Below are 222,226 nucleotides of genomic sequence, written 5' to 3' on the forward strand. Positions count from 1 at the left end.
AGACAAACAAGTTCCTCCAAACATTCTTTTGAGAAAGAATTATGAGCGTGGTTTCAACACGTACCCTTACCACTACACTATCAATTACATCTTCAAATTCCAAAATAGATTACTAGTTTACTACTGATTGGCCCACGAAAACAGAAATAAATTGTATTAGGAGTTCAGGACACCATGTCGCAATGTATGTATTTTCTAGAAAAAGGCTACAGTAATCCACATATGCTAATGATGGAATAATTATGCTTAATAAATTCGTCTCACGGTTTTCCATACGAGTTATAAAATTAGTTTTTTTATTCGTGTTCAAAATCCCCCGAATCCGGTCAAATATCCGATGTGACATTCAAAAATTTTCTTTTCGCGAACTAAACAAACGCAAAGTTTGCAAAGTATGCTACTTACAAAACGCTACGAGTTCTATTGTGCCAATGCTGCTTATGATTCTATAGCTGAAATTAATCACTCTCCCATTGAAAGACGTACATAGGGTACCAAGGCCTATTACTGGAAGCAGAACGTGAAAGAGGTCACCATGGCGCAGGGCGTGTCGCCGGCGGCGTAGTAGGGATCGGCGGCGGCGCACCGTTCGAACCGCCGCTCGAACGACCTCCACCACGAGGTGCTCTTCGCGGCGCCGCGGTCGAGCAGGAACGCGATCCAGAGCTCCCGGTTGGCCTCCGCCTCCGACGCCGCGTGCCTGCCGGCGCCGCGGTCGAGGTAGAACCGCTGCCACGCGTCCGGCCGGCCCTTCTCCCTCCACCCCTTGTTCCGCGGCCGCGGCGTCGGCATCGCCATGGCCGCCTCCCGCCCGAGGAAGAACCGGGTACGGCATCCACCCCCTCGGCCTCTCCTCCGGCGGCGGCACGGACGGGCGCCGGGACGGGTGCAGTCTCCCCCCGCCATAGACGATGGCGGAGAGACTCTCGCCGCCGCCGTCGACGTCGTCATCAGACTCCACCATGTCGTCGCCGCCGTTGGGATCCCCCGAGTCGTAGAGGAGAACCTGCAGGGTGTGGAATTGAAGCAGATGAGCAAATCAAAGGCCAAAATCAATCGATCGATCGAGTTTTGATCGGCGGACGGCGTACGTGGGGAGGGAACTGGTCGCCGTAGAGCTCCTCGAACACCTCGAGGAAGGCGTAGATGGGGTCCGGTGGCTGCTCGTCGGGGTCGGGGAGGCGGACGCCGCCGGGCATAAGATCCTCCATCGGGTGGACGGGGTGGAACGTCTGCCACGACGCCCATTGGCGGCGGTGGTTGGCCATCTCCGGTGCCCTCGACGGTGGCGAAGTCGAAGTCCAGGCGAGGCGAGGCAAGGCGACACGACGCGGCTCGGATCGATCACCGACAGGTTTTAGCTGCCAAAAGTCGGTTTGGAAAAGGCCCAGTGATGGGCCACACGCCCACGGCCCACGCTAGGATAATATTGTGAAAAATTGGAAAAAGTACACCGAAGGTCCCTCAACTTGTCATCGAGTTACAAAATCGTCCCTCAACCACAAAACCGGATACAACGCATCCCTTAACTTACAGAACCAGTACAAACTAGATCCCTCAACGGTTTTGACTCCAATTTTGTCCGACGGGGCAGCTGACTCAGCGTGGGACCCACGTGGGCCCCACACGTCAGCACCTACTCACCTTTCCCCTCTTCTCTTTCGTTTCTCTCCTTCCTCTCGCTCTCTCTTTGCTCTCACACGGGGACGGCCCTAGGGCTGCCGCCCACAGCGGCGCGCGCGAGTTCGCCGGCCTCCCCGCTCACCTCGTGCGGGCCGGCCGGCAGGGCGAGGCAGGAAACGGGCGGCGGGGTGGCGTGGCGACGCGGCGGCGGCGGGCCGGGCGCAGGCAGGCGCCGCGGGGATGGGCGCAGAGGTGGAAGCATGCGCGTGCGGCGGCCGGCGGTGGGAGGAGCTGCGTGCGGGCGGATTCACGAACTTCATCACCCTGCCGTTGAGCGGGCCGGGGGCGGCGATGGTAGGGAACGGGTAGGGCGCCGAGTTGAGCAACTCGATCTCGGCCGTCGGCGACTAGGAGAAGTCGATGACGACGTCGAAGATCTCGGCCAGGGAGAGGAGGTTGGTGACGGTGTCCGGGGCCGAGAAGTACGACGCGTCGGAGCTGAAGACTTGGATGGGGAAGCTGTTAGAGAGGGAGACGTTGAAGTAGCGGGCGTTGATGGCGTTTAGGATGCGGAGACGGTAGCGGCGGCGGTGGACGACGAGAAACGGCCAGGCCTTGCCGTTGACGGTGATACCCTCGCCGAAGAACTCTGGCTGCCATGGCGCTGGAACGGGGAAGGACGGCCGGAGTGGCGGCTCGTTGGGGACGGCCTCGCGGATGAGCAACGGCCGGAAGGACAACGGCGGCGGCGGCGGCGGCGACAACGCGTCGACCGGCCAACTCCCTCCTCGCCGCCTCCATCCCCACTTCCCTCCCGCTGTCGCTGTCTCCGTCTTCCGCTCCTCCCTCGCCCCGGATGGGAGTTTCGTCGGAGTGGCGTCCTCCTCCTCCACCTCGCCACCGCCGTTCCCCTCCAGCTCCCCCTTCGCTCTACCCCTGTGGTCCCGCCACCGACGCCCCTCCCCGCTCGCGTGCGCCGACCTCGTCGACCGGGGTGACTTCAACGGGGCACGCCGCGACGCAACACCGTGCTCGCCGCCGCCGACCTCGTCGAGCGGGGTGACTTCGACGGGGACAAGAGAGGCCATGGTGACGCCCGACCGTGGCGTGCTCCTCTGCACCGGCGACCACGCCCACCGAACCGTCCTGTCGCGCCGCCCTGGCTGCTCTTCGCCGGCCACCGCCCATGGAGAGGGAAGGAGAGAGGAAGTGAGTTGATGGGGAGGGTAAGAAGTGGTGACGTGGACAGTCTGACACGCGGGTCCCATGCGGACTCAGCTGCCACGTCGGACAATACCGGGGTCAAAACCACCGAAGGACCTAAATTGAACGGTTTTGTAACTTGAGGGATGTCATATATCTGGTTTTGTGGTTGGGGGACGATTTTGTAACTCGATGACAAGTTGAGGGACCTTCGGTGCACTTTTTCTGTGAAAAAATTGTCCATTGCCAGGCCTCCTGGTCCTGATGGTTTTAATGGCCTTTTTGTCAAGAAGTGTTGGCCCATAATTTGTCAGGACTATTATAGGCTAGCTGCTGAGTTTCATTCGGGGCATCTTGCAGCGAGAGGTTGAAGTGGGCCTGGGCACGGTGTAGACTTCGAAGTCGTCGTCGACGAAGGCCACCATCTTCGTGAGGGTGGCGCCGATGGGCATGTCGCCGGCCAGAGGACGTCATCGAGGCCGTCGGGCGCCTGCCCTCCCTCCCCCCCCCCCCCCCCCCCCCCCGCTGCCGCCCAGTTCCTCCTCTGCCGGCTGCCGCCCGCGCCCAGCTCCGCCCCGCTGGCCGAGCCCCGCTCCGCCCCCGACGACCGCACCCAGCTCCTCCCCCAGCTCCCCCGGCTGGGAGGACGGGCGCGGGAGGCCGTGCGGCGCTGCTGCCGCCTCGTCGCCCATCGCCCGTTGCTGGTCTCCCGCGCTCCCCCACCGGCCGGCTGCCCTGCATGGGGAGGGGAAGAAGGAGAGAGGAAGAGAGGGAGGGGAAGAAGGGGCTGGCATGTGGGACCCACGTGGGTCCCATGCTGAGTCAGCTGCCACGCTGGATAAAACCGGAGTCAAAACCGCCTAGGAGTCTAATTTGCACCAGTTTCATAAGTTGGGGGACGCGTTGTATCCGGTTTTACGGTTGGAGGACGATTTTGCAATTCGATGACAAGTTGAGGGACCTTGGGTATACTTTTTCCAATCAGATTCGCTCACTAGTTAATGGAGTCGAAGTGGATTTATTCCAAATCAAAATCTCTTCCAGACCAAATAACATGGGCACATCTAAGTCAGAGTCCAGTTCCGGCCCGACAGATATGGGCCCCTTGAATCACGGCCGTACAGACCAACGGACTGGATCCTTCCGACGCCGGCGGGCGGGGAGGCGCAGACGGCAGCCTCGTGGATATTGATTGTTTTGTTTAAGCAACAGATGCAGGTGATTTGGCTGGTGCAAACCCAATCCGTAGTTGATAGTGTTTTGATCCACAATGTGTTTTGCATTCTGTCTAGTTGTGATGTCTTGCAATGTCTCAACTCTCTACTATGAAGGCTTTTGCCACAGATTTGTCTTCAGGCGAGTATATTTCTTTATAAGATAGTGGCAGGAATGCCGCTTTGTTGCTGCAACTTTCGCAACAAACTTCAGCAATACACCGCATTTGACGGCTTAAATGCACAGGCTTACAGCTTATTTCTGCATATATATAACCAAATGGCATCCATTTCCATCTCTACCAATCCTTGCAAATCGCAAGAGAGAAATGTTATGAACTCTGAATTCTGAAGAGTGATGCTGTACTTTGAGCTCTGAAGAAAGCAAGTTTACCGCCCATAGATCACGAGCAGTGACAGCCACTGACCCAGTGAGTCCAATGCTCGACCAATGCGCAGTGATGGTTGCCTGGTATGACTGCCTGTTCCAAAATCTATCGACAAATTAACACAGTATTGCCAGCTTCAGAGCATGGAACAAAGACAAGGTTGATACTTGAAAACCACTGATGCAGATGAACAGGGATTACCTCCAATCCATTGTCAGCTTGTACTTTCTTTCCTTGGACACCTAGTCTGTCTGCACAAAGTTGTTATATGAGTATGGTGAAATATCAAAGAATATGGCTAGATCTAAGCATGTGAAAGAGAAGGCTTGCCTTGGTTCACAGCGATGACCTCCCAGTTGCTGGCTCATTGAGCGCACATCACATCCAATCAAAAGAGGAGCCTGAACAGTTGAAGCAAAGCTTGCTGTGAGGAAATGCAACAAAAGAAAATATCCAACATTGCAGCAAAACTGTTAGTACACAAAACATGCTATGGTACCTATGATAGTGCCCACAGATACTGAACTGTGAGCGGTACTCCGATTCAGACATCTCCCCATCGCCCACTTCAAGCATGCCAGGATCTGCAATTGATGTTCAACAGCATCTGTTGATCGGTTCGAAGCTCTCAAATGGTTGAGCAGAACACATTCATCTCAAATTCTTACCGTTCCATCCACCAGGTCCAGCATAGGCAGGCAGCCCATTTGTCGTTTTCGTCTGCACGAGATGTCATACTGAAATAACAGCGCAATCATGATCAGTACTTCCTCCGTTTCACAATATAAGTCATTCTAGCATTTTCCACATTCATATTAATGTTAATGAATCTATATAGATAAATATGTCTAGATTCATTAATATCAATATGAATATGGAAAATGTTAGAATGACTTACATTGTGAAACGGAGGGAGTACTGAAAAACTCAAGTATTATGTAAAGGATACTACAGAGAAGATGAGCAGAACCTGCCCCAGTTGTCAGTGATGTCATCAGTTGTTCTCCGGCTTGTTAACCATGTAGCAAGATTTTCTTATCCCCTGTACAGAAAAGGCATGGGGCCCTAGGGAATCAACAATGCTTCGTTGTTCCTTCGACCCAGCCAATGATTTTACAGCAAGCCAAACATTTACAGAGTGACAACATAATATTACTGTAGGTCTTCATGGCATTTCTCATTCTAGTGTACTATTCATTAGACATGAAAACATTTAGTCAGCAGTACGATGCATAAGGCTCACAAAGTTTTGCAGCACACGTATTGCTTCTATAAACAAATGTACAAAAGAATGGAATCTTTACTCTTTCCTCCACTAAAAAGTCCTTGATTGTATAACCAAGGGAGAGTGATATCTACTACAACATGAAAAAAAGCACCAAACCACACTGCGTTGGCACATGAAGAAAAGAACAATACCGCAGAAGATTCACACTTCTGAGGTATTTGAAGATTAATCAAAATGAATAGATGAATGGCAAAAGCGCAGAGAAAAACAGCATTATAGAAGAAGCTGCTCTGAATGAGATACGGCCACATGAGGCGATATAATTGAAATGTTTTTCAAACATAATTCGAATAGGATCACACAAAAAGAGAATTAACTCGATCAGGAAGGTAACAAGTCATAAATAGTAGAAATCCGAATCGCTTTTAGCACAAACAGAGAGTAACATGAAGCGTTCGGGTTAGCTAGCCAAGATCATTCCCATTTAGGATCACAACTACTATGACAAGTACTATGCCAATCAGAATCAAATCACAGTTGCAATCCCATTCATTCCAATACGTTAGCAATTCACTCGGTTTAACTACGAAAGCAGTTACTTGTGATTCCCACACGTTTAGTTACAAGTAGCAAAGATACGGGCAATAATAATAACACCATTATACATAGTAATATCCTAATAATGATTAATGAGCAGAAGCACTCTAGTATATTTAGCTGGATCACAGATCATTGCTCCTTACCACCAACCATTATTGATTCCCTGCAAGATTCTAGCTACACCTTGTCGTCGTCGTCGTCGTCGTCGTCGTCGGTGACCTCCTGCTGGATCTCGGTGTAGCCCTTGGTGCGGTACTGGTAGAGGACGAAGGCGTCGAATTCCCTGTTCTCGTGAACCTGGGCGGCGATTTCCTGCCTGAGTTCTTGGTCGACGAACATGTGCTGCGCGACGCCCGGATCGATCGGGAGCGGGCGAGGCGTCTCGCGCGCGAGGTAGGCCATCACCTCCTTGGTCCGCAGGTATCCCATCAGCTCGTCGCTCAGCTTCACCGTCACCAGCTTCTTCTTCTTCCTCTTCTTCTCGCCCTCCGCCGGGACCTTGGACTTGCTGTTGCTCTCCTCCTCCTCCTTGAGTACGGCTTGTGCCCCGTCGGGCTTGGGCTTGTGCTTGTGCTTGTGCCTCCTCTTCTCCTTTTTCTTCGGTGATCCCTTTTCGGGGGACTTGAGATTCTCCTCCTCCTTGGGTATGGCGTCCACCACCATCTCCTCCTTCACCTCGTCGGGCTTGTGCTTGCGCCTCCTCTTCTCCTTCTTCTCCTTCTCCTTCTTCTTCTCAGGGGAGTTGAGCTTGCCGATTCCCTCGATCTCATCCCTCTCCATCGCGCCCCGCCCGCCGTCGCCCTAATCTCTCCCTATCGAAACCCTTCACTCACGTACTCCCTCCGTAAAAAAAAAAAAAGAAAGAAAGAAGACAAACCCTGTTTCCGTGTCCAACATTTGTCCATCCGTCTTATTTAAAAAAAATTAAAAGACAAGTCATGCATAAAGTATTAATCATGTTTTATCATCTAACAACAATGAAAATACTAATTATAAAAAAAATTAGAAGTTTAGTTCCACGCCAAAATTAGAAGTTTAAATAAATTGGAACGATGTGATAGAAAAATTGAAAGTTTGCGTATGTAGAAAAGTTCGATGTAACAGAAAAGTTGAAAGTTTGACGAAAAAAGTTAGAATCTAAACAAAGCCATACTCCCTCCGTCCCGAATTACATGGCACCCTCTCTCTTTTGAGGAAAATCAAACTCGATAACTCTTGACTAATAATCATACTAACACATATATAAGACAGTGGCAGGGATACCGTTTTATTGCTGCAACTTTCGTTACAAACTTCTGATATACACCGCATTTGATGGCACCTTACATATACGCTTATAGGCTTGCAGCTTATTTCTGCATATAACCAAATGGCATCCCATTTCCAGCTCTACAAATCCTTTGCAAATTCCAAACCTTTTCTTCCTGAATCCTGATAAATTTAGGCTGTATTCGCAGACATGTACTAATCTGTACTGCTCTCTATGATTAGTTTGGTGTCAAGACGCTTGCAGTCATGAGGCACCACCAATGCTGACCCTGAGCTGCGAACGACGAGTGCTGCACAATTGACAGAAATTGTGTGAGCTCTGAAGAAAGCAATTGATGTTCAACAGCATCTGTTGATCAGTTTGAAACTCTCAGATGGTTGAGCAGAACACATTCATATCAAATTCTTACCATTCCATCCACCAGGTCCACCATAGGCAGCACATTCGTTGGACGTTCTGGTCTGCACGGGATGTCATACTGAAATAACAGCGCAATCATCTCGTGCATTCGCTCTCAATGCCCCCAATCACACAACTTGGTCATGTTCTTTCCTCCAATAAAGTTGGATGAAGATTAAAATTTTTGTGGCATGTTTTTCAAACTGCTAAACAGTGCGTTTCATGCGAAAACTTTCTACAAGAGAGTTGCTCTAAAATATCATATCAATCTATTTTTCAAGTTTGTAATAATTAAAACTCAATCAATCATACGTTAATACTACCTCATTTTGCGTAAAAAACTTAATCATCATCTTCATCTTTATTTTTAGGAGAAAAGAACACCACCAACATGTTCTTCTGCCCCCTAATGGCATTCGCTCTCATTAAGGTTGTTCTGCATCGAGTACAATGCTCCATGTAACCAACGACTATTTTTTTCTATAGTTCATTCTAATTTGTCAACAAGTGAAAATATAAATCCTTTTGTCTGCTACAACATGCTTATTGTTACCTGATAGGGCACGTGCCATTGCGAGGCGTAGAAACATCTAAATGCTCAACGACTAATTTTGCAGCCCACAGTTCTATATTAACTCACAAATCTGATTATTCTCACGTGTCATACCACTAAACACTATCAGTATGATGCATTTAAATAGAAGAATTATACATAGCAGAGCAGAAACCAGTTATATGAAACCGTGTAGATAAGATAAACCACATGACGGCAGACTACGACAGATCCATAAAAGAAAACATTTTGGTTTTTTCAGCTTCACCTAGCAATTATGACAATATATCTGGACAACCAGCAGTGGCGGATCCAAGGTCCGGCAACTCCGGGCAGCTGCCCGGGCTCACTGGCGGATCACACCATTACAATACCTTAAATTTTCAGTGATTAACAGTGTATATAATTCTTCACATATGTATTTGCCCGGGCTTTAAAAAGTATCAAGATCCGCCACTGACAATAAGGATATGCACCAATCTTAGAACCTCACTACTTTCTTCCCATGACAATGAAAAACAGATCCCACTTTCATTTACCAGATATAGCCTGACATCAGTTGGTACCGGGTACCCTAAATAGAAAGATATAGAGGCAAAAAGACCATACTTACCTCATAGATCCTGACATTTCTTTACCGGTTGCCATCTTTGGTTCCTCAGCATGTGCCACCCTGTACTTATAACACCATGTCAGCTAATAAGAGTAAAAGTTAATTTAATTAAGGGGTACCTAAAAGAAAACATCAATAAACCCCTTTACATTTCAACAAAAACCTCAAGTTTCTCTTCCTGACACTGACCAACCAACTTCAATTCATAACATGAAAATCCAAGACAGAAGGAAACATAATACTCCATCTGTTTCATACTAATTTTTTATAAGTTTGACCAAGTTTATAGAAACATATAGTAGCATTTTCAATACAAAACAAACATATTATCAAAATATATTCAATATTAAGTTTAATAAAACTAATTTCGTGTTTTAGATGTTGCTAAATTTTTCTATAAACTTAATCAAACTTAAAAAGTTTGACTACAGGGAAAAAAAATCAAAACGCCTTACAATACAACGAAACGGAGGAAGTAAAAATGAAGCACAGAACGAGAAACTTCTTTCTTTCTGTTTCCGATGTGTGCGATGTGGTAGAATCGGAATATTAATCGGGCACTTTGATTTGCTAAAATATCATCATGCAAAAACAAAGGGAAAAAGGCTAGCCAACCTGAAATCTGCTGCCTGTGACATGAATAGGTGGTGCGGGGTGTGATCAAGCTCTCCTTGCCTTCGGTGTTGCCCTTCCTTGTGCTTCTGAAGCCTTGTGCTCTTAAAGGACCATGCCAAAACAAAAGGATGAAATATGTTATGGCATGAACCATGTACATAATGTTGAGTATGACACACGAGGGAAATTAAAAGCGTGGCAATAAGACAGTAAAGATTATACGAGTCCTTAAATGACTTGGCGTCACTTTAAGACCACTGACTGAACCTCAAGATAAATCTGCAAGCAGCACAAGGTACAGTATGGAAGAAGAGTAAATTAATCAAATACAAGTCTTGAGTAATGAGCTATACCGATTCCAGTTGGCCATAGCAGCATGCTGGGTTAAATATATATACATATATATAAACACCAGTCATTCTCAAGTCCCCAGCAAGCACTCAATTTGCACCCAAAAAAATTGTTAATGCAAGACGATAAATTAATAGATACTTCCACCATTTCATAATGTAAGACTTTCTAGCATTTCTCGTATTCATTAGCATTTATATAAATGTGGGAAAAGCTAGAAAGTCTTACATTATAAAACGGAGGTAGTAGCAACAAGACAACAAATTTAAGTAGCAGAGAGTGGCTACATCCAGTTTTAACTTGATATATCTGAATCACCGGTAGCAAGATATAAGGTGCAAGATTACATCATAATGATGAGCAGAACTTAGTATAATATATAACTAGTATAATGATGAGCAGAAACTTGCAAATTACAAAGCCACAGCAAGCAGATTGTTAAATAAATTAAGCTTCCTCCTTAAGCTTGGTCCTCCAGTTCCTCCTGTTCCTCCTCGACCATCCTCTTCCTCATCTCCTCCGGTGTCCTCCAGTTTATCCAGCCCCTCCTATCGATGAGCTCGTCGTCGTCGTGGTGGTCATGGTCATCGGAGGTGGTGATGGGTTCCATCTGGAGCTCGACGGGGCCGTTGGTGAGGCGGTGTTGCTTGAGGATGTTGGCGGAGAATTCTACATCCTTCTCAACAGGAGCGAGGTGCCTGGGGTCGACGAAGGGGCAGTTCATGGACTTGAGGTGAAGGATCGGGCATAGCAACGCGCCCGTCATGTAGGCGACGAGCTCGCCCACCAGATAGTGGTCGATGAGATCCAGCTCCATCGTCACCGTCGTCTCCGTCCCAGGCGGATGGGTGGCAGCCTCCTCGTCCTTGGATCCGGCGGCGTCCGCCGCCACCATGACCTCGTCGTCGACGTCGTGCAGCTTCGCCTTCTTCTTCTTCGATCCCTTCCCCTTCCTCTTCCAACCCTTGTCAGGTATCGGCTTGGCGCGCTTCTTCTTCTTCCAGACGGAAGACCTCGCCATCGCCTGCCCCTCGATCTCTAACGGCATCGCGCCCGCGCCGTCGCCCTGAACCCTCCCTCTCAAAAATGTCGAAACCCTAACTCATGTGTTGCGCCGGCGGCCGGTGCGAGGAAGAGGAGAAGATATGTGTTCGCTGTCCCTACTTCCCAAACTGAACCCTCCACACAGGGAAAAAGGAGCGCTCCATTAGTATATAATTAATTAAGTATTAACTATTTTTTTTTAAAGATGGATTAATTTAATTTTTTTAAGCAACTTTCATATAGAAATTATTTGTAAAAAATAATTTGAAAAACGTGCGCGCGGAAAACGAGGGGTAGAAAAAGGGGCACCCGAAAACACCCATAAATATATTGCTCCCTAAACCCTAGGCGCTAAATTGGCTAGACCTAACAGCAGGCCCAACTAATTACTCAGGCCCAATATCTTATACCTTATGCTCAGAAGTTGAACATTACTCCTAGTCGTGGTTTAACTTTGAAGAAGCACAATGGCCGGAGACATTTTAGGCCATTCATAGTGCACACACGTGGCGTGTGGCAATGTTTGTCTACCTAGATAAAGTGTATGCATGGAGGAGAGAGGGGAGTGGGGACCGCTCCTTCCCCAGGTTCGTGTGACCAACATTGGCTCCGAGGACCTCGTCAGAGAAATCAACTTTTTGCCAGGAAAATCGCATCCGCCCATTGGGAGAAAACCGGAGAGAGAGAGAGGGGGGGATAGGGAGCCACATCTGTGCCGGAGAAGCTCGCCGGAGATGGGATAGGAGGGGCTCCCAGTCCGAGCCATATCCACCCTGAGGTCGCCGGAGAAGCCGCATCCGCGCCGGAGAGGGCCCGAGGCTAGATCTAGCGAGCCCCGGGCTAGGCCTCGGCTCCGGCCAGCGCTGTCGCCGGCTCAGTCGCCTCTCCGCCAGGCTTCCGCCGCCTCTCTTGTGTAGTCTCCGCGGTCCACGCCACAGAGCTTGTCCGCTCGCCGGCCACGGGAGGGGCGCTGGTCGGGGGAGGAGATGAGGGGCGCTGGCCGAAGCCCGGAAGAAGCGGGAAGCTGGGGAAGAAGCTAGCGGCGGCGCATAGATTGGAGATGGAGCGATGTTGATGCGGCCTATCCAAAGCTACACGCGCATTGTGGAGATGAAAGCCTCGTTTGGCTTTTTGCCTACGTGGAGGCTTTGGCTCCTTGTTGAGGGCAGACGCATTGCAAGCAATGCCCTTAGAATCTAGCCTATGTGACTTCAATGAAGCCTCGTCCTCTCTTTTACTCTGCTACTGCTTGTCCTGCTACTTTCTTTGCTTGATTGCAGCAATGTGCAGATGGGAGGAAGATGAGGTCGTCACGGCACACCAGACAGAGCTTCACGTGCGAGACGAGCTGCTTGGACATGACGACACGGGCAGACGACAGCGAGGTGACGAGGTCGATGAGGCGGGCGGCGTGCGAGCGCGACGCGAAGAAGTGGAGCCCGCCATGGCCGCGCGCCGCGCCGACGCGGAGGGCGTCGCCGGCAGCGCTGCTCGACTTGTGCCCGCGCTCTCGCCGGGATGGGGTTGGAGAAGGCACCGGCCGCCGGTGCCGGGAAGGAAGTGGAAGAAGAAAGGGGAGAGAAAGAGAGGGAAGGGAGAGAGGGAGGAGAAAGAAGGAAGGTGAAAGAGAGGATGGGCCCCACATGTCAATGAGTCCACATTTCTTTTTGTGTGAATGACTAATGGGTCACGCACTTTTTTTATCTGAATCGCTAGTGCTCTGTTGACAGAAAATAGGGTGCTAAATCTTTCACTTTTTTGACCATTCATCTCTGTTTACAATTAGTGCTGCATTTGGATTGAGCAAAGTCATACACGGCTGTGGACTTTGAGATGGACCGAGCTTTTGTTGGTGCGTTCTGTGGACTTTGTTGTTGCGTTCTGTGGGTCTCACATATTTACCGTTCAATTTCGAAACACACGCCTGCTTTTTTTCCTTGCATTTGAGCAGTGTTTTCTACCGCTACTTTGCTTATGATCCACGCTTACTAATTACATCGTGCTTACATTATAATTACATATGTAATTTTGTGACTTACATCGTAAATATACTAAAATTACATATGTAATTTTATGACTTACATCATAAATACACTAAAATTACATATGTAATTTTAGGAACTTACAATGTAAATACATGCCAACTTTTTTTTTAATAGTTACTCCCTAAATTTAAATAGATGAGATTAAATTTATCCTATGGCTTGAAAAATTTGCATGATAGGAGGCTAGAAAATCTATCGCATGATATATAGGCAGTCCCTTTTTTTATTTCTAATGCCACGTTAACGCCACGTGGAAAGAAGACCGAGTCAATACTGTCACGTAGGCGTCACGTCAGCGAAACCACTCTCCAAAATCGTCCAGGGAGTCAAATTGCACCGGTTTTAAGAGTTTGGGAGTTGAGATATCCGGTTTTATGGTTTTTATGGTTTAGGGATACGAATTAGATTTCGATCACTTTTAAGGGTCATGAAGTGAACTTATTCCTTGCAGGGGCTGTATCAAGCAGCTGAACAGGCCCATATCTCATCCGTTCCCAGATACTGGTCCTTCAACCGCGATCCACGGCGAGACCAAACAAAACCGGCCCATCCATCCACGCACAACTCACTCGAACCATCTCGATCGACCCCAACCGAAACAGCGACCAACATACACCCAAAAAAAAAAAAATCAGCGCACATAGAGGAGATAAAAACGACGAGAAACAATAATAATAAAAAAGAAATATCCCGTGAGGGGAAATCCAGCCCGCGAAACCCCATTGGCCGGGCCATCGCCAGCTCGGCGCCACGTGGCACTCCTCCCCCTATCGCCTTATCGCCACCTGGTATAAAACGCCCGCCTAATCTCCTTCGCTCTCTTCTTCTTCTAGCTTAGAACCCCAACCCCCCAAAGCCTCACTCACTTCGCTGCAGAGGAAAAAAAAGAGAGAAAAATCTCCGATGGCTCTCCAGGCGGCCACCACCACCTCCTTCCTCCCCTCCGCGCTCTCCGCCCGCAAGGAGGTGAGAGCTCTAAGCTCGGGGATTCAGCCATGGAGGCATTTCAGAGTTCAGACTAGTTCAGAGTTTTGCTTCGTGTTCATGGCGGCGATTGGTTAAATGGTTTTTTTTTTTTGTTTTTGGGTTGGTTTTTGGGGGTGTAGGGAGCGGTGAAGGACTCGGCATTCTTGGGCGTTCGTCTCGGCGACGGGCTCAAGCTGGAGACCAGTGCTCTCGGCCTTCGCACCAAGGTAGTAACTGTAATAATGTTGTTACAGCATTCTGCTTGCTCTGTGCTGATGCTCTGTTTGTTAGTGCTAATATTAGTACTTACTACTAACTGGCGAGTAGTAGCAAGTAATTGGCTAGTTCGTTCAGTGAATTGCCAGGTTTTCGTTTCTTGACTTCACGATTAGTTTCAGACTTTCAGTTATGTTGGAGGAGCTTACCACTGTGGCTCTGTGGTTTGCTCTGTCAGATTAGGAGCGCCCGTGGCGTTGCAAATGGTTATGTCAGTGTTAGGAATTATTCAACTGGCTAATGAGATTATATCATCATGCTTCTCTCATTGTTTTAGTTATGGCAAATTGGCAATGTCAGCGGCAGAGCGGCTTGTTTTGTTTCCACTGGATTGTAGCTTTGCTAATTTCTACATCAGTGTGTGTCGCCGTTGTTAGTGCAACCAAAGTAGCCATTTTGTGTCTGGTTAATTTGCAACTTCAGGTTGACATTTGGACTTGCTGAGTGAGTGTATCTAGCATTGCAAACTGATGTGAATTTTGACGAAATTTTAGTGCAAGATTGCAAGGTTTGCTTGATGTACTTAGAAATGGTAGTTGCTCACAACTTTGACAGCGCCACAAAAATTGTATAATACTTGATTAGCCTGACATTTTTACTTCCTATTGATGTGGATTTTATGTCGGTGTTAGTTTGAGTATATATAGCATTGCAAATTGATGCGAATTTGGGTAACTTTTAGTACAATATTGCAAGGTTTATTTGCTGTGCTTAGAAATAGTTGCTCACAACTCTGACATCGCCACAACCCAAAAAATTTTACTACACTACTTAATCAGCTTTGGCATTTCAACTTCATATTGATGTGGATCGATTTCATAAACTTGATTTTACTGCAAGACTGTCAAGTTTGCTCCCTGTAATTTCATAAACTTGATTCCGCATGTAAACTGCTAACTGCTAGACGAATTTATTAAGCATAATTAATCTATCATTAGCAAATGTTTATTGTAGCATCACATTGTCAAATCATGGTATAATTAGGTTCAAAAGATTCATCTCGTAATTTACATGTAAACTGTGGAATTGTTTTTTTCCCACATTTAATATCCTTGCATGTCCAAACATTTGATATGACGTTTTTTGCCAAAATTTTTTTTTTATCTAAACAAAGGCCTCAGTTTGCTCATATCTCTTGACATTGTTGCCACGAAAACTGAAACTCTCCTGCAGAGGGTGAGCACGTCGTCGGTGGCCATCCGCGCGCAGGCGTCGGCGGCGGTGTCGTCCCCGACGGCGACGCCGGCGTCGCCGTCGGGCAAGCAGACGCTGCGCAAGGGCACGGCGGTCATCACCGGCGCGTCGTCCGGGCTCGGCCTCGCGACGGCGAAGGCGCTGGCGGAGACGGGCAGGTGGCACGTCGTGATGGGGTGCCGCGACTTCCTCAAGGCGTCGCGCGCCGCCAAGGCCGCCGGCATGGAGAAGGGCAGCTACACCATCGTCCACCTCGACCTGGCGTCGCTCGACAGCGTCAGGCAGTTCGTCGGCAACGTCCGGCGGCTGGGGATGCCCGTCGACGTGGTGGTGTGCAACGCCGCCGTGTACCAGCCCACCGCCAAGCAGCCGAGCTTCACCGCCGACGGCTTCGAGATGAGCGTCGGCGTCAACCACCTCGGGCACTTCCTCCTCGCCCGCGAGCTCCTCGCCGACCTCACCTCCTCCGACTACCCCTCCAAGCGCCTCATCATCGTCGGCTCCATCACCGGTAATGGCAACCTTTCTCCTTCACCAGAATTAGGCTGTTGTGTTCTAATGTCCTAAGTCCCCCAACTTCGGTTTCCTTGTTTTTCACGTGCATACTTTCCGAACTGCTAAATGGTGTGTATTTTATAAAAAAATTAAAAAAATAGTTGCTGTACAGAAACATATTTTTTTTATTTTTTAAGTTCATATGTTAATGAATAATCATGTTTTCCGTACACTACCAAACACAGCCTTGTGCTTTCTAAAATGTTTATGATAATTATTATTTGATTGTACAAACAAATAAATTAAATATTACAAAATCGATAAGCTGGTTTTAAAAAAATATAAATGCAATTATAATTATTTTTTTAAAAGAAAAGACCATATCGTTTAGAAGTTTGGGAATTACGTCGGCAACAATCTATAACTTGCTATAAGAACATCGTTCTAATTTCGATACGATGAATGCAGGGAACACGAACACGCTGGCGGGGAACGTGCCGCCGAAGGCGAACCTGGGGGACCTCCGGGGGCTCGCCTCGGGCCTCGACGGCGTGTCGAGCTCCGCCATGATCGACGGCGGCGAGTTCGACGGCGCCAAGGCCTACAAGGACAGCAAGGTGTGCAACATGCTGACGATGCAGGAGTTCCACCGCCGGTACCACGGCGAGACCGGGGTGACGTTCGCGTCGCTCTACCCCGGGTGCATCGCCACCACGGGCCTCTTCCGGGAGCACGTCCCGCTGTTCCGCCTCCTCTTCCCGCCCTTCCAGAAGTACATCACCAAGGGCTACGTCTCCGAGGAGGAGGCCGGCAAGCGGCTGGCCCAGGTCGTCAGTGACCCCAGCCTCACCAAGTCCGGGGTGTACTGGAGCTGGAACAACAACTCGGCCTCGTTCGAGAACCAGCTCTCCGAGGAGGCCTCCGATCCGGAGAAGGCCAAGAAGGTCTGGGAGCTCAGCGAGAAGCTCGTCGGCTTGGCCGATCACGATCAGTGAGTGAGAGTGATGTGCTATTGATTTTCGTCTCGGATTTTGCTGTGCTCTTCTTCTTCTTCTTCTCTCTACCAAGAAAGATCGATGGAGGAGAATTTGTAGGACGCGTTTCTCACGAATTACTTAGCTGTTAATGATCAGCTTGATGTGTACGATATGATGGTGCAGAGTGAAAGTTGTGTTGTTCACTGGTGGATCATGGGATGGGAATATGGGATTGTTGTAAGATGTAACTCTAGTGTTTTCTTTTTTGGGATTACTTTTGGTAATAAGAGCTTGGGTGATCGAAAACTACAGATGGTTTTTCTTTTAAGTTGTATGATCTCTGTAGAGTTTTTGAGTAATTTGTAGTTTTGTACCCTATCAAAGATCATCTCTAGCTGCCTCTGAGCTCTCGAACTCTATATGTCCATCTCTAGTATATATATGTCCCATATTTCTGACTGAAAATTTTCAAGTCGGTTGGTTCCCTCCGCCTGGATATTCTTTCAGCTAATTAGATTTTTTTTAAATGATAAATTTGCTAAAAGCTTGTTCAAATTCAGCTAAGATCTATTCAAACTTCAATCTCTATCGAAATTCCCGGAAATTTCAATTCAATCATTCCCCAATACATGCCGATTTCGGTAATATTGAACCATGACATGTAAACAACGAAGGAATCAAGGGCATATTTAGTTTCATCTCACATCGAATATACGGACACACATTTGAAGTATTAAATGCACTCTAATACACAAAACAAATTACAGATTCCGCCAGAAAACTACGAGACGAATCTATTAAGCCTAATTAATACATCATTAGCAAATGTTTACTATAGCACCACATTGTCAACTCATGACGCAATTAGGCTTAAAAGATTCGTCTCGCAGTTTCCTGACGAACCGTGTAATTATTATTTTTTCTACATTTAATACTCTATGTATGTGCCCAAATATTCAATGTGAAAACGTGAAAATTTTTATTTGGAACTAAATAGGCCCTAATATTCTCTCGAGATATTAGAATAGTTATCCCTCTCCACCTCCCTGCACAAACAGTGAACTTCTTTCTCCTTGGGCACAGGAGTAGTAGCAGCTTCCGGAAACAGAAAGCAATCAAGCAAAGTCCTGAACCTGAAGCATCCTGAAACCAGCAGACGGCAGAAACCAGTGGGCGCAGGCGACAGCAGTTTTTCGTGGTCCGGCGTACAGCCAAAATACTGGCCATCGGGTGCCTACATAGAATGAGTCCACTGGACGCAGCTACCACCGTGTGTGCTACACTGAGCGCCGCTGCTCGTCGACCAGTTGTACGGGGCTGATTTATTCTGAATTTCTGATGGTTTATTTGGGGGTTTAGAACACTGAGGGGTGCTTTAGATCCAGATATGTGAAGTTTGAGCGTGTCACATCGGGTATTATATATATAGTATCGCACATGGTATTTAGGCACTAATAAAAATACTAATTATTGATCCTATACGATAAGCTATATAATACCCGATGTGACACGCCAAAACTTTACATCCCTGAATCTAAACACCCCTTTAAATAAAGTATTTGGTGTAAAATATAATTTTGATTTGGGAAGAAGGTGAGTGAGATTTGGACAAAAAAAAGCATTTCAATTAAAAAATTTGCCAGTAGTAAATAAAGAAACTACTCGGTTTTGTAATTAAAGTGAGGTTTTGGCACTTCTTGGCCCTAAACTGGCCTCCATTTTATAAAGTGAGAACCGTGCAGCAAAAGCCTGAAAAGGCAAAAAGAAAGAAATTGTAGAGGTTTTTCAGGAGGATACAACTAGGTGGGTCTCTAACTCTCTATGCAGCTGTGGTCTGTGGAGCAAAACGATGAAATGGAAGACGGGACGTTGACGAGGGTGAAGAAAACCAGCGTTTGACCAGCGTCAACCATGGCGTGAACAGTAGCACCACTAACCTGACCGAGAGGTTGAAGAAGATGCAATCAACGGGGTACTATAGTTCCCACGAATTTCCCAGCAACAACGGGTTGGTTCTCACTACTCACGAATTCCCTGTGGCTCAACAACTACTAGTACATCCTTTTGTCCATTATGATAAAAGTTCTATCTTAATTTTTATTTACACGTTTTTCAAACTGTTTTTTAATTTTCTATATAAAAAATACTTAAAATATCAAATAAAATCTATTTTTGGAGTTTTACGTGGACTAAAATATCCTCATCTTCATTTAGGTTACGTTCTTTTCTCATCAAGATACATGATACATTAGTATGTTTTTCAAACTGTTTTTTAATTTTGTATATAAACTTACTCTAAAATATCAAATAAAATTTACTTTTAGGGTTTATAAAAGTAAACTCAATTAATCATTACTAACTTGTTTCATTTTACGTGGACTAAAATATCTTCATCTTCATCTAAGATGGTGTTTGGATCCAACGACTAAATTTTAATCCCTACTACATCGGATATTATTAATGATGAAACCCATTCCATAACCCTGGACTAATTCGCGAGACGAATATATTGAGCATAATTAATCCATGATTAACCTATGTGATGCTGTAGTAAACATGTACTAATTATGGATTAATTAGGCTTAAAAAATTTGTCTTACGAATTAGCTTTTATTTATGCAATTAATTTTATTGTTTGTTTATGTGTAATACTTTTAATTAGTATACATCCGATGTAACACTGATCGATACAAACACCAACTAAATCGAAAATCACCGAATGGCTCGTCATCCTCCCACATGAGATGCCAAGATGGAACACCAACAATCCAACGGCTAGGAAGCGCCCCATCCCACCCACCGCCTAACCGCCTTCCTATGCAAGTGGGTCCCACCCCTTCCTTCCTTTTTTTTTTCTTTTTACAAATCCCCTTCCCTTTCTTGGCTAGCTAGCTAGCTTGGCCCAACGCCACGAGCCGAGCCGAGCACATCCGGAGCCAAGCCGAGCTCAGCGCCTCAGCTCCCCCTCCTCCTCGTCCCATTCCCGGTTTCCTCCTCCGATTTCCCCCAAATCCGCACGCCTCTCCCCTCCGCCTCCATTTTTCCCGATTCCCAATTCCCAAATCCGGATCAGCCGCAGCCGCAGCAGCAAAAAATTTCGAAATCCAAATCCAAACCCATCCCCCCCACGACGACGTCACCCACATCCCCACCCCCGCGAGACGAGACGAGACGACTCCCGAATCTCTCTCTCCTCTCTCCTATGCGCGCCGCCGCCGCCGCCGCCGCCGCAGCAGCTAGGAGGCGGAGCAGCAGCAGCAGCAGCAGCTGAGATGATCGTGCGCACCTACGGCCGCAGATCCCGCTCCTTCTCCGACGGGGGAGGAGGGGAGCGCGGCGGCGGCGGTGGGTTCTCGTCGTCGCAAGACGCGTTCGAATTCGACGGGGAGGAGGAGGACGACCTCGTCCTGCTGGGGTCGTCGTCGCAGTCGTCGCACCCGCCCCCGCCGTCGCAGGAGTCGTCGTCGATGTGGGACTTCGACGAGGACCCGCCGCCGCCGCCCCGGCGGCGGCGGGGGAGGGGTGGGGGTGGGGACTACGCGGAGCCCGCCACGGCGGCGGCGGCGGCGGCGGCCACCTCGCTGATGGAGGCGGAGGAGTACGGCGAGATGATGGAGAGCGTGGACGAGGCGAACTTCGCGCTCGACGGGCTGCGCGCCACCGCGCCGAGGCGGGTGCGCCGGGCCAGCTTCCTCGCGCTGCTCGGGATCTGCGCCTCCGCGCCGCGCCGCCGCGTCCTCCGGGCCCAGGGGTCGGTACACCAAAGAACCCTCCTTTTTTTTTCTTACTTGTCTGCGCTGTAAGTAAAGAATAACAATTCGCGTTCTTGCTCTTGCTTCGCGGGCAATCTTGGTGAGGAATCTTGTTAGGGTTATGAAATTGGGCAGCCAGTTCTTGTTTCTTCTGCGTAATCTTGGCGGAAACAGTGGGATTTTGTACGATTATGGCTCCGTAATTGGCATTTCTGTGGGAAATGAACCACCTTTAGGGCATTTGACCTTCGAACAGCATGCTTGGTGTTGCAATCCGTAGCTATTGCCTTCATCTTAGGCACAAGAACTTGTTCTGAATTATGATTTACCAACTTGTGTTTGTTTTCTTGTTCTGAGTTTTCTTGCTTGGTTAGGGTTAGGGTTATCACCGTGGTGGTGCAGAATTAGATGTTCGCTACTTGTCTTAACCTCTGCCTTGCCCAATTTGGTACCGAGTGTTACAGCTGGGTTTAGGAAGTGTGATCTTTGAGCATTTCTAGCATGTTGGTCTCTTTATTTTGCTAATCTCACATGGTTGTAGAGGAAGGAAGCATAGTGACTGATGATGAATGCCTAGATACTAGAAATACATCTTTATTAACTGAATTAGGATTGCTTGGGTATCTATGTAGATATGACTGTAGAATGTTACTGCTGGAAATGCTATCCAATATCCATTGATCTCTAGCCTAATATATCTCTTGAAGCCAAGAGATCAGTCAATTTGGAACTTTCAGGAGAGTTTCTATTTGGTACTTAATCTCTTTTATTTGTTACTTTTGGTGCCTGGCTCTCTTTTCATGATTGCTAAGTAGACAGGTAAAGTTCTACCTAAAATTATTCTTAAAAGTTCAAAATCGCTTTAGATTAAGGAGTGCCAGCCAGAGCCTTAGCCAGAGTCTTATAAACCAAAAGCACAATGCTACAATGTTCACAAAACTTTTGTGGAATTTCCACTTGAGCTGTGATAAACATCGCAATCTACTGTGAATTAAAGAAGCACCTGATGGAAGTTCATGTTAGCAAATGACATGTTTTCTGTGAGGAGGTTGATTGCTTGAACTGTTATGGACTCTTGCAACTTTTTATTTTACTTCGTACCCATTTATGCTAATGTGCACAAATAAAATTGCTGAGAGTAAAAATGTACAACTTGTTAAGCACCAGCACACTTCCTATTTGTATCCATTTTCCTGTTGAATTTCAAATGTATTCAATTGCTGAAATTGTTCCATTCAACAAACACATATTCCGTTAATGAAATTATTATACATTGCGTTTTGTTTTCTTACTCACAAGTGTCCTCTTTTCTTATATCCTATAGATTGGTGCAACAAATTATTGATGCAATTTTGGTTTTGAACATTGATGATCCTCCCTGCACTATTGGTGCAGCTGCTCTTCTATTCATTTTGGCAAGTGATGTGAGTACCTCTCAATCCCATCCTTGTGCTTCTGTGCATGCTTCATTCCATTTTTTACGCATATCGATTGTTTTCTTTTATATAACAGCCCATAAAAATAATCACATCATGACAAAGTTATTTATTTCTCCAGTACAGTTATATAAGTATTCACCACTTTTCCATGAATATCTTGGCATGTGATTACAAAGAAGATTACTTAAGAAAGTCCATGCTTTTATTTCATCATTTTGTTTGAAGTTGAACTTTAATTTATGGTGTAAATTTCAGTTAATATTGCTAGCAGCTTGTATTCTTTATTGGCATAACTTCACTTGTGCTTATTTTCCAATATCTCCCTTCTTGTTGTTCAGGTTCAAGAAAATCATTTGTTGGATTCAGAATCTTGTGTCCATTTTCTTCTTAAATTATTAAATCCTCCAGTGAATCTTGTTGATTCCAAAGCACCATCGATAGGTTCCAAACTTCTTGGAATCAGTAAAGTTCAAATGCTTAATGGATCAAATAAGGATTCTGACTGCATTTCAGAGGAAATCCTTTCAAAAGTTGAAGAGATTCTCTTAAGCTGTCAAGAGATCAAGTCGCTCGACAAAGATGACAAGAAAACAACAAGGCCAGAACTGTGTCCAAAGTGGCTTGCTTTGTTGACAATGGAAAAGGCATGCTTGTCTGCTGTTTCAGTGGAGGGTAAGTTTTAATCAAATTTCTTGGTCATGATTTCCCTTTATGACCATTATAATTATTTTTATGAGCCAAATAAGCAGTTGCCATAAGTTATATAGCACCTGTTTACAATATTCATGGGTGGTTTGCTTAGCCCTTTGCTTCACCTGCCTTTGATTGATGACTTCCATCCGTGTTGCACAATTGAATTGGAGTAATTGACTGCACTAGAAGCACCTATGGCCATTGTCATACTAGGAAGGTTTTCCCTTATCAAATATTTGATTGTTACAGAGACTTCTGACACTGTGTCCAGAGTCGGAGGAAATTTTAAAGAGACATTAAGGGAGTTGGGCGGTCTTGATAGTATTTTTGACGTTATGATGGATTGCCATTCAACATTGGAGGTGAGATCTCGCTAACATCGCATATTTTACACTTCCTTTGTTCAACTCTAATGGATGGTGCAAGTTTTGTTCCTTTTTGCCATTTTAGCTTTAATGTGCTTGAAGCCACATGAAAGCAATGCTTGTCCATATACATAGCCAAAGGTTGTTATATTTTGGGACATGGAAAATGCTTGAGGTAGTAACTATTTTCATCAGGACATGGAAAATTGGCTGCATCACAAATTATGTTGTTTCATGTTGCAAAAATAGTTTTTTAATACTTTTTTATTCTGCATGTGGTGTTAGTGTCTTACAGTGATTCCTCTGATGATTATATCCCCCACGATAATAATACTTGACATATCTACACCAAGTGGACATTATTCATTTGGATGTTACTTTTCCAGCTATACTTGCTGTTCTTGCATAAACTTTGGAGTAAATTGCGTATCCCTTTAAGAGATAAACTGCTTGGTGCTCCTATCTGTGTACTTTTTATGCCCCCAACTAATAATGCAATCATATTACGCTGATAAACTGAATAATAAATTAACAATATACTTCTGGTGGAAACCTTGTGTATCAGAATCTCATAAAGGATACCTCAACTTCAGCTTTGGACCTAAATGAAGGAACATCTTTGCAAAGTGCCGCTCTCCTCTTGAAATGTTTGAAAATATTGGAAAATGCCACATTTCTAAGCGATGATAACAAGGTAATGCTCCTTATATGTTCTGTTTCAGTTTAGTACCCATTTTCTTCTTCTGTACCATCTTCTCCCTCATTTGTTCTGTGCAAAATGTGCAAACAGTGTGACTTTGTATTTCTGCTTAACATTTTTCTTTTTTTCCTGAAAAGCAGTATAAACTCTTACACTCATTTTGCTTCTTGCAGACCCATTTGCTTAATATGAGTAGAAAATTGTACCTGAAACGCTCCTCGCTTTCTTTTGTTGGTGTCATTATCAGTATTATTGAGTTATTATCAGGTATTTTTCTTAATAATACAATATGTCCGCTAACACAATAAAATGTTTTAAACATCCAGTATGTTAAAGTTGCAGTCTGACGCCTATTTTGTTTTGCTGCAGCTCTTTCAATACTGCAGAATTCTTCTGTTGTTTCCAGCTCTACATATCCGAAATCGTCTAAAGTCTCTCAACAGAGTTGCTCTGGTAATAACAAACACCAAATTTGTTTGATCAACTCGTTGGCTTTTCTGTGCACTGTTTCAATATAGTTTGGTCGCCATTCAAGTCTCACTACAGATGTTGAACTTGACCTGACACGGTGGCACCAATATTTATTAAACGCTACCTGATATTTTTAATATTTCATGTTTCCTGACCCAGATTATCTTGTTGGTTCCTCATATAAGTTTAATTAGTGTCGTTCTTGAAACTTTGTTATGCAGCACATGTCATGGGGGGAACTTCATTTAATGATGGAAAGCGCAAGAACTCGAAGAAAAAAAACCTTTTGTCGAACCAGACACGCCATAGTTGCTTATCTTCAAAATCAGAAGTTTCTCATATTACTATATCTTCTGGTAGTGATGCTGGTCTGTCACAGAAGGCATTCAATTGTTCTCCATCTATATCAAGCAATGGGGCATCAAGTGGTTCATTAGGCGAGAGACACAGCAATGGTAGTGCTTTGAAGTTGAATATAAAAAAGGATCGTGGCAATGCAAATCCAATTAGAGGCTCAAGTGGGTGGATTTCAATAAGAGCGCACAGTTCTGATGGGAACTCCAGAGAAATGGCAAAAAGACGCCGTCTATCTGAAAATGTAATCACCGACAGTGGTGGCGGTGATGACCCTTTTGCATTTGATGATGTTGATCAGGAGCCTTCAAATTGGGAACTGCTTGGTCCAAAAAAGAAATTGCCTCAGAAACATCAAGACAAATCAGGAAATGGAGTGCTAGTTGCAAGTCATGAACCAGACCAACCTGAAGATCTTAATCAGTCGGGTACAACATCTCTTTTTAGTGCTAAAGATGAATCCAGTCTTTTGGAAGACTGCCTCTTGGCATCAGTTAAGGTAATTAAATATGTTTCCTTCTGATCTTTCTTGTTTCTTCTTCAAGAGAATATACATTCTTGGGTCACAGTTTCTCGGTTTGTCTTTGTGACTTTGTTGAGTGACATATTTTGAATTCACAAATTTTCCCTTTCAATATGGCTCCTCAATCTATAGCATCTGTCGTGTATGTATTCTGTACAAAATAGTATTGTAACATCTCCTAGAAGAAATTGGCACCATCCATATCATACAGTAGCAATTTATGAGACGTGATCCTGATTGGAGGTTTAGGACAGAGCCTCGAGCTAAATTGCTATTGTATTGTATCTACTATCTTTTAGTACATGATATGTGCTGGGCACTCTGTGTCTGAGTGTAGTGAGTGCTTAAGTTTACATAGTTCAGCTAACATGCATATGTAAGACAGTTTATGATTAAATTTAAGTGTAGAAAGAAGGTACTTTCAAAAGATTTTTAAGGACAATATAATTGTTTCACCGGGACTCATGCTTGTTCTGACTGTGAGCCTAATGTTACCTTTACATGCCCTTACATTGTCTATTTCTTATCGTTTTATGAGATCTTCCAAACAACTTGATCTGTCTTAATGTTTTTTTGCTAGCTCCTTTCTTGGATATCTGGTAAATGGTTAGGCCGAAGTATGAACTTTGCCTTATTGTTTCAAAGAAAATGTAACAACTCCTGGAAAAGTCTAATTTTGGTTGCCCTTTATTTTGCTGACCGTATTGGCACACATCTAATTCTGCTGTTCCTTTCTGGCAGGTTCTTATGAACTTAGCAAATGACAACCCATCTGGTTGTGAATTGATTGCGTCATGTGGTGGACTTAACACCATGGCCTCCTTGATCATGAAGCATTTCCCCTCATTTTGTTTTGTCGTGGACAACAACTATAACACGAGAGATGGAGCATCTTCCTGTCGAGATGTCAATCTTGATCATGAGTTATCATCTTCTCAAAACAGCAAGGCACACCAGGTCAAAATTAAGCAATTGCGAGATCATGAACTTGATTTTCTGGTTGCCATATTGGGCTTGCTTGTTAACCTTGTAGAGAAGGATAGCCTTAATAGGTAAGTCCCTCACATGCTTCCTTCCATTTGCTCAATTCATATCAGTGTTACTGTTCTGGCAGTTCCTTGGGGTCAGGACTCAGAAACATCCAATTAATGTTCATGTTCTCTTAACGACTCAGAAATACTTTATAACCTCTCCACAGGGTACGGCTTTCATCTGCCCGTGTTCCTGTTGATCTATCTCAGAATCCACAGAGTGAAGAGACACAGAGAGATGTCATAGCACTCCTCTGTTCTGTATTCTTAGCAAGTCAAGGTGCTAGTGAAGCTTCTGGAACTATATCACCGGTAATTCAAAATTCTTCAAGTTCCTTTTGTATGTAGATTATATCTTTGTAAAACTCGGCATTTATTACCTGCTCTTTGTTTCAAAAAGCAGTATTTTATTTTGCTCCTTAGCATAGGTCAGCAGAACAGTTGATCTTATTCAGAAAACAATATTTTGCATGTAACATACTGTTATCTATGAGATGAAAATTAATGCATGTGTAATAATGTCAATGATAAATATTTGCTATCTGAATCCAGTCTACCAACTCTAGTTAGACCGAAATTACTGAGGTTCTATTTCAAAGAATAATTTAGTGCACCATTTGTTCAACTACTATGAAGTAAAATGGTATTCCCTTCTATTGACATCGGGTTAGAAGTGAAAGGCCATCTTAATGCGATGTTCTCAATGCCACAAACCCACAAATTTCATTAACACATACAGATTATTATTAACATAGCTATAAATTGGATTTCCAGAAGCTTGAGTTGAATTTATTTTGTTACAACTGAAAGCACTGGGAACATTAGCATTTTTTTTTAGTTCTTGGTTATTGCAATTTATAATGTTATACAGAACTGTGTACCTCACAATGCATTCATTATGACATTCTATGAACCATTTGATTGACTGTTGCTTGTAAACAACAGGATGATGAGGAGTCTTTGATGCAAGGAGCACGGGAAGCTGAAATGATGATTGTAGAGGCCTATGCAGCCCTTCTTCTTGCGTTTCTTTCAACTGAAAGGTTTGCAATCTGTAGTTGATGGATTGTTTTATTAATATCTAACTACTTGCATAATGTCAGCACCATGGCATTTAACTTATACTGTCTGTTAACTGCAACAGCATGAAGGTTCGTGGAGCCATTTCCAGCTGCCTTCCAAATAACAGCTTAAAAATCCTTGTGCCTGCGCTAGAGAAATTTGTGGTATGTCTCCATAATTCTTGAACTACTGTTTGTATAAAAAAGTATGGATGATCTTTGAATTTACTCCATTTTGGAAATCATTAATTTTTCATGTCTGAGGTGTGAGGTGTCACCATAATTGTACTTCCCATCCAGGAAGCCTGTTTGCAAAATTTCACATAAATAAGGAAAATTTGAACTTGTTTCAAGTTTGAATAGTAACAGGATGTTTTATTTCTCAACTGGAGAAAACATTCCGGCTGGGACTTTTAACCCTTAAAATGCTAGTGTGCTCCCACTGTAAGATTGTCTACTGTCACATTTGAAACTTTGTGTAATACCTGAATCACTACCCTTGAGATGAGAGACACAATCTGGTACCGAGTTAAGTTATTGATAACTCCCAGTTGAAGTACAGCACCAAATCAAGCCAACATATTGGCTACGTAATTAAATGTTCTCTTACAACAGATAGAGGTAAAAAGGGAGTTTCTAAGTATGTAACCTCTTACCCTCTTGGCTTAGCACTCCAGGCACAACTCTTTCTTAACTTGCGATTTAGGACTTGACTCTATGAGAATATTGTGTGCCCACACTGGTTGAGTGCATGCCTATCTAAGCTGCTAGTTTTTGTTCATTTTGATTAACTCTGAAGCTGCCTTAGCTTATTCTGCTTCCATCATTTATTAATCCATCACGTTTCTCTTTCAGTCGTTCCATCTGCAGCTCAATATGATCACAGAGGAAACGCACTCAGCTGTCACAGAAGTTATCGAGAAATGCAAACTTTCATAGAAAGAGTGAAGAGGGGCCTGTACAGATCAACTAACAACCTCTTTGCAGCAAAAAAGCATACACAAGTGTTTGTCTTGGCCTGGGGCTCTGCAGATGGACTGATACTCTTGACCTGCAGTGGGCTTGGGAGCTAACAATGGTTTCATTCTTTTTTTTTTAATGTTTTCCCCTGTTGTTTTTGCTCATGTTTTGTGTAATTTTTTCTTCTCATCTAGCGATGTTGTTTTTCTTAGCATGATGGGAGTAGCCCTCCTTTTTTTTTTCCTCTAATTAAGTGTAAAGTAGCAACAGCATAGGGATGAATGTTCAGTGTAGTGTGTGGTGTTTCAGTTATTCAGAGACGTCCATACAGTTTGTACCTTGTGACCACACGTCTTAATCTGATGAAGCTTAGAATAAATCACATGTTAGCAATGCAATATCATCTGCGTCTTCTCTCGCTTTGGTGGCCATCAAATTCTCTGTAGAAGTGTATGGTTGGTGTGCTGTTGCAAATGCCGGATTTCGCTCTGTTTTGTGGAAGTTAAGAAGTCCCTAGTTGTTGAAATACCGATTTTTCATGATCTCGGAGATTGATGCAACTCTGATTGCAGCATTTCTTTTTATTAGAATGTACACTCCATGCTATCATGATGTTTATTGTTTAGTACTACAAGAGTTGGTTAACCATTATTTTAATATCATAATAATTTTATAAAATCTTGGAGTAACAAGTTCATAATACATGATAGCATAACTTTTTGAGGCTAGTCTATGTATATTGTCTCCTTTGTTTTTAAACTAAGCACTCAATAAATTATTGATGGCTGTAATTTTCTTAAGGAAATAGTTCTGAATACCCTCAGAAATTTTGACTGACAGTTTATCTACCACCTGACCTTTGAAATCGGATATCCAACCCTCCCTCCCCCGAACTTTACAATACAATTCATATTACACTCTAAAGTGGTTTTTATTTAATTGCATGCATGCTGAAATAGTTTGACTACGTGAGATATGCATTGAAAATCTCCACATTCGTCTTAAGTTGCCCTTCATTTTATCCCTTCTTTTTTCTCTCTCTCTTACATAGGAATATCAATAGTACTAATTCACATTACAATATAGTATAAATTGGTGATATACTATATTAATTATTCAAAACTACTCATCTAAGCTAACAAATACGTAAAACCACTATCGAAAACCACAGTATAAATGGCATTACAAAACTTAGAGGGTTGAATATCCGGTTTTAAAATTTATGGTGCTAGAGGAATTTCTATCAAAAGTTTAGGGGTACATATGGATTTTTTTTCCTTTTCAAAAGAACCGATTCTTGTCGTAAACATTAAATATATTTTTGTACTCTACTTTTTATGATTGGAAAAAATACTTACTTCTTATGTGTGTCTAGATTCATTAACACCTATACAAATATGGGCAATGCTAGAAAGTCTTACATTATAAAACGGAGGGAGTAGTTTTCAAAATGATTTGTGTACTCTGTATATAGGCATTAAGTAAGGTCCTGTTTAGATCCTATCCCAAAATTTTTTACCCTGTCACATCGAACATTTGAACACCTACATGAAGTACTAAATATAGGATACAAAAATAACTAATTGCACAGATTATGATTAATTTGCGAGACGAATCTTTTAAGCCTCCATGATTTGACAATGTGGTGCTACAGTAAATATTTGCTAATGACGGATTAATTAGGCTTAATAAATTCGTCTCGCGGTTTACTGACAGATTCTGTAATTAATTTTTTTATTAGTGCCCAAACACCCTATACGACACCATATATAATACCTGATGTGACACGCCAAAACTTTACACACTTAGGGCCCCTTTGATTCGAAGGATAGAAAAAACACAGGAATTGAAGTAGTAGGTTTCTCAAATTCTACAGGAATCAACAAACACAGGAAAGATAGTAGGAGTCATTTGATACTGCTATGGGAAAAACAAATGAAAGTTCACAAAGAGGTTACACCTCTTGCTATTTTTCCTATGAAATGTGAAGGATAGGAATACAATCCTATAGAAAATTTCCTTTCTTTCCTATGAATCAAAGGAAGATGTAGGAAAAAAATCCATAGGAATTTAAATCCTATGAAAATCCTTTGTCAATCCAATGAACCAAATGGCCCTTAAACCTATAAGGGAAAAATTAAATCTCTAAACACCCCCTAAGAAAACACACACTGTCTCTGCTACTCCATGAGGCCTACAGATATATTTGATGGGACACGGCCGCTTGTTTTAGCTACGTCGCCCCGCCCGCAGCCATCTTTTGGAGACCAAATTGAATGCGGATTTGTTTCATTTGCTGAATTTTGCCACACGTCACGGCTTTGTTCATCCATCGTTCGCATCGCCATTCGCCACCCACCGCCTTGGTTTCCAACGAATTTTATCATCCGCTTCAATACATCCAAAGCTCTCCATCGCCATCGGCGGCCAACGGCGACCGCTCCGCTCTACCCAATCCACCCATCCACTCGCCGCCGCCCCCTGATCCAAAGCCTCCGCCGCGCCGCCGTCGAGAGGAGGAGGAGGAGGAGGCGTGAGCCCCTATGGGGACCCTCCTCCGGCCGCGTCCGCTCGCCCACGCCGCCGGCGCCGGCGCCGCCACGCCGTCGACCGCGCACGGTAGCCACGCGCCTCTCGCTGATCTCTTTTCTCATCCTGTTTGGGTTTGGGTTTGTGATTTGGGTGTTGTTTTTTTCTGCAGCGGTGGTGGTGGGCGGTGGCCGCGGCCGTGGCGTGGAGTGCCAGCCGCATCGGGTGCGCCGCCGACCGGTTCCGCAGGTTGTGGTGGCGACGGCGAGCTGGAGGAGGCGGAGGGAGACCGTGGTGAGATCGGATTTCGCCGCTGGTGGTGCCGCTACCATGGGGGATTCGCCGCAGGCGCTCTCAGGTTTGCAGCCTCCTCCACTCTCTCCCCATTTTTTTTATTTTTTTTTCTCTCGCAAAATGTGTTGCTATGTTCGTCTCGCTGGGCTGGACTCGTAGCCATTAACGTAGTTTGCTGGAACATTACATTCGGAACGTTGTTGGCAATTGCTTGAAAAAATGTGGAATTGTGGAGGGGAGAAAAATCGTTTGACCCTGCAGTGACTAAATTGCCATATCTAATTTTAAAACTGAAGGTGTGGAAATCAAACATAATCATTGCCAGCACATCATTCTTGTTAACCACCATGACATATTGTTGGCTTATAACAGTTAGCTCCACACCAACCTGGAAGGTGCCAATGGAATGTTTAGTATAAATTGAGGAGAACTGGCAGTTGTTAAGACTTTCTACAGAATTTGTAGCAGCTAAAACTAGCTATTGTGCATTTGTGTTTCATGGAATTTGAGCGGCAATGGATATTTCTTACTAAGATGTATGATGGAAAACAAAAAAACTATGTCTATGCAGTTTACATGTAATGTGCGGACGCAAATAAAATCATGTTCATGGACAAACTCATGGGATTCATACCAAATTCCAGAATTGCATTTCTTATGTGGTTACTTTTGTTTGTTGATTTGGTTACCAGACACCGATGTGGTTTCAAGGGTCAGAGGGGTTTGCTTCTACGCGGTGACTGCAGTTGCAGCAATCTTTTTGTTTGTCGCCATGGTTGTGGTTCATCCACTTGTGCTCCTATTTGACCGATACCGGAGGAGAGCTCAGCACTACATTGCAAAGATTTGGGCAACTCTGACAATTTCCATGTTCTACAAGCTTGATGTCGAGGGAATGGAGAACCTGCCACCGAATAGTAGCCCTGCTGTCTATGTTGCTAACCATCAGAGTTTCTTGGATATCTATACCCTTCTAACTCTAGGAAGGTGTTTCAAGTTTATAAGCAAGACAAGTATATTTATGTTCCCAATTATTGGATGGGCAATGTATCTCTTAGGAGTAATTCCTTTGCGGCGTATGGACAGCAGGAGCCAGCTGGTATGGCTGTAGTCTCATCCCTGCTTTCTTAAGTAGACATATACACATTTACAGAATTTGGTAAATAAACAAGATTTTATGAATCATATATGATTTTGGGGAAGACACAAAATTCTCTTTGGTGGTTGCCTTGAACATAGTTCTGTTCACACAGTTATAGCACCTTCTTTAAAATGAAGAACTTTGTTGCATACACATATGGCCAAACCACATAATGAATTTTGTTTCTTTCTATCTTTGAATGTTAGCATCGTTTTTGTTTAATGCATGATCGCCTTCCTATATATTTGTAGTATGTCAACATTGTATTCCATGCTGAGCATAACAAATGGTTTGTTAAAATTCAGGACTGTCTTAAACGGTGTGTGGATTTGGTGAAAAAAGGAGCATCTGTATTTTTCTTTCCAGAGGGGACTAGAAGCAAAGATGGAAAGCTAGGTGCATTTAAGGTTCGGTAACCAAACTTAGGTTACATTACATCTAATGAGATTTTTATATTCAGTATATAATGTCAACCTTCTCATGGTGTACTGACGTGGTTATAAATGTCCCCAGAGAGGTGCATTCAGTGTGGCAACAAAGACTGGTGCTCCTGTGATACCTATTACTCTTCTCGGGACAGGGAAACTGATGCCTTCTGGAATGGAAGGCATCCTTAATTCAGGTTCAGTAAAGCTCATTATTCACCATCCAATTGAAGGGAATGATGCTGAGAAATTATGTTCTGAAGCAAGGAAGGTGATAGCTGACACTCTTATTCTAAACGGTTATGGAGTGCACTAAAGAAAGATGGTGTTTTTTTTTATTATATGGAACCTATTCAAAGGCACAGACAGGCTTTCAAGGCTAAGCTTGTTACAGGTACTGATACTAGGTACTCATTACTTTCGTAATCGGATAAATAAGCTTGTGTAGTGTAATGGCATTGTGCATTTCTGCACTTGGTAAATTTACAGAAGAGGCAAGTAATATCTTAGAGGATTGAGTTTATTCTCCCAGTCACAGAGTTGAAGAGGCAAGTAACCTGTAAGAGAGGACTGAACATTAACACCTCTTGTTCAATTAAAAATGACCAAAGAGCATCAAACATGTATTCGAGGCTGTTACTTTAGATATGGCCCATTAATTTGTTTAGTTGTCTATGTACATCCTAGTTGGTGTAAATGCCAGTTACCATTTCTATGATCTAAAACAATAAACTCTTTTAGTATATTTTCAAAAACGAAAATTCAGTACAGATGTATGAATCTTAATATTCTTATCTAGCTCGTTACAAAAGCAACAAAGGCACCGTGTCAGCTGGTTCACATTAGCTAGTTTGTACTTAGCATTACCCACTAGCACCTTATTTTCATGCATATCATGCTAATTTGTTTGCCCACGTTGAGTGGGAATTTTTTTTTCATGTTTTATAATTTATATATGTTCTAGACTTCTAGTCCACAATTTATCTACTTCATGTTCCTGAGCCTCTAGTATGGCTGGTAGCAGACTAGGTGCTGAGTGCTGTCCTTTTTTGCAGACTGAAGAGAGGAGAAATACAAGACTGCCGTTGTTAGTCAGATTTGTAAAAATAGACTCTGATGTAGTTTATTTTTGCCCCTATTTTATATTTAACAATACAAATATATAACGTATCCTAAGAACTTATCGTAATTTAGGAGAAGTTGCTTGTTTCATTAAATTAAATTGCGAAGTAAAAATGTGTGCTCGAGTCTGTCAATGCAATCCTGTGTTCTTGTTTGAAGATATGGTGTAGGGCAGGCCAGGATTGAACACTGAATGGTAAGACTGCTTCTGCTTTCAGACGTTATTGCTCAATTTTTAGCTAGTTGCAGTTAGTGCTGCCACGCCGATTAAGCAGTAGAACAAAGTAATTTTGTCGTGCACAAATGAGTTATATTTCATTGAAAATCGAAGCGAAAACGAATCAAAAGTTAGAAGAAAAGGGGAAACTTGGTAATTACTCCATAAAGAGAATGCATTTTATTGGTAAGATGGTATCCGGAAGCTGTGAGCTCCGGGCTGTATGTATTCTGGCAAATTTGATATGAGATGCTCGATTACTTGGCTTAAGTTAGCGATATCAAATTTGGGGAAGCACCAAAGGAATTATTGTGAAGGAGTTATGGGTGCGTGACGTTATCTGCTAGGTTCAAATCCTAGTGACTATGAATATTTATCTTGTAGGTTCAAATCCTAGTGGCTATGAATATTTATCTGCTAGCTTCAAATCCTAGTGACTATGAATATTAATGGGTAAGGTAAGGGATTTGTTGTTAATTTTAGTCTCTTTAAGATTGTGCCATCGGACGCCATTCGGTAACTGTAATAATGTTTTGTATTGGATTCACTTGTGTTACATGCACGCACTAAACATGTGCTTTACCTTTTCATCTGTTTTTGCGTTCTGGGCTAGAAACTCAAAACGTTGAATTTTCCATGGTCAGCTCAACTTGGCAGTTACTGCGTGTCAAGCGATCTTATACGCATACTATGCGCACAAGTGATTGTATACGGATATGATGATAGTATAACGTGTGATATTGATTTTTTTAATAAAAAAAGGATGTTCCTTTCCTTGATGAAGGAACAAAGACTTTTTTTTAAAAGAAGGGTATTACTAAAAACAAAAATGACAAAAATAAAATATCAGGGCACATGGCAAGTGTGCTCGGCAATTTTTTCTCTGTGCTTTAAAAAAATACTTCTATATGTTCTTTTTTATAAGGGTGGCACAAATCTTTTAAATGAGCCAAATATCTACATTGGATTTATTAAAAACTGTATAAATTATAATTTATACTCTGAAAGGTTGTGTACATCTCTCTTGGAGAAAATGTATAAGTTGCAAACGAACATTAATCCACGTTATGTAACTTTTTTTCGCCGTGAAGGCCGAAGGAGGCCATCTGAATGTATTAAAGAGTAAAAGTTACAAGAAAAAACACCACAATGCACCAAGGTGCATGACCACACACCACACACTACCCTCAAGCACAAACCACTGAGGGTGAAGCCTAGCACCAAACGACCTCCGCTAAGCGTGACCGAACGCCGCTAGGCCTACGGCAACACCACAGAGATGAGACTCTGAAAACGATGTCACCAAGGTGGTCACGACATCTAGAATGCCGCCATCGTCCATATAACAAGATGTGGTTTTGACCCAGAGAAACTCATCAAGAAGAGGAGAGGGTAACCTTTGACAACGTCCCAAGGAGGTTACGATGCCCGAAGGTGTAGCCGCTGCCGGTCCGGTGAACCACCGGACTAGGCTTTCGCCTAGGACCCTATAGCCTTGATCGCAGATCACCGTCCACCACTTAGAACCACCACATAGACAAAAGGTAGCACGTAGCTTCCACCACACCGCACCGACGCCCCTCCGTCGGCCGACTCCATCGAACCACCATCCCTGATAGCTGGCCCAGGACCCCTCCGTTCCACCCCCCGCCGGCCGCCTCGCTAGTTTTGGCCAAAGGAGAACCCAGGATTGGGTGACATTGCTTCGGCAGCCTGAGCTTCCCCTGCTAGCGAGCTGCCGTCTCAATCCAACCTAGAAACTCCCCGCAAAAGAAGGGGAGGAGCTCTAGGAAGGGCAAGGGTGCCGACCGGCAACGAGGAAGACGACCCACCGCCTCCAGCTCCCTTTGCACTACCATCTGGGCCTGCGCCGATGCCGGATACGCTGTCGCTCCGGCTCCGGCGCCACCCGCCGTCACCCCCTTTGCCCGGTCTCCGCGCCCCTCATGGCTGCGCCGCACCGCCCAGCTGGCCGCTAAGGGCACCGCGACGGCCGCCCGGCTGCCGAGGCCTGGCCGCACCATGGGGCAGCTTGCGCCGGCACCAGCGAGCCACGGCCGCCGCGCTGCTGCCGGCGCCAGCGAGCACAACCGCTAGCTCCAGGGGCCGAGCATGCCACTGAGCCGCCGCCGCTGCCGCCCGGTGTAGGATCAAGGAGGCCGACTAGAGGTGGGGGTGAATAGGCGGTTTTTCAAACTTTTGGCTAAAACCGAGTTTTGTATGCGGAAGCGTAAATCAAAATGGTTTTGCACAGTTCAAAACCTAAATCAACTAGTCTCAAGTAAGTGCACAAAGAAGCTAGCCTATGTTGAGGTTTGCAAGCCTAGGGTGATAATAGCACAAATAAACTCTAGTATGTAAACTTGCTCAAAGTAAATTTGCACAAAATAAAGGAGACAAGAGAAGGAATTTTCACCGAGGTTCGGAAACTCGTCGGTTTCCTAATCCCCGTTGAGGCGAGCCCAACTCCACTGCTCAACCACGAAGCCACCGCACGCCCCCTTCGTCAAGGGGTGGGCAAGGCGGGAGCCGGCCCACGGAGAGGACTACCAAAGCCTAGATCACTAGGGTAGTTCTTCCTTCACTCCAAAGGTGGTGAACTCCAAACCACTCACAACCGGCGCCGGGCCTCCTACACAATCTCCTCGGAGAGGTCACCGAGCAACACCTCCACAAGCCGTCTAGGAAGCGGCAACCTCCAAGAGTAACAAGTCTAGGATGCTTGCCGAGGATGATCAAGTGCCACACTAGCTATAACAATGAAGCAATGCACTTGGATTAGCTTAACTCACTCTCTAACACCTCACTAGATAAACTAAGTGCCCAAGGGTGTGAGAGCTCTTGCAAGGGTTCAAGATAATGCAATGGAGTGCCAAAACCTTACCCTTGTTGCTGGGGAGTGGGTATATATACCCCCAACCACCAAAACTAGCCGTTGGGGTCGAAATCCCCAACTCTGTGCTCTGCCGGTCCGACCGCCATAGAGTGGCCGGTTAGACCGGACTACTTTGTACTGGCTAGAAAACTAGCCGTTACAGGGCAATCATTGAGCCCACTCAACCTGGCCGGTCTGACCGCAGTGTAGTGGCCGGTCAGACCGCCTTCGGCTCGGTCTGACCGGTTGCGGCTATGGCGGCTCTGTATCGCCACCATAAACCAGACCAGTGCAACAGACCATTGAAGCCGGTCAGACCGGCCTTATCACGTCAGTCAGACCAGCTAATAGGCCCGGTTAGACTGTCCTAAGGCCTACAATCAGACCGCAGGTCACTTTTCAGCACAACCAACCGTTAGTAAAATGGCGATATCTCTTGACTCGGGTCTCGGAATTTGGCGTTCTTGGACTTTATGGAAAGCTTATTCAAAGGGCTATCTAACCCATAAACAATCCATCCAAGAAAAACAACTTTTTTCAGGGAGAAAGGGCTCACACTCCAAAGGATACTCCACCGGACATAACCACATGAGGCTACCCAAACCTATAGGATTTGCCCACATCTCTCTTTGTTTAGGACTTGAGAATACTCACCACACTTGGCTAGACAAGCCCACCAAATGCACCTACATGCATATGAACTAATATGGCGCAAGATCATCCACATGCTCGCTTCATAGACCCCTCTTGATAGTACGGTGTCTATCTAGCAAATCCGGTCTACACCAAACACCAAGACCGGGAAAAGACTAAGAAAACATTCTTAGCTCCATTATACCTTTGCCTTGCGCCATCCAACTTGGGGTCAATGCTTGAGCCAAGATCAACACTTGTGACCATCCGGTTGAACCATGTTTATGCCGAGGTCTTTACCATCCTTTGTCAAGACTTTATTCTCATCACAAGCTTGACTTCATTCTTGCCAACATGACGATGTCCTTGGCTTGGTGACCATTAACCCATGGTGTCATTCATTAGCCTCATCGTAGTGGGACCTATTCCTTTTCACATCTCAAAGGAGAACATTAGTCTCAACAAATCGGTTGTCATCCTTCACTTGATGACCAACCGGTTGCATATGAAAGATATGGATATGTTTGTTGAGTTTTCATTAACATCACAAGTGTCATATACTCGTATGCAAGCTCAAGTGCAAAGATCCGATATAAATAATAGGTGAACAACATGAATCTAGAACATACACAATAAATGTATAGGATTTGCTCCCCCTAAATATATGCATACAAATAAATACAAGAGATGCAAGTGTATGCATAATTAGAGAATGACCAATTGGTGTTTATCCTATACACATAGAGAGAAGGCATATGTAGTAATGATGTAGACCAACATAAAACATATACCTTCATGATCTCCATGTTCTCAATGTAAATGAGACTAAATAAGATAAGACTCAAGTAAACATTAGTCCAAGATCTTTCAATCTTTTCTCTCTTTGGTGATGGATAATAACCCGATATAAACAATATAGAGAGATGAGATGAAAGATGTTTTCAAATCAAGATAGAAATCTTATAATAAACAAAATATAGAATAAGCTCCCCCTCAAGTGTACATACATATGGATATAAAGGAATACATATGCACATAATCAATCAAGATCAATGAGGGAGCTCACACTATATTTTGGATCCACAAGAGAGACCAAGTTAGAATATGTGAAGTTTAATACATGCCTCTCATCATTTTTATTTTCATATCCAAATGAGACTAGTCAAAGAAAGGCTCATAAAAACGTTAGTCTGATATAATTAGATTTGTCATTAATCACCAAAACCAAATTAAAGCACTTGAACTTACACCCAAGCCGGCTGCACGTCGCCGGCGCGCACCACCGCACGCCGCCACGCTCCGCCTCCGCGCCCGGGCTAGCCACATGCCACTGCCGCGCACCTCGCGCGCCCGCTACCGAGCCGCCATCGCCGCCACCCCGCACCTCGCCCGCCCGCTGCTGAGCCGCCACCGCGCACCTCGCCGAGCCGCCACCGCCGTCCCTAGCCGCCTCGCGCCGCCACCACGCCAGATCCAGGCGCGGGATGGCCGGATCTGGCCTTGGGGGCGCCGGATCCACCGCCTCCCCACACCGCCACGGCGTCACCACCTCCGACCACAGTGAGGGCTTCGTCGTTCGTCCCATCCTCATCGCGTCGAGGAGGAAGATGCCAAGAAGAAAGGGCCTTGCCGCCGCCTAACTCAATCTGTTTAACCATAGAAAGTAAGAAACCTACCAGCGTGTTAAGCTCTCTTTCATTCCCTTTCTTCTTCCTGGTTTTGCTTCCATCACATGTCAAGTGAAGGGTTCTTAACTACCATTACTCCTACACATCAAATTTTTTTTCTCAGATCTTTCGCAGGTATATATTGATGCTACATCTTATGATCTTAAGATAATCTCCTTCTCATTACCCTCTGCTGAAACTTTAGCTTGAACCGTCATCTTCACCACAATTTGCGCCCAATTTGCACAGAGCACAACGAGCAATAGCTTGCCCTTACGTTCATTATTTAGCATGAACTACTACTAACTACCCAAGAATCAATACACCGGTTTAATAACGCCATTTTATCACGTTAATATATGTTTCATTCAACACACCGGTTTTGGCACAGTTGCAAACTTGCAATAATTTTTTTCCTACTTCTCCATCCCATAATATAATAAATTAGTATGTCTCGTCCGGTATTAGGTTGCTATATTTTAAGATGGAGGGAGCACTTCTTTCCTTCCAAAATATGATAATATAGTATTGGATTAGATATTACCTAGATTCACGAATTCGATTAGGTTGTCTTGTAGTTGTATGTAATGTATAATTCGGTAATAGGTTATTACCTCTCTGGATGGAGGGAGTAGTTTTGACTTTTTTTCTTATAAATCGCTTTGATTTTTCTCTTAGTCAAATTTTATTGAGTTTAACTAAATTTATAGAAAAAAATTAGCAACATTTAAGCACCGCACTAGTTTCATTAAATCTAGCATGGAATATATTTTGATAATATATTTGTCCTGTGTTAAAAATGCTGCTATATTTTTCTATAAACGTAGTCAAATTTAAATAAGTTAGATTAAAAAAATCAAAACGACTTATAATATGAATTGGGGAAGTAGTAGACTATAACAAATTTAAACCGTACTTTGATTTTAGAGCATCACCAACATGTTAGCAATAATCTATCCCTAAAATTTAATTTTTTTTTCCTAAACTGAAAATAGGAAGTGGAAATACTCCTCCATCCAAGAGATAGCCTAAATTCAATAAATAATCTAAAGATGGACCCCTCTATTAAACTACCACAAAAAAATATGTTTTTTTTTCTCTTCCACGCGAGCAGAAGAGATATCTTGATCAAGTTAGCATGTAAGATTTTTAAAGAGATACCTTATACGACTCCTTCCGTATTTCCAAAAGCAAATAGATTTAAAATCCGACTCAAATAAAGATCTATATATCCAATTTACATAACACATGTTTCGCCGAATTTTTATATTAATAATAATTAATATTTTTAAAATTAAATTATTAGTAATTTGTTTGGAGGATTTATCAAAACAGGATGGACGTTGTTTATAACAGCGTCCAGACCTAGACGCGCTTGCAAACAGCGACCAGTGCCCTTTTATCACACAAAATTTTGACAATTTGACCCTTTCCGAAAACTAATTTTACAGATAAATCACGACCAAAACTTATTTCAAAAATGACCCTTTGGCACTGAACAAAAGGGTCATTTCTGAAATAAGTTTTGGCCGCGGTTCATTCGTAAAATTAGTTTCAGAAAGAGTCAAATTGTCAAAATTTATGCTTTTATCAACCTTTTGGTTTAGGCCCCCAATAATCTTATAGGAAACCTAGACAACGGTATCCTGGTGGAACAGGATATCTATGAGATACCTAATATCTGTTATGGTACCAGCTGTATGGTACTCGATACCTGTGATACCTGTGGTACCAGCTGTATGGTACTCGATACCTGTGATACCTGTTACCTGTAACCTGTGATACCTAGGACCTAATACCCGTAATACTCATACAAAAGAATAGTTAATATCTCTATCGCGTTGCAACGGGATCCCATAGCAGCCCTCCTAATTTTATCAGGAGTGGACCTTCTGAACAGAAATTTCAGTTTTTTTTTCCTCCCACTAGCGCAGAAGAGATCGATCGCTATCTCCCACGCGCGATCACCCGCGCCGCGCGCTCCTTTCCCCGACGTCGTCGGCCGATCTCTCCACGCGCTGCTCGTCGCCGACCTCCCCTCTATCCTCCACTGCTGCCGCCCACCTCTCCGTATAAGACAAACTGCGTCGCGTTGGTTTCCGCCGGAGCTGCTGCTGCTGCACCAGTCCGCTAGGGCGGGCGGGCATGGCGCGCCGGCGCCGCTTCCCGCGCCCGCGCCGGCGCTGTTGGCGCCCTTCGCTCGGAGGGCTCGACCCAAGGGCGAGGGGGCCGCGCGGGGGGCAGTGGCGCCGAGGACGCGCGCCACGTGTTCGACGAATTGCTCCGGCGTGGCAGGGGCGCCTCGATCTACGGCTTGAACCGCGCCCTCGCCGACGTCGCACGTCACAGCCCCGCGGCCGCCGTGTCCCGCTACAACCGCATGGCCCGAGCCTGCGCCGACGACGTAACTCCCGACTTGTGCACCTACAACATTCTCATCGGTTGCTGCTGCCGCACGGGCCGCTTGGACCTCGGTTTCGCGGCCTTGGGCAATGTCATCAAGAAGGGATTTAGAGTGGAAGCCATCACCTTCACTCCTCTGCTCAAGGGCCTCTGTGCCGACAAGAGGACGAGCGACGCAATGGACATAGTGCTCCGCAGAATGACCGAGCTCGGCTGCATACCAGATGTCTTCTCCTACAATATTCTTCTCAAGGGTCTGTGTGATGAGAACAGAAGCCAAGAAGCTCTCGAGCTGCTGCACATGATGGCTGATGATCGAGGAGGAGGTAGCCCACCTGATGTGGTGTCGTATACCACTGTCCTGAATGGCTTCTTCAAAGAGGGGGATCTGGACAAAGCTTACAGTACATACAATGAAATGCTTGACCAGAGGATTTCGCCAAATGTTGTGACCTACAGCTCTATTATTGCTGCGCTATGCAAGGCTCAAACTGTGGACAAGGCCATGGAGGTACTTAACACCATGGTTAAGAATGGTGTCATGCCTGATTGCAGGACATATACTAGTATCATGCATGGATATTGCTCTTCAGGGCAGCCGAAAGAGGCTATTGGATTTCTCAAAAAGATGCAGAGTGATGGTGTCGAACCAGATGTTGTTACTTATAACTCGCTCATGGATTATCTTTGCAAGAACGGAAGATGCATGGAAGCTAGAAAGATTTTTGATTCTATGACCAAGAGGGGCCTTAAGCCTGATATTACTACCTATGGTACCCTGCTTCAGGGGTATGCTACCAAAGGAGCCCTTTTTGACATGCATGCTCTCTTGGATTTGATGGTACGAAACGGCATCCACCCTGATCATTATGTTTACAACATTCTAATATGTGCATACGCTAAACAAGAGAAAGTAGAAGAGGCAATGCTTGTATTCAGCAAAATGAGGCAGCAAGGATTGAATCCGAATGCAGTGACCTATGGAACAGTTATAGGCATACTTTGCAAGTCAGGCAGAGTAGAAGATGCTATGCGTTATTTTGAGCAGATGATCGATGAAAGACTAAGCCCTGGCAACATTGTTTATAACTCCCTAATTCATAGTCTCTGTATCTTTGACAAATGGGACAAGGCTAAAGAGTTAATTCTTGAAATGTTGGATCGAGGCATCTGTCTGGACACTATTTTCTTTAATTCAATAATTGACAGTCATTGCAAAGAAGGGAGGGTTATAGAATCTGAAAAACTCTTTGACCTGATGGTACGTATTGGTGTGAAGCCCGATATCATTACGTACAGTACTCTCATCGATGGATATTGCTTGGCAGGTAAGATGGATGAAGCAACGAAGTTACTTGCCAGCATGGACTCAGTTGGAATGAAACCTGATTGTGTTACATATAGTACTTTGATTAATGGCTACTGTAAAATTAGCAGGATGAAAGATGCGTTAGTTCTTTTTAGGGAGATGGAGAGCAGTGGTGGTAGTCCTGATATTATTACGTATAATATAATTCTGCAAGGTTTATTTCAAACCAGAAGAACTGCTGCTGCAAAAGAACTCTATGTCGGGATTACCAAAAGTGGAACGCAGCTTGAACTTAGCACATACAACATAATCCTTCATGGACTTTGCAAAAACAAACTCACTGATGATGCACTTCGGATGTTTCAGAACCTATGTTCGATGGATTGGAAACTTGAGCCTAGGACTTTCAACATTATGATTGATGCATTGCTTAAAGTTGGCAGAAATGATGAAGCCAAGGATTTGTTTGCTGCTTTCTCGTCTAACGGTTTAGTGCCGAATTATTGGACGTACAGGTTGATGGCTGAAAATATTATAGGACAGGGGTTGCTAGAAGAATTGGATCAACTCTTTCTTTCAATGGAGGACAATGGCTGTACTGTTGACTCTGGCATGCTAAATTTCATTGTTAGGGAACTGTTGCAGAGAGGTGAGATAACCAGGGCTGGCACTTACCTCTCCATGATTGATGAGAAGCACTTCTCCCTCGAAGCATCCACTGCTTCCTTGTTTATAGATCTTTTGTCTGGGGGAAAATATCAAGAATATCATAGGTTTCTCCCTGAAAAATACAAGTCCTTTATAGAGTCTTTGAGTTGTTGAAGCCTTTTGCAGCTTTGAAATTCTTTTCTCCTACAGTCCGATTAGAGGAGGGATCTTCTCTGTATGTGTAAATAGCGAGGTATGTATGTCACCTCTCCGAATTATTTTTACTGTGGTTCCTGGACTGTAAACAAGCTATTATCTTCTGGTGTTGATGCCAGAAAAAACACAAAAGTTTGTCGTTATCTCTACTAACGGATCATAAAGGGGTTTGTAACTGGAGTTTCAAACTTAAGGTATCTAGGCAGTAGTTTTGACATTAGATCCAACATTGTGTAGTATTCATTTGTGTGTATCAATCTATAGGGTTTCATTAAATTTCATTTGTGTACTGTTTAGGTGTTGAATATATTGTTTTACTTGTTTTTTAACTGAACAAAAGATAGCTGAAGCTTTGTTCTTTACCAAATGCAGTAGTGATCATCACAATATATTTTTTTACGGAACAGGAGATTGTATAAAATGGCTTCCATCGGCGGCCAACGGCGACCGCTCTGCTCTGACCCACCACCCAATCCATCCATCCACTCGCCGCCGCCCCTGATCCAAGCCTCCGCCGCGCGACAGCGACGCACCGCCGTCGAGAGGAGGAGGCGTGAGCCCCATGGGGACCCTCCTCCGGCCGCGTAAGCTCACCCACGTCGGTGCCAGCGCCGCTGCACGGTAACCACGCGCCTCTCGAGGCCCCCGCCGCTAGCTGATCTCTTCTCATCCTGTTTGGGTTTGGGTTTGTGATTTGGGTGTTTTTTCCGCAGCGGTGGTGGTGGTGGTGGTTGCGGCGGGAGGGGGCGGTGGCCGCGGCCGTGGCGTGGAGTGCCAGCTGCATCGGGTGCGCCGCCGCCGGGGTCCGCAGGTTGTGGTGGCGACGGCGAGCTGAGGAGGCGGAGGGAGACTGGTGAGGGACACAGGCAGGCAGGCTCTCAAGGCTAAGCTTGTTACAGGTACTGAGACTAGTTACTAATTACTTTGATAATCAGTATAAATAAGCTTGTGTAGTGTAATGGCATTGTGCATTTCTGCACTTGTAAATTTTACAGAAGATGGTCATTCAATTTGAACCTGCATCTAATATTTAGAGGTTTGAGTTTATTCTCCCAGTCACAGAGTTGAAGAGGCAAGTAACCTGTAAGAGAGGACTGAACATTAACACCTCTTGTTCGATTAAAAATGACCAAAGAGCATCAAACATGTATTCGAGGCTGTTACTTTAATATGGCCCATTAATTTGTTTAGTTGGCTATGTACATCCTAGTTGGTGCAGTGTTGTGGAAAACGGAATACGGGTGTCGGATGGATGAGGTGCCGTCAAGCGATTAATCGTAATACGGATGATTAAACGGAATTATATGGATTTTTGGCGTTCGCACTAAGATGTACATAATTGATGTTAATGGCAATGGTGGAGACAAAATGCATCATCTTAATAAAAAATATTTGTATAAATCTCTAACTATATTATGAAAATGCCATTTATTAGTTCAATAGATATCAACACTGATGGTTAGTAGCGCAATAGCATTGGGCTTGTTAGTCAAAATAGTGCAGCTGGGCTGCAAGTTGCAAGTTTATGTTAGTTTCATAAACAGACATCTGATTTGTCGATAAATAACCGACTAATCGTGCCATACAACTGTATAATTACTCTGAAATAGTAATGTTGCTCCGACTTGATGATACGGTACGGTCTGGCTACCGTTTCCGTTTTGACAGACGATTAAACGGCTGTGCCGGTTGACTTCCACAACATTGAGTTGGTGTAAATGCCAGTTACCATTTCTATGATCTAAAATAATCAACTCTTTTAGTATATTTTCAAAAACGAAAATTCAGTACACATGCATGAATCTTAATCTTCATATCTAGCTCGTTACAAAATCAACAAAGGCACCGTGTCAGCTGGTGCACATTAGCTAGTTCGTACTTAGCATTATCCACTAGCACCTTATTTTCATGCATATCATGCTAATTTGCTTGCCCACGTTGAGTGGGAATTTTTTTTCCATGTTTTATAATTTATATATGTTCTAGACTTCTACTTCATGTTCCTGAGCCTCTAGTATGGCTGGTAGCAGACTAGGTGCTGAGTGCTGTCCTTTTTTGCAGACTGAAGAGAGGAGAAATACAAGACTGTCCGTTGTTAGTCAGATTTGTAAAAATAGACACTGATGTAGTTTATTTTTGCCCCTATTTTATATTTAACAATACAAATATATAACGTATCCTAAGAATTTATCGTAATTTAGGAGAAGTTGCTCGTTTCATTAAATTAAATTGGGAAGTAAAAATGTGTGCTCGAGTATGTCAATGCAATCCTGTGTTCTTGTTTGAAGATATGGTGTAGGGCAGGCCAGGATTGAACACTGAATGGTAAGACTGCTTCTGCTTTCAGACGTTATTGCTAAATTTTTAGCTAGTTGCAATTAGTGCTGTCACGCCGATTAAGCAGTAGAACAAAGTAATTTTGTCGTGCACAAATGAGTTATATTTCTTTGAAAATCGAAGCGAAAAGGAACCAAAAGATAGAAGAAAAGGGGAAACTTGGTAATTACTCCACAAAGAGAACAAATTTATTTGTAAGATTTGATATGAGATGCTCGATTACTTGGCTTAAGTTAACGATATCAAATTTGGGGAAGCATCAAAAGAATTATTGTGACTTAAGTTAACGATATCAAATTTGGGGAAGCACGAAAGGAATTATTGTGATGGAGTTGTGGGTGCATGACGTTATTTGCTTTGTTCAAATCCTAGTGACTATGAATATGAATATTAATGCGTAAGGTAAGGAATTTATTGTTAATTTTAGTTTCTTTACGATTGTGTCCGGGGACGCCATTCGGTAACTGTAATAATGTTTTGTATCGGATTCACTTGTGTTACATGCACGCACTAAACATGTGCTTTACCTTTTCATTTGTTTGTGCGTTCTGCGTTTGAATTTGACGAGATTCCATGGTCAGCTCAACATGTCAGTTACTGCGTGTCAAGCAGTTACTGCGTGTCAAGCGATCTTATATGGTATGCGCACAAGCGATTGTATACGGATATGACAGTATAACGTGTGATATTGATTTTTTTATATAAAAAAAATACGATGTTACTTTCCTTCATAAAGGAACAAAGACTTTTTTTTAAAAAAAAAGAAGGGGTATTACTTAAAACAAAAATGTCAAAAACAAAATATCAGTGCACATGGCAAGTGTGCTCGGCAATTTTTTGTCTGTACTTTAAACAAAAATATTTCTATATGGTATTTTTTACAAGGGTGTCACAAATATTTTAAATTAGCCAAACATCTGCATTTTATTAAAAACTGTATAAATTATAATTTATACTCTAAAAGGTTGTGTACATCTCTCTTGGAGAAAATGTATAAGTTGCGAACAAGCATTAATCCACGTTATATAAGTCAATCTGTTATTTAACCATAGAAAGTAAGAAACCTACTAGCGTGTTAAGCTAAGCTCTCTTTCATTCTCTTTCTTCTTCCTGGTTTTGCTTCAATCACTTGTCAAGTGAAGGGTTCTTAACTACCATTACTCCTACTCACCAAATTTTTTTCTCAGATCTTTCGTAGGTATATATTGATCCTACATCTTATGATCTTAAGATGATATCCTTCTCATTATCCTCTGCTGAAACTTTAGCTTGAACCGTCATCTACACCACAATTTGAGCCCCTTAGCACAGAGCACAACGAGCAATAGCTTGCCCTTACGTTCATTATTTAGCATGCACTACTACTAACTACCCAATAATCAATACATCGGTTATTAAACTGTTTGTACAGTTTAATAATGTCATTTTATCACGTTAACATATGTTTCATTCAACACCACACCGGTTTTGGCACAGTTGCAAACTTGCAGTAACATTTTTACTACTTCTCCGCCCCATAATATAATAATCTCGTTCCATACTAGATTGCTATATTACGAGACGGATGAAGTACTTCTTTCCTTCCAAAAGAGTGAAGTACATGGGCGGTCCCTAAACTTGTGTAGGTGTGTTATCTAGGTCCCTGAACTCACAAAATGTATTTTTAGGTCCCTAAACTTGTCATGTGTGTCATATAGGTCCTAACTGGTTCAAACCGGCTCCATGCGCTGACGTGGCATTGCCACGGTGGCACCTACATGTCATTGAAATCCACATGTCAAGCATATATAAAAAAATAAAATTAAAAACCATATTTTCTCCTATTAGGTAAACATAAAAAAGACAAAAAAAATTAAGATAGAGAGGAGAAAATATGCTTTTTTAATTTTATTTTTTTCTATGTGCTTGACACGTGGCACGTAGGTGCTATCGTGGCATGTCACATCAGCGCATGGAGCGGGTTAGAGCTCCTCTGGACCTAGATGACACCTCAAGACAAGTTCGAGGACTCAAAAATGTATTTTGAGAGTTTAGATACCTAGATGACACGCCCGCACAAGTTTAGGGACCGCTAATGCACTTCACACCTTCCAAAATATAAGAATCTAGTACAGATTAGATATTATTTGGATTCTCGAATTTGATTAGGCTGTCTAGATTTGTAGTCGTATGTAATGTCTAATTCGGTAATAGGTTATTACCTCTTTGGATGGAGGGAGTAGTTTTTATTTCGTACTCCCTCCGTTTCATATTATAAGTTGTTTTGACTTTTTTCTTAGTCAAATTTTATTGAGTTTGACTAAATTTATAGAAAAAAATTAGCAACATTTAAGCACCACATTAGTTTCATTAAATGTAGCATGGAATATATTTTTATAATATGTTTGTTTTTTATTAAAATGCTACTATATTTTTCTATAAATGTAGTCAAATTTAAAGAAGTTTGATTACGAAAAAATCAAAATGACATATAATATGAAATTGAAGATGTAGCAGACTATAGCAAATTTAAACTATGCTTTTATTTTAGAGCATCACCAAAAGATTAGCAATAATTTATCCCTAAAATTCAAGTTTTGGGTTTCTTAAACTGAAAATAGGAAGTGAAAAATCTTTTCCGTCCAAGAGATAGCCTACATCTTATCTTAACTAATTAAAATATTCATAATTTTCCTTTCGTCACATTAAATTTTTGTCCGTAAATCCGATTGAAATCCAATTGGACAATCCAAAAAATAGAGAAAAAGAACAGAAAAAATAATAAAAAGCACACAAATCTTATCTCAATCCCGCGGGAAGTTGCCGACGCCGCCGAATCCACTCAAGCGCCACCGCCGCCGCTCACGGGGAACGATGTCGCTGCTGTCGCACGCGGTATGGGAGGGCGCCACCGCCGCTGCTTGGGAGATAGGATATGGAGAGAGAAGGAAATGTGAGGGTTAGGGTTAGGTTTTTCCCCGTCCATATCTTCAGCGACACGGAGGCGATCCAAGCTGTCCATCAGATCGGACGGCTCAGAACGCCTCCATCGTCGGGCCGCGCATGCTTGATGGCCCGAGGGAAGGCCGGAGGGTCGAACAAATGCAATCAGAGGAGGAGTTGGAGGAGGTAAATTAGAATTTATTTGCGGGCTGAGATAGTAAATGGACTGAAAATGGCCCATAGAGAAATTGGGAATTTTATTTAAATAAATGTTGAAAGGTGTTTATATTATCAAAATTAGAAATTAAGCTCCGAAAATTCTAAAAAAATATTCAAAGAGCATTATTAATCATGGTTAATTTAATAAAAATTAAATCCAACCATATCATATTATTTCACGGCGCGCGGTAGGAAAATGCGCAGCTGTTGTCGCTTACGGTGGGAGAGAAGGGACATTGATTATTTCCAGAACTATCTTTTATAACTCCCATGGAACTTTAAAATAAATATAATCATTATTATAGCATTAGTTTTTTTCTTGCAACGGACGGGCATTTTTTTTCAGTTTCCTTCTGAACGGAAATTTCTGTTTTTTTTTCCCCAAGAGCGCCGCGCAGAAGAGATCGATCGCGATCTCCCTGCCCCGACGTCGCCGGCCGATCTCTCATTCTCTCCACGCCCTGCTCGTCGCCGATCTCCTACACCATCCCTGCCATCTCCTCCTTCCCCTCCGCTCTATCCTCCACTGGTGCCGCCCACCTCTCCGTATAAGACAAACTGCGTTGCGGCGTTGGTTTCCGCCGGCGCTGCTGCTGCACCTGTCAGCTAGGGCGGGCATGGCGCGCCGCGCCGCTTCCCGCGCTGTTGGCGCCCTTCGCTCGGACGGCTCGATCCGAGGGCGAGGAGGCCGCGCGGGGGGCAGTGGCGCCGAGGACGCACGCCACGTGTTTGACGAATTGCTCCGCCGTGGCAGGGGCGCCTCGATCTACGGCTTGAACCGCGCCCTCGCCGACGTCGCGCGTGACAGCCCCGCGGCCGCCGTGTCCCGCTACAACCGCATGGCCCGAGCCGGCGCCGACGAGGTAACTCCCGACTTGTGCACCTACGGCATTCTCATCGGTTGCTGCTGCCGCGCGGGCCGCTTGGACCTCGGTTTCGCGGCCTTGGGCAATGTCATCAAGAAGGGATTTAGAGTGGAAGCCATCACCTTCACTCCTCTGCTCAAGGGCCTCTGTGCCGACAAGAGGACGAGCGACGCAATGGACATAGTGCTCCGCAGAATGACCGAGCTCGGTTGCATACCAAATGTCTTCTCCTACAATAATCTTCTCAACGGGCTGTGTGATGAGAACAGAAGCCAAGAAGCTCTCGAGTTGCTGCACATGATGGCTGATGATCGAGGAGGAGGTAGCCCACCTGATGTGGTGTCGTATACCACTGTCATCAATGGCTTCTTCAAAGAGGGGGATTCAGACAAAGCTTACAGTACATACCATGAAATGCTGGACCGGGGGATTTTACCAGATGTTGTGACCTACAGCTCTATTGTTGCTGCGTTATGCAAGGCTCAAGCTATGGACAAAGCCATGGAGGTACTTACCACGATGGTTCAGAATGGTGTCATGCCTGATTGCAGGACATATACTAGTATCATGCATGGATATTGCTCTTCAGGGCAGCCGAAAGAGGCTATTGGATTTCTCAAAAAGATGCGCAGTGATAGTGTCGAACCAGATGTTGTTACTTATAGCTCGCTCATGGATTATCTTTGCAAGAACGGAAGATGCACGGAAGCTAGAAAGATTTTCGATGCTATGACCAAGAGGGGCCCAAAGCCTAATATTGCTACCTATCGTACCCTACTTCAGGGGTATGCTACCAAAGGAGCCCTTTTTGAGATGCATGCTCTCTTGGATTTGATGGTACGGACGGTATCCACCCTGATCATTATGTTTTCAGCATTCTAATATGTGCATACGCTAAACAAAAGAAAGTAGATGAGGCAATGCTTGTATTCAGCAAAATGAGGCAGCAAGGATTGAATCCGGATACAGTGACCTATGGAACAGTTATAGATGTACTTTGCAAGTCAGGCAGAGTAGAAGATGCTATGCTTTATTTTGAGCAGATGATCGATGAAGGACTAAGACCTGACAGCATTATTTATAACTCCCTAATTCATAGTCTCTGTATCTTTGACAAATGGGAGAAGGCTGAATAGTTATTTCTTGAAATGTTGGATCGAGGCATTTGTCTGGACACTATTTTCTTTAATTCAATAATTGACAGTCATTGCAAAGAAGGGAGGGTTATAGAATCTGAAAAACTCTTTGACCTGATGGTACGTATTGGTGTGAAGCCTGATATCATTACATACAGTACACTCATCGATGGATATTGCTTGGCAGGTAAGATGGATGAAGCAATGAAGTTACTTTCTGGCATGGTCTCAGTTGGGTTGAAACCTAATACTGTTACTTATAGCACTTTGATTAATGGCTACTGTAAAATTAGTAGGATGGAAGACGCGTTAGTTCTTTTTAAGGAGATGGAGAGCAGTGGTGTTAGTCCTGATATTATTACGTATAACATAATTCTGCAAGGTTTATTTCAAACCAGAAGAACTGCTGCTGCAAAAGAACTCTATGTCAGGATTACCGAAAGTGGAACGCAGATTGAACTTAGCACATACAACATAATCCTTCATGGACTTTGCAAAAACAAACTCACTGATGATGCACTTCGGATGTTTCAGAACCTATGTTTGATGGATTTGAAGCTTGAGGCTAGGACTTTCAACATTATGATTGATGCATTGCTTAAAGTTGGCAGAAATGATGAAGCCAAGGATTTGTTTGTTGCTTTCTCGTCTAACGGTTTAGTGCCGAATTATTGGACGTACAGGTTGATGGCTGAAAATATTATAGGACAGGGGTTGCTAGAAGAATTGGATCAACTCTTTCTTTCAATGGAGGACAATGGCTGTACTGTTGACTCTGGCATGCTAAATTTCATTGTTAGGGAACTGTTGCAGAGAGGTGAGATAACCAGGGCTGGCACTTACCTTTCCATGATTGATGAGAAGCACTTTTCCCTCGAAGCATCCACTGCTTCCTTGTTTATAGATCTTTTGTCTGGGGGAAAATATCAAGAATATTATAGGTTTCTCCCTGAAAAATACAAGTCCTTTATAGAATCTTTGAGCTGCCGAAGCATTTTGCAGCTTTGAAATTCTGTGTTGGAATTCTTTTGTCCTATAGTCCTATTAGAGGAGGGATCTTCTCTGTATGTGTAAATAGCAAGGTATGTATGCCACCTCTCCGAATTATTTTTACTGTGGTTCCTAGACTGTAAACAAGCAATTATGTTATGCTGTTGATGCCAGAAAAAACATAAAAGTTTGTCGTTATCTCTACTAACGGATCATAAAGGGATTTGTGACTGGAGTTTCAAACTTAATGTGTCTAGGCAGTAATTTTGACATTAGATCCAAAACAATTTATAGGGTTTCATTAAATTTCATCTATGTGTACTGTTTAGGTGTTGAATAGTTTGACTTGTTTTTTAACTGAACAAAAGATATGTCTGAAGCTTTGTTCTTTACCAAATGCAGTACTGATCATCACAATATATTTTTTATGGAACAAGATTGGATTGTATAGAATGGTTTCCGATCTGATTATCTTATCTCAACGTATTATTATGCACATGTACTAATCATGAAATATCTGATGGAATGATGTTTCTATTTACCTGTGTGAGGCAGCAAGGAGTGAGATGGATAACACCACATACTCCCTCTGTCCCAGAATATAAGAAGTTTTAGAGTTAGACACGATTATTAAGAAAGTAGGTAGAAGTGAGTGGTGGAGGGTTGTGATTGCATTAGTAGTGGAGGTAGGTGGGAAAAGTGAATGGTGGAGGGTTGTGATTGGTTGGGAAGATAATGTTGGTAGAGAAGTTGTTATATTTTGGGGAGTACATTATTATTCTAGAACAATACTGTTGTGCTCAAGAAGCGTTCCAAAGATGTTTCACAACCTGTGCTCGACGGGTTTTGAGCTTAATCCTGGGACATTCAGTATCATGATCTGTCTCATTCTTAAACATGGAATAAAGGATGACAGCATGATTTCTTTGTCTCTATAATCTTTTGGCTACCCACGGATAATAGCTGTAAATCTATACTACTTTAAAAGGAGTAGTGATGGTAGTGAGTGGTGAATCTGCCACCACCCCACCACCAACTCTCAAAATTCTGACATGTGGGATCACTGTCAATCCCTTCTCCAAGACATGTGGGATCACTGTCAATCCCTTCTCCAAACCAATTGTATGATAGAACAGTGGAAATCACGGACAGACCATGGAGCTCTCAACCATAATCATCCTTGCGAGTTAATAACAAATGGAGCGTAAACTTGGCAAGCAAAAAACTCAAATTAATTCTAAAATTAAGCTCTAGGATTCAAAATAGATTTCCTCTCTGCATTGTGCTGTTATGATTTTTAATTCCGTAACAACGCAAATGCATTTTGCTAGTCTTATAAAGAAGGGTTAATGCAAATATTCTGATTAAATGATTGTATCTATGAAGTTTGAATGCTAGTGGAAGCTCCTTTGACCATGTTTTGTTGTGCGAGCATTTAAGAGAGTGAAGAGAATGCTTCTTTGGTGCTGTTCTGGTATGGAAGGATCCACAGATAAAATTCAGGTTCTACTGCTTCTCTGCTTGTAATTTTCATGAAGCTGCAGTGAATACCTTGTTGACCACTTGATCTGTTGCTTTGAAGGAGAATATAGTAGTGGCCAAGGTTGGTGATGGTGATGGTGGCATGTGATCCCCCAGATCTTCAGTGACCCAGAGAGGAGGGGACGGCGCGTGGTGAGCTACAAGGCATACTCAGTGGAGGGCAAGATCAAGGCCTCCCGTGCGTAGGGGACTCCGCTGCATCAAGGCCAACTGCTCCGAACTGATCAATTTCTGGTACGGATCACTTCTCCTTTCCTTTTTTTTTTTCACCTTAAGCACTCTCTTGATTCTTCACTGCTACCTCCCTTAATTTCTTTCAATATATTGTGGCACTTGATCATGGCGGAGACCCACCTTCCAGTGTGAATGGATTTTGTCAAAGAACTAAATTTATTCCATTAGCTTATTTTCCGATTACATGGAAAACATTCTTTTCTGGAATAAATACAGAACTAAATCCTGTTTCCTGAATAAAAGTTGTTAGTGTGTGGCATGGTGCATTTCCGCGCTTCTAAATTTTATAAAACCTGTTCATTCAATTTGAACCTGCATCCAATTCAATATTTTAGGTGCAGACAGGTGCTTGTGGTCAGGTTAAAGAAGTTGGCAAAAATGCTTCTGAAGAAAGGTTAATTGTTATTTCATCTCAGGAGGTAATATGCAGATGATTATTCCAATTGGCATTGCCTTGCCATTTTTATCACGAGTCTTTACAATTTTATATCCTCCTACATATTCTTTCCAGATTCCAGATGATCCAGTGTCTCCAACAATTGAGGCGCTTATTTTGCTCCATAGTAAAGTAAGTACACTTGCTGAGAACCACCAGTTGACAACACGGCTTGTTGTACCATCAAGCAAAGTTGGTTGTATTCTTGGGGAAGGTGGAAAGGTAATTACTGAAATGAGAAGACGGACTGGGGCTGAAATCCGAGTCTACTCAAAAGCAGATAAACCTAAGTACCTGTCTTTTGATGAGGAGCTTGTGCAGGTAATTTATTTGGCCATACCTACACCAGAGATCCATATATTACTTTTATAACTGCAGTTTTTACTTGTTAACATTTCATTGTGCTTTTACATTTGTTCCTAGCTTTCAGGTTGCTGGGCTTCCAGCTATTGAAAGAGGAGCCCTGACAGAGATTGCTTCGAGGCTTTGAACTAGGACACTCAGAGATGGAAGTTCTTCCAATAATCTGACACCTTTTGCCCCTGTTGATGGTCCTCCTGTTGATATCTTGCCTAACAGGGAATTCATGCTATATGGACGATCTGCTAATAGTCCCCCATATGGAGGGCCTGCTAATGATCCACCATATGGAAGACCTGCCATTGATCCACCATTGGAAGACCAATATCCACAATATGGAAGACCTGCCAATGATCTACCATATAGAAGACCTGTCAATGATACATCATATTGAGGGTACAATGATGGGCCTCGTGATCAGGCCCGGTCCTGAGGGGGGTCGAACGGGGCGATCGCTCCGGGCCCCCGATTCCCAGGGCCCCCACCTATCTGTGCAACGAGTAGTAGCGATCTTCCAGCGCGCAACGTGAGGCGATGTTTCTCCGTGATTTCGCCAGCCTGCAACCGCGAGATCGCGAGTATAACGATCAGCCGATCGATCTCATCTGCCGACTGCCATGCTGATGCCACAAGCAAGCGCAGCATATCAGCCTTATCTTGGTTGATCGGCATGCTGGACGAGCACATCTGTTGTCGCATCAACTGCTGACTGCTATATATGTGCTGGTGCTGAATCGATCGATTGTCGTCGCGGAAGTGAAGAACAACCACGGCACTGCTGCCTGCTGGGCTCTAGCCGCCATCAGTAAGTACGCTATACTGCCTATCTAGATCTAGATCGAGATTACATAGTGGAATTATCTGTTTATAACAAAATTACAAGGTATCAATTGATAATTTAAGGTTATAACCGTACAAACTTCAGTGATTTGCTGGTTTCACATTGGTTAGATTTGTTTCAACTAATTTGGTACTTCTGTAGCCTTGTAATTTACGAATCTAGTATTAATATTTTCTTAAGTATTAGCCTGTTCCTTGATATTATGCTGTTGAGAAAGTATGCAATAGATAACAAAAACAAGTAGGTGTGTTGAGGATGCTAAAGAGTAATACAGGCACTTCAATAATTCTGATATTATCAGGACATCATCAATAATTCTGCGCCTACAAATCTTCAAAGAAAATTTTAATATAATGCGTATGATTTTTTAAATACGAATATTGATTGCTATTTAAAGATATTTATATTATATGGTAATTATTATTTGAAGGTTTATAATAAAGGCCTCCGTTTTTAGTTTCGCACTGGGCCTTCAGAATCTCAGGACCGGCCCTGCTCATGATCCTTACACCGTGTATCCTGTAGAGTACTTCTCTAAAAGAGAGTACCCTAGTGGAAGTAGCAAAGTTGCACCATCTGCTTCATATGAAAGATATGCAGCAACTACTCGCTTGCCTAATAGAGAACTGCCCTCATCTATTAGTCCTGGTGCCGATTATATGTCCTGCCGTTCTTATCTTGACCAAGTACCTACTGATAGGTACTCTAATAGGGTTACACTACAATTAGGCCTCTCGAGAGCCGGGAATAGTAATGTGCAACAATTAGGAATCACCAGAGCTGGAAATTCCAATGCTTATGATTATACTGAGGTACATTTCCAATGCGTTAGCTTGCCTCTTCTTTGCAAATGGCCCTCGCCTGATATGTTTCCATTAGAAACATGAAACCATATATTTGACTGTTGCATTATGTCTATTTTCTTCCATGATGGTTCAGACGTCTGAAAAAAGGACAAAAATATTCTAGAATATGTCATGGTGATCCAAATATATCCTTCTGTCTTGTGCCCACTCTAATATCTATCGTTGGTAACACTATTCAATTGTTACCATGTTGTTGCAAACCCTAGATTCAGTTATTCAGCTGTTCTCTGCTGCTGTTGCTTACCAGTTTTCTTAGTTGGGTGTTGATCTTTTCTCATTTTTTATTTCCTTGTTTCCTGGTTCACCTGCTGCCTCTCTGATGCATCTGAATGTATATTTTTGTTCTCTTCAGTGCTTAATAGATTTAAATTTCATTCTTTTCAGGCTGCGGAGCAGATCCATGGACGTGAGGATTACCGAAGACTGTCAGGTCTCACTGGGTATGGCTTACGCAGACTGAATTTTTACAGGACACAAACGTGAATTTTGTCCTCATAATCATTGAGTGATGATCTCTTTGCAGGTATCCAGGTGGCTCTGTCGAATTGTGGATTCCAAATAGTTAACTGGAGTCTGTCATTGGTGTTGGTGGTGAAAATCTCCCCTTGATCCCAGATCTCTGGTGCGAGAGTGAAGTTGCACGAAGCCCATCCTGGTTCTTCCGAGTCCATTGTGGAGATCCAGGGCATTCCGGATCAAGTGAAAGCCGCACAGAGCCTTCTGCAAGGCTTCATCGGCGCAAGCAGCAACAGCAGGCAGGCGCCCCAGTCCTCTCGCATGGCCCATTATTTTTAGTAAGCTGGAGGACATTCGCAACAGGGGGGTCACTGCACAGCTGAGTTTGTTCTTCAGTTCAACTGCAGAAAATTGCAGATCGGTTGCCGTAGTTGCTAGAACGGTACATAGTTGCCACCTAACTGTAGCGAGTGGCATAACTTATTGTGTGTTACTGCCCAATGTTGTCTCTCCTTGTGTTCATGGATTCAGACTTGTGATTGTAGTATTTCTGGATCAGACTGGAGTAAAAGAAAAAAAAAAAGGAAGACATGGGTTTAACAGTAAGCTCAAAACGGTGACAGTAGTAAAATAAAAGGGGTTTGTTCACTTTATTTCCAATATCAACCTTACCAACATTTGGCGTTGAATCATTTATACCACATCGCTTGTGCAGCTGAATTTGGGGCTGTTTAAAAGATGGTCTCTTGGATTGCTAATTGCCTCGCGGCAAGCGTGGTACCTTGTACAATATAAATATAATTATAACTATTTAATTTCATAATTAAACATGTTGTTACAAATCTCTACTATTATAAAAATTGAAGATGTTTTTTGCCGGTATTTTGATACGTCATCCGTGTATGAATCCGTTTTTAAGTTCGTTTGCTTTTGGAAATACATATCTGTATTTGATTCAGTTTCTAAGATCGTTCACTTTTGGTAATACAGAAGGAATCATATAAGAATTCTATTTAAGAAAACTCGTACAGTAACTTGAGACGATCATACGCCTAACTACAGCTCATGATTTTCTAAATATATATATATATACTAGAAAAAATATATGTGTGTTAAAAGCTATCTTAATCTTATTATTGTTATATATTTTAGTTAACGAGAAATCTATTGTGGGAACTTGTTTGGATATATTTTTTTTAAAAAAAATCATGAGCTGCAATTAGGAATCCAATCGTCTCAAGTTAGCAGGCGAGTTTTTTTAAAGAGATTTCTTATACGATTTCTTCTATATTTCTAAAAGCGAACGAACTTAAAAACCGACTCAAATATGGATCTGTATTTCCAAAAACGAATAAACTTAAAAACCGACTCATGCACAGATGATTAATTTTTATAATAGTAGAGATAAACGAACTCCCACAGTGAATTTCATCTTAACTGAACCATATAACAATAATAAGATTAAAATAGACTTCACCCGTTACAATGCACGGGCATTTTTTCTAGTTAAAGAAGAAATAAAAAACACAAAAAATTATAAAATGTAAAAAAGAAAAATATTATAATTTTGTTAGAATTATTATTATAATATAGAAAAATAGTTGCCAAAGTTTCTCAACGAATATCGAATAAACTCAACAATGTCATATATTTAAATATGATGGTAATATTTGTTCGCAAAACTTTAATCTTCAATCCTTCAACAACATAGATATGCAACGTCGTAATCGCCAACAAGCCCGAGTGACCATACAGGATAGCCGAGCGGTGGATCTGCACTGTTCTTGGGTGAAATAAATCTAGTACATTGTATATCTTATCTTAATATCTACTATTATAAAAATTGAAGATGTTTCTTCAAAGATTTCCATACGTTCTCTACTCCGTTACAATATCGGTTCTACTCCGTTACAATATCGGTTTTGTACACCCCGCGCACGCGTTGTGTGTTCTCCCGTTCCAATACATGAAGCTAGAGTCTTGCTTCTCCCTGGTCTGGCAGGCTCTTTTTCCACCATCCCTACCAGGGCCAGCGGGTTACATTGACCGATCACGGCCCACATTAGTGGATGCAGCCAGCCACGCTCTTCACAAATCATGTGATGAACATTAGCTGAGTTGAAATTTATCCTTTGATGATTGTTAGAAATGTTTTTTTCTCCACATCTTCTCTTTCAATTTTGGAAAAATAGTTTTTTTTCTTGATTTTTGTGCTCGTACATCACTAATAAATCAGTTGTTACCCTTCCACACATTGTCAATTTACCATGTCTATTTCAGCTCTTACCTTGTATAGTCTTTACTCTTGAGTCCTCGCTATTGACTAAGTTGCTACATGCCTCCTACAAATCAATAGACTGCCATAACAATATTTTCTACGACATGATCCATATTAGTCCATGCAATGCACGTACACACACGCTACTGCACGAAAAAACTATGCACCATAACTTCAAAACTAACATGTTAGAATGACGTTAATTTTTCATTACAATTATATTCATCGACCGTTAATTTACTAGTCATCCTGTTTAAAAAAATATTCACCGACCATACCCACATGTTCCGTAGTTCATTAGGTGATGGATCGGTAGTTACAGCAGCTGGATTTTTATATTTTGGTCATTTTGAAAAATTTATTTCGCAAATAGACCCCTGAAAAAACTTATCCCAGAAATGGTCCTTTTTGGGGCGTCAGAGTGGCTGGCGCCGTGGTCCAACGGGACGGCGCCAACCTCTCTGGCGCCGCCCCCCCGCCTCTATTCTAGTTTCTCTATATAGAGTTGCAACCTTTTTATTTTTGTTTTATTTTTTTGGATGTTTTTTCATACTTAGAATCACGATACAACCAACTACAAAAAAAAAAATAAACTCGAACGGAATATACCACTTAGCTAGAAGTCTGAAAATATAGCATACCACTTACCTACTCTGCACCTTCACCAAAATTAGACCATAACTTCTTCAGTAAAACCCTTTGATCAGCATGTTAAACATAATGCACTCTACCACTAGGTGAAATTACTTAATCTAATTCAAAATATAACTACATGAAATGATAGCCTTGAAAAATTCTACATGCCACATATTTCGTCCGTTTGAGTTTATTTTTTTTATGGTTCGTTCATGTGTGTTCCCAAGTATGAAAAAAAATAAAATAAAAATAAAAAAGTTGCACATCCTCTCCTCTGCACTAGAGAAGATAGGAGAGGAAAAATTCTACAGGTCACATATTTCGTCCATTTGAGTTCATTTTTTCTATGGTTGGTTTTTGTGTGTTCCTAAGCGTGAAAAAAATATCAAAAAAATAAAAAAAATAAAAAAATTCGGGGAGGGGCGCCAGCCACTCTTGGGGGTGAAAACGATCGGATAATATCCGATCCAATCTGCTCCGAATCCATCTGAAATAAGGATATGGTATGGGTTTTTAGAAATCCGGCGGATATGGATGCGGATGAGGATATGGTATCTCCAAAATCTGACGGATTATCCGACATTTTTGTCGGATTATCCGATAGGCCCTTTACCGGATAATCCGAAATTATGAATACATGTAACCACTCTATCCATTGTATATAACATAAGTTGGTCCATCCAATGACCTAATTCATCAATTACCCTAGATTTCTTACTATGTGGTTTTCACCATTTCATGTCACACTTGCGTAGCTGTATTTTTATAAAATGGACATCATGTATTTATGTTGTTTAGCACTTAAGCACATAATTATTACAATGGGTCGTTTATTGACATTGTATTATTTTTACTTGCATTGTTAACTCGATGTTGTATTGATTGCATACACACGTAACATCTGATAAATTTAATCCGTTTCTAAACCGATTCCGCACCGACTCCGCACCATTTCCGACATCTGTATCCGTACACTATCCGCACCCACTCCGAATCCGCTTAAAAATATGGTTTAGGATATGATATGACCACTATCCGTTCGAATCCGCTCTATTTTCACCCCTAGCCACTCTGGCGCGCTTCCCCTGCCACCTCAGCATCGCCCCACCACGTCGGCAGGAGGACGGCGGCGCCAGCCACTCTGGCGTCACAAAAAAGGACCATTTCTGGCATAAGTTTTTTCAGGGGTCTATTTGCGAAATAAGTTTTTTAAAAGGACCAAAATGTGAAAAATCCAGGTTACAGCAGACTGTGATAAGCAATAGCTATATTGCCTATATATACACGTATATGCATTGCTAATCCTTCAATTTTGTCCAATTCTTTTAAATTGTCTTCACCTGTTGCAACGCATGATTTTTTTTTTCTAGTCTTAACCTTAACTAATCTTAATAACTAACTAAAAGATTCGTATCTTTCCGATCGTCACCTTGTCCATACGCTAATTTTTCGTCCGTCCCCCCTCCCCCTCAAAAATAAGAGGGAAAAATCCATTTTACACCCTCGAACTCTTATGCTTGTCTAAAATACACCCCCGAACTACAAAACTGGGTATAATACACCCTTGAGCTATCAATACCGGACACTTAACCCCCCTCCCCCCTCCGGGGCTGTTTATACCGTGGTTTTTGCCACGTCAGCCCTCGCCACGTCAGCACACAAGGTAATATGGGCCAATCCCATACTCTGTTCGTTCTTCTCTTTCTCACTACCGCTGGCGGCGGCGGCGCGGAGCTGCTTTGAGGGCAGCGGTGCTGCGAAGGTTGAAAATGAAAACATTTTATGTTTTTGTAAATGGAACCTGGTAGATTGAAAAAAAAGAGAGTTGAAAAGAATGCATCACTTTGAGCATTTGATGTATTTCCTTTGTTCCTCGAAATTTGCACAGAGGAATCGGCCACTAAACTATCCTGCTTAGCCGCAAGAAGATCGGCCCTCTTACGGCACAGCACACACATGCAAACAACCATCATCAATCGTCTCAAACACAATCATTCTTCCAAAGCACGATAAAAAATTCCTGTCCTTCCATAGATCAACAACGGGCACCGCCTTTCCTCTCAGATCGAACAACTCCACCCCCTGCAGAGATTTCACGAGCTCTTCCACCGGCGCCGCAGCTGCCTCCCCGGTCGTCCCAGCAAATATCATCGCACATATCAGCGGTTCAGCACCATGCACGCGAGGGGAAGGAGGAGCGGGGCCTGGAGGCTTACTGACGGCCTCGGGCTTTGCGGCTGCTACTGGCGCAACAGAGAAGCGGAGGCGGCGTGGGTGGAGGAGGGAGCCGCACTAGCCCCTCACGCGGAGGAGACTCAACGCCGCAGCCGGTCGCGAGCTGGTGGCAGCCATATTAAGTTGCATGCACCAGCCAGTTGCACCTAAAAGCCTAAGCTGATAGGGAAAGGCGGGCAATTCACTTTATACACTCCAACACCCCTCCCCCCCTCACGCGAGACCCCCTCAAGTCTCAAGCGTGGAATATTGGAGTGGACTGCAATTATTTTATTTAATTGCGCGCCAGCTAGGATTCGAACTCGAGACCTCTGGCTCTGATACCATATTAAGTTGCATGCACCAGCCAGTTGCACCTAAAAGCCTAAGCTGATAGAGAAAGGCGGGCAATTCACTTTATACACTCCAACAAGCCACGTGCGGAACAGGGAGCCACCGCCGCAGCTCCGCCCTTGCAGTAGCTCCGCGCCGCCGCCGCAGCCGTCGTCGCCGCCGCTGCCAGCGGTCGTGAGGAAGAGAAGAACGAACAGGGGAGGGAGAGAAGAACGAACAGAGTATGGGCTTGGCCCATATTACCTTGTGTGCTGACGTGGTGAGGGCTGACGTGGCGTCCGACGTGGCAAAAACCACGGTAAAAACAGCCCGGGGGTTAAGTGTCCGGTATTAACAGTTCAAGGGTGTATTATACCCGGTTTTGTAGTTTGAGGGTGTATTTTAGACAAGCATAAGAGTTCAAGGGTGTAAAATGGACTTTTCCCCAAAAAAAAATCCCAGTCGTTCCTTTCCATCCTGAGAATCGGAGACAGGGAAAACTGAAGCATACACGCAAATAGAATCAAAGATAGGGAAAACTAAGCATATACACACAAATATATCCAAAAATTCCCATGCAGCTAGATCGGGTGCCACCGTTGTTGCCAAACCACCGCATTGCAATGTAAATCTAAGACTAAAGCCTAAATCCTATGCTAATTCATCAAATTAGACTCAGTTCTACCGATTTGGTAATATATCAAATTAGACTTGATTTTTACTGATTTGAGGTTCTCGAGGTGTCACACTATGAAACGGAAGTTTTTCCCGTTGCAACGCACGGGCACTATGCAATATCTTAACTAATTAAAAGATTCGTATATTTCCTTTCGTCACACCGATTTTTCGTCCATCTGTAACATCACGCGCACCTCCTCTCCAAATCCCACATCATCATAATCCGACCCAAAAACAAAATCTCAATCTCAATCCAATCAGAATCATCACAAAATCATCCAAAATATCAAGAGATGATTATAGGAGATGGAGGGGCGAGCAGGAGCAACATCATCATCGCATAAAAACCCCAAAATCAATCACAACAACGACATCATTATCACATAAGAAAAACAATACAAACAACATACACAATCAACAACACCGGCGGATCCAGCCGAGGGGACAGCGGTGTGGCAGCGGGCAGATCCTCTCGGTCGGATCCGCCCACGGGTGCCACTGACGTCGCCGCCGCCACCGGATCCAAGGGAGAAGCTTCAGACAGAGGGAGAGGAGGGTAGAGGACCGCTAAATCCGCCCACCGGAAATGCCGCCGCCGCCACCTCCGCCGGATCTGCCCGAGGGAGCGCCGATGCCGCCGCCGCCATCGCGGGAGAAGCTTGGGCACGGAGGGTGAGGAGGAGGAGGGTAGAGAATCGCCGGATCCGTCCGCTGGAAAAGCCTCCGCCGGATCCGCCTGCCGGAAACACCGGTGTCGCCGCCTCCACCGGATTTGCTAGCGGGAGCCGCTGATGCCACCACCGCCGCCGGATCCGGTCGGTGGGAGCCACTGACGCCATCGCCGCCGCCTCCTCTGCTACCGGCAAGGGAGAGACGAGAGGGGCGGGGGCGAGGGCGGGGGACGAGAGGTTAGAGGGAGGGACCGAGTGAGAGAGAGAGGGACGAGTGAGAGGAGGGGGACGAGTGAATAAGGATGCGGGACCTTATCCACTCGCGGGGTCGCACCCCAGCTCTTTCTCTCGCTCAGCTGTTGCGCTTGTGGAGAGGATGCGAGATTTTCTTTTGAGTAAAATGCACGGGCAGTCCTTAAACTTGTAGCGGTCTGTTATCTAGGTTCCTAAACTCTCAAAATGCATATCCAGGTCCTAGAATTTGTCAAAGTGTATCATCTAGATCCCAAACCGACGCATCCCCTCTTGGATCCTACGTGGCGCTAATGTGACTTGCCACATGGATGTGACACATCTTTTTTTTCTTCTTTTCTTTTTCTTTTCCGTTTTCTTCTCATTCTTCTTTTTTTCCATCTTTTGCTCGGGTCACAGAGAAAGGAAAAGAAAGGAAAATACAAGAGAAAAAAAAAGAAAAAAGAAATTTTTTAAATGGGTCCCATTTGTCAGTCAAAATTATGCCACATCATGTCCCTGTGACATGCCACATCAACGCCACGAGCATCCTGAAGGGGTTGTGGCGATTTGGGACCTAAATGACACACTATGACAAGTTCTAGGATTTGGATATGTATTTTGAGAGTTTAAGGATCTAGATGACACACTGCTACAAGTTTAAGGACCGCCCATGCACTTTACTTCTTTTTTTTTTTTACACGGAGAGGATGCGAGTTTGTTGGTTGGTTGCGGCTCAGGGTTTCTCGCACGGAGAAATTTGCGGTGGGAGAATTTTTTTTTTTCGAGGTTCTTTCTGTTGGGAGAAGACGGGATTATAGGGATTATTACTGGTGTGGTGGCCCCTGTTTTCTTTCTTTTTCGAGCTTCTTTCCGTTAAATTCATTTTTCTCTCTTCAAGGAGGGTAGGACATGACTGAATGCAGCTGCTGTAAATTAGAAATAAAAAAGAAACATATTCTGTTTTTCATTTTTTTCAATATGTAAATATAAAGATTTTTAAGTAATATTTAAAAATATATAGTGCTGATCAACGATATTGTTAAGTGAGATTTTGCTGTTACTATCACTTTTTTTTCCATTGGGCTCACGTTCGGCATTAAAAGTTTTAGTTTTGGTTCTCTCCTTTTGAGTTTGGGCATATACCAATATTGAGATAGGTATACTAAAGTTCATTTGGATTTTATTCGATTCAACTTTTTTGGGTTTTGTTCAGTTCTTTTTTACATGTTTCTCATCTGAAATTAGGTTTGGTAAAGTCTTGAATAGATAACGCTGTTGACGTTTGAACATATATTTATCCATTTATTTATTTAAAAATATATGAATAATTTTTATTTTGTTATGACTTTGGCTTATAATTTAAAATACTCTAAGGATATTTTTTATATTTTATTTTCTTATGTCTATATGAAATTTTAAATAAGATAGATGGTTAAACATATATTGGAAAAACATATATCCAAAAGTCCACTATCACAAAAGCGTAGCATAGATACGATTACAATACGTTTCCGCGAAGACTGTTTATACCTACTCTATTCCCTGTTCCTTGTGTGGTTGTGCCATTTGGGGCCTGTTTTTTCATCTCGGATTAACTCGCCTGGAAACCGCGAGACGAATCTTTTAAGCCTAATTAATCCGTCATTAGCATATGTGGGTTATTGTAGCACTTATGGCTAATCATGGCCTAATTAGACTTAAAAGATTCGTCTCGTGATTTACATGCAAACTGTGCAATTAGTTTTTTCTTTTTATCTATATTTAATGCTTCATATATATGTTCAAAGATTCGATGCGATGTTTTGAGAAAAGATTTTTTAACTAAACATGCCCCAAGGTGTTTCTCCAATTAAGTTGTCCCAAAATCATTCGGCGTCACCTTTGTCTTTCACTTTCCTTCCACTACAAGGTGATGACACTGACAAAAGGTCCAAAAGCTACAGGATCTGATTTTTGTTCATCCATCTGTGATGTGTCGGCAAGCCATCCATGGAGATCAACTCAACTCCTCTCTCTCAGAGAGAGAGACAGACAAACAGACAGACACATGCATGATAGATTGTGCTAGTACGGTAGTAACATTTTATTGCCTCCTTTTCTAAAATTCTAGGTTGTTTGGAAAACAAAAATTCTAGATTGTTCAATAAATTAATAATATTAGGTATTTATTTTAAGTCACTTTAGGTGTTAATTTTCGAATTTTAAACTGCTTAAACTCTCTTCCGACGCATCTGAGAGCAGGTATAATAGCAGACTATAAGCCAGCTATAAATATATTTTAAGTAGATAAAAGAGGAAAAATAAGAGTAGCGGGCTATAGATTTGTAAACAGCTGCAGCGCGAGCTCCAAGATACATATGTGTATGACATGTGAGACCAAACATTAATTATGTAGTATATGTTTATATGTATCTATTGTATGAATTGGCTATTAAATTGACTATGGGTGTGTTCGGAGGTGGGTGTTGGGAACCATCTCCCAAGCACAGAAAACGGAGCGGTCCATTAGGGCGTGATTAATTAAGTATTAGCTATTTTTTTCAAAAATAAATCAATATGATTTTTTTAAACAACTTTTGTATATAAACTTTTTGCAAAAACTCACCGTTTAGTAGTTTCAAAAGCGTGCGCGCGGAATATGAGGGAGAGGGGTTGGGAACCCCCTCATCCGAACGCAGCCTATACATGATTTGGAGCCAATAGTTGGCTATAATATTAAACTTGCTCTGAGTGGCTCTGGAATCATCGAAGTGATAGAAATTATATGCAGAAATGTTTATATTTGTGATGTAAAAATTGAATCTAAAATTATTTATATTTTGGAATGGAGGAAGTACTACCTAAAACAAGTATGAGAAAGAGACATGAAAAACACAAAATCTAGACTTAAAAATAATTGGAATTACTAGCAGGAGGTCGAAGTCAATCAAGACGGCGAAGAAAAGCCCAGGGGACAGCAGACACGTTAACACGTAAGTAAACAAACAAGTGGTTAATTAATTAGGGGGCCCTCAAGTCTCCCCTAAAGCCACTAAACATGACAGGTTTGTGTACCATGGAAAAAAGGGTGAAGCAAAACTTTATTCTCTCTCTCATTAGATTACCAGTTGGAAAGCAATCCTGGGACCTCTAGCTAATCTCATTATTCTAGAACAACGTTTTCTTAGAGAGAGAGAGAGAGAGAGAGAGAGAGAGAAATAAGTCAATAAAAATTACTACTAATCCACTTGAACCAGTTCTGTCGGTGTCGGATGATTTACCACATTTGACGAAACGGACTATTTATTCGACGTTTCGAAAAACACACTTTTTTAGAAAAAAAAACTTTCCTCTATTAGCCACTCGTTTTAGTTAATACCTATCCGAGTATCTGTTAAGTTTATTTATCAAAATATTTAATTTATCTCTATAATTAAATATACAATCCGTAAAAACAATCACGCAGTAATTCGTTTCAAACTGAGCCTCAGCTAGAAAATCAAAATGGAAATGAATAACAATAGCAACAGTAGAGTTTGTTTTTCGGCTTATCATCCGCAACCCAAATGCGAATTTTAAACTTAGCCTTAGAGTTAATTTTTAAGGCTTGTTTACCATACTTCATTTTCCCAGCATTAGTTTCTTTTGTCACTAAAAATTGTTTTTTTAAGTTGTTTCATTCATTTTCTCACGGTTTATCAGCAGTAGAGCGAAGCTATTCTTGGGGCCTGTTTGGCACAGCTCTAGCTCCACCCTTTCTGGAGCTGAAGCTCAGCCAAACAGTTTCAGGTCCACCAAAACTAGGAGCGTAATTGAGTAGAACTCTCTCACAAAATAAACTAGAGTTGTGGAGCTGGATTTAGACAGCTCCATAACTCCACTCTAAATCCAACTCCTGAAGTTAAATTGATGAGTTGAAGCTGTACCTAACATGCTCTTTTTCTTGATCATGCTTCTACCTACTCCATTTTTGTTTCTTGGCCCTCACAAGAATTGGAAAGGAAAGGCGTATATGCATCAATGCATGCATGCGCACATCAACCTCGTCCATCAACCATCATAATCATCATCATCTCGCCAGCTGACGAAAATGACCTGCATCCATCCATCACGGACAATCCAAGCGAACACCGCTACCAACATCACAGCCAACCTGTTTATCACTAGCTCTTGATACCACTCCTACATAAACACTACGCGCAGGTTAATTAATTAAGCGTGATTACTGAAGTAACATCTAATCACGTCCTAGTTAGCCTTTAATAAGACAACAGTTAGAGCAGATACAATAGCAGGATATAAGCCAGCTATAAAAGAAGAGAGAAAAGAGCAATGGGCTACAGATCTATAGCCAGCTGTAGCATGGACTTCAAGACGCAACGTGTGTATGATAGGTGGGACCAGATAATAATAGAGTAGTATAGTAAGCAACTATTGTATACATTGGCTACAGATGATTTGGAACTAGTAGTGTGCTATAGTATTAAACTTGCTCATAGAGCAGGTACAATAGTAGGATATTAGCCAGCTATAAACATATTATAATGAGATAAACATTGATAGAGAAGAGCAGCGGGCTATAGATCTGTAGCTAGCTACAACACGGACTCCAAGACACAACGTGTGTATGATAGGTGGGACCAGATATTAGTAGTATAGTAAGCAACTATTGTATAAATTGACTATTATATTGGCTATAGATGATTTAGAGTTAGTAGTAGGCTATACTATTAAACTTTTTCTCTTAGCAAAAATCAAGCGCCTAATCACATTAGAGGAGTAGCTTTGAGACAAACCAATTAGCGGCGAATCAAGCGATCTGCGTGGTCGTACAGTGATGGGCCGGGCCGGGCCCACAGCCCGACAGTGACAGGGGGCCTGACGCATGTCAGCCTCAGCCCTGGACGGGAGCTAGCCGTTGTGTCCCCGGGGGAGGGGAGGGGGGCATTCCCATCATTTCGCCCCTCCTCCGAGCCCACATCTCAGTGGGGGTAAAGGTGTAAATTACTGCGACCGCGAGTCCAGCGAGCCTAGATTTGGACCTTGTGTCCGTTTGACTGTGAACCGGAGCTACTCCCCAACACGGGGGGATTGCGTAGTGTGCATGCCATGTGGGCCCGAGCGCCCTTTGTTCGTGGCTTTGGGTTGGAAAGGTGACCGTGTGAGCTGTGCGGTGTTGCACTACGTATTAGTATAAATCATTTTGGGTACTACTCCCTCCGTCCAACCGTCCATCTTATTTAAAAAAATTATAAAAAAATTTAAAAAGACAAGTCACACATAAAGTATTAATCATGTTTTATCATCTAACAACAATAAAAATACTAATTATAAAAAATTTTCATATAAGACGGATAGTCAAATATTGGCACGAAAATTTAATGATTGCCTTTTTTAACCGAGGGAGTATCTACGAACAAAGATCATGAAGCCCATGATGTGATTAGCCCGGCCGTTTGACTAACCTCACGAGCTACGTGGCTGACAAGTTTAACTTGTTAACTCCATCATTTCGGATACTTAGAGCATGTATAATAGCCCGCTATTAACCAGCTATAAATATATTTTAATAGGATAAAAGATAAGAGAGAAGAGGAGCGGGCTACAGATTTATAGCCAGCTGCAGCACGGACTCCAAGACGCAATGTGTGTATGATAGGTGGGACCATATGTTAATAGTATAGTAAGCAACTATTGTATGAATTGGCTATTAGATCGGCTATAGATAAATTAGAGCTAGTAGTGGACTATACTATTCAACTTGCTCTTATATGATATAAATATTGATAGAACTACATGATTTTGTTAATGACATGTTTGTTTATGGATGGACTATGTGGGGTCGATCGCCTCCGTAGCTGACCAAAATACAAACTTAAAACCCCTATCTATAAAAATCTAACTTTTGTTTATAAATATAGATATAAAAGTTCATAATTAGAGCCTCATCTTTTAAACGAAAAGAGTACTATGAAAACAACTCGTAATACAAAGACTAATTGCGACAAAAAGAAAATAGTACTGATAGGCCGATGGCACAAGAGGAAAGCAGTGAACTTGCATACTCCCTCCGTAAAAAAAACCAACCTAGACACGGATATGATACTATATGTCTAGATTCGTTATACTGAAGTGTCACCTCCGTATTTAGATTGGTTTTTTTTGGACGAAAGAAGTATGAGTAAATCTAAAGCTATGTACACCCTTCGTCAAAAAAAAAAAAAGAAAACCTTGTACTGGTGCGTGTCACATCCTAATATAATATTGGTTTTTTTATGGAGGGTGTACAGTTGAAAAAAATTGATGTGTTTTAAGGATGAAAAATATTGGTAATGTTGGCTATGTAACTCTAGAAAAAAATGCAGTAATAATAAAATGCTAATTTGCTGGAGTACTAGATTATAGACAATCCAGTCCAGGACACGACACCCTCCCTACTCTCTCCACTTCCACTCTCACCGGCCACCGCGCGCTCTCTCTCTCTCTCTCTCTCCCCCTTCTCCCGCAAGATTCTTCCCCCAAATCCCACCCGATCCACCGCCGCCGCCCGCTCGCCGGAGTCCCATCGCTGCCACCGCCGCCGGAGCCGCGGCCCGACGCCCGCCGGGCCTGCTTGCTGTGTGTGTGGGGAGGTGGAGTTGCTCGCGCTCCCCGCGGCCACCTCCGCCTGCTGCTGCTTCTGCTTCCGCTGGCATTGCGGGGAGGTCGTGTGCCGGGGGACGTGGGGGCTCGTGTTGGAGCGCGGCTGCCGGTGAGGTGGGGGGTGCGGCGCGGCGCGGCTCGCGCTCGTGCGCCGGTGGCGCGGGCGCGGGGGGAAGCGTACGGGGGAGGGGGAGTGTGGCGGCGGCGGCGCGCGGGGTAGGGACGGGCGCCGCCACCACCACCGGCTCGTTCGCTGGCAGGCGCTACGCGTCCAGATCCGTACGCCGGTATGCTTCGTCTCGCCGCAACTCTCTCCATTTGATTAGTATCCCCTCGCCGAAACGAGGCCTGTGAGGCGCCCGCTTGCTGGCTGGCTTCCCTGTACTCGCTGCTTGCTCCTGCCTGTTGGGTTAACCCGTTTCCATCGAATTTGGGTAAGCGAAACATCGCCTCATATGGGCATTTGGGGTTCTGGCAGCCTTAGGCTCGCGATCCGTCGCCGAGCTTCCAAGTGACCGGCGCTTGTTGGTATATTTGCTTGCTTGTTCCTGTTTGGTGGCTGCGCTAAATCTTTTGTGCTGCATTGAATTTATGCCACCCATATACAGCAAATTGCTGAGCTGAAATAATTCGGCTAATTAGGTCCAGCAATATGACATCTCGTGGATTGAATGCTAAGCTGACATTGTATCACTGATGCTGGCTTATATATAGGTTGTTGAGAAGTGAAGATGTCGACAGGTGAAACCCTGCGTGCAGAGCTATCATCCAGGACGCGGCCTTTCGGTTTGAGGCTATGGATTGTGATTGGAATCAGTATTTGGGTGGTGATCTTCTTTATACTAGGTTTCATGTGCCTCTGGTCCATATACCGAAGGAAGCCGAAGAAGTCCTTTGATAAGATTCCAGTATCTCAAATCCCGGATGTTTCCAAGGAGATTGCAGTAGATGAAGTTCGTGAGCATGCTGTTGTCGAAAACTTCCGTGTGCAAGAAAGCCGCGCGATATCGGTGCAGGAGAAACATTACGAGAAAGATTCAGGGAAAATGCTGGCACACTTGGTTAGGAGTAAATCGAGTGATGCCGATAATTTGAGCCAATGCAGCTCGGTGTACCAATGTGATAGGGCTGGTAGCTCGTATTCTGGTGATGAAGGCAGCTCGGGCAATGCTAGGAGGCACTTTTCTCAATATGCAACTGTCTCAGCATCCCCTCTGGTTGGTCTCCCAGAATTCTCTCATCTGGGCTGGGGTCATTGGTTTACTCTGAGAGATTTGGAGCATGCAACAAATCGGTTTTCCAAGGAGAATGTCATTGGAGAGGGTGGATATGGGGTAGTTTACCGTGGTCGACTCATAAATGGAACTGACGTCGCAATAAAGAAGCTTCTTAATAATATGTAAGAGATCCTGAAATCTATTCTGCGTTTTACAGAACTTGTGACTCCTTCTGATGCCATCATATTAATTTTCTTTTGATATGGTGCTGCAGGGGCCAGGCAGAAAAGGAGTTCAGGGTTGAAGTTGAGGCTATTGGCCACGTCAGGCATAAGAATCTTGTCCGCCTTCTAGGATATTGTGTTGAGGGAATCCACAGGTAAAGCTATTTATCAATCACCTTTGCTGATGGATGGCTAGCTTTTGTTTCTACTGGCACATTATTTACTTGCATAGGGATGTAGGATTGCTCTTGGTCTATGTCCACCTACTCACCAGATTATCTCAAGGGATAGGTTATTCCTGACTGCACTCCTTATGCTATCGATTTTTTCCCTTCCAAATCTGATGGTGGGATTCAGCATGCCCAGTGACAGATTATGCTCAGTCCACAGAAACCTTCTTTGGACCACCATTCTTTTACCATGAAAATGTGGCCATAGCTCCGAAAGCTAGGATTCACTAGAAGCGCACAACTGCTTATTGGTTTGTTAGTTGGCTATAACAAGGTCTTACTGAAATGTACTTCCATAGTTCATTACTTTGTGAATGCCTGTTCTTGTTTTTCACGTTTCTTCTCATGCATGTTCAATTCTAAATTTGTATTCATGATATGTCCAAGCTACTGTATTCTCCAAAGAAAATCAGAAGTCTATTCACCTATGTATTTTCCAGTTTTCCGCCATTTTGGATACTGCTCTAGAAACAAGTTAATAATATAGATATTTATATGGTTTGGCCAGTGCTGCTTAAGTGACCATCGAGATGCTTAAGAAATATACTAAGATGTTGAGTGTCAGGTGTTTTCGGATAATCTAGTTACCAACAAATAGGTCCTATGAATATAATGGTGTCTGCTTCACGTAATTCAAAATCCACACTCAGCCAAAATAATCTGCAATAGGGTGTTGAAAATATGATTATGTTTCTCCCTTGTTTTCATCATGACTACAGAAATGAACAATGTTGCTACATCTTGTAATAATTTGTGGTTTTCAATTGAACAAAACATCCATCAAATGATATCTACAGCAATATATTTTGCACTTCTGAGCACACAATAGGTTTGAGTGTATTCGAGTCATGGTCATTGATTTAAGCTTTTTATTTCACTACATAACCATTGATTTGAGTGTATCTAAGGAGTTCTGTTTCCACAAGTACTTTATGTTAATGGTGTCTCCTTATGCTTTGGCCATCCAAACTCATTACTGTTGTTTAATATTTTTAGTGGTTAGTGGTGTCCAAATCTTTCTTTGTGTACATCATACTATGTTTTTGTAGTCTATTAAACTTCCATCCTATCATCTGACTTGTTATATTCCAGGATGCTTGTATACGAATATGTGAATAACGGGAACTTAGAACAGTGGCTTCATGGTGCCATGCGCCAACATGGTGTTCTTACCTGGGAAGCCCGAATGAAAGTTGTTCTTGGAATTGCTAAAGCGTAAGAAACAAACCATCGTCCCCGTCAAAAAGAAAAGAATTGTTCTTCACTTTAGCTCTTTTATATGTATATGTTTAGTTGCATAACCCATTTTCCATAACTGAATTGGTATACAGGCTTGCTTATTTACATGAAGCAATAGAGCCAAAAGTTGTACACCGGGATATCAAATCAAGCAACATACTAATCGATGAAGAATTCAATGGCAAACTTTCTGATTTTGGCTTGGCTAAGATGCTGGGTGCAGGGAAGAGCCATATCACAACTCGAGTTATGGGAACTTTTGGGTATGTTGATATTTTTTTGGAGTTAGTATTAATCTTTCCTATGCTTAGCTTTCACTGTTGGAATGTGCAGTACTTCGCTTATTCATACAGTATAAAATTTTACATGCTGCGAACTTTGTCCTTCGTATATTATAACAGGTAGCTTTCTCATTGCTATCATTGATTCATTTCAGGTATGTGGCCCCTGAGTATGCCAACACAGGTCTGTTAAACGAGAAGAGTGATGTCTACAGTTTTGGTGTGCTATTACTGGAAGCAGTGACTGGTAGAGATCCAGTTGATTATGGCCGGCCTGCTAATGAGGTGAGCATATATCCTACAATCTCATGCGTATTATGTATGTTACAAAAGTCCGTACTATTGGAAATTATTTTACGGCAAAATAACGTCTATACTAGGAGAGACGAATTTGCTTCAGGTGTATGGCTGTCTGGCAGTTGTCTACTGTCTAGTTACCCTTGTCTCACTTTTACAGTCTATTGTTTTATTTTTCAGGAGCTGACTAGCTGTATACCTTGTCATATATAACAACACTGTAATGTGGATGCCTTGCAGGTGCATCTAGTGGAGTGGCTCAAAATGATGGTTGGCACAAGAAGAGCTGAAGAGGTAGTTGACCCTGACATGGAGGTCAAACCGACCATTCGGGCTCTTAAGCGTGCTCTTCTGGTGGCACTGAGGTGCGTCGACCCAGACTCTGAGAAAAGACCTACTATGGGTCATGTTGTTCGGATGCTCGAGGCAGAAGATGTCCCATCCCGTGAGGTGGTAACGCTTTCTCCTTTCCTGCAATAACATTCATCATATTATATCATTGCAATAAATCTGAAGCTTTTGCTGTAATCCTACTGAAGGACCGGAGGAGCCGGAGGGGCCACACTGCCAATGCAGATACCGAGTCCAAGACAAGCTCAAGCGAGTTCGAGATAAGTGGCGATAGAAGGGACTCAGGGCCATCAGCAAGGTTTCAACCCTAAGAAGACGGTGATCATAGTCAAGAACAATGGCTTCAAAACTCTATGCAGTAACATGGTGGTTGGCAGAGAGAAAGGGGTATTTCCGGAGGGCATTGCATTTTGTATTGTAGGTCTGCATGGCGGTAGAGACTGGAGAGAGCACAATGTCTGATGATGGATACCCGGAGACCTGTAATTCCCATTCAGTATTCTGTTTGTTAGTCAAGCAGCTTGTACAGATCGTTGTCTGTTCCATTTTTTCATTCTTCTGGTTTTTTGTTTAGGAGGCTCTTGGATTACCAGTACGAACCGCTCTCTTTTCTAGAATCACCAACATGAAACCTATCAATATTATTTACTACTGCTACTACGACTTGCTTTCTTCTTGCTGAGATCTATCATGTACTGTACATAACTGACGCGTTCAGCTGCACTTGGACAAATAGATGCTCGTTGTGTATGTCGAATTTACTGGATGAGATCGAGCATTATGTACCATGACTGCAGGCATCAGCTTCTGTTTAGTTGTGCTGACATGCGGCAGCGACCTCACGCTGTGTGGTCCATTCTTGCTCTTGGGCCGAAACTGTGTAGCAACGGGCGTACGGCCCATATATATCGGGATTGTTCGGCCCGTTGTAGTTGGGCCGGAGCGGGATTGCGACTTACGTGCGACTCATTTCGGTTGGGCCGGTGGTCCGCTACTTCAACTAGCAGTGGTCGGAGGGTTCACAATTCCAATAGAACCAAACATTATTGGATTGAGTTAAAAACACAAACCAATCGGCTTTTTGTCAGGTTCAGAAAATTTTAAACTGAATTTTAATTTTTTTTTGACAAAAATCTATTTAGATTTCGTCTTTCTTTTAGGTTTGTCAACGGATTCAGCGAAATCCGATGATGTCGCTCGTGAGTGGATTTTTGATCCGGTATCGAGATTGTGAACCCTAGTCGCACATTGGCTGACAAAGACAACCAGTGGTGGAGACAGCTCCCAGCTATCACCGCCCCGGGCTCAGCGGAATCGCTGGCTCCGCCATTGAAGACGACCCTCCCGCCCCCCGGGACGGCGTCACGTGCGATTTCTCGGATTAAGGCCGAGTTTAATTCCCAATTTTTTCTTTAAACTTTTAACTTTTTCATCATATCAAAACTTTTCTACACACACAAACTTCCAACTTTATTCTTCAAACTTCTAATTTTAGTCAAACTTCTAATTTTGGCGTGTAACTAGACACAGCCTAAACAACCGCTACCTCACTCCCAGTCAGTAGTCAAGTAGCCTTTCCGGTGGCCGGCGTCTAAATTAAATAGTAGCCATTTGTTTAATCCGATTCGGCGGTGGCGATCGAGGCAACGTGCGCGCCGCGTGACGCGAAGATGCGCAGGAAGGAACAAGCTGGCAAGCGGCGCGCCCATGACGGCGGCGGCGACGACGACCCGCGCGCGTGCGTGCGTCAACGCACGCGACCGGCCGAGATCCGTCGGTGGCCGCGGCTATATATAATACATCGTCGCCTCACACCCCCCACACACCGAGTCATCGCTCGCCGGAGTTAGAGTTCGTAGCGGCGAAGGATATAGCCATATATTATAGATGGCGATTGGTGTTGGTGGCTGCTGCGCCGTGCTGCTCGCGGCGGCGCTGCTCTTCTCCTCTCCGGCCACCACATGTAAGCACGCCCATCTTCTTCTTCTTCTTTTTTTCTTTCTTTTTTTTTTTTTTGGAAATGAGCCGCAGCTGACAAAAAGATCACTCACACATGGATACACTGTCGTGACACTAACCAATGCCTAAGCCATTTTGTTTTCTTGTTTTGGATTTTTCTTTTTATGTGTATCACTTTTGCTTGTTGCTCTTGCAGATGCTTATGATTCCCTGGATCCAAACGGCAACATCACGATAAAATGGGATGTGATGCAATGGACTCCTGATGGCTATGCTGTAAGTAGCGGTGGCAGTACACCAACATCTCTACCTTTATTTTCGTCTCAACCTGTACATTTACACTATCTTGTTCTACTACCTCTAATAAAAAAATATATTTGATGTTTTAAAATCTATTAAGTTCTAGAGATTAGGAAAGCTACACATGGTTTTATGTTTTGATACTATTAAGTAGTATATTTTATAAGTTATATTGAAGGCTGGGGTTTCAAAAGTTTGACTACACTAGATCTTATTCAAAGCGTCTAATGATTACTGAACGGAGGAAGTATGAACTTATAGACTTGAAGTTAAACAGCATAGCCACATCTCTTCATGTATACTTCATCCGTTTCATATTATAAGATTTTTTAGCATTATCCACATTCATATATAGATTCATTAATATCTATATGAATTGGGCAATGCTATAAAATCTTATAACCTGAAAAACGGAGGGAGTATGTCGCAAACAACAACAACAATAACAACGAGCAAAATCTATATCGAATCGGGTTTCCCTCTTGTAACTGTATCAAAGATCTGTTCTCTGAAACGTCCCCTGTTCATCAGGCCGTTGTCACACTGTCCAACTACCAGCAATTTCGGCACATCCAGCCACCGGGGTGGCAGCTGGGGTGGACATGGCAGCAGAAGGAGGTGATCTGGTCCATGTACGGCGCGCAGGCCATCGAGCAGGGCGACTGCTCTATGTCCAAGGAGGGCAGCAATGTCCCCCACAGCTGCAAGAAGCATCCCACCGTCGTCGACCTCCTCCCGGGCGCCCCAATCGACCTGCAGATCGCCAACTGCTGCAAGGCTGGATCACTGAGCGCATTCAGCCAGGACCCGGCAAATTCTGCCGCGTCGTTTCAGATCATTGTAGGCCATTCTGGGAACAGCAATGAGACTGTTAGGGTGCCGAAGAACTTCAGTCTTATGGCGCCTGGTCCGGGGTATACCTGTAGCCGTGCTATGATTGTGAAGCCTAGTAGGTTTTTAAGTCCGGATGGGAGGAGGGCGACTCAAGCTCTGAGTAAGTAGTCCATCTGTTGTTCTTTTTCTGAATTGCTGCTTGATGCCCAAGTGCTTGTATGTCATGTGGAAATGCATTAGGAACATAGACTCAGTTGTGATTTCTTAATGCTAAGTTGGATTAGGCATAGGTTTAGTGAGGAAGGGACAGGAGTTGGTCACCTAAGACTGGTTGATCTGATATTAGTTGAAAACAAGTTACAGCATGCTAGGCTTTACAAGGCTGAGCCTACTTAACAAATGTTGTCATCTTTTTTTTAATCAATTTTGTTATCTAGCAACTAATACATGTCAAATTCAGACAGACATCCCCATGATTACATATAGGACTTGTTGTTTGTTTTGAGTTCTATAGTAGAAAAAATTCCTATATTCAGTACTACTAGTAATACTTCTTAACAAAAAGGAAATCTCTATTCACAGTGACATGGAATGTGATCTGCACATACTCCCAATTTCTTGCACAAAAGGTTCCATCCTGCTGTGTTTCTCTCTCGTCGTTCGACAATGACAAAACTGTTGACTGCCCAACATGCTCTTGTGGCTGCCGAAATGAAAAATCTACTACAGGAAAATGTGTAAAGTGAGTTAATATAACTGTCACTGATCTTAACTACAATTTCCACTGGGATCCTAGCTTCTTGTTTTCACCAAAAAATTGTAACAATTTCCTTTGCATTTGACAGGAAGAATGCACCTGATTTGCAATCCATCATTCACGGCCCTGGCAGATGGACCTGGCAGCCTCTTCTCCAGTGCACTTCACACATGTGCCCAGTGAAAATTAACTGGCACTTGATGCTCAAAGACAAGGAACACTACAGAGTGAAAATCACTGTCACTAACTTGAACTACCGCATGAATTTCACCGAATGGAACCTGGTTGTTCAGTATCATCCCATCCTCGATATCACCCAGATATCTGGCTTCAATTACAAGTCAATCCAAGTCGGCAAAATAAGTAAGTCAATCTGGAACCATCCTTTTTTGATAAAAAAAAATAAAATGCATGTGTATGTGTGTGTATATATACTTCTGACCTATGTCTAATCCGTAGCCAAAATTTATTTTTTTTAAGGACAGAAGGTGTATATACCATCTCTCTATCTTTTGCTCACGAAGTTTTTGTTTTCTCCTTGTATTTTAGATGATACTACGATGCTATGGGGAGTAAAGCCCTACTATGATTTGCTCATGCAAGCTGGTCCGCTTGGAAATGTGCAAGGAGAACTGATTGTGAGAAAGGATTTCAGGGCTTCTTCCACTACTAACAATAACAAGGGAAGGGCCTTCCCAGTCCGTGTGTACTTCAACGGTGATAACTGTGTGATGCCGCCTCCGGATGCATATCCAGTTAGTATTACGGCTTAGAGGCGATCGTCAAGATGATTGTATCGCATTACTATATTTATGGGGTTATGAATAAAGTGTGTTGTCTTGTCTATTGAAGATTAGAAGTAACTATAATTAAATTGAATCTCCAACTAGTATTAAGATTGTCAGAGGTCTGTTGTTTTGCTTGTAGATAAAATTCTGCCTATGTTAACTTCGATGGTGTCAAAGATATCAAATCCATAGCAGATTCGTGGCAGGAGCCAAAAAAAAAAAGGAAACGACAGTGTAAGACCGACAGAATATGTAACTCGAAAATTAGAGAAACAACCTAACTAATCCCTCTGTTTTTTTAATGTTTACCGCCGTTGATTTTGAAGACATTCGTCTCTAATTTTAAACAAACAACATGATTCATATTTTTCCATGCTTGAAGTTTTTTTGAATAAAGCGAAGGACATAAAAAGAAACCCCGAAGGAGTACAGCGGAAAGTACAGTTTAGCAAATTGATTTTGCAAATTCATGCAAGAACAAATGTTTTTGCTTTGAAGTCTGAACCAAGCTTCATGGGAGTGGGACTGATGCTGCTACTCTGAACTCTAAGCATTCAGGGATCAGTTTTTCAGAGGACAAAATGTACTACCATCCATAATACCCATAAGATGAAAAACATACAGTGGCTTGAAATAAATACACACAAAATAAAAAACCCGCAAAAAAATAATGTAGGTCATGGACTTATGGTTCGCCTTTAACTGTTGGTTTTGTTGGTCAGTTGCAGCTCGAAGCAAGCCCCAGCTTGAAGCTCAGTATTCAGCAACCTCACCACCTTCCAAATGTATCAGATCAAACAATGATTTCTGAAAAGAAAAAAAAATCAATATGCTTGGTCGTCGGTCTCCAAAAAAAAAAAAAAATATCTGCTTGGTCAGGCCTGTCCTGCACGGCGAAAATTTGGCATTGAAGCATGTGACTGAAGATTTGGCAGCTAACACATGAACCTTCTTTGGTTTTTATTTGGGACAATTTATACTACTTCATCCGTTTCACAATGTAAGTCGTCTAGCATTTCCCACATTCATATTGATGTTAATGAATCTAGATAGATATTATCTATATTCATTAACATCAATATGAATGTGAGAAATGGTAGAACGACTTACATTGTAAAACGGAGAGAGTATATAAGTACACTAAGACTTTTTCATATAATACTCCGTTAGCTTCTCTTATCTTTAAATATGACGCTGTAGCATTCAGTGGTCAGTACTGCATTGTACTCCCTCCGTACTTATAAAAGAAGTATAAAGGAAGTCGTTTTGGACAGTGACACAATTTCCAAAACACAACTTTGATTTCTTATTTCTATAAAAATATTTATTGAAAAGTGATATGTGTATACTTTTATGAAAATTAATTTTCAAAACAAATATATTTCATATAATTTTTATATTTTCAAACTCAACAACATAAGAATTATTTATGATTTATATTATTAAGGTTTAAACAATCTCCTTTACGAGTACAGAGGAGTACAGAGGAAGTACATGATAATTAAACGAAGCAGAAGGCTAAACATTTTCTTGCTTCGAAGGTCAGCACTTCCATCGTTGAGCACACAACGAAACTAATAAAGGATTCCTTTTCATTAGTATTTATATTAAAAAAGTTACTGCTACCGTTCAAGTTTTAGACTTGGCTCAATGCTCACATCTATAACTAATCATTGATTCAATGATAGACGGCATACTCATTGACAACGAGTCATTTATAATGATTCTGACAATCCTAACATATGCCGGCCCAATCTCACGAGAGTTTATTGGGATAGGATATGTCTATGTGCATTTGCATAGGTGAATGTGTAGCGCTGTTTTTTTCTAAAAAATAATTCCCAAGGTAAAAAGTTAAAAGAAAAAACAAAAAAGGGATTTGCTAGAAAATTTCCACAAGTCTTTTTTGCGTCCAAAACTTTCAGATTTATGACCATCGGATCACCTCGAGATTTATGTATAAAGAAAAAATTTGCTAGAAAGAAATTTTTACGCATGTCACGCGTGATATCTCAGTGCTAGCTAACCAAACCATCGTTGAATACAAGTTTCATATAAATTATATCGTAGGTACAATAAAGTTATATTACAATTATAGTGTATTTAAAATATAGTTACAATGTAATTACACTCCTATTATACTTCAATGTAATTACATCTGAAATTTATTTTTTACTAGAAAATTTCAGCGCATGTAAATCGAGAAATCTCGTTAGTGCATAATTAATTAAGTATTAGTTATTATAAAATTAAAAAATAGATTTATTTGAATTTTGCCAACAACTTTTACATAGAAACTTTTCATAAAAACTCACCATTTAACCATTCGAAAAAACGTGCTAACCAAAAAATGAAATTAAAGTTTAGAGATGTGAAAAAAAAAACCGGGCCCACATCTCCCCCCGGCGGACACGTCACGCAGAGACGCAGCGGTTTCCGTACAACTACCACACCGACCCGAGCCAGCTCCCTTCCTTCATCTCCCCATCTCCGACGACTCCATCCTCCACAGGTCACAAAGAGAGAGAAAGCGCTAAACCCAAACCGGTCTCGACCTCGTCGGCGCCGCCGCGGCGAGGCGTCACGTCAGGGACCAGGAGATGGCGGGGAGCAGGGCGGCGGGGCGGGGAGGGAGGCCGCTGCTGGGGGGAGGGGGCGGGAAACGCGGCGGCGGCGGCGGCGGCGGCGGTGGTGGAGGGGGGAAGTCGTCGTCGTACACGACGACGGTGATCCTGGCGGCGCTGCTGCTGGCGTCGGTGGCGCTGCTCCTCCTCGTGGCGCTCGGCGCGCTCTCGCTGCCCTCGGGCGGCGGCGTCGGCGTCGGCCACGCCGGCATCGGCCTCCCCCGCCCGCGCCCGCGCTTCCGCAGATCCGCCGCGTTCGAGTCGTGCGTCGTCTCTCGCGCGTTCCTTTTGAATTCCTCCCCCGCCCGCCCCCCCGTGATTGATTGATCCCCTCTCTCCGTGGGATCCCCCGCGTGTGGCTGACGTGCGTGCGTGCGTGCGTGTGTGCAGGGGGCTGGAGATGCGCGGGGGCGAGAAGGGGGAGCCGTGGACGGAGGTGCTGTCGTGGGAGCCCCGGGCGTTCTTGTATCACAATTTCCTCGTGAGTTTTTTCTTTGCCTTGTTCCTTGTTCTCTTTTGGTTTTTGGGGGGAACAAACCGCGCATGTTGGATGATTTGTTCATTCTACGACGCCATTTCACTCCATTGCTTGATGAGATCTTCAGTTTTTTTTTCAGGTTCAAATAACCCTCTAATTAGGTGTTTTTCTTTTCTTTTTTTGGTTGATATGATCGATTTCCGTCCGTCCTTTGGGAGATTCGCTTGTTCCTTATTGGAGTAAAGAATCTGGATGGGGTGGGTAAATTTGGAAATTGTCTTGCTTTAGATGTAGGAATGCCAGGTGAGATTTAGTGGTGTTGTGAATCAGAGACGGGCAGAGTGGGATTGCTTTCCAGATCTGAGCAGCTGCACCATTGGCATTGCACTTTTTACAGAGGGAGTTGCTGTACATGGATGTGTTGTTCTTGTCTCGATGTTTGAGCTGCGCCGAATAATTTGTCGTCTTCTATTTATTTCTTTTTGAGGTTAGAGAGTATTCTTGTAGCAATACTCACTGGCATTCTTAGTCAGTTTCAATCTTTGTTTTTTTAAGTTTCAAGCAATAAAATTGAAGTTCATGTTGATTGTTGATGAGCTTGCGTGGAGCCCAACTTTTGTTTTACTGCAACTACTCATATGCTCTTGTTTGGTTTATTACTGATCAAGAAATGACTAACTTCTCTTCCTTCTCAGTCGAAGGAAGAATGTGAGTATCTAATTTCATTGGCAAAGCCTCACATGAAGAAATCTACTGTTGTTGATGCATCAACTGGAGGGAGTAAAGATAGCAGGTTTGGATATCGTAGATTATTCTCTTGAAAACATGTTACCTCAATTACAACTCGTTTAGGCTTAATGGCATGTCACATGTTCAGGGTTCGAACAAGTTCAGGAATGTTCCTTGGAAGAGGGCAGGACAAAATTATCCGTACGATCGAGAAAAGGATATCAGACTACACCTTCATACCTGTAGGTATGGCACCTTTAACACAGTTAACTTATCGACCTCCTGAAAAATAGAATAAGTAGTGCAGTTTTCCTTTTGCTAAAGTGCAGAACTTTAGTCATTGTAGAAACCATACATTTAAACTTCGTTCCTTGGCCCTAATACAGATAATAGATATCCCTATATCATGAAACAGTGCAAGGTTTTGAATCTTTCTTTATCTTGCAATACCTTATGTCACTGAATCACCAAAACTTACACTTTATAGTGATGCATTTGAACACTTAGCTACCTGCTGTGGAACCAAATATGAAAAAGCATTGCCTTTACAGAGTGCAATTGTACTGCTCTTGCTCTCTCCTTTTGATCTGGTATTAGCAGAGCAACGCCCATAGAGAAATGTTAAATCCAGATCACTTGCCAGTAATGGTTTAACACTTTAACTATTGTTTTATAAATCCAGATCAATAAGCAGAACCACCAAGAAAAACACAATAAGCACAATAATCCAGATTTACTGAGTTACTATGGCCTGGTTTAGTTCCCAACTTTTCCATCACATCAAAACTTTCCTACACACCCAAACTTCCAACTTTTCCATCACATCGTTCCAATTTCAATCAAACTTCCAATTTTGGTGTGAACTAAACACACCCTATATTGAGAGCATATTAGAGCTAGAAAGTCTCTGTTATCAGATTTTTTTATTACCCCTGAGCCCTGTCATTCCTTGAATTCTGTTCGGCAGCTGACATTTGTGACCAATAACACAAGGCCTTTGCAAGTACAATGGTACATAATGAGCATGTTGTAGTACATGTGAAAGTCAAACTTCTCATATTTACAAAAAAGGGCCAGTGCATACTTGAACAGAAACCCAGAAAGATCTACACACCAATTTCTGAAATGTCCTGTACTTATTATATACTCAAATTTCTTTAGGCTTTTCAAACATTACATATACCTTTTGAGTTATTAAACGTGGGTGGTTTGACACTGGCGCACTTCAATAAATAGTCAGTAAGGTACACAACCAACAAGATGCAATGTACATGGCCGGTATTGATTTTTTTTTCTTTTTTGCAATCAGGAATAATAATATTATTATTACAACCAAATTTGATGGATAGTCCTAATAATTCCTAAATATATTCAACTATCATCAAGTGCAACAAATTTTTTTTATCATAGAAATCACATTATTTTTTTATTTCAAGTTTGTTGCAAATGTTGTTGTTGTTCCTTTCTGTTCATACTCATAATTTCGCAGAGAACGGAGAGGGTCTTCAAGTCCTCCACTATGAAGTTGGACAGAAGTATGAACCTCACTTTGATTACTTCCATGATGAATTCAACACCAAAAACGGGGGGCAGCGTATAGCAACTCTTCTTATGTATCTGTATGTACTATAATATTGGTAATTCTTATATAATGCAACGCCGCTGATTCATTTGACATTTGTTTTTGTTTTATTTGAAATTTATTAGTTCTGATGTTGAAGAGGGTGGTGAGACTATTTTCCCCTCTTCTAAAGCTAACAGCAGCTCATCACCATTTTATAATGAGCTGTCTGAATGTGCTAAGAAGGGTTTGGCTGTCAAACCCAAGATGGGAGATGCTTTGCTTTTCTGGAGCATGAGGCCTGATGGGTCTTTGGATGCCACAAGCCTTCATGGTGAGATTCCAATACTTTGGTACAATGTCAAATTGTTTTGTAGTGAATGGTTATGCCACAACATGATGACATTTCTATTTACCTTCAACTTCCTCTAGGTGGATGTCCAGTGATAAAAGGTAACAAATGGTCATCGACAAAGTGGATGCGTGTTCATGAGTACAAGATATAGACATCAGAAACTAGAGATTCAGAGGTACGAGTGAGCTGCTCTGCAATTTCCTCCACGTAGCACTGTCTGTTCACTTGGTTTTTTTCTTCACGCAATTCAAATGTCTGATCAACCCTTCTGATTCATTTAAAATTTGTTTGATTTATATTTATTTTCAACTCTTTGCAGGTTACTCACGAATTCAAATTTGTCGATGTTGTTGTTTAAAGAAAGAAAAGAAAAGCGGTCATTTTTGGCGCATGTTGAGGACTTCAATTTTTCCATAGAGAAGCATTACAATTTTTTTTAGCTGTAACCAACATGTTGTACACTAACTTCTTAGGCTTATGAACAATGATCATCGCTTTGCTTATGAACAATGATCGTTTCAAAGCGATGGATGTGTCGAATGTATAAATAATAATTGCCCTCCTAAAGTCGTAATGAAATTCATGATATAATGCCTGATGGACTCATTGACAAAAATAGTCTCAATAATATGTGTAATTTTTTCCTAAAAAGTAATATGTGCAATTCCTGCAGAGATCTGGTAGTACTCCATCTATCCTAAAATATAGCAATCTACTTCTTCCGTTTCATATTATAAAACTTTCTAACATTGTCCACATTTATATATATCTTAATGAATCTAGATATATATGTGTGTGTGCTTAGATTCATTAGCATCTACTATATGAATGTGGCAATGCTAGAAAGTTTTATAACCTGAAACAGAGGTACTCCCTCCGTTTCACAATGTAAGTCATTCTAGCATTTTCTACATTCATATTGATGTATATGTCTAGATTCATTAACATCAATATGAATGTGGAAAATGTCTAGATTCATTAACATCAATATGAATGTGGAAAATGTCTAGATTCATTAACATCAATATGAATGTGAAAAATGGTACAATGACTTATATTCTGAAACGGAGGAAATAGGGGCTGTTTGGATGGTTGCCTCAACCTGCCAAGCCACTATATTAGACATGCCACACCTGCTTAGCATACCGTTTGTTTAGAGACCAGATTTTTGGCTGCCATAAAAAGTCTGCCACAACTCAGTTGCTTTGCCATTGGTTTTTTTGGGCAAAGACGCGGCGAGCAAATTGTTCGCCACGTTTGCGGCACGACTGTTGCGTGCGGAGAGAGAGCGCGCTACACTCACCTTCGTGAAGAATGGCGTGAAAATCCTTTTGTGAATAGCGCGAAACATCTGACGTTTTGGCGCGAACAATCTGGAAAAAAAACGCGCGAAGCTCGGTATCTCCGAGGCTCCTATGTTTATTATCCTCTCTTGTGCCTCTTTTCTCTCTCCAATTCATTCTCCCGTGCAGCTCCAAGCAACAGGCAACTATTCCCCTCTTTCTTCCATTAGCTTTTTTCATCTTCTGCTCCATCCCTTTCAGATCCTCTTCTTTTTCTTTAAATCACACAAGTAATCTGTTTCACTGATGAGTGCTCAAGCCATGGAGCAATCTGTTTTTTTTTCCTAAATCATCTCCATCCCCTTCATCTTATTTAGATTCATACGTTTCTTCCTTTCCTTCAAATCCAGATTCTAATTAATTTGTTCCTTTCGTCAGGGGTTGAGTCATGGAGTAAGCTGGTGAAGAGGAGTAAGTAGTGTGGCTAGAGCAAAGATCTGGCCATGATTTCTCGAGCATCCGCCATCAAATCCAACGAGCCAGCAAGTTTCATCACGGTAAGCACACTGCACACAGCCGTATTTTTTTTTTTTAGGGATTTGGGGTTTGGATACTTGAACTTTATTTTGACTTCTGAAAAAAAACTTATCATCCAACTGACAAACTTAAAATTTTCGTAAAATTATTTAGTAAAAAAAGAAGTGTAAAAGAAACAGTAGCCGTTGAGGCTACGAACTCCATGTGTTACGTGTAGCTCTCAACTCTGACATATAGTACACGTGCGCGTGCCACCGTGTCATCGCCCAGCGCCGCGGCGACTCCAGCAAATTCGCGAGCATTTTTTATACAAAGCCCCAGCCGCGGCGGCCATGGGAAACGGTGGTGGTGGGAACAAGAAGGGGAGGAGAGACTCGCCGTCGCCGCCGCTCGAGACCCCCCCGCGCGGCGAGTTACCGTCGACGTCGTCGTCCTCCTCCTCGCGCGCCACCAAGCGTCACCGCGTGGCGGGCATGGCGGACCGCTACTTCCCCAACGACCTCCCGGACTTCGTCGCCGAGGCCCCCGACGGCGGCCGCGGCTTGCTGTCGCTCCCTTACTCCAGCCTCTCCGAAAGGCTCCTCCGCGCCGCGCTCCGGATCAAGGACAAGGTTAGGCATGCGTGTGCCTCGGTTTGGGTTTGGGTTTGGGTGGCGCGCGCGCGCACGCACGCAAGGTGTTCGGCTGATTTCCCCCGACCGCTCCCTGCCCCCCCCGCAGGTCGTGGAGGAGACGTGGACCAGGGCGCGGCGACAGGTGACGGACTACACGCTCTACACGGGCGCGCTCGGCACGGCGCTCCTGCTGTTCAAGTCCTTCCAGGTCACCGGCAACCGCGCCGACCTCGCCCTCGCCGGCGACATCGTCAAGGAGTGCGACGCCGCGTCGCGTGGCCTGCCGTAAGACGACGAGCCTTTTTTTTGTTTTCGTTCTGTACTTCTGTTGGTTAGATAATCTTGTACTACCAGTTGATGAGTTGATACACCTGGGTGTCATGGCCTCCTTGGTGTTAAATTAAGACGCAGGTTCTTGACATTCATCTGTGGGAGGGCTGGGGTTTGCGCTCTTGGTGCAGTGATTGCAAAACATTGCAATGACCAGCTGCTACTCACACACTACCTGAGCTCATTTGATGAGGTGAGGAGCCAATGCATTCACATTTCTGTCCTAATGTGCTCCATGGCTGTAAAACAGCAGATGTTATGTCTAAATTCTAACATTGTAGACTGAGCTATCTTTGTTTGTACTTCTGTAGATAATAGTCACTGAGAAAGTTCCCAATGAGTTGTTATATGGAAGAGCAGGGTATTTGTGGGCTTGCTTGTTCTTGAATACGCGTCTCGGCGAGAAGACAATTCCCCATGAGCACATTGTATATCTGTACTGCGATTCTGTTATTTTCTTTCATATTGTCAGTTCCATAGTGCTATAGAAAGCATCTTACCTAATTTTGTGAAATTACTGCAACTGTGTAGACTTCTGTGGCAAAGGACATCATCGACGAGGGAAGAAAGCTAGCTAAAAAGGGGAACTGCCCCCTGATGTATGAATGGCATGGAAAGAAGTACTGGGGTGCTGCTCATGGGCTTGCTGGCATTATGCATGTCCTCATGCACACTGAACTCAAGCTAGATGAGAAGGATGATGTTAAGAACACTCTGCTATACATGATCAGGAACAGGTATCCTACTGGCAACTATCCATCGAGTGAAGGCAGTGAATCTGACCGCTTGGTGCATTGGTGCCATGGTGCCCCTGGTGTTGCTCTTACACTCGCTAAAGCTTATCAGGTGACTGCCTACATCACATCATTAAAGTGTGTACACATGTTTATCCAAAGCATCTATGTGTACTTATCTTGGTGGTTGTGCAATATGCATACATGGTGTAGCTTTGTTTTCTGCATCAACAAAAATGTCAGCGATTTGACATCTTGTGAAATTCTTGGTTGAAGATTAGATTCCGCGTGTGATCCAACATAGATAACTGAATGTTTCTACTTCAGGTCTTCCATGATGAACATTTCAAGCAGACGGCTGCAGAGGCTGCAGAAGTTGTCTGGAACCGGGGACTTCTCAAGAGAGTTGGAATATGCCATGGTGTAAGTGGGAACGCCTACGTATTTCTCTCACTCTACCGGCTAACTGGCAATGTTGAGTACCTGTACCGGGCTAAGGCTTTTGCTTGCTTTCTGCTTGAGAAAGCTGATCAGTTGATTGCTGATGGGGCCATGCATGGGGGTGATCACCCATTTTCATTGTTTGAAGGGAGGGCTGGGATGGCTTACCTCCTTCTAGACATGGTTAGCCCATCAGAATCAAAGTTCCCAGCCTATGAGCTTTGAAGGGCATCATAAATATATGTATCCTGTTAGGATCAAATGCTCAGTGATCCATCCATCCAAAGTAGCTGTATTGTGTTTTCTTGCATACCCAGTAATGTGTGCATTGTAATTTGTTGTCTTTGTAAAGTTCAGTATCCAGATGGTGCAAGCTTGAACCTTTGTAAAATACATGTTTGAGGGAGTTCCTTGAAATATGATAATATTTATGTTGGTTGTTGCCTCTATTTGTTTACTGAATAAAATATAGTTTTGCCTCCATGGATAAGTTCAGCAAACACCAAATTTTTGTCATGCTAAAGTCATGAGATTAAAAGGAGTTTGTATTTTCTTAGCAAGTCAGTATATGGTTGATGTTTCAGTATGGTGTTTAGCTGAAAACAATAGATGTACATACATGCCAGAGCAGGCTCACCCAGGTTATTAGAACCTTTCATGTATATCTAGCATGGCACACCAATTAGTTTTTAGTAGTTTGTGGTTGAAGTTTCCAGGTTTTTTATTTTCTTTTGCCCCATGCGTTGACATAATGTACAAGAGAGTTATTCTACTGGAAGTTGAAATAGCTCTTGCATCACATCCTGCTAGGTGGTACAAATTTGTAGTATTAAATCTGAAAAAAAAGAGGACAATTTTCTTCAGTTGCACATTTATTTATACAACACTAAAATAGTTTGCGATACCATCATGAGCACGACGTTACAACGTCAACTCTTTAGTGGTGCACATCAGTGAACGCAGTGCTCAACTGTTACCTTTTGCAGTCTGGGGATTTGTCAAATTGCACCTTGTTTTTGTTGCTATCTCATGCATGTTTACTGACGAAGTCTATCACAAGCTGATTCACCAGGTCAGGGAATTGCTCCTGAACAAAATGGGATCCTTCTGGGATGTAAGTTATCCCGTAGTCTGGAGCAATTTCTTTCAGTTTTTCGCTTGACATATATTCCTTCAGTGCTGGAAACTTGAGGATGTAGTCTTTCTGACCCATAATCACAAACATTGGCATTTCAAACCTTGGATTAGCACCTTCTGCTTTTCCAGCCTTGGTCCTATTAAATCAACACAAGTGTTAGTAACATCCTTAGGTTTGTACAAGTATCAAAGTAATTGTAATAGCATCATATCAGGACACTGAGAATTGCTTGTCATATTTTGGTGTGTTTTTTGCATGTGCTCACCTATATGGAATTTGGATAGCAGTCATGAGACCTGATTTCTCATACAGGTCGGTGTAAGCTGAGAGGTCTTCTTCGGTGAACCACTGAGGCATCGGTGTTGATTCATCTGCAAGGTCCATGATCTCTTGTCCTTGCTTGGCAACTGGAATCTCACTCCTGGAGAAGAGGATGTAGATTGTGCGCAAGATCCTCCTCGTGTCGAATCGGCCAAAATCCGCCTCTGCTCTCCCAGGTTCCTACTCAGGTAACATAGTTGCATCACAACATCAATCAGAATTGCAAAACCTATGTTCAGTATAAATGTATTGACTGTAAACTGTGTTTACCAAATAGTCAGAAAGAATAAAAACTTGATCGATGAGTGTTTAATTAATTTACCCTCCATCTGTGTATGTAAAATCCCTCAGGAAGTCCACTGAAACTGAGGCTTTCCACAAGAGGTGGCACACCTAAGCTCACAATACCACATACGCGGTCCGGATGGCAGAGGGCAAGATCATATGCTGGTTTGACTCCAAAATCCTTTGCAACAAGGAACACCTTTCAACCATGAAATGATCGTCACTCGTCAGGATACAGTACTTCTTTTCAAAAATTAAGCCAATTTACAAACTTATCAATAATCAAGTAAAATAATGCATGGATGAAACCATAACCAATTTTGCCAATGGGGCAAGTTCTAATTTACATCAGCTTCTGACTTATTTCATGTTTGCCATAGTTATCAAAATGCGTTAGAGACTTGGGGTTCATCTTAGCATTTGCATAAACTTTAATTGGATCTCAATGTTTTCTCCTGCCTGTACTCACCTTGGGAATCGACAGCGAGTCTAGAATGGCCAAGAGGTCATTCATCAGGCCCTGCCATGACGCCTGTGTTAGGTCAGCCGGTGGCTCCGAGAGGCCATAGCCTGGGAAATCAAGTGCAATAGCACGGAACCCGGCTGCTGCTGCTGCAATCATCTGGTGCCTCCATGAGTACCACACCTCAGGGAAGCCATGAACGAAGAGCAGAGTTGCAGCTTCACCTGGAATAACCAAATCAAGAAGCTGAGCTGAATTCTTTCGGAAGAGCAAAAAAAAGCAGAGAGATGCTGATGTCAACAAAAATGAGGTAAGATTCAGACCTTTTCCAATGTGAGCTATGTGAAGCTTCAGGCCTCTGATGGGCAGGTAGGAGTGCTCAATCCTCTGATCCATTGATATGTTCTCTCCAACGTCAGTCTGATTTGCTTGAGATTATATAGGATTATAGCAATTTATGGGCCGAACTTTTGGTCAGGCTAGTAACGGATGGATGGCACAAAGATGAGCACACTTTGTGTGAAGCATCTTCTGCTGATGTCTTCTGCTGTTTATGTCAGTTTGTGGTAGCCAGAGACAAGATGCTGATGTCTTCTGCTGTCTGTATTTTAATACTCCAAGCAACGCTGCAAAATGTTAACTGAAAAAGATTCCCTCTGTACGTTCATCAGTCAAATAACGTTACTGAATTTTCATGGTCTATATTACTCGATTTTGACTATTACTTGTTCAAATACAGTCATTAAATTGATTTATGTTATCTTTCACATGTGCTGAAGCTTTGGTTTGAAGCAATTGTTTGCATAAAGAAACCAGCAGTAACAAATAGCAAACAGTTCGTTTTACTATCTGCTTCATTCTGATAAAGTCTCTTTTTTTTGGAAGGTGATAAAGTCTGTCTTTTAAGATTTATCCTGATAGTCAGTTGCAAAGATAGTACTAACATGCTAAGTATAATGAAAAGTTTGAGAAATTCTCAAGCAATTGGCAAATTTTGATTGACTGACAGTTGATGGTTGCAAACAAATCAAGACATATTTGCAATAAAAGAAGGGGAGAAGGCATTCGTGATCCTCACCTTGACTATTTTAAAGATGTAATTACCATTATCTTAAAATAGAAACCGAGTAATAAATGAGACACGACCGAGTGAATTTTTGTATAGGGGATTGAGCGTTGTCTTTAATCTGATTAGTTTACTATATTTAGGGCAATCCTAACCCTCCACCTAGGATGGTGTCTACGGCATTAACTACATTGCCATGTAGGACTTTTAGCTTATGTGACACTATATTAATTAAGAGAGAGTGAAGAGAGGAAGAAACTGGGTCTCATGCAAGACACAGCTTCAACACGAGAACCTATGCACTAGACACTATCAAGTTTTGCATTGGGAGATAATAGTGTCTTCATAATAGATGAAGAATAAATATGATTGGTAGAGAAAAGAGATAATGTATTTATTAATGGCATACTTTAAGAATCCATGGGTTGTAGAGTGTAGTTTCTATTGTGATGTCTTATTGACATAGCTCTATAGACACTGCTTATCAATACTATGGATTTGGACTGCCCTAGAATTGAAAAGTAATAGCTAATCACAATTTCAAAATGTCGGAATCCAGTCATCACAAATGACGATCGAAGATGGAAGCAGCTGTAGAATGTCAACAGGTTACAGGCCCCTAATGTCATTTTCGCTCTAATGTTACAGTTCATCAATGTCAATCAATGAATATGGTTTAGGCCATGCTTAGAAGGTGGGTTTTTTATTGCGAGTTTGTACGGAAGTTTGAGTTAGGCTTTTCGAGTATGACATATGTTGTTTTAATTAAATGTTGGCAGTTTGACATTCAGTGCATTTCAATAAATAGCCGGTGTGGTATGTAAGTACATAACCAACTAGTAGAAGATTTTAATGCACATGACGGGTCTATAATTCAATTTTTTGCAGACAGGAAAAACAATAACGTTACAGCAAAATATGATGGTTAGTCCTAAATACATCTAATTATTATCAAACGCAATAATCTTCAACCACATATGCTAAGTTATTTTAAGCTATAATTACCCATGGTTATAGTCACTAATCACAGCGTCCAATAGTCACAGATGAGGATAGAGAAGATGGAGGCAGCAACATGTAACAGGCAAAGATAAGCATTTCACTCCACTTTGCAGCAAAGTCAATCCATGAACATCAGTACATCACATAGGTCATGTTTAGAAGGCTGGATATTTTTATGAGTTTCTACAGAAGATTGAGCAGGTACAACTGAAATCTAACTTGCCAAGTGCCAACCTAGACAACGTAACCATTGACAACAAGTCGCCTGTGGTAATTTCATCAATTTTAACATACGTCATCTCGGTTTTCGGAGGTGTTCAATGTTCATAGGGGCAGTGTGTTTATAGGAGTGAATGTGCATGTGTATATAGACGTATGTGTTAGTGTTTCAAAAAAAAAAAAGTTAATCCACAAAATATGATATAGGTCATGTTTAGAAGTCTGGATATTTTTATGAGTTTCTCTAGAAGATTGAGCAGGTTCTACTGAATCCCAACTTGCAAGGTGCCAAACCTTGATGATTTTATTTATAAAGGTATCAGTTCCAGGCTACTTCTTGGATTCCAGTTCATAAACCGTTTGTCCTGAATCCCTGACCTTCAGACAAATCAGAAGGTGCCAATGCAGAAGAGACACTAAATCTTGGTTTGTTTTCATCACCTCCAAGAAACAGAAAATTCTCCTATAAAACCGAAGTGATCACTCTCCTCCCGAGCTCGAAGGAGCAACAATGGCGGATCAGATCGAGCACCTCCACCTCCCCATCCGTGGCCTCAACCTCCACATCGCTCAAGTCGGCAAAGGCGAGATCTCCCTGTGTATCTACGGACATTGAACTGTTCCATGTGTTCTTCACAAATTTTAGGTGAGATTTTGCGTTTTGGGTGGTGAATTTTGATTTTGATTCTTTTTTTTTCTGGATGCAGATGAGCTCGGGACGGTGGTGTTCTTGCACGGGTTCCCGGAGATATGGTACTCGTGGCGCCACCAGATGCTCGCCGCGGCGGCCGCTGGGTACCGCGCCGTCGCGCCGGACTGGCGCGGGTACGGGCTGTCGGGGCAGCCGCCGGAGCAGGAGGAGGCGACATGGGACGACCTCGTCGCCGACGTGCTCGCCATCCTCGACGCGCTCGCCGTGCCCGGGGCGTTCCTGGTGGGCAAGGACTTCGGCGCCATGCCAGCCTACGACTTCGCGCTCCGCCACCCGGCGCGCACCCGCGGCGTGGCGTGCCTCGGTGTCCCCTTCAGCCCCGCCCCGGCCTCCTTCGACGCCATGCCCGAGGGCTTCTACGTCCTCCGCTGGCGCGTACGTGCTCGCCGCCGCCGCCGCCATTGCCGCCGTCGCCGTCTGTTCTTGCTGCTGACGCGAACGCGATGTGTGTGTGGTGGCAGGAGGCGGGGAGGGCGGAGGCGGACTTCGGGCGGCACGACGTGCGGCGGGTGGTGCGCACCATCTACATCCTCTTCTCCGGCGCCGACATCCCCGTCGCCAAGGAAGGGCAGGAGATCATGGACCTCGCCGACGCCTCCACGCCGCTGCCGCCGTGGCTCACCGAGGCCGACCTCGACGTCTACGCCTCGCTCTACGAGAACTCCGGCTTCCGCTTCCCCCTCCAGATGCCTTACAGGTACACAAGCCGCCGCCGCCGCCGCGGCGGCGGCGCAGCCACCGTGTCCACCATTGTCAGCGACGAACCTCGAAAAAAATAAAACCTGGTTCCAATAGATAGTAATTATTTAATTATTGACTTATATATTACTCATTCGTTTCTAAATATTTGACACCGTTAACTTTCTAGCACATGTTTAACCATTCGTCTTATTTAAAAACTTTTGTGATTGTAAGTATATTTAACAATGAATCAAATGTTAGGAAAAGAATTAATAATTACTTAAATTTATTTAATAAAACGAGCAGTCAAACATATTTAAAAAAATCAACGATGTCAAATATTTAGAAACGGAGGGAGTAGTAATTACTATTATGCAATTTAGTTAGTACTCCCTCGTCCCTTCGTTCCATTTTAAGTGCAGCCATGATTTTATCATCCTTCTTATTTAAAAATTTTTTTAAAAAAAAAATTAAAAACATAAGTCACACATAAACAACTATTCATGTTTTATACAAACTCATGGTTACATTTAAAATAAAACGGAGAGAGTATTGGATAATTTACATGGATCCTATGACCCCGGGATGTTGAACATGAGATCGTCACTGGCCATTGCTGATCGTTGCATGTCTCCATGGATGGATCGTACGTGCAGGGCGGTACATAGGAGGCCAAGCCGGAAGGACGCGAGGTTCGAGGTGCCGGTGCTGATGGTGATTGGGGAGAAGGACTACGCGTTCAAGTTCCCGGGGTTCGAGGCCGCCGTGCGGGGCGGCGCCATGGAGAGGTTTGCGCCGGAGCTGAAGATCGAGTTCCTCCCGGAGGGGAGCCACTTCGCGCAGGAGCAGCTCCCGGAGCAGGTCAACCGGCTCCTCCTCGGCTTCTTCACCGAGCACCCGGTTGCCGCCGATTGAGATCCTCTCTCTACCTTCGAAGTGATCACGCGTTTATCACTGACATGTGAATCTACAGTTTACTGGACTCACTCACATGTTAGTAATAAAGTCACGTAACTTACAAGATAGACTATCTTAACGTAATAAAATAGGGACGTCTAGAAGCAGAGTGTGATATTGGGATCAAGTATTGTACTCGCACACAATTTATAATCCACGTGTAATAGTGGGAGTGAATGTGACCGTGGGAATAATTTGTAATTTAATAATTTTAAAGTTTAAAATTAGTACTACCTCTATTTTATATTGTAAGTCATTTTAATTTTTTTGGTTAAACTTATTTAAATTTAACTAACTTTGCAGAAAAATATAGTAATATTTTCGAAAAAACTATCAAGTTCAATGTTAAATTTAAGGAAACTTATTTAGTGTTATAGGTGTTACCATATTCTTTTTTTATAAATTTGGATAAATTTATATAATGTTTGATAAGAAAAATTTGAAACGAGTTATAATATGAATCGATGGAGACAAATATATCTCAATTAAGGAAGAAGAAAGATGGTGAGCACCAACCAGGGCTAGCTTCCTGCCAGCTATCTGCCGATCTATTTAATGCACCGTTTTCTATTATGGAAAAATTAGTAAATGAACTACTCTCCCGTGTGGTATTAAGTTCATATTTTGACTTCTTCCATTCATTCCAAAATAAATTTATTTTTTAAGTAATCATTGCATCTAAATTTGTAAATTTAGAAAATAATTGAATTCGGAGTAGATAAAATAGAGAATAGTTATATTGGGATTTGATAAATAGGGTATTTTATCTTTTTATTTCGCATTGGTATGTATGGGATGGATGAAAAATAAACTCATTTTAGAACTAAGTGAGTATAATAACAACGTTCGATTTTTAATGTATGAATTAATAGCGTCAAAAATATTAAGGATGATGGTAGTATATGCGGTAAAAACGTAAAGATAATTCACACACCACGAACGAAACCTTCTCCACCTTCTGTCCACGAGTTGGACATGCACCAGCAGCTAGCCAGTACAAAGAAAAAAAAACGTACAGCAGGTGCGGCATCCCCATCTGACCCCGCGCGACTCACCTCACCTCCCCCGTGAGTTGGGATCCTCTCCTGTAATGCATGTGCGGTAAGTGCCAATGACATGTGGGCCCGGAATAGGTGGGACCCACATGCCAGTGACACGTACTGCAGGTGCAGTACAGCAGTGGATTTGCATCCCCCACCTCACACTCCCACCACCGTCACGTCGCCCCTCTGCTCTCTGCACTGCTGCGGCGAGGAGCTAGCTCGAGCCGGCCGGAAGCCATGGCCACGGCGGAGCAGCGGCAGATCGAGCACGTCCACCTCCCCGTGCGGGGGCTCACCCTCCACGTCGCGCAAGCCGGCAAAGGTTTGCCCTGCGCGCGCGCGCCTCGCCGCCGCCGACGATCGTCGGGTGAATGATTGTTGGGCTGCTGGTGGTTTGCAGGGGAGCTCGGGACGGTGGTGTTCCTGCACGGGTTCCCGGAGATATGGTACTCGTGGCGCCACCAGATGCTCGCCGTCGCCGCCGCAGGGTACCGCGCCGTCGCGCCGGACTGGCGTGGGTACGGGCTCTCCGACCAGCCGCCGGAGCCGGAGGCGGCGGCGTACGACGACCTCATCGAGGATCTCCTCGCCATCCTCGACGCCCTCGTCGTGCCCAAGGTGACGATGAAGTTTGATTTTTCACAGATTTTTATCCTCTTTTCGTAGCTTCAGATTAAGAAAAAAAACTTCAGATTTTCAGTTTTGAGTGCGTGGCCTTTTGCTATAGCTCGTAAAATGTAAGGCATAATTCATAATTGGTTGAACAAAGGTTCGAGATTTCGATTTTTTTTGTAGTTTTTTTTAATCCTGGATAATTTGTAAGTAGAACGCATAAACTTTCAGTGTCGTGATCCGTAAGGTAGAAATTTGGAGAGGATAATTTGTCTGCTATTATTTTCGTCAGTTGATACTACTATCAGTTCCACCGAATTGATTTGAAGCTGGTAAAAAACCCACGTTGGTAGCACCAACAACCAAGAGTGTATTGAAGGTCAGAAAATTTAGTGCAACATATTAAGGTGCCATTTTTCTATTCATTCTAATATAATCGGCAATGCTTTTGCCGCCTACCTTTAAAAAAAGTGCCATTTTTCTGTCTAAAAGATAAGGATATCAATTTCTCCCTAATAAAGAAATCAGCTCCTCATAAATTTGAAAATAAATAATGCCTATTTGGTTTCTTCTTGATAATTTATATGTTTCATTGGGTTAGGCATTCCTTGTTGGAAAGGATTTTGGGGCAATGCCAGCTTACGACTTTGCTCTCCGTCACCCAAACCGCACATGTGGTGTGATGTGTCTGGGCATCCCCTTAGGCACTGCTGGTTTGTCCTTTGACACATTGCCAGAAGGATTCTACATTTTACGTTGGGCGGTAATTCCGAAACTGTCATGATAATTTTTTTAGTGCACTATTTGCTTATAATGACCATGAAAAAGAAAAATATATCTTACAGCAACCAGGAAGAGCAGAAGCTGACTTTGGCAAGTATGATGTAAAGAGAGTTGTGCGCACCATCTACATACTATTCTCTAGGAGCGAGATCCCCATAGCTAAGGAAAATCAAGAGATCATGGATCTTGCAGACTTATCGACACCCCTTCCCGAGTGGTTTAGTGAGGAGGATCTTGATGTCTACTCATCCCTCTATGAGAATTCTGGTTTTAGATATCCGCTACAGATGCCATATAGGTAAAAATATTTTCTTCGGATATTTGTACTCGATGGTACTAAGTTCACCAATATTTGATAGTTCGAGATTTGTGCCATGCTTGTTAGGTCTCTGCACCAGAGAAAACCAATTGGAGATGCAAAATTCCAAGTCCCAGTGTTTATTGTCATGGGAGAAAAAGATTATGTCTTTAAGTTCCCTGGTATCGAGTCTGCTATGAAAGACGGAACTATGGAGAAGCATGCACCAAACATAAAGATCACCTACATCCCTGAAGGAGGGCATTTTGTGCAGGAGCAGTTCCCTGACTATGTGAATGAGCTCCTTCTTGGCTTCTTGAAAGATCATCCTGTGGCTATATAAATGCTATTGTAACCTCAGTTGTGCTTCACCCGTAGTACAAGTTGGCTTAGAAAACGTTGTGCTATATCATGGTATGAATTTGTCAACAAATTAAGGATCAGCTATGGCTAGTTTGTTACTTTCAGTAATGCCTGTTTGAGCTAGTTGCAACTAGGTTGTCCTGCTAGTGTTACTAGCAATTCAAAGACTACAACCCATTACTATACTTATACCATGACTTTAGCAAGCCAGTGATGTGAACTTATACCATGATTTTAGCAAGTCTTACTGTAAAAGATGGAGTACGAAGTTACTCTGTATACGGATGATTAATCATAATTATATAAAAAATTGAAAAATTAACAATCATTGTAATAAGTACTTATCTTTTATGATTGATTTAGTTTTAGAGAAATGTTTGTAGATCACCTATCTCATACTAGAGAAATTTTGACCTAATCCTCTCATATTAGAGAAATATTATTCCGGTGGCCGTGCTTCCTCCCTTCAATTCCTCATCCTTGTACTAAACATAATAACTCAAACTGTCATCCCTCATTCAGCCTCATCAACCCAATAAATAAATAAATATAGACTTAAGTCTACTTTAACCCAAAAATTTTGTGTGTGCGCGTGCTTGTGCGTGTGCGGGGGAGTGGTGGTGGGGGTTGGGGGGGCGTGGTTGAATCTTTTTTAAATACTAAAATGAGAACTCATATTCGTTTTCTTTTTTCTGTTAAATACTAAAATGAGTACGAATAGCTCTAATACAAAAATAATCATGAATTATCTCGAATTCAGATAAGGGCCAAATATATTTAGACAAAAAAAACAATTAATTAAAAAAATCATCTTGTTTTGGTGTAAACATATAAAGGCAATTCTAAAATGTCATCTACTCCCTCTGTTTCATGTTATAAGACGTTTTGACATTTGGTCAAACTCAAACTGTTTCAAGTTTAACTAAGTTTATAGACAAATATAGTGATATTTATAATACTAAATTAGTTTCATCAAATCAATAATTGAATATATTTTCATAATAAATTTGTCTTGAGTTGAAAATGTTACTGCTTTTTCCTATAAACTTAGTCAAACTTAAAATAGTTTGACTTTGACCAACGTAAAAAACATCTTATAACCTAAAACGGAGGGAGTAGATAACTAAGAGTGCCAGGCAGAAGGGCCAAATATAATTTAGACACAAACAAAAAACAAATAATTAAAAAAATCATCTTGTTTTGGTGTAAACATACAAAGGCAATTCTAAAATGTCATCTACTCCCTCCGTTTCAGGTTATAAGATGTTTTGACATTGGTCAAACTCAAACTGTTTCAAGTTTAACTAAGTTTATAAACAAATATAGTGATATTTATAATACTAAATTAGTTTCATCAAATTAATAGTTGAATATATTTTTATAATAAATTTGTCTTGAGTTGAAAAATGTTACTAGTTTTTCCTATAAACTTAGTCAAACTTAAAATAGTTTAACTTTGACCAAAGTCAAAAATGTCTTATAACCTAAAACGGAGGGAGTAGGTCACTAAGAGTGCCAGGCAGAAGGAAAACCTTCTCTACCTGCTGTCCACTAGTTCAATATGTAGCAGTACAAAAACGTACTCCCTCCAGACTGATAATACTTGTCGTTTTAGATAAGAGTGATGTTAAACTTTAGAATATTTGATTAGAATTATTTTTAAAATACTTGTTTTTCAAATATGGTGACTACATGTATAGATTAATAAAATCATATATTTGTTAACATTTTTATACATATTTTAATAAAAAATAATGGTCAAAGTTGTTTTTTTGAGACCGTGTCCTTATCCAAAACGACAAGTATTATCAACCCATGGAGAGAGTACAGCAGGTGTGGCATCCCCACCTCACACTCGCACTGTCACGACGTCGACTCTGCAATCTGCACTTCTGCGGCGAGGAGCTAGCTCGAGCCGGCCGGAAGCCATGGCCACGGCGGAGCAGCAGCAGCAGATCGAGCACGTCCACCTCCCCGTGCGGGGGCTCACCCTCCACGTCGCGCAAGCCGGCAAAGGTTTGGCCGCCTCAATTTGCCTTGCCTGCGCGCGCGCCTCGCCGCCGCCGGCGATCGTCGGGTGAATGATTGTTGGGCTGCTGGTCGTTGCAGGCGAGCTCGGGACGGTGGTGTTCCTGCACGGGTTCCCGGAGATATGGTACTCGTGGCGCCACCAGATGCTCGCCGTCGCCGCCGCCGGGTACCGCGCCGTCGCGCCCGACTGGCGCGGGTACGGGCTCTCCGACCAGCCGCCGGAGCCGGAGGCGGCGGCGTACGACGACCTCGTCGAGGATCTCCTCGCCATCCTCGACGCCCTCGCCGTGCCCAAGGTACGTAAGCTCCTCAGTTTAATCGATCCTTTACGAATTTTTTAAGCAGGTTTTCAGTTTTGAGTCCTATTAGCTAGGAGACCTAATAGCACTTTAAACTCGAAACCTGCTAAAAAAAGTTTCCTGTACAGCACCTCTTCTTTATTCAATAAAATTGGTGGCTCATCGATTCATTAAAAAAAATTCTCTTGAGTCCTATTCGGTGCATGCAGACTGTGAAGCTGTGTAAGGCCTTCTGCTATAAAACTTGCCAATGGAAGGCATAATTCAAAACAGAATTTTTCACTTCTTGTGTGTATCCTGGTTAGTAATTTGTAACGAAACACATAAACTTCCACTGTCATACACAGCAAGGGAGATATTTGGAGAGGATAATTTGTTTTCTGTCGTTAACTAGTAATCTAGTATTCAGTTGGTACCACGTCGGTAAGCACCAACAATCAAGATTCAAGAGTATGTTAGAGGCATGAAAAATGAATGCAAGATATTAAGGTGCCCTTTTTCTGAGTAAAAGATAAAAGATAAGGGTATCAATTTCTCCATAATGAAACCAGCTGCTTATAAATGTCTTGCCTTCAGTAAAAATAAAAATCCTTTAATTTGTTGTTTGCTCCTGATAGTTTATATGTTTCTTCTGTCAGGCCTTTCTTGTTGGGAAGGACTTTGGGGCCATGCCAGCTTATAGTTTTGCTCTCTGTCATCCAAATCGTACATGTGGTGTGATGTGTTTGGGCATCCCTTTCGGCGTTAATAGTTCATCCTTAAACACCTTACCAGAAGGATTCTACATTTTACGTTGGGCGGTAATTCTCTATCTATCATGCCAAAATATTGTGTGCAAGATTCGCTTATAGTGACCGTGGAAGAACTCGTCTTGCAGCAACCAGGAAGAGCAGAAGCTGACTTTGGCAAGTATGATATCAGGAGAGTCGTGCGCACTATCTACATACTCTTCTCTAGGAACGAGATCCCCATAGCTAAGGAAGATCAAGAGATCATGGATCTTGCAGACTTATCGACACCCCTCCCCGAGTGGTTTAGTGAGGAGGATCTTGATGTCTACTCATCCCTCTATGAGAAGTCTGGTTTTCGATATCCGCTACAGATGCCATATAGGTAAACATCAATTCATCAGTTGTCAGCACTCATAGCACTAAGTTTATCAGTGTTTGATAGTTTGGGATTTGTGCTATGCTTTGTTAGGTCCATGCATCAGAACAAACCAATTGGAGATGCAAAATTTCAAGTCCCGGTGTTTGTTGTCATGGGAGAGAAAGATTATGTCTTCAAGATACCTGGTATCGAGTCTGTTATGAAAGACGGCAGCATGGAGAAGCATGCACCAGACCTAAAGATCACCTACATTCCTGAAGGATGCCATTTTGTGCAGGAGCAGTTCCCTGAGCTTGTGAATGAGCTTCTTCTTAGCTTCTTGAAAGACCATCCTATGGCTGTTTAGAAACTCCACATTGTGCCTCACCCTTACTACAACTTCGCTACAAGAACACTATATTGTTCGATATTATGATGTGAATTATCAATAAAGGAACTAGTATGGTTGATGTTACTTTCAGCAACGCCAGTTATGTTTGAACTTGTTATACCCTGTGTCTGCGGCTAGTGTTGTCAGAAATGGGAATATTTTTTTTTGTTTTTTTCTCCTGGCTGTTAATGTTATACCCTGATCCTAGCAAATCAAGGCATTAGTACTTTGACACAAAAACATGTTTAGAGAATCACCAACGGTTCCCTTATTCCATCCCCAATCCTAGTTTTTTGAAATTTTGGTGAAAAATAATGCCTCCAATAGATGTCCTATTTGAATCCTAATTGTTTGGAAACCCCTTCGCTGCATCCTTTGTTCTCTTTATTTGAAGGAGAGCGACGTCATGTCTGTCGTCCCCTATCTCTCATTCGCACGAGATTTTTCTCAGGGGTGAGCGTCACGAGCGCATGTGAGCGCCAGGAGCACGTGTGAGAGGGAGGAAAACGGGAAAATCTGGTGTTAGTTTAACAGAAGTGCTCACTTTTAGTTTTGGGATAAAATTTAGGCTTTCTCTCGGAGAAATCAATTTTTTGGCTACCTATTTTCAGTTCAATGAGCCAAAAAAGAAATCTTTGGGGGAGATTATACATAATCTCCTGGTGATGTTCTTAGGGACTTTGAAATACAGGGTTCCAATAATCTGGGTGATTTTAGTGCCACATTTTCCGGAATTTGGGTTATCCCAGGATCCGATCCTATAACCCTAATTAACACTCCCGGCGATTCTACCCAACTAGGATTAAAAAAACACGAATATTAGGGAAGGACCTAATATCAAATAATTAGAAGGGGTGAGGCTTCGAACCCAGATCGTCTATTCCACCACCTGTGGAGCTAGCCGGAAGACTATTTAGTGTTTCTCAAAGGAGGAATGCAACATAAGGACCGTCTAGGAGGTCACCCATCCTAGTACTCTAGGATTACAATATGATTCTTGAAAATCCAACTAATTAACATTCTTTGAACTAAATACTCCCTATAAGCGTACACATATAAATAAAAAAACAAATCTATAAATTAAATGTTGTGTCGTTAAAATTCCAATTATATCTTGAACCACATGAAAAACTCACATTACCTCTTGGGTCACTTGATGACATGCAAAAAGAACAAATTTTAAGACAATAAGGCTTGGTTTAGTTCCTAACTTTTTCTTCAAATTTATAACTTTTCGATCACATCAAAACTTTTCTACATATACAAACTTCCAACTTTTCCGTCACATCATTCCAATTTCAATCAAATTTTCAATTTTAGCGTGAACTAAACACACCCTAAGTGAAAATAAATGATGTGAAACCCAATGCGTATTTCTTAGTATTTATTGGGAAAAGAAAATACTCCCCCTGTCCTCTAATATAAGGGATTTTGATATTTTATTTTTACCACTTGTCTTATTAAAAAATTGCATAAATATAAAAAACGAAAAGTTGTATTTAAAGTACTTTGATTAATAAAGTAAGTCACAAATAAAATAATTAATAGTTTTTTTAAAAAAATTAATAAGACGAATAGTTAAACCGTACGAATAGTTAAGAGGACAGAGCTGCTGCTACTTTTGTCAACGAGTTGGAGTTCGACGTGCAGCAGCAATGAATAGCCGCAAAGTACGGTAGCTTTTCCCATCCACGTCACACTTCACGCTGTCACGTCGCGATCTGCTCTCTCTTCCCACTGCAGTGCCGCGTGAGCGTGACCGCGTCGTCGTCCACGGCGAGCTCGACGCGTCGCCATGGCCGCCGCCACGGAGCAGCCGCCGCAGCAGATCACCGAGATCGAGCACGCCCACCTCCCCGTGCGTGGGCTCAGCCTCCACGTCGCGCAGGCGGGCAAAGGTACGGCCACGTCCGCGCGCTAGCCCTCCCCCCCCCCCCCCCCCCCCCCCTCCCCCTTGACCACTTCGTTCGATTCCTTGGCTTGCTTTGCCCGCCCGCCGCCGTAGCTAGCCCACCAGGTGTTTGTTTGGTTGTCGCATGCAGGGGAGCTCGGGACGGTGGTGTTCCTACACGGGTTCCCGGAGATATGGTACTCGTGGCGCCACCAGATGCTCGCCGTCGCCGCCGCCGGGTATCGCGCCGTCGCGCCGGACTGGCGCGGGTACGGGCTCTCCGACCAGCCGCCGGAGCCGGAGGCGGCGGAGTACGACGACCTCATCGAGGATCTCCTCGCCATCCTCGACGCCCTCGCCGTGCCCAAGGTAAGCGCCTGGATCAGTTTGGCTTCTTCACAAATTTTATCCTCTTTGAGTAACTGAGTAAATGAGAGGCAAATTTCATAATTGGTTGAACAGTTTAGAAGTTTCGATGGATTTTTGTAGTGTGTTGTTTGAGTCATGGATAAGTTGTGACCAAACAAACAAACTTTCAATATCGCAAGGGAGAGATTTGGAGAGGATAATTGATAACACTATCAGTTCTATGGAATTGATCTGAAGCTGGTAGAAGTAGCACCAACAATCAAGAGTATATTAGAGGCCTGAAAAATGACTACAAGATATTAAGGGGCACTTTTTTTCTGTATAAAGGATGGAAGGATATCAATTATTCCCTACTAAACCAATTCCTCTATTATTTTTTTTATTTTCTTGTGATAACTTATACGGTTCTTCGTGTCAGGCATTCCTTGTTGCAAAGGATTTTGGGGCCTTGGTAGCTTATGATTTTGCTCTGTGTCACCCAAACCGCACATGTGGTGTGATGGGTTTGGGCATCCCTTTCGGTAACGATGCTTCATCCATGAACACCTTGCCAGAAGGACTCTACATTTTTCGTTGGGCGGTAATTGTCAGACTGTCATGATAAAACAATAAGTGCATGGTTTGCTTGTAATGACAGTAAAAAAACTCATCTTGCAGCAACCAGGAAGAGCGGAGGCTGACTTTGGCAGGTATAATATTAAGAGAGTTGTGCGCACTATCTATATTCTCTTTTCTAAGAGCGAGATCCCCATGGCTAAGGAAGATCAAGAGATCATGGATCTTGCAGACTTGTCAACACCCCTTCCTGAGTGGTTTACTGAGGAGGATCTTGATGTATACTCATCTCTCTATGAGAAATCCGGTTTTCGATATCCACTACAGATGCCATATAGGTAAACATCAAGTCATTAATTGTCCATACTAAGTAGTACTGAGCTTAACAATATTTGATAGTACGAGATTTTGTGCTATGCTTGTTAGGTCTCTCCATAAGAGGAAACCAATTGGAGATGCAAAATTCCAAGTCCCAGTGTTTGTTGTCATGGGGGAGAAAGATTATGTCTACAAGTTCCCTGGCGTCGAGTCTGCTATGAAAGACGGCACTATGGAGAGGCATGCACCAGACATAAAGATCACCTATATCCCTGAAGGGAGCCATTTTGTGCAGGAGCAATTCCCTGACTATGTGAATGAGCTCCTTCTTGCATTCTTGAAAGATCATCCCGTGGATAAATAGATGTTATTGTAGACTCAATTGTGCTTCACCCGTAGTACAAGTTGGCGATGGAAACATTGTGCTATATCATGATATGAATTGTCAACAAATAAAGGATATATTATGGATGGTTTGTTACTTTCAGTAATGCATGTTTGAGCTTGTGTTGCGTTTAGTTTCTCCTGCTAATGTTGTCAGCAATGCAAAGGCCAAAATGTTATTATATTTTAACCTAGTATTATATTGCACTTATACCATCATTTTAGCAAGCCAATGATGTGAACTTATACCATGATGTTAGCAAGTCAATGATGTAAAAGATGGAGTACGGAGTTATTTCTTATATGTGTTTGTGATGAGCCCATTTGTGGCCGTGATGACCAAGACCTCTGGTCGTTGCTAGGATCGGCCGAGTGTGAAGTTTAGGACGATTTTTTTGTGAAGTCGTCAAGGATCAATGATGGATTCCCTCTTTATCACCGAATCCGTCAGGGAAGTCTAAATCTAGTGTTGGTAGGGAAGTGATAACTCGAATTTGCTTTTTTTTTTTTGTGTGTCGTATTAAAAAGGGGAAAATTTGGTAAGGTATAAACTTATTGTAGTATTGCAAAACATAACCTAGTTTCTTGGTTAGGATTATCCTTCAGAGCCTAGCAACTTAGGTTAGTTATACCACTACATGGGTCTGCCTCCACCAGAAGATATGCTCCCTACCTAGCTACCCTCGATACGATGTCATGCATTGAGGACCTCATTTTTTTTTCATGTTTTAGAGCATATTTCTTCCACGTGAGCAAAATGTTCTTTTCTCAGGGCTAGGCGGCTAGCAAAGTTGATGGATGGAACCTTGACGTCAATAGCATTTCTTAGACAAATAAGCGTATACGATGGCATCTCCTGGAACTGGTATCAGGCACTTATCAATGGTCAGAGATAATTGAGGTGTGCTTCATGCCTTTTAGTGGAAATCCGCATAGTAATAATATCCTATTATGTGTATTAATATACCTATCTTTGTGTGTATATATATATATGGGGAAAATATATTATATGTATTCATATGACTTTAAATTGTATTTGTTTTTGTTTTTCTCCAGAGTTGAAAACCATCCAAGCTCTGTTTTCGTCCCTAGTAGCTGCATGTTTGTGAATTATCAATAAATGATCTGCTGTGGCTGGTGTTTACTTTCAGAAGGGCTAGTCATGTTTGTTTGAACTTGTTATATCTCGTTTGTGCTGCTAGTTGCTTTCAACAACGGAAAGGGCAAATTAATTGCATTGGTAGTTCAATTGTAGAATTGGTAAGACAACCTGCATCTCTGATCGAGGTGAGTTGTGCATTGAAGACTTTAAGCCATACCAAGGGCATTAATATAATTGTTTCTGCCAATATAAAATGCGTAGGGCTTGAAGTAAAGCAGTTTAACAAAAGGTTCAAGAAAGACAGGGCAAAATGATCATACGGGAATTTAGAACAGCAAGCACCTGCCCAACAATCTCAGGAAGAAGATTTAGTCATAGAGAACAGACCAGCAATTCTCTGTTGCCCAATGCATAAAATCCACACCTTCCGTTCTGAAGAAATGCTCACAGCCTGTGCTGAAAAATGGGGCATTATCTCATATATTAAGCCGACATTCAGGCAGATCTTACAGTCGTAGATACAGACGCCAGTGCTCTGAGAATAAACCGAACCCAAGAAAAATTACATCATCCCAAGTCGCGGCTAGCAAATACACCCATCTAAGAATTTGTGGTATGCATCTGGAGGAATAAACATGCTCATGGTAGTACAGAAGTATTGCTGGCAATTAGGGCATACAAACGATACAGGTTTTAACTGGTGATCGCCGATACAAATTGTAGTAATCGCATGCCTGATTCTTCTTCAGGTAAGGCTTCATGGTTGGAGGAGTGCAGCAATCAGTTCGGTGGTACACAGAATCACGAGGTCGCAGCTCGAGTCCATCCCAGTTCACTACCCAACTGTGTTTCTTTCTCTATATATTCCATTGCCAGCATGCGCAGAAGAATTAGACCTGTGACCAGACTGAGGAGTTGAAAGAAAACTTTAGTCTGGGGATATCCAAGAAGACAATTATAATCCAAGCACATAGGAAACTAAAAAAGATACCCGTGAATCAGTAGACGAGCAGTAACATATGTTATTTACTTGTTTTGTTACAGAAACACAAAATTACTGGTAAGAAAAAGAAAAATTATGCTTCCAAAGGTGGTGTTTTGATCCGCATAGACATTTTATCGATCTTCTATTGCTCTACAGTTGGAATCAGGAGAGGATAGAATAGGGTTGCTTAGCAGAATTAAATAGTCCGACCGCTATTGTGGCAAAAAATGCACATTCACAAGAGTTGGTTGGAGCAGAAAGTCAGCTTGCAACTCAGTAATCAATGTTAGCATTGACACACTTCAACATAGAATTGCCACATTCCCCAAATACTTCAGTCAAGGTGATACAGTCAATCAAGGAGTAAAACAACACCAATTCTTCAACCAAAACATAAATCAAGCTGAAGGCAACAAGTATATTCTTTCAATCTTAAGGCCATGACAGCATCAACATGATTATAATTTATATGTCATAGATAACTGGGCATATGTGCACAGCAGATTAATACAGCATGAACAGATTCTGCATAGTTTACATACAGAACTCATATTTTTAGACTACCCATGCACCTAGTAGATTTAAGCTAAGGTTTACTTAATGATAACCAACAAAATAAATGATAATGCTGCTTGTCTCAAACAAATTAATTGCAACTCAAATATTAAGAACTCTTCGCAATATTTATTACATGATACTCAAATATTAAGATCTTATAGCTGACCAATAGAATAGACACTGAAAAGCATTTCAATATGAGACATCATGGAAATACGGGAACACAATAGCAAAGTTCTTTATCAGAAGAGTATAATGATAACAGATTGCAATACCTTATCAAAAGTTAAAAGTGAGACAAACTAGGGATCTGCAGCATTTGGATTTTCTTCCTGGCCAAGAGCCAACACAGCTTTCTTCAGAAGGGCCTCAATTGACAGATGTGAGTTCTCAACAGCCTTTGTTATTGCTTGCCATCTCTCTCCATGCTTTGGTTCTGCTGCAACACATCTTTGTAGGACATCCTTTTGTGTATCAGCATTTCCATGTTGCAGTTCAAATTTGTAGTACAAGGCCCAAAAATCTCCAATGTCTGGAGCAAGAGTAACAGCTCTGTTCAACCAACTTCTAGCTTTATCAACCTTCCTATCATGCCAGAAAAGTTTGGCCACAGCTGCAATGACATGGGGATCATGGTCACATCGTTTTATAGCATCTGAGCTCTTTGCTTTACGCTGGGGACGTGGCACCATCTCTATAGCTGCAGCCCACAAAATACCACTTGTCGGGCATTCCTGTAATGCCTTGGCTAGTAGAGCATCAGCTTCCTTCTTGTTCCCATGTCTCAATTCAGCCCGAACTGCTGCAAGCCAGAGTTCAGGTGTAGCTGGGTTCTTCTTTCTTGCCATGGTGAGGACAGCACGTGACTTGCTCAAGCCATTTATCTTCTCCTCTAGATTAGCTAGAGAGAGCCAAAGAGGGATGCAACTCGGGCAGTGCTTCAGCGCATTCTCGTAAACCTCCTTTGCCTTGGATCCATGGCCAAGCCGGTCTTCCATTTGTCCAAGCATTAACCACAGCTTGAAGAATGAGGGGAATAACTTCAGACCTTCCTCCAACAGCTTCCTTTCTTCGTCTACATTCCCTAACTCCCTTTCAACAATCGCAGATTTCATCCAGACCCTCTCAGTGCCTCCTCTTTCCCTGGCCTTTGACAAAAGAATTCTTGCTCTCTCTGGTTCATTGTTCTCAAACTCAAGCTTGAAGGCAGCTAGCCAGATCTCCTCTGAATTGGGGAGAGAAGCATAAGCTTCCTGAAGAATGGCTCGGGCAGCCGGGACATCTCCAGCCAGCCATTTCTCCTTTGCACTCATAAGCCATAAAACTTCTGCACGTGGATTGTAGGTAACAGCCTTTCTGAGGAGATTATAAAGAGACTCCTTGGTTCCATGGCTCTTCTCAAGCTGAGCCGCTTTCAGCCAAATACTCTTCTTGGAAACGAAGACACTGAGTGCATGTGCATAGATGGCACGGGCTGTCTCAATTGAACCACGCTTCTTGCATTCCTCAGCATCGGCAACCCATGTGCGTTTTCTGTCTTCCTCATCAACACCAATGCCAATAGTGCTCTTAACAATAGCCTGGCAAGTCAATACAGATCCAGCACGCTCAGCAGCTTCTGCTTCCTTTAGCCATGCCTCCCTGTCAATATCCAATCCTTCTCTCTGTAAAGTTTTTATACTTCTCTCAATCACCTTGATTACTGACTGGGTGTTTCCATTAGCTTCCTCCAGCTTTGCAGCTGTAATCCAGATGGCAGGCTCCTTAGGAAGCTTTTCTCTTGCCTTGTTAAGTACCTTCTTTGCTTGGTCATATGTCTCCAGCCTTGCTAGGGCAAGCCACAGTTCCACATGGAGTGGGCAGCACTCCACAGCCCTGTGAAGCAACAGTCTTGCATCCTCCTCATTTGCAAGCTCTACTACTGCTTTCCACAGTCTGACTGAATCAGGAATGTGTTCCAACCCTTTTCTCAAAACCCTGCTCTTATTCAAATCACTAGTTTCCAACTTTGCTGCCTGCAACCACAGCTTCACAGAATTGGGAATTGCCTTCACGCCCCTAGCAATCACTGCCTTTGCCTCGTCTGGGCTGGCCAGCCGGCATGCCTCGACCCAAACATCCTCATTTGTGGGGCACTCCTCACAGCCACGCTGGATAAGCTGCCGAGCAACCTGAAGCTTGCCAGCAACCTCTTCAAGCCTAGCAGCAGCAATCCATCCTGGTGGATGCTTCGGGTTTGTCTGTGTCACTGACTTAAGCAACAATCGCGCCTTTTTAATGTCAGAAATCTCAGCATCACTAGTAATCTTCATACTTTTCAGGTCCGTCAAGTAACCCTTTGGATCAACGACAGTAAGACCAGATACCGAATCCGACAACCTGTCCAGCTTCAAGGAGAGCACGGTGCCACGACCTTCGCCCACAGCCGTCAGATCAGTAACCGGAGTCTGCGCCCATGGCGTCTCGGTGCCACCAGCTGCACGGCTCTTGGGATCCAGTGCCGTGACATGCTCCTGCTCCTGCCGAGCCTTCTCGAGCAGGGTGTCCGGCACGGGAACGAAGCTCTCAAACCGCTTCTTCTTGTTGCGCAGCGAGTAGTCCCCAATTTCAGGTATGCTTTCCCACTCCTGCGCCGACAAATCGACCAACTTACGCTTCAAATCAGCGAATTGCTCGGTGATCTTAGGGTTGGAAGCACGGTACTTCTCGATCTCCTGCTTCAGCCGCGCCTCCCGCCGATCCTTCCGGCGAGAGTCCATCCTCTGGTCGATGCTCTCCCAGACCGCATCCGCCTCGCGGTCGTCGTCGTCGTAGTCGGCGTTGGAGAACAGCCCGGCGTCGTTGCCCTCGAACTCGTCGAACTTCTGGTTCTCGTCGTACCCCTTCTCCTCGTCGCCGCCATCGTCGTCGCCGTCGTCGTCCCCGGGTGGCTTCCCACGGCCGCGCCCGACGGCGGGGGCGGGGGCGGGGGCGGCGGCGGCGGACCGGTCAGGCAGATCGGGCGCCGCGCGGGCCGGCCCGATATCCGAACGGGTGGTGAACCCGGTGGCGCCACGCCCCAGACCGGCCACGTAGTTCGGGGGCGGCTTGGAGTTGAGGAAGTCGTAGCGCGCGGGGCGGGCGGGCGGCTGCGCCGACGGCGGCGGCGGGGGCGGGGGTGCCGCGGGGGTCGTCGTCGGGCCGGTCATCCCTCCGAGCAGGGGGAGGTGGAGTAGCAGGGAGGAGGAGGCCGAGACCCGGAGGGAGGACAGCAGCGGGGACGGCTCGGCCGGGAGGAGGCGGCGGTGGGCGAGGTAGAGCCGCAGCTGCTCCGGCGGGACGCCGCCGCAGACGCGGGAGGCGGAGGCCGTGAGGTCGGCGAGCGTGGCGGTGGAGGGGTCGAGGTCGACGTGGTGGGTCCTCCCGTCCGGCGCGCGGACGAACACCATCGCGGCGGCGGCGGCGGAGTAGATTGGTTTGGGTTTTTGAGGTCGTGAGGAAGAATACGGAATCGTGGAATTGGTTTAACTATTTTGTGACGGTTTGGGACCTTTGGGTGAATTGAGTCGGTGGCGAGGAGAGGCGGTGGGCTACGTGGGCCGTTCCATGGTGGGCTGATCACCTGCATATGGGCCGTACAAGGGCTCATGGGCCTGTTTGGCTCGTGTTTGGGCCCATCGCCTGACCTTCCCTTCTTTTGGGTTGGGTTTCTTTGGATTTATTTTTAAGATGGGCTTGTTGTTTTATCGACTTATTTGTTGCGAATAAAATCTTACCGTGCCGTATCATCAATTTCATAGGTCATGACTCTGCTGCATCTATTGGAAAAAAACATATTTATATTGTATAAACAAAGAAAACATGCGTAGTTAGGATGGGCTATCGACGATCACGACAACAATGATAATAACCTAAATAGAGAGCTAGAGATTCTTATAAAGATTCTTATAAGACGCTTGTGATTAGTCGGCTGATGATAATCTGAAAGGGTTAAGTTTCAAGTTTCTAGCTCCAAGTTCATAATCTCAATTTTTATGTACATATATGTGCTAGCACACTACAATTTCTATATGTACATAAAAATCGAGACAATGATGTAATGAAAGTTGTGGCCTAGAGAGATATCATTTAAAGTAAAATGATGGAATAATACAATTTAATTAAAGATTCGATACATAAACAATTGATGAAATTTGTAACCGAGGGAGATAAATTTTAACTGAAATTGTCAAACTATAAATCTGACGAAAGATTCATTCAAATTCCCAAAAAGGCATACATTCACTCATTTTATCTGCCTTGGTGCCAAATTTAACGAAATTTATGTACCCAGTTTCAAATAAATAGACGACTATCTCCATTGTCTTACAAGTTACAATCCACCGCAAGACCACAACACCAAGATTACCCGCCTCCATGCCAATTTCAATGAAATTCGTGTATCCAATTTTAAATAGACAGACAACCCTCTTTATTTCGTTACAAGTTAGTACATCTGGGTACTATACAAGAGTAGTACTGGAGTGTGTAAAAAACTGCCGTAGATTTTTTAAGTGTAAAACTTCGAGATTAAATTATATTATAATTGAAGTATAGTTGTACCATAACTGTATTACAGTTATAACTACGGTATAATTTATATAAAACATGTATTTAACCATGGTTTGGCTGGCTAGCACCGAGATCTTGCATATAACATGTATGATATTTTTTAGCAATGTTATCTCTTAAATGTACAAATCTCCAGTGACCCGATGACCATAAATCTGAAAGTTTTGAGAGAAAAAGGGTGTGTTTAGTTCACGCTAAAATTAGAAGTTTGGTTGAAATTGAAACGATGTGACGGAAAAGTTGGAAGTTTGTATGTGTAGGAAAGTTTTAATGCGATGGAAAAGTTAAAAAATTTTTAAAAAAGTTTGGAACTAAACTCGACCGAACTTGCAAAAGTTTACAAGCAATTTCGATCCAAAATTCAACGGAATTCGTACATACCCAGAGCTCACCACTCCCGAAACGCCACCAAAAGACCAAACCCACTCGTTTCCCCTCCCCCCCTCCCTCTGACTCTCTCCCCGTCGTCGTCATCGTCATCGTCGTTCGTCGTCTCCCCTTTCCACGGCCGCATCCCATTCCCCACCCAACCTGAAAGCGACGCCGCCGCAGCGCACACGCAGGAGGCAGCAGCAAAGCGAGGAGGGGAGGAAACCCTCCCCCCGCGACAGCGACGGGCGGTCGCTTCCAGTGACCTAAGCCTCCCCCTCCCCCCCTCGCGCGCGCTTCCCTCCCCTTCGCCTTTTTGTCTCCTCCGCCCCTTATGACCTCTTCCTCCGCCCCAAACCCTAGCCCCCTCGTCCCCACCCCCACCCCCTCTCCCCCCACCGCCAACGCCGCCGCCGCCGCCGCCGGAGCCGTGCCCGTCTCCTCGCCGCCGCCGCCGCCCAAGGATCAGCAGCAGGAGGGCCAGGGGGGTGGAGGAGGAGTGGGGGATGGGGGTGGAGTGGAGGAGGTGGGCGTAGGGGGAGGCGAGGCCATGGAGGTGGATGGTGGCGCGGGAGGTGGTGGTGGGGGGGTTGGGGATGTGGAGGGGGGTGGGGGTGGTGGTGGTGCAGGGGGAGGAGGAGGTGGAGGTGGAGGTGGGCAGCAGGCGTCGCCGGCGACCGTGTTCCGGATCCGGCTCAAGCAGCCGCCCTCGAGCCTCCGCCACAAGATGCGCGTGCCCGAGCTCTGCAGGAACTTCAGGTGCGTTTCGAGATTAGTTGTGGTTTTTTTTGGTGGTGTTTTTTCTTTCTGGGATTTAAATATGTTGGGGGAAGCTTGGGTGTGATGAATTTAAACCCTGATCTGTTTCAGCTTATTCATCGATTTATTGAAATTGTTTTTTTCCCCCCCGAAAGAAATTTTCCTCTACTGCGTTGCTTAGACCACTTGTTTTAAGCTATTTGTCAAGTTTGTCTCTCAAAATATCTAATTTATCCCTATAATATATCCATGACAATAATCCACTCAATAATCTAAATCAAACGATCTGGGTTTACTTTTTTTTTTCCTCTTCAAATTTGGGTGGCGTTTCAATGATTGGGATGAACAATCTAGTGACTCAAACTTGCAGAAGCATTAGCGTGGGCATGGAATTGTGATTGCTTTGAATGATTGTATCCTGTGCAGGCTTCTACTATACTAGATCAAATACAGTTATAACATGTAGTGTCATTATTTCACATAACTAAGTTTAGTCAGGTCAAACTGGTTACTTTGTTCACCAGTTAGAAAATACCGAACGTGATAACTCCATTTTAAAATCCACATTATTTTTTTTTTGTTTAAAACTGCTTTGATCTTGTAGGATGAGGTTGCCTTGTCTGCTTTAGCCTACACTATATCGGGAACAACTAGTAACTATCTTATCTATGGTTTTTTTTATTGCAGTGCAGTTGCTTGGTGCGGGAAGCTCAATGCAATTGCATGCGCATCAGAGACTTGTGCACGCATACCAAGGTATACATTTTTCCATCCTTTCCCTGAAAATTTACTTTCCTCTGACCTTTAGTTATCCATAAATAAGTTTGTTCTGTTAGCTTGTCTTAGTGGGATATTCAACCATTTGGTAGAATTGTTTGCTTACAGTTTCTGGTTATGAAGGTTTCTTTGCCGTAAAACGATCTAATGTATATTTTCAGCTCTAATTCAAGCCCACCATTTTGGATTCCCATACACATTCTAAATCCAGAGAGACCAACAGAATGTTCTGTTTTCAATGTGAAAGCAGGTAATCATCTTTCTATTAGTTAGCTTAAATACTTCTTTAGCAAGGTTATTCAAATTACATGTATTGGTACATGGTACATGCATCCATGGCTAAATCTCAATTGTTTTGGTAATGTGATTACGTTATGCATGTGCAAATCACTGTCCATTGGGCATTTTATAGTCAGGTGAAGGGTGAGATTCAAACTCACTTTTGTTTATATACGAGTTTTTCTACCTCCAATCATAACTCACTGTAATTTTGAACAGATTCTCCACGCGACTTTGTTCAATTCATTGAATGGTCTCCTCGATCATGCCCTCGTGCATTACTGGTGGCAAATTTTCATGGAAGAATTACTATATGGACACAGCCAACTAAGGTACATCTCTACGTTAAGCAAATTTCGGTATGCATATCATTTTTTTTTTGTTAGTAGTACCATTGAACTTACTTTGTTAATTTGCGAAACACTCAGGATTTTCTTTTTTCATTTCAAGTCTATATACATATCATGCTGTTTTGTGTTTTTTCTCTAATACTTGTTTCTTTCTTGATATGGTGAAGGGTCCTACTAATCTTGTACGTGATGCCAGTTCCTGGCAATGTGAACACGAATGGCGTCAAGATCTTTCGGTGGTGACTAAGTGGTTGTCAGGAATTTCTCCGGTTTGTTGCCGATTTGCAAACTTACAGTCTGCTTCTCTTGTTTTTGATAATTAGCACTTTACACTTGGAATGCAAATATGCAATACGATTGACCCAGCAGTTTATACAGTCCGCTTCACAATTTAACATTCGAGATTTATATACTTTTCAGTGTCAATTGTTAATCATTATTTTTTTAAAATATAATATTTTATAAAGCAGTGACAATAGACTTGAGTTTAAACTGTTCTAAGATTTTTTCACTGGACATTTATCATAAACAATTGCAACAATTAGGTAAAAAAGATTCTGGCTCAGTTTATGTCTGAGTAAGTACTTTGATCTATTTCAAATGACACTACCTGTGTTTGATTACCCTTTTGGCCTGAAATAAGTGGATCTTAGAATCGAAGGAATATAATTACTAAGCTGTTGCCACGGCTAAATTTGTTTTGTTTCTTTGACTTTGCAGTATAGATGGCTTCCTGCAAACTCTAGTACTTCATCAAACTTGAAAACCTTTGAGGAAAAGTTCCTTACCCAGCAGCCTCAAAGTTCAGGTTGGTTAAACACATATATTACTGAGCATATATTTTTTTTGGAGGAGAAAGCAAGCATGCTTCTTTACGCTACTCTGACATATTGCTGTTTACTGCAGCTGGGTGGCCAAACATTCTATGTGTCTGTTCAGTTTTTTCATCGGGTTCTGTTCAGCTTCATTGGTCACAATGGCCTTCTCAAAACACAGCACAACCTAGATGGTTTTCTACTAGCAAAGGGCTTTTAGGAGCAGGGCCAAGCGGCATAATGGCTGCTGATGCTATTATTACTGAAACTGGAGCACTACATGTTGCTGGTGTTCCCCTTGTTAATCCATCTACTGTAGTGGTTTGGGAGGTGATGCCAGGCCTTGGCAATGGTATTCAGGCAACTGCAAAGATAAATGCAACAAGCTCTCTTCCTCCATCACTAAATCCCCCACTCTGGGCTGGTTTTGCTCCACTTGCATCTTACCTCTTCTCTTTGCAAGACTACCTTGTTTCCGAGGGCGCACAGACAAAAAAACAGGCACAGGTAGATAATGAGACCACTGAGGTAGCATCGATCCATTGTTGTCCAGTTTCCAACTTTTCAGCTTACGTCAGTCCTGAAGCTGCTGCCCAGTCAGCCACTACCACAACATGGGGATCTGGGGTTACCTCAGTTGCTTTTGATCCCACTCGAGGGGGCTCAGTTATTACAGTTGTAATAGTTGAAGGTGCGTATATGACACCTGGAGAAATGAATTAGTATGATGCAATTGTCACATCTCACTATGACTATTTGTTTCTGATGAATGGCATGAACATCAATGCCATTCATAATCACCACACTAATCCTATGATCATCCAACAGCTTTAATAGTAGGAGAGTTAATCTAACTATGTATGTCCAGAGCATGCTTATACATGTTTTAGCTCCCTTTAGTTGCTTTTGTTGTTTCTTTGATTTGCTCTGGTAGCTTGTGCCATGGTAATAAAAGTTCTTGTCTGTAAATGCTATATGCATATTCTTTTAAGGACTTTTGGGGTCTCTGAAATTTATTAAGTGAATCGGTTGATCTTAGGCTCTTGGCTAATGCTTATTTATTTTTTCTGACAATTGTTAAACCACATACTTCCAGGGCAGTACATGTCTCCTTATGATCCTGATGAAGGACCTTCCATCACTGGATGGAGAGTCCAGTGCTGGGAATCTTCAGTCCAACCTGTTGTTCTTCATCCAATATTTGGAAGCCCTGCAAACTTTGGTGGACAGCCACCTACGCAGACTGTTTGGTCCACAAGAGTTAACAAAAGCATCCCACCATCTGAGGACCTTAAGAACCCTCAATCATATGTTCCAATGCCAACAACTTCAGATGAGCGGAGTTCTTCTGAGTGCAGTGTTGACAGGGCGAACCGACTTAGCTTTGACCCTTATGATCTTCCAAATGATGTCAGACAATTGGCCCAAATAGTTTATTCTGCTCATGGTGGTGAGGTTGCAGTTGCATTCCTGCGTGGAGGTGTGCACATTTTTTCAGGTCCAAACTTTGAACAGGTTGATAGCTATCATGTCAATGTTGGCTCAGCAATTGCTCCACCAGCCTTCTCCTCCAGTGGTTGTTGCTTGGCATCAGTATGGCATGACACACTCAAAGATCGAACCATACTAAAGATAATACGTGTGCTTCCTCCTGCAATTCTTAATGCTCAGACAAAGGTTAGCTCAGCTGTTTGGGAACGAGCAATAGCAGATAGGTATGCACCCAAGTTAACAGAGGTTGATTGAAATGATTTATTTGTTGAAAATGTTTTTTTTTATAACTGCGATCTTTTTAGCAGATTTTGGTGGAGTCTATTGGCTGGTGTGGATTGGTGGGATGCTGTTGGCTGCACACAAAGTGCTGCTGAAGATGGTATTGGTAAGGATGCTTATGCAGATGCAATTTAAAATTTGTGTATAGTATTTGCATTTCAATTGTGTTCTAGCTGTCCACACAATTAGAAAAGTAGGGATTATCTGCTACACGGTAGAATTTCCACAACTGTCACTCAACCTCTTAAAGTATATACTTCCTCCGTTTCATAATGTAAGTCATTCTAGCTTTTTCCACATTCATATTGATGTTAATGAATCTAGATAGATATATATGTCTAGATTCATTAACATCAATATGAATGTGGAAAATGTTAGAATGACTTACATTGTGAAACGGAGGGAGTAATTAAGAACAGTGTAACCAAGCAAATCTCTGTTTGGTTGTTTATAATGTTAAGACTTTAGAGCTGATTGCACATTTATGCTCCCAATTTGAAAGCATTGTGCATCTGCAGTATGATGAATTGTGTTTTGCTTCATTTTTCCCATTTGGATGTCTCAATATGTTAACATTATTTTCTGGTGTGAGTTGCAATACATCTTTTTAAGCTGATAGAGAACTTTTCAGTAAGTTTCATCATTTTCTACATATGGTTGGTTAACTATTTCAGCACCTGTAACATTTATATTTGTCCATGATAAACTAAATCTCTTGCTTTTCCTTCCAGTCTCACTGAACAGTGTGATAGCTTTGCTGGACGCGGACTTCCATTGTCTTCCAACTATACAACAGAGGCAACAACACTGTCCTGTAAGTGTGCTGTGCTTTTAGTACATTATGTGCAGTTTTAAGCACAGGCCTTCAATTTTTCATCATCTACTGCCTACTGCCATTACTATGTGACATGCATGTCACAATATCTTTTTGGGTTCTTAAAGATTGTACATTCACCAATCACCAGTCTTTATTCCACCAGTAGTTGAAAGGGGGATACGGATCAAAATATAATCAAGATGACTTTTTTCCTTTTCTTTCCTGGACATAGTTTTTTAGTATTCTTGTGACAAGTCACTAGCACTGCTTTGCAGTTCTGAATGAACATTTTAGCATGAAGCTTGCCAAACTTTTCTATGAACATAAATTATATCTCTGGATGTATTGGTCAGAGACCATTTACGGTAGTATGTAGTTTGCTACTTTATTCATAATGCAATATATTGTAATTTGTGAGTTGGACAAGATTTGTTTTTCTAATTGTGTATTTACCTTTTACTTCAGATTTTGAGGACTTGAAGTTGCAAGGCTATTGCTTTCTTCTGTTACTGATTAGTCTATTTTACTTATTGCAGAATCTTGATAGGATAAAGTGTAGATTGTTGGAAGGAACAAATGCTCAAGATGTCAGAGCACTTGTGTTGGACATGCAAGCAAGATTGCTTCTGGATATGCTTGGCAAGGGAATTGAGTCTGCCCTGATAAATCCATCAACTCTGCTACCTGAACCGTGGCAAGCTTCCAGTGACATGTTATCTAGCATTGGGCCTGACAAAATGACTGTTGACCCAGCTCTACTTTTAAGCATCCAGGTATACTGTGTTTCATGTTCTTTTGATTTCCTGGTCCACAGTTTCAGTTCAATTTGCTAATCTCGTTTTCCTTTTTTTGGCTATAGACTTAATATGGGCAAATGATGTTGCAAACCTTTTTGAATGATAAGCTATTTGTAAACCACAACCTATTCATGCATGAGGATGATGCATGATATGCCACAGATTAACCATGCCATGTATGGAATTTACAGTATTTACAGCAGTATTTTGCTGTTTTTATGTTCCAAACCGACTACGATTCAAACAGCCTCCAGATAGCTTTCATCATAAGCTTTGCTCCTAGGTGTCCAGGAATTATGCTCAGCCCATCAACTGCCTCCAATGCCTTAGCAATTTGTGCAGACATTTCAGCATAAGCGGTCTGCATATGAACTTTTCATGCTACTATTTTGTGGATTTAATTTTTTTTGAACATGGACTGCAGGGGTACGTTGATGCTGTTCTAGATTTAGCGTCACATTTTATCACACGCTTGCGACGCTATGCGAGCTTCTGCCGAACTTTGGCTAGCCATGCAGTTGGAGCATCTTCTGGTTCAGGCAATTCTAGGAATATGGTTACAAGTCCAACCAACAGTTCTCCTTCACCTTCAACTAACCAAGGTTAATTTTGATTCCGTCTATCTTGCTAAAGCTTGTGCTTTTTTTTTTTGGTGCTAAATAAAACCACCTATGAATTATTTGTTTCTTTATTTAATTTTTTGGAAAATGACAAGTTGCTGGCACATTTCAAACTTAGCAATGATGCTAATGTTTCAGGTAATCAAGGTGGAGTAGCGTCTACAACAGGGAGCTCACAAATGCAAGAGTGGGTCCAAGGTGCCATTGCTAAGATTAGTAACAATACTGATGGTGCTGCAAATGCTGCACCAAATCCAATTAGCGGGAGGTCATCATTCATGCCTATTAGCATAAATACGGGAACATTCCCTGGCACACCAGCTGTTAGACTTATTGGGGACTGCCATTTCCTTCATAGATTATGTCAGCTGTTGCTATTTTGTTTGCTTTTTCGGAGAAGGCAATCTCCAAGGATACCTGCAAATGCACAAAAAAGTTCTGATTCTAGCATGCAGAAACAACACTTGATGAACAGTAAGACAGAGGATAATACTTTGGCAGTCAGATCTGGTCTAGGTGCTGCCAAATTGGAAGATGGCACAACTTCACGTGGACAGATGATTGGAGCAAAGGGTGCTGAAGAAAATCCAGTGGGCAACAAATCTGCTAGGATAGGTTCTGGCAATGCTGGGCAAGGTTATACTTCAGACGAGGTAACAAACAAATAACCCATAAATATGGATTTTCTCAGCCTGAATTGTTCAATAAGAAAACTTTTTTCAATCTGAAAATAGTGATAGTTATACATATAACAGTATTTTTGTATGTGCGCTTCGACATCAATATCTAGCCTGTATTGTTTCTGAACCAACATTTAGATTAGAGCTGTTATATAGTGTGGTTATATGTCTGCATATCATATATCATGTGTGTGTCTAAATTGTTTGCAAGTGCCATATGATTAAGGGTAATTAGACATGATTGGATAATTTACCTAGTATAATCTTTGATCGGTGATTTGCCCGACATGTTTCTCCCGATTTTATTAGTTGCCTTTCTGAAAGTATTATTTGTGTAGCACTGTAATACATCTAGTTTCTGAATTATTTGTTTCATGCTTGCAGGTGAAAGTCCTTTTTCTCATATTAGTTGACCTATGTAAACGGACTGCAACCTTGCAACATCCGTTGCCTTCTTCTCAGGTTGGTTCGAGCAATATTATTATAAGGCTGCATTACATCGATGGCAATTACACTGTGCTCCCTGAGGTAGTGGAAGCATCTCTTGGCCCTCATATGCAGGTACAATACAGATTTATTGTGGAAGTTTATTTCTGTATTCTCTGTCTACTCATTAGAGCATTCAATGTTCTCTTCTCAGCAATACATTATAGTAATTCTCAATTGTGTTGGAGAAATAGAGATATAGTATTTTGCAAGTTCTACTCTACTTACCTGGGTTAACGATGGATTGATCCAGCAAAAGAATATTGTTGTCCAAGTTAATTATGGAAATTTTCATTTATACAAGCACACGTGCATAATTGGTTTTTATGATTTCTTTTGTTCATACGTTCTCCATCTGCCTATATAATTTATTACTCATGGCCTCAGCGCCCTCTTGTCACCATTTAGGAGTTCTCATTTTCATCAGCATGTACATCTTTGGTAAGAGTAGTGAGCATGTACATGTCCAACAAGAGCTGTGTACACGCATTTCTGTCGAGAATTTATACCAATGTTGCCCATTTGTTCCAATATTTATTGCAGAATATGCCTCGTCCACGTGGAGCTGATGCTGCTGGCCTTCTACTTCGAGAATTAGAACTGCAGCCCCCTGCTGAAGAATGGCATAGACGCAACATGTTTGGTGGGCCATGGTCAGAACCAGATGATCTTGGTCCATTGGATAATACGCGACAGCTAAAAATCAATGGCTCTACCAATCGCCACTTATCAGACATGGAAGAGGATGGCGACAGCTCCTTTGGGATTCAAAATCTTTGGCCAAGAAAGCGCCGGTTGTCTGAAAGAGATGCAGCATTTGGTCTGAAAACATCCGTGGGGCTGGGATCTTTTCTAGGTGTGATGGGTTCTCGGAGAGATGTTATTACAGCTGTGTGGAAAACAGGCCTCGAAGGTGAATGGTACAAGGTAAGCATACTTGATAGTAGTAGTCTCTAACTTCAGTATTCTTTCAGAATTAATTATCGACGCACTCTATCCAATTCACCATTTGCCGTGACACCGAGACATGCTATCTTTTGCAGTGCATACGATGTTTGAGGCAAACCTGTGCATTTGCTCAGCCTGGTGCTCTAGCTCCGAACACGTCGAATGAGCTTGAGGCATGGTGGATCAGCCGATGGACCCATGCTTGCCCAATGTGCGGTGGGACATGGGTGAAAGTCGTTTGAATTTGACGCCTCCGGGCGACACCTTCACCGTGCTAACCACTCTGCCAATAACTTTCTCGGCCAAATCTGTGTAGGCGCCATCGGTTTTTGGACAATTTTGTATCTAACTTTAGATTGTTTGGTCTCAGGCCCTCCCTGGTATGGTATCATAGTTTACCTGCAGCAGTCAGAGCAGATTGCACCAGCAGCTGTGTAAAACGGTAGGAAAAAACAGGATTAGGACATGCCCAAACACTGTCAGAGTCAGCAGTTGTGTTGTGCGATCCTTTTGTACATAAATGTAGTGTACTAATTTGCAACATTGGAAAAGAAACTCCGTTAGATACTGCTTGATGTCAATAATATTTGCTGGTGATTGAAAAGACCATGTATGTAATAGTATGTTCAATTGGGTGTTTCTCTCATAAGCTATGCTATGTTCAACTTGTGGCTTTAGATCATCGTTCAACGTGGTCGACAAAATAAAGACGAAGTTTGAATTTCTGTTCGAATCTTTTCGAAGGGTAGAAAGTATTCAAACTGCGCTTGGTTCTGATATTTGCAGAGCTACCTGTAATACTGTCATCCTAGAACACTTGCAAAAATTTACAAGTGCTTAAAAAATATTATCGAGTGTACAGAATTTGCTTAAACTTGACAAAATATATTCTCGAAATATACACACTACAAAATTTGCTAAAAATTGGGAAGTATCAGCGGTGTGGTGGTCTAATATTTAAATCTTATACCCACAAATATTATGTACGCGTAATTTGGTTTTCAATATAAATATCGTGAAAATAGGATTTGCCGCTAGTTTCTAATTGTGTTAGAGAAGCATTTGCGAGTGTGCAAGTCTGGTGTCGTATGCGTAGTGCTGTGCGTTCGTGCATATGGTTCAATCGTGTAATAAAGAAATGCTAAGGGTGTGTTGGATGGTAGCGACCTAGAACTTGTCCCTTACACGCAAAACAGAGCAACAAATTATCGCATAGCTAATAAATATATTAGTAAATAATTTAAAGAAATAAATTGATATGATTATTTAAATCAACTTTCCTACTTTTTAATAAAAGACAGACTATTTAGTACTTGTCGACGTTTGATGTCGCGATTTCGGTATTTGCATAGTATGGGGATCGTTGGTACTAGGATATACGCGAGACTGAGGTAAAAGAGACGAAGACAGAGATTTTTATACAGGTTCGGGCCTCTGAATTGTCAGGTAATAACCCTACATCCTGTTGGCCGAAGCCGGTCGTTGCTCTTATTCACCATAATCACACCAGTATAATATTTGGGGTAGCCTATCTAATTGTTGTCGACATGGCGGTCTGAATATCTGACTCGTAGTCGACGACAGGGTAGTCTTCCTCCTCGAATCCGTGCCCGGCGAAATCAGAAACAGCGCTAGATCCCTACGGTCGGCCTCTGTAGGTACCAGATAGGGTCGATCCAGAGGACGCCGAGGCCGTCGGTAAGGACGTGGGAGGAGCCGAGGAATAAAGAGAGAGAGGAATAGAGAGAAGGGAGGAAGGAGGGAGGATTATGACGTGGCGACCCTGACATGTGGGGTCCACGTGGGTCCCACGCTGATTCAACCGCCACATAGGATAAAACCGGAGTTAAAACCGCCGAGGGACCTAATTTGCACTAGTTTTGTAAATTGGGGGATGCATTGTATCCGGTTTTGCGGTTCAAGGACGATTTTGTAATTCGACGACAAGTTGAGGGACCTTCGGTGTACTTTTTCCTTTGTTTTTAGCCATAACCCAGTTCAATACCTCCCCACGCTCGGCCTATATCTCTTTGGCCCAACACACAAACAGGCCCAAGCCACAAGCAGAAGTGGAGTCATAGGACCAACTTACATAGCCTACTGCGATCTTCAACCTTCGGAAGATATCCTATGCATGCATGATGCCGGAGCCGGTCCTCGTCATCAAATCCAAACAATCTTTCTTGATCTGGTTGAGAGCTTTTGATCCACTCGATCTCTTCTCCCTGTTTCCCCAATATCAGAGAGAATTCACAAAAAAAGGGGACAAAAAGGCAAAGCTCGGTCAGCCATCTTCGATGGAGATTAAATCCAACAAATTAAAACCAAATTGAAAGAGAAAATTATAGAGAAAATAATGAGTTAGGAGTAGGGAATCGATTTTTGCAATAAATAATAGGAGGAAACGTACAGAGAGGCAGATCGCGGCGGTGCTAGGGTTTGGCCCGGGCCCTAAGAGCGGTAAAAAAGGAAGATCGGATCGGACTGAGTGGAAAAAACGGTGATAAAAAAACCAGATGATGAAAAAAAAGAAGCCTAATCGGACATAAAAAACTAGCGAGAAAAATAGACGGACAAAAAAAACATATTCAATTAAAACCGATTCCTCAATTAAAACTGAAAACCGATTTAAACACGGATGACTTACTAAAATCTCAGCAAAAACATCTTCAATTTTTACAATAGTAGAGATTTAGACAAAGAACAATAATATCATATTGCATGAAAATAATAATTCATGACCATCAAAAATTATATATAATCACTTCAATATACAATATCTCAATATAATATACAAGATATGAGGGCAATATATGTCTGCAAAAAAAAAAAACAATGATCCAAAGTTATTTGATTAACTTGTTGGGGGTATAAAGGCGGGAAACGTGCGTGTGGAAAATGAGGGAGAGAGAAGTTGGGAAGAAGTAGTATAGGACGCCCTAATAATGTTATCTCGCCAAGCTTTTTTTCCCCCATTTTGTTTGAAAAAAACAACAAACTAGTCTCGAATACATGTAATAGACACATATCAACCCACATGCAGTGGCGAACCCAGAACAAAAATTACCGGGGGTGCTTGATATGCTTATAGGTTTATTTTTGAGTAATATAATGCTTAATATGACCTAAAACACGTCCGGGGACACCGGGTAGATACACATAGGTACGCCCCTACCCACATGTTATAGACAACGATTGGTAAATCATTAGTTAACATATCTTAAAAGTGACCAACAATTAAATGTCCCAAATACATATACAAAAATTGCTCAAACTTAACCGGCAAACTGAACTACAACTAGTCTCGACTCGACTGCCCGCGAGAGCGAGCCCCCCAGATCTCCCTCGTTCTCCGGCGATGGCGTCGCCCTACACCGGCGCGCAGCCGCCGTATCCGGCGGGGGCGCACCAGCCGCCGCCGCCGGCGCAGGCGCTGCTGCAGCAGAACCATTCGCTGGCGTTCCGCGTGATGCGGCTGTCCCGCCCCTCGCTGCAGCCCGACCAGGCCGCCGCGCTCCGCTTCGACCCGCGCGACGTCTTCCTCCCCGAGGACGCCCTCACGGGGCCCGACCCCTCCGCCGCCGACGCCGCCGCCTTCCTCCAGGGCCTCCTCCACCCGCTCGACTCGCCGGCCACCACCGTCCCCGGCGACTTCACCTTCCGCGACCGCTTCCTCCTCCGCGACCCCGTCGACGCCCTCGCGCTCCCCGGCCTCCTCGTCCTCCCGCAATCCTTCGGGTTCGTCTCTCTCTCTCTCTCGCTTCCATTCCAGTAGTAGATTGCAGCGAATGATTGTGTTGATGTGATCGTGGGGGGACGCATCGATAGGGCGATCTATTTGGGGGAGACCTTCTGCAGCTACATCAGCATCAACAATAGCTCCAGCTTCGAGGCCAGGGACGTCGCTATTAAGGTTTTCGAACAATCCCATGATTACCATCCTCTTCTATTATATCGCATTAGTTGGAAAACATCATTTGAAATTCTGGATCGTTTATCATAAAATATTATTCTGGATGATTTCTGGAGAACGGTATTATTGCACCCAGTTTGTCATTGATGCTGTTGTTTCAGTGCATCTGGTTAGAGTGCTAGGTTGATGTTTTTCTCTTCTTTTTTTTTTTCAGTGTTAGAATCTCAGATCACCAAGTTCTTATTGCTGCAGTCATGAACTGCTGTTAAATTCGATTGCTCGATTGACTATCTGCTGTGGAATTACTGGAATAGTTGCTTGTTCATCTTATTTTACATTTGTTGACCAATGTGGTGTGTTCAGTGATTAGGCCAATTCTATTAGAGCCTCATTAAGAAAAAAATGTAACAAGGTGTTATTAAGGCATGCAAGAAATTATGAGGTATTATAGGCTAATAAGTAGCTTTGATGCAAATAATTATAATTGACCTTGACTTTATCTGTAGTTCTTATTGAGCATTTAGCTAGTCCTGTCGATGGATTGCATGTTGTTCTATGATAAATTTGATACTTTAGACACCCCTTTGGTGGCATGCATGCAGGACTTAGCTGTCCTTGAAGCCTTCATTTCTTCATATTATGTCATAAGTTTTAACCGGAAGTTTATTTACATTAGGCAGAAATACAAACCGAGAGACAGAGGATACTTCTTTTGGATACATCTAAGGCCCCTGTTGAGTCAATCAGATCTGGGGGTAGATATGATTTCATTGTGGAACATGATGTCAAAGAACTGGGAGCACATACGTACACTATCCTCTTTTTGATTTTATTTACGAATTGGTTGCATTAGACATTAGTGAAGCACACCTTATTGTTGATTTGCTCATGTGGTGATTGAATCCAGGCTTGTCTGCACTGCTTTATATAATGATGGTGATGGGGAGCGTAAATATCTTCCTCAATTCTTTAAGTTCACTGTTTCAAATCCATTGTCTGTTAGAACGAAGGTACTTATTTCTCTCTTTTTTTTATATGGCTAATCTATACTCCATATGTATAATCTCTATGTCCCTCTATCTTAGAATGTAATCCTAGCATATTCGGATTACAGAGTAGGTCACATAAATAATTTGTGTTCACTTTTTGTTTCAGGTTCGCACCATCAAGGTATGTACCCTCTTGTTTAACAAATGCAAACAATATTGTAAGTCTTGTAACTAAATGTTGGTTTCTTTTATGGAAACCTTTAAAACTATACGCTGTCACATTTGCAATTTTTTTAGAATATGTTCTGTCATCGCAGCAGTTACCAGTTAGCCATTTCTTTCTTTACTTGCCATTCTATCTGTGCAGAATCATCCTTTTGGTTCCATAAGAAGTTTATCAGCGTCTTGAATTCCCCAAAAATAAAATTTAGGGAACCTCATTATACTTTATCCTTGGTTTATTCCAAACTGGTTGAACAAACTTCTATGTAAATGTGGTTGGCCTTGTTTCCTTCGATATTATAGTATATATTCTACTGTACTACTGTTCATTATAATATTATTTATCCCTTTACTGTGCATTTATTTATTCATCATGGCAGTCTTGAACTCTATATAGCTAGTCCACTTTGACAGGATACCACTTATCTGGAAGCCTGCATAGAGAATCATACAAAATCTAATCTTTATATGGACCAAGTTGATTTTGAACCTTCCCAACAATGGGCAGCTACAAGATTAGAAGCCGATGAACATCCGTCAACAGTGAAGTCTATAATCGGGTAAGTTGAGCTCTGATAACAAACCCTATTTGGAGAATGGAACATAGTATCTCGATGCAAGGATGTTGATATATCATGTCGATGCAAAAGGATTGCTAATGTGAGTTCTATTTTTCATATAGGGACTTGTGCAAGCAACCGATTCTCATCAGAGCTGGAGGAGGAATATACAATTACCTATATCAACTCAGACCATCGTCTGGTGAGTCTGGTCAAACAAAGGCAGAGGGAAGCAGCATACTCGGGAAATTTCAGATCACATGGCGGACAAATCTCGGGGAGCCTGGCCGTTTGCAAACTCAAAACATACATAGCACTGTCAGTAAAGTTCCTGACTTCTGGTTTGAACTATTTTATATGAAGTGTCGAGGGCTATATCTGTTAAGTTACTCTATATATAAGTGTTAGCTATAACTTTGGCAACTCTTTCTTTTGAGCAGCCCACTGCAAGCAAAGATGTTGATCTTCGTGCTGTGAAAGTTCCACCTGTGATATTTCTGGAAAGACCATTTATGGTAGGTGATTCGTTGGTGAACATCTGGCTCGGATATTTAGCAAGAAATTTGTTCATGTTCTTTTTCCACAATATTTTGATGTTTATGCTTCTGTATTGTTTAACTTGTAAGATAAAATATGTTCCTGCTTTGGTATCTATCTGATATTTCCCTTCAATAGTATAGCTAAGGGAATCTCTTTATTAGTATCTTTGGACAAAAATGGGTCAGTCTTGCAGACTTTTTTGTCAGGTCCTATGGATCCCTTGTATAGTCTCTGAATATTTCAAAAAAGAAAAATGCATTAAAGCATTACACTAGGGTTATGCCCTATTTTTCCCATAAAAAACGAGTTTCTGGCTGTTCAAAACTGTTATGCTCCAGGCTCTCTAGAATTTCCTCCCCATATCACTCACCCCTTTCAATTTGTTAACATGTTATGTGTTTAACTTTCCACGAAGCATGTTGTGCACCAAGCTTTCAAAAATTCCCTTCCTATATCATTCTACCCCTTTCAATTCATTACCACAGGAGACATGCAGTACTGAGTAAATTTGCAGGAATCATGGTAATACATCTCGCATGCTTTATTAGTGTCTTTTCTTCATACAGTTTCATGACTTGTTGTCAATCGCTATGCACTAATGCTTATCGTTGAACCATGCACTTAGTGCATTACTGCATTGCAAATATTAACAACAGCTGCTCTTCACATTACTATCGATATTTGATTAGATTTATATCCTCAGGTTAATTTATGCCTTACAAACCAATCAGACAAGACAGTTGGCCCTTTTGAAGTATTTTTAGCACCAAGCGTACTTGATGAAGAGAAATATGTTCTGGTCAATGGATTACAGAAGTTGGTTAGTTGTTTCACTTGCTATTTTATGTTTGCTGTTATACAAATGCTATACTAGTCTGGGGTGTTCTGACAGTTGCTTAGACAGGTGTCCTGTGAAATTTGTCCCTGGTGTTCCATAACATATTTGCATAGTTAATTGCTCTGTTTCTATGGTATGCTAATGTGGCATGTAGAAGCATGTCAGGCTATAGGTTTCTTTGTTTGAGAAAACAGGAAGTTAGGATTTTTCATTGGGTACTTGATTTCAGGCTAATGTTACTACTTTCCAGCAATCTGGCCAATGGAAACTAGATTGTGAGTTAACAATGAGTTTGTGTGCTGCTTATTAATAGCTACCTTAATCGCTTTGGTGACATCTAGTTTTTTTTTTTTCTTAAGAGATAGTCAAACGTCCAGGAAAATCTTTATGTTGGAGTACACTACTCAGCTGGTCTCAACTAATCTCTTTCTGGTGCCTTTTATTCCCTCCTCTGTAACAGTGGGTGAAAGTAATGACGTGTTGGGTATGCTTTTGATATTTTGCTTTCATTATCTGCGCAGGTTTTGCCACTAGTTGAGGCTTTTGAATCCATCAACTTTGACTTGGTAAGATAACTTTCTGGGTACATCACTTTAGATATATTGGATATCTATATATCTGCTCTTAGCTTTGTATTTGTCGAACTGTGTTGTGGATTTTTTTTGCCACTCTAAAAGTGTGATGCATTTTTACTACTAAAAAGGTACTCCCTCGTCCCAAAATATAAGGGATTTTGGCCGGATGTGACATATCCCAGTATGTCCAGATTCATAGCATTAGGATGCGTCACATCTGGCCAAAATCATTTATATTCATAGTATTAGGATGTGTCACATCTTTTTGCTTGGTTTTTTATCTGACCAGTGACGCTATTGATGAATCATAACAACAATACTGCCTTGTGAATTTTCCTCAACGATACTGATTTTCCTCATTCGTGCTAATATATGAATGTTAACCAACAGTTGAAACAATTTAGTCTTGTGTTTGACCATCAAAGCCAGTGGCAAATTCATTGTCTTATGAATCGGAAAGAAATGTATTTGACTATATCTGGAATGAATTTGTGCAGAGTATGGTAGCTACTCAAGTAGGCGTGCAAAAAATTTCTGGAATTACACTGTATGCCGTGCAGGAAAAGAAGCTTTACGAACCTTTGTCAGACATAGAGGTAAAGATAAGCACATTTGGTACTATCAATTACTCTTTCTTGTAGTGTTCTGCATGTTTGTTTGCTAAAGCTACATTCTCGTGATAGCATTATAGTTCTTTAAAGTTCTCATGATAAATTTGTTGAACATAAGTGCTCGAGCATGTGAAGCTTTTCGGCATGTTCTCTTTTCATTCCTTTCCTGAAGCTGCATTGGTATCTTATGCACGGCTGGATTACTTGTTTTTTTCCTGCAGATTTTCGTTGATGCAGAATAGAACGTGGCATTGGAAAACAGACACAGATGTTCCCCCATGTTTTCATCATCTGAGAAAGGGATATACATATCGTCAAGCGTATTCTAGTTGATGTATTTTTTGTTTATTGTACAATTGATTATATCCGATTGTAACGAGACACATTTTTACCGAAAAAGGGAAATAGATTGAATGTTCTTCCAAGGAACGATAGTTTTTGTTGATCCAACACCTTTTTAGTATATCTGTACTAAACAAGGAATGCAGATGCAGGCATTGTGAAGTTCCAAACAAGGTAAGCGAATTGTCTTGTGTCGTTTGTATGGTTTGTCCCAGTTAATTATGTCCTAAATTATACGATCTCCCTCTAAATCCTTCCTTGCAGACAATCGTCAATCTCTTAAAGGCCATTTTCAATGACTAGGATGGTGTCTATTGCATTAAATAAGCTGTCACCTAGAATGAAAAATGATGTGGCAAGTGAATAAATAAGAAAAGAGAAGGAAACTATGTCTTGCATGAGACATGGTTTCTATACAACATCCAAGACATCGTGTGAGATTAGTATTAAATTTAAGTATGGAATAATGGTGTTTGTATTGGAAGAGTAGTATCTAGTACTAGTTTCTTGATGATGTGGAGTTTATGTCTTGAGTTGGGTATGGCCTTAGATTAGCGTGTCTTTGATTCAATTTCCCTTCCCATCAGGGCTACGGATTGGGGGCTTGCCTTTCATCTCCAAACAACACATCCAGGAATTGAGAACCTTTCGGCAAGTACTTTGCCAACTCCTTCAGAAATCTCAAAACGAATTCCCAACTCTTTCCATGCAAATAGTTTTTGATAAGTCAAAACTATTTGCATAATATTCCATGCTGGAATATATGATAACCTTCAATATGATGAAGTGAGAAAGAAACCACCATACCACCAAACAGAGCAAACATAACCATAAATCACCAAACTATTTGCATAATAGTATTGTCTCAAAAGTGCCACAAATGCTGTGGCACAACCACCATCCAAAGGCAAGAAAATAGCACACACATTATACCACCAACAATACAACGCAAAGGAAAACCAACAAACAAATCCAACAAAAGAAAAAAAAGAGATATAGAGAGCAATCTAGTACTACTAATCCAATGTCACAGCTGCAAATTGTGCCCCAATTGCTGTGTTCTTCATTCATTCAGTCATTCATTCAAGTGAAGCTCGTCAGAGGTGATCCGCACAGCTGCACGTCGGAGATGTCGGAGAGCCTCTGCCTCGAGCTGGACGCCATGCCGAACTCCTCCAGCTCCAGGTCGGAGATGCTCTTCCTCTTGTGCGCCTCCTGCTTCGCCGGCCTCTCCTCCGACGCCTCCAGGATGGGGCTCAGCATCGGCTGCTCACTCTGCTGCTGCTGCGATATCATCGCCTGCGCCTCCGCCATCATCGAGGGGTCATCCTCCGCAGCGTAGAGTACCTTATGAATCGCGTTGACAATCTGCAGAAAGAAAAGATAAACAAGTTTCTTGATCAGCATCGCCCTAACTGACAACAAAATAAACATCAAGAACCTAAGAACTAGTACTACTGTTTATTTTCCGAAAACTGAATGGTTAACTCTAAAAGCAAGTGCACAACCCTTTTAGTATTCCGGTTTTAGGATAGTCTTATTGTCACCAAGTAGAACAATAATCAGGCAAAAGTTAAGGCATTCTGCTACGGTTTTACCGGCAAATGCTCGACTTCAGGGCTCTGGCACAAGATCTCCACATCCCTCAGCTTGGAGAAATAGAAATCTCTTTCTTTCTCGAGACTATCGACGAGCAGCTTCAGCTCAGTGATCTGCAAATGATGCCAAGATTGAGTCTCTCACCCTTCAGCAGAATAAGAACAAAAAAAGTCAAACCGATCGATCATGGCATCACACAAAACCTCTCCCACCTGTTCATCATAAGCTGGTCCAGCTGAGTTTGCGGGAGACGGCTTTGCGCTCCGTGACGGAGGGGCGTTCGGCGCATGCCCATTGGCCTTCTTGGCACCATGAGATGATGCCTGTGCTTTGTGGGTGGCGGATGAGGATTTGGCCGGCGCCTGAGAAGGAACTGATGTCCTTCTGTTGGTCTCTTTGCCGCCCTTGCTGCTCTCCCTTCTTTCAGAAGCATTGTAACTGTGTGAATCAATTCACAAAGAACAGCAATACATAAGGTTTTAGACGAGCAATTAAATGAAATTGTCACAAACAGAATTTTGAATCTGACAAATTCTCACAAATTAAAATTGGAAAGGTTACAGAATAGTATGTGAGAAATGCCTAGGGGTCTTCCGGCTAGCTCCACAAGGTGGTGGACTAGACGACCTAGGTTCAAAGCCTCACCCCTTCTAATTATTTGATATTAGGTCCTTCCCTAATATTCGAGTTTTTTTTTTCAGAATAGTATGTAACAGATTACCTGTTCATGAAGCCTCCATTGACCGAATCACAGTATCGCTTCATCCATTGCATGAATTCCAGATTGTCAAGGGGCCTTCCCTTGGTAAGCTTGTTCACTTCAATGTGCTGCGATAATAAGGAGCAAAGCAAACAAGAAAAATGTAAGAACACAGTCGCAGTACCAGTACTAGCAATGATTAATATAAGCAACAATCCCAGGTTTTTTTTCCATCATCACCAGATCATGAAACACTACAGATTCACACAACATATAGTATCAATTAGCATCAGCAGGGGATCTAGAATCTGTGGTATTTGTACAAAACTACTTCCCTTCCCTTCTGAAATCAATCACGAACTGAACAAACGCGCCCAAATCAGCTACACGATAGGTGTACGGAACCACGATTTGCTCACGGTGGGGAGAAGAATTAGGGGGGTAGGAATCAGAAACCGGCCGCACCTTGGTGATCTTGAGCTTGTTGAAGACGTCCTGAAGAACTTTGTAGTTCTGGATCATCTCGTACTCCGTCTTGGCGTCGAAGTTGACCTTGTGCATCGGCACCGCCCCCGGGTGCGCCGCGTCCATCAGCTGGCACGCCACCGCCCCCGACGCAGCCTACACAAAGCCCACACCCAAATCAAATCGCCACATCAAGAACCGAGAAAAAAAAATCCACGCATCAAGAAATCCAACAAGCAACCAGCCGAATCAAACCCCAAGGGGGAGGAAGAGCGCGATTTACCTCCTCGACCTTGGAGAGGCCGAGCTGCAGGGTGGTGTTGATCCACGCCAGGATCTCGTTCCGCCCCACGAAGTAGGCCCCGTCCATCATCCCGATGTTGCTCGCCGCCATCTCCGCCTCCTCCGCCGCCGCCGCGAACCAGATCACCACCACCACCACCACGGGGATCGAAGAGATCGAAGAAGAGAGAAGCCTCGAAGATTTCGCGAGGAGGAGGAGGAGATCGGCGACGAGGTTTTCGAATGCGGCGGCGGTGGTGGTGGGGGAGGAGGAGGAGCGGGATTAAAAGGGAGGCGGCTTTTCCATGGACGATTCTGCCCTCGTGTTCATGGTTTCAACGGCTGGATCGTGGGGTGGGGTGGTGGATGGACGGGTGGATCTGGTCGACCGTTGGGACGGGGCGGGGGTGGTGTGGTAATTTTGCGAGGACGGGGGGAATTTGAATTTTTGGGAGGTTTTGCGTTTCGTGGGTGTGTACAGGGTACAGCCGTCAAGGAGTTGGGCATGTGGTTTTTGTTAGCTGGAATAATAACTGATGAATGGACCCAATGCAGATAGTGCAAATGCGTTCGGTTTTCACCTTTTTTTGCCCGTTGCTTTTGATGTCTTCTCAAGCTATTGTAATTTTGATGAAGAAAAATGTAATTATTTTTTTACATGGATATTTGTTTAACTCACTCACAATTTAAATACTCGCTCCGTTCACAAATAGGAGTAACTACTACTGTATTTGATTTTGACATTTGAGGTCTAGTACTATTTTGACAAAAATTATTTTTATAAAAAATAACATAATTATTTAGCTTCAAAGTCGTATCGGTAGATTTGTAATGAGAAGTATTTTACTAACATCTTACATTCAAATATATTCGTGTTGATATTGGTTGAAAATTAATGCTCAAAGTTGATAAGTATTTGTCAACCGCGGAAGTAATATTTTAGCAGCTACAAATTGTGTAAATGGATTTCTTGCTATTCTGCAAGCATGTTGGCAGCTCGGATGTGCATTTATAATAAATTGGCTAACTAAGATAACATTTCATACTAATTTGAGAAATAAACTGGAAGAAAAGAGAATGATTTGAGGAAAAGAACGAAAGAGCAATTTGAGAAAAAAAAAAAAGAGTTGCATCTTGCGGCAAGATATTCCTATGTTCAATTTTGACCACAACACCTTAAACTAATTTTTACTAGGTCATATTACCTTTCTTGCAATTTAGACCATAGGTCATACTATCTTTATAGCAATTTACTAGGTCATATTACCTTTCTTGCTAGGTCATATTACTAATTTTTACTAGGTCATATTACCTTTCTTGCAATTTACTAGGTCATACTATCTTTATAGCCCTATAGGCACACTTCCTTCTATGCGGAGCTCACGCTCAAGATTGAGCCTACTTGACTGCTTCAACCGTTGATCGGTATCCATGCTAGATTTCGTGCCTCCATCAAGCTTGTCATGATTCGGCACCTTGTGCTTGAGTTTTGCCTATCAACGTGGTGTCAGAGTTCAAGCTTAGATGCGCCGTCATCCCTCTAGGTCGAGCTCCACCGAAATTGGTCACTCACATGTGCTATAGTACACATCTCTCCCTGCACTAAAGTACACATCAGTGGCCCTCTTTTGTGCTTCACTAGAAGAATATAGTTTTTCTAGTAGGCATGGATAGCAGCGGTTCACTGGTGTAGTTTTAAGGAGGCACGGACAGCGACGCATCTACGGCTCAATAATGTAAAGAAAACCTTAGTCTAAAGTTAAAACAATATCTATATACCCCAGACGAAAATGGAAATTCTAATTTTGTCCTAACCCAATGAAACTCAAAAGAAATTGAGTAAAAAAAAAAGATATCTATATACCCCAGACCAAAATGAAAATACTATTTTTAACCAGGCATCCAATGAAACTCAAAAGAAATTGAGTAAATAAAACTAACCCAATCAAACTCAAAAGAAATTGTGTTAAAAAAAAGGAAAAAGTACACCAAAGGTCCCTCAACTTGTCATCGAGTTACAAAATCATCCCTCGACCACAAAACCAGATATAAAACATCTCTCAACTTGTAAAACCGTTCACTTTAGATCCTCTGGTGGTGGTTTTGTGCCCGGTTTTCTCTGACATGGCCATGTCAGCTGAGTCACGTGGGACCCACATGTCAGGTGGCCATGTCATCACTCTTTCTCTTTCCCCTCTTCTGTCCCTTCCTCCTCTCTCTCTCTTTCTCCTCCGTCTGGGCAAGCCGATGCGGCGGCGGTGGCGGCGTGGGGCTCCTCCGTCTGGGCGAGCCTACGCGGCGGCGGCGGCGACGGAGCAGGAGGGCCACCCCCCAAGCCGCCGCCACCTCCGCCGCCGATCTGACTTCAAATTTGCCGAGGATGTTCGATCTGATGTTGCGAGCGAACAGAGCCATAGCTGAAATCCGGAAGGCCTTTGGAGTACAAGAGGCCTAGCATTCGAATTGTGTCCATGGATGCATCTGTACATCGTTCAAAAGTAACATTCAGATGTACTGTGTGTGATGATAATAGCAAATAGATCTGGTGTCTTTTCCATCTGTTGATGATCAGATCAAGGTGTTTATGCATTTGGCTCACTGTCGCAGTTGCTTGGAAGTACTGAAGCTGAACAGAAGACACAACTCTTCAAACTGTAATCTTGATGTGTGGTTAGCAACTGATGGGAGTCCACACTATCAGTTTTTCTTGTTTGCGATTTCCTTTTAAACTTTCTCTTCCCACATAGTTAATTAATTAGATGGAATTTCAATAAGCAGCAGCAGCAATGGGGTTCGTAGAGCTTCTTCGCAGTAGCAGTAGCAGCAGCAATGGTTATGGTTGGATTGGAGCACAGCAACCCAGTACCAGTTCGCCGATTCTTGCTGCTTGCTGGTTGATCGTCGTCGTCGTCGAGGCTAGAGTTCGCCGGCGATTGCTACTGTCGTTTGGTGATGTGCAGGCTAGAGGTGGAGCAGCATGTCGCAGCGCCAATCCATCTCGTTGGCTTCGGCGGCGGCCGACGGGGATGAGGCCAGCAGGTTCAGATCGAACGGGCAGCGGCTTTGTCGCCGGCGCCCGAGGCGCCGTCGTCGCAGAGCACGGTGGAAGAGGAGCCGGCGGGGAGAGCAAGAGTCCACCGTCGTCATCCATGGCCGCAAATATGGCGCCCGCACCGTCGGCGGCGGCGGTGGCGTGGGGGGCGGCCCTCCTGCTCTCACGTCGTCGTCGTCGCCAGCCGGCTTGCCCAGACTGAGGAGAAAAATGAGATAGAGAGAGGGAGGGAGAGAAGAGGGGTAAGTGAACGAGTGATGACGTGGTCACCTGACAAGTGGGTCCCATCTTGACTCAACTGCCACGTTAGAGAAAACCGGCCACAAAACTACCAATGGTCTGTTTGGCAAGATAAGGGAAGAGGAATGGGAGTTTTAAGGAGAAAGTTGATGGTAGGATTGGTCATGGGAGTTATATTTGTAGTCCTCATTCCTTGCTTGGTTTCACATCGAATTCCCTCCAAGTCTCACAAATTAACAGGCCTCCCCCTAGGTAAGAGATTGGTGGGAATTCGACCTTTTAATTCCCCATCCCAAACCCTCTCGAATTCCCAAGTTTTCCAACCAAACTACAGACTTAAACTCTCATATGTCATAAACTCTCATTCCCCATCACCAACTCCCTCCAACTAAACAGGCCGCAAAGGACCTAAAGTGAACAGTTTTACAAAGTTAAGGGATGTGTGGTATATCTGGTTTCGTGGTCGAGGGATAATTTTGTAACTCGATGACGAGTTGAGGGACCTTTGACCTTTGGTGTACTTTTTCCTTAAAAAAAAAGGTGGTGGTCTGCCATGGAAGGCACTTGGGCCGGAAGCGGGCCAGGGCTGCAGCGGCCCGTTATCCTTCCACCGTTGGAAGCGGGCGGTACTCGCTGCTCTGTGAAACCAGCCTCACGCAATACCCGCCAACTCTAGGTGCAGGGACGCTCGAGCCTTCGCCCAGGCGCCCCACACACGCTACGCAACTTGGAACGGGCGGGCCGCATAGTGCAAACCACAGGCCCAGACCCAAGCGCAATCGACCAGGCATCCAACACCACCTTATTGCCCCCGCTCGGGTGACAAGCCAACGCTACCTGGCTCGGCGAGCCAGCAGGTGAGGAGTGAGTATTAAAGCTGGTGTGGAGCTGGCTGAATAGCCGAGGTGGTACTAAACAAGAGCTAACGGAGTCATGTTTGTTGGCTGCTGGCTTTTTCTGAGAGAGCACGGGCGGTTTTGCGTTGTTTTGTTGGTCGTGGCTTTTGTGCACTGTGAGTACTGTTGGGCTTTGGCCTTCGGCCTTTGGGCCCCTGTTTCCTTGGAACAGTTTAAAGTTGTATTTGAAGGAAGGAATGAATGCTTTGGTGCAAACACAGGCACAAGCTTTCTCGTTGCTTTTGAGATGTGAACTGAAGTTCCACTGTTATGGTTGCTCGTGTGGTTGGTTTGACGCCATGGTTTCACAATTTTCGCTCGAATTTTGTCGCCCAAATCTTAGAGGTCTCTCAAAGCGCTTGGTTCTTGTAAAGTTTCAGCAACTTTCATGAATTTCACTCGAAATTCGACATCTTACTAGGCTCGCATTATTTTTACCCCAAAACGAAATTGTGAATCCAGCTTGACGGTGACTAATAGACTTCGCTGTCCAGTAACAATCGCGCAACTTACACACGCTGAATGTGACACTTCTGGAGGAATGGAAGAATGGATACAACAGCTAAGACCATGACAGAGTATGTTGAGCTCCTGAGCTTCAGCTTTGCTGTGAGCCTTTGATAGACTGACAACTATGGCGCTTCCATTGATATGTATGGTCTGTTGGTTCCATATTTTCTGAGATTACTCTACTGTGATTATCTGCTGTTGAACTTCTTCTTTTCTTTTCTTTTCTTTTTTTTTTTGCGGGGAGTTATGTTGTTAAACTTCAGTTAAAGTGAATTCAGTAATGCAGCCAAGTGTTAATTCTGCATGCTGTTATAATGTCTCTGCTTTTAGTTTCAACTAGTAGTACTACTTTCAAGGTGACCTGAAAAATCTATTGTTTCTACTACTTCAGAAACGCTTGGCATTGATCTGCAAATTTTGTACTAGCACAATGTTGTTAAGAACTGACGCCTCTGTGATACTTCATTTCATTCTGAAAATAAATTCTTCTATGCTTGAAAATTTGAGATGCTCGTCCAAATTTTGACAGGACACATTTGTTCAAGTACAGGACTTCGAAAAACTTAACAGTGCCAAGTTAAGCTAACATATCCTCCTGAACTTACCGAAAATATTTCATCAGAGCATATTTATCATAATAAAACGAAGCAAGCGATCGAGTGCCTCTCAGATATGATCAGCTATGCTTGCTAGTTCTTACTGAAGATTGCTAGTTCATCAGAGAAGAGAAGGTTCTTACTGAAGATTTGCTAGTGCAAAAGGAACCCTAATTTTGGGTTCTATTTACGAGCAGAACCTCCTGGGGAAGGGTCGGAGAAGAAAACTCCGAATCACGTCGGGGTATTCCGTACCGCGCCTCGGGGTTCGGAGAAGAATATCCGAATCCTTCATGGGTGTTTTCTGACCGTTGGATAAGACACAAGCGGCTCGGATCGTGTGCTCGAGAGAATGGCTTGGTGTGTTTTTGCAGAAAGTGCCATCTGCTTTGCTTCATATCACACTCGGGCAGCGTTGGGCTAATGGATATGGAAAATAATTTCTCACCCATCGAAATACATCTTTAAATCCTAACCATTTATTCTTCCTTTTCCATTTAATCTTAATCCTTCATTCATTTTTCAATTCTAATCCCATCCCCTATTCTCCATTATCCAAACATGCTCGGGGTATTAATTTCCAAGAAGATGTATTGAAGCTAAACTGCCGTCAAAGTGTCAAACCTGTTGCTTTTGAGATTAGTTACTAACGGCACTGCATTTTACATGGAGTTAATGTGCGTTACCGCAGCTGTTCCTCTGCCTGCAATGCATGAGCAACTGTTTCTTTATTAGTACTGGTGGTGGATTTACCATAAGCGGGGGCTCGAACCTCTACTATCGGTATTGGGGCTATACATGATTTAGTTAGTGCTACCAGACATGTTATGTTGAAGAAAAATTAATACCCTTCCAAACAATCTAAAATCCTAAGGACAGTCCCAACCCTCCATCTAAGATGGTTTCTATGGCATTAACTACATTGCCATGTAGGATTTTTAGCTTATGTGGCACTATATTAATTAAGAGAGAGAGAGTGAAGAGAGGAAGAAACTAGGTCTCATGAAAGACCCAGCTTCAACATGAGAACCTATGCGCTACACAATATCAAGTTTTGCATTGGGAGATAATAGTGTCTTCATAATAGATGAAGAATAGATATGATTGGTAGAGAAGAGAGATGATGTATTTATTAATGACCCACTTTAAGAAATCATGAGTTGTGGAGTGTAGTTTTTATTATGATGTCTTATTGATATGGCAGCATAGACACTGCTTATGGACATTGTGAGTTAGTACTGCCCTAAGTGCTTGTTTGTTTTAAAAACAAAGAATTTGGATTTCTAAGGATTAATTCTTTTGAGTATCATTTGGTTTGTAGAATTGAAGTATAGAAAAATTAAAGGAATTTTTTTCCTACGAGTTATATAGAGAAAACATAGGAATTTTTTTATCCACTTAACCTCTTGAAAAAATTCATATGAATTGATGTGTGTAAACATTCTATTACTCCACTTTTTCTATTTATCTTTATCTGAAGTTCAATCGATAAGAATTACATCAGACCTGTCGAAGTCATGAAGAGGACAAATAGTGGCCAGTTTGATGGGAGGAGCATTGAGCTATATGGCCAAACTCAGACCAATGGATCGATTGCGTTTGCAGTGACGTGGCTGATTGAGGAGCAAGATAGAAAATATTGGATGCAGTTAGCGGAAGGACAATCGTATAAGAACACGCTTTAGGCGCGCCTGAGTGTGACACTAAATTATTACTCGTCGAGACCTACACATGCAAGAGGCGTACGACAATTAAGTATAGTGCTCTTTTAAGTATAACCATGATTTTTCGTGCACAATTTTAATTGTTCATCTTATTTAAAAATTTTGAAAAACATAAGTCACATATAAAGTACTATTTATATTTTGTCATATCATAATAATAAAAAATACTAATTAAAAAAAATTAAATAAGAGAAAGACAGATGATTAAAGTTGGACACTTAAAATGGGATAGAGGGAGTTCTGGAAAATTCGAAGGTTAGTCCTGAACTCCTGATCCGTGCTCATTCCAGATTCCTCGTTCTAGTAATGTTTTCTTAAAAAGATTTAAAAGACGAAACAGTTAATGTTTTTTCGTTGCAAACATAACAAAGCCGTCGTACATTCGTACTACTAGCACTCTAGCAGCACCATCACTGACATCCCATGTTACCAAGTGCATGCACGCAACAGCATCGATCGCCCGTCCTTTCAAAGAAAACGATGGAAACATGCAGTGTGCCTACGACCACCAAGGTCCACACCTGCTCCGGTGCTCCCCGTCTTTGCCGCGTGCAATGATGCTCGCGATCCCACCCCATTAACCTTCTCCCTTGGCACCAGCAGCTGGTTAGCCCAGCCAGCGATTTCACCATCTCATCTCATCTCATCGTCTCGATCGACCAAACAATACCACGAGCACGGCGCCCAGCCCGGCAAAACCAACCGAGCCTTTCCGTGAGATTTGTGACCTGGTAAAAGTGTGGCACCGAGATCCTCTGACCTATGTCATACGATTTTGAGTAACTGAGATATGAGTTTTCTTTATGGGTTACTCCTACCTATTAGGGCATGTACATTAGAGATCACATACATCTTGATCTCAAGACGTCACATAGGACAGAACCACATAAAGATGATGACACAACCCACAGTGGAATCCACTCCAAAACGTATTTTGCATTTTAGCCCATATCTATGTATATGTCAGCCCTTATGGTGTATCTTATTATCAAATCTATTAAAACTTTATATTTTGGACCTTATAAACCAAAAGAAGTACATATACACCCCTAAACACCATGCGGACCCACTGTCAGTCTCTTCCGCCTCCTTTTTATTTCCTCTGTCTCCCCCCCCCTTTCTCTCTCTCTCCCGAGCCCTCTCGCCATCCTCGCGTTCTTTTTCTCCACCGAGACCACCGGCGCTCTCCTTCTCCCAGTCAACCCCGCCGACAAGACCCCTTCCCTCCTAGTCCCTCTCCCCATCCCCCTCTCCTTTACTCTAGGCGAGGCAGAGAGCGACGGGATCAGCGGCGCTCGAGCTCTCTGGCGATGAGAGAGAGTTGGGCGGCTCGGATCCAACCTCGTGCTCGCCGGATCTAGCGGCGCGGGCCACAACGGCGGCGAATCCGACCATGAGCTCACCAGATCCGACCACGAGCTCGCTGGATCTGGTGGCAACGGGGAGCAGCGGTGGTGGCGGATCTGGTGAGAGGCGACGCGACCACAACGGCGGCAATGAGCGGCGACAACGACCACGACGAGATGGGGACTTAGGGTAGGTGCATGGGGGGACCAACCGGACGATGTGACTCACTGGGCTCCGGGCTCATCCATCGCAAGTCCTCGAGTCGTGGCTTCGCGGCTCCCGATCCTAGGCCGGCGCTTCAACCGTTCCCTCTGCAAGAACCGCTCCGGCCTACGGAACCACGAGCTCGATTGCCAGCTCAGCTTGGCTCCGACGTGAAGCCGTGAGACCACCGGGCAGAGTGGAGCGTTATACATTGCCTTAGTAAAAAACTCGAATATTAGGGAAGGGCCTAATATCAAATAATTAGAAGGAGTGAGGCTCAGAACCCAGGTCATCTAGCCCACCACCTTGTGAAGATAGCCGGAAAACCTCTGGACATTTCTCATACATTGCCTTAGTGGCTCTAAAGTCGGGTGACTTAAGTGACATGATCTCAGTCTGCACGCGTGCGGCCGTCTCAGGATGGTTTGCCATACGCGACAGCACGGCGCGATCGTACGCAGGAGAGGTATGGGTTCACAGTAGAGGGGGAAAAAACAGTGTAACCCAGCGATGGGCGATGGCATCCCAAGAAACGGAGATTTGCCGGCCGGCATCGTCTCGTCGAATAGAAAACATACGATGCCCTTGACCGCGTCATGGTTGGTTCGTTTCCTCCATGACAAAGATAATAAAGTACTACTCCTACCATTAGAGAGATATGATAAGCGAGCATCTGGATCAATCACGCCCTATATAACTGCCCCCATTGCTCAACCATTCAACCATTGCAAAACCGAAACAAACAGTGGCAGAGGGCAACATGGTAGCAACATGCATTGTACTCCTTGTACTGTCCTACACTAAAGCTATCTAGGACCACACACCACACCCCTCTCTCTCTTGGCAGTTAGTAGGAGTGCTACAGATTCCATTTCCATTGCTGCATTGCATTTGCATGCATCCTCACACTCACAAAAAAAAAAAATCCAAACGGCACCAACAACCACACCACTCTCTTCACTCACTTCACTCGGGCCGTGTTTAGATTCAAAGTTTTTTTTTCAAACTTTTAACTTTTTCATCACACCAAAACTTTCCTACATACAAACTTTCAACTTCTCCATCACATCGTTTCAATTTTAACCCAACTTCAAATTTTAGCATGAAATAAACACAGCCTCACAGCCAGCATGCATATCCTGCACTAGGCTGTAGCTGAGTCCTTCAGATATGCATCAGCTGGTACTACATGGTTTCACCACCTGTCGCGTTCCATGTGAGGGATCGTGGCTTGCAGCGGCTGTCATGTCACCGCCCAAGGCAGCACTGCTGCGTGCCAACCATTTCGGAGGCCGGGAGACCACCACGTAGTACTACGTTCGTTCGTACGGGAGCCAACCCGTCCTCTTCTTCTCTGTATCGGTCCTCTTCTTCTCTGTATCGGGACGGGATCTTTTTCTCGCCGGCCGCGTGCCAACAAAGTGAGTAGCAGCTGACATGCATGGCAATGGCAGTATGGCACTGTGCATCTGTGCAGCAGTGCCGTGGCTTTGTCTCCTGATCCTGAAGCAATTATTCTTCCGGTGCTTGAATCGGCCAAAGGATCGGACCACACGAGTTTTAATTTGCTGCCATGGTGTTTGCAGGGTGGTTGTTCCTGGCTGTTTTGGCTGAGTAGTTACCTATCCATGTTAGACAAGTCCGTTCTCCCATTGGTGTTACTATTGATTATTTAAATCCTATATATACGATCATTTAAATCCTACAAATTTCTTCACAGATCTTATGTTTCAAAAGAATCTTTATTGATCCATGGTTGTATGCCTTTAGTCGGATCGTGCAACTAAATTGGGTGATACTCAACAACAAAGCACTAACCTTTATACATAGTTTAGTTGTAAAACTCATGTATAACTACAAGCGTAAAAAAACAATTAAATTTTTTTATAATGAAATAAAATATTATGGCCTTTGCTCAAACGGAGATCAATTAATTAAGTAGATGTTTATTTGCACGGTAGTCATTGATCAAACTTAATCGTACATAAGCCGGACAATTGGATCAAATGCGTAGCAATTTTCTCATCGATCTCTCCTCCGGTGATTTTTGTAAAATTTAATTGGAACCAGAGTAACTTCTGTAAATAATTAATCCGATCCTCTTCTGTAAATTATACCGGTCCAAACGGGCGTGAACCACTGACAGCGCTACGTGCATGTGGTCCACCTGTCCGTTCGTAGGTGTGGTTTCATGGATTAACCACGTCTACGTAAACTTACTCGAACAAAAGGACAAAATCAGGTAGCTAATCGCCTAAGCCAGCTCGTTACAGGCTTACAGCAGCATATTGGGAAAAATCCGATAACAGCAGTAGGAACTATAGGGAATTAGGGATCGCCCCCGTTCTCCCGATCCAACAAACTCTCCTGCTTCTCCCAATATCCTCCACCCACTTCACCAGGACAGCTAGCCATATCTCACGGGTGTTCTTACCTTTCGGTGGGAGTTACTACCATTATCGGGTAAAATCATGATTACCGTAAATTATGAGGTTTTATATTTTTTACCCTCCATAAATATAAAAAAAATACCAAACTTCAAAAAATAATTGTATCCTAACTTTTCTTTTTTGAGAATTACACACTCACCCCGTAAATCCATCCTGGACTCCCATAGGCATATCTCACATGTGTTCTTACCTTTCGGTGGGAGTTACCATTATCGTGCAAAATCACGATTACCGTAAATTATGAGGTTTTTAAAACTGATATGTTTTTATCCTCTATAAACATAAAAAAAATTCCAAACTTCAAAAAATAATTGTATCCTAACTTTTTTTTAGAGAATTACACACTCACCCCCGTAAATCCATCCTGGACTCCCATAGGGAGTCGAACATTTGAGAATTACACACTCACCCCGTAAATCCATCCTGGACTCCTATAGGGAGTCGAACCTGAGACGTAAGATGCTACTGAGGCTCTTGTAACCACTAAGCTACAGGACATTTTCCAATTATATCATAACTTATACAGACATATTGTTTCAATAGAAATACTACGGAAAAGAGACTCATGGAAATGTTACCCTAGTGCGATATTGTCCTTCGAGACTCTTGTATAGTCCTTTTTTTTTTCCTTTTTGCTTTCCTTAAATATGTTTTACTTCTACTCTTTAGGATAAAACTATTTTTTTTCGTGCGGATTCGTCAAATAAAAACGTGGTAAGCAGAGCTAAGCTGAACAGGAGAGGCGCCCATGCATCCATCGGCTTGCCGCCGAAGAAGCGGACGAAAGCCAAACATATCACGCGCGCGCGTACCACCACCACCACCACACGGTGGCACGGGCGGCGCGCTCACCTGAAAACGAATCAGCCAAAGCAACCAACGACCGTGACAGCATGCGAGCGCCACGCCGCCACCGCGTACTCTGGCCGCGACGCGCGGCGCCACATCAGCGGATCACACCCGCGACGCCACGGCGGAAAAAAGGGCATCCGCTGCCGCTGTCGCTCGCGCCGCCTCGTGGTGGCGGATGTGGATAATCACCACGGGGGGAAGGGAAACTGCGGCTCGCTCGCGTGGAAGGAGTTCCTCTTCGGCGCGCGCGCGAGAGACCGCGAGTCCACGAGAGGGAGCAGCAACTGGTGCTTGCCGTGTTTGACACTTTGACCGCACGCGCGCGCGCGCGCACGAGCCGTCGCTGTATCGCGCGCGCTGAATTGATCGGCGATCGACGATAATACACCAGCCACTCGTACCACCAGATTAGTTCATTTTTTGTTGGGTAGATGACGGGTTTCTTTCAGTTCAGATCGGAAGATAATAATAACACGATAGTACGTAGATTCAGACTACTATTGCGGTCTCATAAGAGCAAAACTAATAATATAGTAGACTTGTTGACTATAAGATTTGCAGCCTTTTCTTATCTCATATATATTATAATTAGCTATTTACAATTAATACATAGTCCACTTGTCTCTCTCACATGATTTTTTGGTTCTTGTGTTCAAGCCAGCTGTAAGTTTAGTTTATAGTCTGCTCCTTCTCTCTCTCCTCTCTTCTCTCTTGCACTTTAGCATTTAGCTGACTTACAGCCTCCACACTTGCTCTAAAAGTGGCCTTTCGCACGGCGAGAAGCTGTGTTCTACGTGCACGGACACCCCAAGACACACACACAGGCCATGTCTGCCTGTCATGACTCGTCATTGAAAAATCAGGTTATGTGTACGAACTACTAGTACGAGTTGTGCTCTTTTGCCAGCTGGTTCAGACAGTGGCACGGTGGCAGATAGCGAAGGTTTCATCAGACAAATTGCAGTGCAGCAGCGGCAGATTGGCAATCTGGCATGCAGGCTGCAGCTGAGCTGGAGAAGCAGCTGAAGTGGCCGCAACCTGATCGCGGCTGTGGCCGCAGAAGATCCCGGAGTCCGTGGCACGGAAGGTCCGCATGGGCCCACGCGTACAGCATGCGTCCACGTGGTGGGGCCGGGTGCCACGTCGCCTACACGTCCTTCTGCCAACCAAACCGGCTCGGCCCAGATCGGCTTCACGGCTCGAGCCAGGGTTCTTTCTGCCTTTCGGCTCCTTCTGGTTGAGAGGAAACCCACCTTTTCACTACTACTACCTGTAACGTTTATCTTTTTATTTTCGTTTTAACGCGCAAACAGGGAAGGTTCTGGAGATGGCTGCGGCGGCGGGCTCTGGCTGGACTGGAGTATAGTACTAAACCGGAAGAGTAATTAAAAATGACCTCACCGAAATGGAGAGCGTTTTTCACATGTTAGAATGCTGATTTGTCAGCGCAGTTAAGAGCAATATATTAACCAAAGAGATTGTACATCAATTGATCAATTCCACTATAACAGTATGGTGCTACATGTATATTCCTAGATGAGTTAGTAGACAATCGACGTGCTAAGCATGTTCACGTAGCCGTAACAATATCAACTGTGCGAGGCTCAACAACAATAGCGTCGTCTTTTTTTTTTCTAGAACTGAAAATGTCATGAATGTTTATGTAGACGAGATGGGCATAGTATTTTCATTTTCTCCATTAATTAATGGAAGACATATAACACCTACAAAACCATTGTGCAAATGATTAGATTTGGGAAGCTTTGGAGAATACCATTAACCATTTATGTATTGCAATTAAGTGATTCCCGATCAGTTTTAACACCAGATATTGCTAACTAGTCGATAATTATAAACAGGGAAAAAGACTTTAGTTGGGGAAAGATAATAATTTTGTGATAGAATCAAATACTCTCTCCGTCCCAACATAGGTGCCGCACTCTAGTTAAAATTTAAACTAGAAAGCTGCACCTATTTTGGAACGGAGGTAGTAGGTTTATATAACCTTTTTTCCTTTTGTCGCTTTCATGTTGTGATCAGCTCATGCGTCACATTTTTGTCTTTAAAAGGGGTTGATTATCCAAGCCTCCCAATCTCTTGATGGAACGTATTTATGGAACAACCACATGTACGAACGAACGAGCTAGTAGTTATACTGCCTTGATCTTTATGAATTAATGCGTTCCCTTTTCATGGAAGAAGCCAACAAGAAGAAGATTATGCTAAAAAAAACATGATGGTTACACTGGAAAATGAAAGAAAGAAAATTCGAATGAAATAGTTTATTAGATTAGAAAAATGGTGCAAAAATTCAAAGAAAGTCCTTGTCACGCATGGATCTAACCACTTGGTGCTGCACCAACCATCTTGTCAAATTTGGGAAACCATCTCGTCAAATTTGGGAAATAGAGGCCAATAGCTAGAGAATGCAAGTTCATGAAGACGTGATGGAGACTGGAGTAGTAACTAGGAGCCTATGAGGAGGCTGGATGAACACTTGAATGAAGATTGCTTGGACTTATATTACAATAGTTAACTTTACTCTACGAAAACTATACCAATTTATCATGTGGATAATCCATAATCATCCTCCGTTCGTAGCACATCGTTTTAGTGGATTTCTGATAAAGCTTCCACATGTAAAAGATTTCTGATAAAGCTTCCACATGTAAAAGGTTACAGTTCTATCCTAATATCCGAAATATCCACTAGGTTTGTAAAGATAGAGGAAAATGATCATGTGGTATGAACGGACAAAAATATAAAATGGTTATTGTCCTACTTTGGTCAAACTGAATTCTAAATGTCCAAAATATGAAAATAATACTTAGTCAAAATATTGCGCAAGCAATATTAATGTGACAAGAATTTGGTTTTGGAAACACGTTTGCAAAATAACCATTTAAAAACTATAAAAGAAAACCCAGCATGCTACTACCGCCAAGCTGGAAACCGAAGCAAGTGGTCAAACGGAATGGTCAAAAAGCGTAGCCTAAACCGAGCAGAAACCTCTTTGCTGCTGCCTGTTTCGACCAAAGTGTTGTTCAGCACATCAGCGGTGGCGGCTGAGCGAGCCAACCAAACAAGACAAAATTAAAAGTTTAGTAAAACAAATCTGAGATCTACCATAATTACAAAATGATCCCACATGGCGGTTACTCCTGTTCTGTTTTTTTTTTAAAAAAACAAATTCGGTACTAGTTCATGCATTTGCACTATTTTTCAGGTTCCAATTGGATCTCCTCTGACCTGTGTACCAACTCTGGAGGCACAATTGGATTTATCATATTGTCAAGTTACAGCTAGCATTGGATCTATATGTTCCATACATCTATTGTGAAATATATCTTCCCCTCTGAAGCAGCTAGCATTGCACCCATTGCATGATAGTGAAGAAGATAATCATACACCATTAGGTCAAAGTTCTTTTAGTAAGCACAAATAACTTCCCAACGTTTTTCACAACATCCCGTTGTTAAGCTGGTGACAGTTGACATTCTTGCTGGCAATTCGTGCTGCACACTTCTTGGCTTCTTGCCTTTTTTTTTTTTCCTTTCACCGTGAGTCTGTGACTGGGTTGCAAATATAATAGCTCTTGTAAACAATGGATTATGGGTTTATTTACTGCTTTAGTGCTTTTAATAATCTTAGTTTGTCCACTAAAAAAATCTTAGTTCGATGATCTGTCATCCTGTATCTCATAATAACATTTTTAACCCATCCCATTTATTCCAAAATAAATTTATCTTTAAGTAATTATTGTACCGGAGTTTATGAAACTAGGGGCTAAATGTACTATGAGTATATAAAATGAATAATAATTCCATTGGAATTTGATAAGGTAAAAATATTTTATTTTTCTTGGTTTTACATTTGTATATATATAAAAAGAGCCAAAAAAATCATATCTCGAAGTGGAGGGCGCTTATTTACCACTGTAAGAACAATGCCAAAACAAAGCAAACTGCAAACAACATAACCGTCTCACGGAGACAGGGAGTTACGGTTCCAGCTCAGATCGGCTTGGCTCGAGCCGATTCTAGAAACCAGGCCCGAGCCGCGCGCAAACCAGCACAGAGTAAAAACCACGGGTAACCATTAAACCAAACCACCCGTGTAACCCCCCACCTCCCACTGCCGAGTGGTCCCCACAAAACCGGGCCCCACCTGTCATCGAGCCACGCGTGAACCCAACCACGTAGCGGCCACCCCCAAAGCCTATATATATGCCTCCCATCCCGCGCCACGGTTAAAGCCAAGCCAAATCGGTGGAAGCGAAAAAAAGCAAAAAAAAAAAATCCCGTCTCGTCTCGTCTTCTTCCTCCTCCGCGATTTCCGTTGCAAAAAAAACCTCGTCTCGTCTCGTCTCTCTTCTTCCTCCTCGAAATCGTTTGTGAGGGTTTCGATCTCGAAACCGACAAGGGTTCGCCCCGCGAGTGCATGGCAGTGCGCCTACTGGCTAATGAGGTGTCGGACCTGTGCATCGGCAAGCCGGCGGTGAGGTCGCTCCCGCTCTCCGCCGCCGCCGGGGACCTGGCCGCGGCGCTCAGGAGGGGACCGCAGCAGGCAGCGGGAGGGGCGGCCGCGTGCGTCGCCGTCGTCGGCCCCGGGCGCGCCGTCGCGGGGAGGCTCGGGCTCGCCGACGTGCTCTGCTTCCTCTGCGCCGCGCCGGGCGCGCTCGCCCACCCCACCGCCGCGCTCTCCAAGCCCGCCTCCGCGCTCCTCCCCAAGGACGGCGCCGGCGAGGTCCGCCGCGTCGACCCCCGCGCCAGGTAAAAAGAAAAAAAATCCCCCGCTTCACTTTTCGCCCTGTTCCGATTTGTTTTTAGATTTTTGGGACACGACGCGTCTTTGATGATTTTGTTGTTGTTTAGGTTGCAAAGAACGCGATTTAGGCCAAAATCCCCGCTAAAATCTTCGATTAAAAAATGGTTGAGATGCTTAAAGGATACGCAAATGCTTTCCTATTTGCTCTAATAAAATGAATAAACGATGTAGATCTTTATGGTATTTTTCTAGTACGAGTTAGTGGTAAAAATTAAAATTCTATAATAGTTTGGGGAATGAAACGATTATTAAATGATGACATTTTACTTTTTCGAGTTAAGAAAACTGTGATCTTTGACTATTGAGGCGATTTGTGAGAAAAAGACGAGACATTCAGTTGATCCCGGATATTCCTTGATCAAAGTGACTAGCACTTGAAATTTTGATCCCCGATTGGAATATGCGAACACGAAGGCGTTTGGAACAAGTGGCTGTAATCTTGGTTTAGAAAAAGGCGCCCGATCCGGGTCAAATCGTCCGACTCATCGGGACAATCTTGTGGTGGCGATCTGCGTGGCGCACCAGAGATTGCGACCTGCATCCATGTCGTTTTGCTCCATTCCTGATAGGATTCAGCTGCCTCCAGCTCGCCTCGTACCAAGTCCAGGAGATCTTTTCCCTGTTCTTTCGTCGTTGTGTGGTTCAAAGATGGCGCAATAATACTTGGATCTTAGAAATTTTATTTGGGGATAATAGTAGGATCTTGATGAACTAAATCTTTGACTAGTATAATTACTGTGATTTTTTAATTAATCAATGTGGTGTTGTTCTTTGCAGTGTGTTGGAGGCGCTTGATGCCGTCTTGAGCGGCGCGCAGGTGCTCGCCGTCCCTCTCCGCTCCGGCGGCCGGAGGAAGCAGCTCGGCGGCGGCGGCGGTGGCGGCGGCGGCGGCGACTACTGCTGGTTGACGCAGGAGGACCTCGTCCGCTACTTCCTCAACTCCATCTCCCTCTTCTCCCATGTCGCCGGCCGCTCCGTCTCCTCCCTCGGCCTCGTGCGCGCCGACGACCTCCTCACGGTGCGGCCCCACGAGGCAGCCCTGTCCGCCGTGCCCCTCCTCCGCCGCGCCATCGCCACGGAGACCGCGGTCGCCGTCGTCGACGACGGCGGCCACCTCGTCGGCGAGATCTCCCCCGCGCTCCTCGCGTCCTGCGACGAGACGGCGGCCGCGGCCATCGCGACGCTGTCGGTGGCCGACCTCATGGCGTACGTCGACTACTTCGGCGCGCCGCCGGAGCACATCCTTCGCGCGGTCAAGGCCGGGCTGAAGAGCAAGGGCCTCGACGCCATGCTCGAGCTGGTGGAGAACGAGGCGGTGTCCTCCTTCGCGTTCTCCTCCTCCTCCACCTCGTCGTCCTCCGACGACGAGGCCCACGGCCGCGCCGCGCGGCTGAGGCGGCCGTCGTCGGGGAGCTACGGGCGCCGCTCGACGGAGGAGCCGGTGGTGTGCAGCCCGGCGAGCTCGCTGGTGGCCGTGATGATGCAGGCGCTCGCCCACCGCGCCAGCTACCTGTGGGTGCTCGACGAGGACGACGACTGCCGCCTCGCCGGGATCGTCACGTTCGCCGACGTGCTCACGGTGTTCCGCGAGCAGCTGCAGTGAAGGCCGCTGCCGCGGCGACGCCAAGAAAGAGTTCTTTTTTTTTTTTCTGTTGCGGCGATCGATCGATGGATCGTTGTGCATGCCTGCATCCTTGTTCTGAAAACATTTTGGAGTGTTTGTTTTGAAGCGTTTTGAACTCTGAACTCTGAAGTATTTGTCTCCGCCTTGGCCTGGTGCTGATGAACAAACTGAGACTTTTTGGATATGCCTTCCAAATAAATAAGCATTTGAGTTTTCATGCTGTAGTGAAAAATTCTAAATTGTGATTCAGTTTAGAATAGTTGAGGACATGTTTTGTGAGAAACAAGTGATCAAAGTGGAATATTTTAAAAAGAAACTAAAACACGACGGAGATGCAGTAATTTGGATTGATGAGTAGGGATAGGAAGCAGAGAGATCGAAGAGCGACATTCTCGTTGGCATCATTTTTCTCTACTATTATAAAAATTGAAAATATTTTTACTGGTATTTTCGTATGTCATCCGTGTACGAGACGATTTTTAAATTCGTTTGCTTTTAGAAATACATATCCGTATTTGAGTCGGTTTTTAACATCGTTCACTTTTGGCAATACAGAAAGAATCATATAAGAAATCTGTTTAAAAAAAACTCGCATGCTAACTTAAACAATCGGACTTCTAACTGCAGCTTATTTATTTTATAAAAATATATATATCCAAGCGAACTCCATAGTGAATTTCATTTTAACTAAACCATATAATAATAACAAGATTAAAATAGACTTTACCCATTGTAATGCACGGGCATTTTTTCTAGTCTATGAAAAAATTGAGAAAATTTTGCAAGTGAAATATTATTATGCCACATTAGCAACAAAGAAAGTTGGAAATATTTGCAGTATAAAAAAAACAAGTAAAAACATGCCACTCGTAGCTAGAAAAAAAAAGTAACTTAAGGAATATAAAAACATGCTTCCCATATAGAAAAAAAAAGAGTAACCCCAAATCAAGTAATACTCGTTGAAGCAAGATGTATGTGAAACCGAAAAAAGAAAAAAAAAAGAACAAATAAGACGCTGATCTGATTGATCTCTTCTCGTCGTCTTCTTCCCGCGCCTTTCGCGAAGCCAACTGCTCGAACGGACGCACCCGTGCAGCCGCGCTCGTCGGCCGTCGCCGTCGAGGCCGCCCCTCCGCCGCCGCCAGCAGCTGATCCGTTCGCCATTCCTTCGCGCGCTGGTTAGTTCCACCTTCCTTTGCCTCTGGTTCCTAGTTTCCTAGTAAACCACGGGGTGATTTATTCAGCGCTGCCGCAGGTTTCCACCTTTCCTTGCCCGTCCGTCAGGCCGGACATGGCACGCCGCGTCGCTGCCCGCGCCCGCGCCCGCGCCGGCGGCGTCCCGCGCTCGGAGGGTACGATCCAAGACCGAGCACGTGTTGGGAGCGGTGGCGCCGAGGACGCACTCGACGTGTTCGACGAATTGCTCCGGCGAGGCATCCGCGCCCCGATCCGCAGCTTGAACGGCGCTCTCGCCTACGTCGCGCGCGAAAACCCCGCGGCCGCTGTGTCCCGCTTCAACCGCATGGCACGAACTGGTGCCAGCATGGTAACTCCCACCGTGCACACCTATGGCATCCTCATCGGCTGCTGCTGCAGTGCGGCCCGCTTAGACCTCGGTTTCGCGGCCTTGGGCCATGTCGTTAAGAAGGGATTCAGAGTGGAACCCATCATCTTTAATCCTCTGCTCAAGGGCCTCTGTGCAGACAAGAGGACGGACGACGCAATGGACATAGTGCTCCGCGGAATGACCGAGCTCGGCTGCGTGCCAAATGTCTTCTCCCACACCATTATTCTCAAGGGACTCTGTTATGAGAACAGAAGCCAAGAAGCTCTCGAGCTGCTCCACATGATGGCTGATGATGGAGGAGGCTGCTTACCTAATGTTGTGTCATACAGCACCGTCATCGATGGCCTCTTGAAAGGAGGGGATCCGGACAAAGCCTACGCTACATACCGTGAAATGCTTGACCAGAGGATTTTGCCAAATGTTGTGACTTACAGCTCCATTATTGCTGCCCTATGCAAGGGTCAAGCAATGGACAAGGCCATGGAGGTACACGATAGGATGGTTAAGAATGGAGTTACACCCAATTGCTTCACGTATACTAGTCTTGTGCATGGATTTTGCTCTTCAGGGCAGTTGACAGAGGCTATTAAATTTCTAGAAAAGATGTGCAGCAATGGTGTTGAACCAAATGTTGTAACTTATAGCTCGTTGATGGACTATCTCTGCAAGAACGGAAGATGCACAGAAGCTAGAAAGATTTTTGATTCTATGGTCAAGAGGGGCCTAAAGCCTAATATTACTACCTACAGTAGCTTACTTCATGGGTATGCTATCGAAGGAGCTCTTGTTGAGATGCATGGTCTCTTTGATTTGATGGTACAAAGTGATATGCAACCCGATCATTATGTCTTCAACACACTAATATATGCATCCGCCAAGCAAGGAAAAGTAGATGAGGCCATGCTTGTATTTAGCAAAATGAGGCAGCAAGGATTGAAACCTAATTGTGTTACGTATAGCACTTTGATTAATGGCTACTGTAAAATTACTAGGATGGAGAATGCTTTAGCACTTTTCCAAGAGATGGTGAGCAATGGTGTTAGTCCTAATTTTATCACATATAACATAATGCTGCAAGGTTTATTTCGTACAGGAAGAACTGCTACTGCAAAAGAATTCTATGTACAGATTATCAAAAGTGGCAAAAAAGATCTTATAGAACAGGGGTTGCTAGAAGAATTGGATGATCTATTTCTTTCAATGGAGGACAATGACTGTAGTACTGTGTCGACTCCTGCATGCTAAATTGCACAGTTACAAAGTTACTTCAAAAAGGGGAAGTAGGCACTAGGCAGTGCTGGGGTTTACATGTCCAAAATTGATCAAAATAACCTCCCCGTTGAAGCTTCGACTGTTGATTTGCTGATTTTGCTGATTTCAAGCAGGAAATTCAATCGAACATACGGAATTTCTCCCTGAAAAGTTTTGCTCTGAAGTGAAATCCATCCTGTTTGAAATGGCCTACAGTTATGCAGTTGTAACTGGCTATTGTTGGCCTTCTCACTGAATTAGTAATACAAACAAGAAATTCTGGACCACTCTATGTTTGGGGATCACCTTTATCTGTTACATGTGGATTGCTAGGTACAAACTGCCCTTTTTTTTTGTCACACTATATCTGATTCCCTTCGAAGAAAAATTCCCAGATGATATTATAGTTCTCTAATTTTGCTACTTTTTGTAGCTTTGTTAGAACTAATTTATTATCTGCTAAACTTGCAGTGACAAAGATTCCCCTGTATGATAAATAGCATAGTTAGCAGACTGTTTCACAGAGGTGCACTAAGCAGAGCTGGTGCTTACCTCTCCATGACTGATGATAAGCACTTCTCTCTCAAAGCATGGTCTGTTTCCCTGTTTTATAGATCTTTTTTTCTGGAGGCAAACACCAAGAATATCATAGGTTTTCCCCTGAAAAGTACAAGTATTTATAGAATATTGGAACCGCTGAAGATTTTTGCAGCTACGAAATTCTGAATTGGAATTGTTGTCTGCTACAATCCTGCTAGTGGAGGGTTCTTTTCTCTGTATGCATAAATAGCAAGGTTTCAATCAAGAGGGTTTCATGAGTTCAATTATGAATATTGTTGGGTCTATACTAGTTTGCCTTTCTCCGCACTGAAGAAATGATAGAAGTATTGTTATTCAACAAATGCAGTATTTAATTATCCAAAAAAAAAACATTGTGGAACAAGATCTTGTTGTATAAAATGATATTCTACTGGATCATCATATCTCCAACATATTAATACTATGTGCATATGGTAAACTTGAAATGTTTGATGAAGAAATGCTTTTTGTACTAAACTGACTATTTTTGACGTAAAAAGGTAGAGGTGGCTCTACCTTGTAGCCATCTCATTAATGGAAATTGTGGAAGACAAGGTTGCATTGTGAACATTAGGTTGGAGGGGAAAAAACAAAAATAAAGGGAAAAAATAAAAAACATTACACTGTAAGGTGAACTGTCTAAGCTGCTCGCGCCAATTTTTAATCCCCAATTTGGTCTCACAACTGGCTCGGTGGCTACAAAGATGAAGAGTACCAGATATTTGCTGCTTTAGGAATTAACTGGATATCGTCATGTACAGAGTTATTCTAGAAGAACTTTGTAAAAAAAAGAATAATACTACTAGATACTAGTGTTCATGAAGTGCTCCAGATGTTTGACAATTGGCAACCTCAACCTGTGCTCAACTGGTTTTGAGATTGATTCTGGGACTGCAGTATCATGATAGCTACCTTGCTTAAACATGGCAGAAAGCATGACAGCATGATTTGCTAGCTTCTATAATCTGGGCCAATGGTTTTTAGCACCTGGTGCTTTGAGCGACAGATAATAACTGTAAATCCTATAGAACAAGGGTTGTTGCAAAGGTTCTGAACTTCTGATGAAATTATCAATGGTTGTGCAAGCTCCTTCGGCCATGTTTTGTTGGGTCTGGAAAGAAAAAAGATTCTTATCGTCATACAGATTTTTCTTTTTTTTTTTGGGTAAGGAAAAAGTATTGTGTTGAAAAATTTCTAAAGCTTTCCCTCAGCATTAGGAGATTGAAAGGAATACTTCTTCTTTTTGTGAGGAAAGGGATACTTATTTGGTACTATTGTTCTAGTATGGAACCATCCCCTGAAATTTGTTTGTTAAAATGCTAATCCTACTTCTATTTTTCCTTGGACATTTCATGAATTTGCAGGGAACATCTTCTTGGCCTGCTGCACCGAGGGAGAATGAATATTCTGCCGAAGTCATAAAACATTTACAAATTTATTTCTTGTCAGGAAGTGCTCGTGCTCCCGCCAATTGAGACCTGCCTCTCGTTTGCAAAAACATGCTGGTTGTTTTGGATTTGGATTATTATGAGTTGATCTGCAAAGAGGCAATTCAAGAGAAGCAAAGCCGTCCAACAGAGGATAAATGGAACAGGATAATAGTATACTACAGGCAGTATGATTGTAGAGTGGCCCTAAAACAGTAACTTCCACGCTAATAATAGTGCTTGCTTTACAGTATTTGTGGTTCTCTCTCACTATCTTTTTGAGTGTGTGCTGCTGTTTACCTGTGATTTTGTCCCCGGGAAATCAGACAATCTGACTCTAGTATTTTGCTATACGTTGCGATACATTTTTTTCTTCAGAAACGTTCTGGCAAGTAGGGGTGGAAATGTGCCAAGCCAATGGCTTGGCTCGGCTTGCCATGGCTCGCAACAAGCTAGGTTTGGTTTGGCTCGGCTCGGTTAGGAAAACGAGCTAAAACATGAGCTCGGCTCGGCTCGTTTCCTGGCTCGAGCCAGCTCGAGCTGGCTTGTGAGCCTTCCGTTGAAGCTATATAATTTGTAATCATTAAGAAAAGCAATAACAAATCATCAACATGTAAAATTAAAATAACTTTATATATTCAATTCATCAAAATATAGATAATAAATTACATATTAACAAATAATAACTCCACTAGAAAATAAAATCATCCATATAGATACATGATGGCCTAGGCTCACGAGCCAAATCAGGCTCGGCTCATTTCAGAAACGAGTTGAAAAGGAGGCTTGGGCTTGGCTCGTTTGGCATTCATGCCGAGCCGAGCTAAGCGAGCTCGAGCCAAGCCCGAGCTGAGCTCACGAGCCCAAGCTTTTTTTTCCACCCCTACTGGCAGGGCGCAAATGCTCCTTCCATTTTATATTAGAAGACGTTTTGAAATTTTTACTAGTTAACAAGTTTACGAAAGAAAAGGAGTAGAGGAAAAGCATTGGAAAATTATCCTTTGACTGGTGATAGGAATAAGATAAAAATAAATTTGAATGATAGGTACTTTAGAATATTATATTTGTAGACAAATTTCAATCCTTTTTTTTAGAAAACGAGTAAACCCGGGCTCTACATCCAACCAGATGTATAAAGCCAAACAATTCAATCGCTTGGAGTACTTATATTTGTCCACCGAGGTAGTACATGAATTCATGTCATATTAGTGTATTTCCTGTATTGCTGTGTTTTTTCACTCCCGTATTTCAAAGGAGCTGATCATTTTAGCTATGCTGATAAGCCAGGTAACGATGAAAGAAGCTATCATAGTTAATTTATTGGTATCTTTTATATCGAGTTATTAGCAATTTAAAAGATAATGTTGTAAAATAGACTCTAAAGAAAAAAACTCCAAAATCATCTTAAAAAGTTATACAATTCAAATTTGTTTGTCTTAAAAGTCAACAACTAGTGCTACCTCCATCCCAATATACTCGTCGTTTTAAGTTTTTTTTCGTAATATTTGATCATTCGTCTTATTCAAAAGATTAGGGAATTATTATTTGTTTTGTTTGTGTCTTATGACTTATATTTTTATATTTACACTAATTTTTTCTAAATAAGATGAATGGTCAAATATTGCAAGAAAAGAAAAATCAAAACGTCACAACGACATCTATTTTGGAATCGATGGAGTTAGGCCGTGTTTAGATTCAAAATTTTTTCTTCAAACTTTCAACTTTTCCGTCTCATCAAATGTTTGGACACATGTATGGAGCATTAAATATGAAAAAAAAAATCAATTACACAATTTGCATGTAAATCACGAGACGAATCTTTTGAGACTAATTACGCTATGATTTGACAATGCGATGCTACAGTAAACATTTGCTAATGATAGATTAATTAGGCTTAATAAATTCATCTCGCAGTTTACAGGCGTAATCTGTAATTTGTTTTGGTATTAGTTTACATTTAATACTTCAAATATGTATCCATATCCTTAAAAAAAATTTTTGCACACGAATTAAACACAGCCTAAGTGCTATACGAGAGTCAATCGAAGTTAAAACACCATGGATTATCACAAAGCCATGGATGGGGCCCTCACGGATCCCCCATCCTCTAAACTATTGCCGCGTGTGCTCCCTGTACACCGGATAAGGTTTTGGGATCTCCTTGCACAAACCATCAAACCAAAAAAAAAAAAAAGAAGAAGAAGAAGAAAATAACTTGTTTAAACAACTCCTTACCTTTGCAATCTTGCATCCCAGCATCAGGCAGTGCATCATCATTCATCACCTTCTCCTCCTTCCCGATCCATCCATCTCCTTCCTTGCATCTACTATTTTATTATTGCAATCCACTCCCCCACTGTGCCTTTCTTGGTGGTGGTAGTAGACTAGTAGTAGCAGTAGCTGCATTCTTGCAGAGGCAGCGGAGGAAGTGTGTTGAGTCAGTGGCCATCCATGGCGGCTGGCAGTGGCAGAGAGGAGGCTGCTGCTGCTGCAGGGTACGGGCGCGGGCCGCCATGGGTGTTCAGGGGCAGGCAAGCAAGGCTCTCTCTATCGCGATCTCATCCTCCGTTTGATTGATTCTTGATTTGATGGTTGGGGGCAATGGCAACTATGGCAGGGCATTGTACCAGCTGCATTTGGTGAAGGCGGCGACGGCGCGGGCGTTCGTGCCCAGGGAGCTCCGCCTCGTGGAGGCCTTCGGCTACACCCTCGGCGGCATGTTCCTCGCCCGCTACGACGACAGCCCCGCCGGCAAGTTCGACGAGGTCTCGTCTCGCCTTCTCCTTCTCCGGCGATCTGTCCCTCTCTCGCTCCGTTAATTTCTTGATCGGATTTCTCGCTGTCTCTCCTTGCAGCTCGTGGTGATCGCCGGCATCGTGTGGAACCCGCCGACCTCCTGCGCGTGAGTCGCCGAGATTGCTGCGTCTTTTTGGCCTAGTTTAATCGAGTCCACCGCTAGTGCTTTTGCCCTTGCCTGATTGGGTGGAGTTCTTGGCCAAGTTGCATTAGATTAGGGGGAAAATAATCCCCGAGCTTTGCATTGCGGCAGGTTCGAGTGATCGAGTCCCTCAAAAAAGCCAATAAAAAAACGCGTCTTGATTAGTGTTGATTGTACTTGAGCACAGGGCTTTGCATATGGGCTCTCCTTTTGCTGCACCCTTTTAATTATTGGGTGTTTGCATGATTCGATTCGATTCCCCTGTACTTGCTCCGTATGGTACGGCCAAGTTTCAGGAAAAAAAAAAAGATGACAATTTTTATTGGGAAGGAATATGTGCATGTGGGAAGTGTGGGTTTTTCAGACAGCTGAAAAATGGATAAAATTTGCAAACTTGCTACTTTTCTGAACTTTGTTTCAGATGTCCATACCCAAGGGGGATGCCTAAGATGAGTTGCTTGGTGGTTGATGCTTGACATGAGTGTGTGTGATGGGTTGTGATGCTATCTAATTATTTGATCAAAAGTTCTTGTGTGCTCTGCTGGTTTGGTCTGAAGTCTCTGAATTCGTTCACAGGTGGGCTGCTAGAGTGCTGGTGAACAGCGCCGAAGCCTGCCGGCATGGTCGCAAGGTGACACCGGGATCCCCTCTCTGGTTTGTTTGTGATGCTATGTCCATTTGCATTGATATTATTACCCTGATCAGTGCCATTGTCATTCCTGTAGGAAGTAGGTCTCCCAAGCCATGTTGCTACATTCTCACAGGTACTTGGGAAATAAGGTTTGTCAAATGTTTAGAGTACTTGCATGATTAGGTTTGTCAAATGTTTGCTGTCTACAACTTTTTATATTGCTTGGACATTGTTCGAATGTGCTAGACTGAAGCTGATGCGCTTAGAAACAAGCCATTGGTTAAATCAAACAGCTTCCTGAGCTTGCTTGGAATGCGCTCAACTGTCTCCAACCAAGGGAATGACCGTGAGATCGAGATCTCAGAGACCAAGGGCTCTTGTACAAGACATTTGTGCAACATTAGTGTACCGCTTACTGGTGAGTTGAAACTTATCTGCTTAATGCATCAACAAGCATGATCTTTTTTACTGAATGACTGAATTATCTGTTGGAGTTAAAAAAAAAAAACCTTACTCTCCTTTAGTTCTTTTCACTAAAACTGCCTGGGTTTAAAAGTCTGCATCTTATTTAGAGCTACCAAATTCTATATTAGTAAACCTTCTTCATACTACTATTCGTCAAATGACTTCATTCTTCATTTCCAGGGTTCTAATTGTGAAATGGATATCATGTGGAATTCCAAAATGTCTTTAGGATAGCAACTCCCTTTTTTTAGATAATGGATTAAAATCCGGCCTCTACACCAACAAGGGTGTACACGGCCATAGGATAGCAACTGCCTAACCTTATGTCTCAAAAATGGAAGTTACTAAAGCTTCACTTTGTTGATTCAATGCTTTCTTTCACTTTCTAATCATGCAAAAGTGTCAACAGGGTCGCATAAACACAAGTGGATGGGTCCAGCAATCAGAATGTCTCTTCCAAGCTTCAGGTTAGGTCAAAACCAAGTGGAGGGTATTCGTGTTTTCCAAAAGAAAACTGCCAAAGCCTCCACTCTCTGAAGTAGCCATATGTGGTGTTCTTTACAGCGACAATTTTTTTTTCTGAAAATAGAGACCTTTTATCGAATAGCTCAAAACCGAACATGACATGCACTGTGAATTTCAGTGGACAGATAGAGGACCATCCTGATCTTCTCAAGTACTCTTGCCAAGTGGAATGCAGGTGATGACATACCTAACCTCTCTAGACATCATCAAACACACGTTTTATATACCTGTGAACGTGATCCATCCATGCCCAGCAGTGAATTTTTTCACAATTGTTGCATTATGTCCAAGCAAATACATTGTTGTTGTTCTAGAGTCTATAGTTCTAATATTTTTACCTGGCAATCACCTTCCTAAACAGTCTTCTCTTGTGCAGAGTGCGCCCGGTAAGGCCTGCTAAGATTTGGAGACCAAGAATTACTGAACCACAGGAGTGTCCTGATGGCAAGATCAGCAGCAAAGGCTCGGAAGTATTAGCTGAACCGGATGCGCAAAAACATACCGTTATGGTCTTGTTATCTAAGCCTATCTTGGCTCTGGAGTTCAACTCTCTGGAGATGCACGTTGATGCTCCGAAAATCGTCATCCCACACTCCAAGAAAAAGGAAGTCAGGTACTCCAGTACATGAATTTGATGTGGGTTATGTACCAATGTACCATGGCTCACAAACCAGGAGTTTTGACCACTTTTGACCTGGTTGTTTGATGAGTTTTTACAATTTCTAGTTGGGTTTTTACCATCATTTTTTTTTCTCTCTTGCTAGTAAGGAAGGGAGATGGATGTGTATCATCTCTTGCTTATGTTTTTCTTGGAGTGAAGGGTCTAAAGAAATTGTGTTGAATATGCAAAGTACTTGCTGAGTTGAAAGTTTGGTATAATTTGAAAACAGATATACAGCTATATGTACATAACAGTTGCAGTAATGTTTCTTCAATGAAAATAAGTGCAGGTATGCAAGTGCACGATTTAACAAACTTTTAGGAAGTTAACCAGAAGAAAATCTTTAATTTCCCGGATGCTTTTGTGTGAAAAATTACAAATATGGCTAAAGTACAGTGCCCAGAAATTAACGGAAGGTACTCCAGTACTTCGATAATTTGAAGTTTTGAACGTTGCCAGATACACTTCTATGAACCAGGAAGTTGTGCAAGTAAAAAATGTGTCAGCTGGATTGAAACATGAAGATAACCTGTTTTCAATCTGTAACAGGAAGAATGTTTGTCTAAATTTTCAGAGCAAAGTAACATTTAAACTGACTATTTTGCAAGAATCGCTGAATCACCATTGACAGGAGTGGTTACTTCACTGCACCTCTGCTTTCACTGCAAGAAAAAATATTTCTTTTTTTTCAGCGATATATCGAAACCACTATCAAAGTGTAATCTTAAAAATATCAAATCAAATCAAATTAGAACAGGACATAGTTGCAGTGATTTGGATTGAGAAGTATCTTACGCATTACGAAGTATTGGAGGTTAAAGTTTTGAAGAATAACCTTTTCCGTTAAACATAATTTTGCAAGTGAAATTGCCATCCAAATTGCTCTGCGCAAAACGCGAAGCCAAAACACACAGCACCGCATCCCGCCGCCGCCGCCGCCGCCGTCGCCGCCGGCGGCGGAGGCCATCGCGAACACAAGACCGGCATACGCCATTCCTTCGCGCGCTGGTTAGCTCCTCCCTTCCTTCCTTGCCTCCCTCCGACTCCTTCCTGGTGTGAGTAAACTCAGCGCTGCCGCCGGTTGCTGCAGCTGACTCATGTCCTTCAGGCTGCGCCATGGCAAGCCGCGTACCCACCCGAGCCGAGCGCGCTCCGCCGGTGGCCCTCGCTCCGTGGGCGCGACCCCTCGCTCGGAGGGTGCAGTCTGTGGCGGTGGCGCCGAGGACGCACGCCACGTGTTCGACGAATTGCTCCGGCAAGGCAGCGGCGCCTCGATGTACAGCTTGAACGGCGCTCGCTCTCGCCGACGTCGCGCGCTACATCCCCGCGGCCGCTGTGTCCCGCTTCAACCGCATGGCCCGAGCCGGCGCCGGCAAGGTAACTCCTCCCACCGTGCACACCTATGGCATCCTCATCGGCTGCTGCTGCCGTGCGGGCCGCTTGGACCTCGGTTTCGCGGCCTTGGGCAATGTCGTCAAGAAGGGATTTAGAGTGGAAGCCATCACCATTAATCCTCTTCTCAAGGGCCTCTGTGCCGACAAGAGGACGAACGACGAAATAGACATAGTGCTCTGCAGAATGATCGAGCTCGGTTGCATACCAATGTCTTCTCCTACAATGTTCTTCTCAGGGGGCTGTGTGATGAGAACAGAAGCCAAGAAGCTCTTGAGCTGCTCCACATGAACATGGCTGATGATGGAGGAGGCTGCAGGTGATGACATAACTAACCTCTCTATCCAAAAAAAAAAAAACCGTCTCTGAACATTTGAACATTAGGAAACACACATTTTGTATCACTGGGATCCATCCACGCCCCAGCAGTGAATGTTTTTCGTCTAATCTTTACCTTGCAATCACCTTCCTAAACAGAGTTTTCTCTTGTGCAGAATGTGTCCAGTAAGGCCTGCTAAGATTCGGAGACCAGGATCAGCAGCAAAGGCTCTGAAGTACAAGCTCAACCGGATGAGCAAAAACAGAACTGTTTTGCTCGTGTATATAAGCCTATCTTGGCTCTCGTAGCTAGGGTTAGGTGACTCGGGAATTATACTCTATTTTTTTTATTTTTGATGTTCTTTTGTGCTTAATATTAATATGCTACTATATGTGTTTGTTCGGTTATTTTTATCGAGCATCTTCATCTCCGTCCCATCTAAAATTTAGAGCTGTGATCGCTTAGTTCATTTAGAGAAGATCGAAAGATAACCTCCTCATTGCAACAAGAGACAGTATTACCTTCATTTCGTATTATAAGTCGTTTTGATTTTTTTTTATAAATCAAACTTCTTTAGATTAGACCAAATTTATAAATAAAAATATAGTAATATTTTTTCAACGCAAAACAAAGAATTTATCCAAATATGTTTCATATTAGATATAATAAAACTAATTTGGTGCTATAATTGTTGCTATAGTTTTCTAGAATAAACTTGGTTAAACTTAAAGAAATTTGATTTAAAAAAATAAAAACGACTTATAATATAAAACGGATGGAATATTTTTTATTTGTAAAAAATGAGCCAGGAAGAGGGCATACAGCACTTTGATCATATCAGTTAAATCCAAATAAAAACATTAGCTTGTCCAAAGTTGACAAAAGAATCCAAATTATTTTCAGGGGAAATACTAGACCTCCATACATATTTCCTGAGACTAAGATAAACTAATGAGATCATAAAAGAAACCTGGACAAATCTCTGAACTCGAGTAACTGCAAATGCCTTCAATCTTCGAAAATAAATGTTATTTGATCCTAACCAGAAGAATGTAGAAATAACGACAATGACTTCTGATGAGCAACATGGATCAGAAAGCCGCTGAAGAAGTAATGATATTACTTTTTCCAATAGACCGATTTTCTTTTCTATCAAATATGATATTATATCAGTTTAGATGAATGATAGTATTGGAAAATGATTTATATGCATGTGAGAGGTGAAAAAATCGAACCCAAAATTTCAGACAGCCTCTGCCAACTATGGCTCATGCCATACTTCTCAATGTGATTTTTCATCAAATAGTAATCTTCTTTGGACCAACTTCCCTTCCTCATTTTTCCTTTTACTATTGATTACTAAATATATAGCCTTTGCTTGTCTGGTGCTAAACAATTCAAATGAGAGTGATGAGGCCTGCCTTATGTTATAAATAATACTGCTTCCAAGGAGTAACACCTAGTCACCTAATGCATGATGGTGACTAACTTGTCTATTTTACCATGCAGTAATATATCTTCCTCTTTTTTTATTTTATTGGTTTGTCTTATGCTACAACCAACGATTCCTCATTCTCATAGGAGAGAAGGGATGAAGAAAAGGAATGGTAAAGAGGAAGAAATTGGCAAACAACTCTATATATGATGAGGCTGTAAAGGTTAAAAGGTAAAATAAAAATGGCATTCACATGTTACATTTGACGTAACAAAATACTACCTCCGTTTTTTAATAGATGACGCCGTTGACTTTTTCTCACATGTTTGACCATTCGTCTTATTCAAAAAACTTACGTAATTATAATTTATTTTGTTATGAGTTGTTTTATCACTTATAGTACTTTAAGTGTGATTAATATCTTATACATTTGCATAAAATTTTTGAATAAGACGAATGGTCAAACATGTGAGAAAAAGTCAACGGCGTCATCTATTAAAAAATGGAGGGAGTACCATATTTGCACCATCTAGTTGTCCTCTCTAAGATATATTGCATTCGATAACTTGGTTAATTTATAGGTTGGCCAAAAATGTGGAGAACATGCTTTCAGCTTCAGCACCAGAGAAAGAGAACAAACATGAACACCTTTTTTAATCCAATGAGGTATTCAGGGCTAGCTTTTTAAAAATATTTTTTTAATAAAATGATCAACGAGTTTTACAGCAACAGGACAATAGAGATAGTACAGTTAATGAAGTATGCACAAACAGAAATTCCAAAGTTAAAAGATTTTCTCACCAATAACCTATGGTATCTACCATTATATATCATCAGCACACTTGTACTCTGTGAAAATAGATTTCAGTAGTATGGTTATTGACACTGACAGAGCTGCTTGCTCAATACAATGTGTTTCCTCTCTCTCTGTACTGGATACGACACTGGCAGATAAGGCAGGTACACTTTTACCTTTTTTTTTTTTTTGAAGTTTGGCACCAGGTACACTTTTATGAACCAGTAAAAATAAAAGATTGGATCATAAAACATGTCCTATACCAATTAAACATAATAGAAACTCTAGGTTTGCACCAACAGTCAGTGGTTCAATTTCAAGTTCAGATGCAGTTTGTAACCATCCAACCTTGGCATTCATTGGCAGCTATTGTATCATGTAGCCAGTAACCACATGTGTCAGCAGGATTAAACCATGAAAAGAAACCTGTTTGGAATCTGTAACAAGAGGATAATGTTTGTCTAACCTTTCAGACCAAAGCAATATTTCATCGAGAAACGGATTGACTTCTCGCAAGATAGCAGCATTGCTGAATCAATCACCATTGACAGGAGTGATTACTTCATTGCGCCGATGATTTCATAGCCTCTGCTTTCACTGCAAGAAAAAAAAATTAAACAAAGCTCTTAAAATGCAACCAAAACCAAAGCGACGAGAGGTCCAGGCGTCACACGCGAGATCGGAAGCCGACGAGCTGAGATCGATCGATCGCCCCAGGTGATGAGATCATCGAAACCTACCTCCCCTGTGGCCGTCTCGCGCGTTGAGGTTGGAGACGGAGGCAGCGAAGGCGGCGCGAAGGTAGCCGCGGCGCCACCGGACTCGGTGGGGCAATTCGTCGAACAGTTGGCGCGCGCCGAGCCGTCCGCGGAGCAGCAGCGCTGAGACGTCAGCTCCGAGCTCGGGGTCACGCCGCGAGCACCGCCAATGAAGCGGTGAAAGGGGAGGAGGAGGAGTAGTAGAGTAGAGGCAGCGGCGACCGGCGAGGCATCGGTCGGCGGCGGCGGCGGGAGGCGCTGCGGTGGCACGAGCAAGCAGAAACGGCGACGTATTATACCGTAGGCATATGCTACAGATGATTTTATTTTCAATTTTTCAAAAAAGCTTTTGGTTAAATTATAAAACAAATTTGCGACAAATTTATGCTAAAAAACTAAATCATTTGGTTCACCTTCGCAACCAGCAAGTTCACAGATAATGATTAGATCAACCGATAGTTCTTAGATAATCACGTAGCCAGTAGCCACACAAACAACCTTAAAAACTTTTTAAAAAAGTTTCGAACAGATTACACAAATGATAACCATGAATCTCCTCCTAAACCAGCTACTGTTAATTCCGACCAAGAACTGAGCCATTTCTTGCTACACTATCAGTCATCGAACCAAGACAAGAAGCTCTGCACGTCGTCGAAGCCGGCAATGGCGGGAAGCTTCGGAAGGCGAGGCGAATCCGGTGTGATTGGATGCGGCCGCTTCGGGTAGCGGCAGGCGGCGGCATCGAAGGTGGCGGTAATGTCGTCGAGGTCGGTCGTCCAGGTCAGCTCCGGCAAGTCCGGCTCGATGAATGGCAGCGGCGAGAAGGGGAAGCAGGGGATGCTCACCTCGCCGCCGGTGGCATCGCTCGGCGGCGGCGGTGGCGGTGGTGGTGGCGGCGGCAGTGCCAGGATGCAGGTGCTGATCGGAACGGCCGCGATCGGCTCTTCTTCTTCCGCCGCGTCGGCAGTGGCGGCCGGGGATGAGATGGAGTACGGAGCGAGCTCGCCGGCCGCCGCCGCGGCGGCGGTGCTCCCCTCGCTGTAGACGACCAGCGCGAGGCCGGGCGGGGTCGCGTCGTCGACGTCGACGTCGTCGTCGTCGTCGGACGATGTGGTGGCGCTGGCGGCGGGGCGGTGCCTGCGGCGCGCGGCGGCGGTGCTCCTCGCCGCCGCCGCCGCCGGGAACCTCTTCTTGAGCGTGCTGTTCCAGTAGTTCTTGACGGCGAGGTCCGTCCTCCCCGGCAGCTGCGCGGCGATGGCCGACCAGCTGCGTCCATCAACAATGGCAACCAAAAAACAATTCGCAACTTGTGTCAGTGATGCAACAAAGCGAAGCAGGCAGATTTTGAAGCATTATTCATCACTAGCAGATCATTGATAAACAAAATTTACAGATCATTTGATCAGAAATCTCAGCTAAATATAACATGAGAGCAACCAAATCAAATCAAATCAGTGAGTAAAAGAGTGCAGTTCTTGCAGACAATGTTGAACAATCAAGAATTCTCAATTTCTCATATCCCGATGAACAGAAGTGATAAACAAATTTACAGATCATTTGATCCGAAATCTCAGCTAAATATAACATGAGACCAATCAAATCAAATCAAATCAGTGAGTAAAACAGTGCAGTTCTTGCAGACAATGTTGAAACAATCAACAATTCTCAGATTATGAACAACAGAAGTGGATACATGAGGCTGGCTCACTGACCTGCTTCCCTTCTTGCTGTACATCTTGCAGATGATCCTCTCCTCCGCCGGCGAGAAGTCGCCGTGCTTCAGCCCCGGCCGAAGGTAGTTCAGCCACCGGGAACGGCAGCTCCGGCCACACCTCTGCAGCCCTGCGAACCATCGGAAAAAAAAAAACACTTGTTTCATACATTGCCATGATCAAGTCAGATATGAGCAAACGATATAGTGATGGTTTTCTGAGAGAATCAGAAGAGAATAGATAGCAGTTAAACTCCTAACAGAAATATTTCTTGTCTAAAAAATTAATAAGAAACTGTACAGTTAGAGGATTGATCAAATAAATAAATAATGGGGCTACTAGTAATAAAAACAGAATTTTTGTAGTGTTTTCTGCAACTAATATAAACTGTTGAGATCATAAAAGTTGCACAAATTATTGTAGTCAAGTAACTGCACATGCCTTCCATTTTTACAGTAAATAACATGCAGTAGAACAGGGTTACCTACCTACTATTTTCTATTACCCTAAACAGAAGATTAACTGATCTAGACAGCAACAGCAGATCATTTGCAAGAGGTTACTTGACTACAATAAAATGCTCCAATGAAGAGGACGATTTGATTAAAAAAACACAATTTTCACATAAGCAAGTTTTTCTTTTCGTTTTAGTTTATGATGGGAGCACATCAATTTGTTAATGTTAATACCAATGTTCAGAACAGTGTGTATGCATCAAGGGGTGAAAAAAAAAAAAAACAAACCTAAAGCATCAGACAGTGCCTGCCAACTACGGCCAATGCCATACTTCTCCATGTGGTTTTTGATCAAATCGTCCTCTTCCTTGGACCATTTTCCCTTCTTCATTGTTCCTTTTCACTAGTACTAAAATATTTTCAGACAAAGGCTAGTGTTTTCTTTATCAAATTTGCTTGTCTCCAAGAGGGCCTCAAGAATTCACTGGGAGCATAGTGATATATAGTCCTTATAAATACTGCTCCTTGTACTGAACCTGTGATGATGGCTAGTTTGTCCATTTTACTGTATTTCTACCTCTTGTCTGTTTTTATTGCCTTGTCTTATACTGCTGCTACTACTATTTAACCAACGATTCCTTATTCTGAAAAGAGTGAGAGAGCAAAGGGGTTGAAATGAAAGTTTAAAGCGTAAAAGAGAGAGTGGTAAAAAGATAAAAGAAAAACGGCATTCAGGTAAATAAAATTTTGATGCAATAGAATTTCCTATTAATTCACTCTGATCGATCGCTCTGTGGCTGATAACCCGTGGAGAAATGAACGAACGCATAAAACTTTTATATCTGCTTGTTTATTTAAAATCCAATGCTAAAAGAACAATCGTTATGTTTTGTTAGTAAAGATGGGCGAAAGCATTTGATTAAAAAAAATCCAAAGCTAAAAACAAAGTACCATAGAAAACATTAAAAATAACTTTATACTTAAGTTCCAAAATTTAAAATTTGCTACGGCTAATAAAACCCAGCAAGTAAATAATGGGGCAAAAGTTTTTTCTATTTTTGCCTTCTGCTAGGCCTAGGTAGGTGCATTAGTTACATAACAGGAGGTGACTGTTGAGAGTGAGATACTCAATATGAAGTAACATCATCCTTTCGTTCTTTCTTTCTTTTCTGAAACACCTTTCGGCTTCACCATCAAAATCTTTCCGACAGACGATTACTCCTGCATATGTTTAATTTATTTTGAAATATTAAGTAAACAAGGTCTATTACCAGTCTATCACGGGGCAATAGACAGGATAATACAGTCTCGAAGCTTGCAAAAAAAATCATATGCTCTCCAAATCGCCAAATAAACCATTGTGGAGAGTTTTTTTTTTAAAAAAAGAAATTATGGAGAGTTTTTGGTTACAAGCTATGAGCATCTAAGCTAGTGGAGTAGTAGTAAACTAAAATAATGTGGAGAGAATCTTACTTTGGACGATCTTTAATAACCAAAGTTTTACAATGGGTTAAGACCTAACCTATCTTTCACATGACACCACATATATAGTTATCATTCTTATTGCATTTGGACCAGGGATTACAACTATACACATGTTAGCACAAGAACAACTAATGTAGCAAGTTATAGTAGATCCTATTAAATAAATGGGGTTTCATTACTACATATGAACGCTCACAAATCATATTTCACTACTTAACAGTTGAGGGCACTTAACTTGATGAAGTACTCAAACTAAAAATAATGAAATACTCAATGTTAATTCCATAATAATGAAACTGGATTATAGCGCCCCTAATTAGGCTCGGTTCTTTAAAGCAGAGTAATTGTCTAATTGAGCCATCCCAAAGTTAAATTAACAATTTATTAAAATAGTAGATCACCTGATGGAGTCTTCGGTGCTTGCAACTTTGTGAACCCTAGTCCAAAGTACAAAAAAAATATAATTATATGCAGTGTTGTGTGAAAATATGAATTTAGTCCTAGTTCATTGTAAAATTTTACTTAATAAAGATAGCCCAAAGTGAAATTCCTCAATTATATTAGAACAACAACACCTTATTTTCCTCATTTTTGTTTCATATCAAAATGAAAAATCAATTGTTGTAGAAAAAGGTGTTAAAGGTTAGAGTATTGAAAAATAAACAAACTGCATCAAGCTGGGGAGATTCAGAAGGGGCAAAAGTGACAGAGGTTGAATGCGATCTCATTGACAGAAGAACAGTGTACTGATGAGATGCTCTCCAATCTTGTTTTGAGATGGGACCAGGAGTAGTGGATAAGGCAATCTGTCTCGGAGCAGCTACAGCTGGGTTAGTCTAGAAATATCCCGAACTCCTCTCTGCTTTGTCGTACTACTGTTTTTTTTATTAGGCTCTCCTAGCTAATCCGCAGTTATCATTATCATTTCCTTAATTAATTTATTGCAGGAAGAATCCACAGCCTACCTCATGAAGTCCAATTGGTGCATCAACTTGGTGGGGCCCATTAGTGCCGAAATTGTTAGGTTCCTCTGATAATCCTACCCAGTGATGCTTATTTGCACCTTCCCTGCCGGTGGATAAATAAACTAGCGTCCATGTATTAGCTTGATAGTAGTAAAATTTTAGTGTGATTGTCTTGTTTGTGTAAGTTAAATAACTAAAATCTGATGGTAAAAATGGTATTGTCGTATTGATATCTCGTCGTATAACTTGGTATTCGAGTTTTAAGTGATACTATAAAACTCTCTTCTTTCGTACCGGTGTAGTTACTTACATGCATCCCATCTTCCGTCCCCTCTCTTTCTTCCCCATAGTCATCGGCCGTTGGTAAGGGGATTGTGTCCTCTATAGTTGAGTTCTTCCTGTAGTTGGTTTTTCTCTCTTTTCTTTTGTAGCTCAAGAAAGCCGTTTGCGTCTAACTTGTTTTGTCCTGGTTGCGTCCGGTCATGGAGGGTATTGCCACAATCTTATTTAGCAACTGCCTCTCATCTAGGGGCTTTTGGGCTCACCATCAATGCTGTAGTGTAGGGTTTGTCCTCAAGCTCAATGAAAAGGAAGTTGTGTCATCTGCTACTTTCTTCTCCGATGAGCTACACCGCAACTACGATGATCTCCTTTCTCGTTCCAGATGATGGTTTTTTAAGCTACAGTTGAAGTTCTCTCAATTAGCCATCTCAACCTCCAACTTTCAGTGGCTCTGTTCGGGTTTGTACCTCGTCATCATCCTCTTGCAATTGTCATGAAATCGGTTTCTGTACATCCATCAACTCTTGAAACTCTCCATATTTTATTCCTAGACCTAAATTGTCAGCCTCACTCATTTCCTTTTGAAAAGTGAAGCTTTGCGTCTTCGCTTTCGAGGGTCAGGATATAGGATGGTTCAAGCAAGCTTTTGTTTTTTGTTCCAGCTTTCTACAACTTTCGCTTTAGCTTCGCGACAAAGAGCGGTTTTTGATGGCATGGCATCATGCATGTGCCATCCTATTTAGCAATTTAAAATAATTGAAGCGATATTGACATGTATGTTGTAGTTTTTCTTTTCATTTCTCTCTATTTTGTTATTGTTTGTTATTGATTGGTGTGTTGATGCTATAACTCTTTTGTTGCCATCAGTTAGTCTAATGCTTATTATAAGCAGCATGGATTATCAGCAATAGAAAATAATTTTTGGGTCACTTTTTTTTATATATGGCCTTAGCAATTTAGGAGTCGACGTTCAAAAATAAACTACAAAATAAACTACGATTAGAAAATCTCAAAAACAACTTCAAAACTATGTTTTAGAATTCAAAATTTTACAGCGGCCATAGGACAAACAATAAATTCGATGGAGGCACCACATAGTAAAAAAAAACATTTTGGTTTGGTCCCGGGATAAAATGTGGACAGTTTTATTTTGATCGATGGTAAAACGGATATGTAAATGCCTAATGTTGTACTAACAGACACATCAGGTATTGACTAATTAACACCGAAAGTTTGTACTTTGTACAGCTTTATTGACTGAAAACTGATATGGAATAGAAAAAATTGCTACGAGCACTTAGCTTAACAATAGGTTTTCGATCGAGATATGCCACCTAAGAGTATGAAAAATACAAGCACATGTTGAGAACAATATACTGGGTAGCTGTAGTGATGATTTGCAGGCGGGGTGTGATTTAGGAGGGTTAGAGCTGGTGTACCTCGTGAAAAAGGCAGAAAGCGACGGCATAACCGTAGACCCAATCTAGCAAAATATCTTGTGTGCCCAGATGAACACAAAGGCAGATTATACAATGCTCCACCTGTGACAAAGCAAGCTCTTATACGATTTAATGCATTGCACCTGCATTTAACTTTAACGGCTCGTTTTTTGCTTAAAGCAATATACAAGATTTTGAAGTCTTCCTAGAACATAAGGAAATCAATTTGAAGCAGCATAGAGGCAGCTTAGGATGAAGTATTTCTTTCACATTTGATGCTCATTTTGAACACATATGCTTGTTTATTGTTCCTGTTTCATACGAATATTTAAATTCCTGTAACATTATCGTAAAATTCCCGCATTCTAAATGCAACATGAGATGAGAGGTATTCGATCCATTTCAACAAAAGATTTTCTCACACGCTAAGCTTCTTTTCAACAACAGGAATTTTACCCTTTTTTTCAGGGGAGTTATTTCCCGTAAAAATCCTACAGAATTTCTTTTGATTTAGATATCACCTTAAATCAATCCAATGCAAGTTCTAAGAAAGTTTATTCGGCTCTGCGAAGACTTGATATTTCATTTTCATTTTAACTCGACGAAATTACATCTACTCCATAGGTAGGATAAAGGACGACGCTTTCTCACACAGTTAGTTTACGGCTTTTCTTTTTTGTCGGTTGCTAAACGCTTTCCAAATTCCAGTTATCTCAATTTTTTTTAACGCACATGCTTTCTAAATAGTTAAACAATGATTTTTCATAAAAAATCAATTTAAAATATGATAATAATAATTTTAAAGAAGTTTTGTTAAGCTAATACTAAATTAATCTAACAAATGATGTTTTAAGAATGTACTACAGAAGTGTTGAGAGGATTAGTTCCCAATGCACTACAGAATGCAAAACACAGGCTTACGGCAGGTAATTACCGCGAGAGAGAAGACAACGAGAACACCCGGGTGGCGCGCCGTGACACGCACGCGCCCCGACGCGGCACGCCACCGCGGCGCGCCACGGCGCACACGTGGCGCCGGCCGGAGCGCGCGCGCGCCTCCGCCTGCGCGCCCGGCACGCACACTCGCGTCGCGTCGCGTCGGTCCCTGTCCCCCCCCCCCCCCCCCCTCTCGTGCCCCTCCCCTCTTCAAAGGCCACCACACCACACCACACCCACCCACCCCCCTCCCTCCCTCCCACCGCACGGCGCACGCTCGCGATCGCGAACCCCCCCAGCGAGGGCAAGGAAGGGAGAGGAGACGAGGAATCTGAGCGCGCGCGAGCGAGCGAGCGCAAGGGTGGGTGGTTCCGGCCGCGGCGGGGGGGTTGCCCCGGGGTTGGATGAGAAGGAGGGCGTCGGCGTCGGCGTCGGCGGCGGCGGTGGTGGCGGTGGTGGAGGATGCGGAAGGCGTACAAGGACTCGCTCAAGGTGCTCGAAGCTGACATCCAGCACGCCAACACCCTGTAAGCTCCTCCCTCCTCCTCCTCCGGCTTTCCCCACCGCGATCCCGTCGCCCTTCCCCTCTCGATTCCAGCTGCCGCGGCGGCGGCGGCGGCGAGGCCGCGCCGGTGCGGCGTGAGAGATCGATCGGTGGGTAATCGAACCACGCCGCGGCGCGGCGCGCCGCGCGGGTTGGCTGGTGAGGTGGTGGGATTTCTGCCGCGTCTCCTCAGTTGTCCGATACATTATCCGCGAGCTAGCGAGCGCACGAGCGGTGGCAGATCAGGAAGGGATCTTGTCGCGTGCTCATTTAGCATATTAAAAAGAACACTACTCCCTCCCATGTGTTCCAGCAATCCAGCGTTCTAAATTCCCTGCGAAAAAGTGGAGGAGAATTTTAGTGGTGTGATTCAGAGAGAGGGGGGGGGGGGGGGGGGGGGCAGGGTGCCTATCCAGCCACATGTGATGTGATCCACCACCCAGTGATGCTAATTGCTTGTTTATTTCTTGGTGTTCTGATGAGCAGGGCCTCCGAATTTCCCCGGGAGTACGATGGCGCGTGCCTGCAGATGCGGCTCTCGTATAGCCCCGCGGCGCATATATTCCTCTTCCTGGTGCAGTGGACTGACTGCAGCCTCGCCGGGGCTCTCGGCTTGCTGAGGATCCTCGTCTACAAGGTCTAATGGCATGTTACAATGTATGTTTGTCGGTTCGGTGCTTGCGTTTCGGAGTTTTTCTTACTGAAATTGTAGCTCATTGTGTAGGTTTATGTCGACGGGACGACGACAATGTCTACCCATGAGAGGAAAGCCAGCATCAAAGAATTCTACGGTAATGTAACATGTTCTTGTAACTTTAGCCGAGGGTCTAATTATGCAGATATTCTCCTCATTGCATTGTTTTATTGATTGGAATTGTTATATGGTTGGCTGGAACAGCTGTGATATTTCCTTCTCTGCTGCAACTGCAAAGGGGGATTACTGATACGGAGGACAAAAAGCAGAAGACCTTGTGCATGGAGAGGTACAGAAGGAGAGATGAGGATGAAAGAAACATCTTATCCGAAATTGATGCCGAGAGAGAAGAGGAGTGCGGGATTTGCATGGAGATGAACAGCAAAGTGGTGTTGCCCAACTGCACCCATAATATGTGCCTCAGATGCTACCAGGACTGGTACGCAGAATTTCTTGGTCTGTGCATGTAGTTTGTGTGACTGCATTCTGGTGATGTGCAACTGCAGCCTTCTCTGTCATGAATGTGATTGATTAACTAACATTGGCTAGATGATGTGTTTTGTATTATTCTTCCATGGACGTCCCCTGAGAGTCGTGGTCCCGTGGAAGCTTAGGACCCTTCAAACGTGGTGCTGTCGATTAGCTAACAATGTCAGGTTGACATGCCCCCTACCAATATGCTCAGAGGCTTAAGTTCAAGTCCTTCTGACGCTATGAATGAATGTCCAGTAGGCAGTAGCTTAACTAAACAGGATATAACGGGCACATACATACTTATGAAGCGAGTAAACAGCACAATTTTGAATATTCAGCTATTGTAAAATGTAGGAAGCCTATACATTCTGTGCTTAGCAAATCAAAGCATATTCTGAACTGTCTCCTACTACTCATAATCCAAAGATCTTTTGAGAATGGCATTTTGTTGAGTCTATTGATTATATCGACCTTGTCTTTGTTCCTGCTTCTTAGTTCTTATGCATCCTGTTTCTAATCATGTGTAGTTATTTGACTCCTGATTATGAAAACATGGGTGATCTGTTGTTTCTGTAGCTAACTATTTAGCTAATCAATCATGTTGAGGGTCATGGAATCATGCAGAGCAACCTAGCTTGTTAGCGAACATTGATACTGTATAAGTGTATATCTGGAATTTATTTGTCTTTGTTTCAATATGTTTGCGGAACAAAATCATTTGTGGTATTGTGCATTAGGTTTTCTCACATTACATATCTATATGATCTATCTTTATTCTTGGCTTCTTACAACCGATGCATATCTTTTGGGTTAGCAAAACTTGGATCACGTCCTTGTACTCTGGAGTTGCCATACAGCTACCATACATATCTGTTCAAAAAACAATGCTTGAACAAAAGGATTGTGTTATTGCAGGAATTCAAGATCACAGTCTTGTCCATTCTGCCGTGACAACTTGAAGAAGACTGACCCTGGTGACTTATGGATCTATGTTGAGGACCAAGATGTGGTTGACATGGAGACAGTGTCAAGAGAGAACCTCAGAAGGCTGTTCATGTACATAAACAAGCTGCCTCTTATTGTTCCGGATGTCATCTTCAGTATTTATGATTCCCACATAAAATGACTCGCAACGCTGCTTCGTCGACGGCCTTCAGCCAATGCTCTGTTCTGATTAAGCTATGCCCCCAAGTTCTCCATTTCCATGCTTAGACTCAAGCTCTTGGAAATGCCTGAACCGTTGTGGAGACACAAACCTCCTGGTTGTGTTGTAGAACTTATTTAGTGGTTACATGCGTCCTATCTTCAAGCATATCAAAGCCAGCTTGTATATATCTGACATGGCTCTGTCAATAGAGAACTTGTGCATGCCCCAAATGGAGGCAGTGCTGTTTGTTACTGTTATTCTGAGCTCTGTTGTAGCTTGCTCTTGCTGTTTACAAACATGATGGCTCTGCCAACATTTGCATCAAGTGTTTCTGCTCCAAAATTTGGTTTCTGGTTAGCGCCAGTCAAATTAGCCAGCTGCTGTTACTCAGGTTTATCCAAGATTTGCCATTATCCTGAGCCTCTCGTTGAGTTAGCTTCACCTTGCATGAGAAACTCATATAGCACCATTTCAGTTGAACTGGCTAACACTTCTACATCAGTATTTACAGTCAACAATAGCTGAAACTGCAGAATCATCAGTCCAAGATTACCAATTCTTACTAGCAAAGTTTTCATTCATATCATCCTCACTGTGAGAATTGAGAAGTATCAATATAAATATATAACCAATCCGATCAAATTGAGCTCAATATCACAATTGGCAAAGCACGGATTACTGCATTGCCTGACAATTAACCAGCTTTCTGCTGCAAAAATTTGGTTTCTAATCAGTGAGTCAGATTTAACCAGCTGCTGTTACTCATGGTGTGTTAAAAGAGGCTTTTATCCAAGAGTTGCCATTAACCTGAGCCTCTTATTGAGTTAACTTCTCCTTTTAGGAGAAGCTCATACAACACCATTTCAACTGAACTGGCTGACTTTTAAGCAATATTCACAGTCAGCGACAATAGCTGAAACTGCAGAATCATCAGTCATCAAAGATCACCAATTCATACCATTTTTTTCTCCCTTCAGATCATCCTCACTGTTAGAAGCATCAATACAATCAATCCAATCAAAATTGAGCTCAATATCAAAATGGAGAATGCTACATAACGGTATCCCTTCAAACTTCAAACGAGATAATACCTCAAAGATACCATCTCGTCCAAACGGGGTATCGGCCGATACTTACCAGGTATCAGGTGATCTTTAGAGATAGCATCCCGTTCGAACAGGATACCGTCCCGTAGCATTTCCCTATCACAATTGGCGAAGAACATATTGCTCCATTTGCATTTCCTGAACAATTCACAAGCCTTTTTTTTTTGTTCTTGCTCAAATGCTGATTGGTTTGGTTTCCTAGAGATCCATGTACATCCGGTACGCATCCCTGCGTGGAGCGTAGTAGCCGACGACGGTGGCGTCGACCTGGAACCCGGCCTTGCGGTAGAGCGCCACCGCCGCCGCCCTCGCCGGGTCGACGTGGAGGGACACCCGCTGGACCCGCCTCCTCCGGCAGCCCTCGACGGCGGCCATCAGCAGCGCCTCGCCGTGGCCCTGCCTCCTCCGGCTTTCCTTCACTGCATCAGCAACCACAGCCACGGAATCAGCCCCCAAGAGATTGAGAGGGTTTAGGGGGGGAGAGGAGTGTTTGTTGTTGTGTGCCGCACCGGCGAGCTTGGTGATGGAGGCGCAGAGGGAGGTGGCGCACGTGTACATGGCGTACCCGACGACCTCCTCCTCCTCGTCGGAGGCGGCGGCGGCGTCTCCGGTGGTGGGGATGGTGGCGGCCGCGGCTGAGTAGATCAGGGCGGTGTTCCGGCGCTTGAGCTCGTCGTGGAAGGTCCGCGCCAGGGACTCGTGCTTCGGGAAGATCCGCTTCTCCATACGCACGATGTCGTCGATGACGCGGCCGGCGCGCGGGTGCGCGGGGTCCAGCTCGAGTATCCTCGCTGCCGTCGCCACCGCCGCCATGATGCTTCGATGGAGAACGCAGGAGCGAGCTTGTTTTGCGTTTTGCACCCCGCGTTTCTTCGGTTTTGGGTTTGAAGGATCAAAGGAACCCACTTTTGTTCTTCTCGGCTCTCGCCAATTTGTTTGGGCGTAATTTGCTACTACCCCGTTTTGACATTTTTTCATGTAACACTGGATCATTCGTTTTATTTAAAAAGTTAGTGTAAATATAAAAAAATAAATCATACTTAAAGTACTTTTTATAATAAAACAAGTCACAAACAAAATAAATAATAATTTTATAATTTTATAAATAAGGCAAATGATCGAACGTTATGAAAAAAACTCAAAACGACAAGTATTTTGGGATGGAGGTAGTAGTAATTTGCATGTAACCATTCGTATACGAATTGGTTATTTGGTTTATCACAATGAAATTATTATTGTACGTTTGTGTCATATTGTTACAATTGCATAGAGGAAATGGAAACATGATATTCCGTTTATAAAATTTATGCGATCTTCGGAGAACTGATTTTAGTTCTCCCAAAATCAAATGTTGTACCTCTGGTCATTGATATATGACGCTTTGATAAACACATGAACTATCTATTTATACAAAAGTTGTTTATCCTAACAACAGATATTAAAGATTGGAGGGAATATTTTCTTTAACAAATGGATTAAATTTACATGATTTATAATTTGAAGATATTTTGTAAACAAAATTGATATCAGTAAAAAATTCATTATTCAACACAGAGCAGGTGAGCAAAATGATGAGTCTGCTAGGATAAACCAAAACGGTTTATTAGGGAATAAAAACTAATTTATAGGTAAAAGTTTCATATATTTGTTCATAGCGACTTAAAAGCCAACGCTAAAACAAATTACGTTAAAAATATCTTAAAAATCAACTTTTCAAAATTTTAAATTATAAATTTTAATTTATTAGACTAACCGATGAACCTCTTAATGTCACCGGAGAGGGAGGAGCGCGAACAAGTACAAGCAGAACCAGCAACTCAATACTTCCAAAAAAAAAAAAAAACCAGCAACTCAAAACCGCACAAAATAAGGAGATTCTCCAGGGTCCCAAACGCAAAAGATCCCAAACCCCTAAATCACCCGCTCCCCACCTCCTCCTCCTCCTCCTCTCGCTGGTGTCTCGGGTGGCGGCGCGGCGCACCACCTCGCGGCGAGATGGCGAGCTCGGCGCTGAGGCGATCCCTCCGACGCCTCCTCCCTTCGAGCCCCCCTCCCCCGTCCCCCGCCTCCGCCGCCGCCGCCGCGACCTTCCGCCGCTCCTTCCTGTCCGGTGGCGGTGACGGTGAGAACCCCCCCCTGCCGCCTCCTCCTCCTGATCGAGAACTCCTCTCGAACGGATCCCTCCATGCGATGTTCCCTAATATAAGTTGTGTCGAATCCTGACCTGGATGGAGTTGTTCGTGCTTGCCCACACCTTCGCCATTTTTCGTTGTAGTTATCCATCGGGTTGAATCGAGTGGCTGGGGAGATCTAGGTTTAACGCAGATTTGCAGCCACACATGCTGCTTATAAGCCAATTTTTAATTTTTAAATTTAATTTTAGAGTTGATTTTGTGTTTTCTTTCGTTGTAGTTTTTTTATAGCATTTGCTTTTGAATAGCTAAGAACACATATATAAAAGTTGTACTCATAAATTATGTTTTGGTTGACAATAAGCGATTCGGATATGCATATGCATAAGCGAAAAGATGAGGCTGTTGATGTAGAGCTTTCGCGTGCAAAATCCCAATTGCGATGACAGTACTAGTGATTGTTTGAGGAGTTGATGCCTAAAAAAGATGTCCCAATAGTACTAGTGTTCTTATGCTTGTTTTGGTTGGCTTATCCGGCGCAGGGGTGGGAGAGAGCGTGGAAGAATTTGAGAAGAGGATGCTGAGTGGCTTGGATGATGGGCTTGAGAATCGCCGTGGAGGATCTGACTGGGGTTGGAGAGGTGGGTTCCGTAACAGGGGTAACTCTAGCAGCATCTTGGCTGAATTGGGCACGGGCTTCGATTCCTTAGAAGATGGTTTGGATGAGAAGTTGGATGAGGCGTCCCGCACCTTTCATGTGACGGAGGAGTATGAGGACGATGACTATGATTACAGGCCAGATGTGACTTTCAGGCGAGGCTCGACTTATAATGTCAAGGTAAGAGGGATTTCTGTTTTTCACATCATTGTTGAAGTATACAAAGAGCACATGCCTTGTGCACTATTTAGGATTACATTTATCCTGAATAAGTATTCTGGAACTCAGCGGTAAATTTGTGAGCTAGAACAGGTTTGATGTGTTGTATATGTACACACAAATTTACATCTTTTGCTGGATACATGCTTGTCAAAACAGAGAAATTCCTATTATGATACACTAATGCCTAAACAATTGAAAACTTAGAAAATGTGACTCTTAGTATTAATTTTAGTTTACCTTTTTATATCTGTTTGCTCATTCCATGGACATACTGTAGTGGAATGAGTCTTCTAACAGCATGTTTATCACACTCTACTGCATGCAGGATCTTGACCTTACAAGACCTGCAGCCGCAAAGAACCCTCCTAGGCCACAGTTTCAAACAACTACAGAGGAGGTTTTAAAGAAAGCCGATTTTAGGGTTTGTACATCTGCCTGACAAACTGTGTAAATAGTCTGCAGTTTATTTTTTAGCTTTTAATGGAATTATAGGTTTTGCATTACTTTGTCACCTTGTATTCTTGTAAACTATAGAGTGTTTAGCCAGTTAGCCAGCATGAATTTCAGTAACACATAATGGTGGTATGCTGTGACTAATTTCAAGAACGGTATGTCATTTGAGGAAGTCATAACTTAGATGATGATAGCATGTGATCTACTTTCTATCCTAGAAGTTATAACATTTGAGATTCTGGTATTTTATTTACCGCTGTTGTGTTTGAATTTTAACAATAACTAAAATAGTTTACTGTAGTGGGTTGATATGTTGCTTGTTAACCTACTTATTTGAATTATTGCCTCACATTATTCTAAGATGACATTTGGATGCAAATACTGGAACACGGTAACTATCAAAGTCGAAATCATTGGGATGTATGTAGGCATGTATTTCAAGTTTCAACGTGTAAAACGAGTGTGCATGGTTGAAAATGTACAATTCAGAATGCAGAAAAAACAAACATAGTTTTACATTTGAATGATACAATAACAAACAATGATCTTGCCTGTATATTAATAGCTGCTGTTTTTGATTACTTGGTTGTTCCTTGCAGAATGTTAGATTTCTGGCCAACTTTCTTACAGAAGCTGGCATTATAATCAAGAGGAGTCAGGTAAGAAGGAACTTTTCCCCTTTCTGTGCATAGAAATTTGGGTAATGACATTCCTGATGTATGGTAATAATTCATCATGCTATTTTAGATAGCTTTCAAATTGATATTTTCAGAGTAGAATGGTCTCTCTAAGAAAGGATTGCCAGAGTTCAGATAGCAACTTTTATTCAATGCATGCACAGGGACTCAAAGGTTTCCAATATTCTAAATGTAACTTTTGATCACTAGACATAAATATTGTCTTGTTTTTATAGTTCATGCATTGCTGATGATGCTGTTAATGAGATATCTTTGTTGATTCTTGTTGGACGTGGTCTTTTCAGTGCTTAGTTCTAAAGTAACACAATATCATAATTAAGGTGCCACGTAGCACCATCTCTCCTCGGCAACTCTCAGCGTAGTGTCTTTTGTGGTATCTTGTTTAGTTCTTTTTAGGGTATACCTTCATGTTTTGCTGTATGAGTCTGTTTCACAAATGCACACGTAATTATGTATTTATATAAATGCTTTGCCATGGTTTCTAACTTATTGATCTGCTTTTCAGACTCGTATAAGTGCGAAAGCTCAGCGTAAGGTTGCAAGAGAGATTAAAACCGCCCGTGCATTGGGGCTATTGCCTTTCACAACAATGGGCCAAAGACCATTCATTTATGGCAGATCTGTGGAGGTGAATCTTTCAGAGGAGGAATATGGTTACGACTTTGTAGATCGGAGGGCAGGTGAGCCTGATGAGAATGCAGACGACGCTGTGCCTGATGAGGACGTTGCGCCTGGTGTGGAGAATGCATAAGCATTTTTCAAGGGCTTGCCATTCTGCAATGCTCTGCATTTCTTCTGTTACTCATTCGACACGGTTCCACATGCCTTCCTGCCTGATAGTCATCTACTCTTGCCCGGATCATAGCCCAGGTTCAATAAATTGTAGTATTTCGCATGTTATGTACACTATAATCTCGGTTTCTGGTTTTGCTTGTTGTGACATGATCAGCAAAATTTTTGGCTTGCTAGTCTCCAGGTTGGAGATCATGTGCCCCACCTAACATTAACATGAAAATGATCCAGACGAGATCCAGTCCTTAATTAATTTTAAGGCAGTCACAGTAAGTCCAGTTACCTGTTAATGATTGCCAGTCAGGGGGCTCCAACGACTGAGAGAAACTCAGGGCATGTATAGTTCGAAAAAAGAAAACTTTTACATGTCACATCCGATATTTGATCGGATGTTGGAAGAGTCTTTTTTGACACAAATAATGAAAAAACTAATTTCATAACTCGTCTGGAAACCACGAGACGAATCTTTTGAGTCTAATTAATCCTTCATTAGCATATATGGGTTACTGTAACATTTATGGCTAATCATGGACTAATTAGACTCAAAAGATTTGTTGGAGAATGAACCCCTCCATCAAGGAACCGTGAGGCCCCCCTTTGTGAGTTCGGCCGGGGGCAGCGGGTGAGATTCAAGGGCTTGGTGAGCGAAGCTGTGTGATCTTGAGGGGGTTTAATCCCCCAAAGATGATGAGACAAAAGGGGTTTATACAGGTTCGGGCCGCTGAGAAGCGTAATACCCTACTCCTGTGTTCGGGATTATGGTTGAGTGTTACAAGGGTTCCTAAACTCCGGAGAGCACTCTCGCTCTTCTTCTCCTAGAGTTCAGGTTTTCTGTGAGTCGTCCTCTTTCCCGGCGGGCAAGGTCCTCCTTTTATATATCAAGGGGTTACCACATGGGCCCTAAAACATAACTTAGTGGAGAAGAATTACAATCTTTGCATTAAATGCATGTCTTGTCTCTTGACTTGGGAAGCAAGCACACGTCATCTTGATGATGAGGCCTGTCAAATCTTGCCGCCTGACACGGGGGTGCCCCTGTTAGTCACCATTTAATGGGCGAAGACTTCTGGGCTCTTATTACACCGGGAAACGGGAGCCTTGCTTTGACCAGAGCGAGAGGACCGACTCTGGCTGGGATAAGAGGATGAGGACCTCTCACCATCATTATTTGATGGGACATGTCAGGCTGCACGTTACCTGACACACGAGCAGCACACAGGCGCACTACCCCAGTCCCATCGGTCATTCGACCGGTCACAGACCGGTTGAGTGCATTGCACACTGCATTAAATGCGGCGTGGCGTGACTACTCGGGCCGCCATAAATGCGGGTAGGTGGGCACCTGGAGGCAGACACTTAACCCACCGTACATGGTGACCTAGAGAGGGGGTCGGGGGAGCCCGACCCCTAGTCACAGGAGCGGGCGGCCGCCGCCCGACCTCGGGCCCGATCCCCCCTCGGGGGAGGGCCACGTGGCGCCTGGGGCAGCATTCTCCCTCTAGTCTCGGCCAGGGAGTGGCCGCCGCCCCACCTCGGGCCTGACTCCCCTCGGGGGAGGGCCACGTGGCATCGGGGGGCAGCCTCCTCCATCCAGTCTCTGGGAAGGAGTGGCCGCCACCTTACCTCGGGCCTGACTCCCCCCCTCGGGGGAGGGCCACGTGGCATCGGGGGCAGCCTCCTCCGACTAGTCTTTGGGAAAGAGTGGCCGCCACCCCACCTCGGGCCTGACTCCCCTTGGGGGAGTGCCACGAGGCATTGGGGGGCAGCCTCCTCCGACTAATCTTTGGGAAAGAGTGGCCTCCACCCCACCTTGGGCCTGACTCCCCTTGGGGGAGGGCCATGAGGCATTGGGGGGCAGCCTCCTCCCTCTAAACATGATACCCCCGGGCCCATATCACCGACAAGATTTGTCTCGCGATTTTCCCTCTAACTGTGCAATTAGTTTCTTTTTAATCTATATTTAATGCTCTATATATGTGTCTAAAGATGCGATGTGATGTTTTTGGGAAAAAAATTTGGAAACTAAACCAGGCCTCATAGTAATTCTTGTACTAGTACTAGGCTCCTGTTTTTGGTTGCTTTCTTTTACTGTAATATTTTTGATTCGCTATCTCTAGATACAACAGCTATCTATACTTTCTATAAAGTTATAACCCACTAACTTTAAAGCTTAACATGCAACCATGCCACATCATCACCCACTAACAATAATTACATATTCAACCTCATGCAAGCATGCAAGATCATCTACAATCTATTTAGTTCTATAAATTAACATGCAAGCATATTCAATCACTACCTTTCACATCATTTCCACAATAGTTTTACAATTCTCTATATCAATTTTATAATATTTAATATAAAGTGCTTTCATGATTAAAAAAATTGATAAGCCCTGAGATTTGATTATTTTTTTTTCTTTTTACTCCTAGCTGAATTGTAACGAAAAATAATATTGAAAATTACTTAGTAATTCCCGTAGCAAAGGGGAATCCCCTAGTGTCAGAAGGATTAAAGGACTGGGTTAGGATATGCCCTTTGGATCTCTATAATTTTCACTTGAATTATGCTATGGAATCTGGATATGCCCGTGCCCAATTTTTGCTCCCAAATACTGTGCCATGTTGTTGACTCGCACGAGCGCACGGTGGTGAATGGGTCACATCGTGCGAAACAAATCTGTTGCGTGACATTGCACTGCTCTCCACTCAATTATTCTTATTATTATTTTGTTCTGTTTGGTTGGTTGGTGTCGTGTCGGCGCGGCTCGTGTGTCAATTCGGAGGTCGGCATCGCGGCAGAAGCCCTGTGGCATATTCGCATCCGCGTGAGAGTTCATCGCAGAATTGAACTGGGTTATATGGCCATGAAATGTTCCGTTGGCGAATAAGTTAGGGTCGCTTTCGTACTGATTAATTTATTTTAAGGTAAATATAGTCCTTATTTGTTTCAATTGTATGGGTATAGTTATAGTTGTATTCTTTATTTCTTTTAGATAATATAAAAGTTGATCACTAAATATACAGTTTTTTTTGTTTGCGAACGCCAAAAAGAAATACAGTATTACTAGTAAAGTACATTTTATTACGAATCTAAATATACCACTTTGATGTAACATTATTATATCATTTAAAATTTGTTGTGGTCAAAACATTGTCAACCATAATTAAAACCAACGAGTATTTGCAAAAAGAAGGGGTGGGAGTGATTCTCACGTAGCGCATGATGATCAGAGTTTCTGCATGAGTTAGGTGCATCAGGTAATGTAAGTAAGGTATTGGGGCCACCTGTCGGTGAAGTGTCTCATTGCTGAGTGTGAAAACGTTGTGTGCATGAACAATAAGAAACCCAAACATGGCATTCTATATTTGAGTAAATTTCACAAAACAATAACTATTTTTTTAAAATGATCATAGCACAGTAACGATACGTGATCGATTTAAGAAAAAGGAATATCAACTTGACCCACTATCATATACAGGTAAAGTCAAAAGATCAGTATGCATTAAACTACATCATCCTAAAAAATCTTAAATCGTTAGATCGTTCATTGGAGGGCTAGAAGGTCTCTGCTCATGTGGAGTAACATTCATTTCTTCGTTGTATTTATTTTAGATAATAAAAATGTCCGGCTTTTGCTTCAGAAAGGCCATAACCACTTGTTACATGGTTCACCCAATAGATAGCTCATAAAATTCAGGAAATAACGAAAGCATTAACTAATTATTACAAGGTGTTCTCTTACCTTTATTAATTTTTAATTGAAAAACTATTATCTCCCCAATCATCATGTAACGAGTATAGAAGTCTTTAAGTTTCCTCAGTCATGTTATAAGCTGTCCGACTTTCTTTTTAAGTCTAACTTCTTCAAATTGACTAAATTTATAGAAAAATATAGTAGTATTTTTAACATAAAACAAATATATTATCAAAATATATTCAATGTTAGATTTAATAAAAATAATTTGATATTTTATATGTTGCTAAAATTTTTTTATGTCAGGATTATGAATACCACATACCTAATAGCAGTTGACTAAATCTCGGCAGGACTCACCACATACCATGTCTTATACGGAAACAACCTTCGGATATAGGAGGAGTTTCGCATATGGAAGGATGAATAGAGTTCTATATGGAAACGACAAGGACTACTCGGATTGTATCCATATTGGTTTTCCTAGTTCTACTTGGACAAGGGGATACCTATGGGTATAAATACAAGGCCCCCTAGGAGGAGAGGGGACACGGAACAATAGATCAAGACACAAGATCAACATACAAGCCAACATACGCCAAGACAAGACGCCGGATATCGACTTCAGAGATAAGCATGGCTTGTCCCATACGGTGTCTACGGATACTGTCAGGAGAGATATAGCGCTGTCTTTGATCTCGCCGGATGCGGATTCGAGAAAGAAGGCTACCCTATTGTCAACTACGAGTCAGCACTTCAGATCGCCAAGTCGACAACAGATAGGCTACCCCAAATATTGGATTGATGTGATTATGGTGAATAAGAGCAACGATCGGCTTCACAATTTAGGGGCCCGAACCTATATAAAAATCCTCGTCCCCATATCTTATATTACAATCTCGCATATATCCTAGTACCAACGATCCCCATACTGTGCAAATACCGAAATCGTGGTATCAAACGTCGATATTTTATAAACTTGATCAAATTTGAATAAGTTTGACTAGAAAAAAAGTCAAACGACTTACAATATAAAATATAAAATGAAGAGAGTATTTAGCTTTGCATCTTTTCTCAAAACTATTTATCTTTACATGGTCATATGTAACAACATACGGGATATCCTGCTGCATAGTAGTAGTAGTTTACTGACTGTTTCAAGAAGTTTATCCTTTTCCTCCTCGATTTTTATTCTTATGGTTCTTTGAATTGGAAGAAAAATATAGGAATTTTAGGGATTTCAATCCTATAAAAAAAATTTCTATCCTTTAAATCCCTATGGAATGGACAATCCTATAGAGATTTTAGAGGAAATTTAGCAAGAGCTTCAACCTCTTAATTAATTTCCTTTGAGTCTATCTCTCTCATCCAATTTCTGCGTTTTCTTGCGGTTCAATCAAACGGTTTTTTCTATATTTTACAATCATCTATTTTACGCTTATATTTCTATTAAAATCATATGTGTCCCTTAATTCGATTACCAAAAACTCATCTTTCGAACTCACTAATCCCAATTCCCACGCAACATTGTCCCCGCGGAGTCCACAGAGAAAAAAAAAGTTAACGACGGACCAAAGCCGCCCGCCCATACCATTCACCTTCATCTCACCTTCCCTTCTCTCCACGCATCTCCTCTCTCCTCTCCTCTCCTCTCCCCGGCGAAGCCACCGCCGACCATCTCCCGCCGCCTCCCCACCCCACCCCACGCGCGCCCGCGCCCCGGCGAGCACTCCCGGAGGCGCGCCGAGGGCGGCCTCCTCCTCCTCCTCCTCCTCCTCCTCTTCCCGACCTCCCCCTCCTCGCGCGCATGGCCGGCGGCGAGAGAACGCTCGGAGCGACGACGCGGCCGCGCCCCTCCCGACGCCCCCCGTCGCCTCCCGGCTCGAATTGAAGGTATTCGTTAGCCGTCTCTCTCTTCCCCTCCCCGCTCCGCTTCGTGACCCCCCCGGCGTGGTGGTGGCAGCCCCAGCGGTGGGGGTGTAGATTAGGGATCCGTTCGAATTTAGGTTGAGTAAATTTCCCTCCAATTAACGCTGGAATTTCTTCCTCTTTTTTTTTTTTTTGATGCGTGGTGCAGTGCTAACAGCAAGCAGTTTGGTTTGAAAGCAAATTTGGGGGATTATTATTTTTTTGGTGGGAAATTTGAGTAGGGATCTGTAATAGCGGAAAAAGGAGGAGCTTCGGTGGTGAATTGAGGGGGTTTCTCCATGGTGGGGAAGGAATTGGTGGTGAGAAAGAACGGCCCCGTGGACATCCGCGAGATTGCCGCCAAGGCGACGCTGAGGGAGGTCCGGCAGAATGGGCACACCTACGTTGAGCTCCGCCGTGTCGGCAAGCGCGTCATCTTCTTCTGCACCATCTGCCTCACCGAGTGCTTCAGCGACACCGTGCTGTTTGATCACCTGAAGGGGAACCTGCACTCCCGGCGCTACGCGGAGGCTAAGGTCACGCTGTTCGGGCCCATGCCATGGCCGTTCAACGACGGCGTGCTCTTCTTCAACAACTCGCGCGAGAAGGACCCGCTCTTGCTGGACTCGAGCTCGCAGAACACCAGAGAGCTGGCTCTGGTTCCAGCGAACGACACTGAAGTGACTTCGAGGTTGAGAGATGATTCTAGCTCTCGCAATGGCGCAAAAGGCACACGCCGTGGTGCAAATGCGCATGGTAATGGTAGAACTGCTTCTGTATCTGAAGATCATGTGCTGTCAAACCAAAGTGGAACTGACGGTCCTCTCGTTATTCCTAGTGTATTGCTAAAGGATGTTGTTTCGGATTTGCCTGTGCATCTTTTGGGATATGGAAATATTGCATACAGGTTATGGGAAGCTAGCAAAGGAAGTAAAAAGATTAGCAAGATCTGGTGTGCTTGGGTAGGACAGGATGGCTCCGATGGCTTGGATGAGTGTGACACCTATGAGCAATCTGACTTTGCCATTGTCAACTTCTCTTATACGATTGAGTTGGGCAGGAAGTGGTCTTCTGATGATCAGGACCTTCCTATCTCTGCTGGATCTTTCTTCGTGATTGATGATGCTGGACACCGTGGAAAGAGAAGAAAGAAGTCATTTTCAGATCAAGAAGCATCTTCAGAGGAGTCGAATGAGCAAAGCAGCTCCGCCCATGACAATAGCCAAGCTATCATAACAGGTTCCCCAACAGGTACTTCACACAATCTTCAAGTTGGCCTCTTATCCACCAAATCTATGAGGAGGGAGTTGCGTAAGCAGAAGCGCCTTGCTGCTGAGAAAGCTTGTGATATTTGTGGGCGACCAATGCTTCTTGAAAAGGATGTAGCTACCTTGCTCAACTGCAAGACAGGAAATCTAGCCTGCAGCAGTAGAAACTCAAGCGGGGTAAGTTATTTCAAACATTCTTTGCCTTTGCAGTTTCTTAGTATTTCTTGAAGATAGCAACGCATGACATGCTTAGCATTTCTCACAGATAAATAAATTAAAGCAAACCTAAAAATTTAGACATTTGACTAATTTCCATTCATTAGTTATGGTAACTTCTTCACTGTTGTAATGGAATTACAGTTCTCACAAACCAGGGATTCCAAACCGTATAATGCAAAGTGGTTGATTTCATTTCAAGCAAAACATAGACAGTGTATAGTTTCTTCTTTAAAAATTTGTAGTATTCTGCTGCAACCTCCAATGACTTTGTACGGCTAATTTTGCAGGCATTTCATTTGTTTCACACTTCTTGCCTTGTGCACTGGACTATTTTATGCCAATATGAGATGCTAGCAGACAAAATTGCAAGCAAGGGAAAAAGCAATCGAGGAAGAAAGGCAAAAAATGCACCTAAGAAAATAACATCCATCCTTTGCCCAGAATGCCAGGGTACTGGAATCCATGTTGAGGGAGATGAACTGGAAAAACCAACCATTTCTTTATCTGAGGTTCAGACTTCAGAGTGCTATTCTTCGCTGCTACTTTTCTTTAACTGGACCTGCTTCAATTATTTGTTGTGTTGAGTAATTGTCGACATCCTTAATTTTAGATCTGTATCGCAGATGTTTCGCTATAAGCTGAAAGCCATTGAAGCACACAAAGCATGGATGAAGAGCCCTGAGGTGCTTGAGAACTGTTCCACTGGACTTCATTTCCCTGCAGAGCAAATAGAGAACTCTGAGGTAGCTTCATAGGCTAGCATAATTAATACCCATTTTGTTTTGGATTAAACGCGTGATTGATCGAACCAACTTTTTTGCAGGAGCAGGAGGTGATTCCACTGAAGTCGGTTGCTTTCTATGCAGCTGACGGGTGAGATGTCCTGCTAAGGCCATGGACCGTGCCTCGTCGCTGCCAGAAACGAGAGGGATTCTGCCAGGGACGTTGTAAATTTACTAGAGCAGCTGTAAATAAGCTTGCTTGACGATACTGTTAGAGATGCTGACAGTGCAGTTCGCTTCGGTTTAGCCTGTAATTGTGTTGTACCTATGTTAACCTGTCTGTCCTGAGATACAATGACAGCCAGTAGATGGAACTCCAGCAGAACTGTATAAAGACTGGGTGTTGTAACCGTATATGTACTGTCCGTATGCTTTGTTAAAACAAGTTCTTGTGTTTTATCTCGTTGCAACGTTTCTGAACAATGATTTTGGTTTCGTGGTTGATTCTAACAATTTCAACGTATTCCAGAACTCAAATGCTGCGTTTTTGGTGTTTCGCTAGTTTGTACTACCGAAAACGGCTGTTAGAAGTTGTACGCAGAAGAGACGACATCGGATCACTGAACACTGAGTAGAATGTCACATTTTATTTTACTAAGATAAAAGCTCACAATCTGTTCATAGGTGATTGGCGTCAATTTTGTACAAATATCTCATTTAACAGAAGCATAATCACAGTTTACACAGTATGGGCCTTTTGTTTTCAGGTATGAGATCGAGAACTGTGTTTTATTTCGAAATCGCTTTTAGAATCATGTACTCCTAGCAAATTGATCCCTTTCAAGAAAGCCCTGTTTGAACAAGGTGGCCTTTTCCTAGAACTGTAATCAAGTTACGAAAATCTCTCCCAAAAACCATGAAAAAATTCAGAAGAGAAGAAAAAAAGAAAAGGGCAAAGTTACCGCAACTTGGATCTCAGCAAGATAATTGTGTCATCAGGAGGCCATGGCCATGATAGCAACAGCCTCACATGTAATCAGGAAGATAACGCAGTATTTCTTGAAAAGCATCATCGATCCACTTGATTCACCCAACTCACACATAAACCACAAAAATCACATAAAAAACAACAATAACCAAAAAAACCCAGATGTATCAACTACTGCTGACGGATTTCAGATCACTACTCCTACACCTTACAGATCTGATCCTGCTGGATTGCTCAGAGAGATTCAGATACAAAAGGGGAAAAAAAACAGACAGTCTCAGATCTACCTGCGGCGGCGAAGGCTCGGGAGGGGATGGAGGCTAGGGTTTCTGGCCATGCGAGTCCATTTCCCCATCAGGTGAACCCCTCCCCTTTTATAGCCTCACTCCCCCGACCCGCAGCCGCGCTCCCGGCGGCGCCGAGACCCCACCGCCGCGTCTCGCTCAGAAAAGAAAAAAAAAAAAGTCCAACTCGCCTAACGAGTGGGCCCGAAGCGGCCCAAATACCAGGAGACTTTCCGGCCCACCCGCCGCCCCGCCCGCCCCTTCTGGAATCTTCCGTCGCCTTCGCACCTCGTCACGGGGGGTAAAAAAAAAGAAGAAAAAAAACCGAAAAAAAAAAAGGAAAGCAGTGGAAAACCCCAAGCCGCAAGCCCCCCCGCCGCGAGTCGTCTTCTCATCTCTCCTCCGCCGCCGCCGCCTGCTGCTGCATCTCTCGTCGTCGCCGGTGAGGGAAGGGAGGGGAGGGGGGAGGGCGTGATGGCGGCGGTGAGGGAGGTGGGGTCGAAGGCGGAGCTGGAGGCGGCGGCGGGAGGGGCGCGGGCCGCCGCGGTGCACTTCTGGGCGGCGTGGTGCGAGGCGTCCAAGCAGATGGACGAGGTCTTCGCGCACCTCGCCGTCGACTTCCCCCACGCCGTCTTCCTCCGGGTACGTGCGTGCGCTCGTGCCACTGCTGGTGTCCTCCCCGATCGCGGTAGATTTGAGCTGTTTAGTTCGCTTAGGGTTATGGTGTGGTAAGGATTTTGGTGGAAGGTTACAGTGACTTGCTTGCTGGTGGCTTCACATACTGTATTTCCTACCATTTGTTTTAGTAGATTCATATGAGATGTTTTTCGGATGATGAATTGTGAATCTTGTTTCAAGAATCATGAGTAGATTTGGAATTAGTTTGCTTTTATATATCTGGGAAGTAGGTATATGTTTTTGAGAGGTTGATACTAACCTGGCTGCCTGGAGTTCTGCCATAATATAGAGCCCATAGTATATAAATTATTGATAGTGATTATTTCTTCGATGTTCTGTGTAGGATAAATGCTATTGAAGCTGCTCTACTTCTGTGTTTGATTTGTAACTGTGGTGTTGTTTCTTTTACTTCATAGTATTGTGTAGGGATGTATCAACTATCAAGTACAATTCTTCTTCTTTGATTGCCGATCCAACTTGTTTATCCAGTTTGACTTACTGCAACTAACTAAAGAGCCAGTTTGACTTACTGCAACTAACTAAAGAGGTAGTTGTGTAACATCCTTAAGCGCTGACCATTTTCCTGCTTAGCGTACAATTCTTTGATTGCCCATCCAACTTGTTTATCCAGTTTGACTTACTGGTTGAATGCAACTACTGAAGAGGTAGTTGTGTAACATCCTTAAGCGCTGATCATTTTCCTGCTTAGCACCGACTCACTGTTTATTCCACCTTGGGTTGTAGCTTACTGCATGTCTGACTAGTTGCTATTGTGCTAGGAACCATACTCTTAGCGCTAGAATACGTCCTGCAACCTTTTGAGTTCTCAGTGGACTCTGAAATCTGTCAAGACTCAAGAGTATGAGACAAAATATAAATATTTCCAGTCCCTTACATAATTATGATTCGTTTTGCTACTGGATTATTCTGTAGTTTCATTGAGTGATACCATCAAACTGAGTGTTATATAATAAATACTGTTCTAATTCAGTAGCTCTTCTTTGTGACTATTTTTCTTTGGGCATTACTTATATTCCTATTAGTCTCTCTAGTAATTGTTAATCACTGTATTATATTGTAGAATTTGACTTCTATATCATTTGCTTGTTTGTTTTCTCATACACTAGTAACTTTTGTCAGGTTGAAGCTGAGGAACAACCCGAAATTTCAGAGGCATATGGAGTTACAGCAGTGCCATATTTTGTTTTCTTGAAGGTATTCGCAACTGCCTTTATATAATTTGTTCTGACACGAACCATTTCACATAGTTATATATTTTTGCATAATAACTTCTGGTAGGATCATGATACTCTTCCTTACTAACTTGATGCGGATGAGTTCTAGCCTTGTATAATGCTAGTATGGCTATAATGCTGAATAAGTAGCTTGTATTCTTCCAACAAGATGAGAGGTGCAATAATTTTTTTATTCCACAAAATAGTGATCAGATTTGCTTGCTCATATACCCTGAAGTAATGAGTTTGGATTGTCTCCACTGACATTAGCTGCCTACAGTGAAGTTACCATTTTTTAGAGGTGCAGTAAAGATTCTACCTTGTTGTGTAATTTAGTGCACCATAACTGTCTGCACTAAAGACTCCTTATGAATGTATCTTATGACATCTGATGAGGTGTGTTGTTTGATGGTGTAACACACAGTCTCTCTCAATTCATGGACTTACAATCAGTATGAGCTGTGAATTGTGCTCTTGAACCAATGCACCTGATCATATGATTATTACTATTAAAGCTTGCATGCATAGGTCCTTTAGTATATTGCTGAATATTTGTTAGCAAATTATTTGAAATATCAGTATGATGCTTTTTACTTAAAGAGGTTGTCATCTTTGTGTCTTTGTTTTTTTGGGGTTTGCAGGAAGGTAAAACTGTTGATACTCTGGAGGGTGCAAATCCAGCCAGCTTGGCCAATAAGGTTGCAAAGTTAGCTGGGCCTGCCAGCGTTGCTGAGTCTGCTGTGCCTGCTAGCCTGGGTGTGGCTGCTGGGCCTGCTGTACTTGAAAAGGTTCAAGAGATGGCACAGCAAAATGGAGCTTCTGCCACTAGTAGTGCAGAAGATGCATTGAACAAGAGATTGGAGCAGCTTGTCAATTCCCATCCCGTCTTCTTATTTATGAAGGGAACCCCTGAGCAACCAAGGTGTGGTTTCAGTCGAAAAGTAGTTGATGTTTTGAAGCAGGAAGGAGTTGAATTTGGGAGCTTTGACATCCTAACAGATAACGATGTACGTGAAGGAATGAAAAAGTTCTCAAACTGGCCGACTTTTCCTCAGCTCTACTGCAAAGGTGAGCTGCTTGGTGGATGTGATATTGTGATTGCTATGCATGAAAGCGGTGAACTGAAGGATGTTTTTAAGGAGCACAACATTCCGCTGCAGCCACAGGGAAGCAAAAACGAGGAGGCAGTGAAAGCCAAGCCTGATACTGAGAAGAGTGGTGCAGTTTCTGAACCAGCTTTGCTTACTGCAGCTCAGAAGGAACGCTTGGAAAGCCTTGTTAATTCCAGCACAGTGATGGCATTTATAAAAGGTACACCTGAGGAGCCCAAGTGTGGATTCAGTGGAAAACTAGTGCATATTCTTAAGCAAGAGAAGATCCCTTTCTCAAGTTTTGACATTCTTACGGATGATGAGGTTAGGCAGGGTCTAAAGCTTCTCTCAAACTGGCCTAGTTACCCTCAACTGTACATAAACGGTGAACTGGTTGGCGGATCAGACATTGTTATGGAGATGCATAAGAGTGGGGAGCTTAAGAAGGTTCTATCTGAGAAAGGGATCGTTGCGAAAGAAAGTCTAGAAGACCGCCTGAAGGCCCTGATTTCCTCTGCCCCAGTGATGCTCTTCATGAAGGGCACCCCAGATGCCCCCCGCTGCGGCTTCAGTTCTAAGGTTGTGAATGCACTGAAGCAAGCAGGAGTCAGCTTCGGAGCGTTCGACATCCTATCCGACGAGGAGGTTAGGCAAGGCTTGAAGACGTACTCCAACTGGCCCACGTTCCCTCAGCTGTACTACAAATCAGAACTGATTGGAGGCTGTGACATCGTTCTTGAGCTGGAGAAGAGTGGAGAGCTGAAGTCCACGCTTTCGGAGTGAGGAAAATTTACCGTCGTATCCGCATCTTCCTCTTCCTGGTGTTTCTACCATCCGTCGACCATCGAGTTTGCTCTATTGATGGCATTTTCTTGTATTCATAGATCCGTATTTCAAACTTAGATATATGCCTGTGCCACATCGCTTTTAACTGTGACATCTGCAGAAGAATAACTAAGACGACCTGTTCAGTACGGCTAATAACTAAGACGACCTGTTCAGTACGGTTATATTGCCAGTTCATTTTGCCGCCTCGCTTTCGCTCTGCCTTGAAGCGTTGCAACTTCCTTATTATCGCAATTAATAGAGGGTGCTTTAGAAAATTAGAATGTACGCATAATTTGTGCATGTCTGTGATATACTGGTGTCATTGGCGATTTTACAGTGAAGTCTGAGATAAACAGCATTTTGCGTACGTGCCACGTCTTTTACTACATAACGTGTATACTATATAATGCTGATGCCAAAATTTAAATCTTAAAACTTAATTTTGGTAATTTTGGAGTTGATTTCGAGGTTTTATATGAGCCACCCATAAGTCGCATATAAATTGGGCCGGAACGGGATTGTGGTTCACGTGCGGGCTATATTTGATTGGGCTAGATGGGCCTTACAGATCCGCTGCTACCGCAGCTAGGCTTAGGCTGTGTTTGTAACTCATTTTTCCCAACCCATCTCCCTCGTTTTCCGCGCGCACGTTTTTCAAACAGCTAAACAGCATGTTTTTTACAAAAAGTTTCTATACGAAAGTTACTTAAAAAAATCAAATTAATCTATTTTTTAAAAAACAATTAGCCAATACTTAATTAATAACGCGCTAATAGACCGCTCCGTTTTCCATGCGGAGGGAATAAGTTCCCATCCACCCCATGCGAACACAGCCTTAGCAAAATTAGGAAAAAGTACACCGAAGGTCTCTCAACTTGTTAGTGAGATAAAAAACGTCATCGAACCGCAAAATCAGATATGCGAGAGGTCAGGAGGCCGCGGAGCTCGACGCAGCCGGGCATGTCGCTCGGCGTGAAGGCCGTGACAGCAGCGCTGTCGCTGATCCTTGCGAGTCTAGCCTCCGGAGCGTAGGTGGGGTCATCGGTTGTGGCAGAGAAGGCAGCAGCGGTGGCGGCGGTGTGCCGGCTACCCAGCGGGGATGGAGCAGGAGCTCACCTCGTCGGGGCCGTACAAGGACCTCAAATCCATGGGAAGCTCAAACAACTCGTTCAAGTTGTGATCCATGGACCAGACAGCAGCTTGTGTGGCTTGTGAATTCTCGTCCGCCGCCAGCCTCCCTCACTGAAGAAGAGAATAGAGATGAGAAGGACGAGAGAAGAGAAAAAAAAAGTGCAATTGACATGTAGGTCTCACGCACTTTTTTTCCTGACTAGGATGCCATGTAAGTGAAACCACCCATATATTCTATCATAGGAAGTTGAGTGCACGGTTTGTGTGAGTTTAGGGTGCATATTTCTAAATTTGTGGTTAAGGAATCTCAAAAAAAAAAAGGAATAAGTCCACTTTGACTCCCTTAAAAGTGACCCGAATCTAATCCATGACCCTAAACCGTAAAACTGGGTATGTCGACCCCCAAACTATTGAAACCGGTGCAATTTGACTCCCTTGGTGGTTTTAGAGGGCAGTTTTGGTGACGTGGCACTGACGTGGCGGTGTTGACCTGGTCTATAGGGTTGACGTGGCGCTTAGATGGCATTTGAATTAAAAACACATATGTGGGACCCGTTTGGCATTCACACACATAAAAAAATGCGGGGTCCACATGTCATCATCTCTCTCTTTATTCTTCCTCCCCTCTTCCTCCGTTCTCTCTTTCTTTCTCTTTCTCTCCCCTTCGGCCAGCCGCGGGGACTGGAGCACGGCTGGAGCGGCGGGGGCTAGAGTGGTGGCGGTCGGCGGAAGCTGAAGCAGCGGTGGCGGGCTGGAGCTGACGGCGGGTTCCAGAGCGGCAACGGGCAGCTCGATGACCGGCAAGGAGGCGGGAAAGGACGGCAGCGCCGACGCCGATGCCGACGACATCGAGCGGGGGGGGGGGGGGGGGAGGGGCGGCGGTCGACGGCACGACACCTAAGCGCCCTAACCCCAGTCCTCACCTCCACCGTCACGGCGCCCTCACCGGGGAACGAGCTCCCTGCTCCCTCCGCCGCCTCCCGCCGTCCGTGATAACAAGATCCGGCGCTCTGGCCTCTCCGCCGATTGCAACAACAAGATCCGGCCATCCGGCGTATGCGACAAGCTGACGACACGGCCGACATCGAACCTGTCAAGCTAGTTAGGGGCGAGGGCCGCCATCGAGCTACGCCATTCAGCATTGCAACGACGACGTCGTCAAGTCATTGCTCGAGCTCGCTGCGTGGCCGTCAACTCCCGCGCCAGCCCCATCATCGCCACCAACTCATCCCCCGTTGCGTCTCCTTCAACTAGTGCTGCTAAGGCCACAAGCATCAGAAAAAAATCTAGGAATAAAATTGAATCATTTAGCAACTAACCAGAGATAAAATTGAATATTAGCAGGTCGTTCACCATCCACTGAAGAATAGGATGAGTAGGCAGGGGGGAGCAATTAATTTTGTCTCGCTTGAACACACCCAAGATGGCACCCTCCCAAGGATACTTGTGCTTGCGTGTTGCGTCAAGCGGCACCGACCCGGACATCATGTCGGCGATGAGCTAGCTCAGGTCGCTGGTGAAGCAGTCGGCCTGCAGGGCGAGCGCCATCCGCCACCACTCCCACCGCCGCCGCCACTTCAGCTTCCGCCGCTCTAGCCCCCACCCGCCGCCGCTCCAGCCCGTGCTCCCTCGGCGGCCTGGCCAGCCAAAGGGGAGAGAGAGAAACAAAGAGAGAAGCGAGGAAGAAGAACGGGTCCCACATGTCAGTGGGCCCCATGTTTTTAATGTGTGAATGACAAATGGGTCCCACATATCCGTTTTTAATTCAAATGACACCTAAGCGCCATGTCAACCCCACAGACTTGGTCAACACCGCCACGTCACCGAAACCACCCTCCAAAACCGCCAAGGGAGTCAAATTGCATCGGTTTCGATAGTTCGGGGGTCGAGATATCCGGTTTTGCGGTTTAGGGTCATGGATTAGATTCAGGTCATTTTTAAGGGAGACAAAGTGGACTTATTCCAAAAAAATACTAGTTGTTAAGTTGAGGGACGTACGGTGAACTTATTCCCCATTTCTTCGATTTCCTTCCCCTCTCCCCTCCCAAAACCCTTGACCCGACTTCGCCGGAGAGCCGACGCCGCCCCCCCCAACACCACCACCATGCTGCAGCACATCCGTGGTGTCTTCCTCCGCGGCGGCGGCCTCCTCCGCCGCGTGGCGGTCGAGGAAGCCGTCTCCCCGTCGCCACCTCCTCCACCGCCGGGGAAACCGCCTCCCCCTCGCTCCGTGGCCGCCGAGGAGAGAGCCTCTCCCTCGCCTCCTCCGCCGCGGCGCAAGAAGGACTCCCTCTTCCGCCGGGTCGCGGCCGCCGCGGACCCGCGCCTCCCGCTGTCCCCCGTCCTGGAGCAGTGGTGCCTCGCCGAGGAACGCCATGTCGCGAAGCCCGAGGTCCAGTCCATCATCAAGTACCTCTGCCGCCGCCGCCGCTTCTCTCAGGCGCTCCAGGTGCGGGACGAATCTACGAATCCCCCTTGTTGGCCACCACTTCCATCGCCGCATCTCATCATGCCACCGATTCCTATTTGTTTTGATTTGATTTGATTTTCTTTGCAGCTTTCCATGTGGATGACTGAGCGGCTGCACCTCCATCTATCCCCCGGCGACGTCGCGAATCGGCTGGAGCTGATCACCAAGGTCTATGGCCTCGATAGGGCCGTGGAGTACTTCGACAGCATGCCGGATCAGCTGAAGCAACAGCAGTGCTATGGCTCCCTGCTTAAATGCTACGCCGAGGCCAATTGCGTGGAGAAGGCGGAGGAGCTCTTCGAGAAGATGCGGGGCATGGGGATGGCCAGTTCTTACGCTTACAATGTGATGATGAGGCTTTATTTGCAGAATGGGCAGGTTGAGAGGGTGCACTCCATGCATCAGGCTATGGAAGAGAGTGGTATTGTTCCTGATGTATCCACTACTCACACTCTGGTGGCAGTTCTAAGAAAAAAAAAAGACTCTGGTGGCAGCGTACGTGGTTGCTGAAGATATTAAGGCGATTGAAAATGTTCTCGAGAAGGCCAATTCGTGCAACTCAATGTACATGTGCAGGATTGGTGTCCCACTTAAGATGAATGACATGGTTGGGGCTGAGAAAGCATATGAAGAGTGGGAAAGTAAGCATGTTTACCAAGATTCCCGGTTAATCAACTTATTGGTGGATGCTTACTGCAAAGAAGGTCTTATGGATAAGGCAGAAGCTCTTGTAGATCAATTCATCAAGAAAGGGAGGATGCCTTTTGCCAATACTTGTTATAAGTTGGCTGGTGGATATTTCAAGGTTGGTCAGGTGTCGAAGGCAGCAGATCTCACAAAGAAGGCACTTGCTTCTGCGAGTAATGAATGGATACCTGACCTGACGAATGTGCTGATGAGCCTGAACTATTTCGCGGAGCAAAAGAATGTCGAAGCAGCTGAGGAGATGGCAAGCTTATTACAGAGATTGATTACTCCAACAAGGGACATTTACCATGGGTTACTGAAGACATATGTCAATGCAGGAAAACCAGTGTCAGACTTGCTTCATCGTATGAAAAAAGATGGTATGGAGGCTGATGAGGAGACAGAGAAAATCCTTGCGGGAGAAGTCCACTAGGTACACAGGATTGAATAAAACATATCACTGACCAATTCCTTTTCTTTGCTTATTTTGCTGTCCTTTTTCTTGTTTCTGGGGCAATGAAGTTCAAACCCACTAGCCCGTGGATTTGAGTATTTGATAATAAACCACTATACAACTGCTTATATAGGAACTCGCCATTCTTCTATGCATGTGATGGTGTCATTGTGCTGTGCGGATATGTCTATGTCTTTGCCGTATGGCTATGTGAAATTTTGCAGTAGTGGTAGGATCTGAGATGTTTAGTATTTTACCTTTTGTTTTCATGGAAGGCCTGGTTTTCCTTGGCACGCATCACTCATCATGAGCTTGAATGAATGATCAATGATCAATCTAAACTAGTGTATTGTGTCGCGTGTTTACACGATTATAACCTCCTTCTCTATAAAGATGTATAATAATTAACTAATTTTTTTAAATAATATTTAATAACATAAATTAGTATTTTCTCCTTTTATAATATAATTTGTTTATACTTCCCTTGTAATAGATATAATTTTAGTAAATTCAATTCTATTCTACATAGATGTCCAGAGAACATATTTAGCAGGAAACCTAGTATGTCTTTTTTTTATTTTACACAAAAGGCCATTTATTTAAATAAGTTGTATAGAAATGTCAATTGTGAGAATTAAAATTAATTACATGATTATACTTTTAAACTGACATGATTTTTAGTTCTTTTATGGTCAGAATGTTAATTTACAACAGTTTAAAACTTTAAATTATCAGTTGCAGCTGGTGGTGAACTGTCACTATTCTCTCTTCACAGGAAGTCCACGTTAATTTGAATAATCAAGTGGTTATTGTTTTTCGGTTATATATTTGCCAACAATAAATTCTTTTATGAATAATTCAGTATGTACAATCTTACATTGGGGTAAAACTTTGCCAGGATATAAATGTACAACCATAAAAATATAGATAAAATTGGCCATGCGCGTAAATCAACAAACGGTTCATACAAAGAATAAAAATTAGAGAAACTAACTTATTGCATTGCTCATTGAAAAAAGGGATCAGGATCCTCTGCAGTCGAAGTCACGTGACTTTGTCATTGACATATGGGCCCAATGATTCTTGGACCCATATGTCAGTGATAAAGGCACCATGCATTTGACTGCAGAGGACCTCAATCCTGACAAAAGATGTACAGATTTCAGAAATGCCAAGCTCTTTCATTTGGTTGTGATGGAATCCAAGAAGAACTATTAAACATGAGAAATAATTCATTGCAATACAGGAAGTTAGTGTCTACGGGCGAACTTCTACCGCTTAGATTTTCTCATGTTTAATAGTTCTACAAGAATATACACTGGATTTTCACTAAATGCATGTCTCCATAGACAATCTGAGTTAGAAAATTTTTTTAGCAATTTGACGCATTATGATGCATATCGTTGCCTTGGATATTCTTATGAGAATATTACTTTGCCCAGATTCACTAAACTCCAGGAACACTTCATATTTAAGAAAATGCAGTTTGAGATATGTATAAGTGCAATCAGCTGATGCCTTGTTACAGGACCTTCTAGGTGCACACAATTAGTACCAGTGTGCTCATGGTGCAGATTCCTTTGAAATGCTAATGGGGTGAACACCGTGAGTTCATAAGTAATAAACCGTTTGCAGTGGCGCCATTAATCTTTTGTTTATGTGTTAATCTTTTTTTCGTAAATTTTCTGATTTTTTAAACACCTGGAGTAAGGGCATGATTTCAGGTTACTCCTTCTGTAGTTGGGGAATATTATTTTTGTACATCATCAACTGATTTCAATCATTCAATGGTGAAATCGTTGAAATGAGCAGAAAAAATGACTCATGTTGAAAATGGAAGTAGTACTTTCTCTTAATGAGGATGAAAGATTCATACAATCATACTTCCTAATATATTTTCTGATGCAATTTAGGAGCACCAAGCACATACTTACCCTGTTGCCTGACAATCTCATTTGTGCTCTCTTAATATGCTTTGCATTCATAAACCACCAACAAAATGTAAAATTATGTTATGAACTGAACTGAAATCATGCATCAGCAAAGGAATGCTTTTAATTGTACATGTTGAAAAGTATATAGTTTAACATGATTTACAAGTTTTATTACATTAAACAGCAGCAAAAGTTTCAATATCCAATTAAAATTTCGATTTAGGAAGCAAGTTGTACTTTGCAGCATAACTAATATTCAAAACATCATTCAAGAATACCCATGTTTTGCTCCAGAGAAGGAGCTGTGATGTAGTAATGTCTAACCTTGGAGATGGGCAACTGATATGGCAGTTGGTTCCGGCAGTGGAGGTGAAGATGCTGCTCTGATCATCCCTCCTTTACCATAATGTCACTACCATTATAGTCACTGACATGGGGGTTCCATCCTCTTATTACTCCACACGTCAGTGGTTGTAGTGGTAGTACCATTATGGTAGAGGATGTGAATTTTCACGTTTCATGGGATAGGGAACTAGTCCCTGAAGAACCTCGAGTATTTGGTCGGTGGGTGCTCGCACTGCCCCTGGCAGGCCAGCTACAGTAGGTGTCGTACGCTGCTGAACTTGTAGCATGTGTTGTCGCAACCCCCCGTCTCCGGCTGATCTCGACGGCGCACGTCAGTCAGCGTATCTTAGTGCAGCGAGCGACATTTTTGGTTGGCTGAAAGCTCACCGGCACGTTGAAGCCGTCGATGATGCCGGGGTTGCGACTTGCGAGCGTGTACCTGGCCAACGTCGTGCCAGTGACAGCGTGGGCCATCGTGTTTTGGGCAGTCGCCGATGATGCAGTGGCCACGGTCAGCGCCGTTAAAGCTGCAGCCCATGCTCCGCTGCCGTTTTGGATCCGGGAGAATCTTGCCGCTAGGATTCCTATGGTGACCTTGGCTGTGTTCGAGGTAGAAGGGATTGAGAAGATACGCAAAACGAGGTGAGCCATTAGCGCATGATTAATTGAGTATTAACTATTTTAAACTTTTAAAATTAATATGATTTTTTAAAGCAACTTTTCTATAGAAAATTTTTATAAAAAACGAGTCACAGTCACCCCTTTCTCCTGTCAACGAAAGCAGCCCTTGTGAGGAGAAGAGTAGGTGGTGGCGGTGATGGGCTTGTGCCGCGCGCAGGGGAGGAGACAGGGGGATTGCGGTTCACGCGCGAGCTATATTTGATTGGGCTAGATGGGCCTCGCTGATCCGCTGCTACCGCAGCTGGGCTTGCCCATTACGCGTTGCTATAGACGCCTTTTTTTTTTTTTTTTTTTTTGCGATTTCCTTCCCCTCTCCCCTCCCAAAACCCTCGCCCCGACTTCGCCGGAGCGCCGACGCCGCCCCCCCACCATGCTGCTGCACCGCCGTGGTCTCCTCCTCCTCCTCCGCGGCGGCGGCGGCCTCCTCCGCCGCCTATCAGTGGCGGTCGAGGAATCCGTCTCCCCGTCGCCGCCTCCTCCGCCGCCGCGGCAACCGCAGGAGGACTCCGTGGATGACGAGGAAACGGCCTCGCCCTCGCCGGGGAAACCGCAGGAGGGCTCCGTGGCCGCCGAGGAGAGAGCCTCTCCCTCGCCTCCTCCGCCGCGGCGCAAGAAGGACTCCCTCTTCCGCCGGGTCGCGGCCGCCGCGGACCCGCGCCTCCCGCTTTCCCCCGTCCTGGAGCAGTGGTGCCTCGCCGAGGAACGCCCTATCGCGAAGCTCGAGATCCAGTCCATCATCAAGTATCTCTGCCGCCGCCGCCGCTTCTCTCAGGCGCTCCAGGTGCGGGACGAACGACGAATCTACGAATCCCCTTGTTCACCACTTCCGTCGCCGCATCATTCGATTTTGTTTTCTTTTCTTTTCTCTTGCAGCTTTCCATGTGGATGACCGAGCGGCTGCACCTCCATCTATCCCCCGGCGACGTCGCGTATCGGCTGGAGCTGATCACCAAGGTCCATGGCCTAGACAGGGCCGTGGAGTACTTCGACAGCATGCCGGATCAGCTGAAGCAGCAGCAGTGCTATGGCTCGCTGCTCAAATGCTACGCCGAGGCCAAGTGCGTGGAGAAGGCGGAGGAGCTCTTCGAGAAGATGCGGGGCATGGGGATGGCCAGCTCTTATGCTTACAATGTGATGATGAGGCTTTATTTGCAGGATGGGCAGGTTGAGAGGGTGCACTCCATGCATCGTACTATGGAAGAGAGTGGTATTGTTGCTGATGTGTTCACTACTGATACTCTAGTGGCAGCGTATGTGGTTGCTGAAGATATTGAGGCGATTGAAAAGGTTCTCGAGAAGGCCGATTCGTGCAATGATCTTATGACCTGGCACTCATACGCCACTATAGGCAAGGTTCTCATGCAATCTGGGATGGAAGAGAGGGCCTTGCAGGCTTTTCAAGAATCAGAGAAGAAGATTGCTAAGAAGAGTAATAGGGTCGCATATGGGTTTTTGCTCACCATGTATGCCGATCTAGGGATGAATAGTGAGGTGGACCGAATCTGGGATGTCTATAAATCCAAAGTGCCAGCATCGGCTTGCAACTCAATGTACATGTGCAGGATAAGTGTCCTACTTAAGATGAATGACATTGTTAGGGCTGAGAAAGCATATGAAGAGTGGGAAAGTAAGCATGTTTACCATGATTCCCGGTTAATCAACTTACTGCTCACTGCTTACTGCAAAGAAGGTCTTATGGAGAAGGCAGAAGCTCTTGTAGATCAATTCGTCAAGAAAGGGAGGACGCCTTTTGGCAATACTTGGTATAAGTTGGCTGGTGGATATTTCAAGGTTGGTCAGGCGTCAAAGGCAGCAGATCTCACAAAGAAAGCACTTGCTTCTGCTAGTAATGAATGGACACCTGACCTGACGAATGTGCTGATGAGCCTGAACTATTTCGCGGAGCAAAAGAATGTCGAAGCAGCTGAGGAGATGGCAAGCTTATTACAGAGATTGATTACTCCAACAAGGGACATTTACCATGGGTTACTGAAGACATATGTCAATGCAGGAAAACCAGTGTCAGACTTGCTTGATCGTATGAAAAAAGATGGCATGGAGGCTGATGAGGAAACAGAGAAAATCCTTGCCGGAGAAGTCCACTAGGTACGCAGGATTGGATAAAACATATCACTGACCAATTATTCCTTTTAGTTACTTATTTTGTGTCTTTTTTCTTGTTTCTGGGGCAAGCAAGTGCAAACCCACTGGCCCGTGGATTTGAGTATTTGATTATAAACCTCTGTACAACTGCTTATATAGGAACTTGCCATTCTTCTATGCATGTGATGTGATGGTGTCATTGTGCTGTGCGGATATGTCTTTGCCGTATGGTTATGTAAAATTATGCAGTAGTGGTAGGATCTGAGATGTTTAGCATTTTACCTTTTGTTTTTAGAGAAGGCCTGGTTTTCCTAGGCACGCATCACTCATCATTAGCTTGAATGAATGATCAGTCTAAAATGTCAATCAGTTCAGTTCAGAGTCTATTCCATCCGTCCCAAAAAAAACGAACCTATGACTGGATGTGACACATTCTAATACAATGAATCTGGACAGATGTATGTCCAGATTCGTAGTATTAGAATGTGTCACATCCAGTACTAGGTTGGTTTTTTATGGGACGAAGGGAGTCCTGGGTAGAATCATGATACGTATCATTTTCTGAACGATTTGCTAAGTTAGAAAGAAAAAAATTAAATGGCAGCAGCGCTGATATCAGATGAAGATTTTTTTTAATATGAGTACTGCTAGTATTGTTGTACTTGTTACTACCAAAAACGCTTGTGCATAGCAATGGTGGAAAACGCGCGTGCACCTCGAGGCAAACGAACTCACCGGTGATCCTCCGCTTCTTGGACTCCGGTGGTGGGCCCGCAGTTATCAGCCCTTCATTTCCGTGGCTGCTATATCCTGATCGGGTTTATCAAACCATTTTGGAAAGGGTTATGATTACTTCCCAATTTGGCATTTACCACTATAACCACATGGTTTTACGGTTTGACAGTTACTGTGATAACCACGTGGTTATTGTAAAAACTGTATGGTTACCATGAGGTATAGCGTGATTTTAAAGACTAATAAGATTACGGTGTGATAACCGCACGGTTTTGTAAACCTTCCTGATTGCCACGGTCGCGTAATGGATTTGGGAAATTGGGAACCCATTGCTGCTGCAAATGGTGGATGAGTTGTCACGGTGGTTCATTCAGTGGCACAACAGCAAATTACCCTTTATCTTTTCAGTGGCAGAATGACATTTGATTCTGATGGTTCGTAGTGGCATTGTGATAAAAAAAATCTAAAGCTAAAAGAATGTACGTACTGTTCGTTTGGCTCTGTCTAAGCAAAAACTGTACTGTTTCTTTAAGTTGGTCCGGAACGTTATAACGATTCACGTTTGGCCCATTTTATTTGGGCCAAAATGGGATTGTCATCCAATGCGGCCTGTTCCAAGCCCATTTAATATGGGCCAAAACGCTAGTGTGATCCACATATGGCCCATAAATATTGGGCCGAAACAGGACTGTGGAATGGGCCTTGCTGATCTACTTCTGCGAATCTTCAGCCCATTCTTTACACATCACGAGACGCTCATTTCGGGCCACTCTCTCCTTCCTCCCCCCAAAACCCTCGCATCCGCCGCCGCGCGATCGCCGGCGGCGACCACCATGCTGCTGCACCGGCGGGGACTCCTCCTCCACCTCCGTGGCGGCCTCCTCCGCCGTCGCCGCGGCCTCTCCGTGTCCGCCGAGGAGACCGTCTCCCCCTCGCCTCCACCTCCTCCTCCTCCGCCGCCGCCGCGCCTTCAGGGCGAGGACTCCCTCTTCCGGCGGGTCGCGGGCGCCGACCCGCGCATCCCGCTGGCCCCCGTCCTGGAGCAGTGGTGGCTCGCCGAGGAACGCCCCGTCTCGAAGCCCGAGCTCCAGTCCCTCGTCAAGTACCTGCGCCGTCGCCGCCGCTTCTCCCAGGCGCTCGAGGTGCGCGACGAACTCCTCATCCTTGATGCCCACCCCCATCGCCGCATCTGATCATGCAATTTGGTGGTTTTTTTTTTTTTGCAGCTTTCCATGTGGATGACCGAGCGGCGGCACCTCCACCTATCCCCCGGCGACGTCGCGTACCGGCTGGAGCTGATCAGCAAGGTCCATGGCCTCGACAAGGCCGTGGAGTACTTCGACGCTGTGCCGAATCAGCTGAGGGAACTGCAGTGCTACGGCTCCCTTCTGAGATGCTACGCGGAGGCCGAGCGCGTCGAGATGGCGGAGGAGCTCTTCGAGAATATGCGGGGCATGGGGATGGCCAATTCTTATGCTTACAATGCGATGATGAATCTTTATTCGCAAATCGGGCAGGTTGAGAGGGTGCACTCCATGTATAAGGCTATGGAAGAGGGTGGTATTGTGCCTGATATTTTCACTATTGACAATCTGGTGTCAGCATACGCGGATGTGGAAGATGTTGAGGCGATTGAAAAGGTTCTCGAGAAGGCATTGTGTAATAATCTTATGAGTTGGCACTCATTTGCCATTGTAGGCAAGGTTTTCATGAAAGCTGGGATGCAAGAAAGGGCCTTGCAGGCTTTTCAAGAATCAGAAAAGAGGATTACTGCGAGGAAGGATGGTAGGGTCGCTTATGGGTTTTTGCTAACCATGTATGCCGATTTACAGATGGACAGTGAGGTGGACCGTATCTGGGATGTCTATAGATCCAAAGTTCCGGCATCGGCATGCAACACAATGTACATGTGCAGGATAAGTGTCCTACTTAAGATGAATGACATTGTTGGGGCTGAGAAAGCATATGAAGAGTGGGAAAGTAAGCATGTTTACCATGATTCCCGATTAATCAACATACTGCTTACTGCTTACTGCAAAGAAGGTCTTATGGAGAAGGCAGAAGCTCTTGTTGATCAATTCATCAAGAAAGGGAGGACACCTTTTTCCAATACTTGGTATAAGTTGGCTGGTGGATATTTCAAGGTTGGTCAGGCATCAAAGGCGTCAGATCTCACAAAGAAGGCACTTGCTTCTGCAAGTAATGAATGGAAACCTGACCTGGCAAATGTGCTGATGAGCATAAACTATTTCGCGGAGCAAAAGAATGTAGAAGCAGCTGAGGAGATGGCAAGCTTATTACAGAGATTGGTTCCTCTGACAAGGGATGTTTACTATGGGTTACTGAAGACATATGTCAATGCAGGAGAACCAGCGTCAGACTTGCTTGATCGTATGAAAAAAGATGGCGTCGAGGCTGATGAAGAAACAGATAAGATCCTTGCTGGAGAAGTCCACTAGGTACGTAGGATTGCATAACGCGTATTACTGACCAATTTCTTTCATTGTCCTTGTGGCAAGCAAGTGCAAACCAACTGGCTCATGAATTTGAGTATTTGTCTATAGATCGCTACATAACTGCTTATATAGGAACTTGCGTTCTTCTATGCATGTCATGGCGTCTTGGTGCTGTGTGGATTTGTCTTCTCGTATGGTTATTTGAAATTATGCAATAGTGGTAGGATCCGCGATGTTTAGCATTTGGCCATTTTGCCTTTTGCTTTCATGAGATGCCTGATTTTCCTTGGCACACATCACTCAAGTTGAGCTTGAACTAATGATTAGGCTAAATGACAATAAATTTAGCGTTTTATGGGTTGAGAAGAATCATGATTCATATCATTTCTGGAGAACTTGCTATGATTGAAAGAAAATTTTAAATGTCAGCAGCAGTGAACCGCTGACATCAGATTGCAATATGAAATGAATGCTGGCAGTATTTTACTCTTATATTAATCTGTAAGTTATGTATGTATTGTTTTGTATTGCTATCTTATTGCCACTCTTTAGGTTCTGACCTTTAGTTAATGCATTATATTTTAATGAGAAGATAGTAAACAACAAAAGGCGTTTCATATTAACATAACTAGATGATACCCCGCGCGTTGCTACGGGATTGCAAAGGATTCATTGAGAAAAATATAAAGATAAATCATATTTGTACCTTTAAGAACTATATCAGTTAGATATCATATATAGCATACATCAGTATATATTGCATTCATGTGATGCATAATACTGAAAATATGGACAAAGTTAAATGCGACCCATAAACCATCCAATTTAACTGGAGAACATAATTTAAATCATATCGAAAAAGAGTGAAATTGTACAGATATAGAGAATTAGGAAATAAAAATATTAGTTGCGTGAGCATCACTTGATTGAACCTACTATAAGAGGACATCTATTTTGAGACATGGGAGCAACAAATAAAACATTAGCAGAGACAAAAGACAAAAAAAATAAATCAATAGACTAACAGAAACCACATGCTTGTTTTGTTGCTATGCAAAACGAATGCAACGTGCAACAGTTCTGCTCGTCACGGTACTATTAAAATCTAAACTATGACGTGCTTTTTAGTGGTGCACAGTATAGCATGAAAGGCATACTGAATTAAAAAAAAAGTGAATAGAATTTTAGGCTTACAACACAATTTGCGCAGTATAGCATGAAAGGCATACTGAATTAAATAAAAAGTAAATACAATCTTTAGGCTTACAACACAATCAATTAGGAATATTTGCAAGAAACTATAGGATCAATAACAAAGATTCTGTGATTGACCGCACCTAAGTTAGCTGCTAGAATTGTTCAAGTGTTTATTCACCAGCAAGAAGCAAGTTGCCATATCAATATTTTAATTATTGATTCCTCTTTCCCTTGCATATTCTAGTAAATAGTAATAGGAAAATAAAATATAACATTAGATAAAAAATTATGTCCATAATCTGATAATCAAAATATCCCATAGTGTGCATTTCATTGTAGAAAAGACCAAGTCAGTAATATGAAGTTCTGAACTTATTATTGGTCCTAGACTGAACTGAAAGTAATAAAAGAACTCTGCATCGGAGTATAACAAATTAGACAGTAGCAACTACACGAATTATTGTGGTGTGAATACAAAGGAAATACCAATATAAATTGCCAAATGTTGGTAGTATGTGCAGTGCGCAAGACAATTAACTAAAGGATTTTTTTATAAGAATTGTATTGAGTAATAAATCTGACACTCGGGTAAAACTGAACTATTAATTCTTTGTTAAAAAAAGAAATATACTGAACCAACCATCCATCTGTTTCATTGTAACGACATTTTTGTTGGTGATATATACATATACATAAAACTGCAAACTCAATCAGGCCACCATTGACCGTTGGTGACCTTCTATAATCAAAGGTCATGGTCACATGAGACAAAGTGACTCAAAGATGATAGTGTGAAGGTATAAGTAAAATTTAACTATTTCAATACGATTAAGAAACCAACATAAAAATGAACAAATTTGAGGTGATAATTACCAGCTCTTACGAATTATGAAAAAACACCAGTCCACCTTGAATTCGCTCTTAACATGAAAAAGCCACCATTTGATGACAACAACAGGGTTGAAGGATATAGAAAGATCCATCCTTATAATATGATCATCATTCAGCCATTCCGTTTAACATATGACAGGGACATCTGAAAATATTTCCAACCAACGCCATTCCATAAAATTGAACATCATGATATATATATCTGCAAACCTACAAAGCAATTATGGAAACGGTAAGAAAATTGAAACAAATATCAAATCGAGCAGTGTAAAGTGTAAACAAAGCAACGTATGAGAGAGAGAAAGGGGGGAGGGCACCTGCAAAGAAGGACATGATCGGTGGTACAAAAGAGGAGAGGGAAGGGTTGAGGGCAGATGCACACCTTAAAAGAAATCCAAGAAGTTTGGCCTCTCACCTTAACCGTCAATTACAGGAATTAAAAAACGGATTAGCAGTAAAATACTCACCAGGGAGCCACAGGAGCTCCCTGGTGTACTGCTGGCCAGGTAAGGGAACCGACGCACGGGGAGGGAGGGAGGGAGTTGAGCGGGTGGAAGGGAAGCAGCGCAGGGGAAGGGGAACCATGCGGCGCCGCATCTACGTGGGGAAGGGGAGCGAACAGCTTGGGGAAGGCAAAAGGTTGGGTTGTTGGGCTGTCAAATGGGCTTTTCGTGTGTAATACTTGGGTGTTCTCACCAGGATAACATATGCATTGATATCATACCATTGAGATTTCGTCCAACGGCTGCTATCTTTTTGGATGACGTGTATCAACCACAGTGCAGAGAATTGGTAATAACTGCAGTTAGTGGGGATCACTTGTATAGGTATATAGGATTACCATCCTGCAGAGCTGTTCAGACTTGATTTTGAAATTGCAAGCAATCTGGTATGCAAACCTGAATCTTCAGCTTGTTTGATTGACTGATTGATTTTTTTTTCCATCAATCCTAGCTCCTTGCCAAAACATACGTTTGCAACTCCTCTTAGAAGTAGCTGTCGTCTTTTTACATGATGGTGGTTGCTCTTGACACCATATGTCATTGTTTTTAGTAGTTTTTAGATCATTTTTGTAACAATCATGCATGATACATGAGGCCGCGCGGGTTTAAGTTCTTTGTTTTCTCTCCCTACGCCATGGTCCGCTTCGATTCAAAGCCATGTGAAGCTTTTGGTTGATTTGTTGTTGACAAAGCGGTCTGTCCGTCCAGTCAGCGACTAATCACCCATATTCTTCCCATCAACACCATGTGGCATCACATCCTGAATGAGTTGTTCTTTTTGCTGCCCTTGGTCTTCACTCGTGCAGAGGCCGGCGTGGCATGGACATGAAGAAATTTCAGAAGAAAACTCACACATTCATGGACATCGTTTTTCGCTGTCGCCGAGTGATCTATGGCGAATTATCTCTGCAAAAAGGGTAAAGAAAACAAAGGCCGTTTGTTTGGCTCTTTTGGTGATAGTTACATGATCACCATGCGTTGATATGTATAGCTGATAGTGTGTGGTTTCTCCGTTGATCGCTTTCGACTGACTCGTTGAGGCATTTCTCCATTGGGTACGTGTTTAGTTGGCTTAAGCAAGAGCAAGAATCTGAAAGGAATCTCTTTGCCTATATATGAGTACAATTGCTAAGCTCGCTGCCTAAAGAGAATCAGAATCTTGGCATGTTAACGAATCTCAGCGTCATCGTACAAATCTGTTGAGTTGGTTCTGTACTTACACCAAAATTATAAGATTCCCAGCAAGGAGCTCAACACATGGACACCTTACTGATTGGCTAATGGCCATTTTCATTTTATCATTTTTTTAAGGGATTGTTTAGACATCTTCTGACCTTAATTTGGAGAAAAAACCTCTAACGACGCCTGTTTATCCACTGTGTGAGTACCACAGAATCGATGATAAGCAGGGGTTCTTCTCAGCCTTCCGTTGATTGCTCAAGAAGAAAATTTCGGATATGGATTTCAATTCAATCGTCCCACTAGAGTACTATAGTTCGAAAGAATTGCTCCATCTATTGAAACAAGCCATAATTCAAGAATCACTTAATAAATAATACAATGTGTATAACATGGACACGCATCATCCGTAGTATTACTCTCTTCAGTCTCCATCCATAATATGACAATCTAAAATCGAATGGGATACTACATAGTACGATGAATATGTACATGCCTCGGTATGTCCGGATCGTTATATTATAAAATGGAGAAAGTACTATATGTCTAACAGATGTGACTGATATATAGGTCTAACTTACATTAAACTTATATGTAAGTGATATACGCTGCACATATAGTACTATAGATGATATCTCAATCCTCATGTCCTCGACTCCAACGTCAGGCAATAGATATGTGCGGTTGAGTTGGAAAGAAATTGACTACGATGTCTCATTAGAGTCATCTTTGTCTGTTTCATCAGCAACTTCTCCCCATTCAGTGGAAGGACTTAGTGACAAAAGGCTAGTGGTATGATATCATCACCCCATCTTCCCATTAACAAAATCTCGTGGGCATTGTCACGCCACACCCAAAAAAAAAACAAATGAAAAAAAAAAAGATTGCCACCACCTGCCTATAGACTCTAGACTCTAGAGACATCAGTGTCCAGCACAGTGATCATGTGACAGGTGGGTCCATATGACACGGCAACGGCACGTTAATTTGCACCCTCCCCCACACTTGCCGGAAGTGGCGAAACGGTGTAATCCCATCGAGAAAATTGAATTATCTACGTGGCTGCCACACCGGTTAGAAGAGCAATAAGCCAATCTTTCCGTGATGGGAGGTATCTAGAAAACTGTTGCAGTTGTTTTTAGAAAACTTTTTAAATATAACTATAACTAAAGTATAATTATATTATATACACTGTAAGTACGATATAACTTACTCGTTCCGTCAAAAAAAACTTAACCTAGAAGAGAATGTGAACCCTCCTAGAACAACGAATATGGATAACTCGTTGTCTTAGGAGGGTTCACATCCGCTCCTAGGTTAAATTTTTTTTTGGGACGGAGGAGTATATAAAATTTGTATTCAGCTTAGTTTGATTGGCTAGCACCGAGATCTTACGTGTGATATGTATGAAAAAAATATTTCTAGCAATTTTTTCCCTTTCATGTATAAATCTCGAGGCGATCCGATTGCTGCAAATCTAAAAGTTTTGGGGGCAAAAAAATTTTTTGAAAGTTTTCTAGCAACACTGTAATACAAATCATCTCATATGTCAACCAGGTTTCCTTCGATATACTCTCTCACTAACTTAGGGCTTGTTCACTTTGATGACATTTTCAACCATACCATTTCTTTTAAAGTTGCCAAAAAAATGTCTACGTTTAGTTTGTTGCCAAATTTAGTCAATACAAAAGAAATCATATTAAAATTTTGGCAATATTGCTATCTTGCCAAATTTTTAGCATTGATAAAACTTGGTAAGGTTTATTTTGGCTACAATCTGAAGAGGCCCTTAGTTGTGTTTGTATAGCTGTTGGTTTAAGCTAGTTAGTGGTACCGTAAAAGGGATCGTATTATTAGTATATGATTAATTAATTAATAATTAATTATTATAAACTTCAAAATAGGTTTATTTGATTTTATATAAAAAGTTCTTTTACAAAATATATTGTTTGACCGTTTAAAAACGTGCTCACAATAAATGAGAGATTAGGTCGGCCTAACCCCTATTTAGAATGCGGCACCCTAACAACGGAACTAGCAGTTAAACTTGTCTTGCTTAGGCTCCGCAGTAGCATCTCCACTATCAAATGATGTTTACTGATAACTCTAAAACGTATTTTTACAAAAACTACGACGTGGGATCACTGATATACTCGGAAACTTTGTTGATCGCTTAGGCTTGATAGCACCTCGGGCTCTCACGATGTGTTCTTTACTCAGTGTTCCCAACTTCATTCTACACGTTTTTCACGCGCACGTTTTTTAAACTGTTAAACAATATTTTTTTAAAAAAAATTTGATAGAATAGTTGATTTAAAAAATTATATTAATTTATTTTAAAAAATAACTAGTTAATATTCTGTTTTCATGTATGGGAGATGAGTTTCCAACTCATGACACATGGCCTTGTGTGTTAGTGTACGCCGCTTCGTCTAGCGCATGCGTGCACCAGCTGTTAATTAGCATGTGTGAGCCGAGGATTGTGTGATCACACTCTTGTGCATGAGTGCGTGCGTGCGTGCTCCACCGACGATCGATCCCCTGGAGACGAGAGAGAGAGAGAGAGAGCCCGGGACGTCTTGCCGGCCGCGACGAGATACGTACGCCTTTGCTGCACGGGAGAGATCCGTTCGCCGGCTCGGACGTACGTCCTCGATGCTAGCTGGCTGCCTGCCTTCGTGCGTGCGTGCGAGAGGAGGCCAGTTCGGTGAGCCGCCCAATCCATCCATCCATCCATCGTGTGTACCGTGTACGTGTGTAGGTGTCATGCATATGCAATCTAGTTTTTTTTCGAACATGTAAAAGAATTACACGTTAATTGATCACGCATACGCTATCATCGGCCGAATTTGCAAAGTGCAGTTGCTGATCGCCTGATCGCCTTAATATTTGGAGTGCGTAAGTACGTGTCCTCGCGTTGCTTGCTCGATTCACTGTCTGATGACTCTGGATCTCTCTCATCACACCTATCTTAGCGGTGTCAGCTCGATCGTAACCTCCGATATTTTAATAAAGACTTGTGCCTAGTCTCGGATGGAGCATTATTGTTGGTGTCTTGGTGAAGGAAACGGCACGGAAGTGGTGGGGAGGAAGTGCCTTTGTCAGGAGACCAACAGGCTGTGGTTAGCTAACTCGTTGCATATGCAATGCACCCAAGCTAACTGCTCAGAGGATTCCCGGCCTGCAGACCTCTTCATAAGAGCTAAATACAATAGCAGGCTATAAATCAGCTGTAAATATATTTTAAGAAGTTAAATGAGGAGAGAGAAGAGCAGCGGGCTACAGATTTATAGCCAGCTGTAGCACAGACTCCAAGACGCGGGGTGTGTATGACAGGTGGGACCAGATATTAATAGTGTAATATGTAACTATTGTATGAATGATCTATTAGATTGACTATAGATGAATTGGAGCTAGTAGTTGGCTATACTATTGAACTTGCTCTAAGCAGTAAGCAACAACGTTGCGTTTTGTAAGGGCATTAACAGTGGACGGAGGCCACCCTGACGACCGGTCCGAGAGGAGAGGTAATATAATGTGATATATAGGTTGAGGCTTACCTCCTCTCCCACAATAAGGTGTGGCTTTAATTTTTCTAATCAACCCTTATCGTTTTTTATTTTAGTCCTCATATTTAAGAAAACTCACATCTAAGTCCAAAATTTTGCATTAGACACCCTAAAATTTTGAAATGAGTATAAAATCTACTCCATTAATTGATTGCTTGATCCTATTCCGCCGTTGCCCCTGCCCACCTTCTCTAGTGATTTATCCGGCCACCGCCCTCTCTAGCATCCTCCCACGCTGTTGTGTCCTCTCCTCCCTTTCCATCATGTCATCCTCTCTGCTATCGTACCCTCCTCGTTGCAGGATGGAGCGAGGAGCTTGACAGGGTGGTCTACGCATGAAGAATGAGCATGGTAGCAGTAGACCTCTCTACCGTCCTCCCTCATTGGCGAGCGCATATTGAGATGGCGACAAGTAGGTTGAGGCGACATCGTTTGGTAAATCGAGTTGTCAGTTTGTCACTAGACTGTAGGTCCTCGCACAGAGCTGGTAGGGGCTCTAGTTGACGAGGTCCATGATGCGAGAAGATTATTGAGTTATCCATGGTGAGGCTTGTTATGATGTTACTACTAGAGGCATCCTAGTATAGTTGAGGACGCAAAACTACTGTGCAAGTACAACTAGCACTTAAAAGACCTTCCATATAGATGAGTTTCGCAATGGCAACATAACTACTAGAACTTCCCCTCTTCTCCAACCACCACCGCCTCCATGCTCAGAATCTCAATGTCGAGCCCATCCCTTTCTAAATGCGCGTTGAGGATATTCATGCTCTCAACATGTCTCGTGAGGTGTAGCTCCGCAACAAGTGGCCTTGCCCTAACCAGGCTATCGTGCCCATTGCAAGGCGGTACGGTACAAACATTGCGAGAGCACATGACCAATCAATGTGGAGCAGCGGCAAGGACGTGGCGCATTGAGGGTGCTCGCCACTTCTTCTCACTGTATGTGCTCTAAGGATGTAGGTACCCAATAGCAAAAGTTCACGTTTTGGCGCGTGGCCGCTGCAGTTGTGCAACCATAGCCAGCTTATCAGGTGTATCGTTCTTCTCAGTTGGGCTTCTCCTTTATTTTCTGTTATTATGTTTTTTGGAATTGCTAAACAATATATCTCGTGCAAAACTACTGTCTAGAAGTTTATTTGAGAAAACAAACATACTAATATTTAATTAATTGTACACTAAGTACCCACCGTATGTTTCCGTGCCACGATAAGCTCAAGCCCAACTTCACATTCATACGATGCTGCCAAACCAAAGTACGTAGTACAAATTCTTCCGTGCAGTGTTTTTACATAGTCAACGCGTCGCGTGTAAATCGTGGCGGACTGTAAGTGTGGAAATGGAAATACTCTAAAAAAATCACTTTCTCTAAAGTCACATTTTCTTAATCTTTATATACAACTTGAAAACTTAAATTTAATATGAAATTGAGTGGTAGTAAAAAAAGTTCTACCTGCTCTCAAAACATTATAATTAGGCACATATACAAGATGTTATGTGTCTACATATATGTGTGTTATATCCCAAAACATTTTTTTTATAAAAGAAGTTTTATTGAACTCAACCAATCAACCAATTATATATGGAGATGGTACAGTCGTAATAAGAATAATTTGGCTTTGACATTACTAAGATGTCCACCGCTAAACACACTCTCTCATGAAGCTTTTACCACAGGGCATATCCATGAGACAAGGAATATTCCTTTTTCCACTGAGGAAATAAAATGGCAACAAGGTTACACAGATCTTACAAGGAATCTTCCCATCAAATCAAGCCAGCATATACTAATATACATCAGCTATACAACCACACAATCCAAAATCTCCATTTTTTTTCTTTTTTTTTTGTTTTAGCCTGTCCTCCCCATGATTTCGTATGGTATTTTTGTTTGCATCTACCAGCCGGCAAAGCCCAACCGACATGTCGGGAGTGCTCTTCCTCGAAAACACGTACGGTGTTTCACTTCGATCGGTTTGGGATTCATGAATGCTGAATCTATATGAAGAAACATATTTTGGGTACATTTTTAGCTGGCTAGAGAGTAGTGTAGTTTTTATTAGCGGAATTGAAATGCACATGTAAATAGGCCTTCAATATGATTTTAGTAAGATCATGATGTGCCGTTGATCACAAGATGTATACGTGAGGTGTAAATATGTTACTGTTATATGTAGTGGTGTGTGGATGTATGCATCTACCGTGCAATTGTAAAAGAAAATTGCAGGAATAGGGTAACCGTAAAAATACAGTTGGAAGTTATTGTGCTGTGGCACAAACCAAGCCGTTTTCTCGGGCAAAAAGTGAAGAGAAGTGTGTTTTTTCAGAATGTGTATCTATCCTGCCTGTGTAATTCTGTATGTAAAATGAAAACTAACATTCAGTTGACACCTAGACGTTTTCGGCGCTCTAGCCAGCTAGCATCCAGATTCAGTTATTCACATTCCAAGCTTGTGTTGATACAGAAAAGCCGGGCATTCAGAAATTCTGAAAAAACAAAACATATTCCAAATCCATCGGAGAAAGCTGAACTTTCCAGATCACGAGACGATAAAAGCGTGAAGGTCTCTGCGCTGATTTTTTTTTCATCTTTCAATCTTTTGGAAAACTTATTCTACTAATAGAAAAAAAAAACTTATTTTAGAAATAGATCTTTTTCGGTGTCAACATCAATGGTGCCGTGGTCTAACTTGACATGCCAATGACGTTGGCGTCGTTCCCCTCGACCTCCGGTGAAAGCTAAGTTACTAATGTGAAAGAGGGTGGCGCCAATATCATTGATATCTGGACTTATTTGTAATTTTTGTAAAAAATGACTTGTTTGTAAAAAAACTTATTTGTAATAAAAAATATTTACAATTGGTCCTTGATATTAGTGATACCGACGTCGAGAATTTATTTGTAAATGTTTTTGTTACAAATAGATCTTTTCCTACTACAAATTGGTCTTTTTTTATTTATTCTTTTTATGAATAGATCCTCGATGCCAATGATATTGGTACCGTCCCCCTTTACTTACTCCCTCCGTTCTAAAATATAAGGGATTTTGATAGATGTGACACTTCCTCTCTGTCTAGATACGTTATACTAGGAAATGTTTCATCTGTCCAAAATCCTTTATATTTTGGGACGGAGGGAGTAGCTTTTAACGCGGGATGATGGGATGGCGCTAACGTCACATGGCACCAATGACATTAGCGCTATGAAAGGGTTCATTTATAAAATAAGTATTTTGAGGAATCTATTTGTAAAATAAGGTTGTGTTTAGTTCTTTGGGTGTAAAGTTTTTGAAGTATACGATGCACATTTGAAGTATTAAACTTAGACTAATAACAAAACAAATTATAAATTCAGCCTGTAAACTACAATACGAATTTATTAAGCCTAATTAATTTGTCATTAGCAAATGTTTATTGTAGCATCACATTGTCAAATTATGGTGTAATTACGCTCAAAAGATTCGTCTCGCAATTTACATGCGAACTGTGCAATTGGTTTTTTTTCACATTTAATACCCCATAACATGTGTCCAAATATTTGATGTGATATTTTGCCAAAAGTTTTTAATCTAAACAAGTAAGTTTTATTAAAAAAAAGCCAAAAGTTAAATGAAATCAAGCTCCCTGCGAGTCCCAGGCTTTCAGCCGGTGCTCCTGCCGGCCGTCGCGGCCGAGCCATCAAATCAACCCGTGGCTGAAACGCAGGCACGCAGCACCAGGCAGGCACAAGGTGACACTGCAGGCCACAGCAACCAGCCGTTCACGCCACGGTTGAAACGTTCTCATGAAACGTCCACGCTTTCGGTTGAAAACCCGAGCTGTTCGGCTTCGGCGAGCGGGGGAGGCCGTGCGTGCGTGCGTGCGTGCAGATCAAGCGGTTCGCTTTGCTGTTTGACGCGTACGGTGCAGCCGCAACAGCGCGCGGCACGTACGCATCGATCGCCAACCAGGGGAGGTCACACTCGCAGCACGAAAACCTTTTCCTCGGGCAGTCGTGTGTGGCCCTGGCCTCCTCTCCTCGCGTTGTGCCGCGGCCGCGGGCCAGTCAAATGTGGCGACCGCGACGTCTTACCGCGCGCCGACGGCCTGCCGCGTCCGCCCCCGCCCATCTCCCCATCCTCTCCAGTCTCCACCCATGCGTCTGACTTTTTTTCGCGGGTAGGAGGCGCCCGCGCGCGCTACGGCGCCAGGTCGGTCGGTCACGAGCGTCTCGCGCTCGCTCTCCTCCATCCCCGCGCGCGCGGGGAGACGTACGTAGTACGTGTTGCGCGTGGGGCGTGGGCGTGGGCGCGGATGCCGCGCTGCGCGACACCTGCGCTGCGCGAAGCGGTGGGCGTACGGGGGGAGTCGCTGCCCGGTGCAGCCGCGACTCGGTGCGGGGTCAGCGGGAGGGAGGGAGGGTGGGAGAGTGCGTGCGTCGCGGTGTCGACGAGTTGACAAGTCGGGGCCGGTCACGCGGTTGACGACGAGCGAGCGCGCGAGCGAGCTCGTATAGCTGCGAGACGGTGTTGAGCTGTGCGGCGGGCGAGGCGGACACGTACGCGGCCGCGCGTACAGCGGGGTGTCACCTTGGGTGAACGGTGAACGATCTCGTGGATGAGCTTGAGCTTTGGATTGTGTCAAAAAAGAAAAGAGAGGATAATCTTAGACCCTGTTCGCTTTGATGTTATTTTCAACCATACCATTTTTTTGATAAAGTTGCTAAAATTTTGGCTACGTTTAGTTTATTGCCAAATTTTAGTAAGTAGATATGAAATCTTACCAAAATTTGACAATCTTGTTAAAATTTTAGCAACTTTACCAAAATTTGATAATACCAAAACTTGATAAGATTGAAAATGGTAGCAAAGTGAACGAGCCCATAGTACTCCACAAGCTAGTTTGATGGATCCGTGATGGACCTGGACGTGCTCTGTTTTTAGACAACTCGACCCAAAAGAACTTTCTGGAACGATGTAGTAGTCACTTTTCTTGTTTTGGGGGAAATTTGATACTAACAGTCATCCCTTCAGAATTAAGGCATTATTTAGTTTTCAAATTTATTTCTCTAAAAACATCCCATCGAATCTTCAAATACATACATAAAATATTAAATATAGATAAAATAAAAAACTAATTGCGCGATTTGAATAGAAATCGCGAGACGAATCTTTTGAGCCTAATTTATCTATGATTAGCTATAAGTGC

At 43.1% G+C, this 222,226-nt stretch overlaps 27 protein-coding genes and 5 pseudogenes across 34 annotated transcripts; 26 read left to right on the forward strand and 6 right to left on the reverse strand.

The window, feature by feature from the left end:
- Window positions 1–292: 292 nt before the first annotated feature.
- Window positions 293–1,384, reverse strand: LOC127753342 (uncharacterized). Its single transcript, XM_052278822.1, has 2 exons — window positions 1,092–1,384; window positions 293–1,006 (listed from the first exon to the last, which is right to left on the reverse strand). Exons 1-2 carry the CDS (start codon window positions 1,266–1,268, stop codon window positions 398–400), a joined length of 786 nt encoding a protein of 261 aa, XP_052134782.1. The 5' UTR covers window positions 1,269–1,384; the 3' UTR covers window positions 293–397.
- A 12,598-nt stretch (window positions 1,385–13,982) lies between these two features.
- Window positions 13,983–17,472, forward strand: LOC127752816 (protochlorophyllide reductase B, chloroplastic). Its single transcript, XM_052278235.1, has 4 exons — window positions 13,983–14,113; window positions 14,254–14,340; window positions 15,563–16,094; window positions 16,547–17,472. Exons 1-4 carry the CDS (start codon window positions 14,051–14,053, stop codon window positions 17,071–17,073), a joined length of 1,209 nt encoding a protein of 402 aa, XP_052134195.1. The 5' UTR covers window positions 13,983–14,050; the 3' UTR covers window positions 17,074–17,472.
- A 2,540-nt stretch (window positions 17,473–20,012) lies between these two features.
- Window positions 20,013–28,802, forward strand: LOC127752493 (wings apart-like protein 2). Of its 2 annotated transcripts, none has more exons than XM_052277890.1 (13): window positions 20,013–20,806; window positions 22,132–22,231; window positions 22,585–22,918; window positions 23,189–23,301; window positions 23,870–23,998; window positions 24,178–24,271; window positions 24,374–24,457; window positions 24,700–25,328; window positions 26,094–26,404; window positions 26,551–26,695; window positions 27,329–27,426; window positions 27,528–27,609; window positions 28,300–28,802. In XM_052277890.1, exons 1-13 carry the CDS (start codon window positions 20,328–20,330, stop codon window positions 28,381–28,383), a joined length of 2,682 nt encoding a protein of 893 aa, XP_052133850.1. In that variant the 5' UTR covers window positions 20,013–20,327; the 3' UTR covers window positions 28,384–28,802. The 2 variants fall into 2 exon arrangements, with proteins under 2 accessions (XP_052133850.1, XP_052133849.1); XM_052277889.1 differs by having other exon boundaries at window positions 20,014–20,806; window positions 24,697–25,328.
- Window positions 28,803–30,661: 1,859 nt separating this feature from the next.
- Window positions 30,662–34,722, forward strand: LOC127753444 (1-acyl-sn-glycerol-3-phosphate acyltransferase BAT2, chloroplastic-like). The gene is made up of 6 exons (XM_052278924.1): window positions 30,662–31,023; window positions 31,106–31,291; window positions 31,920–32,326; window positions 32,674–32,775; window positions 32,882–33,187; window positions 33,849–34,722. Exons 1-5 carry the CDS (start codon window positions 30,948–30,950, stop codon window positions 33,107–33,109), a joined length of 999 nt encoding a protein of 332 aa, XP_052134884.1. The 5' UTR covers window positions 30,662–30,947; the 3' UTR covers window positions 33,110–33,187; window positions 33,849–34,722.
- A 4,402-nt stretch (window positions 34,723–39,124) lies between these two features.
- Window positions 39,125–46,203, forward strand: LOC127785932 (protein Rf1, mitochondrial-like). The gene is made up of 6 exons (XM_052313268.1): window positions 39,125–39,200; window positions 40,934–41,010; window positions 41,442–43,920; window positions 44,291–44,504; window positions 44,597–44,782; window positions 45,945–46,203. Exons 1-3 carry the CDS (start codon window positions 39,125–39,127, stop codon window positions 43,839–43,841), a joined length of 2,553 nt encoding a protein of 850 aa, XP_052169228.1. The 3' UTR covers window positions 43,842–43,920; window positions 44,291–44,504; window positions 44,597–44,782; window positions 45,945–46,203.
- Window positions 46,204–49,716: 3,513 nt separating this feature from the next.
- Window positions 49,717–51,497, forward strand: LOC127753442 (protein Rf1, mitochondrial-like; annotated as a pseudogene).
- Window positions 51,498–51,690: 193 nt separating this feature from the next.
- Window positions 51,691–57,741, forward strand: LOC127785934 (uncharacterized; annotated as a pseudogene).
- Window positions 57,742–70,917: 13,176 nt separating this feature from the next.
- LOC127752615 (probable receptor-like protein kinase At2g42960) lies at window positions 70,918–75,252 on the forward strand. Its single transcript, XM_052278024.1, has 8 exons — window positions 70,918–71,040; window positions 71,468–72,152; window positions 72,245–72,349; window positions 73,517–73,639; window positions 73,756–73,926; window positions 74,100–74,229; window positions 74,482–74,691; window positions 74,781–75,252. Exons 2-8 carry the CDS (start codon window positions 71,485–71,487, stop codon window positions 74,901–74,903), a joined length of 1,530 nt encoding a protein of 509 aa, XP_052133984.1. The 5' UTR covers window positions 70,918–71,040; window positions 71,468–71,484; the 3' UTR covers window positions 74,904–75,252.
- Window positions 75,253–76,406: 1,154 nt separating this feature from the next.
- Window positions 76,407–79,288, forward strand: LOC127786139 (COBRA-like protein 4). Of its 2 annotated transcripts, none has more exons than XM_052313467.1 (6): window positions 76,407–76,555; window positions 76,748–76,827; window positions 77,383–77,845; window positions 78,268–78,427; window positions 78,531–78,805; window positions 78,992–79,288. In XM_052313467.1, the coding sequence occupies exons 1-6, from the start codon at window positions 76,480–76,482 to the stop codon at window positions 79,213–79,215; spliced, it is 1,278 nt and encodes a 425-aa protein (XP_052169427.1). In that variant the 5' UTR covers window positions 76,407–76,479; the 3' UTR covers window positions 79,216–79,288. The 2 variants fall into 2 exon arrangements, with proteins under 2 accessions (XP_052169427.1, XP_052169428.1); XM_052313468.1 differs by having other exon boundaries at window positions 78,531–78,857; window positions 78,992–79,125.
- Window positions 79,289–81,707: 2,419 nt separating this feature from the next.
- LOC127785614 (probable prolyl 4-hydroxylase 3) lies at window positions 81,708–85,575 on the forward strand. The gene is made up of 8 exons (XM_052313010.1): window positions 81,708–82,117; window positions 82,245–82,335; window positions 83,028–83,125; window positions 83,210–83,307; window positions 84,551–84,680; window positions 84,769–84,956; window positions 85,055–85,152; window positions 85,297–85,575. The coding sequence occupies exons 1-7, from the start codon at window positions 81,831–81,833 to the stop codon at window positions 85,126–85,128; spliced, it is 966 nt and encodes a 321-aa protein (XP_052168970.1). The 5' UTR covers window positions 81,708–81,830; the 3' UTR covers window positions 85,129–85,152; window positions 85,297–85,575.
- Window positions 85,576–87,067: 1,492 nt separating this feature from the next.
- Window positions 87,068–89,352, forward strand: LOC127753202 (lanC-like protein GCL2). Of its 2 annotated transcripts, none has more exons than XM_052278665.1 (6): window positions 87,068–87,408; window positions 87,518–87,696; window positions 87,817–87,934; window positions 88,053–88,169; window positions 88,273–88,587; window positions 88,803–89,352. In XM_052278665.1, exons 1-6 carry the CDS (start codon window positions 87,130–87,132, stop codon window positions 89,139–89,141), a joined length of 1,347 nt encoding a protein of 448 aa, XP_052134625.1. In that variant the 5' UTR covers window positions 87,068–87,129; the 3' UTR covers window positions 89,142–89,352. The 2 variants fall into 2 exon arrangements, with proteins under 2 accessions (XP_052134625.1, XP_052134626.1); XM_052278666.1 differs by having other exon boundaries at window positions 87,823–87,934.
- A 237-nt stretch (window positions 89,353–89,589) lies between these two features.
- LOC127753203 (uncharacterized) lies at window positions 89,590–91,574 on the reverse strand. Of its 3 annotated transcripts, none has more exons than XR_008012514.1 (5): window positions 91,130–91,519; window positions 90,698–90,859; window positions 90,320–90,555; window positions 89,894–90,190; window positions 89,590–89,751 (listed from the first exon to the last, which is right to left on the reverse strand). XR_008012514.1 is itself a non-coding variant. In XM_052278668.1 (5 exons), exons 1-5 carry the CDS (start codon window positions 91,517–91,519, stop codon window positions 89,944–89,946), a joined length of 936 nt encoding a protein of 311 aa, XP_052134628.1. In that variant the 5' UTR covers window positions 91,520–91,574; the 3' UTR covers window positions 89,590–89,943. The 3 variants fall into 3 exon arrangements, 2 of the variants coding, with proteins under 2 accessions (XP_052134628.1, XP_052134627.1); XM_052278668.1 differs by having other exon boundaries at window positions 89,590–90,190; window positions 91,130–91,347; window positions 91,447–91,574; XM_052278667.1 differs by having other exon boundaries at window positions 89,590–90,190.
- Window positions 91,575–93,558: 1,984 nt separating this feature from the next.
- On the forward strand, window positions 93,559–95,997 carry LOC127786219 (uncharacterized). 2 transcript variants are annotated; one of them, XM_052313561.1, is made up of 5 exons: window positions 93,559–93,726; window positions 93,859–93,994; window positions 94,118–94,497; window positions 94,584–94,819; window positions 95,460–95,997. In XM_052313561.1, the coding sequence occupies exons 2-5, from the start codon at window positions 93,922–93,924 to the stop codon at window positions 95,716–95,718; spliced, it is 948 nt and encodes a 315-aa protein (XP_052169521.1). In that variant the 5' UTR covers window positions 93,559–93,726; window positions 93,859–93,921; the 3' UTR covers window positions 95,719–95,997. The 2 variants fall into 2 exon arrangements, with proteins under 2 accessions (XP_052169521.1, XP_052169520.1); XM_052313560.1 differs by lacking the exon at window positions 93,559–93,726 and having other exon boundaries at window positions 93,744–93,994.
- An 865-nt stretch (window positions 95,998–96,862) lies between these two features.
- LOC127752556 (uncharacterized) lies at window positions 96,863–99,187 on the forward strand. The gene is made up of 5 exons (XM_052277967.1): window positions 96,863–97,125; window positions 97,204–97,421; window positions 98,017–98,178; window positions 98,261–98,496; window positions 98,584–99,187. The coding sequence occupies exons 1-5, from the start codon at window positions 97,041–97,043 to the stop codon at window positions 98,837–98,839; spliced, it is 957 nt and encodes a 318-aa protein (XP_052133927.1). The 5' UTR covers window positions 96,863–97,040; the 3' UTR covers window positions 98,840–99,187.
- Window positions 99,188–100,704: 1,517 nt separating this feature from the next.
- On the forward strand, window positions 100,705–102,787 carry LOC127752555 (uncharacterized). The gene is made up of 5 exons (XM_052277966.1): window positions 100,705–100,875; window positions 100,969–101,186; window positions 101,828–101,989; window positions 102,067–102,302; window positions 102,390–102,787. Exons 1-5 carry the CDS (start codon window positions 100,788–100,790, stop codon window positions 102,643–102,645), a joined length of 960 nt encoding a protein of 319 aa, XP_052133926.1. The 5' UTR covers window positions 100,705–100,787; the 3' UTR covers window positions 102,646–102,787.
- A 1,537-nt stretch (window positions 102,788–104,324) lies between these two features.
- LOC127752554 (uncharacterized) lies at window positions 104,325–106,289 on the forward strand. The gene is made up of 5 exons (XM_052277964.1): window positions 104,325–104,567; window positions 104,712–104,929; window positions 105,348–105,509; window positions 105,587–105,822; window positions 105,911–106,289. Exons 1-5 carry the CDS (start codon window positions 104,465–104,467, stop codon window positions 106,164–106,166), a joined length of 975 nt encoding a protein of 324 aa, XP_052133924.1. The 5' UTR covers window positions 104,325–104,464; the 3' UTR covers window positions 106,167–106,289.
- Window positions 106,290–107,742: 1,453 nt separating this feature from the next.
- Window positions 107,743–112,328, reverse strand: LOC127752458 (protein STABILIZED1). The gene is made up of 2 exons (XM_052277837.1): window positions 109,107–112,328; window positions 107,743–108,195 (listed from the first exon to the last, which is right to left on the reverse strand). The coding sequence occupies exon 1, from the start codon at window positions 112,257–112,259 to the stop codon at window positions 109,134–109,136; it is 3,126 nt and encodes a 1,041-aa protein (XP_052133797.1). The 5' UTR covers window positions 112,260–112,328; the 3' UTR covers window positions 107,743–108,195; window positions 109,107–109,133.
- A 1,568-nt stretch (window positions 112,329–113,896) lies between these two features.
- LOC127786338 (mediator of RNA polymerase II transcription subunit 16) lies at window positions 113,897–123,521 on the forward strand. Its single transcript, XM_052313711.1, has 16 exons — window positions 113,897–114,549; window positions 115,237–115,305; window positions 115,488–115,576; window positions 115,825–115,937; window positions 116,123–116,224; window positions 116,676–116,763; window positions 116,862–117,461; window positions 117,867–118,485; window positions 118,570–118,649; window positions 119,275–119,357; window positions 119,897–120,133; window positions 120,582–120,759; window positions 120,916–121,430; window positions 121,842–122,018; window positions 122,487–122,870; window positions 122,987–123,521. Exons 1-16 carry the CDS (start codon window positions 114,125–114,127, stop codon window positions 123,131–123,133), a joined length of 3,906 nt encoding a protein of 1,301 aa, XP_052169671.1. The 5' UTR covers window positions 113,897–114,124; the 3' UTR covers window positions 123,134–123,521.
- Window positions 123,522–126,176: 2,655 nt separating this feature from the next.
- LOC127752512 (uncharacterized) lies at window positions 126,177–131,568 on the forward strand. Its single transcript, XM_052277915.1, has 12 exons — window positions 126,177–126,629; window positions 126,720–126,804; window positions 127,481–127,611; window positions 127,712–127,814; window positions 127,960–127,974; window positions 128,430–128,575; window positions 128,698–128,893; window positions 129,016–129,090; window positions 129,819–129,935; window positions 130,475–130,519; window positions 131,026–131,124; window positions 131,361–131,568. Exons 1-12 carry the CDS (start codon window positions 126,250–126,252, stop codon window positions 131,379–131,381), a joined length of 1,413 nt encoding a protein of 470 aa, XP_052133875.1. The 5' UTR covers window positions 126,177–126,249; the 3' UTR covers window positions 131,382–131,568.
- Window positions 131,569–132,306: 738 nt separating this feature from the next.
- Window positions 132,307–134,771, reverse strand: LOC127752513 (microtubule-associated protein RP/EB family member 1C). The gene is made up of 6 exons (XM_052277916.1): window positions 134,529–134,771; window positions 134,246–134,401; window positions 133,802–133,908; window positions 133,293–133,518; window positions 133,080–133,193; window positions 132,307–132,849 (listed from the first exon to the last, which is right to left on the reverse strand). Exons 1-6 carry the CDS (start codon window positions 134,637–134,639, stop codon window positions 132,565–132,567), a joined length of 999 nt encoding a protein of 332 aa, XP_052133876.1. The 5' UTR covers window positions 134,640–134,771; the 3' UTR covers window positions 132,307–132,564.
- Window positions 134,772–150,655: 15,884 nt separating this feature from the next.
- On the forward strand, window positions 150,656–153,064 carry LOC127753405 (CBS domain-containing protein CBSX5-like). The gene is made up of 2 exons (XM_052278895.1): window positions 150,656–151,170; window positions 152,003–153,064. The coding sequence occupies exons 1-2, from the start codon at window positions 150,839–150,841 to the stop codon at window positions 152,826–152,828; spliced, it is 1,158 nt and encodes a 385-aa protein (XP_052134855.1). The 5' UTR covers window positions 150,656–150,838; the 3' UTR covers window positions 152,829–153,064.
- An 805-nt stretch (window positions 153,065–153,869) lies between these two features.
- On the forward strand, window positions 153,870–156,236 carry LOC127752805 (protein Rf1, mitochondrial-like). Its single transcript, XM_052278219.1, has 2 exons — window positions 153,870–156,000; window positions 156,139–156,236. Exon 1 carries the CDS (start codon window positions 154,141–154,143, stop codon window positions 155,659–155,661), a length of 1,521 nt encoding a protein of 506 aa, XP_052134179.1. The 5' UTR covers window positions 153,870–154,140; the 3' UTR covers window positions 155,662–156,000; window positions 156,139–156,236.
- Window positions 156,237–159,830: 3,594 nt separating this feature from the next.
- Window positions 159,831–163,207, forward strand: LOC127752806 (protein NEOXANTHIN-DEFICIENT 1). Its single transcript, XM_052278220.1, has 9 exons — window positions 159,831–160,204; window positions 160,291–160,438; window positions 160,529–160,575; window positions 161,188–161,242; window positions 161,337–161,375; window positions 161,489–161,660; window positions 162,117–162,174; window positions 162,351–162,407; window positions 162,609–163,207. Exons 1-9 carry the CDS (start codon window positions 160,125–160,127, stop codon window positions 162,859–162,861), a joined length of 909 nt encoding a protein of 302 aa, XP_052134180.1. The 5' UTR covers window positions 159,831–160,124; the 3' UTR covers window positions 162,862–163,207.
- Window positions 163,208–163,751: 544 nt separating this feature from the next.
- Window positions 163,752–165,121, forward strand: LOC127752807 (protein Rf1, mitochondrial-like; annotated as a pseudogene).
- A 2,888-nt stretch (window positions 165,122–168,009) lies between these two features.
- On the reverse strand, window positions 168,010–169,772 carry LOC127753214 (transcription factor MYB30-like; annotated as a pseudogene).
- Window positions 169,773–175,110: 5,338 nt separating this feature from the next.
- Window positions 175,111–178,049, forward strand: LOC127752985 (E3 ubiquitin-protein ligase AIRP2-like). The gene is made up of 5 exons (XM_052278439.1): window positions 175,111–175,394; window positions 175,898–176,048; window positions 176,136–176,202; window positions 176,310–176,544; window positions 177,495–178,049. Exons 1-5 carry the CDS (start codon window positions 175,330–175,332, stop codon window positions 177,703–177,705), a joined length of 729 nt encoding a protein of 242 aa, XP_052134399.1. The 5' UTR covers window positions 175,111–175,329; the 3' UTR covers window positions 177,706–178,049.
- A 77-nt stretch (window positions 178,050–178,126) lies between these two features.
- LOC127752986 (uncharacterized) lies at window positions 178,127–179,810 on the reverse strand. 2 transcript variants are annotated; one of them, XR_008012454.1, is made up of 3 exons: window positions 179,342–179,810; window positions 178,864–179,251; window positions 178,127–178,713 (listed from the first exon to the last, which is right to left on the reverse strand). XR_008012454.1 is itself a non-coding variant. In XM_052278440.1 (2 exons), the coding sequence occupies exons 1-2, from the start codon at window positions 179,808–179,810 to the stop codon at window positions 179,031–179,033; spliced, it is 690 nt and encodes a 229-aa protein (XP_052134400.1). In that variant the 3' UTR covers window positions 178,127–179,030. The 2 variants fall into 2 exon arrangements, 1 of the variants encoding a protein (XP_052134400.1); XM_052278440.1 differs by having other exon boundaries at window positions 178,127–179,251.
- Window positions 179,811–180,731: 921 nt separating this feature from the next.
- LOC127753497 (uncharacterized) lies at window positions 180,732–184,061 on the forward strand. The gene is made up of 5 exons (XM_052278980.1): window positions 180,732–180,954; window positions 181,507–181,802; window positions 182,170–182,265; window positions 182,897–182,956; window positions 183,501–184,061. The coding sequence occupies exons 1-5, from the start codon at window positions 180,828–180,830 to the stop codon at window positions 183,744–183,746; spliced, it is 825 nt and encodes a 274-aa protein (XP_052134940.1). The 5' UTR covers window positions 180,732–180,827; the 3' UTR covers window positions 183,747–184,061.
- Window positions 184,062–189,062: 5,001 nt separating this feature from the next.
- On the forward strand, window positions 189,063–196,990 carry LOC127786440 (uncharacterized). The gene is made up of 7 exons (XM_052313848.1): window positions 189,063–189,377; window positions 189,562–190,837; window positions 191,167–191,388; window positions 191,503–191,622; window positions 193,384–193,515; window positions 194,692–194,766; window positions 195,428–196,990. Exons 2-7 carry the CDS (start codon window positions 189,692–189,694, stop codon window positions 196,658–196,660), a joined length of 2,928 nt encoding a protein of 975 aa, XP_052169808.1. The 5' UTR covers window positions 189,063–189,377; window positions 189,562–189,691; the 3' UTR covers window positions 196,661–196,990.
- A 2,883-nt stretch (window positions 196,991–199,873) lies between these two features.
- Window positions 199,874–201,602, forward strand: LOC127786444 (pentatricopeptide repeat-containing protein At4g21705, mitochondrial-like; annotated as a pseudogene).
- A 3,099-nt stretch (window positions 201,603–204,701) lies between these two features.
- LOC127786441 (pentatricopeptide repeat-containing protein At2g20710, mitochondrial-like) lies at window positions 204,702–206,687 on the forward strand. The gene is made up of 2 exons (XM_052313849.1): window positions 204,702–205,188; window positions 205,281–206,687. Exons 1-2 carry the CDS (start codon window positions 204,778–204,780, stop codon window positions 206,511–206,513), a joined length of 1,644 nt encoding a protein of 547 aa, XP_052169809.1. The 5' UTR covers window positions 204,702–204,777; the 3' UTR covers window positions 206,514–206,687.
- Window positions 206,688–208,078: 1,391 nt separating this feature from the next.
- LOC127786443 (pentatricopeptide repeat-containing protein At2g20710, mitochondrial-like) lies at window positions 208,079–211,028 on the forward strand. The gene is made up of 2 exons (XM_052313850.1): window positions 208,079–208,387; window positions 208,472–211,028. The coding sequence occupies exons 1-2, from the start codon at window positions 208,079–208,081 to the stop codon at window positions 209,702–209,704; spliced, it is 1,542 nt and encodes a 513-aa protein (XP_052169810.1). The 3' UTR covers window positions 209,705–211,028.
- The last annotated feature ends 11,198 nt before the right edge of the window (window positions 211,029–222,226 follow it).

The sequence above is a fragment of the Oryza glaberrima genome, chromosome 10 (genome assembly GCF_000147395.1).
Source record: "Oryza glaberrima chromosome 10, OglaRS2, whole genome shotgun sequence".
NCBI lineage: Eukaryota > Viridiplantae > Streptophyta > Magnoliopsida > Poales > Poaceae > Oryza > Oryza glaberrima.

Coding starts and splice junctions, on each gene's coding strand:
- LOC127752513 (XM_052277916.1), bottom strand. CDS start 134,639: ATGGCGGCGAGCAACATCGGGATGATGGACGGGGCCTACTTCGTGGGG. Junction 134,402..134,528: donor GCCTCTCCAAGGTCGAGGAG/GTAAATCGCGCT, acceptor GGCTTTGTGTAG/GCTGCGTCGGGGGCGGTGGC. Junction 132,850..133,079: donor CTGAAGTCGAGCATTTGCCG/GTAAAACCGTAG, acceptor TTCTTTCTGCAG/ATTGTCAACGCGATTCATAA.
- LOC127753342 (XM_052278822.1), bottom strand. CDS start 1,268: ATGGCCAACCACCGCCGCCAATGGGCGTCGTGGCAGACGTTCCACCCC. Junction 1,007..1,091: donor GCGACCAGTTCCCTCCCCAC/GTACGCCGTCCG, acceptor CACACCCTGCAG/GTTCTCCTCTACGACTCGGG.
- LOC127785614 (XM_052313010.1), top strand. CDS start 81,831: ATGGCGGGGAGCAGGGCGGCGGGGCGGGGAGGGAGGCCGCTGCTGGGG. Junction 82,336..83,027: donor TCTTGTATCACAATTTCCTC/GTGAGTTTTTTC, acceptor CTTCCTTCTCAG/TCGAAGGAAGAATGTGAGTA. Junction 83,308..84,550: donor CTACACCTTCATACCTGTAG/GTATGGCACCTT, acceptor ATAATTTCGCAG/AGAACGGAGAGGGTCTTCAA.
- LOC127752805 (XM_052278219.1), top strand. CDS start 154,141: ATGGCACGCCGCGTCGCTGCCCGCGCCCGCGCCCGCGCCGGCGGCGTC.
- LOC127752806 (XM_052278220.1), top strand. CDS start 160,125: ATGGCGGCTGGCAGTGGCAGAGAGGAGGCTGCTGCTGCTGCAGGGTAC. Junction 160,439..160,528: donor CCGCCGGCAAGTTCGACGAG/GTCTCGTCTCGC, acceptor CTCTCCTTGCAG/CTCGTGGTGATCGCCGGCAT. Junction 161,376..161,488: donor ATGTTGCTACATTCTCACAG/GTACTTGGGAAA, acceptor CGAATGTGCTAG/ACTGAAGCTGATGCGCTTAG.
- LOC127753203 (XM_052278667.1), bottom strand. CDS start 91,519: ATGGATCAGAGGATTGAGCACTCCTACCTGCCCATCAGAGGCCTGAAG. Junction 90,860..91,129: donor ACTCGCTGTCGATTCCCAAG/GTGAGTACAGGC, acceptor CATGGTTGAAAG/GTGTTCCTTGTTGCAAAGGA. Junction 90,556..90,697: donor TTTACATACACAGATGGAGG/GTAAATTAATTA, acceptor TTACCTGAGTAG/GAACCTGGGAGAGCAGAGGC.
- LOC127786219 (XM_052313561.1), top strand. CDS start 93,922: ATGGCGGATCAGATCGAGCACCTCCACCTCCCCATCCGTGGCCTCAAC. Junction 93,995..94,117: donor CATCGCTCAAGTCGGCAAAG/GCGAGATCTCCC, acceptor TTCTGGATGCAG/ATGAGCTCGGGACGGTGGTG. Junction 94,498..94,583: donor TCTACGTCCTCCGCTGGCGC/GTACGTGCTCGC, acceptor GTGTGGTGGCAG/GAGGCGGGGAGGGCGGAGGC.
- LOC127752615 (XM_052278024.1), top strand. CDS start 71,485: ATGTCGACAGGTGAAACCCTGCGTGCAGAGCTATCATCCAGGACGCGG. Junction 72,153..72,244: donor AAGAAGCTTCTTAATAATAT/GTAAGAGATCCT, acceptor ATGGTGCTGCAG/GGGCCAGGCAGAAAAGGAGT. Junction 73,927..74,099: donor CGAGTTATGGGAACTTTTGG/GTATGTTGATAT, acceptor GATTCATTTCAG/GTATGTGGCCCCTGAGTATG.
- LOC127785932 (XM_052313268.1), top strand. CDS start 39,125: ATGGCCGGATCTGGCCTTGGGGGCGCCGGATCCACCGCCTCCCCACAC. Junction 39,201..40,933: donor CGTCACCACCTCCGACCACA/GTGAGGGCTTCG, acceptor ATAATCTTATAG/GAAACCTAGACAACGGTATC. Junction 41,011..41,441: donor GTTATGGTACCAGCTGTATG/GTACTCGATACC, acceptor CCAGTCCGCTAG/GGCGGGCGGGCATGGCGCGC.
- LOC127786139 (XM_052313467.1), top strand. CDS start 76,480: ATGGCGATTGGTGTTGGTGGCTGCTGCGCCGTGCTGCTCGCGGCGGCG. Junction 76,556..76,747: donor CTCCTCTCCGGCCACCACAT/GTAAGCACGCCC, acceptor TTGCTCTTGCAG/ATGCTTATGATTCCCTGGAT. Junction 77,846..78,267: donor GAGGGCGACTCAAGCTCTGA/GTAAGTAGTCCA, acceptor CTCTATTCACAG/TGACATGGAATGTGATCTGC.
- LOC127753405 (XM_052278895.1), top strand. CDS start 150,839: ATGGCAGTGCGCCTACTGGCTAATGAGGTGTCGGACCTGTGCATCGGC. Junction 151,171..152,002: donor CGCGTCGACCCCCGCGCCAG/GTAAAAAGAAAA, acceptor TGTTCTTTGCAG/TGTGTTGGAGGCGCTTGATG.
- LOC127753202 (XM_052278665.1), top strand. CDS start 87,130: ATGGGAAACGGTGGTGGTGGGAACAAGAAGGGGAGGAGAGACTCGCCG. Junction 87,935..88,052: donor ACCTGAGCTCATTTGATGAG/GTGAGGAGCCAA, acceptor GTACTTCTGTAG/ATAATAGTCACTGAGAAAGT. Junction 88,170..88,272: donor CAATTCCCCATGAGCACATT/GTATATCTGTAC, acceptor GCAACTGTGTAG/ACTTCTGTGGCAAAGGACAT.
- LOC127786443 (XM_052313850.1), top strand. CDS start 208,079: ATGCTGCTGCACCGGCGGGGACTCCTCCTCCACCTCCGTGGCGGCCTC. Junction 208,388..208,471: donor GCTTCTCCCAGGCGCTCGAG/GTGCGCGACGAA, acceptor TTTTTTTTGCAG/CTTTCCATGTGGATGACCGA.
- LOC127786440 (XM_052313848.1), top strand. CDS start 189,692: ATGGTGGGGAAGGAATTGGTGGTGAGAAAGAACGGCCCCGTGGACATC. Junction 191,623..193,383: donor AGCAAATAGAGAACTCTGAG/GTAGCTTCATAG, acceptor TCGAAGGCGGAG/CTGGAGGCGGCGGCGGGAGG. Junction 193,516..194,691: donor CCCACGCCGTCTTCCTCCGG/GTACGTGCGTGC, acceptor AACTTTTGTCAG/GTTGAAGCTGAGGAACAACC.
- LOC127752493 (XM_052277889.1), top strand. CDS start 20,328: ATGATCGTGCGCACCTACGGCCGCAGATCCCGCTCCTTCTCCGACGGG. Junction 24,458..24,696: donor CTCTCAACAGAGTTGCTCTG/GTAATAACAAAC, acceptor TTTGTTATGCAG/CACATGTCATGGGGGGAACT. Junction 26,696..27,328: donor CTTCTGGAACTATATCACCG/GTAATTCAAAAT, acceptor TGTAAACAACAG/GATGATGAGGAGTCTTTGAT.
- LOC127753497 (XM_052278980.1), top strand. CDS start 180,828: ATGGCGAGCTCGGCGCTGAGGCGATCCCTCCGACGCCTCCTCCCTTCG. Junction 180,955..181,506: donor CCTGTCCGGTGGCGGTGACG/GTGAGAACCCCC, acceptor TATCCGGCGCAG/GGGTGGGAGAGAGCGTGGAA. Junction 181,803..182,169: donor GCTCGACTTATAATGTCAAG/GTAAGAGGGATT, acceptor TACTGCATGCAG/GATCTTGACCTTACAAGACC.
- LOC127752554 (XM_052277964.1), top strand. CDS start 104,465: ATGGCCGCCGCCACGGAGCAGCCGCCGCAGCAGATCACCGAGATCGAG. Junction 104,930..105,347: donor ACGCCCTCGCCGTGCCCAAG/GTAAGCGCCTGG, acceptor TCTTCGTGTCAG/GCATTCCTTGTTGCAAAGGA. Junction 105,823..105,910: donor CCACTACAGATGCCATATAG/GTAAACATCAAG, acceptor TATGCTTGTTAG/GTCTCTCCATAAGAGGAAAC.
- LOC127786338 (XM_052313711.1), top strand. CDS start 114,125: ATGACCTCTTCCTCCGCCCCAAACCCTAGCCCCCTCGTCCCCACCCCC. Junction 117,462..117,866: donor TACAGTTGTAATAGTTGAAG/GTGCGTATATGA, acceptor ACATACTTCCAG/GGCAGTACATGTCTCCTTAT. Junction 119,358..119,896: donor AGAGGCAACAACACTGTCCT/GTAAGTGTGCTG, acceptor TACTTATTGCAG/AATCTTGATAGGATAAAGTG.
- LOC127752816 (XM_052278235.1), top strand. CDS start 14,051: ATGGCTCTCCAGGCGGCCACCACCACCTCCTTCCTCCCCTCCGCGCTC. Junction 14,341..15,562: donor CTCTCGGCCTTCGCACCAAG/GTAGTAACTGTA, acceptor ACTCTCCTGCAG/AGGGTGAGCACGTCGTCGGT. Junction 16,095..16,546: donor CATCGTCGGCTCCATCACCG/GTAATGGCAACC, acceptor CGATGAATGCAG/GGAACACGAACACGCTGGCG.
- LOC127752458 (XM_052277837.1), bottom strand. CDS start 112,259: ATGGTGTTCGTCCGCGCGCCGGACGGGAGGACCCACCACGTCGACCTC.
- LOC127752512 (XM_052277915.1), top strand. CDS start 126,250: ATGGCGTCGCCCTACACCGGCGCGCAGCCGCCGTATCCGGCGGGGGCG. Junction 126,630..126,719: donor GTCCTCCCGCAATCCTTCGG/GTTCGTCTCTCT, acceptor ACGCATCGATAG/GGCGATCTATTTGGGGGAGA. Junction 128,576..128,697: donor ACAGTGAAGTCTATAATCGG/GTAAGTTGAGCT, acceptor TTTTTCATATAG/GGACTTGTGCAAGCAACCGA.
- LOC127752556 (XM_052277967.1), top strand. CDS start 97,041: ATGGCCACGGCGGAGCAGCGGCAGATCGAGCACGTCCACCTCCCCGTG. Junction 97,126..97,203: donor CGTCGCGCAAGCCGGCAAAG/GTTTGCCCTGCG, acceptor GGTGGTTTGCAG/GGGAGCTCGGGACGGTGGTG. Junction 97,422..98,016: donor ACGCCCTCGTCGTGCCCAAG/GTGACGATGAAG, acceptor TCATTGGGTTAG/GCATTCCTTGTTGGAAAGGA.
- LOC127786441 (XM_052313849.1), top strand. CDS start 204,778: ATGCTGCTGCACCGCCGTGGTCTCCTCCTCCTCCTCCGCGGCGGCGGC. Junction 205,189..205,280: donor GCTTCTCTCAGGCGCTCCAG/GTGCGGGACGAA, acceptor TTTCTCTTGCAG/CTTTCCATGTGGATGACCGA.
- LOC127753444 (XM_052278924.1), top strand. CDS start 30,948: ATGGGGACCCTCCTCCGGCCGCGTCCGCTCGCCCACGCCGCCGGCGCC. Junction 31,024..31,105: donor CACGCCGTCGACCGCGCACG/GTAGCCACGCGC, acceptor TTTTTTCTGCAG/CGGTGGTGGTGGGCGGTGGC. Junction 31,292..31,919: donor TTCGCCGCAGGCGCTCTCAG/GTTTGCAGCCTC, acceptor TTTGGTTACCAG/ACACCGATGTGGTTTCAAGG.
- LOC127752985 (XM_052278439.1), top strand. CDS start 175,330: ATGCGGAAGGCGTACAAGGACTCGCTCAAGGTGCTCGAAGCTGACATC. Junction 176,049..176,135: donor TGAGGATCCTCGTCTACAAG/GTCTAATGGCAT, acceptor CTCATTGTGTAG/GTTTATGTCGACGGGACGAC. Junction 176,203..176,309: donor CAGCATCAAAGAATTCTACG/GTAATGTAACAT, acceptor TGGCTGGAACAG/CTGTGATATTTCCTTCTCTG.
- LOC127752986 (XM_052278440.1), bottom strand. CDS start 179,810: ATGAAAAAATGTCAAAACGGGGTAGTAGCAAATTACGCCCAAACAAAT. Junction 179,252..179,341: donor CTCCATCACCAAGCTCGCCG/GTGCGGCACACA, acceptor TTGCTGATGCAG/TGAAGGAAAGCCGGAGGAGG.
- LOC127752555 (XM_052277966.1), top strand. CDS start 100,788: ATGGCCACGGCGGAGCAGCAGCAGCAGATCGAGCACGTCCACCTCCCC. Junction 101,187..101,827: donor ACGCCCTCGCCGTGCCCAAG/GTACGTAAGCTC, acceptor TTCTTCTGTCAG/GCCTTTCTTGTTGGGAAGGA. Junction 101,990..102,066: donor TCTACATTTTACGTTGGGCG/GTAATTCTCTAT, acceptor CTCGTCTTGCAG/CAACCAGGAAGAGCAGAAGC.